Source organism: Petromyzon marinus, chromosome 14 (genome assembly GCF_048934315.1).
Source record: "Petromyzon marinus isolate PM22_M1 ecotype Great Lakes invasive population chromosome 14, UKy_Petmar_22M1.pri1.0, whole genome shotgun sequence".
Lineage (NCBI taxonomy): Eukaryota > Metazoa > Chordata > Hyperoartia > Petromyzontiformes > Petromyzontidae > Petromyzon > Petromyzon marinus.
Genome location: NC_133680.1, coordinates 4,713,863 through 4,944,624, shown reverse-complemented (window position 1 = coordinate 4,944,624; position 230,762 = coordinate 4,713,863). Strand labels below are relative to the sequence as shown.

The 230,762-nt window shown below is 48.1% G+C and overlaps 1 protein-coding gene and 1 long non-coding RNA gene across 2 annotated transcripts; both read right to left on the bottom strand.

Moving 5' to 3' along the window:
- Positions 1 to 30,001: 30,001 nt before the first annotated feature.
- On the bottom strand, positions 30,002 to 218,161 carry LOC116942402 (forkhead box protein P2). The gene is made up of 17 exons (XM_032954289.2): positions 217,937 to 218,161; positions 188,134 to 188,309; positions 144,142 to 144,234; positions 102,967 to 103,107; positions 96,242 to 96,391; positions 90,353 to 90,485; positions 84,120 to 84,414; positions 79,734 to 79,841; positions 72,378 to 72,465; positions 70,035 to 70,118; positions 67,937 to 68,360; positions 64,827 to 64,903; positions 64,570 to 64,671; positions 54,528 to 54,706; positions 53,476 to 53,545; positions 48,279 to 48,436; positions 30,002 to 35,675 (listed from the first exon to the last, which is right to left on the bottom strand). Exons 2-17 carry the CDS (start codon positions 188,296 to 188,298, stop codon positions 35,405 to 35,407), a joined length of 2,538 nt encoding a protein of 845 aa, XP_032810180.1. The 5' UTR covers positions 188,299 to 188,309; positions 217,937 to 218,161; the 3' UTR covers positions 30,002 to 35,404.
- LOC142924570 (uncharacterized) lies at positions 115,525 to 129,473 on the bottom strand. Its single transcript, XR_012941683.1, has 3 exons — positions 129,007 to 129,473; positions 125,761 to 125,831; positions 115,525 to 117,824 (listed from the first exon to the last, which is right to left on the bottom strand). It is a non-coding gene; the product is annotated as an uncharacterized LOC142924570 (long non-coding RNA).
- Positions 218,162 to 230,762: the final 12,601 nt, after the last annotated feature.

Below are 230,762 nucleotides of genomic sequence, written 5' to 3'. Positions count from 1 at the left end.
CGTCTTCAAACGAGATCCAATTGCGTCCCGGGCGAGCCAGGGGTAATAATGTGTCACTGTACGTCACGTATCCAGCAGTGTATAATGCAAGCGCCGCAAATATTTAATCGATGGACGCCGCTAACGCGCTCTTGATCGGTAACCATTAAGCGCAAAGAATGCGCACTGGCGCGCACATGCGATTTATACACAAGGCCTTTGTGGTGGCGGTGGTGGTTGTGTTGTGGTGGTATCGTGGTGGTTGTGGTGATATCGTGGTAGTGGTGGTGGGGGGGGGGGCGGTAGTGTAGCGGTTAACGCGCGGCGCTACGAAACCCGGCAACCCGAGTTCGATTCCCACTCACAGCCACCAACACCAGTGACGGTTATCTGAACCTGTCCAAGGCCTCGTCTAGGTCGACTCAGCCTGAAATGAGTATCTGGTGCGGTGTGTAAGGATCGCCACTGGGGAGACAAAGGCGGCCAGGTGTGGTGCTGTCCACGCCGCCCCCTAGTATACCGTTCCAGCCTTCATAAGTGCTCGCGAACGGCACATTCTCCAGGAGTCTGTTGAGGCTATAAGGGGGAGCTTTGTCTCGTCTTGGTGGTAGTCGTATCGCGGTGAAGCTCCGAAGTTTGAACAACTCGAGGGAGCTCTACGGACCCCGTAGACGCAGAGCCCAGCTCAAGTCGAGTAAGCGTGGTGGTATCGCCGCCACGGTGGAGTGGAGTTACCTCGCGTGCTGCTGCGAGCGCTCTGATGACATCGCTCCGTGTCACAAGTTGGGCAGCCTCCAATTGTTGCACCGTGGGTTTGCAAACCCAGCCAAGGAGTATTCGTTCTATGTTTTTAAATTTTTTATTTTCATAGCGCGTTGTAAATCCACCGCTGGATGAAGACCTCCCATCATAAAAGTTATTTTCACCCGACGTCACCAGGTTGCTCAGTGCGGGCTGGAAGACGCGAGGGCCCCAGATCTGGGTTGGATATCACTCGCCAACGATGTTTGCCGCGACTGCGAATCGAACTTAGGATCGCAGTTGTTCGTGGCGCAGTGAACGACGCACCGCGGCTTCTCCCCAGCCCGATTACATATCCATAAAAACACAGCTAAGAACGTGCCAAACTATAACAAACTAAAGCAACCGAGTTGGCAGTTATGCAAAGACACACATAAAATAATCACCACAACTCATCATTGACGCCTCATCCTCATCATTACCAGCCCATAGGATTGATGATGTTGTATTATGATGTTGCCTTGCGCTGTGATTTAAAGGGCCTGAGTTCGATTCCCAGCCGTCGCTAGCATAGGTAACGAGTGAAATCTGAAACAGAGCTGCCACCTTTTCCACCTTCACCTTGTCATGACCAACATGGGAAAGTATGGTCAAAGAACTCCCACGATCGATGGGAATTGACAAAACTCTGTAAATTATTATGATTGTTATAACAAAATATACAGTTTTGAATCAAATATTCAAATCAATTATTATAATTTAGCCTTCTGGTTTTATTCTGAGATCGTATGATTATTATTTTACTGCTTTATTAGTGTTGCTTCTGTTAATGTATTATTCCGAGTGTTGTCACAACATGCGTGTTTGTAAATGTTAGTTTTACCTTAACTTGTGAAGTTCATCGCGAACCGTGTGGTATGAAAGGCGCTGTGTAAATAAGGATGATTCTCGTCATTGCGTGCGATAGGCTGACGTTTCGAGTGATGGTGATTCTGCATAGCAGAACGACTTGCGTTTAAAGATCGCAATTTTGCACCGTGGCTCCACAAGGAAACTGGAACATTTCAATGATAAAGCCGACAAATTCACCTTTGATATCGACGTTAAACAACCAATCTTCTTTTTAAAGACAATCCCACAACATTATTGACTTTTATCGACGCATCACTTTTTTTGGGGGGGCTACTTTTAATTTAAACCAGTCGATACATCATTGACTCTAAGGGATTTTTTTTCTCAGAGCTCACTGACGTCCTCTTCTTCCCCGGCCCCCCATGTGTGCAGATGCTGCAGATGACAAAACTCTTACTAAGTGGTTGTGTCGGGTGGTGGAGGGTTGCGACACATTTATATTTACGCGATCTAACCCAAAAAAACTTTATTATCAATAATATTGGTTGCGAAAGCCTACGTGTTAAACTGTGCAGATACTATTGACTCTATTGTATGTAGGGTGTGTAGGTATATATGTGAATACTACTGACTGTATTTTATATAGGGTGTGTAGGTATATATGCAGATACTACTGACTATTGTATGTCGGGCGTGTAGGTATATATGTAGATACTACTGACTATTGTAAGAAGGGTATGTAGTAGATACTACTGACTCTATTATAGTTAGGGTGTGTAGTTATATATGCAGATACTACTGACTGTTGTATGTAGGGTGTGTAGGTATATATGTAGATATTACTGACTCTATTGTAAGAAGGGTATGTAGTAGATACTACTGACTCTATTATAGTTAGGGTGTGTAGTTATATATGCAGATACTACTGACTGTTGTATGTAGGGTGTGTAGGTATATATGCAGATACTACTGACTGTTGTATGTAGGGTGTGTAGGTATATATGCAGATACTACTGACTGTTGTATGTAGGGTGTGTAGGTATATATGCAGATACTACTGACTGTTGTATGTAGGGTGTGTAGGTATATATGAAGATACTACTGACTGTTGTATGTAGGGTGTGTAGGTATATATGCAGATACTACTGACTGTTGTATGTAGGGTGTGTAGGTATATATGTAGATACTACTGACTGTTGTATGTAGGGTGTGTAGGTATATATGCCTACGAAAGAAATGTCTTTTTTGGGGAGGGGTGTCGACAATTGTTGTAAACCTGTTGGATAAACGTTTTACATTTTAATTCAGGCCTTCTGAAAGGCTCTTATAATGTAATTGACAAACAAACGGACAAACGGGACGCCGGTCTTTTACAACAGATTAAGTGACAATCCTCTCTAAAAAAAAAAAAATCATGATTTTTGCGAACACCCAAACTCTACTTAACATCACCATAATGATTATCAGTCACTGCATGCTGCGTAAATGTAATCACAAATAAAAAAAAATCATCTTGAATTAATCGACACACATTTATTAAATTGATGTTGGGGAAGCTGATGCAATTTCTGTTTCGGCAGATGTGCGTGGGGGCGCATGTCTGTGATTCAGCACTTTGGAGGTGACTGTTGGTGGATCATCCTGGAGATTTATAAACTCCCAAACCCACTGAACTACAAGGTGGCCACGAGATGGCAGTGTGGGAGGTGGGTTGAATCCATCTTTGCAGAGCTTTGAGGCGCTACCAACTCGTACGCGCAGTGGCGTTTTGTTTCTGGATGCCCAAGATTCCTCCCACGTCAAGCCAAGGTTTCTCGTCGATGGAAATGGCCAAACATGCTCATTGCCGGGCCTTTCTGGACAGGAGCCCTGAATACAAAGAGCATTGTTACACACTTGATTACGGTAGTTGTATCGCTTGCGGTTTACATGACGCATCGGGCGAACGACAACTTAAATACCAATGTGCCATCTGGGTTAGCATAAGCTGCCCCTTCTGTCTATCCACTGCTGAATGAGGGCCTACCCGTGCCATGCGAGTCTTGGGAGCTATGTGACCATTCTTCACCGAGCCGGTCTGTACGGGTTCTACACGATGGTCACCCATCCGAGCATTATTCAAGCTCAACTCCACCGCTTAGCTGCCCAGTTTTCATGATTATTGGGCGAATTCCATGTGATTTGGCCGTAGGCTTATACCCCTCTCTACACAACGCGAGCCAAAACGCGTCTGCACAATCGCTCCTCTCCCTCCGTCCCTCAAAAATGTTCTGCCCGAAAAATCCGGGCTATAAATTCTAAGAAGTGTCAAGAACCGCCTTCGCGTTGTCTTATTCTTGCGATGCGGGCACGGTTATTATTATTATTAGGATATATTTGCTCAAATTCTGCTACTACTCTACCGCCTGGCTCTATGAAAACACATAATTCGCTGGAAGAAGTTTCCCCCCACCCCCTCCACTGTTTGCAGGTACATGTCAAGGGCCAACTATTTAGCAGCACTGCACAAATACAGCGGTGCATTTTTTTGTCCGTCATCCTGAGGGTGCCGTTAGCGTTAGCGTGGCGGCGGTAGCGGCGGCTGCTGTGGGCTCATTCTGCCCGTACAGTTTCCACCGGCACTGCCTGTCGAATGTGGCCAAATAAACGATAATAATACAAAAAAAATGGTCTGGCAGGCATCGGGGTTGGTCATGGAATTTGAGTCCACGGCCAGAAAGTGAGCGGACCAATGGCAATGGGCTTCAACCGCGGGTTTGTGTTTTGTTTTAAAGAGCCGTGCATACATCTCCAAATCCCTCGGCCACCCAGCACGAGCCGTCGTGTTGCCTAGTATGCAATTTACTCAATCCACTGATGAGGGCCCACCATCCCGCCCAGCCCCCTCCCCCGTGGGTGGGAGATGTTCGATCATACTTCTTAGTGAAGACGAGGTGAGCGAGGGAGGCATAATTGTGTGGTTAGATTGTAGACGTAGTGCCCGTTGAATGGGTTGCCCACAACGTAGCCCCCACAACAGCCTATTGCAGCACCCTGTTGCATATGGGGGATCGCCCTTACAAGAACTACAAGCTTAAGCCTGCTTAGCTTTTAAAATATACATTTAGCTATTTGTTTTATTTTACTAGGTAAGGCACATTGACATGTATGGCTCTTTTTCAGAAGCGATCTGGCCACAAATGATAGTTTAACGAAGTGGCTTATCGCGTGGATATTTATAGCAGCCAAATAACTTTAAAGGCAAGTTTTTTTTAAATGTGGAAGGAAAAACCAGAGGACCCGGAGAAAAACCCACGCGACCACAGAAAGAACATGCAAACTCCAAATATACAGCAGGCGTCAGGGTCGGGATCGAACCAATGCTCTCCATTAGACCAGGGGAGGTAATTAACATCTCGCCACATGTGGTGCCCCGAGGACCCGAAGAGATTGGACGTATTCCCGGTGATTTGCCCAATTAAACAAATAAAGTCCTGTATGCACAGTATATCTAATAGTAGTAACAATGGCGTGCATTTATTTACCTGTCACGGAGAGACCAACTGAACTTCAAGATATTTTTTTCACGAGGGTCCTGAATTGCAATGTTAGTCCAACTCGATATGAGGGAGTTGTTCTGAATGTGTAGAGGAAACTGGAGGTAGCCCAACACAAGCCCTGTAGTGATGTGACCGCTATCAGGTGAGGAATGGAGGTTGTTGTTGGTTGGCTGTTGTTGCGTGTATGACAGGCATGTATCCTGTGCGTGTGTACAGATGTGTCCTCTGTGTATGTTCATTTGTGGATGTGGAAATAGTGGGGGCAGCGGTGGTGCAGTGATCAGCGCACTGTGCTATGAACCTGGTGAACTGAGTTCAATTCCCAGCCACAGCTACACGTGATGATTGATGTATTAATTGGTTCCGGTACTCTCCCAGGTGGACTCAGCCTCAAATAAATCCGTGATTTTGTAACCATCAGCACTGGGAGGATAGAGGCAGCCGGATGCAGTGCTGGCTTCACCACCCTCTCGTGTTCTATGTCAGCCCTTAATAGTTGCTTGCTAACAAAACTTAACTCATGTATGTGGTTGTTGGGGATGTCTAGATGGGTTTGTTTTGCCTGTGCTCAAATCGCCCAGAATGTGCTTCATCGCATTAAATCTGAGAAGCGAAGTGGCTTTGAACATGGGAAAAAAAAGTGCTTGGATGGGTGAACAACACCTGTAACAGGTGTTATAGGCTGTTGCAGGGCTATGTTATGGGCAACGGAGAGATCAGTGCGGCAAACTCAACTGTTGTACCCTACGTCTATGCAGCCGCGTCTTAGCATCCCGCCTTCGCCAACCCGCACTCATCAGGCTCGGCTTGTGTCGTCCCTCTGGGGACCGAGGATATCGATGATTTATATTATCGATGTTTCGCTCAGCACGCTGATGTCATTCGTCGTGATATTGCCTCATTTAACAACAGGGTGGGGCCTCCTTAAGGCCGCTGCCACCTTCCACTTGCAATTGCAGTTGTTGCTCTGCGTCTGCGTCCAGCCGTACGAAAGGAGAACGATCGATGAAGGCGTCGGAGCAACGCGGCCGCGTGCTGATAGGACGCCTCGTCAAGCAGCGGCATTGTGACGAGAACGTGACGCGTCGACTATATTAACCCCCCCCCTACTCTGGCCTCCGCACCTGATTGGCTCACAGGCGACGACGTCACACTTATCCTCCGTCTATTTAAGACCGAAACACGAGGAGGATTTCTCCACAACTCTGGCTGTCCACCTGATGATGATGATTATGGTTGTTGCAATTACCGGCGAAACCTCACGGTACTCGATTTGTAAATGTAGTGGGTTTACTCTCCAACACACCGGTGTTGCTGTACGAGTAACGTCAAAAGCCCTTACTAATTGGCTGTGTGTCGGGGTGGTGGCGGGTTCAACAACACATTTATATTCACGTGATCTAACCCCCCCCCCACAGCCCCCACTACGGACGCAGATTTATCATCGTCCGAATCGTAGTGCGCGGCGACTCGAACAACGCCCCAACCGGCCGGGGCCCCTCTGTAAATCCGCGGCGACAAAGCGAAACCATTCACACAGTTCTTCGTATGACTCACGCGGCAATGGATCCATTCCCAACCAACTCTCTCTCACACACACACGGACGGAGACGCACGCGCGCGCGCAGTCAATGCCGCGCAGCTGCAAGCGATCACCGGCGCAACTGACAGAGCGCCCGCAATGTTGTTGATGTTGGCTCGGGAAGAACCCCTACCACCACCCATCCTCCACACCCCCCCCACTCCCCATTTTTACTGCAGTCGACTGGCTTACTGTATCGCCCGAGACAGAATAGGTATGCGCATCGTTCGATTTAATAGCCACAACGCCTTGCCTGGCACACTCGAACAAGTTTGATGGCCTTTTTATTAGCCAAGCGGCGATGCTAAGCACGCGATGGTATCGCTGGTACAATGAACGCGAGACGACACGCGCATGTGTGTGTGTGTGGCTTTGTCCCTAATGCCTCTGTATTCTTGTTATTTCGAAATGCGTGCAGTTAGCATCGTGGTGTGGGGAGGGGTAAGAAAACAAACACATTTTTTTCCTTATACGTTTAATGTCATTCCAGGCGTCGTGTGTTTGTGGGAGAGAGTTCACGCAGCTGACGGGCCGAATGGGATTTCGCGATGTGCCCAAGACAGTAGTGGTAATTATCCATATTTGACATCGACCATCTGGAAAGGAATCGCATCATAGTTAGGTAATACGGATCATCGTAATCCAAGCTGATGCTCGCAACCGATGCATTTACTGGCGCATTCACGCAAAAACAGTATGCATTGTACAAGTTACGTAAAATAAATATATATTTTTAAAATGTGCCTATTATTTACCCAAGAGAGCCTTATGGAGTTTGAAGATTTTTTTTCTGCAGAGCCTTGCATCTGGGTGTTTGGCCGATCCCATAAATATAATCATAATGAACATGGCAATTATTTATGCGGCAGAGCCTCACCAATTCTCAGCGCTCATTTTCAGGAGCGTTGTGCAAATGGTAATTTGTCCAAGTGCATTGCCCGTTGGGAGAAAACTGCAGCGCCTTGAGAAATCACCCCCTTCCCCCTGGTTGATTCACAGCCTCAAACCTACAACACCTGGCAAACTAACACCCCCCGCCGCCGCCGTTTTCCCATCTAAAATACGAAGCAGGCCCCGTCCCGCTGAACTTCCGAGATCGGATGCGATCGGGTGCGCCCCCGCGGAGCGATTGATCACGCGTTGTGTGCGGAATGTCGCAGCGAAACGGATAGCCACACAAAGTCGACCGCGTGCAATCGGGCTGCGTTTCAGCAAGGCCACCTTTGAACCAACTCCAGCCGAACGGAGGAGTGGCGGCGGCGTGCCAGCATTGCCATGCAGGAGCTCGCACGTGCAAGAAGTACTCCAATTTGTGTACTGTGCATCGTGCGTGTGTTGACTGTACACACGGTAACGAGTTGCGAGCTTCCCTTCAAACACAAGTTCGTGGCAGTTTGTTCAAGTTGCAAAACAATTTGTTTGTTCAACCACGTGAGAGGAGCTCGGGCGATGAGGATAGTCGGATTTGCAAGAGTGACCTGGGGCCATGAGCACGACAGATGGGGAGGAGGGAGACAATGATGGCCCTCCGTTTAATCGAAATTGAGTAATTTGGCTAGAGCAGGGGGTCGCCGACCGAATTAATAACAATAAGAGTCATTTTTTGTTTGTTTTCAAATTCGGTACAAAACTCAATATTTAAAGAGCCGCAATGCACGTGACCACGCACGCACACTGCATACGTCACGTGACGAAGCAGTCCGTAAAGAGCCGTATTTGACTCCGGAGCCGCAGGTTTGCCGACCCCTGGGTTCGAGGTTGGGTGTCAGTAGGCGGCGAGACAGTGTGGACGCGGTAGAAGAGGACTTTGTGGACGTTTCGGCTGATAATATGCACCATGCAAGTGGTTGCGAAGACCCCATTCTGTCAACATTCTCGCCCCTCCCCCCATCGCACACCGCTCTCTCACAGCCAAGTACGCGTGCTGCCCAAAGCCAACTATCGCTTTTTTTTACCCCTCATTGTCAAATTCGACGTCTCTGATTTGCGACGCGTGGCCCTTTGATCCACGAATGTGAAGGAAACTCGCCTCGCAAAGTAGAACGAGGAGTAAATGGTGAGCGCAAAGGTGCTCCACGCGAAACAATCATGTCTAGCGCTTCATCAAGGCCAGCTGACTCACTTAATGAGGCTCACTCCCTCGGAACGATCTGTTTTAGCACATTGTCATCCGTCTGTAAACACCCCCAATTATTTCAAGTGCCTTCCACTGCAGTCGCCTCCCTTCAAACATGTGCCCGTGTCTGTCTGTGTTCGCGCCCACGTGTGTGTGCGTGAGCGGGTATGCTCTCACGTTGTGCCACCCAAGTTTTGCCGCCAGAGATTATCACACAAATAAAGCATGAAATAGAGCGTGATTGGTTTGTTATACTGATTAGTGCATGATCACATTAGTGCGTGAAGGGCAATTAGCTGTTTGTCAGGGAGACTACAAAAAAACACACGGAATCTAAACATTGGCCATCTGGGACAATGCGTGTCAGAACGTCCTATTGAATGTCTATCATGTATGTGGGCCTGATTAATGTGGGCCAGCCTGTGCAGCGGTGAAGGCGCTAACCACTGGACCGTGTCACAGCCAAGCGTTAATCAGATCAGTGTTCTTCACTAATTTCAAAGGAGGGGGGGGGGGGCACTTTCGCCGATGGGACATCAGTGTGAGGACCGCCACACATTTAAAACCATTGTGGGGGGGGGGGGGTGGTTGACAACAGCACGATGTGGTGGTGGAGGGGGGTGTTTTCACACGTTTTCTATTGTCCGGGGCCGCACCAAAGGCCATCAAGGGCAACCAGTGGCCCGCGCTCCTTGCAATGAAAACTTCAACCCCCATAGCCACGGTAGGAATTCGAACTTTGGTCATCTGGTTCATAGCGCGGTGCACTAACCGTTCCCGACGCCGTCCCGCCCCCTACACTTAGTTACTTGCGCATTAGAACGTAGAGCGTGTGCAATTGTTCTATCGTTAATGCGTATTTTAAAACAGGGATACTGCTTCACTTGCACTTAATGGACCGCGGCAGCTTTCCCAAGCAGTCTCTTATGGCTCGCGGGTTCTGCTAATCCAGCTCGGGCAAAGAGACGCGCGGTGGCACAGAGGAGGCGGGTGGGGTGGCGGGCAGGAGGATGATCCGGTGACATCTGCATGTTAATAGGTGGCGGGATGGACCGCGTCTCTCCAGAGATGCGCCGGTCTCGGCCTTCAAGCGGCGAGATGATGAGCTCCTCGGCCTCGTGGGACTTGCGCGTCCCCCCCCCCTCTCTCTCTCTCTTACAAAAACTACACCTGCAGCGGACGTCAAAAGATTTTTTGGTAACGAGAAATATTCTCGCCAGTGTGTGTGAGGTCGTGCGTGTGTGTGTTAGGGAGCTTGCACTACCCAACCTAGTGACCCGAATTCGAATCCTCCTCCAACGGCCTACACCAGTGACGATTATTTGAACCGGTCTAGGGCCTCCCGTAGGTTGACTCAGCCTAAAATGAGTACCTCGTGCAGTGTGTAAACATCAGCGCTGGGGAGACAAAGGTGGCCAGGCGTGGTGCTGGCCACCCACCCCATCGTGTACAGGTACGGGCATCATAGCTGCTCGCTAACAGCACTTGCCCCAACTGTCTGTTAAAGACGATACGGAGATCTTTGTTCTGTTTGTGCGTGTCTTTGCTCGTGTATCTTCAGTATGGCTGTTCTGTGTGTATCTTAATTATGTTTGTGTATGTGTCCCTAGAACAGGTGTACCTTGTCTCCAACATCGATGCGTTCTGTGTCTCCCAGAATGAGTGACATTTGACATTGCGTGATACGTGCAGTGTAGTTGTATGTCCACTCTCTGGGTCTGCGAGTACTGTGTAGCCCAGTTGGGTGACCATGTTTGAAGAAGGCATGAACAATACTTATGGGGGAGCACCGTCAATGTTAAACCATTTTAAATTAAATGGTAAACTATGATCAGCATTAGATATATATATGTGTATATACAGTACAGGAAATCTTACGTCAATCGCTTAATTTGCACTTGTTTTAAAATATTGTAGCAACATTTTTTTTTATTTGGCATAGGACAGAGACCACGTGGTGATCTCACAGTACAAAGAGCGCGCTGTGATGTCACAGTACAGGGAGCGCGCGCTGTGATGTCACAGTACAGAGAGCACGTGGTGATGTCGCAGTGCAGACAGCGCGATGTTACTACACTGAGAGACATCACACTCAAGCATGCATTGTTGCTCCATGCTTATTTGCGCAAATTTCATCTTTCATTTTATTTCTTAGTGTCCATGTTTCTGATCCACACGTCACAATTATCAATGCCCTCCAGGAGGGTATTACACGCGTTTTTATTCTTTAACAATGTTCCCTAAATGTTACCCGAGCTTAGAACAGTAGTAACTGAAATCAAGACGCTCAAATTAATTTTAAAAAATACAAACCTCCCTCTACCCTCTGGTTCAATTGCATCTGCACTGCTCATGGATTGTGCAAGAACGTCAGATGAACAAATTGATGTCACTTGAAACGGCCAGGCTCCGGCCTATTTTTCGCTTGAGAGTCAGACCACCACTGAGGACGATTCCTCTGCAAAGTGGTGCATCTATTTTGTGCCGAGTGTCTACAAACATTGCTTACTGATGTTCGCCTTAGGGTGCAATTGGAGGCAATCACTGTGATGTGCAACGTTGGAAACATAAGACGCTCAATTTGCTTCAATTAGGCTCCGGTTGCAAAGTTGTTGGGGAGGGAAAAAGAAACGTTAAAAAAACACACAAAATAAGAATAACTCTGACATGCGATGAATATTATGTTTCTTCAGCTTACATTAGTTACTGCCTTTAGGTTAGCCATTTTTTTGCCAAGGAAAATAATGGTTGATTTGTGCGCCTCTTTGCAGTGCGAACGAGCCTATCTAGGCGAGATCGAGTGAAACGCGAGAAGTGTATTTAGAAAACTGGCGCTCTTTAATTCCAATAACAAAAATGACTGTAGCAAAGAGCGGAGACGTAGCAATAAAATACATTTAACTAAATCCAGTTCTGCTCACCAACTGTATCCTTGTTTTTGTGTTATGTCTTAGTGAATATAACATACCATACTGGTATTTACATCATGCGTGTTATATGTACGTTCGACTTCTTTCGCACCGTACGTAGCCAACCGCGCTAATATGCTCTACGGTTAAAAGGTGCAGCCCTTGAAATTTCTTTCTCACGCCACTGTTGACAGAACGGCTTTGGAGGCCTACTCTGCCACACTGCCCAGACGCCTTAGAAGAGATGAGAGTACCCACACTTCACCACACCACGCCCAAACTTACAATTCACGATCTGGATGACACCCATTTCACACTATTTGATGGGCAGAGACGGGGGTATTTAAGAAACTCCTCCATCTGTTCAACTGCCGCGCCAGGAGATTGAACCGGTGACCTGTGAAGTGGGAACCCCGTGTGCGAGCGATTATGAAGACGTATGAGGCTTCGGCTAAGATGTGCGATTTGCAATGCATTGGTCTGGGGAGCAACTGGAGCTGAAGTAAAACCGTGGTGACATCTGGGCGATTGTTGCACCGCTCGGCGTGTACGCGTCGCAACTAGGTGAAAAATAACTCCGAGAAACGGATGGAATTTCCCTGATTGTATGCACAAGCACAAAAATAAAGATGTTGTATTCCACATTCAGTGTTTTGAGATGTGGTTATTCACTCAGATGTTCATCATCTGCAGCAGCAGCAGGCATGATCTACCTGCTTCTGGATGAAGGCCTCTCCAAGCTGTTACCATCTCTTTGGTTCTATTCGGTAAAGTCACGTAGGTAAAAATAAAATAACAAAAATCACGACGTTTCGGCCACAACACAAGTGGCCTTCATCAGGTGAAGGGACCGAACTGTCCAGAGGACAGCATTGTCCTCTGGATAGTCCGGTCCCTTCACCTGATGAAGGCCACTTGTGTTGTGGCTGAAACGTCGTGATTTTTGTTATTTTATTTTTACCTACGTGACTTTACCGAATAGAACCATAGAGTATGGATCCTTGCAGTCACGAAAGCTTCAAATCTAGAACTGTCACCATCTCTCACAATCTTCCAGACATTGTTCAAATAAAATAAAATGCAATTAAAACATGCTGAAATGTTTACATTTCACTAAATTTTATAAACGTTACACTATAATTCCAAGAAGAAAACAAGAAAATACCTACATTATTGTTCTCACGCATTTCGAGAATTCATCAAAATCAGCCACGTTTTATCCACTGCTGGATGAAGGTCTCACGGTCACGTGATGTAACAATTCAACTCGCTCCCCCGCATGAGCTGAGAGACTCGTGGGTTCAGCTCCGCGATAGTTGTCCGCTCAGGCGCATATTCCCATCATTGACTCTTATTCCACCAACCAGTTATGTCCATCAGCCATCATCTATTTTAGGGATGCGTCCTTTACGGTCAATGAGGCCTGATTTGCATTGGCTGCCTGATCCACGTGTTACCCTCTGTGTTGTTCCTAGCATCGATATCTCCACGCTTCTTTTTGCACACTTTCAGCATTTATTCCACTATCTTTGGCAGTGCCCCATTTTTATGGGCCGTATATGTCATCGTTCTCCTCCAGACACGTTGGCATATTTCATTTATCAAATTCAGTTTTCAAAAAAGGTACCCAATACTGCTCGAGTTCACAGTTTTATTTCATCTTTTAAATCTGATCTGCCTTCAATAATTGCTGTACGTGTAAAAATTCCACTGCATTTTGGAGTTATGTTCCTCCAAAACAATTATTTTCTCTTCATTTATCAAACTTGTTGTCTGTGACTTTGGTTTTTGCTCATGTTTATCTTGAGCCCAGCTTTGCGGCTTTCTGTGTTGAGATTCGTCAACCAATTTACATCGTATAAAGTTTTAGCGTATGCGGGTCGTCAAGCATTTCGTATGTTGCACGTGACACTTGACACCCAGGACACACGTGCAAATGAGATGTGCCACCTCACGGGATTCCTGAGGTTAAATATTTTGAATAATAATAACAACCCATTGAAGACTGGAGAAACTTAGAATTGAAAACTTGGCCGTTCAAACAGAAAGAAAAAAACGAAATAACTAACCCTTCCTTCATGAACCCTTGGCTGAGTAAATTCTCAGCACAGTGGCTTCACCCCGTTTCTGTCCTTTTGTGCAAAAATTCCCCACAGGCTGGGCCACCCATGACCCCCCCCCCGCCCCGAAAACCATCCGGCGAGCACCAGCGCCTGTGCGAATTTCACAAGAAAACACATCTGCTTCTCGCCTTTCGTTGTTAATAAAAAAAAACACGAAAAAAAGGAAAGGCAAATAATCACCACGTTTGGGCGTGCTTTTCTCGGAGGCGTTCGCCGCCTCCATCCGAAGGCATTCCGCGAAGAGGCGACGCTCGGGCGAAGGCCTTTACCCCTTGCACCAAGCCTCAACCTCCTCCCTCCTCGTCCTTGCTGCTACGATCGAGGCTTAGTGCACGGCCACCGTTATATCTCGATGTGGCCTGAGAGACACCCCACGACACGTCTTACACATGGCTAAGAGACACCCACAACATTTCTGGATATGGCGAACAGATGCATGCCGACAACATCTTGGATTTAAAAAAAAAAACATTAAATCGTGGTATTTTTGAGTCAGCGGTTTTCTATCTCGTCAAAAAAGGCGCCATAAATGCCCATTGCGCCGATATCGAAAACATGTAAATACACATTAGCGCACAGTTAGGCTCAATGCTGAGTCAGTAGCTAGCTGTTGTGTAGATTCCATATAATTACAGCTCAATTGAAATCTCTGCCGATCCTTACTGCAATCGAGCTAATAACCACCGGGAAAGTCTTCACTGGTGGGATACCCCCAGTTGTTATGTTGTTGTAACTTGCTGACCCGCGCCTACTGGACATCCGTTGAAAAAGAGCTTCATAGCTCATCGGATTCCTCCAGTCGAAATAACGATTCTGATTCTGACCCCTCGTCAACTCCCAAACTATGTGGTTGCATCCTTGGACTGGTGTTGGTGGTCACGGTGAGCCGTTGACTGGCTGACGCACCAGCACCTTGCAAAGGACGTGCCACGTTCTTAGAACATATGCCAGATGAATTAAATGACGCTCCGCTTACGGGAAATATAACGAGTGCGTAAGCAGCTATCGCTCATGGCTGAGGCTACTGTCCCTGCAGATGTGGGGAAAGAAAAGCGGTCTTAGACAATAGGCACTACTCTCTCTGAGTCATAACCCTAAACCTTAACCCAGAACCCTAACGCATATCTCTCGTTGCTAAACCATGAACCCAAAACCGAAACCGCTAACCCTAGACCTTAATCCCTAACTCTAGGCCGTAACCCTAATCCCAACCTGATACCATAATCCCTAAACCAGAACCAATAACTCTGATTCATAACCCTAACCCCAATCCACAACCTTAAACCCTAACCTTTAATCTTGACCCCTAACCCCAACACAACTGTAATCCCTTACTCTAACCCTTAACCACAACCTTAAAATCTCACGCCTCATCCTAGCCCCTAGCCCCAATCATACACCAACACGAAACATCCCTTCATATTTCATCGACTTAAAGATAAAAAAGGAGTTAGATGGGACTGGTAACGGGCAAGCATAACCCAAGGGAAGACTATGATTGGATAGAAATTTACAAGGGCAGTAGGACAGCAGTGGCTGCCATCATGCTTTTTTGTGTTTAGTTTGTGGTCCTTCTCCGGCACCTCCCAACAGCTACACACGGTGCGAAAGAAGTTCAACATACATTCGTACAAATATAGGTTCTCGGGGCATTTCCCTGTCGTCTGACTCATCGTGCGCGAGGGCAACCCGGGACCCAGCAGCAACTATCCTGAAAAAGATGTCCTCTCTTCGTGCTTTGCAGCCAATTTTCCGCGGTCTGCAACGTGGAGGTTTCCGAGTTCGCTCTCGCACAATCCTTTAACACATCCGCAAAGTAGTCTGGCGTAAGTGAGGCGTGCAGCACAAACAGGTTAAGTGGAAATAATACAAAACAAGACTTGTTTTTTGTTTTTACTCACAATGAAATGACAAACAACACCCGATGTCTCCAGGCAGCTTTCCCCACGTCTATTGATTCAAGTGGCAGCCAATTCAGCTGAAATATCAGGTGTTTGTATTTTTGCTCAAGAAACGAGAGCCCTGTTCTTTTTGTATTTTCACTCACCGCTGTACGATCACTGAGTGTGCGGGCAAATAAGACATCAACCTGCTCGCTGCTACGCTGTGGATGTCTCTCCACGTGGGAACCCTTGCTTCCTTAGCCTGCAAACACGTTTAGATCAAATGCGTAAATACTCCCGCACTCCGTATGGTACTGTCGTTGGCATTGTTATTAAAAGTAACATATCACATTATTTGTAAACGAAAATAAAACTTCTGCTTCAATTCTTTATCAGAAGGCAAAACATTCGTCAATAACACAATGGTCTTAAAATAATGTTTTTATACGTATAACATGCAATGTTTGACAGTGGCCCTTCTTTATAGCACAAATATAGTGGCCAGCGAGATAGGATTGCTAATAAGATTTGGAGACTGCACTTTACACTATTGGGGGCCTGATGATAATTACATTTTAAAACTGTTTTCTGATGACCAGTTTTTTTTAAATTGGCAAATTGAATAGTTACCTAATAGTTGCTATTTATCAGGACATGGTTCAACTGAATAACAATGAGTTTCTATTAAGAGTTTGGAGAAATAATCCAACTAATTTGAATACAAATTGGCCAAATGCATTTGTGTAAGTTAGATATTGTTTCCGCTCTTTTAAAAATAAATTTTCTTCCTTAACATCTACATTGTGTAGGGCTCCTGCGATGTATGCATTGTCCTAGAGTAGCATCCTGATTATATCTATATTCTTGGTTCTTTCGGTAAAGTCAGGTAGAAGGGAAACAATAAAATAATAAAAATATAAAACAATACAATTCTCAGGACGTTTCGACAGCAACACAAGCAATCATCATCAGATGTGAAAACCAAAGCAAGAAAATTTGATTATATCTGTTTGTGATGAGATTAAATGTGTTGACATGTCGTTTATGTATCCTTATTTAACATTCACTGTGTCGATATATAAAAGACATATAAAGTTTAATAATGATGCGGGTAGGATAGGTTCTATGGAAGGACATACTTTTTTATTTCCAAAAAAAATCCCCATATCTGTCCACACGGCAGTATAAATGGGCACATGACAGTTGGTTGATTCTAGATGTGAAGCTTTCGTGACTGCAAGGATTCATACTCTTTGGTTTTTTCGGTAAAGTCACGTAAGTAAAATAAAATAAATGATAACAACTAAATTACATCACGACGTTTCGGAGGCAACACAAGCTTCCGTCTTCAGGTGGAACAGTCACAGCAAAATAGCTGTATCAAGTGAAGAGCTCTGAGACACCCGAGATTATATACAGGTTAAGGGGGGGGGAGGAGCCAGGCAGGGACGTGGGTGGGGGGGGGGGAGGGCTAAGTTAAACTGCCTTTTGTTATGCTGCAGGGGGTTCGGGGAAAGCGATGGCGCGCTGAACGAAAGCGAGTAAAATGGCTGTACAATTATAAGGCAGCTGAAGTTTGACTTGATTGATGACATCTTTCCAATGGTTGCTCAATTTAAAACCATCCTCTCGGTTGAAGTTGTGTCTATGTTTGTATATCTGGATGGCTTCATGGACAAATCTTTGGTAATAACCGGGAAGGTTTGCATAGTACTTTGGTATCGGAGAAAACAATGTCATGAGAACCCGCTGTGTTGAAACAATGATCAGCCACGGTCGAAGAATTCGTTCTGCCGTGTTTCAAATCTGATTTGTGCTCGCGAATTTGGTCAGAAATGTCGTTTCGTCTAACCGATATAGCAGTCACCACAGGTACAACTCAATTTGTAAACGCCGGGGTACTGTAAGTCAGGAATGACATCCTTTGCGGATGGGATCAGATCACGGATTTTGTGTACTGTATTGCACCGGATCTGGATCTTGTGTTTGTTTAGAATTTTGGAAATATTTTTGGTAACGCCTGCTATGTATGGCAGTGTGATGATTTTGACCGGAGTATCAGGTGGTTGTTTCTGTATGGTGGGAGAAACAGCTTGGCGGATGGTACGGTCAGAGTATCCGTTCATCTTGAGGGCCAGATATTGGTTGATTGGTTGATTGTCAGGTTGTGTGTGGTGGGGTAATGTGTAGGTACACTCACATCTCGCGAGACGTCTGGCCATGGGGGAAGAGGAGGCAAAGTACCCTCTCAAGGGGGCTCTCTCGAGCTCCCTCGAGCAGAGGCCCTTTCGCCGGCAGTTGCGTGAACAAGGAATTGCAGAGCTGCGCCTTTGCCTTTGTAATGGAATAAGCAGTACTTATTCGAACAGCAAATAATGTGAAATTAGAAACATGGCGCAGTGATACAGGCATAAAATGTTCATACTTTACAAGGATGACCTCTAGAGGGGGATTTTGTGGCATGTCAGGCTGAAGACAATAAATGAGATTTCTCTAAATTCAAGGCCGCTCACTGACATCAACAACAACAGCAGCAGCAAGCCAGCGCTCAAGCAAGCGGATGCTTCAGAACTAACGCCGAAATGAAGGCATGAATCTGGATTGACACAGTCAAACCAGATGAGACTTTATAATCGAGCGACGCGCACGATTGCACGGCTAATTTCACAGTAAAGTGCGCAAAAAAAACGCAGAACAAAACCTAAAGAGAGCAATGAATAAAAACGCAGTAACAACAAGAAGCGAGCAAACATCTCGTCAAAAAATCTAATTACCGAATACACGAGCAAGCCGTACCAAAAAAAAAACCTGGTGTAATTATACAAGCGTAACGTACAAATAGCAAGAATCAACAGTAAGTAATATAAACACAAATAATTTAAGAGCGCATTTATTTTTTTTTGCACGCGAGAGGGGGAGAAAAAAACGTTTCGTAAAAAAACAAGATACGATTGCTGGAGGACTTGGCCGTGGCAACACACAATCTGATTTCCATCTCACTGCCTCTCGTAATTTCTGCGTTAATTTCCGTAACCATGGCAATGACCCGTGGGGAAATTTTTTAGCTTCTATTAATAAGGCAAATGCATTTGCGAGTCACCAAGTGGATAATTGTGATTCAGCTGCCCTCTTAAGCAGGCTCGTTTGGGGGGGGGGGGGAACTCTAAACAATCATTTGCACTTCAGTCCTCACTAATGTGTCATTTTATATATCTCGTCAAACACTTTTTATTTTTATTTTACACATTTCGCATTTAAAGTCAATGTGGCATGTCTTGATGAAAGTGTTATATATAAATATATATAGTTATATATATTTATATATAAATATATATATTTTTTGGGGTCTCCACGGCTCTGTAGGAGTAGCAGCCTTTTATGTGTAACCCAAATTTCATCATCATAATAATATAAAAACTAGAAAATAACAGTAATGTTAATTGTGATAGTCATAATAATAATACGTTAAAATATTTATGCCCCTTCCCCACCAAAAAAAAATACACTATCCCAAATTCCTTTACAAAGCAATTTCGTTTAGGCTCTCACCATAAAAATTGATGAAGGGTTTTATCTAGTTTACTGATAAAGGCTTCCTAAACAGAGCAGATGCCATGCTTATTGTGGCACATGCTAACGGATTCATTGTCTTACACCCGGGGATGAGCGCACATCACTTAGACCCATTAATATGACACACCTTCATTACGCTGTAGAAAAAAAAAGACACTTCTGGTAATTTAATTAAGAACGCTCTAATTTAAGTGTCGGACTCATTAATTAACAGATAATTGTCATAATTGCAGAGGCAGTCCTAACGGATTTGAAAGCACTTCACATTTTTTTTTAATTCAGCGCTTTTACACATATGAGGGAGGGAGAGAGAAAAATATAACAGCTCGGGGCAGTATATCACATCTGTCACAAGTCTTTCATTTGCATTCAAGATATGTTTCCATTTTTTTTTACAATTTTAATGTAATTGCTTTCACTGTCTGTAGCAATTTGCAATTCAATAGGCCGTCTTCGTATGCGAGTCCTGCTGTGATATTAAAACTGCTCAACTCCCAAGTTTGCAGAGCGACTTGTGCAAAGCTTTATTTCAATAAAACTAAAAAAAAATTCCCCTTTTTCGTCTGTAATTTTTTTTTAAAGAAACACAAAATATCCGTTGCCATTTTACACCGTGCTTAGGAGAAAAAGTTTGAATGTCCAAGTGAACTCCGTTCGCCTCAAACGAAATCTCTCAGAAAACATCGTTAGCAGCGGGTAAAACTTGCAGATGGAAAATAATAAAATTCACCTCCGCGGGAGCATCGTCTTTGTGGAGTATGGCACGTATCGGCAGCCCCAGAACTTTTGGGGCTGTAGAGAGCTGAGGTCCCCCTTTTTCCCGAGTGAAAACTCAGCTCCCCCTGTTCTAAATTATTACGGTAAAGTCAAACGTGTTAGCACAAGATTTAACACCCGTGGCAATTAAGCCACGGGTGTCGCAGCCTTTAGTTCGCGTGCACAGGAGAGGAGAGAGCTCGATCATGAATCCATGATAGATACACGCGAAGCCGCACCGTATTGGGTAGTCATTTCGCTGAGAATTTGTTTGAAGTTTGTTTAACATGGCCTGTGTCGTGCGTCCCCCCTGAGTTGTTGTACCCCCCCCCCCGCCCCCCAAACCATGTTTAAACAAGGCATTGCAAAAGGGCTTGCACATTCGTTTCTAATTTATTTGCAAGCAAGTAGCGCAAATTCGTATGGTGATGATGCTGCTGCTGCTCCGCAACAGCCCTGACCAACAGACACTCGCACTTGCGGTTGCTAAGCGACAGGGCGAACAGCTCAAACTTTGCACTTTGACCCCACGTGGTGAGTAAGCCTCATCTGTGTTCACTCTATGAGCAAAGTATTTCTGACACATTCAAATTGGCTCGTGAAATCGGGGGTAAGTGTGTGTGTGTTTGTGTTTTTGGTATCTATTCGGTTGTCTGTAAATTGTGGGAAGGATCTACCTTTGATTGGTAAATAGGCTCGACATTAGCAAACCTTCAAAAGCTCATCAATACACCATGCATGTTAAAATGCTGTATATATTTTTATTTAGATGGGACATCACTTTTTACGGTATTCAATTCATATTGCATTCGAGTATATTACAGTCATGGTTATACACTATATCAATCTAATCGTATTGTCTATAGAAAAATAAATCTGAATCAATGTTAAGAGCGCAATAACATCCAACATCTAATTCTTACTTCGTCTGCCATTATGTTTTAATTAAATATAAATGCAATTATTTATCCAGTAAAGCCAGACTGAGTCATAGGACCTTTTTTTATGAGAGTCTGGCCATGGGTTTTTAAGCCAATTAATGAGTGCTTATACAAGTGGGAGGAAACCGGCACACCCACAGGGGGCAACATGCCATCCTCATACAGATGGAAGCAGATGACAATGAATCATCTCGCTGTACTGCCCTCTCCTGCCGAGACAGAGTATGGCACCTCGACTCCCTGATGTGTGTTTGAACCAGGTCCTGTGTTTTAATTACGGCAGGGGCAGTCACATGCTGTCCCGCCATCTGGTCCAGGATCATCCCGGGCGACGCGCCAATTCACGACGCTCTTATCCACCTGCCAGATCTGGTGGGGAGAACCGGCCAGGGCAACGATTTACCAGCCGGCACAATTCATTGCCTGGTGCGGCTTATCGCACATCTAAAAAATGTTGTCTGAAACCATAAAAGTCATAATCAATGGCCCTCCATATTTCATTTTCTGCTCTGAGGAATGGTAATTTCCAACAGCGTTAGGCTTATCGTGTATTTAGAATTTATAAAGCAGGGTTTGTTAATGACAATGCTAGTAAAGTACAGGATGGTCTGACGTAGCCAATCAGTATAACATGTTTCGCTTGTTCCAGAGATTTGCAGTTGGAGCCCAGCGATCACCCTAGTAAATCCTGCGGGTGTATGAGCCATAAAAAAGCATCGTCTGCTTTATAGTAGACATTAAAGAACCAGTGACTTTTTGTTAGTTCGAGAACATGTTCCGGTAGCAGGGTTCCAATTTTCTGAATAAAAAAATGACTCACAAATTATTACCTTACTGTGTAAAGCCACATACCAACATCGCCTCCACTACTGAGGACTATAATCATATGTGAAACCCAGAGCCTACATGATAGCCTCGCACCATAAGAATATCGGGAATACCATATGTATTAATTATTTGTTTTTATTGAGCCTGTGTTCATACCTCCAATTATGCCCATAGCTCCACTTCCACTGTGAATATGCGAAGCAATGTTGTCCACTCAGGGAAGTCTGCTGGGGCAGTAGTCTGGCCTCTGTCCACCTCCATTGCAATGGTCATAATATAAAATGATGATGACACAACAAAGCATCTCCAAAAGTTATGGGTTTCTCAAAAAAGATGAGAAATGGCTGCGTGATGCAAATATTGTATTGTCCAAGAGGCTTAGTAGGAGATGTATGTTGAACTTCTTTTGCACTGTACGTATCTAACCATGCTAAGCGGAGATGCGGGTAGATTGGATGTACTGTAGATCTAATACTGCATGGAAACACATGTATGACTATAAAATATCCCTAAATGCACCGGGTCTCATCAACTTTCGGAAGGCTGGTTATTATTTTAATGGGTGACCATCAAAGGAGCTTGCCAGGTGTTGTAGACATGGAGCTGTGGGGTGGCCAGGAGATGTTGGTGCTGGGTGTCACCCAATTATATGCTTGGCGGGTTTTCTCCAGGTTCTCCAGCTTTCTCCCACGTGAAGCCAAACGCTCACGAATGGAATTCATGGTCAAACATGTTTCAAAAATATATATATATAGTATTACAAACTCAGTGAGGCTTTCCTGGGTAAACAGATGGCATAATACACATGCATAATGTACGTTGACTCAGTAATCTCCCCCCCCCCCCACGCACTTTGCGCAAGAGCCACATCTACGCCTCTATATAAGGAACGAAACAGTTAGACTTCTCCACAAATCTGGCTGTCTCCTGATGAAGCTAATTGTAATTACTGGCGAAACGTCGTACACAGATTATTATGAACAGATTGTAGATGTTGTGGCTTGGCTCTTCAACACACCGGTGTGCTGTACTAGTGACGAATTGGCCACGTTCTGTTTACGTGACAACCCTTACTAGTTGGCTATGCCGGGTGGTGGCGGGTTTTACCGACACTTTTATATATTTATGTGATCTAAGCCAAAAAAACCCCTCTATTATAGATGGCATTTTACTCAGAGAGATCAAAACGGGAATAAATTAAGGTCTCTGAGCGCAAATAAACCCCATGCAAGTGGCGGTGATAGAATGAATCGCTTAGGCGTGGCTGCCTCGACTCAGTCAAGAAGCGTGCGTCATGTGAAGGCTTCATTGGAATGAACCTGAGATCGTTCCTGTTTGTGTTCATCCAGCTACAAGGTGAACCATCGCCATGCGATGCATTCACGCATCACACGTTCACTTCGAGATGTTTATCAGGAGAGGCGCAGCTTGTATTCATTTAAAGACATTTTTTGGTCTTCGCGAATTATGTTTTGTATTTTCAATGGCGTGTTTTGTTTGTTGACAAGGCATTGCAAGAATTAGTTAGACTGTACGTGTAAAGCATTGTTGTCAATCCACTGCTGGACGAGGGCCTCCTCACGTGGCGATGGGTTGTGGGGTATTATTTGGCCATACTTCACCGATAACAATAATGTTTACCGTAGATAAGTTATGAATAGCTTACATTTTAAATGTTTAAAAAGTATACAGCGAGACTAACAGCCTGCAAAAGCATAAACATATTTGAATGTCAATTCAAGACAAAAAAGATGTATGTTGAACTTCTATCCCACCGTACGTAGCCAACAGTGCAAAAGAACAGAGCATCTTCCTAATTGTCTATAGCTACGGTTCTCCAATTGCTATGACTTTAATCATCATCACTTGCGGGATATTAAATTGTCCTGCAACAAGTGTTTATCATTACCTCTCACATCTTTTTTTAGTAGCGGGGGTTTGGGGGAAAGAAAAATTATAGAAACTGTCTCTTTTTATGATTTAAACCAACAGCCGTTGTGTTTTCAGCCACGGATTAATCTGTTTTACCCTGAGTGCTTTGGATATTATACGCTTAAAAAATGGAGACAGAAGCTATAAAACAAAGAAAAGGGCGAAAAAGGAGTTGTAAAAAAATGCGAGATTTTTTTCCTTCCAAAAGCACCGTGTAAGGGCAGTGATCTGTTGAATATTTGCAGATCGCACTTCGTATCGTGCCGCGTTATCTATCCATCAGCTGTTTGTTACTGCAGGATTTCAGTCGTGTATGTGACAATCCAGTGCATGATTTACACAAGTCTTTTATTTTAGACGTCTACATATTTCTGGGGGTGTGCTAGGGTCATGTGCACAACAATTTAATAATTGCAGAAATTCCAGATCAATGGAAAACGCATTTGCATTTGATTGGACGGTTGTGGTGCTGTATGAATTTGAGTGTACGTATGCAGTCACGTTAGGATGGTCGAGCGTTGGTGCATTTTTTTATTTAAAGCAAGAACATTTTTATTGCTGTGGTTTTCACACCTTGCTGTGGTTTTCACACCTGATGATGATTGCTTGTGTTGCAGTCGAAACGTCGTGAGAATTTTATTGTTTAATATTTTTATTATTTTATTGTTTCCCTTCTACGTGGTGACTTTACCGAAAGAACCAAGAATATGAATCCCTGCAGTCACGTTAGGGTGGTCAAGCGTTGGTGCATTGGTTAGCACACCACGCTTCGGATCTAGAAACTCGGGTTTGAATTCTGCTCATGGCTAACATCAATGGCGAGAGATACCTAAACCGCTCCCCCCCCCCCCCCCCCCGTGCCTTCACAACAACATGCACTGCCCAGCGTGGTGAAGTATGGCCAAACAACCCCGATGACTGACCACAGCACAGGGGAGAAGCCAATATCCAGCTGTGTGCATTGACAAAGGTGCTATGATTTATTGTTGTTATTGTTATTCGGTCACCTACATCGAAAACAAATGTTTACAAACGCAAAAAACAGGTTGCAATGTCGGTGTGGGCCTGTTGTCGTGATATTGTCTGATAGAATTAACCGCTAAAAATATATAATAGAGTGAGACCTAAATGTATTTTGATGGCCAGATGAGGCAATATCACTCGCACTACAAGCTGCTATTAATCATTAATAAATGCACATATTAAATTGTGTTCGTATGACATTGCATATAGGTTACCTCTGCAAAAAAATGTAGATATAAAAAAATATATGAAACAGTTTTGGAAAAGTTAAAGAGCTTGGCAAGGAAAAGTGGCCATAACCATGCAAAGCGCTTCCCTGTCTATTATCACCAAGTCGTTACTGTAATTTAAATGAGCTCAGCTACGTCATTTGAAATGTACACTGAGGTCTCAGCCAATATCCTTAATATGCTGAGAGCATTTCCCCTGCGTGCACTCACACATACCCTCTCTGTCCATGCAATTAAAGTACTGATTGTGTGGCCGCCTTTAATATGCATATCTGGTCATTTGAAGTCCCTCTTAGGAAACGAGAATGCTTGCAACAAAAAAAAAGGCGACGCGATTTCATCTGCGCAGAAACTGGAATACAAATTGCAGGGTGAATATGATTTTGATGCCTTCGATTGCGGCTGGAGCAGCACAGCCGTAGCTCAAGGTGACATCTGGTCTCGGTTTTTAATGGCCTTTTTTCATTTAAATGAGAGGAAAATGGGAATACCTTCTCATCAAGGGAACAATGTGATGTTATACAGCATTAGGGTAAGGTACACTTGCAATAATGGTTGTTGGAGGCGGGTGCAGGTTATTCCCCATCTTCCCCCCCAAGAAATGTGGAGAAAAATTGAAATTTGATGCCAAAGGCGACAAAAACAGGCGTGTAATTTTGAAGTTTAGTTTTGAGTCTGTAGGCACGGCAATGGTTTATTATTTATATATATGACCGCCTAATCAATGCGATGTCATATCATTAACTATACACCCAGTTCGGTGCACGTAAAATAATGAAAAGCCAGCTCTTGAGCACCTAAACCATTTAAGTAATGTTGACTTTGCATATCCTGCGAAATTCAATAAAGGATGTTTCCACACACACTGCACAAACATAAATGTACCGGATTTAGAGAACTGCTCACAACGAACAACCGAATATCCAGAGTCATCATATTAACAGCCAATTAGGCAGCATTACACCAGATCTAACGGGTGTTCTGCTGTACCGGCTTCTTCTTACACACATTAGCCGTAGGGAGTAAACAAGTTATTTTTCTCTCTCAGAGAAAATAACAACAATGTTTTTTAGACCGTGTTCACACATTAAATTGTTTTTTTTGTTGCTTTCACTCACCGTTCCGTTTTATAACCTGACAATTACTGAAATGGCAAATTAGAGAACATATTCAATAAGAGGAGATAAACAAGTCATTACTTAATTACAGTGAGGTCTGCGAAAGGTTGGCTGCTAATTAGTTGATGCCCAATTAACGGCTGGGCTTAATTAGAGCTGGTGTAAATGAGATCACTGGGGGGAGTCCTTAATTACGCTCGTTTTGTCAATACACTCCCCCCCCGCACACATGCACAAAGCTATATTTAATTTTGCCAAGAACAATTGCTCAAAATTAGCTTTGCTTTCGCTACGCGTCCCGCAATGTAAACGCTGCACACATCACATGAGAAATGCAATAATTCCCCGATGATTCCAAGATGTAGAACTTTGTATAAATTATTAGACTATTATAATGTGCAGTTTTCTGAGCAGCCCTTTCAATGTGACCACTATACAGAGTATTCTTTTTTATTTTGTAACTGGAGGGCAAATTGGTGGAATGTTGTTCCCAAATGTTAATTTATTTTAAAATCATGGTTGTTCTTAACATTTGACCTTGCAACTGATCTTGACATTTGATCTTTCAGCCTGAAAACCATACAGTACTGTACAAGACATGGCACTCTCAGATGAAAATTCCAAAAATTTGCAAGGATTTGTCAGGGATTTTTTCTTTAAATGTGCTGGGAGAAGCAGACATATAGGACTATTGTGTTTTTTGCGAGCCCTCTGACCAGGATCTTTGACCCCATGACCTTAAAGTTGACCCTAAACGGACTGCATTCACGAATCATTTCTGACATTAATTGCAGGTGGAGAGATTTTGTAATGAAACACAAACGAAAAAAAATAAATCTGTCTTATAAAAAGATCGCAAGCAGTTGTCCTTTTTTATACTTTGAAGAGACATAACAGCACTTTTAAAACTCCCGATCATCACGAGCCATCACAGCTCAGATTCCATTTGACCAGCCTTGTTCATTCATATGCAAATTGAGTTGTTACACATTTACACGCACACGTGAAGATTGGACGAAAAAAAATTGGCAGCTGGTATTGTCCTATGAAGAGTCGCTGGTGTAGAGCCATAAAAGATGACGGCAGACACAAAGCCCAGAGCAAACAAGGTGTTTGCTTGTAATTATCAAAAATATTGACAACGCTCACAAGCCTACCGAACGCCAGTGTCACCAACGCACGTTTTAAAATTGCCAGTGCATGTTTGTGAGAGTGGCCTTGTGCACCACGAGAAATCTGTGGAATGGCTGCCCATCATATGCCCCATCAGTATTCTGGCAAAACATTGCCCAATGATGCTGGATGTAATTACCAGCGAAACGCCGTACTCCAAATGATACATGTTGTGGATTTACTCTCCAACACACCGGTGGGATGAAGTAGTAAACTAATTGGCACGTTTTGTTGACGTGACAGGGTGGTGGAGGGTTACGACATAACATTTATACTTACGCGATCTAACCCAAAAACCTTTATGAATAATATTGGTCGCGAAAGCCTACGTGTTAAACCATATATTCCCCAAGTTCATAAAACCTTGTTCAATTCAAGAAAGATACCGGTTATATTTTTAATCTTCAATAGTGCTGTTTGTTCCCGGTCGTTTGGCACTTTTAGCCTCTGGATCGGTGTTCAGCAACTGTGATTCATAAATAATAATGATGATGATGATACGTACATGTAACATGTCGAATAAAAAAGGGCCATTCATCTATGTGTTCTGCAAAGGGGCTATTTCTCGAAACGTTGCCTGTTGTAAAAAATATATTTTTGGGCCACAGTGTTATTGATGAATTTATAAAGTTTATTGTGATATAGCAACACAGCATTTGGTTGATACTCATTTTTTTCTACTTGTGGTAAACAAATCATAGCTGTTCACTATTGTCAAATATTTTCTCAGGGCTCCACAGTCTAAAGCACTCGTCTGTCTGTGCTCCGAAGAAGGGGTATTGCCCAAAACAGTTCCCGGATTTACATTTTTCTCTATTTGTTTCTGTTCTACAACAGTGCTACTAAGTGTTAATGTTGTGAGGGTCATTGTTTAACAAAGTACAACGGTAAGTCGAGCACATTCCTTGCATCCTCACAAGCATGCGGAATCACCTGGGGGGGGGGGGGGGTGGGGGGCTGTGTTAAATAAGAGCTAGTGACATATTTATTATTTCAGAGGACAATTTTAAACATAATAAAAACACACCAGCGGAGCACCCCAGCACTGCATCCTAGGCTATTAGGCCGAGAATTATGTATTTCACTTTGGTGCAATTTTTCGAAAGGAATGCTTTAATAAATCGGGCATTATTAGCATTCGAATCGCTCTTGGGAGGAGTACACTCACTTCTGCTTTAAATTACGTCGCGGTAATTAACTGTAATAACGAAAAAGAGCCGTCTGATTAATTCCAAGTCACACAACAGCTCAGGGTATTGAGGTACAAGGAAATTAATCCCCGGCATTTCTCTAAATATCAGCAGAAAGCTGCTTATTTTTTCCCCAACCTTATTGTTATTGCAACGACAATGTAGCTTTCCTTTGCGCTCTCGCGCTTCATGTATATACTGTCAATGTATAAACTGCCTATGCATACACTGTTGATGCATACTGCAGCAATTGAAGAGATGCGATGGCATCTAAATGTTATGCATGAAGCATGTCATACTTAAAACAATTATTAAAACTATAAAGATGTGACGTTTTATATGGATTGTTTCGAAATTAAACTTAGCAAGCTCGGAGAGCAGCATCCTACAGAGGGCAGCATTCAATAGAAGAGCACCACTCAATTCATATTTTTCCTGCCAAAATCATTAATAAAAAGACGAAGCCCCATTGCCAGAAAAATTAGCATAAATAAAAATACACATGATCCACTATTCATAGTCATAAAAATACATTTATATTACAACCAAAAAATGGCCATGGCACAGAATCTCACAAATTTTTTTGTTCCATGCAATTTTGGGTGAATGTTTGTAAAATATATAAATATATAATTAACGTGCCCATTAGGTGTTTGGATGGCTCGGAGAGCGCTGAGCTGGCACTGCCGAGATCCCGGGTTTGAACCCAGATTTCAGTCGCCTGTTATTAAACCGGGCTCTCAAGTGCAGTGAGTTGATGGTCACCGCCCAGTCGCCAATGACCTCAGAGAGAAAAAATAAACTCATCACATTAAATTTGGTTCTGCACTTAATTTGGCAAAATTTCTGCTTTTAGAATTACACATATCGCTTTGACTGCCGTGGTGACAATAACGCCTCTCCGTAGCAGGGTGGGTGGGAAATTGCTGCCCTACAATGTGAGGATCAAAGGTCGCTTGAAGGGTGCCCCAGAAGTAATTCTGTAGTGTCTACTTCCACGGGCCATTCTCTAACATGGGAGAGTTGCTCTTCGAGGGATTGCATAGATTCTTCGTATCATTACATGACTCCGATAGCACAACCAGGATAAAATTTGGTAAAACATACAAGAAAGGGCAGATTATTAATCACCCTTCTTCCAGGACTATATTCACGACTCGCTCTGATAACCTCAATCGAGTCAACACAACCTCGGATGACTGGGGATGCTGGAGTCTATTGGGTATCACAGCAGTACAACACAACAAAGCACACAGCGTTGGTGTACGGTGCTTTGTCAGGAATATCTAGCTGTTTTTTCATGGATTTTCTGTTTGCACAGTCACATAGTCACTTTAAGATGTTTTCTTGTTCGTGTTTTTGTTTGTTGTGGTTGCACCCGATTCAAGAGCCGAATGTCTCACAGGGTTATACCAAATAAATAAACTGAAAAACTGAAACTGAAACACTTGAGAAAACATTGCAACTAATTTAGTTTGAATTGAACGGACATAGTGGGAAAACACGCGCGGGATTTATAAACCTCCTTTTTATTATTGCATTCATTACAGCATTGTCAGTAATTAGTACTGAGATTACACACAGCTACAATTGGTCAACTACAGAATTGGTCTGTTTTAGCGCGCGCGTGTGAACCGATATCGCTGACACAGGCTACGCCGGCCTTCACTTCTCTATTTACACAAACATGTCCGTGTTGGTGGCAGTGAGGGATGCACCCTTATACATTAGTTTATTTTTCACGATGCGCAATTTGAAGAAATATGTACTCGTGCGACAGAATGTAAAGCCGAGTTTTTCACGTACAACTCACACCAAACGCGGTGTGCGATGCCCTCATTGCAAGGGGAGAATCCACATGGCATGAACTGAAATGTCCTTTTGTTAATCTGGTATATATATTTTTTTAATGTTCGTTTTTTTTAATATAATGCTACATTTTGATCAGAGGTAATTCAATACATCTTTTGACAAGTACTTTAATTTTTTCTGGATTAATACGGAAAACAATTAATTGACTGTTTATAGTTTTCTTAGCTATGTCCATAGGCATATTGTTTTTATTTTATTGACGATATTAATATTTACATTACAGTTTGCCTCTCTTAAAATCAATATGGAAGCCACATGGTTTGTAAACAGTGACAATAGAAAGCCAAACACAGCCTGAAAGAGCCTTGCTTTCCAGAAAATTTATATTACAAAGTAGAACAAATCAAGCAATATTTATCCCCTCTACGTATGCACAGCATTGACATAGCTAAGAGCACAACAAACCCAAAATTATTTCATTATTATCTTTTTAGAGTTTACAGCAATTTTTGTCATGAACGAACAAAAAACACTCTCCGTTTCTTCAACACTGGTGTCTTTTGCAATCATAATCCAGAGGTTAAAAGCATCTGCTAATCTTCGCATTGCTCTTTGGGGGGGGGGGGGTGGTGGGGGCAAATGACAGTGTGAATGAGTCACGCAGAGCTTAGTGCTGCCGTCATCGTTGCGCACTGGTGGCAAGCCAGCCCAGCGGTTCATAGGGCCACAGAGAAGGTCGTCTTAAAATCACGGGCCGCAAGTTGTTCGTACAAGTTGCAGTTTGGTCCTATTAGTTTTCATGTACTGATGAAATAAAACAAAATAATGAAATAAAAACACTGAAAACACACCGGCTCGTCTAAACAGTGCTCGGAAGTCTCGAGGGCAAGGTGAGAAATTGAATCTGAACTGCAGTGAGCCAATTCAAAACGTGTAATATTTTATCAACGTGCCAAACGTCGTTATAAAGTTATCAAACCCCCCCCCCCCAACTCAACCCCGCCCCCCCCATTTCGGAGCTAAAATGTACAAAGAGGAAGAGCTCGCGGTGTGATATTTTTTTCATTTTGTGTTTTTTTTAACAATGACCTGATGATCTTTTATCATACTAAAGCTAGTAATTTATTAATTCGATTTCGTCGTCATTTCTTAAAAACGAGGGCCTCGGCGATTTCACGTCTAAATGCTTCAACCATCGCAGCGGAACAACAACTGCTTACACACAGACCACTTAAATGCGTGCGCAAACAACAAACATGCACGGTACGTTCAAAGCGAAGACCTCCCGGTCCAAAGCGGCGATTCTAGCGTAAATGCTCGAGAAGCAAGCGAAGAACTTTACAGCAAGAGATGCGAACGGCAAAGCACATTAAAGTACAAAAAAACCACGCAGAGATATGTTCTTCAGATTAACCATCAACAGACCTAAATGTTATCCTAAAACACAGTTCTGGTTTCATTTTGAGGTTTATTTTTTTAAAGATTGTAATTTTTTGTTATTTATAGATATTTATATATGTATATATGTACAACTGCAACATCTTATATTATCTGCTAACCAGAACAAAACTTCATATCATACTGACTGGATTATTAGTTTTTTGATCTTGGGGCAGGCCTGTGGCTTTTTTCGTACATGGTTGTTATGTACACATCTCTATGTCCTGCATCCCATCAAACACCGATAGCAACTATACAGAGATAATGTTTACGCCTCCAACAGGTGAAAAGGGAGGGCAATTTGAGCCGACATCTGTGACTCCCATTTTATTGTTTGTGGCCAGAAACAAGCCCGGCTTAACTTGGCAGGCGCGCTCATCGCCAGCACTGGATCTTGTTAATTCTGAGGTCCGAAGAGTACCTTGCAAACTGCAAGTATGGTACTGTAAAGTCAAGAGCAACATCTGTGCCAATGGCAAGATTAAATGGGTTGTGAATGACCGCGAGGACGAGACGGCTTTGCTCCTGTAATGCGCTCAACCAAAACAAGTCCTGTGCAGCAGTTTCATTGAGCCACGTGAATGTGGGAAATGAAGGTGCCGCGGCCTGTTCGAATGATCACAGAGCTGCGCGTTCTCGCGAGACTCGCAGAATTAATACATCAGTCTCAACCGCTTTGCGGGGAAATCCTCAAAGTTTCTACGAATAAAAAACATCTCCAAGCAACCTTTAGTGGTTTATTTTCGACTGAAAAAAAATATATAACTTAAATAACCATTAGCTGCCCCCCCCCCGTCCCCTTTGCGAAATGGAAAACTTCAACTTCTTTCGCACCGTACGTAGCCACCTCGTGCTCTTCGGAGGCGCGTCTTGCATCGCCATGAAATTCCCAAGCACGGCCAGCGAGCCTGTCATGTGACCGTGAGATTGGTGGACTTTACTCCCCTAATACGGAGGCAAAGTTTCGCATAGTTATCGTCACTACGTTCCTTAGGAAAAAAAAGAAAAAATCCCCACAGGTTTCTAATCGTAGCCAGTGTCCAAATTAGAATGGGCCTAATTTAGCACCGATAGTAGGACAGCATTGGGGCGGAGTACTCTTAACATAGCAGCGCGCGTGTGTTTTTGTGTGTGTGCGTCTGCTTACGTTCGCCCACACCATTGTCGAGTATCTGAACAGGTCCTGGGCCTCCCCTAGGTCGACTCAGCCTCAAATGAGTACCCGGTGCGATGTGTAAACATCGCCACTGTGGGGAGACAAAGGCGGCCAGGCGTGATTGCTACCCACCCAAACCCCCCCACGTGTGCCGTGCCGACCTTCGGAGGTGCTACTCGCTAACAGCACTTGCCCCAACAGTCTGTAAAGGCTACACGGGGTGGAGGTGGGGTCTTTGTCTTTGTGTGCCATCAGAAAGATTGTGGCCTGTCTTTCCCGGCGCATGTTTTACAACATCATCAACAACAACAAAACCCCCACTGTGTCGTCCAAGGAGTGGCGGGAGATACAAGGTCTCTCGTGTGGCGCGCGTGAGGCTTGACAGTCCAGTGAACAAGGCGGCCAACGCAGCAAAGCGGGGGGGGGGGGGGGGGGGGGGACTCTTCAATGCTCAGAGCCCCCCTCCCACACCCCCTTTGGCCAGAGGTACAGATGTGCGTTTCGAATGGTGGCACATTCACCACCAACAACACCGCCACCGCCACCACCCACCGCTTGTGTGCAGGCGTGGCGATCGTTACGAAACGCTCAGACCGCTCCCCTATGTCTTGTAAGTTTGTTTTTAACTTCGCGGGCGCGCTCTAAACTCAAGATGCGATAACGAACGACCTGCCCCAAAATCTCACCTCCCTCCCTCCTGCTTGTAGTGATGGCACGGCCGTTTTTTTAAAATATATATCAGTGAAATACATTTTTTATGATAGTGAACTGTGTTAATGCTGTTTGGTTAACTGTGAGCTATTTTCAGGTAGTTAAATGGTTCCATGGGAGACCTTTGGTTCAGATTTGCAAACGGACCCACAGACCTATGACATCAGTGCACAGTCGATGCACAGAACCAGTACACACAACTGCGTTATCCGCTCAGTATATACGATGCACACATCATGTAACGTCAACTGATTTTCGTTCGTAATTTGTGGGATTAATCTGACACTTTACGTACCGGTACAGAGATGCCAATACAAGTGTAATTTTTTTTTATGTTATCGGAAATGTATAAATGTTGTAAATTTGGGACTATGAGCATCAATGCTGTATCCTTATTCTAGTGGTCAAAATATGCGACGAATCTATTCACGCAGGTTCGAATTTTTGCCTCGCGCAAAGATCGGGAAGGTAACGTTGATGTCATGTGTGCAGGTCCGCTGAGGTTATGCCGTCTGTTTGGGATCTCTAGAAGCTTTAATTTGGTAGCTTCAGCAGCGACTGTTAGGTTATTTGGTTTCGGAAGGGAAATCGAGATCATCACGATCACTCAGCCACTAAAAACCATCCCTATAAATAATCTTTGGTAAATCACAAATAATCGTAGCTCAAAATGAGGATTTTATGATAAAGTAAAAACCGAGTTTTTTCTTTCCTAATTAAAACTAGGTGGCAATCATTTGCCTCTTGTTAAAAAGTTAGGTACTGAGTTATATCAAGTGTAGGCTGTCATCAAATAACTGGTCATGAAATATAACGTATTATGTTCTTCATGAAGTTTCAATTGGCGAACGTCTTTGTAGACAATGTTGCATTCTCCCACACAAGGACATTATGAGACGTTACCATTTTGAAAGGAAAGTACGGACAACGGAACAATAAAGCCAACAAAGTAGGACATTGATCAACAACAACAAGTGTGTGTTTGCTGACAGAAACAAAACTAGACAGCCATGAAGCACAATTTCTCAAGTGACTAACTCCTAACACACATGGAAAACACATTGTCATTTCTCAAGAGGGATACACGTTGCATGATGCAGCCCACGTAGAAGCTTTCATAGTTAACGAGGTCGAGGGCGTCAGTTTTTTTTGTTAGTTTTTTTTTTTGGTAAACTGTGTGTTGTGTGTGCAGTTGGCACCTCTCCATTATTCCTCGTGAGTGTTTTGTAACGGGAGTATTTAAAAAAGAAAACGTATTTTGCTAAGCATTCGATAACGGGCAGGCCCGAGCGCAGCTGTGGCGTTCCAGTCGATGCCCGGCTTAGTTTTTCGGGGAGGTGATGTGCAGCAATTCTTCTCACAACGGTCGTTTATATTTTTTTCGAGACACGCCGTGCGTGGAGGTTATTGCGTCGGCCAAGAAAATCCCGCTCCGACGTTTTTCTACCCATCTACTGCCCCATGTACGCGCTGCGATAATGCCGAAATACCCATTTTGGGTTTAGACCCACTTTGTCTTTTTTTCAGGTTCCCTTGTAGAGGAATCGTTTTGGTCTCCAGTTTAAATTTCCCAGACGCAACAGCAATTATTATTTTCTCCCCCCCGTCCCCCTTATCCCGAAAATCAACATTTCCGTGACACATTGTGAAGCTGGGAAGCTTCTACATTTAAATGTTCTTTGTTTCAAAAGACAAATGTAAAAACAGTCTTCTCCAGCTACCAAAGTTTCATTATAACATCCATTGTAATTTTTTGTCATGTTTTTTTGTTGTTTTACAGAGGGTCACGGAAAACGTTTATCCCTCCATTTCGTCGGCATCGTCGCGCTCAAAGCCTCCTCGCTCCTCGTCGGTGTCAGAGCTGTGGCTGGTGGAGCGGTGGAATGGGCCCTCCTCCAAGCCCTGATAGGCCGATGACATCAGGGGGCCGGACTCTTCCTCCAGGCCCTGCTCGTGATTGGTCGACTGGAAGGATCCTTCCAGGTCTTCCTCCAGCTCCTCCTCAATATCTTGGTTCGGGGCTCCCATCTCCGTGTCCAGAGGCTCCTGTTTCACCAGCATTGGGTGGCTGGAATGAAGAAGAGACAAACGTATAGAATGCACAAGAGTTCTGTAAAATAACGACGATGCCCATTGTACGTCCAAGCGAGAGCCTCACTGGGTGGGTCTGCACTGGGATGTTTGGCCAATTCCATGAACGAAAGCTCTGGCTTCACGTGGGACAAAATCAGAGTGGCCTGGAGAGCATCCGCTAATGCGATAATGAGGTCAAATTCAAAGCTGTACACAGTTGGCTTCAAGAATCCCATTGTGCTTCCATTACCTGGCTACCCCTTAACCCCAAGGATAGGTAGGCAGTCTCCAATCAAAGCTTTCGTGGTGCTGTGGTCATATCCATGCTAGCATACACATGTCGATACGAGTGTACGCAACATTCAGACAACCGTATTTTAAAGCGATTATATTTTACCATGTGATAATGTCAATGCATTTAACTGAAGTAATACTCGAATGATTTTATTCACCACCATGTGTGTTGCCCTCATGTTACTGTATATAATAAAACTGACGTGTTTTCCAAAGAAACATTCTCTTGTCCATTGCACCAACGTGATCTCAGTAATGTAAGTAATTATTCACGTCAATAAAAATAACTTATCACATGTGCTATGAATAAGGGCCCATAGCCCAAAACATCACCTATTGTGTATTTTTTTAAATTTTTATTGTAAGGCCACAGTGTTATGAACAAAACATGTCGAGTCATTTTCCGGAAGGAAAGGGTAAATGCATTTTTCAAAAAAGATTAAGTGCATTTATCTTACTGTAACGCTAAACAATAACAGCAGCTTTAAATATTAAGCCTTGTATAAATAATACAAATGCAACTTGCATTAATTTCTCATGAGCACAAACTAAAAGCGTGCATAATGAAATCACGAAATTAAAGAATGGAAAATAGTTAATCCGTTGTCAGCACCCTCCTGATTGGCAGTTTTACAGGGCACCAGTAATGGCCTTTAAATTAAGTTAAGTTTAGGAACAATTGCAGGCACTGGAACAATCACACGGACACTACCCATTAATCTGAATCAATGTGCCAGGGTTGATTTGATTTCATAGCTATATAAAAAAAGGCAAACTGTTAATAGATGCGAGTAATTTAAATTAATGTTAAACAAATAAATAAAAACCCGAGTTATTGCGCGAAGATATTTAAACACATCTCATCATCATGTTCTTTTTTTGTGACAATGTCTTTTTCCTTCCAATTTAAATATTTATATACACACACAAACAACTATAGGCGACACACTTCATGAAATTGCACCGCTCCGTGTAGGTCTGTTATATAACCGGTGGTTGTGCACATGCTAAATAAAAATGCAACTTTATTAACTAAAACTAACCAAATGGACCATGGGGGGTGGCAGTGAACTATGGGCAGCTCAGATTAGCCCGGCTGGCTACGTACGGTGCGAAAGAAGTTCAACGGAGACACACACACACACATACGCACAACCCGCGGCAGCAGTCATCAGTGGTGTGAGTTCAGTTGCCCTAAAGGCGGAAGTGACTTTTGCCAAAGCGGCGCGAGCACAAATTGACTGAGCGGCCAAAGTGAACAGGCAGTGGCGTTACCTTCCATTGCTCCCCGTTTGTGGAAGTACGTCATTGTCGTGACCGTACGACAGATCTGGTAGAACGTATCCTTGGGTGCAATCTACACTGACCTAGATACGGCTGCCATGCAATGCATGCATGGCTTACGATATATATGAGCTGTGCGAGATAAAATCGGCTCGTATGTAGGCGCAGGGTGGATTTAAATTTTGATTTAAAGCTTTCGTGACTGCAGGGATTCATATTGTTGGTTCTTTCGGTAAAGTCACGTAGAAGGGAAACAATGAAATAATAAAAATATAAAACAATACAATTCTCACGACGTTTCGACTGCAACACAAGCAATCATCATCAGGTGTGAAAACCACAGCATGAAAATTTGAAAAAAGTGGCGGGTTTTTTTTACGTAAAAAAAACGCCACTTTTTTCAAATTTTCTTGCTAGGTGGATTGTTAAGAGATGCAGATGGCTTGGGGAGGCGCACAATCAGCGGTGTATTAATCAAGGTTGACGATGATGACTGTGCGTACGCTATGAGCATGAAAGGGTGCAAGAACGCACCTTCGATTAGCGAGGTTAGCTACCTACGCTGCGAACGAAGTTCAACGTACATACGTACAAGTCATCATATTTACATTGATTCTTACTGCTCACGATGGAAGCGTAGAATTGCATGTAAAAAAAAATAAACTGTTTCGATATGCAAGCGATATGCTCATGTTATACTTCGGCGAATGGGGTGAACAAAACTGTGAAAACGAGGCAGATAAAAGGAGAAACGATACAAACGGGACAACACAAAATGTGCACCACTGCTCCACCCCCGAAACATCGTTGTTGTTGTTGTTGAAGTTGTGTTACAAAGGGCCCCGTATATCGGTGTCATCCACCTGTTCATACACACACCGTCTAGCCCTGGACTGCACGAGGCTGCTACGCAAGGACAATATGCATCAATTGGTTGTTTCCAGTGGGAACATGATAGCGGTGAAACTTCACGAAAAGGCCGCGGATTGTCTGATACTCAATGTCTAATCGTGACCAAAAAAAAGCTGTTACTGTAAGCTTACAACTGTTCATTGTCAATCTTGTTAAACGTCCCCAGAATTTGCAGGGCCCCCACAGTGCAAAACGCAATCTACAACTTTAAGTCGGTCAACCCCTCCTGCCTTCTCTCTACGCCGAAGAAGGCCCAGTCAACCGGATCAGCCTGTTTACCCGTGAACGTATTCTAGCATCAAATAAAATACCACACGTTTTTAAATTACGACGATTAAACGAAGGATAACAAACTAACCCCAAGCTTCCAAGACAGCCATCGTCGTTTTGAAGTTCAATGATACAAATGTGTTCATTTATTTTTACTGTGCTTTTAACTGTGCACCACTGGCAACATAGCGTATAAATATTTGTTTCAATAAATATGTAATGTTTGCCCATTCTCTAATCCACTGCTGGATGAAGGCTTCTCACACCTTTGGGGTAGGGATTATTTGAACATGGTTCTCGCCGTGCTCTTCGGCGCGGCTTGGTGCAGTGGGTGCCAAGACCGGTTCAGATATCACTCGCAACCGATGTTGGTCGTGCCCAGGAATCGAACTGTTATTCCCGTGTTCTACTCTGCTACCGCTCTCACGTTATAAAAATGCTCATTAATACTCTGAAATCAAGGTTGCTTGAAGAAAGAAAAGGAAGTGAAAGTTCCCCATGAATTGTCCTATTATCAATTGTGTCACATATAGTGGGGCATCATTATAAGGTGTGACTATTACAAATCACTCGGCGCAGAATGGTAAACACTGCTCAAATATCTCCTTCCAGAAGACAATGCCCGGCTTTCCCTGTGGATTTTCAATCACGGCTGTTACCACAATCCTTTTTATCCCCTTCCCTATTAAAGCCAACTCTGTCAATACCAACACACCGCGCATTAATTCACAGTGGGATGATACGAGTTATTTATTTTAATTCTGTAAGAGTCTAAACGCGGCAAAACATTAAGCAGCTGTAATTTACAGAAGCCTATTTTTTTTGCCCAATTGCAGTTTAAAGGATTATGTGTAACCCGGGGCAGATTTTGCGAGGATATAAAAACAAAATGTTAATGTCATGTCAAAACGCTGCAAGTTTTTCAAAAGCCGCTTTTGGTTGATGGCAAGATAAGTGAAATAGATTGTAACAGTAAAAAGACAAACTGTTAAAGAGAAAGTCGCATCGGTGATATCACAAAGAACAACTGCTCTCTGTGCGTGTGAACACACACACACATACACAGCAGCTAGGTACGTGTTTGTTCCCGCTGAAATGTATTCATATTCATGGATAATATTGCATTGCTTTAACTTTGAACATCCGTATAAATATTCCGACAAATTCCATTACAAACAGCCCAATCAGTAACAAACAGCATTTGTGAATTATTTGATAACTCGGTAATTTCAAACGGTTATCACATAATTCATTGTTCTTGGCCACATGAAGAAAACTATGAGCACTAAAGTCACGGCCACCTCACGTGGTGGCGACAAGTGAAATGATCTGCTCTGGGCTTGTGGACTCCAAGTGCGAGCGCGGTCGCCAATCTCCAACCTATGGGCCACGCAGTAACGCCCACTGCCCACTTTGATCGTTCACCGGCAGCAATCACGGACATCCACCACGAGGCTACTCCTGAAAGCCGTCAACCTCGACACGAATGCAGAAAGTTGGTCGATCAAGTCTATGCCGTACGAAAGAGGAAGCGGGCAATTATGATATTTTTTTAAAGAGAGTTTTTACATTGCATTTGTAGGATCTGCCATGGTGGTGGAACAGATAAACAGCTGTCTGCTCCAGTGTGCCCACCCACAGACTGAAATCGTGCGCGGCGCTCTTGACACGTGACATCACACAGCAGGTGTGTAGCGCCATATCCAAGTCACCGCGCACCACTCCGCGGTTAGAAAAAAAACGGAGATACGAATACAATTTTCAGCGCTCTGTCAATCCGCTGCTGGATGAAGGCATCTCCATGCCGTACCGGTCACTTTGGTTGTTTTGCTCTCGGATAAAGCCGCTCAATATTTTATGGGATCTGCTGACCTCGAAAGAAAATGAACGAAGCCTAAGAAGCTCATCCTCCTGCTTCCTCTTTAAAACGCCCAGGTTTGATTCTCCCTTTGGGAAAAAAAAAATCCTTCTATGCGAGGCTGCTCCCTCATTGCGGAATCGCTATCGCGTTAGATTTTGGAATTCAATCATTGCCATCCACAAGAAACCTCCGTTCACTCGTGATACTTTGTGGATTTAGCTGTCATAAATCATCGGTAGAGAGGTGTGAGCCTGAGTCTGATGTGGAACACACTTAAAGTTCCCAGTTACTGATTGCGTCTGCTTTGTTAAATGTTCATGAATATAATAATTCACCCACGCTGGTAAACGTGGATTGCTGTATTGTGCACAGAGGCAGGTTCATGTTCGGGTTGTGGAGGGGTGAAGAGAAGGGCAGGACTGGTCGAGATATCACTGGCTACTGATGTAAGAGCTGGTAATCGAATCCAGGTCACTGGGTTACACGGTGCAGTGCGCTAATCGCTGAGCCAGCACTCCCAGTGGTTGTCAGATTGCACAATGATTATTATCAGCTGGACATTGTGCTGTAGTTTACTTAAAGACAAAGCATTCAAAGAGTGTTCGAGAGACTGGAATGGTCCTCGGTTGTAATGATGAGTACCAAAAGCAGCAGTAGCTCAAACTTTTAATACGGCTTCTAAAAAGCCAGAGTTTGGTGGATCAATTGAGGATAGAAATTCAAACCTACCAGAGCTATAACATTCAGGCATTGAGACTCACCAACACACTGCACCAATGCAAATGTACCAGAAACCGACTTAAAACTCAGTAACTGCATGTATATATGTAGAACTTCTATAGCACCATATATAACTAACCGTGCCCATCGGAGGTGCGGGGGAAAGACAACAAACTAAACACAAAAGGCAGTTAGAAGGAAATGAGTTTTACATCTAGATTTATAAGTGCAGAGCTCCTTGTACCTTCCTTATATCGGAAGAAAGAGCATTCCAGACCGCCACAGAAACGCATCTGAAAGTGTGCGATACAGTGAGCATTTGTTTACTGGCATGACTCGTAGGAACGGTCAATGTTTTATTTTTTTAACTGGGAATAAATAAACCGATAGTTCAATACCATTTACACAGCAAGCAGTGAGTTGACGATGTGTCCGCCTGTCGCTTTTTTGTTTTACACCGCACTTGCTTATTCCCCGTATACCGCAGCACGCGTGTTCATTTTTGTTTCCGGCCATTGCCAACGATCGGAGGAGGGAAAAAATCAAACTCACGAAGCTAGAAACATAAGTTGTCGGAGAAAGAAAAGAAAAAAAAGCTCTATCCCGCAACCGCTAGTCGCGATTCCCAGCAAGCAAGGAAAGAGATAAATAAAACACAACGGGCGGCTGAATTCTGTAGGTGTGGGAATGAAAAAAAAACACTCGCTCCCTCGCTCTCTCCCCCTCGCTCTCTCTCCTTCGCGCGGCAGCGACGGCGGCGACGACGACGAGATTAAATGCGCACCGCGAAGCCCGCTTGGGGATGAGGCGTGCTTTTTAGTGGCCCCATTCTTAGGAGCGATAACGGCCCCCCGTGCACGAGATAAGACGAATGCTGCTGTCGCCTGTAAACAAGCGTGTCTGCACGAGTTGAGTCCCGCGGGTAAAATCGGTCTCGGGAAACAAATCTGTTGTGATTATTTAACAGCACTGTCAGCCCAGCTCCCCTGCATTATAAAGTAACTCAATTTTTTACCGTCGCTATTGTTTTTTCACGTTTATTTCTCCTCTCTCTCTCTCTGTATATAAGAAGAAGGCAAGGTCCTTGTTTGTGTGTGTGTGTCGTGTAGCGTCGCGGTTAGCGCTACGCTGCACTACGAACCCGGCGAGCCGAGTTCGATTCCCGCTCACGGCCAACGTCGGTGACGATTATCCGAACCGGTCCTGGGCTTGCCCTGGGTGGGCTCAGCCTCAAACGAGTACCCGGTGCGGTGTGTAAACATCGCCACTGGAGAGACAAAGGCGGCCAGGCGTGGTGTTGGCCACCCACCCCCTCGTGTGCCGTTCCGGCCTTCATAGGTGCTTGCTAACAGCACTTGCCCCTACAGTCTGTTAAGGCTATGCGGGGGATCTTTGTCTTTGTGTCTCATTTCCTGCTTTCCTCAGATTTATTTTCTTGAATACATCTCCCTCACTGGTTCGAGACAATGACGTACAGGAGCAATACTAATCTTAACGTGCCGCATGCGTTTAAATTACCACAGCCTTTATGAAAAGCGCAAAGCATTTCTTCTTTCACCATTATTTAATTCCTATCGCCCCCACCCCCCCGTACCCCCGTCCCGCACCCGCTAACTTCCACGGCCACCATTTTCACCGTCAAAGCGGGCGGAACCCAACCGCCGCACATTAATTGCGCGACGTTCACGGAGAAAGAAGCAAAACGCGAACGGCACTGGTCGCCCCGAGAGATGTCGTCGGGCCTGCGGTGGCGGCGTGGATGAGACGGGGACTCGGCTGGCGGATGCCAACCGCCCACTCCGGGGGGGGGCCTCGCTTTCTCTCTCCATCATCGGGCGCAACGGCGAGCGGGACGCATCGCAGCCGTAGCCGTCAAGTGGTTACGCGCCCATCCACCCCCGCGGTTGCCAACTTCAAAGTGTCGCCGCGTTTTGCCGCCGGGGGCCCACCACCCCCCCCCCCCCCTTATACCACCCGGAGTTGAGAAGAGCTCCACACCCTTCTTATTAATTAACCGGCGCACACTGAATTAATTGTGCCTTCCTCGCCATCCTAATTGTATCCTTTTACCCTCCTGTGGGTTTCAATTGCAAATTAAGACCCAGCCGAGGTCTAATGGCGTAATTAGTCTGCGCTTTTGTACACCAATTAGGTCACGCTTTTGTCGCCTTGCCCAAGCTCTCTCCCAGTTGGCCGGCTGCCTTCATTAGCAAAAAATTAGCAGCTGCACACTTTGATAAGCAAGGAGGGGGGCGACAAGGAGAGGAGGGAGTGGGGGAAAGGCGTCGAGGTCTCTATTGTGCTTTAGTAATTAGCCAAGCAATTAGCGCTCCTAATTGTGTCGCTAATTTTTTTGTGTTTGCCTGCTGGCTTTCCTTTTTTATTTTTTGGAGGCGCCGAGTAATTTCTTCCCCGCTAGGTATCATGAAGTTGTTTGGGTTTCGTGGTCCAGGCGGTTTGATCAATGGGCGCGGGGCGATGCGGGCGATGTTTATTTTGTTGCGCGCAGACACACCGCACCGTGCGCTCGCTCGTGTGCCACTTGCGATTGTACTAAACCCCTCCCTCCACTCTTCCCCACCCCAACCCTACTTAATAACGAACACAGTTCACCCGGTACCGATGGCCCAAGCTGCAAATGGAAGAAATCACAATTTAACGCTGGCTCGCTGGCGGTGCTTACCCAGGCAATTAATTACTTGTGTTTCAACCGAGCCTCGCTTGGCACTTGGCATTTAACAGCGAAAACAAAGGTGAATCCCTCGGTGATTTGGCCTCCCACACAGCGGGGTGATTTGTTACTTAGACCGAGCTTGTAACGAGTCATAAACTAAACTGCATGTGCTTCAAATTACGCCTAAAAACACACTCCGGGTTTATAATAAACTCATATCTTTTGAATTGTTTCTTTTATTCGCCCCCCCTTTCTTGTTTTGTGCATATTTTTTTTAAATATATATTGCATTTCTTAGCACCTGCTTTTGGGCCACGGATGAAAAAAAATCGTAACTTCCGAGTTATTTTTTTATTTCTTCTCACGTAAATCATCGGCACGGTGACTCGTCACTCTAAATTCTGCGCCCGAACCCCCTTTGCAGAATACGCCGCGCGTTGACCTCGTATTATGCGCGAATCACCGAGCCGCATTTCTTCCGGCGTTCGCGTGAGATCAATGCCCCCCACACGGCAGCGCTGCCTTCCCCGCCAGCGCTGCCTTCCCCGCCAGCGCGGCGCATGCGGGAGATTGCCCCGGCGCCACAAATGATGCTCGTTTTGAGCACCGAGGGAATATCTCAAGCGTCATGGGCCTGGGTTGAAAAATACGAGCAGCTCGGACAGAACGGACACTTCTCTCGAAGGGATGATGACCCGGTGCCGGAGACTAACGATGGAGTGGCAGCCGGTGAAGAGAACGCACCCGGGAGCACGTCCACACCGCGGAGACGGAGCTATGAAATGAGCCCAATGTGCAGGAGCTATGTGGATTGTTACATCGTGGGACTGTGAGAGATGGCGATGACTTAGGGGGGGCCTTTACCTAGCAGTGGATAGATCATGAGGTGGCTGGATTGGCCAGACAAATATGGATTATTGAATCAATCTGTGCGCAGCTATGGATGTTTATCTCCTCAATTGTGTGGAGTTTTTTATTTATTTTCCGAGATCTCCCATATCCTCCCAAATGGAGCCAAATTATGACCACAAATGGCTAAGTAACCCAATGTGGTGGCAGGTAGCTCAAAAAAGGTAACGGTGCAGCCCTGCAATGTATTGTTCATGCCACTGCTGGAGGAAGAGTCTCTCATGAGAGGGAGCTTTAAGAGAGCCCCGCTAGAGAGTATTTGGCCTACTCTTCCATTCTGGGCAGAAATTCTGGAGAAGGTGAGAGCACCCACACTTTACCCTACCGCACGCAGACCTGCCGATCGACTTAACTGTGCCCCATTTATACTGCTCGGTGAACAGAGGCGTGGCGGAATGTAATGAACCTGCCCGTTGTTTTTGAAGGCCACGCCGGGAGATGTAAATGGAACCAGTGATCTCCGGATGGCAAGTTCGGCGTGCTAACCTTTATCCCGCCGCAGTTTCCGGTAATGATCATTTAAATTCATGAAGTGCCTATGAGCAATCGTTGTCAGGGCACACAGCATGGAGAGGCAGAACATAGTTAACAACAACCAAGTAAAGTAGAAGTGAGAAATATGTTTGAAAATAACTAAAGAGAGAAAACGATTGATTTGAAGCCGTCGTGACTGCAGGAATCCGTACTTTTTGGTTCACAAAATAAATCACGACGTTTCGATAGCAACACAAGCCATCGTCTTCAGGTGAAAATCGCGACAGCCGCGATGTCTGCTGCAAGCAGCACGATGTCTGCTGCCTTTTGAAGAGAAGCTGTTACAGTGAGGGAAAAAAAGTATTTGATTCCCTGCTGATTTTGTACGTTTGCCCACTGACAAAGACATGATCAGTCTATAATTTTAATGGTAGGTTTATTTGAACAGTGAGAGACAGAATAACAACCAAAAAAATCCAGAAGAAACGCATGTCAAAAATGTTATAAATTGATTTGCATTTTAATGAGGGAAATAAATATTTGACCCCCTCTCAATCAGAAAGATTTCTGGCTCCCAGGTGTCTTTTATACAGGTAACGAGCTGAGATTAGGAGCACACTCTTAAAGGGAGTTAGGAGCACACTCTTAAAGGGAGTGCTCCTAATCTCAGCTTGTTACCTGTATAAAAGACACCTGTCCACAGAAGCAATCAATCAATCAGATTCCAAACTCTCCACCATGGCCAAGACCAAAGAGCTCTCCAAGGATGTCAGGGACAAGATTGTAGACCTACACAAGGCTGGAATGGGCTACAAGACCATTGCCAAGCAGCTTGGTGAGAAGGTGACAAGAGTTGGTGCGATTATTCGCAAATGGAAGAAACACAAAATAACTGTCAATCTCCCTCGGCCTGGGACTCCATGCAAGATCTCACCTCGTGGAGTTGCAATGATCATGAGAACGGTGAGGAATCAGCCCAGAACTACACGGGAGGATCTTGTCAATGATCTCAAGGCAGCTGGGACCATAGTCACCAAGAAAACAATTGGTAACACACTACGCCGTGAAGGACTGAAATTCTGCAGCGCCCGCAAGGTCCCTCTGCTCAAGAAAGCACATATACATGCCCGTCTGAAGTTTGCCAATGAACATCTGAATGATTCAGAGGACAACTGGGTGAAAGTGTTGTGGTCAGATGAGACCAAAATGGAACTCTTTGCCTATGACCCCAAGAACACCATCCCCACCGTCAAACATGGAGGTGGAAACATTATGCTTTGGGGGTGTTTTTCTGTTAAGGGGACAGGACAACTTCACCGCATCAAAGGGACGATGGACGGGGTCATGTACCGTCAAATCTTGGGTGAGAACCTCCTTCCCTCAGCCAGGGCATTGAAAATGGGTCGTGGATGAGTATTCCAGCATGACAATGACCCAAAACACACGGCCAAGGCAACAAAGAAGTGGCTCAAGAAGAAGCACATTAAGGTCCTGGAGTGGCCTAGCCAGTCTCCAGACCTTAATCCCATAGAAAATCTGTGGAGGGAGCTGAAGGTTCGAGTTGCCAAACGTCAGCCTCGAAACCTGAATTACTTGGAGAAGATCTGCAAAGAGGAGTGGGACAAAATCCCTCCTGAGATGTGTGCAAACCTGATGGCCAACTGCAAGAAACGTCTGACCTCTGTGATTGCCAACAAGGGTTTTGCCACTAAGTACTAAGTCATGTTTTGCAGAGGGGTCAAATACTTATTTCCCTCATTAAAATGCAAAACAATTTATAACATTTTTGACATGCGTTTTTCTGGATTTTTTTTGTTGTCATTCTGTCTCTCACTGTTCAAATAAGCCTACCATTAAAATTATAGACTGATCATTTCTTTGTCAGTGGGCAAACGTATAAAATCAGCAGGGGATCAAATACTTTTTTTTCCCTCACTGTACCAGCAAGAGTTTATATAAGTTATTTTGTTTAATTTCTACCTACGTGACTTTAGCGAAAGAACCAAAGAGTACAGAGGAAACGATTTTAAACAGATATGTTTTCAGTCGAGATCTGAAGATTTGTAAAGTGTCTCGGAAGTCGTGACCTCGAAGGGGCAAGGAGTTCCAGATTTTAGGTGCCGCAACTGCAAAGGCACCGTCACCCCCACCCCCCACCAAGTGTGAAGCCGAGAGACCGTGGGACGGTCAGCGATGCACAACCTGAAGATCTTAATCATATTCTTGGTTCTTTCGGTAAAGTCACATAGAAGGGAAACAATAAAATAATATTGTTTTATATTTTTTATTATTTTATTGTTTCCCTTCTACGTAACTTTACCGAAAGAACCAAGAATATGAATCCCTGAAGTCACGAAAGCTTTAAATCAAGATCTTAATGATCTTGATGGAACATATGGCTAAAGGAGGTCTTGAATGTAGGGAGCAGCAAGTCCATTTCATGGGAATCCTCCTGAAAACAAACATGCTCGGCACTCGGCGAGGCTCTCCGTGGCGAGACGACAAGCAAGAGTCCCGTAGCGGAGGAGGGTGAGGAGGCACTCACTGCATCCACAATAAAGGTTTTCGTTGGGTTAGATCGCGTAAAAATAAAATGTGTCGTGCAACCCGCCACCACCCGACGCAGGCAATTAGTAAGGTTTTGTCATGAAAGAAGAAACGTGCCACTCCTTCAGCACACAGCGTTTACAATTCGAGTACAACATTTACAATTGTGGGTTTACTCTCCAACACACCGGTGTGCTGAACTAGTAACTCACTGGCACGTTTTGCTCACGTGAGAAACGTTACTAATTGGCTGTGTTGGGTGGTGGCGGGTTTCACGACACATTTATATTTATGCGTATAATATTGGTTGTAAAAGCCTACTATGTGGGGCGCCAAGGTGGCGAGATATTAACGTCCTCGCCTGGTATATAGGAGCTTATTGGTTCGATCCCGACCCTGACACCTGTATATTTGCAGTTTGCACGTTCTCCCCGTGGTCGCATGGATTTTTTTCCGGGTCCTCGTGCTTTTCCTCCCACATTTTTAAACATGCCTTTAGATTTATTTGGCCGCGAGAAATTTCCACAGGTTAAGCCACTTCTTGGAGCAATCATTCTGTGGCCAGGTCGCTTCTGAAAAAAGAGCTGCACATAGCTCAGTGGGCCTCACCTGGCTAAATAACAAATTACAGAGTTGAGCGTCAATAAACTCACCGCATGGGCGACCGGACGGGGCTGGCTCCACGGCTGCTGCCATTGAAGTGCTCCATGGAGCCGTTGAGCTCGTCCTGCACGGCGTTGAGCATGGCTACGGCGGCCGGGTTAGCGAGACCGGGCGCCAGGAACGACAGGCTGCTCTCTGCAAGCGCCGCCTGCCAAGCACAAGCGCACACACGAGCCCACGCACACGCGCAGCGATTAAAGGTTTGCCGGTCATGGCACGCGGCTGGCACTGGAACCTGGCGGGATCACAGCCCAGCGTGTCCGCCAAATACTACTCCAGTGAGCATTCTGCACTTCCGATTAGCGCGGTTGGCTACGTACGGTGCGAAAGAAGTTCAACATACCTACGTACACTCGAGTACGTATCCTATAGAGAAAGATCCCCCCTCTCCGCTACTCCTAGCGTAGCTTTTAACAGACGGTTGGGGCAAGTGTTGTTGGAAAACGCCTATTAAGGCTAACGCAGCGCATTAAGGAGGTGATTCTGCCAGCACCACGCCCGGCCACTTTTGTGTTCCAAGTGTTGATGACAACTTACACCACCAGGTAGTCATTTATGATCGAGTTGACCGAGGTAAGGCCCAGGACAAGTTCTGACGTGACTTGACACTTATGTTAGCCATGGCTGGGTTTGTATGGCAGGTGTTTAAGCTGCTATGCCATCACTTCTCCATACAAACACCATGCACGTTTGATTTACACCCTGAAGGATGTGCCCACAGGTAATCGTGGGCACAAATGTATTTGCTCGGGGCGTAACGATGCATCGATGAAACGACTGATATCACGATACACGCATTGGGCCATGTATGACAGGATTTTACTTATTCTATTGGTACGTGTTGTATGCTGCGACGAGTCTATGGGACCCCTGCAGTCACGAGCGGTCGCTAAGTTCACCGGCATCAAAAAAATCGAGAATTGAGTTATGAATCGAATCAGCACTCTGAATTGTGACATTCCATCAAATCGCGATGTGGATGGGGGCGAGTGGGGGTTGTCCTGCAACACAAACTCACTCGCTGCAGACACACGCCTGGCACACAGAAGCTCGTGTAAGAAAACACGGAAAAATATTCACACTCAGATATGAACGTGCAAACACACGTGGCACCACACGTGCACAAACACACAGAGGTTGAACCGTTAAAGCAGCATGTGCCCACCTATCCTTGATTCACAAACATGCAGTCTTAACCATTTACAGGCACGTGAGTAAGTACAAGTCCGCACTCTACCGCCCTCCCCAATTTTTTTTTAAATACCAAACTAAATATTGACAAACCTCCCCGACTCGAAATGACGGTACGAAAATCGGGGGAAATAATTCAGCTCGGCAGCCAGGCTAGCTCTTGCAGCGCGCCCCCCTCCGGAGGAAGCGTTACGGCCTCGTTCTCTTGATGTGAACTTTCCAGGCACTTCACAGGAAGAGCCTGTCCACAACACGAGTCTTGGCATGCAAGGGGGACCGGATAGTGAGCAACGTCATACAATGGGGGAAATTCTCCATGCACAGCGTGAGCCGAGCCAAGAAGCTGGAACAACGTTAGAGGCAGCCGGCGCCGAGCGAAGGCCGGTGGACGACCTGGCCGGGGATTCCAAGGGGACATTTCTTGTGTTACACCTCGTCCCAACGTTCTTTTTCCTGAAACTGACCACGGCGAAGTTGGCACTTGCACTGCTCCAGGTGAGCACGCGGGTAGAGAGGCACGGGGCGAGTGACGTGAGCTACCTGAACAGCCGCCTAACGAAAAAGCCTGTTTCCGGCCGAAGACAGTAGAAATGCGCAAAGGCGTCCAATTAAATGGTAACGTAACGTGTCACCCCGGCCTCCCCGAAATGGTAATGATGGAACAGTGAGCGGGGACTCGTGCCCTTTTCAAACCCGCCACGACGTATAAATAGAGCCCCGGCACACTGTTCATACGCACGTCCGCACGCGCAAGTACACGCACGCACACGCGCAGAGAGTGACACGTACGTATATACGTGCATGCATATTTTAACGGCAATCCGAAGCCAGACAACCCCCCAAAAATTTGCTGTAAATATATGCGGGGGCGCGCGTGGGCGCGTGCGTGCGCGTGCATACGCGCACGCACACGCCGCACGCGGCTTGATTGCCGTGCAGCGTTTGAGAAAGCCTGACGCGGCGTGACCATTAGAGCAATGAGAGCAGAAAACAGGCGAATGTTAACGAGGCCGAACGGACACGCCGGCCTGCCAGGGCTCCTCCTCCACGCGTCTCGTCGCTCTGCCGATGTAAACAAAAAATGCTTTCACAGCGCCTGTCAGCTCCGATTAGGGCCATCAAGCCGGGCCTGCCAGTCCGCCGTGGTTCTAACGCGGACACATTTTGCGGTCCGCGGTGGCGGCGGGAGATGGGCCGGATGGGCAGCGGGGGGCGGAGGAGGAGGGGTGTCGGCGTTAGCGCTCTTGCACGATGATGGGGAGAAGAGCCGCGGACGGACGCACTCACGCGCCCACCCCGCCCGCCGGGGGCGGTGGCTCGCGTGGCCACGGTTACCGGCGGCCACGCCCGTGCGGCGGCGGTGAAGACACTCGTCGTGGCAATGTCGACAATAAACACACCGGGCGCACACAATTAAGACGCTCGCAAGGACGGGCGTGTGGCGCGCGGGAGACGCGCAGGAATTAAAATATTCCCAGTCCCACTTTGTCTACGAAACTTCAACTCGGCTTAATAGCTTAAAGTGACGTGAATTACATCGATATTAAAATGCCCCTTTCCATCTATCTGCTGAAGATGCACAATGGCAAGCGAAATTGAATTAAAGTTATAAAACACTAAAGCGTTCATTCAGCTCTTACGCTGATTTAAATAAAAGCCGTTCCGTATATTTTTCAGCAAAGGTCACAAAGACGGGAAAGAGCCAATTAATCAATTAAAGCGGCGACTAAAATGCTACCTCGTGAAAATATATACGTGAAATAATTCCTGAACTACGATCACTTAAAACACTGGCGCTTCTCAGACTTTTATTCAAGTTATGCAAAAACAAATCTTGCTAATCTCTGTGGTAAAAAAAAGTGCACTTCATGAGGAAATCAACAGTGGTTATCCTAACGGAGAGACTCGTCCCTGCCATAGGAATGTGTAATTTCCACCACTGTCTGCGCTCACTTGAGCAGGAAGATCACTTTGACGACTTTTGACCCTCTTCCACCACGCCATCCTGCATGGGCGGCACCGACCGTTTTTTTGCCCCGGCTTAAAGGGAAGTTGCGACATTTTATTAAAACGGCGGCGTCATTTGGTCTGAAATGTACACTTTTATCCTGGGTGTAAAAAAAAGAAAAAAAGATTTTTTAAAAAAGGCAGGCGAGGGACGAATCAGGCAAATGCGCTCCAGCCTAAGTGCTCGCGTGACGCACATGATTTGCCTAATTCAGACAAATGGGTGGCGAATGCATTTATGCGCGGGACCTGCAGAGCTGGCGCAAAGCAAAAAAATACAACCGCGCGGGCTCTGCGGCTTTCCCGCTGAGGCAAGCAGTCGCTGTTTAGTGTGTTCAAACGCTTTAGGGGAGGGAGAAAGAAAGAAAAAAACGTCAGGACGAATTTGGCCGGGAAGATGCTTTGTGTCAGAGGAGGGAGAGCTTTCCCTCTTCTTTATTTAAAGTAAAATAAAAAAAATAACATCGCTCGACTGTCGTGTTCTGGCTACGTCACCTGTCCTTTGGCCCGACGACATCTCGACAGAGTGATTTTCATAACCTTCCACTGAGTGCCGGCTGGAGGCTTGGACACACACGCCGTGGCACCTGTCCGCAGGAGCCGCGTTCCATCCCAACAACGTTGATGCGCCGTTTTCCCCTCCTTGTGTCTTCATTGCTAGAGAAGCTCTTGTTACTAATGTCGGTGCTCTTGCACTGACTTTCAAAGGTAAATAAATATACGTGTTATTTTGTGCACGATCAAATCTACACGTGCAAAAAAAAATGGTGGACGTATTCTTTGCGTTTCTGGTGTGGCGTGTAAAATAATCAGCACCGGGGAGACAAAGGCGGCCGGGCAGTGGTACCGGTCGCAACCACCCCCTTTCGCAGTGTGCTCGCTAGCAGCATGTGGCTCCAAAAGCTCGTGCGGGCTCCACGGCAGATCTTTGCCTTCGCCTCAGTCTCTGACCATGGGCGACCTTGGCCGAGTTTGGAAAAATAACGACTCGACTGGCACGTAAACATATAAATGGATAATGGATTACAGTGAGCCTGTTTAGACTCACGTTCGCATAGGACATAAATATTCCATTTGTCTGTGTCGGTGCGACCTGCGCCCTAGCGATGGCTACCGGCGCCCTCCCTGCCTCGCGCCGCTGAGATCAGACTCTGCTCTGTCACCGTCTCTCCCTCCCGACGACACGGTGTTCCCGAATGCAAGCGAGAGAGACGGCCACGACGACTTCACTCACTAACTCGGGCGGGGGGCATGGTGTTAAAACAAAACGAAAAAAACCCCGACGAAACGAGAAAACTTGCCGACAATAATCACCCCGGACTATTACGTATATATATACGTAAAATTATAATAAGAAATGCGAATTATCATCGGCGTGGACATTTTGAATGGGCAGCTTTATTTAATATATTGATTCGGGGGGAAATTTAGTGAGTAAATTCTGCCGGCTGTTTCAAGGCATCTCCGTGTGCGGCGGGGGGGGGGGGGTTTGCGGCGACATTAAAAATGCAAACGTGAAAAAAGGGTTAAACTTTGAAGCAATTTCTGGCCTGCGGTGCTGTCACAAGGCCAAGCGCGAGACACCAAATCACTCCTGACAGTGGTAATTAATATTAATGAGGTAGAGGAGGAGCTCTCTTTTATGAACCTGGTGGAATATGCACGTGGCCAATGTGCACGCGCGTACGTGCGTACGTGCGTACGTGCGTACCCGTCGCATTCTCAATGATCGGCTTCGCGCCGTAAATCGACTGCCAAACGCGCCCGAGAAGGTGCGCGGGAAATCTGGCCACTTCGGTGACGTTGGCGTGGGGCCGCGCCACCGTAAGTCGTTGGTCTCGTCGCGCGACGCAACGACGCCTCGGCCCGCGCGCCCTCACGACGACATCGCCTCTGGTGGACTACCGCGCCGGTCGTCTTACGAAGCGTGCTGGCGCCGATTTGCAGCGGTGCTCGCGAGCGTGTGTGCGGGGCAATGGGTTAACTTACCTGTAAACTGGCATTCAATGCGGCGCCAAAGCCAAGGCCAGCCTGCATGCTCTTCATCAGCGATGGACTTCTGTGGTGTGAAATTAGGCCGGGATGCGGTGGGGATGGGGGGGGGGGGCAGGGGAAGGGGTGGGTGGGGAGGGCGATATGGCAAGCATCAGAAAGACAGTTGTCATTGGCCCCATTAATGAGACTTGACAGAATAGGGAAGAGCGTAGACAAAGCTTACCACACATTAACCCCCGACAAAATATAAATATTAAAATCTGTCCAAGCAGAGCTCCCGCGCCTCCCTCTTAAGAGTTCGCAACTGCCTCTAAAAGCGGTGTAAATTTTCGGTGGGTGAAGCAATATAAGCGAGCTTCAATTATGGGGAGGGGGGGAGAGCGGCTGAGTAATGTGCTAATACCACCGTTTTTGGACTTAAAATGAGCTGCCTTGTCGCAAAAAAGAGATATTTTTGCAGATAAAGGCACATTTCCTTGACTGATCAAGCCCGAGGGGCACCAGCAAATTACATGGGGGTACTCGTGTACGCACGTAAGCGTGCCGTTTAACAGCACGACAACAAATGATAACGTGCCGGCGAGTGACGGAGGCCTGGACACTCGCCACTGCTGGCGAGGGCCGTGGCATCGAGAGGCGAGATGGGACATCTCGAGGAAAGCAAGTGGCCAACTCACTTCCTCCCCAGGGTCAGGGCAAAGCACGAATGGCGCGCCGCTCCCTTGCGGGCATTTCCCCGCCTCGTCAGCTCACGTCTAACAACAAACTTAGAACGTGCATTTGAAAAAGACATTTTCCCATCCATATTAATAAAAACATCGGCGGCGAGGGGTGGCGTTGCAGCCGGACAGGGTGGAAATGCGCACGAGTGGGATGAAGCGAGGCCACGGTGCAGATGGAGCAGAGCATGCATGCGCACGCGCAGACAAGCGAGCGAGTCAAGCGAGCAAGCGAACTGAGCGAGGGTGCATGAGTGAGGTGGGGGGGGCCGCGCCGGTGGGCCGGCGCGGCGGCCGCCGACGCCCGCAGCCGCCTCGCCGCCTTACTGGAGCGTGAACCCTGCGAGGGACACGTCGGAGGCCAGCTGGCCGAGCTTGCGTGGTCGGCCGGGTTGGCAGTGGCGCGCCCGCTGAAACTCGGACTCGTCCACGGTCCAGAACGAGCCGTACTGGTCCTCCACGCGCACAAAGCACTTGTGCACCGACAGGTTCGTGCGCACCGCGCCCTTCGCGAGCGGCGGCGGCGGCGGCAGGGTCCGCGTCGGGGTCAGGCGGGGCAGCGGGGGGCAACAGTGGGCAGAAGCGAGCGGCCATTGGCGGAAGCAATGCGGTTGGGCGGAAAGCGGCAGAATTTGGGGGTGCCGTGTCGCGGAGTTCCGGATCGGGAAGCGGCATGGCGGCCGGCAAATGGCGGGGTTTATTGAGCGGCGCATGCAGAAAACAAAAACACACACAGCAAAAGTAAATAAAAAATTACATGAGGAAAAAAACACAAAGAACATATGATATCTCGAGCATGTAGTTTTCCAAGCTTGTCACACCTGGGGAAATGTGTACAGGAGAATACTTTGAAATTTCAAAGAGCATTATAAAAAAATAATAAAGCACTGAAGCGGTAGCAATCTAAATTCAGCCATTATCGGAGGTTACCATTGCAAATGTATTCCATTACAACAAATTGTGCGTTGTGTTTTGACAAGCATGGCACATGCGGATGGAAAAAAAAACCGCGCGTATGCGCACACAAATAAGCAGTTGGGGCAGAGCACAAAGACAGAATGGTCCCTTGTCAAACCTGCCGGGACGTCACCCGATCAACATAAATGCCCCACTGGATGGCAGAGTTCACCGCCGTTTCATGAAACATTATCATGATCCAGCATGGACTGTAGTTGTTTTGACAGGGCAATGTCTTATCTGGTTTGATAAGGTGCGGGCTCTCTCCCGAGCAGAAGCAAAAGCGCGCCTGACTTGAAAGCGGTGGTCGCGACGCACGGCTGGGGCCGAGGCGGCAGCGTCGCCGGCCAGCACAGGCACCAAGCAAAGCGCAGCGGGGTGACGGGGAGGGGAGGGGGTGTTGCGAGATCCTGCCCAGCTCCTGCGTCTCAAAAGAATCTGAGGGAACCGTTCCCAAAGCAGGAGGGGCATTCTGATCGAGCCAGCGGCGGCTCCTGGCTCCAGGGTGAGAAGGCAACTGCCGGGGTCCACCTCGGGGCTTTTCCAGTCGCAGCTTAACGGCATCGCGATGACGACGATGGTGATGGCGACGAGTGGATGGACGAGGACGATGATCGCCAAGTGGGACTTGACAAGTCTTTGGAAAATTATGTAATTTTGGTGATCGCCGGACACGTCGCCGAGTTACAATTTAAATTATTCTTTCAATGACTCTACGTATAGTTGTTTTTAAGGAACGCTCCAAATATGATGATAACAATAATACGACGATGATAATCGTGATCATGTAATGAATGATGATAGTGATCATGTAATGAACGATGATGATGATGATGATGCAGCACTGGAGCTGGGCCCCCTTCCAGAAGGCAGGTTTCTCCTGGGAAGCTGCAGAAAATCTCCCGACGTTGGTGAAGCCACAACAGTCACCGGCGTTCCAATTACTCGGCGAATCCAAGCGCGGTCATTTATCAACGGGGATCTGGAAAAACCCGGAGCGGAGTCTTTAGCCTCCTCAGCCTAAACCCACGAGGGCGCTTACCGAGGACACGGGAGCGTAACGGCGCGGGACAAGCTGTTGCGGCTGCGGCAGGCGGACATGCAAAAGCTGACTCGGCTCGCCACACCGAACACGGAAAGCAAGCAGCAGAGGTGCGCGTTGGTGGATGCTGGCACGTGCGCGCCGACGCGTCGAGGAGTTGATCCACTCCGCTCGATGCGGTTCCACGGGATTAGCGTCTCCCGTTCTTTTTCGTCGCAGGCTTTTGGAGCAGCCCAACGTACCCAGTGATTTTCTGCGGCCTTCGCTTTTGGAACTCTAGCTCGTCCACCGTCCAGACGGCTCCTTTTACGTTCTCGACACGAACGAAACACTTGTGCAGGCTGAGATTGTGCCTCACAGCGTTCTTCATTACGAGCAGCGTTCGGGAGAGGGGAGGTGAAAGGGGTGGGGGGGCATCAGTGCAGCGCAAGGGGGAGAAAAGAGAGAGTAAAAAAACTACAAACAAGAAACACGACCGCGGGTTGTGCGGTACAGCTCTCCGACGTGTTTTCGAGGGGACTGCAGCGCGCGCGTTCATTGGCACGACCGCTTAAAGATTTTCCCAAGGATTCCGATTTCTGCATGCAGTGCGGTCCAACCCGGAAACACGCCGGCAGAGCTAGGACACGAGCAACGACGCAAACTTTCGTGACGCTCAACTCAAACGCCGCCTTACGCTCCAATCTCAGGTCACACAAATGTCAATCACCACTGCGAGTAAAACAAAAACTGCCGCTGCCGCGCAGCTACGAGTGCCACAATGACTCAAAGGGCGCTGCCTCTGTAGTAAGTCTCTTTTTAATAACGCGTGCTATTTATCGGCGGGCGCCTTTCATGCAACACTTTGTAATGCATCTCCAACCACGCGCGGTCTATCCAATCTGCAAAGTCATGTGACCCCCCCCCCACCCCGCCGTGCCATCACCAAGCCCACGCCGCAAATGAAACACTGCAACTCGGCCGTGTGTATTCCAAAAAAGATATAACTTTAAATAAAAACGAAATGCTGTATATAAACGATGGAACCATTACACGTGTTCAGCGCTTGTAATTGACGCTCCTTAGATGATGTTCACGAGACTCGTCAATGGAGAGTTGTTTCCGCATAAATCAGACACAAAGAGGCGTGGAACTGCAGCAGCGTGTGCCATGTTGTCTAAAGCGTCACAATTACGGTTGTACCAATTCCACACACGCCATGTCCACCGTCGTTTTCGGATGTCTCTCGCGCAGCGCCGGGATATAATTTATTTTTCTTTTCTTCTTTACTTTCAGGCCTTTTCTACCGTAGGCCCGGTCACGGTTAGCTCATTTTGCCTTGAGTGAGGAGGAAGACAGGGCTAGGGATCTCGGTGATCCATTATCCCCCGCATGCCTGTCGGGTCCACGCCTGTCCTCCTGGCTACAGAGAAATCTCCGAACGCAAGTGGCCAATATCTGCTGTCTCTCGCAGTTCCCTTGCCATGACCTTCAACCGACAAATTTACATGAGACCTTTCTGTCTCATTCTCTCGGCACAATTTCCATATTATAATTACATTTTATGTCCGATGAGTCATCGGAAGCAAGAAGGCAAATCGCGCATCCCCCGTTCCACCCCTGCTTCACGCACTTCTTAGAGCAGAATAAGTTTTATTATTATTATTGCTATTACGCTATGTAAATGGTATGTTTGGTCTGTGTACAATGCGGTTCACGATTACAAATATGTTATCTAATTTTCCGTCAGTGGCGCGCACAGCTGTTAACGACGCTGTAATAATCACAAGGGGTGCACTTTATTGAGGGGGCAGTCCTTTGGGAAGGCGATTTGAAATCACAAGGACTTCCCTATTAACATATCGTATCTTTTGCGATCCTTTGTTTGCGGCACCTTGAGAAAAACAATTTTGGTTTATACGCATCACGTAAAAAAAAAATAGACGGTCGACTTGATTTTATACAGCCCTTTACGTTAAGCCACTCTTGGATGGGTGATGGCCTTCCCTCCCAAGCTATTTCGGTCACGTAGGTTGCTTGATCATACTTCACCGTGCTGGACATTACAGATTGATGCCAGCACCAGTTCAGATCATTGCTTGCCACTGATCGAAATCACCACGGTGACTTCATCATCAGCAGCCATGATCGATCCCTTGCTGGATGAGTGCTGCTCCAAGCTGTTGCCGTGCTCTCCGCGGCCCCCCACCCCCAACACCATCCCCCCCCCCCCCCCATTTAGAATATGAACAAAAGGCGTGCATGCAAATCTAGTTGCATTTTCACTTTTTAATGGCTTTATTGCTGTGCAGTCTTGTGTCGTATATATCCTTCCAGTTGTCATTATATGTTCTTCTTACTGCTCTGCCTCCCAAGAGCATTCCAGACGTAAATGTAATCCCTTGTTTTCCCCTTTTCCCATTGTGTTTGCTTGTTCACCCGTCAATTCACATCTCGTGCCACCGTCCCCAGCCACTCGCGAGTCTCTTGTCGACTGCAGGCATGAGCTGCCCGTGCAACGGTAAATGCCAGACATGTTTTCGTATGTTTATTGTCACTGCTTGTAAATGTCTTGAGGTGTTTGTCTCTGTCCCTGTCAGCGGCATGTCAGCCGGCGTAAGCTCTTTCCCCATCAGGTTGTCACTAAAGTTTGAATAATGCGCATACCGCACCGCACGCTGATTTAGCTTCATTGCACCGGCAGACGTACGCGCAAACCGTAAACAGCACGCGGTGTCCCTGCTATGCATTCTCAGAGTGCCTGCCATTATCATCATCAGCCCTGATCTATTCACTGCTGGATGAATGCCTCTCGAAGCTGTTGCCACGTCCCGTTATACATTCTCACAGTGCCTCCGTCATCATCATCATCATCAGCAGCAGCACCAGCCACCATCTATCTACTGCTGAATGACAGTCTCCTAAGCTCTCGCCATCCGTCACTCGATTTATCTTTGATTTAACGTCGATTTGTCCGACAGTTTGGATTTCTCATGTGGCACCGTTGTTTTTGTTCTGATTTTCACATCTTCATTGCTTAGCGTTATTTTGTTTTATTCCTTTTGTTTTGCATTTGTCATTTTCGTGACGCGTGCGACATTCGTAGCAAAACGAGACTCATTCTGGTCTCTTGAAGGTCTCAGCAGGTTCAATAATGTCAACTAGGAACTTGAACCGTCTCACAATGAAACAATCCATCTATCCCGTTGCACGTCAGTTGATCTCTTTGCTCCCACCTATTTGTGTGTCTGCGTGCTCGAGAACAAACACACAACCTTATGCATTGAAATGAAATAATTGCATGTGTGCACATGTGCGCACACACTCACAAACACAAAGATCCCCCGTATAGCTTTAACAGACTGTTTGGCAAACGCTTTTAGCGAGCGCCAATGAATGCCGGCCAGCACACGGGGGAGTGAGTGGCCGGCACCACGCCCGACCGCCTTTGTCTCCCTAGTGGCGATGTTTACATATCACACTAGGTAATCATCTGAGACTAAGACGACCTAGGGGAGACCCAGGACCGGTTGAAATAATAGTCACTGGTGTTGGCCGTGAACAGGTATCGAACTCGGGCCATAGGGTTTGTAGCACAGCACGCTAACCGCTGCACGACTGCTCCCCACAAAGACAAAGATCCCCCGTATAGCCTTAAAAGACTGTAGGGGCAAGTGCTATTAGCGAGCACCTATAAAGGCCGGCACGGCACACGAGGGGTTGGGGTGGCCAACACCACGCCCGGCCACCTCTGTCTCCCTAGTAGCGATGTTTACACATCGCACCAGGTACTATTTTAAGGCTGAGTCGACCTAGGGGAGGCCCAGGACCGGTTCAGATAATCGTCACTGGTGTTGGCCGTGAGCGGGTTCGTAGCGCAGCGCGCTGACCGCTGCACTACCGGTCCCCACACACACACGCACACACACACGTTACAAAGTCCCAAGCCACTGAAGGCAATGCATAACTTGCAACTATTTTCATACATTTGTTTGCTTTCAATGTGCGTGACTCAATTTATGTCTAGTAGGGTCTCTCTCTATATATAACAAATAAGTGAGAAATATTACATTTGTTTAATCTCATTGACAGTTGCTTTTCTGTCCCCCATGGCCCAAGAGGCATAGTTCACCGTGTGACTGACTATAAAGGAGTTTTTTTTAAAGCCGTGATATTTTTAAATAAATAAATAAACAGTATAACCCCCTTTTTTTAATAAGAAGAAAGTTTGGTTGAGTGAAGTTTAAATATTCAACAGCTTAAAATGAAAACATGTCATCATGCACAAGACAAGCTAACAGGAACTGAAAGGTAAAGAGGTTGGGCAAAGGGACGTGAGTGCACAGAATCCGAAGCAGCGCCCTGCGCCGCTGCAACGCGCTATCTGTGAAACGCTCAAAGTAGGGGACGTGACATCTTTTTGAAACTGATGTCGTTTTTTGTGATCGCCTGACACGTCATTGAGTTAGATTTTCAACTTTTCCTTCCATTGCTCTGCGTTCGGGTGGGTGAGTTTTTTTGAAATAAAAAAAATAATTCCCCGTGCCCCAAATATTCATGGCACATTCAATATTCAAGCTTCTAACAATGACAATAATATGATCACGGTGATCATGGCAATGATGAGATGCTGGCGGCGATGATGATGACGACGACGACAATTTTGACTTTCTCTATTACCATTGCCGGGTTGATGACGTTATTTGTAAAAGCTTTAATTTTTAAATGTATAACCCGCAACGCAGTGACCTGGATCCTGGAATGAATTGTGTCACAACATTGCAAGGACTGCTACACAACGGACTCACCAGAGACGGAGTCTCCTCTTACCCCCTCAATACACTTCCTCTCACTCGGTAAAGGCGCAGCCCCGTTGCGAGTGGCGATTCGTGCTCCCGCTGGCGGACGGGCCTCCACGAGAAGGAGCCAGCCCAAGGCAGCCCCCTTCTAGAGGAGGGTACTTGGGCATACTCTCTTTCAAGCTGGCCAATGTTTTTGTAAAATATCATCATCAGAATCTTTTATTTAGGCTGGAGGAGGAATCCGAGAGAGCTATGAGGCTCTTTTTCACAGGCGTCCACAAGTAATGGGCGTATGAAAAATAAGAATAGGTTTTACCCTTTCTGGCAAATACAACTTTACCCCACCACCACCACATGCCGGTACACTAACTGTGGTTTATGCTCTCGGGGTGGACAGATGGAGGAGGCGGAAGTTGGGAGAATGAATAAACCTGCACCATTGTTTCAACTGCCGCGTCGCGAGATCGAGCCGGTGACCTCTGTCTGGACTGCAAGTGCCATCCATGCGTTAACCGTTGCACTACGGCCGCCGTATTCCCCCCCCCTCCGGATTGACTCCCGAAGGCAGCAGGCCCCCCGCCCGCCGGCTCCCTCCCACTCTGAGCCCGCAGGGGAGGGGGAGAGCGGTGGGGAGACGAGGGGGCCGTTAGCCTCGTTAATATGCAATCGCCGAGGCAACCGCTAACGAACTGCCGACGATGAAAGGCCCTCGGTTCACCCTCCCTATATAATTTTTTTGCACCAGACGCCTCTTTGAGAGTTGGGATGGTTATTTCATTATTTTAGTAATACGGCCCAGTCGCATCAGAACGTCGGAGCACAAATCCCCCGCGGGCGCGATGCACTGACAGCTGCAATCCAATTGTTTTAAGCGGCTGGGTGGAGCACTGTGGGGAAGAAGTGAGGGAAACCCCCCCCCCCACACAATATAAATATATCCAGGCCGTGACATGCTGCGAGCATGGTGTAACGGTGAGCACGCTGGCCTTGCAATCGAGAGGTCGCCCGATTTCATCTCCTGGCACGGTACTTGAAAACGACGGTGAAAGTTTATTAACCATCCCCCACTCGCCCCCACAGAAATTGTTCACCCAGCGGTTGACATCTGTGAAAAAAGAGCTTCATAGCTCATCGGATTCCTCCGCTATAAATAGGATATTCTGATCTGTGGGTGCACCAGAGTTAGTGTACCGGCTGGTCGCGTGTGGCATGTTATAGTGGGGCTACTCGCAACGCTTAGGAGACGTCTGGCCGGTTTGGAAGAGTAGGCCAAAACACCCCCTAGAGACGCCCTCTTAGACCTCGCCTCCATTTAATAGAGGCCCTTATTCTGGCAGTGGTGTGAGCAAGCAATTGCAGGGCCGCACCTTCACCAGTATTATCGCTCCCACTGACTGGACGCACGCTTGCTCTAACCATGCATGCATCTGCTGCCGATTTCCACTTCCACCCCTGCTCCCTCCCTACGCCCCCCCCCCCCAATCTCTCATCTGTGGGAAAGATCTGACTAATGTTATCTTTAAGATGCATGTATAATATTTACAGCAGCGCCGGCTTCAACATCATAATTTCCACATTGGCGATGACTCAAATTTTGAGACTGCGAGGTGCCTTTCACGGGTGGTGGTGGGAAAAAAAAACTCCCATTCTAATCCCAGGTCTGCCGAAGCTGTATTTGAAATGCACACCACTTCAGTAGAGCAGAGCCTACATTACTGTCACACAGTGTGACATTACAGGCAATCAGCGTAGTGAAGGCCCATCCTCCCGCTGAAAGTATAATATCCTACCTGGCAGACAAAAAAATTAAGTGCAACTTTATACGCATATATATATACGTGTACGACTGCGCCGCTATATGGGTCAATGGGAAACGTGAAAAATAAAACAATAGCTGCTGGGCAAGGAAGCAAAACATCACAATTTGTCCCTTCCTCGTTTGTCCACGTGGAGGAAATTGTATTTTCGGATGATTGTGTTTATTTTATTGACGTTTAGAAAGAATAAAAATCACTGAATGTGCACAATAAATGTGAATCTTGCACACGACACGGACAAAGAAACCACCACCTTCATTAACAAATGCTGCCCTTGCAGGCTGAAAGAAAAAAAAAAGTGTCCAGCTCATGTGTCATGCACGGTCCTTCATTACATCCACGGGAATTATAAGCTGTATACACCGCGCATGGGTGTGTGTACGTATGGTGTACCCGTATGTACGCATGTGTGCGCGCGTGCGTTTGTCTATGTCTCCGTCCGTGTCGGTGTGCGGTTATGTTTTTATGTGTGCACATGCAGGTACGTGCAGTCACCCTCCAATAGCAACAACGACGGGAGGCAGAGGAGTAGCGCACACAACAACGAGCGGAGCGCCGGGCGGCTATATTGCAGCGAGTTGACGCAGTGGGGAGCAGAGGTGGTGCATCTGCCAGTCATCTCAGTCAGTCAAACAATGGCACCTGAGTCTGTCCCATAACTTACTGCTAGCCAGCCATCAACACTGCACGTAGCCTCAGAGTGCACCTAACCTGGCACGTGCTCGGCAGTGAGGCCACTGCCACTTCGTAGCAAACCGCAGCTGTTGTTATTGTTGTGTTTAAATGCCCGTAAAAGCGTTGCCCTTTTAACACAGGGTAAAGAGTGTGCAGGTTCCCTCCAATAAATGTGTCAACAACGCAGGGGACACCTCTGAGTAATTGGGCCGCATTGATCCCTGGTTTCTTTCCCTTTTGGAAGAAAAAAGTGCCGCAAATTAAAAATGGCATATTGTTTAAATTACAAGAAGGCATTTAGCGGAACATCAATGTGACTTTATACAAGTGCCGGGCAGTACATATGAAACGCATCCTGTTTTCACGGAACATTTAATCGCCTAATTACCGAGTCTTATGTTTTTCCCTGTCCCAAGCCGCATTTCAAGTGATCAATCACGCCCACAGGTGGTGCATCTGCCCAGTCATCTCAGTCGGTCAACTCATCACACCTGGGTCTGTCCCATGATCTCCTGCAAGCGAGCCTTTCACACTTACACGGAGCCTCAAATTGCAGCCAGTTGAGCACAAGTGACGTGGTGATGTCACCCTCCCCCCTCCCGAGTGGACAGTGGCGGCTGTTGTTGTTGACTGTTGTTGTTGACTGCTGCGTGTGTATTTCCATGCGTTTGTCTTTGTGTGTGAATGCATGTTCGGATATGTGAGTGTGCGCGTTTGAGCATGTGTCTATGTCTGCGTGCATGCGGGCATGTGCACTCGTCCGTGTGTGTGTATATGTCTATGCATATCCGCAGGTGTGTGTCTATGTATGTGTGTGCATGTCTATGGTGCCGTGCCGACCTTCATAGGTACTCGCTAACAGCACATGCCCCAACAGTCTTTCAAGGCTATAGAGGGGATCTGTGTCTTTGTCTGTGTTTGGAAACGTCCACGTTGTGTACCTTTATTTGCCTGCGCTTGCGTGTGTCTATTTGCGCGTGCTAATATGTGCAGGTGTGCTTGTGCACACGTATCGGTGCGTGCGTACGTGCGTACATTTATTTGGCGATTCAGGGGCTGCTGGGGCAAGCGCCCCACCGGGCAACTCACTCACGTACCTTCCACGTCGCAGCGTTGCGGCGGAAATACATGAACATCCGCGTGAACCAGTTGTAGATCTCGTTAAGCGTCAGCTGCCTGTCGGGAGACTCCAGAATGGCCTTCGCACAAACGGCAAATGAGGCAGACGCGTTTGGTCAGGCGCGCTTTAGACGTCGCCGGATCACCCGGGCCAAAAAAAAGAAAAAAACACAGCCCGGCGATTATTCGCGAACCGTTTCAGTGCCTTCGCCCACGGTGGGAGGAGGGCTCTCACCTGCCGTATTAAGGCGGCGTAAGTGAACGGCGGCCTCACTTCGGCGTTCATGTAGAACTCGTAATTCTGAGCGAGGTCTGCCAGAGAGTGAGAGAGGGAGGGGGGGAGGGAGGCAGACGAGGCAAAGCGTAATGCAATCACTGTAAGTGTCCGACGAGAGATTGTTCTTTAGCCGCGTCTCCATCAACGACGCACGCGGTGCCGCGTTTGGTGGCGATGTAGCGTACGTGTCAAATGCGGCACACGCACAGAGGGACACGCGCATGTCTGTCTGTGTGTGTCTTTGGAGTCACTGGGGAGACAAAGGCGGTCGGGCGTGGTGCTAGCCACCCACCCCCTCGTGTGCCGTGCCGGCCTTCGTAGGTGCTACTCGCTAACAGCACTTGCCCCAACAGTCTGTTAAGGCTACACGGGGGATCTTTGTCTTTGCAAAGGTTAGCACGCTGGACTACGAACCCAGCGACCCGAGTTAGATTCCTGCTCACTACCAACACCAATCACGATTATCTGAATCGGTCCTGTAGGAGAGCGCTCTTTCGCTGCTGCTGCTGCTGCTCCCACTGGTTAAGATTGCCACGCTCCAGCCGTCCATGCTACCGACTTCCTGCCCCTGTTCAAGTCCAAAAAGCTCAATATCTACCTCTTCTCCTCTGCCTATCACTGACTTTCTCCCATTATTTATCAAATAATTCCGATTGCATCTCACTTAAAAACCGTGCAAACACCCCACACTCCTGCAATTGTGATGCCCTTGTCCCTGCCCTTTGAGCACTGTCTTGAGATACAGTCACAATTAGATGCTAATAGCCAAGTATCATTATACTGTAAGGGTGGTAAAAATATTTCAAGAATAAGGTATTGCTAAATAGTGTCACATACAAAACATCATCCATTAAGAATCTATATCTCGGCCTCGGTATAAGATTATTTTTACATGCTGATCATAAATGTACATATGTATGTTGAACTTCTTTTCGCACTGTACGTAGTCAACCGTGGTAATCGGTTGGACTTGACACTAAACACGAGAGGAAATTCTAAAGGAATGAGTTTTATTGCATGCATCCATGCATCTATACTCTTAATCGTGTTACCATTTTGTTGTTTAAAGATATGTTTACCTGCTGCTCAGCATCACATAGGCACCTCCGATTAGCACGTATGGTGTGAAATAAGTTCAACATACATACATATACAGTAAAACCTTGGATTGTGAGCATAATTCGTTCCGGAAACGTGTTTGTAATCCAAAGCACTCGTATATCAAAGCACTCGTATATCAGTTGTGATCACGTGACGCTCGGCAGACAAAGCGTGTCCATACTACTCGTATTGCAAGACCTTCGCTCGTTTATCAAATTAATTTTATTTAAAAAAAATTGCTCATCTTGCAAAACACTCGCAGGCCAAGTTACTCGCAATCCAAGGTTTTACTGTATAACATAAATTATACTTTAGACAAGGGGAAGCAGTGGCACAGAAGTTATCACACTACACTATGGATCTGGCCTACTCGAGTATGATTCACAACCATGACTAAAATCGGTGGCGAGGGGTGCTATGAACAAGTCCCGGGCATGTCTTTCACCAATCAACACCGACCAGTGTGGTGAAGTACGGCAACAAGAAAAAAAATATGACACTATTTGGGGAGGCCTTCACCCAGAAGTAGATTGACAAAGGGATGAAACATCTTCTCGTTATTATTATTGTATTTAGAGTAATACGTTTGACACTCATAGACAGAAACACAACGTGGGTATGTATATATATCATCTAAATGTGAGACTGTGTGTTGACGGTGATGTATAAAGGGAGATGAATCCCCCTGGAGTAGAGCAGCATCTGGTCACAGAAAGCATCAAATGAGAATACGGCGATTTTCCGCGTTTTCCAACTTTGGGCGATGATTCCCACACATGAAAGCCTCCTCTTGAAAACAACATCTCCGGGCACTTCACTAATAATATAATCTGTCAAGCTCACTTAGCGCAACGGGGGTTTACTAGCTGGATGATGACGTTGCTGAATCTCATCGTGGTGTGGCCAAGGCTAGATTTGAATCCGTGTCGGTCTGCACACAAGCGGGAAGCACGTAAACCACTCCAGCCATCCGGCCCACTCGCATGTTCATGTTTTTTTTTCAGGCAAATGGCCCGGGATGTAGCTAAGCTGATAAGAGAAACAGATTCATAAACGTGGGAGATCACAATTTTAAATCCTGGCCAATTCTACAAACTAAACAATTTTATCTTACCCTTGTAAGGCCCACTGAGCTATACAGCTCTTTTTCAGAAGCGACCTGGCCACAACTGATAGCTCAACGAAGTGGCTCATCACGTGGAAATATATAGCAGCCAAATACTCTAAACGCACGTTTCTAAATGCAGAGGGGAAAGGCCAGAGGACCTGGTGAAAAATCCACGTGACCACAGGGAGAACATGCAAACTCCAAATATACAACAGGCGTCAGGGTTGGGATTGAACCCACGATCTCCTGCATACCAGGTGAGGTAGTTAATATCTCGCCACCGTGACACCCTAACTCTAACTCAGCCCCTAATCCCTCCAGGTATGGTAAATAAGGAACCACCTGGAAAGGCTGCACCAATTTCCTGGAAAGTCAAAAGTGGTCTCCCTGTGCAGAAAAAAACCAATGGGCTCCAGATGAAAGTGGAATTTTCTCTACTAGCTCACGAGCGCCCACAGAGAACACCTTAAATGATACCTTACACCTTACAGGAGCCAAAATGCACTGCATTAAGTGGCGTTTGCAGGGAAGATGTTAAACCGGTAATCTTCGACTTAACACACGACACCCGATAGCACAACCGGAAACAAAAATTGAGGAAAGAGACAAAAATACGTAACTAAAAAACTGGCAATCGAGGTGCAATCATTGGTTTCCTCTGCACAGCAATTTGAAAACTTTGCAGAAGAAGTTCTCTCAACCGCATCGTTGGGGGTCACATCAAGGGTCCAACGCTCACACGAGCGACCTCTACAACTCACGACAGGGACGGACGACCCAACACGGGCAGCAGCAGCAGCAGCACAGCTGTGGCGGCGGCGGCGACGACTACTACGACGTGACGACGGCGAAGACGTACCGGCGCTGACCGGGATGCTGTACTTGTCGGAGTGGCGCCGCCGGATGGGGCCCATGCCGGCGTGCACGCTCGAGTGGTGGTGGTGGTGGTGTTGGTGGTGGTGCGGAGGCGGCGGCAGAGGCAGCGGCCCCGGCGTGCGGCTCAGCATCGGCGGTAGCGGCGGCGGAAGGGGCGGCGGAGGGCCCGGGTTGGGGTGGGTGGCCACGCCGTGCATGACGCCCTGGGGAAGCGCGGCCAGCGGCGGCAGCGACGGCAGCGGCGGGAGCCCGCTGGGGGTGAGGGCCGTGGGCGCTGGCGTGGGCGTCGTCGGGGTCAGGGGCACGCTGTGGGAGCTCATGGAGCCCGAGCAGCCCGAGGACGCTTCGCAGGGGTTGGCGCAGCTCGCCACGCTCTTGGACAAAGTAATGGCCGACACGAGGTTCAGCTGCACGGGCGGGCACGGAGGCAAGGGAGAGTGAGTGAGTGTGTGTGTGAGTCAGTGGTTGTGTGAATTGTATTAGTGAGTGAGCGGGCAAGTGGGTGGGTTAGTCAGTCAGTCAGCGTGCGGGCGGGCGGGCGGGCAGTCAGGAGGGCGTGTGAGCGAGTCACGGGGCCAGCGAGCATGAGAGGTTGAGTGCAGGTGGCTGCACGCGTAGCTGCAGTGAGAAGTGTTATTATTAAGGGAATAGCCGGTCGGGTGGGTGGGTGGTTAGGTGGGTGGATCGGCCACTTGATCGGAGAAGGGGTGAGCAAGTGCGCGAGTGCATGAGTGAGCCGGTAGACGTGCGGAGTGAGTGGATGTGTGAGAGAACGAGCGGGCGAGTGGGGACCACATTGAGAGAGGAAAAAAAAAAACCTCCAGCGAGAAAATTCAGTGGAGAACACGAGAACACAAAGAAATAATACAACTAAAGAGGCAGTTAATTTGTAGGGGGTCATATTAAAAACATTAATACTAAACAGATACAGAACAAGTAATTTAAAAGTGAAACTGGTGGTGGAAAAACAATAAAACTGAAAAATAAAAAAGCAGCGCATTAATAAAGTGCATTGCATGTAAGCAAGACGAAACTGATAACACTTCGGATTAAAAAAAAAAGGTATTATTAATGGGAACATTTTCTAAATCATTAATTTTTGATGGCACGGCAGAATGCGGCAGTGAACTGCCAATATTTACAGCTTCGTGTCGTTAGCAAACGGGATTTTTGCTTGTTGGGGATTTGCAGGATGCACGGTTAACTGCGGCTGCGGCCTTCAATTTCCATCTGCGAGCCTCCAATCAGCCGGAAAACAACACATCGACCCCGCCACCTCGGCCGATTAGTGCTGTCGGGTTTGGAGGGGGTGGTGTGGAGGAGAGGGGGGGAGAGGCCCTCCCTCCATAAATACAGCCCCCGCTATCGGAAAACAGGCCCAAATTGGAAAATTAGCCGGAGGGAACGTGAGTTTCCAATTAGAGTAGGCGAGCGATGTGAAGACAAAAAAAACGCAAGAGAGGGAGAGAGATCGGGGGAAAGCGGGGGGGGGGGGGTTGGATGATGAGAAAAATTGCAAACGTCAAATTAATGGCAACGGGACAGGTTAAGAGAGCAGCAGAGATGTCATGTTCATGAGTGGGCGTGTTTGCAGACTGATTATTCCCAATTGGATAGCAAGGCGATAGAGAAGGGGCGGCGGTGGTGGTGGTAGGGGGGGCAGGGCAGGTTGGGGGGGGGGGGGTTGTAGGGGGCGGGGGGGGGTGTAGGGGGCCGGGGGGGGGCGCTAACAAAAGTGAAAGCTTTTTCAGAGTGGGCCATCAAAAAAAACCTTGTCACTGTAAGCCTATGTCATCCCCCTTCCCTCTAGCAATGAACTTGATCACCGGTCGCATCAAACACAGGTTGTGCGCGCTCATCCTGGGGCGGACGGAGGACACGCGGTAACTAAACACGTGCGTCGGCATCAATGCCGCCTAATGGGCGGCGGCGGCACGCCACTTGGGGCTTTATTTGCTCCGCGCCGGACTCGGTTGCGATGCTTTAAAATTCGAGGGTCGGGGGGACAAGACGGGGACCCGGCGGCCATCCATCATTATTTCCGAGAGGGCCGCGTGGGCCGGCGCGCCGGGATAACTCACGGGCTGCGGGGTCGGCTTGGGCTCCGAGGGCCTCATGTGGAGGTGCGACATCATGGCCTGCAGGCGGTCCCGCTCCTTCGACAGCTGAGCAACATCGCGGGGGGGAAAAAAGCGCTCGGCGTGGGCAAGAGGCGAAGGCTCACGCGAAAAAAAAAAAAAGGATGGCGGCGTGCGCTCAAAAGAAAGGGAAGAAGATTAAAAAAAAAGCGAGACGCCAAAAATAAAACGGAGCAAACATCTCCCGTCGCACAACACGCACGTCGTTCTGCGTAACGATTTACCGACATAATGGGGCACCCTCGGGAATTTTCCGCCTCCCCCTTTTTTTTTATTTTGGTAACAAGCTGTAAATGATATGCGGCAAAAAATAAAAAAGAACCCAGGAAAATAATAAAGAACCGCGCAAACTCCTTTCCCCCCCCCGCCCCCCCGATAGTCCACCGGTTGAACGGAATGGTAATGCGATGTGCGTGCCCGTCGGAGAGAGAGCGGGCTGCCCTAACAAGGGCGGCGGCATGGCGGCGTTAAGTAGGCCCTCGGAGCGCGGCCCGAGCGCCCCCCCACAGGAGGCTGTCACGGGGGGGCGGGGGGGGCGGGGAGCCGCTCCTCACCGCGTGTGGCGCCGGGATGAGGCAACGGGAGTTCCCTCTCCGCGCCCCGCTCCCCTTCCCGGCGAACACGGCCCTCGCGCGGGAAGCGTCATTACTCGCGCGCCGGGGTCGGCTGGCCCGGCCAAATTCGGGTGGCGCGGCGCCATTCGTCAAGCTCAGCGTTGTTATTTATTTCTTTGCTCCCTTCCTTACCGCTGCCACCACCGCCCCCACCGCCACCAGCCGCGATCGCTTTCCACACGATTTTGCCTTTTATTTAGGCGTAACGACGCAAAACTTGTCAGGGGCGACCCGCGGCGGTGTGGACGGCGGACTGCCGTGGAGGCGGCCTGCTAAGGCTCGAGCCGCGCTCTCTCTCTCCCTGCATCTCGTGGGACGATGCCACCGCGACTCCCGTCCTTGCACGCATCGTCGAACTGGGGTATTGTTGGCATAGGATGCACTTTTGTGTGACGAAAAGCCGCCGTGGCTCCCACAACCCTCCAGGGACCCCCCCCCCCACTCGGTTTTCTTCAAACGCCAAACCAAAAGGGATTTTGTTGAGGACCAACAACGACCACCCAGTTGAGTTTGTTGATTTACCTATTGCTCTAAATTTTTTGGGAAAACTGATTTTGTGTTTTTTGTTTTAAAGAGAAACCAGTGAAAGGCCTGTTACAGTAGGATAGATAAGCAACAGTTAATGCCTTTGTATCGACGTCCCTGTAGACACCAATTATTTAATTGTTCTCATTATTGCTCCTCCCATCACCAATCAGTTGTAGAAAGTGTAGAGTTCAATGTAATCTGACTACCTACTTGGTGGGGAAATGATCATGTGTAGCGAAACGTCCTTCCCATAGGAATGTGGAATTGTCACCACTGATTCCAGGCCACAAATAAAATCAATAGCAGTGCGTGTGGTTAATGCAGACATGATTCCTTGCAAAAGGTTTATGTTTTGTGTTTGAAGGGTAAAACCTATTCTTATACTTTGATACTGGCAAGAAAGGTCCCATGTTTTAAAATCAGTACCACTCCATGCACATTTGACTTTTGACTCTGTGGGCAAAGTTTACCATGTGCCATCAGCGGCGTTAATTAGTGATGATACATATTTAAAATATATATGAGTCAATGATGAGTGGACAAAAGTAATCAATTGTGAAAAGAGGACCATGACCACTACCCACCACAGACTAAATTAACTAATTCTGACTCAAGACGCGGACTGAGATAACATAGTAACATCATCGTGGGACAAACAATGGTCTTCGGTCCCTACGTGGATGTAAAAAGGATTGACCGACTTCACCGATTGACTGTCTCGATAATATTGGTGGGGGGAGGGCGAGCACGAGGGGGATATTACAAGCCCCCTCAAAACCAAAATTGAATAGCTAAGAGTCGGCTGAGTGTTCGACTGCTTTCATCGACTCAATATCAAGTCATCGAGGGCAACGATGTTGATGGCATCACACCTCGCCAATGCTTTCTATCCTCCGGCACCCGCCATGTCTGGTGCCCGCTGCACGGCAGACACACAGCGGGGACTTCCGAGATCCATCCCTAAAAGTTGACTATGCCGAGAAAATTACAGAAATTATCATCCGCAGGCCCGATGACTTGAACAAACATTCACGGGTCGTCGTCGTCGACACGCCTCGGAGACGGCGACACCAAGAGAACGGAGGGCGAGGAAAATCGACGCCGACGGCCCAGAAGGCTGCACGTCCGTTTTTGTAGCACCAACCTGCAGCTCAAGCTGTTGCACCACCTGCATCTGCACCCGGCACTGTGCGGTGCTGCGATCATCCAGCCCGTGCTCCGCGTTCATGTGTCTGTGAACAGGCAGCGGAAGAAACAAATTACCGTTACCGATGCTGTAGGGGTTCGCTAATGGAAGCGCGGGGGATATACACAAAAAAAAGACAACAAATTCTCATCCAACTTGTGTTAATTTTACATCTGGAAAGAGCGAGGCTAAGGGAGCGGGCGAGAGGGAGAGAGAGGGTCTAAGAGAGCGAGCGCACAAGAGAGAGAATACTAATGTTTTAATTTTCAAGCTGTGTTCAGTGGATCAGTGTTTTGAAAGGAGTTTTGACCATTTTAATTAAAGCTGTGAAAATCTTTGATGAGATGTTACATGTGCTTTGTGTACTCTTAACTCTTTCTCTGATGCCTTTTTTGTATTATTTTTGCACTTGCTCAAATTTTAATCACTACTGCTAACCCATGGCTGCATTATTATTATCGTTATTATTATTAAAACGCGTATATTCTGAATTCAACTCATTACTGTTATCTGCACCGAGGTGGAACGCAACAATGTGCCAAGCTCACAACCTCAAATAGGGGGTTCGTTTTCAAACGCGCAGAAAACCAGAACGTCTGATAACATGTATATCCTTGTTCGACGTGGCGAATATGTTGTTTGCTCGAAAGGAGCTCATCCGAGACTGCTGGAAGATATACGCGGCGCAAAAAATTGCCTCTCGCACCGCTCGAATCAGCCACCACCAACCACGCTGGATTCAACAAGTTCGAAAACGCGTTGAATTGAGGCTCATTTGCACATTTACCCACAACTCCCCCCCCCCCACCGACCCTCTTCCCCCATAGACGCCACTATAAAAGGATTACAAGGTGCAAGTGCTACCTCTCCACTGCTAAGGCTTTCAAATAGCCTTTTGCCACAGAGTCCGCCGTTAGCTGAAACCAAATTAGAATGATCTCCCACCAGAAGCGAGGAAAAAAAAGAATAGAGGCAGCGCGGTAAAGGACCGTGCGAGATCGCCCGAGAGAGAGAGAGGGGTTTTTTTTTCTCCAGCCCTTGCAGGTGCGTATTTGTACGATAATGAAATCATTCGGAAGGTGGGCTTTGCTTAATGTCAGCTCTACGCCAAGATCCATGCCTCCCGCCTCACAAACAGCTTCGCGCAAACAGCGCTTTCCGATCGATAGCAACACCTTGTTCCTTGCCACAATTTTCCACTTGTCGATGCCTTTTTTAATTCATTAAAACCTGCTCCAAATAAACACACTGCGAAACGATGCTGTTAGGGACCAAAAAAAAATGAAATCCATAAAAACATTTTGCCACAAAATGCTCCGTAACGCATTCCGCGTTTATGGTGTATACGCCAACACCAGGAAATCTGTGGGGTTTTTTTTAAGTGACCTTGCATCAAATATTCTGGAGAAAAAAATATGTTCTCATTTCTTTCTTTCATCTCAGCCTAATTTTTGTGACAAAATGGCTGAAGCCACTACAAAGGGAAATTCTCACCCGGCCCCCCCTCCCCCCCCCCCATGTTTTCAACCATTTGCTACCTGCAGCAAGTTCAGACAGCTGCTCGCCATCCGTGAATTATGATCGCAATTACACGCGATTATTTCATACTGGGACGGCGATAACTCTTCCCCGTTTTATATTTCAACGGGCCTCGCGCGCGCGCCTCAGCGCGCGAGCGGTGGCTTGTGGGGCGGGAGCAGTGTGTATATCTTCTGATTTATGCTTGCGCGAGGGGTGATAAAATGGCGCAAAAGCCTACCCTTTTGCCGAACACTGGCTGATTTTTATCTCCCTTCACCCGAATTACTTCTCGATAATGCAAATGCGACCGCGCTCCTCATTAATCATTTAATCAGACTCGCGGTGGAACGAGGTTTCAAATATCCCTTTCATTTCAGGCACGGCTTCATTACGAGCCCGCTAATGCATTTAATATATTAAAAAGTCGTAAATTACGAGCGAGGGGGGGGGGGGGTTCCGGGCTGACCAGGAAGGGCTTTGTCAAGACGCCGCGCGGAAATACTATTACCCGCATTGTTTCCCTCGGAAGGTCGGGCGGCGAGCAAAAACATTCGCGGGTGTATTCACTGACTCGCCCCCCCCCCCCCCCCCCCGCTATCGGTGCCCGAACACTTTTCCCGCCGTCACACCTCGACAATAACGCGCCTATTTACCGCGGCGGATTATTGTGGTCGGGCTTGCTGCCGGGGCCCCCTCTGAGGCAGCAGCAGCAGCAAAAACGGTCGAGAAAATTTAAAAGCAGCAAGTTTAATTTTTGGGCCAAAATAACGGTGAAAAATTGAAATGCTGCTTATTCATTTTGATTCAGCCTCCACACACACACACATTTGGCGTGCCCCGCACCCCCCACACCATGACTACCACCCTATTAAAAGTGATGGCTTTAAACGTGTTGACAAACAAATTGATGTCCTGCCACAGGCATGATAATAGGAGTTTAATCAAAATCTAATTACGCTCACTGTCGTTTCACCTTCATGAGCTTATGCTCGTGATTTCATTACGCGGTACAATCTACCTGTGCAAAACAAAGCCCCCCCCCCCCCCCCCAATGAATGAGCAAGTTAATTGATAGTGTGTTCCGCACGCGCCGCACGCGCAGCGCGGGGGCCCGAGGAGGGTAGAGGCGGCTGAGCGATCTCGCGAGCGCGTGCGCGCGATGGTGGCGACGCTGGTGTTCTTCACTCACTCACTCGCGCACGCAGGCAGGCCTCGCGCACGCACATGCAACGCAGGACCTTCCCGCGGAATCCACGCTTCTTGGCTCTACATAAATCATGCAAAATGCCAGCAGCGGACAAACATCGGGCCCGCAAGACATCACACTTTATAAGCCGGCCTGTTTTACGAGCGCCGGTTTATTGCGACGGCGCAACACATCACAACCGTCAGGCGTTTTGTTAGCCGCCTTCCGCGGACGGCTAAGTGACAATCGCACCGGGCGAGGGCGGTTTTTCCTCCTCGCGACTCAATTCTTTATGTTCGGTTTATCAGTAAGCAGTGTCACGGATATTGATCCTAAGCCACTTTGTCATGCCCTAAACATGGTCTTTGTCTCACAGCTTGCATCTATCCTGCAGAAATCAATCTGCTACGGGCAAGTCGGTTTGCCGTCGCTCCTTTAAGAGATCAGAGGACGCAAAACGCTCTGGACCGCAGCGCGGGTCATTACTTATTAGTGCTTGTTTCCAAATGGCTCATAAAGAGGCACGCGTTTATTGGTATCGTTCCCAACAGCTGCCACGTAATAGTAGAATATTTGAATGTTCCGTAATGTGGCCGGGCCCTTGATCGCTGATACAAAGGTTAGCATTGTCTCGGGCTTAAATATAGATAATCCACAAATCAGGTATCAACCATAACAGTTTTTTTTGGGTTATATCAAGTAAACATAAATGTGTTGTTAAACCCGCCACCACCCGACACAGCCAATTAGTAAGGTTTGTCACGTAAACAAAACGTGCCAATTCGTGACTAGCTCAGCACACCGGTGTGTTGGAGAGTAAACTTAATTGTAAATATTGTGGGTGTGCTGAACTAGTCACGAATTGGCACGTTTTGTTTACGTGACAACCCTTACTAATTGGCTGTGTGTCGGGTGGTTGGCGGGTTTAATGACACATTCATATTTACGCGATCTAACCCAAAAAAAACATCTATTATGGGGTAATATTGATCGCGAACGCCTATGTATTAAATAGGTATCAACCAGCGGGCTGACACTTGGTAACCTCACACAAAGCGGAAAAATGACAAATTTTACTTCCCCTCCACTCGCATCTTCATATTGCACTGCTCTAAACTCCCAATCCCCACCACTTTAGAGCCTCAAAAAATGTACCGCAGAGCCCTGTGTTATTTCATACATATATATGTAGAGTATATTTATGTATATTGGTCATTCTGGTTCTGTAGATCTCATTCTACTTACGTATGAAGTTAATAACATTTGTTTTACTTTTGGCCACACTTAAAAAAAGGTGTAAAATATCTAAATCCTTAATCTTTAAAGCAGTTCCTGAAGCATCCGTTAAAGGCATAAACACTTAAACCACCACTGTTAAAATGACAGTGTGCGGATCCAGCGCTGTGCCAAGTTGTCAGCAGTGTTGTGACTCCAATTATTGGGACTTTTGATTGGTGGGCACAAGAAGAACACGGAGCTGTGATCTGGGGAAGGGGAGGCTCGCGGTTGCTGCTGCAAAAAAAAACATCGCAACGCACCGCAAGTGACGCCACCACATCAGGGCACTGGCAGTGTACTCAACGAGGAAGTAATTAAAAATCCATTTTGACTGATGGAAGATAAATATATAATCCACACCAGGCCTCTCAATAGTGCCCAAAATCTTCGCCGCAAATTGAAGGGCTCTGAAAACCACGTGGGAAATACACAATGGATCGGTTAACAGGACCGGGCCCCCTACAGAAACGCAGTTTGAAACCGTAGCCCGGTGTGTCGTTCCACACACCGGTTACGAGGTCGGTCGTCTGCGTGGATCGTGAAAACATTTTACGAATATCTCCAAACGGGCTGTGGGCGTGGGGGGGGGTTAAGTGGAGTGACCGCTCGATCGCAATATCGCTATTGAATCGCTAACCACAGGACGCATCGCATCACGGGTACTCGAGTGGTCGCGAAATTAGGACCGCAAAACGATCCTCGATTTGTTTTTATTGAGATAATCGTGGGATATGTAATTGTTCAATTTGATACAAGATAAGCTAATATTGCTGTTTTGGTCATGGATGGAGGTTATCACCGAATTCGCTCGTGTTGACAATGTAAATAAATACATTGGCAGCACTTACAAGGTTTGCCACCTCTTGTTCATGTCTGTTCTTGGTGGTCACCAGTTTCTTCTCTTGTCCAAGAATTGTTAAACTTGAAATGATTTGGACCTCTACTCCTCCCAGCAATTTAATGAATTATCAAGATTTGGGAAAATACAGTGAGGGAAAAAAGTATTTGATCCCCTGCTGATTTTGTACGTTTGCCCACTGACAAAGAAATGATCAGTCTATAATTTTAATGGTAGGTTTATTTGAACAGTGAGAGACAGAATGACAACAAAAAAATCCAGAAAAACATGTAAAAAATGTTATAAATTGATTTGCCATTTAATGATGGAAATAAGTATTTGACCCCCTCTCAATCGGAAAGATTTCTGGCTCCCAGGTGTCTTTTATACAGATAACGAGCTGAGATTAGGAGCACACTCTTAAAGGGAGTGCTCCTAATCTCAGCTTGTTACCTGTATAAATGACACCTGTCCACAGAAGCAATCAATCAGATTCCAAACTCTCCACCATGGCCAAGACCAAAGAGCTCTCCAAGGATGTCAGGGACAAGATGGTAGACCTACACAAGGCTGGAATGGGCTACAAGACCATTGCCAAGCAACTTGGTGAGAAGGTGACAACATTTGGTGCGATTATTCGTAAATGGAAGAAACACAAAATAACTGTCAATCTCCCTCGGCCTGGGGCTCCATGGAAGATCTCACCTCGTGGAGTTGCAATGATCATGAGAACGTTGAGGAATCAGCCCAGAACTACACGGGAGGATCTTGTCAATGATCTCGAGGCAGCTGGGACCATAGTCACCAAGAAAACAATTGGTAACACACTACGCCGTGAAGGACTGAAATCCTGCAGCGCCCGCAAGGTCCCCCCTGCTCAAGAAAGCACATATACATGCCCGTCTGAAGTTTGCCAATGAACATCTGAATGATTCAGAGGACAACTGGGTGAAAGTGTTGTGGTCAGATGAGACCAAAATGGAGCTCTTTGGCATCAACTCAACTCGCCGTGTTTGGAGGAGGAGGAATGCTGCCTATGACCCCAAGAACACCATCCCCACCGTCAAACATGGAGGTGGAAACATTATGCTTTGGGGGTGTTTTTCTGCTAAAGGGACAGGACAACTTCACCGCATCAAAGGGGCGATGGACGGGGCCATGCACCGTCAAATCTTGGGTGAGAACCTCCTTCCCTCAGCTAGGGCATTGAAAATGGGTCGTGGATGAGTATTCCAGCATGACAATGACCCAAAACACACAGCCAAGGCAACAAAGGAGTGGCTCAAAAGGAGCACATTAAGGTCCTGGAGTGGCCTAGCCAGTCTCCAGACCTTAATCCCATAGAAAATCTGTGGAGGGAGTTAAAGGTTCGAGTTGCCAAACGTCAGCCTCGAAACCTTAATGACTTGGAGAAGATCTGCAAAGAGGAGTGGGACAAAATCCCTCCTGAGATGTGCGCAAACCTGGTGGCCAACTACAAGAAACGTCTGACCTCTGTGATTGCCAACAAGGGTTTTGCCACCAAGTACTAAGTCATGTTTTGCAGAGGGGTCAAATACTTATTTCCCTCATTAAAATGCAAATCAATTTATAATATTTTTGACATGCGTTTTTCTGGATTTTTTTGTTATTATTCTGTCTCTCACTGTTCAAATAAACCTACCATTAAAATTATAGACTGATCATTTCTTTGTCAGTGGGCAAACGTACAAAATCAGCAGGGGATCAAATACTTTTTTCCCTCACTGTAATTCATTCCCGAGAAACTATCCGTTTTTTTTTGTCTTATCTCTTTGTTACGTATAGTCTTCATTGCGTCCCGATTTTCCATTTTATTCGTACAGTTTTCTTTGCTCCACGAGCCTAAAGGTACCACGAGCAATAAGATTTCCGGACAATGTCCATGCATTGCAATCAATTCTTTGTCTCAAACAAAGATCCCCCGTGTAGCCTTAACAGACTGTTGGGGCAAGTGCTGTTAGCGAGTTGAAGGCCGGAATTGTAAACGAGGGTGGCTAGCACCACCCCCGACCGCCTTTGTCTCCCCAGTTGCGATATTTACACATCGCACAAGGTACGTACTTGAGGCTGTCGACCTAAGGGAGGCCCAGGACCGATTCAGATAATCGTCATTGGTGTTGGTAGTGAGCAGGAATCGAACTCGGGTCGCTGGATTCGTAGTCCAGCGTGCTAACCTTTACAAAGACAAAGATCCCCCGTATAGCCTGAACAGACTGTTGGGGCAAGTGCTGTTAGCGAGCACCTATTAAGGCCAACCGCTACACTACCAAACAGACACACAATTTTACGCATGTACCATGAGCGTAGCAACAATTTTTTATGAATCGGCGCGTGGGCGTGCCCGCTACAAACCTAACATGAACTACCGCCGTGCACTCAAAACCGATTGGCACGGTTGACTTCGTACGGTGCGCGAAATAAGTTCAACATACATACGCACGCACGCACGTACATACGAAGCGGGACTCACTTGAGGAACTGGCCGTAGTCTTCACAGAGAGCCTCGCAGCCCGGCCACTTGCACACGCCGTGACCGAATAGCGGGTGGGTGCCATTGACCACCTCTTCCTGCGAGCAGCTGGAGGACACAAAACACCGAGGGGTGAGGTCAGGGCGGTGGAGGGTGGCCGGCGTGTGATGAGAGCTTTACACGTGTGGGTCAGAAACCACGCATCCACGCGACGCGGATGAAAACGTATCGCTGGCGACATGGTGACAACCCGCCCCCACCCCCGCCCCCGCCCCCCTAGGTCTCACCGCCGTGGAGGAGCGACCCGATCCACACCTCGGACTACGTTGTTTAACGTTTCAAATTATTCCAGTCGCCGACTTCGAAATGACCTCGGTGGCACCACGAGTTACGCCGCGTAGAGTCATTACGATCGCCCGCAAGGCATTGCTTCACACGAACTTTCAGGGTTTTACAGTCGCACGCACGTTCGCCTGCGCATTCTCTAGCACGTGTATTTAACGCATCGCCATCGACATCATCAACCGTGATCTATCGACCGCTCGATGAAAGCCGCCCCCACGTTATTTTGCTGTTTCTCGGTTTCTAGTTTAATGAGTTATTGTTATGTTGAGTGTCTACTTTGTTTTGTAACAGCACTTTCAGATCCTCGATGGAATGTACTTTATAAATAAAACATTAATATTAATACTCTTTGGTTCTTTCGGTAAAGTCACGTAGGTAGAAAAATAATACATCACGACATTTCGACCGCAACACAAGCAATCGTCATCAGGTGGAACAACCACAGCATGAAATAACTGCTGAAGTAGGCGAGAGATTAATTAATTACTTAATATCGTCCCTCACGGTTTTGCAACGTCACATCGGATCAGCTCCTGCACATGCGCTGATGTCTCCAGGGCATATTCTCCCCTTCGGCTGCCATTCAATCGCCAGTCTCAATCATCGGCCACCGTCCCGTCTAGCGACATGCGCGAGCCAGGCCCACTCGTACTTTCCCGAGCAATCAATATGCGTGTGCTTGGAATTTTGCTGATTAATAATAGAGAGCATTTAAGGCTGGAATATACGAGGTGGTAGAGTGGAGGAGGGAATTCAAGCCAGATTGTAAGACCCTTTTTGAACAGATGAGTTTTTAATTGAGATTTTAAGGTGGAGATCGACTCAGAGGATCTGATCTCAGTGGGCAGTGTGCTCCATTGATAGAAAGAGGAACACAGATCAGAGAATAAACACAATTTAGAGACATCATGTTGACCGGTAATACAATTGCTTATTACACGTAAACATGCATGTTTTTCTCTTCCATACTACCAGTGCAATCGTAATGCAGATACAGATTCCCATTCCGTGTTGTGGAATGTTGGGTCAAGCTGTGTGCGAGTACCGCGTATAAGGCAAACGGGAGAGCCAGAATGAGGCCCACATATCCACGTCATGCTAACACATCACACTAGGTTTCCCTTATCTTAGGCTGAGTCAAACCCACTCGAGGTTCGTGTCAGAGTTCAGATACCGATAGCCGCCATTATGCATTGCCAGAAATTGAACTCTGGTCACCAGATATATAGTGCAGTGCACTAACAACTACGCCACCAGTCTTCCTCCCCTACCCCCCCTCCACTTCCACCCCCAAAGACAAAATTCCCCCGTATAGCCTACACAGGTTGTTGGGACAAGTGTTGTTAGAGAGCACCTATTAAGAACGGCACGGGCCACCAAGTGTGGTGCGGCCAGAAACCAGGTCGGGCCGCCTTCAATCTCCTCATTTCTGATGTTTTGAGCACCAAGTACCAGGTACTCATTTAAGGCCGAGTCAAACTAAGGGGAGGCCCAGCATCAGGTCAGACATTCACCGCTGATGTTAGCCACGGCATGGAATCGAACTCAGGTCGACGGGTCCATTGCGCAGAGCAGTAACCAATTCGCCACGGCTCCACCCGCCGTCGAGATGCACATGTGCACGCTCGACACACTACTCAACGGAATTCTTCCTATTATCCACATGTAATCTATCAGCAATAATTTCCACATATTTATAAACATGCGTTGCTTGTCTTAATAGGGTGCATTATTTTTCCTATTCGTGTCATGTGAACATTGTCGCAATCTATATGCAAATACACATTGTTTAATACCCATCCTAATGAGATGCTATAGTATCGCGTGTTTTCCTATTTTTGCTGGCTTTTATTTACGCCATAATCAGCAATTAATACAAGTTAGTGATGCATTTATTGTACTACATAAACCAATTATTATTTTCATAATCACGTACTCGCAAAACAATCTATTGCGGCTGAATTCATGCGGTGATCGTAATCGAATTCCGCTGTGTTATTTAGGAACGAGCCGAATGAAACAACGGTTTGGAATTTGCACGAAGAGTTTAGAATTCTGCAGAAGCACGGCCTTGCCAAGTGATGACATGCGGACTGATTATGAATTGCAAAAAAAAACACATTTAACTGGAATGTGCTCTCAACAGGCATATCCTGCGTGGAATTTGAGATAATCGTATAAAGTTATGTGATTAGCACACGACAATGAGGCTTCTAAATAAGCCGAACATCAGGTGTGTCCCTGATTTAAAAGAAGTCTGTGTCATTATCAAAATTAATAGACCGCCTTCTCGTGTAATCTATCGTGCGTTCACGTCACTGCTGGATGAAGCCCTCCTTCGTGCCGAAATCATTACCTCCGGTCGCCGCGCCGCTGTGATCCATCCCTGCGCCTAACGTATTTGTAGACTGTGTATATATATTTTTACAAGCGGAATCTCCAAGAGAAATTGGCGAAATTAACAGCTGGTGCCACGTTCCAAATTAGCATTTTCCTTGATAAGCCTTCAAGCCCACGGCACCGGAAACGGACCCGGAGAAACGCGTGGCCGCTGTCTTCAAGCCCGCGTTTACTGGAAAGAGTGAGAACCCTCCATTTAATTTCCCCGTGAACCGAGTGGCTGAATATGAAAGGGTCGTTTACACAAAAGAGCAATATCGCCGCCCGGCCCTCTGTAAAGGGGCCCAGCGTTTTTAATGCGTGCCATTTCCCTTGCCCGTCACCCCTCAATGGAAGCCACTGTCACCCGACGTTCAAATGCGATGGGAGCATTTTTTGAGTTTAGCTTCAAACAGCCAAAGAAAGGATGCTGTCCCGGGCTTATAAAGGCGCATGCCACAAATACGGGCGGAGGGGAGCGGGGGGATAAAAAGGCGGAGAGTACCGGTGGACGTGGAGGAATCTTTATTCCGCCTGTTATCTCCAAGCCGATGGTGCACAGGCAAACAAATGCGCTAAATGTTCCTCCTGGCGACTCAAGTCATTTCCTGTCATTTGCTGTCAAAACTGAAAAACATTATCTTTTCTCTGGGAGCTCATCTTTATTTGAAATTAGACAGGCTGCCACATTTCCCCGGTGGTGTCCCGCTTCTGCGCAGATGCACAATATCATTTTTTTGATGCATTATTATCATCGTTTAAATTCTTGCAATTTTTTATGCTTTATTAAAATTTAAAGAAATACACTCGCAACTCGCACCATCATGGTAATTTATACCTGTGCCATTATTTAATCATCATGACATGTAAGTGTTATTATATTAAAGATTAGTAATGCTGCTTTTTTTTTTTACTAAAATAGTTCCATGTTGATAGCTTAGCAGTTAGCAGCCCCACTATTCAGTCAATTTGCTGGCAATGACTAGTTTGAGTCCCATCGCTGCCCAGCATTTTCTGATAGGTATTTAAACAAATATGGCTTATGCAGCACTGCCAATGGTGGGGGGAGTTACGTGACCCTACTTCCATAATTGTTATGGTGGTGGTATTTATATGCTAAATGTATTGTTTTAGCAGTTGTATGATTGTGTTGTTTTTATCCTGCAGTGTGTATTGAAATATGCGAGTAGCATGAATTTGGCAGTTGCATTTATATGCCCTTCGCACTGTCACGGTAATAATATATTTTGCAGTAGTGACATCAACATCTTCGCGTAACATCGAGGGCATCTCGACATAGCAGTGTCCCCGCACGCCCGAGCGTCATTGTGGCAAGATGTTAACTACCTCGTCTGCTATACAGCAAGTCCTGGGTTCGATCCCGACCCTGACGCCTGTATATTTGGAGTGTGCATGTTCTCTCTCTCTCTTTCTCTCTTCCCGTGGCTGCGGGGATTTTTCTCCGGGTCCTCCGTTTTTTCCCCCTCCACATTTAGAATCAACATCACGCGCTTTAGAGTATTTGTCTGCAATAAATGTCCACGCGATGATGAGCCACTCCGTTGAGCAATCATTTGCGATAGCCAGGTCGCTTCCCGAAAAACAGCTAGGCGGGGCCTCACCTGATACAAGAAAAACAGTATGCGAGCATGGTTTAGTCACCTATCCCGGCGCGGCGTGTGGCGCTGCCCGTTGGCGAGCGGCGGCGGCTGCCCCAGCGGTGGCGACGGCTTGGCCGACGAGGAGGACGACGACGGCGACGACAGGTCGAGCCCGCCGCCGTTCTTCGTGGACGTCACCACGGCCAGAGAGTCGTCCGAGCACCCGGCCCGGCCGCCAGGAGCGCAGGCGCCCCCGGCGGTGCTGGCGCTGACCCCGCCGGGCCCGGCCGCCGCTCCGGTGCCGCCGGAGCAGCTCACGTCCTTCCACAGCTGCTGGCGCTCCGTCGAGCTCAAGCCTGTTCGTGCCACGTCAAGGGGACAGCATTGTTGATCCATTTGTTTATTTATTTATTCGTGCACGAGTTGGGGGGGGGGGGGGTAACCTCCATTGTGATGCGTGGCGCAGACGGGGTCTCCAGGAAACGGCAGTGTGCCCGTCTGCAGAAGTTCTTCATCATCATCAGCCATTGCCTATCCACTGCTGAATGAATGCCTCCCCGTGCCATCGCCATTCCTCTCAGAGTGCTGCCGACATCCGTCTTTACTCCTTGCAAAACGAACAGATCTCACCGCTCCATCTCCACAGAGGTCGTGCTCTTGAACGAGCTCACCCCTTTGTCTGCATTCCATCACCAGTCTTGCCCATCGGCCATCGACCCATTCCAGCGAAGTGACCGCGCAAGTCCGTAAAAAGGCGGGTTGTTATCCGTAGGTGGATGTGACGGCGAGTTGAGCGTTTTCAGCGAAGAAGTGGAGCGCACTTTCACTTCGCTGTTCCCAACCACCCTGCAACGGGGGACCTTGGTGGCACCTCAAACGTTGACTAAAACTCACAGCTAGGTCACGGATATCCATTGTAATGTCGATGCATACATAAACCCCCCCTCGTCCCGCAGGCCTCTGGCATTCGCACCTGATTGGCTCACAATTGACGACATCACATTTATCCCTCCATTTAAGACCAAAACAGGGGGATTTCTCCACATATATGGCTGTCACCTGATGATGCTAATTACTGGTGAAACGTCATACTCGAATTGTAAATGTTATGGGTTTACTCTCCAACACCCCGGTGTGCTGTACTGGTAGCGAATTGGCACGTTTTTTTTACGTGACAAACCTTACTAATTGGCTGCGCCGGGTGGTGGCGGGTTTAACGACGCGTTTATATTTATGCAATCGAACCCAAAAACCTCTATTATGGATCACAGCTAGTGGTTCGCACCCCAGAGGTCATGCTGCTACCAAAGGTTTAAAGGCAATGCCAGTTAACGTAGTTCTAAAATCTAACTCACGCGCTTTCTCAAGTGCGGGCAGTCCAGAAACAAACGTTAACATTTAAACAAAGAATGCCAGCATGATATGCATTTTTAGATGACATCTCCATTTGTGGCTCTTTTCAGTTGGTGGTCGTCGCGAAGCTATGTATGTACAGAACGTGCCCAAGAATGGTGATATCCTCTTGCCATTGGGGATTAACGGTATGTTTTAACTGTTGAAGGAATAATTTTTGTGTGTTTTAACATCACGGTTGAAAAGTGATTAACGACACTAGATGCATTCCATTCTGACTGAGTGGTGGAACGTTGGGTATATTTACAAATTACACGAGATGGGCACTTGGGAATGAGTGGAGGACTTGCACAAATAAAGCAGTGCATCTCCAGAAGCTCACCGTAATTAAAGAAGCAAACTTTGATATATATATCATTAAAAAATACCCAAAAGCAATCTGTTGCAATTTATACTCAAAACAATATCACACCACAATTATAATGGGAGACTACAACTAAACGCGTGATCACTAAACATGCCCTCAGATTAAATTCAGCACATGCAATTTACGATGGAGAGAGAGAAATAAAAATAAAACAAATAAAATACTCATTCGGCTTGTATGTTCAACGCGGAATAGCAGCATTACCCTGTTTGTTAAATGCCACGCACTGAACTGTTTACGGACAAAGCAGGATGATATTTATTCTGGCCTTTATTAAACTGCCCAAGAGCATAGCACCTCCACATCCCCCGGATAGGGACGCCCATTAGCGATGGGGTTTGGCGAGGGCGGTGGTGGGAGTTTTGGCTGCGCGGGGGGGGGGGGTAGAGCGGGGGGGGGGGCCAGGGGGAAGGATGCCGCAGCTGTTACAGCCCCTAATGAAGTGTGGAGCTCGTGTGCAGGAGTTGCGTGGCCCCGCGCTGGCCCTCTTGGCCATTAGCAAAACGCCTCCCGACGTCTGAAGGTGAAATGTCTCCAAACAAATTGGCCGGGCGCTTGACAGCACCACGGCCAGCCGCTAATTACAGCACAGCGCCACGAGTTTACAGCGGAGCCCCAGCCGCTAATGGCTTAGGAAAGGTGCTGCACCAGCCGGGCCGCGTTTGATTAATATTTGATCAAGGGAGGGACGGGAGCTGAGAGAGTGTGTGTGAGAGAGAGGAGGAAAAAAAAAGGGGGAAAGAGGAAATAATAAAGATAAAACACAACGACGCTGCCAACAACACCGATGGCCAGAGGTGCCCGCTCTGCCACCGCCGCGGGCAAACAGAGCCCAGGGGGTCTCCGCCGCCACCCCCACAAATAACGGCGCTGTGACAAACAACGGCGCCGGACAGCGGCGCGTGCCCCGCCGACCGGCGAAGGTGCGCGCGCTCGTATGCGTAAACACGCTCGCACGTGGAGGGTGGGGGGGGGGGGGGGGCACGGGGGAGGGGGGAAGGGGGGCACGTGCTCGCACTTCCCAGCGCTTCCCCCCCCTGCTTCCTCTTTTGCTTCACCCGCGCTGCACCCTCGCGCGTGTCACCGCATGCGGCCGCTTGGACCTGAAGGCAACCGCTTATGTGTGTGCGTGTGTGCGTGCGGTGGTGTAGCGGTTATCGCGCTGCGCTATGAAGCTGGTGACCCGAGTTCGATTGCCACCCACGGCCAACACCGGTGACGATTATCTGAACAGGTCTGGGCCTCCCTGAGGTCGACTCAACCTCAAATTCCTACCTAGTCCGGTGTGCAAATATCGCCACTGGGGAGACAAAGGTGCTGGCCGCCCAACCCCTGGTGTGACGTGCGCCGTGCCAGCCTTCATAGGTGCTCGCAAACAGTACTTGCCGCAACAGTATGTTAAGGCTATACAGGGGGATCTTTGTCTCTGTGCGTGGGTGCCCGTGCGGTATACTATCAGCAGGTTCCACAGCGAAAGATCATTAGACAAACTCACGTGTAACGTAAATAAATACCAAATAATTAACGATAATAAACTAATAAAGAACGACTGGGAGAGAGCCACAGGCACTGTAAACTTCGTGTCTTGCACACTTGGGCATTTTCATCATTGCTTACAAAGTGAACCATTTACAGCCCTTTGCCGATATACCGCTGCATGAAGGCATACCCATGTTTGTGTTTGCATGCGGAGGCAGTGATTGCCAAATTTCACCACGCTCATCAATTTGAATTGGTCAAGGGGTGGGTGCTCAGAACCGGCTGAGATATCGCTTGCCGCTGGTGTCAGCCGAGGCCGAGAATTTGACAAGCCGCTGGTTTCACACAGCAACCGTGCTAATAATTGCGGAAAATTTTGTTAGAACAAAAAAAAATTTGGAACGTTATGAGTTTGGAAGTTATGTTTGGGAGTTTGTTGGTACGGAGCATTTGTATGTCTTTGTTTGTGTATGGCGGAACGGTTGCATAGCGGTTAGCCCACTGTGCTACGAAACCAGCAGCCCAAAATGCAATTGCCCACTCGTGGCCAACATCAGTGACAAATGTCTGAACCGGTGTTCGCGCTTCCCCTGGGTGGAATGAACCCTAAGCGAGTGCCTGGTGCAGTGCGTAAACGCCAGCACTGGTAAGACCGCTAAAGCAGCCAGGCAATGGTCGTGGCCACACGGCTGCCTTGCACGCTGAACATGCCGTACTTTCCCCGACGGCCTAAAGAGGACTCGATGGGGGATATTTGTCTCTGCAGAGCAATGTTGTACACAGTGTGCCACCCAACGGTGGAATGAACGGAAAGTATTGCCCGATTTGGAGGCTTAACATTTCTACAATTACAGACCAATCCTCATGACTTTATACCAACAACAAAAAATCCGCAGTCTTTTTTTGTTAATAACGGGCCTCCAGATTTCTAAAACAGTCAATTAAAAACGAATAAGGAGCCCCCAATCAGCCAACAATCCTGGCAAATGAGGCATCATTATAACCATTGTTTCCAGCTAAGTAAAAAAGCCCTCCAAAGAAAAGCCTCTTGGATGAAAGTTTACAGATTAAAAAAAAACTTCACGTAAACCTCTGAACCCTACATTTTTCTGAGAGCACAAACAGACAAAACGGATAGATGTCAAACAGGACCCTCCCGAAATAGGGTCACGAGACTCAGCAAGGCTCTTTCCTGGATTAAAAATGAACTGGCAGAAGTTGAGAGGTAAAATTCAATTTCAGGCTTGACATGAGCAGTGAGGGCTTTGCTGTTCGTGGCATCTGTTTATGGTCAGAACTACAAGCACACGGCGCTGAGATGCATTGTCACCGTGCCTGTGATGCACGTGGCAGGACATGCTTGTGCTTGCGTACACAGAACGATTGCGTCTGCGAGCAAAAAAACCAAGTTCATCACCATCATTAACAAACATGGCCTAATGCGCTAACTGAAAGAGACGTACGTACGCTCAATGTTGGAGCTTAAGGAGGTCTTGAGAGTGTAGGAAGACAGGGTAAGCATAAGACCATGACAGTGCGTGAAAAACATTTTAACGTTGCGACGGTTTAAAAAAAAAGACTGGAATTTCTAACATAAACAAAAGCGTCGATACAAGGTATTTTTTAAAAAAGACATTTTCCCATTCATTACGCAAGGCAACCTTAGAAAACGCCCGACGCAATACCGAAACAACTAACCGACAACATCAAGTGTTGAGACGTTTAACATCAACATAAAAATCACTCGCACAAAATGAACACGGCACGTCGAAAACATTTTTATTATTTTCACGTCTACGTTTCATCCATCCGCCGGGCGAGATTTACTCAACAAGGAGAGGAATTTTTTTTTTACTTTTTTTTTACCACCGGGGCTGTTAACGCAGCTGCGCAATGACACATTGCGTACGTTGGCCGCGGAAAGAGTTTCCACAAGCAAAGGCGGAGAGGCAGGATCGAGCATCGCTGGGAGCAGGAGGAACAAAATGTTTTGAAAACCTCGGTGCCACGAAAAAAAGAGTATTTACGATGGGATGTATGCTTGACCTGAAAGAGATGTTAATGTTACAGTAGTGAGGTTTTTTTTTTTTAAACACACAATTTCCTTTCGCTTATCCTCCTTGGTTTTATTTTTCTTTCGCTCGCTAACCTGTTCTTTGTTAAGGAATAATAATATTAATTCGAGACAAAAAGCGAATGCATACCAGAAGTTATGAAGTCACTGCTTCGGTGAACTTATACAATGAATCCAAAAAAAAGTGGGTGAATTAAAAATAATAACGGGGTGGGGTTATTCTTTTTTTCTTTAGGAACCGAGAGGAAATGAAGATCTTGACATTGCCAGATTCAGAAAACCACGCTGCGGTGATCTTTCTCTCATCTCAGTAATAGTATAGATCAAACCTTGTTATTACTTTTAATGAAGTTGTTAATACGCACTTCACGCTAATTCTTGCACTGGTAAAGATAACAATGTCATAGGTACGGGTAGTGGCGCAGTCCGGCAAGTGCTTGCTCACGCCACTGCTGGTGGCAGGGCCTGCACTACGGAGGAGCTCTGGAGAGCCCCTATAAGTGGATATGCGGCCTACTCACCCGCGCCGGCCAGACGTTTTCGGAAGAAGTGAAAGCATACCCACGCTTTACACCCACCGCACGCAACCTGCAGACTGACTCGCTTTGCCGTGCTACTTGGAGACTTGTTGGCTGCACCGAGGCGAGGACCAATTGGGGAGCTTTGCAACATTGCCTCAACTGCCGCACCGGGAGATCGCACCGGCAACCTCTGAATTGAAAGTGCAGCGTGCCAACCACTACACCATGGCAGGCAAACAATGTTATAGGACGGCGGGAGGGGGGGGGGTCTTTCTTTCTCCTTAAAATTGACATTTACTAACTTTGGGAAAAACTACCACAAATATCATCAAATATCTCAGGAGGATCCACACACACACACACCTCCACATGAACACACACACACCTCCACATGAACACACACACACATATATAGCTGGCGTAGATAAAAAGAGACTCACCCTGGGCTAATGTAGACAAGCCTTGCCCTGGCAATGACAGCCCCAGTCCTTGGCGCTGTAGGTTAATCAGGTGGTGCTGCTGTTGAGCTTGCAAGAGCTGCTGCTGGAACGCCAGCTGGTGTGCGCCCAGATGCTGCAGAGTCAGAAATCCCGCGGGGGAATTAGATTTCCGCTTCGGTATTTACAGCTGCCACATCAGCACCTCCTTAATAAACACGTTGGAATAAGGATTGCATTGACAGAAATGTGAAGAGCAGAGTGCTGTTTTTTTTTACGGGCCAATTATAGTACAAAATGGCTACCCTGTGTTTTAAAAATACAGGAATGCATACTGTGAGGTGGAGTGGTGGGTGCAGTGGGTAGCGCATCCATGCTATGAACCCGATGACCCGAATTCGATTCTCCTGATGCAGCCAACATCGGTGGCGAGTTTTATCCACCGCCGGTCTTGGGCACCTCCCCACCGCCCTCCCTTCATCAAACCGAAGTGACCAGCGTGGTGAAGTAAGGCCAATCTCATATGTAGGCTTTCAAGACCACAGTTATAATATCATAGACGTGACAATGTTACACGGTGTATGAAAATCGTCAAAATTTTGCTTGCTTTTCAACGTAACCAGTTTGCTGAAAAACATCATAAACTGGAATATATTGCCCATGTGGCAACTTTCTTTTTTGGCTTTGTCGGGTGGTGGAGGGCACGTAGCTCGAATGACCACACCGATTATAAAATCAAGTATGGCCAAACGACCCTCATGACAAACACGGCATGGGAGGCCTTCAACGAGCAGTGGAGGGGTAAAGTGGAGCAAATTATAATTATTATGTGAATAAATAACTCAGGTTATCAGATCTTCAACGTGGTGCACTGACAACTGGTACCACCGCTCCGAACCACAGAATGTATGTGTTTCTAAACTACAGGACATGCATTAACCTAATTCATAAATCGGATGACAGCCCTCGAAGACAATGGTCTCGCTTGCGAGGGAGGCTCTCCAATGATCACGGCATAAAAGGTTAAACGAGTTCAGGGCTATCAATATAATAATTACAATGTATTTATCTCACAGGTGGTGGTGGTGGTGGCGGATATAGGATGCAATATTTTTTTTTTCTCCAAAGTATTTACGTAAAATATTTCTCAATCAGCTCTTCCAAGTAACATATCCACTATGAACGCCAGATATTACCGCTTACCCGTGCGCTCTATTCATCAACGCCGCGCCGCACGGCGACGCAATTACGCAGCTGTAGCGGCGCAGCATTTGGAGAATACATTTCCCATTCTCGTGAACTGCACGAGACAGCACTTGGGAACAACAACCCGAACAACAATAAAAGGGAGGGGGGGGGGGGTATTCTGTTCAAGTGATTCACTGGACCGGACGCGATGCTTCCTGCTGTTGTTCCTAAGTGCTCCCACGATGTTCATTCGTTCCCCCATGGTGTGCATTAGCTCTCCGGCCCGACGCGGCGTGGCGGTCAGCACGCCCCCCGGGCGCTGGCATCTCAAAGATTTCAGGTTCTAATCCCGACACCTCCGGGAAAAAAGAAAACGTGGTGGCTTTGCGTGAGACAGCGGCAAATGGGAAGTGCACCTCGTATCAAGGTCGGTCGGCACTTCAACGCAAAGCTTGTGAGTCCTGGTTTGAGACCAGAAGCGAATGGGTAAGTAAATCATTAGACCTCCTTTGCCAGTACCAAAATGTAATAATAGGGTTTTTCCCCTTTTTTCTGGCAACAAAACTGAAACTTTTTTTACAAGGATTCATGTCTGCATTAACCACAATACCTGCAGTCAAAATGCAAACAAAAAACATACTATGATAATATATGCATTGTCCTTAAAACTGATTGCTCCACACCAAGGTACGGCTTTATTTTGAGCCTCGACCCAATTGGTGCTCAACCAGATGACGCCAAAAGCACCAATTGGGTCGAGGCTCAAAAGAAAGCCGTCCCTTGGTGTGGACCAATCAGTTTCAAGGACAATGCATATATTATCATAGTATGTTATTTTTTGCATTTTGACTGCAGGTATTGTGGTTAATGCAGATATGAATCCTTGTAAAAAGGTTTCAGTTTTGTTGCCAGAAAAAAGGGGAAAAACCCTATTCTTATATTCGGGTAAGTAAATGTTAAGCCACCACTGCCAGAAAGGGCTTTCACAATAAGGAGATCCGGAGGAGGGTGTTTTGGTTCATTTCAGACGTAGACTTTCACGACAAATATTATGGTTTGTAATTAAGTTTCTTTTGGGTTAGTATGTGTAGGTATAATGTCAGTTTTTAGCTATAATCCTTCACCACCAACAGCACAGCCAATCAAATCAAGTTGTCACGTGGGCAAATATGCCAATTGATTTGGTTTTTCATTAAACCATAGGAGGAATGTTGAAAAGCAAGCACATTGTCCTTGTATATAATTTGTATAAAATTGTGAAAACCTTGCTTGCTTTTCAACATTTCAATTTGCTAAGAAACCAAATCAATTGGCATATTTGCTCACGTGACAACTTGATTTGATTGGCTCTGTCGGGTTTTTGGAGAATTATCGCTCACATTAACATTGTATGTACACCCAAAGGAAACTAATTATGGATCAGGGTATTTTGGCCTTCTCTTCCATGCTGGCCAGACATCTTGGACGGGGTGAGGGGTAACCGCTACACTTTTCATCGACGCGAGTAACCTGCCGATAGACTCAGCTGTTAAGACTAACTGTTCAGGTTAGGGGGCCAAGTGTAAAATGTAAACTGGGCCACGAAGGTAGGGAAAGATTTTCGCCATTATCTACAGGAGGTATTTCAAGAAAAATGGGGGGAAGGAAAGGTAAGTTTTAGAATCCATTACCAACACGATTGTGAATATTGCCGAGTTTCTGAACCCCACGGCATGTTTCCTCTGCCCTTCAAGGATTATGAATGTAGGCCGGATTTGTTTATTATTCTATGGGTTTTAACGTAAGAAAAAAAAAACACTATACATACTAAAAGTGGGAGCCCGTTGCTCTTTCAAACGTATAAATATTTTTTCATATTTTTTCCATGTGCACGCCGGACGATGGGCACAACCACTCTCTTTAAACCACACCATCATCTTTGTTTTGGAAATAAACACCGTGTGGAGAAATGTCAAGTTTTCCAAACGGGAGCTGCAGCGGACCCCTGGCGTGCCAGGAGATGTTTACGGTGACTGTGCAGTGTGTTTTTTAAAATAAAATTAAAACTTATTTTCGAAGGAGAAAAAAAAATACAAGACGGTGTTGACGGTTTTCCGTCGGCCATTTGTATATTTTCTGCTGGCTGTTGCTCCAAAGCAGCACTAAGCAGAAGCAAGCCCAAGTGGCACGGACGGTCATCATTGAAATCCCAAACCACCACCGAACCAAAAAGACGTCTTCCATCTTTCCCCTTCAATGCATCTCTCTCTCTCTCTGTCTCTCTCTCTCTACCGCTATTCGCGGCTGTTCGCTCACGTACATGGGGTGGGGGGGGGGGACGTTTGGTAAATTCGATTTTTTTTTGCACGCAGCGAATGGATTATTACTCGGCGGAAAATGCCTAATTAGGCACCTGGGAGCGACGGCTAAACGTCTGAGCGAGATTCTTGGCAGGAGAATTCCCAGCGAACTTCAACATTTTGTTAAAAGTGTTTGAGCCTCTTTCTTCCCCCCACTTTGGCATGCATCTTTTTTATCATATGATTTGAATGTTTTTAAATCAGTCTTCATTTCCAAACCCCACCCCCCTCCCCACATCACCCAACCCATACAAAAAAAAAATCCTTCAGTGGAATTTAAAAATCCCATCAGCTATTCGCTTTTATATATAACAAAAAAAACTTTTTTACAATTTAATATTGAACACTGCTTGCACAGGCAAAAGTTTTTTTTTTACTTCACACATACACGTGTCTAAACGCACACGTCCATATATATACACACGCACGCGCACACACACACACATAAAACACACTTTTTAAAAAGCAGAAATTTCTCGGGAAAGCGCCACATCGTGGTGTCAGCTACTGTGACGCGTACACATTGAAGAGCACACGCTCGTGTAAGTGTACATAGGATATAAATAACATGCAGGTGTGCTGGAGGGTTTCAAGGCATAGCGGGGTGTCTTGCTGGATTGGGGGCAGGGGGGACGAAGAGGGGGGTTGGGTGGGTTTGCTCGAGTCTCTGTCAGGTTGATTTATGACCGTGTCGCTGTGTTAGTCCAGGTAGGGGCTCTGATTTTTTTTCCGCCCCCAAAATCCCCCCCTTCCCCCACCCCTCCTCCCCCCCTCTGAAACTAGCACTTCATTAATCAGGCCCGGCCAGCCACTTTGAAGCCAGCAGCTCAGGCCTGCACGCCTCTGCGCTTTTCCATGTGAAACAGCAGGAACCTGTGTGTATGTGCGCGCGCACGTGATTACCCGCGTGTGCGTGCATCCTCGGCACGGGGAGCGGCAGTAGGGACGACCGACGGGGCGGCTGTGCAGGGGCCGTGCTCATTCAGGTGCGTGCGTGCGTGCGTGCGTCCGTGCGTGCATGGCGAGCGCACGTGCCGTCTGTGCCAGCGAGGTGGGCCGTGCAATCGTGCTGGGGGGCTAAATTTACACGTGCGGAGGGAACTAGGGCCATAATCCTCGCAAGCCTTGACGGCTGGATAATCAGTGCTTTGTCCATCACAAGCCGTGAACTATGTTCGTGGCCATTCGTTATAACGCAGAAACAACCGCCGCCGTAGGAAGACGCGGTGGCGGGGTGGGGAGGGAAAAAGTGGTGGTCGGGGGATGGAGCAGGAAGAGAGGAGAGGAAGAGAGCGAAATGAAGGAGGAAAATTGTGAAAATAAGATGTTCGATATTAAAATCTCATGAGTGCCCAAGCTTGAGTGCCTGTAAGCGAAACCTTGGTCATTACGGTCCACGATGAACGATTTAGAAAATGAAATAATTATTGCCGGTTGAATGTCACGAGAATCAACCAGGCATGAATGATGTTTCTAGAGTGGCTCATACATAGATATGCACTTGCTTGTATATGCACACGCACAATCACACACAGTCATAGACAAATACACATACACACAAATGCGAAGACTGCTCGTATAACCATATAGACTGCTGGGGCAAGTGCTGTTCGCGAGCACTTATTAAAGGCCAACGTGGACAGCTTGTCACCTCAGTGCCAATGTTACACAATGAACCAGGTATTCATTAAAGGAGATAGACAATAATGGACACTGATGTTAGCCTTGGTTGGGAATCAAACTGAGGTAGCCAGGTTTAAAGTACACCACGCACACCACTAGAAGACTCGTCAAGGTTTACATCATCACGACAATTAAATAGCAGTGTAAAAAATGTGACCACATCTCACACACGATGTGTGTGTGTGTATTGAGATCGGCCACATTCTATAGTATTCAATCGGTGCATCTTTACTTTTTGGGGTATTTTTCTACCCCTCTATAGCTTGTACATGGGCGTTATAATTTTTGCCATTTCAAACTCCTCAAATTCCGTCATTCTTTTATTGTTCTGCATGGTTCCCCTTTTTCTATTCTTGTCAAATCTTTCTTGGTGTGCGCTACAGAGTGCTTTGAGATACTTCTGCATCTAAGTGATTAATACATTTAAATCCTGATCCGTATATATACCTTCTACATGCAGACACTCGTGGTAAAAAAAACAACAACTACCATTCTAGCAGCCGCTAGTGAACTAAAATGAGATGGTGTGCACTGAAAAAAAGTAGGTACTTCCGTCGGGTACATAGTCCTGGCGGATACTCGCACAGGGTTGTTTTTGTGTCACCAGGGCTTTGCTACGGGCCTCCGATCTTCTGTACAACAAAAAACCCAATGAAAAATATTATTTAAAAAAAGGACATACTTCCTTCGAAGGCTTGTTGCTGCTCTGCTGATGCTGTTGGTGATGCTGATGATGCTGCTGCTGCTGTTGTTGCTGTTGCTGCTGCTGCTGTTGCAGGAGCTGAAGGTGGAGTTGCTCTTGTTGTTTCTTATAAAACTCCTGAAGCTGTTGCTGGGCAGAGGGAAACACAATAAACACGAAGAGAAAATTAAACAAAATTTCGAAGAAAAGCGCCAGTGTCAAAAGGTGGCCGCGTTGGCTCAGAAACATTCCAGCGATGAGAATTTTAAACATTATATTTTTGGTTCGACTACTGCGTGCAATAATCTACAAGCAGAGCACATGGGAGGGTGGGTAAGGCAATGACATGAAGGGATCTCCAAAGTAGTTCTGTGATATCAGCTTCCACGAATCCTCATCTAACACAGGATGATGCACTGCTCTTCGAGAGTTACGAATTGACAATTCATCAAAACGGCACGCCGACAGCAGAATTGGAGTAAAAAAAAAGTGGACGCAAATTACAGTAGCAAAAAAATGTTCCAGCGTCATACAAAATATGTATCTAATATGCTATTGTCCACTATGTGCGTAAAAGGATGGTACAACAGCCGAAAGAAAAAGTACAATTTTATTTTTGTGACGTCTCATTTGCATTGGTGAATTTCAACCAAACAGTGATCTTCGAGAGGAGTAAGCGTGATATGATTGTGTGTCTGGACCCGTCTCACGGACGATACGCGTACGCCGAAGTTGTCGTCGTCCTGCGGACGGTACGCGTACGCCGACCTACAGCACACCGTCCTCTGTGCCGGGCCTCAGATCAGCCTCCCGCTCCACACTTTTGACGGGTGCCGTAGTCAGCCGCCGAGCGATTTCTACCCAGCGTCGCCTTTCCTTCGCAAATGTTTTTCAGATTGTAGCCTGAACCCTTCATTAAAGTGCAGCTCCTTATGCGAGAACATAGTCTCTCTCCCCCCAGGCAAAATTGGAAAATGTTTGGACTCTGCGGCATTTAAATTATATAAACATAAATTATAAATGTCCTTTAAACTGTTGATGTCCCGACACATATTTTCCCTGGTGGCTTTAACCCTCTTGAATCTTTCAGTGCAATACCATTAATGAAATGGTGCCGATGTCTAAATGACTTAAGGATAAGTGTTTTTTTTTAATACTAACCATAGCTGTACACATGTAAATGAACAGTCGTTCTACCGCTGTGTTCATTTATTTCTAAACACGGAGTTGTGTTTTAAAAAAAATGGGGTATCTTTTTTTTTTCCACAGGTGAAATTCTGCATCACCTGAAAGTATTTTTTTCGGCCAGCAGTTTGAATTCGTTACAGCCATACAATTTGTTGGCTTATATATATGTTTGTATTCCAGATTTCGGCTTCGGTGAGAGAAGGCTACCCGTGTGAGATTGGCCCAACGTGACCCCTGCCATTGTGGCCCAACTCCCGGGTACGCGCGGAAAGAGTTACTCCTAACGGCGGCGCTGTCACTACAACAAAACAGCCGGAAATTTGCCAGGACGAGATTAAATGAATTCCACTCGTAAATGACTTAATGTCAATCCAAATAGTGAGAGAAAAATAACACAGACGCGGCCCTTTTTGATGTGGCTAATCCTTTTCACGTGTTTCAAGATTTTGAGCGTGTGTCTTCCTCAATGGCCTAATGCATGACAGCTTGCATTAATGTTTTTTTGCTCTCTCTCTCTCTCTCTCCCTCTCCAAGAAAATGTCCGTCACAGCTATCAAAACTCACATTTCAACGTAACAGCTCTGAAAGGTTTTGTTTTTGGTATATTTAAGGCACAAACAACTCCGATCGGAGTTTTGACGTTTTCTCGCCCTTTCCACCGCCACGACGTTCTAACGTCACGAAGCTCGCGCAAGGTCGGGCATCGACACTCGTGGAGTTTTGTTGAGGGAACTCCTTCAAAAACAGGGTTTGGGGGGAGAAGGAGGAGGAGGGGGAGAAGGAGGGGAAGAGGAAGAAGAAGAGGAAAAACAAATGCCTGACGTTGATGTATACATTTTCAGAATTTGACAACAGAAAATCCTCTCGAAGAAAAGCAACTAGTTTGATGCTGTTTGTTCCGCGAGACTAGGCTCCCACAATGGCATTGTGTTCCGGTACACAAAACACGTGAATGCACCTCTGAAGTCACGCATGGGTGTGCTGTCAGTGCTTTCCACAAAGCGGCATTCGAACGCGTAAGCCGCGCTGTAATTGCCGGTAGCCTACAAAACAAAAGAAGAGAGTGGCGTGATGCAATTGTTGTTCGTTTTTAGAAACTTAAAATGCGTTTGAAATTTGAGGTTACTTTTATAACAGGCACAGCCTTGTGCGGTGGTACGCAGGCAGTCGCGGGCTTGATCCCGACCTTGACGCCTGTTGTATATTTGGAGTTTCGCGTGTTCTCCCCGTGGTTCGCGTGAATTTTCCTCCGGGTCCTCCGGTTTTCCCCTCCGCATTTAGAAACATTTGGCTGCCGCTATAAATATCCACGCGCTAAGCCACTTCGCTGTGCTATTATTTGTGGGCCTTACCTGGTAAAATAAAAAATGTAAATTACCCGCGGCAATGCCTCTAGAGTGCTCGCCTTTCCCGTAGCTTCAGAGTTTAGTCAGTAATGCCGCTGGGCTAAGGACCGTTAGCGAGCGCCTATTATCTAAGGTCAGTATGCTCCTGAAGCTGAGCCTACCAGGACAATTTCCGATTGCAATCTCCATGCAATAATGTTGGCCAAGCCGAACAAAAATCAAACCTAGGTCACCACAGACCGCAGTGCTGAGTAATAACCATGATGACAAAGCCAAAGATCCTCTGTATAGCCGCACAGACTATTAAGGCCCCCGGATAGCCGTACATATGGACTGTTGGGGTGAGTGCTGTTTAGTAAGCACATATTAAAGCCACATAATACTAAACAAAGAAAAAGACTAAAGATCCGCCCATTTTAGACTGAGCAGACTGTTGGGGCACACACATATACAGACAAATTCGTGTTATGCTATCATACCAGAGGTGGGGAACACATATACACATACACATCACTGTAATATATAAAGTAGATTAGCTAACCTGTGTCAAAATTGTATCTCCTAATGTAGGAGGACACATGCCAGCTCCCTCAAGCGAGATGGAGCATTGTTTTGTAGATTAAACGCTGTCAGTAATCAGATAAAACGCTTTGAGAACACTCAACTGATGCTGCATCAGTGGCCCGCTGAAGCACGGAGAGGTGCCCTGCCATTCTCGCAAGCGGCGTTTGTCCTGGCCACAATGCGAGTGAAAATGCACAACGGCCGAATTGAATCTGAACTCAGCAGTGCACGTGGCTGCGTGTGCGACTTCCTTACTGGGCAGTTGGGGAACGAGTCGCCCTGCCGAATGGAGGATGGAGGAACGACGCTCACAACAACGAGCAGAACGCCGGGGAAACACAGCGCAGCATGTTTGCATAGTGGGCAGCACAGGTGGTGCATCCCCCAGTCACCACAGTCAAGCCATGGCACCTGGGTCCGTGTTGTGACCTCCTGCAGCGAGTCTGCGGCAGGCTTCACGTGGCCCCAAAGTGAACCTAGCCTGGCACAGGCGCTATGTGGCGAATTTTGTTGTGTGTGGAGGGCAGTGGTGCAGTAGTTAGGCACACTGTACGACCAACCTGGCTACCCCATCTAACATCAGTGGCAACTGGTATCAGAATTTGTCCTGGGCCTCTCTTAAGTAGACTCGCAATGCTACCTCTTTGTATGCTATACTGATCTTTATAGGTGCGCACTAACAGCACTTAAAAATCTGGATGGCTGTACAGGAGATGATGATGATGTATTTATATATGTGCATGCATGTATATATGTGAGAGCGGACGTGCGTATGCGAGTACGTGTGTTCTTAAGTGTGCATGTGTGCGTCCGTGCATGCAAGTGTGCGTGCGTGTGAGCATGCGAGTCTGTATTTGGATTTGTCTGTGTGTGGGCGAGCATTATTTAAATGCTCAGCATGTTGTCTTATATTTCCAGGAAGCCACGTTGGATTCCTGGACGCATAAAGCGCTGCTGGTGAACGCTGACTTGGGTCACGTGTAGGCCTGGTGTTTTTCGTTGCGACTGCATCAGCACTGGAGAGGCAAAGCCACCTGGACCTATGCGCCACTGACCTCATCACCTAACCGTGTACTGAGCAAGCGTCTGTGGGTGCTCACCAACAGCGCCTGTCTTTTGCGACATTTCTACCACCGCTGGGAGGGAAAACCAGAGGCTGCGTCTGCCCAGCAATGGCCCCATTTTACTTTCCACGATCAAAAACTTGGCTCCAAGCCACGTCTCCTCACTTCAACGAGCCATGATGCTCCATTCACTTGGGCCCTCTCCGAAGAGGTTCCTTTTCACGTGACGTTTAATTCGGCGCTTGGGTTGGGCTAAGGGCACGCGAAACCGAAAACCCATCGGTTCCGTGGTCTCCTTCATTTATTTTACGCAAAAGGCAGCCACGGAAGTTGCTCCGAGTGCCGTGTTCTTCAGCGACCGCGCGTCAACGTTTCGCACACCGACGCCGTGACGTCTCGCCGCGGCTGGTTCAGAGGTTGGCCCAGGGGCAAAAAGGCGCGCTTCCCTTGTGAGAGTGAAACTCTGGGAACTCGCTTCATGGGCCACCTGGGTGTCAGGTCAGCAGGACAGCTCTGACATGGACTTGTGAGAGGCTCTATTTACGAACCTATTTACAATTTTTTGGTTATTGTAACGGGTAAGGTCCACTGAGCTGTATAGCTCTTTATCAGAAGATGACCCAGCCACAACTGATAGCTCAACGAAGTGGCTTATCAAATGGAAATTTATAGCAGTCAAATACTTTACACGCGTGTTTCTAAATGTAGTGGGAAAAACCAGCAAACCGGGAGAAAAATTCACACCACCATGGGGAGAGAGACATGCAAACTCCAAATATGCAGGCGTCGGGGTAGGGATTAAACAAACAATCTCATGTATACCAGGCGAGGGAGTTAACATCTCACCAGCACGGGCACCCTTCCCAGTGGGTTTGAAAACGGAGCATCTATGTGAAAAATGTAGCCCGTGGTGTGTTATATGCTTCCTTTTGAAGATGTTTACGTGTTGAATGTTTGTGCTGGAATTTTTTTTCACAATTTTCCGTGAGCAGTTTAAAATTGTAGCCATTACTTAACCACTTCTTCAGTCGCCATCCGATGTGTTTTTGGGATGTACTGCACGCTGCTTGGCATAATGTCCGACGTTTCGCTCCATGTGCTGGGAGCTTCTGCAGCAACTCAAGTCCCAGAAAATCTAATCAAGTTATATTTATGGTTTGCCTTCACTCAAGGCCCTTGACATAGCTTACACAAAGGTGACAGAATGGAATGATTTAGATTGCAGCGATGCACAAGGATTGAGGAATTAGTGACAGCGATAGAGGGGTACTTAGGGATCACGAAAGGGGTAGTGGAGGGACAGGAAGGAGTGGAGGGGCGAGGGGAGGGAAGTTAACGGGCAGGAGAAACAAGGTGAGGCTTTAAGAGAGGGAATGGTAGGAGGTTAAGGAGGGGGACTACTTCATGTACAGGGGAAGTTTATTCCTGTGGAGGAGTGTGAGGATGGAGAAGGAGGGACAGAGAGAGACGGAGATAAGATTGGGAACGGAGAGGACGAGAGGGGACACGGAAGGATATGAAAAAGGCAAGATAAGGTGGGGTCAAGGCCATGAAGAGATTTAATGACCAGCGTCAGGTATTTGAAAAGAAAGCGGTGTAGCAAACGGGAAGCCAGCGGAGTTTAAGGAGGAGAGGCGAAAGCGTAAGAATTAAAGGAGAGACGGATAGCAACACGTGGAGAGAAATGTCAGGCATCGTGCCGGACAATACCCGGCACGACCCAGCAACAACACAGCGGAGAGCTGGACAGGAACGACCGCGAGCACCTCCGCAGCACCCCCCCCCCACCCCAAAAAAAAACCTTTTACACGGTCTCAGCTCGAGTCCTCATAAAAAAATCCTACCGAAGCTTAAATTTGTCTTAAGCTCTGCACCCAGTGAAGCGTTACTCATCACCCCTCCTGCAGTGCTGATCGCAGGCCCCTCCCGTTGTCCGCAATCTGGACAAACAACCACTTTGGTCCCCAGGCGCTGCTGGCAACTGCGGCTCCCTGCACACTCAATACCTTGCCTTTCATCATCTCAAGTCTGACCAATGAATGCGAAAATATTTCCAATGGCGTGTACTTTTTCCTAATTCTGTCACGTTAATATGTAGCGCATCACACACCACTGCCTTTATCTCCCCCTTACCTCCCACATGCTGAGCAGATTCTAGGTAAGACCCAGCATTGGGTGTTGGTTATCAATTGTTGCCCGTGGTTGGGAATCGAACTCAGGCCGCCGTCCGCTATACACAACACCCCCAATCCACAAGAATGCAGCACGGTAACACGCAGAGAGTACACTAGGAATGTAATGATTCACCTCAAACGAACATTGCATCGCAAGAACGTGAGAGTTAGGGGAAGGCTTGGGGAGGCCTTCATCCAGCGGTGGATAGATCATGGCTGATGATGATGACGATGATTCCATGCGGCCTACAGTGCGATGACCAGGGTCCTGGCAAGTGCGCCGATGCACCTCCTTGAATCCCACGATACATCTCCTTGGCAGCGCGAGATGGCGAGCGTATTGCTGCGCGACATTGTGATGGGCTAGTCCAGTGGCGCCGACTCCTCACCTGCTGCAGGAGCACCGCCTGCTGCTGCTGCTGCAGCAGAGCCTGGAGCTGCTGCGGGGACAGCACCTGCTGCTGCAGGAGCTGCTGCATCTGCTGCGGTGTCACCACTTGAGGGGACATCATGGCCATGGACACCGGAACCTGCACGACACACAGCGGGGGGGGGAGAGCGTGCGATGGCGTTAGTCTCCCTTGCGACGTTCAACTGTGAACCATCAAGCATTGCTTGTCAGCGGGCACAGGCCTGCACCTACTCAGAGCAGGTGCATTCAGTTATGTGTGTATGTTGAACTTCTTTTGTGTTGTCACCCGTGCTAATCGGAGTTGTGGGGGAAGGACAAAAAACTAAGCACAAAAAGCAGTTGTAAAGAAATTCGTTTTCAATCTAAACGATTTAAAAGTGCATAGCTCCGGTGGCTCCCTAATGTCGGAAGAAAGAGCGTTCCAGACGGCCGCAGAAGCACACCCGAAAGCGCGCGATGCGGTGACCGCCGTCCTTGTCCGATGGTTTATGCTCCTCGACGAGACCATCAAGGTGTTGCGGTTCATTTGTGGCAAACGCGCTGTGTGTAACGAGCGCGACCTTGCTCGCATCGCCACCCCCTCCGCCCCAAGTCGGGGTTGGTATCGAGCGTTTGGACACTTAGTTTGGGCACGCACGTTTGCATTTTTATCTGCGCGGCTCTCCGACGCGTCGTCGGGTCGTGCTGCGCGTTAATCGGCCCGACGACCCGACGTTCCGCTCCACGTGCTGACGAGCTTCGACAGAAAGTGAATATTTCAGCACGGGGCCAGAACCTGAATGTTAAATTCCTGAAGAAGCTCCCAGCACGACGAGTAAAATGTTGTTCGCCGTGCCGAACAACGCGCGCTCTTAACCCCCGAATGCACAGACAGCGGAGAGCCGGACAGCTTCTGACTGTGGAAGCACGGCTCTCTTGCACATTTAAATTCTCTTGCACATTTAAATTTTCGGTGCAACAGCCAGCCGAGACGACGTTCCGCTTCCCGAACCGTACACAGGTGGGAATGAACAATGTGAAACGAATAAAAAAACATTCACAAGCACGTTGCATTCGCTCTTGCAGATCGCCAACATTCTCCAACGGTTGAGGGATGGTTCACGATTAAAAGTTATACATCCCCCACCGGGCATTTGTGGGTTCTTTTTTTATCCCGTTCGATATGACTTTTCAAGGGGGTAAAAGATTAACGATTTGAAAACAATTTTGAGCGATGATCTTCCAGGAAGTAGGTTTTTTTGTTGTTGTTTATACCACTGCCTGTAAATTGGAGCTAAATCCTGCATTTTAGTGTTGAAGCAAACACGGCGGTTATTCGCTGACGATGAAATTCATAATTGAGCGAGATTTGACAATTGTATAAATTCTCACTACTCCGCACCTTGCCATAAAAGCGGCAGACAAATCCCACATCAGAATTAACAAAAAAACATTCAATCTTCACAATAAGACAATGCTGAGATTATTTTTTTAAAGAGATTATATCGTAATCAAGATACATTTTAACGCCTTCCTTTGTTCTCGCTTTCCTCGAAACGTCTCTGCATAGGTGGCCCCAAGAGACTCATTCAGTTGTGACCTTTATTTCACGAAGCCGACCAAAAAATGAAGATAGAACAGACGTGGTGGATACTGCAACGAGAACGCCAAGTGCATTTACGTTTGTAAGGTGGAATTTCAAAGACCAAATGAAATCTCAACGCCTCCGTGGGATGTTGTTACCATATTGACAAGCTAAGTACAAATACAACAGAGGGAAACAAATTATATGCAGTCAGTAAAGGAGGGCCAGGCAAGCAATGTATTCATTAATTTGCCAAAGCATATATTTTTTATCGTTTGTCTATTTTGATATAACAATATCATAACACTCCTACAAACATTAAAAACCCCAGTAGAACTCAAACACATGACAAGCAACCTTTTTTTTTGCTATTCATAACACTTTAGTCAGTACGATCATAGTCAATAATATTAATAGTACAATTACAGTACTATTAATGGTGGAGTTAGGCTACTTGTGTACAGAGAGCTCAGGAACCTACCGTCAATTTATCCACAATGCTAAAAATGTCTAGCGAAGGATATAATAGCAATAATGACACCACAGACGTGCATTGTTAAACATTTTTCTACGAAGCTCAGCCTGGAAGAGAATTCACCTTCCACTCACGGTGCTCTCTGTGGCGAGTGCCTACTCCGAAGACGGTTCATGAAACACATACACATCAATTCCGTGAAAGTGTCACAATTTCAGAGTCACCATTCGATTCAAGAATCATTGTTTGACTCTTTTTTACCATCTACCAATTGCATTGTTTCTAAAGTATTTATCTCCTGTTTGCACAGTTTCATTCCTGCCCATTAGCCATACAGAACATTCTAGATTTGGAGTTTTTGTGACTGCAAGAATCCATACTCTTTGGTTTTATTCGGTAAAGTCACGTAGTAAAAAAATAAAATAAAATGAAAACTTAATTAAAACTAAAAAAAAATGAACTTAAGTTGTTTTCATTTTTATTTTATTTTTTTACCTACGTGACTTTACCGAATAAAACCAAAGAGTATGCATACATAACATGTTCAATTTGCGTACAGTTAGCATGGGTTGGCTACGTTCGGTGCGAAAGAAGGTATACATACATACATGTTATTCATGTAAGTTTTAAAACAATAAGATCCCCACGCATACAATATCACGCGTGTGCCATTGCACACATCGCGAGCATCGATTTTTATTTCATCAACACCCTAGCGAGCATGGCCAACCTTCAATTCTCAGCTCAGCCCATCTGACCTCAATGCCTTCGTATCTCGCCGAAAGTGAAAACGCAGGGTGCCAGCGCTGAGGAGAGAGTCCTAATGGCACAAACCCCAGCATTGCGCTGGTTTCGAGGCCCACAAAAACCCTCCATCAAGAGCCACGTGGAAAATAAGACTACAGTGCCCTCCACTCCCTGGCATTAAAGATCCCAGGACACTGTTATCAAACGTGAACCATTGTCTGGTCTTATCAAGCCAAAGTTAACTATCCGCTATAAAGTTCCTTTTTGCTCCTCAATGTCACAGCCTTACGCATGTAAAGATAAGTACCGCACAATATAAGTAGGTTCATTGGGCCGTAAAACACATTGCATACACGGGCCCTTATAATAATATTGATGGCAATAATTGTAATCTACAGCCTTGTTGTCAATCCACTGCTGGATGAAGGTTTCCACCCATGCTGTGTCGTTCATGGAAGTTTTTTTATCATACTTCACCACACTGGTCAGTGCCGGTTGGTGAAATCGGGGTTGTGGGGGTGGGAAAGTCTATTGGTTCAGATATTACTCTCAGTCATCGCCGGGAATCGAACTGAGATTGGCTGGGTTCATTGCACAGTGTGTGAACCGCTGCACCTCCCGCTCATAATGAGTGCAACCCCCCCCCCCCCCCATAATGATACAAAGGGGCACCTGAGACTCAGAAAGCCCAGCCAAGAACATAATCTCATGTTATCTCTAACACGGGAGCTGGAAACACTAACCTCACAGGCGGTAAACAGCCATTGACTACAGTCCCATTAAAATGTCAGACAAACGTTTATGCAGAGCCAATAAAAGTCACGGAAGAGACAGAAACAAAACCAAGATGTCAGAATAAAGGTGATTTTCAAAAACAAAAATTGCTGAACAGGCTATGCTGGCTCGAGCGATGCCAAAACGGCGCACGTGACAATGTTCATCGTGACTTTACCGAAAGAGCTAAGAATATAATGTTCATCGTACGACAGTGGACGTGCCACATTTCTTAACGTTTATTATTTAGCATCCTCTTCCATTCCCGACGGGCACCTTTACTTTCCGCACAAATCAAGAGCAGCGCAGCAAGCGATTAATTATTGTTATAGGTAAAGAACAATCAACCAATCAATGAACCTTCGCTTCGAGTCCTGTAGGTGAGAGTCCACTGAAACAAAAACGTCAGTGGACTCAGGGACTTTACAATTGGTAGAGTGAGAGCACCACCTGGGAATTCACACCTCGTCCCTTCACACCGGATGAACCGTTCCCGTGAATATTTCTGAGTGTCAAAAAAAAAAGGAATTACTGGTGCAATTTGAAATCAAATGATGCACAGGTTTATTTATGTATTCATTCCAAAATGTATTTATGCTCTTTTACGCGATTCAATATTCGTGGTCGGTGCGAATGGCAATCTTTGTATTTTTTTTATTCAATCGGCACGTAGCCACCGATGATGATGCAGCCACATCCATACGAGTGAAACGCTCAAGGCCCAGCATCCCGTTGATTCTTAGCTATCCGGAAACTGGCCACACGTTCGAATTTTCCACAGTGCGTGGCTAGATATTGTTTTCAGATAGAGAGAGCACGCCAACTGCTTTAAAAAAATATAAAGAAATCACCACGCGGATGTCAAACGATTTTAAATACTTCTTAAGGGCCAATCATTTCACTTGACACCATTTACAAGCAACAAAAAAATGCAATCAGATTATAACATTTTAAGACGTGTAAAAAAATCATTACTTGCAAAGGAAAAGCGGAGAAAGAGTTGGGGGGGGGGAATAAAAAAAACTGTGCAGAAGCCTTTTTCAATCTGAAATAACATGCCCGGCCAGTCTGATTATTGCTTCCATTAGGGCACTCAGGAGGCGTGAATTCTCTTGTGGGGAAAATGTGCTCAATTGAAGGCACTCGGCAAAAGCCACTTGACCTAGCGCGTGGCCAGCTGTGCGCCAGTGACCCACGCAAACGACCCCGGCTTGCCCTGTGATCCCTACCCGCGGCAGGAAAAAATGGGAGCCGATTGTCGGCCGGCATTCTCTTGAACAACCGTTGTGCTCAATTGAGCTCCGGCAACTTTGTCCACTTCCATGCTCACCGCTTTGTACACCTATTTACGCGGCCACCCGGCTTTTACGGACACTGTGGGTGACTTGCGCTCATGTACGATTCACATTTATTTGTTCGTATATCGTCATGAATAATACTCGTGAAATTAAATTAAACAAATCTCTCTCTGCTATGAAGACGGGTCATTGCCTGAAACGTCCCATGTATTTTTTTAGGGTCACAGTGTTATTCACGAATGAGTTCAGTTTTTCATGAAGTTACGTGAGGGATTCGTAGTTTAAGAAGCTTGGCGATGAGGCTACCATCATTCTGATATGTGATACTTACGTTTAATAATAGGGTTTTTCCCCCTTTTTCTGGCAACAAAACTGAAACCTTTTTACAAGGATTCATGTCTGCATTAACCACAATACCTGCAGTCAAAATGCAAACAAAAAACATACTATGATAATATATGCATTGTCCTTGAAACTGATTGGTCCACACCAAGGGACGGCTTTCTTTTGAGCCTCGACCCAATTGGTGCTCGACCAGATGATGCCAAAAGGCGTACAGCTCAAAGTACAATGCACTATCAAAGTACTTTCATAGTGCATTGTACTTTGAGCTGTAGGCCTTTTGGCGTCATCTGGTCGAGCACCAATTGGGTCGAGGCTCAAAAGAAAGCCGTCCTTTGGTGTGGACCAATCAGTTTCAAGGACAATGCATATATTATCATAGTATGTTTTTTGTTTGCATTTTGACTGCAGGTATTGTGGTTAATGCAGACATGAATCCTTGTAAAAAGGTTTCAGTTTTGTTGCCAGAAAAAAGGTGGAAAACCCTATTATTACATTTTGGTACTGGCAAAGGAGGTCTAATGATACTTATGTTTCTTTGCAGACTCGAAAAAATCGTTAATCCCGCACACAAACAAAAAACGAATTCAAAATGTAGTCACCAGAAATGCACGCAAACATCATATCGGCATTCACTGACATTTAATTATGAGATGGGAAGGCCACCTTCAGCAGCTGCAGGTTGTGCAAGGAGTTTCCAACTAACGTTTAAAATAGAAAGGAAATGTAAGTGAGCCAAGGTTGTGGTTTCCACCGGTATGTTGTGCAAATGCATTATCTCCCCTACGCTGAAGGATCTTTGTTTTACCATCGGCAAGGGAGCTGACGACGTTGCCTCAAACTCTTGTTCCGTATCGGTCGCGATCAGCAGAAAATGTATCTCTCTCACTCTCTCTCCCCTCACTCCTCTCGGCTCAATCTCCCCCCCCCCCCCACACACACACGTTCCCTGCGTGCGTGCCGATTGCGGCTTTCTAATTTCACGCTTGTTATGCGCCCAACGCTGTGATCGCCGGGCACGGCTACCGGAGGAGCTCCGAAATCACGGCTGAAGGTCACACGCGCTGACAGCGGCGGACACGAGCTCCAGCGGCTGGCGAGCCCAGCGCCGCACTGCCCGCCCGCACGTGCGCAAACACGCGCGCACACGTGCACGCACGCGCACGCACGCGCACCCTTCACATGGCACGTACTGCTAATGAGGGGAGAGGAGCCCACCTCACACAACCCCTCCGCTTCGCAGCCCACTCCCCCCGCCACCACGACCACCACTACTACTACTACCGCCACCCCCCCACATGAACTCCCAACCATCATGGCCTGCCCTCTCCCCCATCCCCTGCCACACTGCCCATGCAAGTGCTGTTACCTGCACGTTGGAGCTAAACGGCACGGCCTTTCGCGAGTGCACCTCATTGCTGCCTCTTTAGGGCACCTAATTAGAGCTGTGTGGGATTTAAAATAATCAATGGAGCGGCCGCGTGTCACAGGAGCCGGGCCCTCTCCTGCGAGCACAATACCTTGATTGCGTGAGTGGCTTCACCGGGCCCAAACGAGCGTTCAGAAAAAAAAAATGCGTAACAAAATCCACGGGCCAAAAGTGAGGAATAAAACGCGTCTAAAAAAATGTCGGGCGCTGAAAAAAACCTCGGTGCTCAAACGCACAAACGCTGGCAAACGCCAGATCCTGTTAACAAACACCAACGTGTAGCGAAGCGGTCAGACGGCATCAGTGGGCCACAGTGTCTTCCTTCCCTGTCACGTCAAAACAAACACGCAAACAGCCGCTAGCTGCGTCGGGGTGCATCCGTGGATGCGCCAGTGCCGTTCGCAAACCTCAGACAGACGTGTTGCAGCTTCGAGCGACGGAAAGTTGTCCCACCTCTCGTTTAGGGTAATTGCTTAAATTAAAACGTTCACTTATGTGCGTGGGATTTCTATTAGACTCTGCTAATTCAATTGTATTTTTACATCGTCAGCTCCACGACTTGGTTCGCGAACCTTTAGCCGTGTTGACCGTGTCTGTAACACATGAGTATATTTGAATGCACAGTCCAGTGCTCAGCCACCGACATTAAGGCTGAGTCGTGAAAGATATCACGCTTGCTAAATATAGACACTGTGTGTTTCTGCTTGCGATATCCGTCAAACCTAAATGGCTAAGGACATAATTCTACTGTTAGGGCTTTCAATGTTACCATGACTTGATATTTAGCTATGTATGTCAACAATAAAAAGTTTAAAACATTTGCAGCCTTTTTTTATCAATCACTGAAAACATCAGATCATTGAAATGGAGTTCTCTAGGACATCAAGAATAAGGCATGTAATGGGCTTCATGCTTGCCACCTTAATATTCTTATTCATTAATAAAACATACCACCTAGGACTTCTGTGTGTGTGTAGTTGTGGGTATTGGTGGTGCAGTGGTTAGCATAGTGCACAAGAAACCCAGTAACCTGGGTTTCATTTTCCGGCCACGGCTAACATCAGTGGGGGGTGATTAAAAAAAACTGGTTCTGGGTCTCCCTTAAGCCTCCTCGCCATAAATTGGTATTTGTTGTATTGTGTAATCATCAGGCTGCTTGGTGTGTCTTTGTGCGTATAAAATGGTTTGTTTAGTCACGAAGAAGAAAAATAAATACAATCATCTTCCACAAACAAATATTTTGTTAACTTTTTCGTTCCGTAACATATTCTATAGTGGGTTTGGGACGTGAAGAGGGTTTGGGACATGACGAGGGATTGGGGAGGCCTTCATCCAGCAGTAGACGACAATGACAAATAACATTCTGACAGCAATATATTGAGGAAATGTGAAACAACCTTAATAGGAGTTCACTAGCAATTCTTGCCCTGACATTATATAAGGCCAAACGATGGACCCTCATGTAACAAAAAAAAACACAGCCCGTGTGGTATAAGGGCAAGTCTCACATCAAAGCGTCGTACTTGCAAATGCGAACATTACAAACGGTTCTGCACAGACCTTACCAGAGCGGTACAAAGTGAAACACACGAAAACAAAACCACAAACAAACCTGCCTGCTCGCCAAAACCATTGCGCACGTGGCTCTTCCACCGCGGTGACGACGACGACAATAACAGGACATGCAACGGACCTCGCAATATGTCCAAACCCATCGCATTATCCCAATTACGGTATCAATGGCTGCCACGCGGCAATACCCATCATCCTCAGGCATGCGAAGGCACATTATTAATCGCTCCTGGGGCTATTCCCCTCACGTCGACACGCGGCGCGTTTAATTTTTAATGCCAACTTTTCATTTTCGCCCGACGCTTACGACGCGATAATTACCGCAATAACGCAGCGCGGCGCTTCCAGATGGCAACGTCGCTGAAGGGAGCGCAACACCTCCGAGGACAGCAGGCGCTCACCGTGTGAAATTGTTCACTTGGACAAACTCGCTGGGAATATCCGATTTTTATATATATACGCGATGTGTATATATATAAAAAAAAACCAGGGTGAAAAAAAAATCAATAAACTCTCCTACGGAAAAAAACAAACAACACTTCTTCGGAGCCCTCCTCCACGGAGACGCCCGCCGTGAGGAGTGGCGGACCGCTCGCTCCGCACGCCGTCTTATGATCACGGCGCAATCAGCGACGCCGCACCGAGAAAACCGGCCGGTTAGGGGTTCAGGACTTTTTTTCCCCATCGTGAAATCGTTCTGCCGCGAAGCCATGGCGGCGGCGGCGGCATCATAGCCCGGGACCGGTGAGGGGACAAGCTCGCGCGGCCGAATGACGTCCGACAACCCTAGCAAAGCAAAGATTTGCAGGGGAGGGAGGCAGGGGGGGGTCCATGAATTAATAAAAAAACGTGTTTACTTCTGTCCAGGCAATACTGCCGCCCGCGGCGTCACGGGTTTGCGACGCTGAACTTGCGGCGCGGAGTGTCGCCTGATTTATTCGGTCAGCCGGGCGCAGCAGATGAAACGAAGAACAAGTTTAATTAAATCCCCCACCCTCCCCACCAACCAGCTGTCTCTCTGTCCACCTGGCGGTAGACATGGGGTCAAGTCAGAGTGGTATTCTCACCTCTTCCCAAGTTGGGGAGCGGTGGCGCTCTGCGCTATGAAACCGGGAACCCGAGTTCGATTCCCGCTCACGGTCAACACCAATGACTACTATCTCAACAGGTCCTGGGCCTCCCCCTAGGTCGACTGAGCCTCAAATGAGTACCCGGTGCAGTGTGTAAACATCGCTACTACGGAGACAAAGGCGGCCGGGCGTGGTGCTGGCCACCCACCCCCTCGTGTGCCGTGCCAGCCTTCATAGGTGCTCGCTAACGGCACTTGCCCCAACAGTCTGTTGAATCCATACGGGGAATCTTTGTCTTTGTCTTCCAAGTTGTGTGAGCAACATTGAGGGGGGGTGGGGGGCAGGGGGGGTGGGCTGGGGGCAGGGGGGGGGGGCTTCCTAGAGCCCCCTTCTGATGGGGTGGCTCTTCCTCCAGCAGCGGCGCGAGCCATCAATTGCAGGGCTGCGCCTTCACCCCACGTGCAAAGCGCTCGGTGCTGCTTTACTTCTTGACTGTGCGGGCACGACGCTGCTGCTGGGGGAGCAGGCCGAGTTCCCCGAGCATGCACTGTTCGGGAGAAGCCACGCATTTTGTTCAGCGAGCACGCAAGGACAACGGTACACTCTCTCTCTCTCTGAAGCCACACTCGCATCAGAGCGTGCAGCCCTGCTTGAAAAAAAAACACACAACGCCGGTACGAATAAAAGGAAAGAGGAATCGGGGGGGGGGGGGGGGCAGTGTAAAAACGCCACTTCCCCGAGGCTGACCGACAGAGGCAAGCAGCCTCCGCAGCCAACGGAAGAAAGGCATTCTGGGCCCAAAGACGGGCGGCGAGCACAAACGTGGCGTTTTGTCCTTGCCAAAGTGCATCAGCGCGCATCGTTGTCCCCGGGGGGGGGGGGCGCGCGATAGCGTTTAGTTAAGGTGAGATATGCGCGCGTAAACAGCGAGGGCAAGATGAAGGGAGGGAAGAAGACATAAACGAGCGCGAGAGCAGGCGCAGAGAAAGAAGAGAAAAGGAAAGGGAGCACCGCCGCGGCGGCGGCTTACGAGGAGACGAGCGTCGTGTGCACGGGGGTGGCGAAACGCAGCCCCGGAGAGAGACGAGAGCGCGCGGGCATCTCCCGCGAGCTCCGCTGTAAACACCGTGACACGACCGCGCCGAGCAAATGGGGCCGCTTCGCGTCGGGGGGGGGGGGGGGGCGCTTCTTCTCTTCCTTGCCCCCCTCCCAAACCCCACCCCGCACACCTCCCCCCCCCCCCACCTCTCTCTGTTGTTTAGAGAGACAAAAACAGCAAAACAGGCACAACTAACAAGCTAATGACTTAATTGCAAGAACGCGCAGAGCGGTGTCACAAGGGCCGTGGGGGTTGGTGGCAGCGGAGGGAGATGGACCGAGCGGGTAGTGCCTGAGATGGGAGGTAGGGGGTGGGAGTGGAGGGGAGAATGCATTTTCAAAGGGCACTTATTTGGAGAGCTGGTGCAATTAGCGAGCAATTGTGTATGAAGAAGCTGTGCTTGTGGCCTACTCTGGGTCGGTGTGGGCTTATAAAGAGGATGGGGTGGCAGGGGCAGGAAACGTGCTTTTCATCTGCACCAGTGCATTTCACACAGCCGCGGTGTTTTTTTTTCCCCCCCGGCACCAAATTATCGGTCTGCGCTTTGTCTCACCGCCCAACATTTGCATATTGCATACCTCCTGTGGGTGTAAATGATTTGTCTGTATACGAACAATCGTTGAGTCTAATGACTTTTTGCAAAGTTAAACGCGAAAAGAGCAGAATTCTGCTGCGTGACAATGTCATGGCACTCTTCTCTCCCCCAACCACCTCCCACCCCCCAGTAAGGTTAAGGAAACGATTCGCATCATTAAAAAAACCGTATCATTTGTGGGGGTTTTTCGGTTTGTTTTGTTTGCCACGACGACGGAGGAGTTAAACGCAGAGCACGCGAGTCCGATGTCCCCACTGAACAGGCAAGGACCACCGCTCGACTGTGGTCTGCTTTGGTTAACCCTTCAGACAAGACGTCTGGTGTCTGTGTATTTTGTAAATTAATATTACGATAGATAAATGTGAGAAATCCATTTCAGAGCCACTTATTTTTTCCCCCCTCCAAGCTAATTAACAAGCCAGATTATGGAGAAGGATAATTAAGCCCGCGTTAATTTCAAATACATCAAGAAGGGAATGGTGGGACATATTGAATGGATGGATCATTAAATTCTCAGGCAGGTCAGCTGTATGAAATACCACAGACACCTTTCAGGATTCTAACAAATAATCAGGAATAATTTTTGTTTCTCCACGATTCACCACTGTTAAAATGTATCAGATGGGAATTTTAAAGAGTACACAAGTGAATTTTAAAATGATAAAAAAAATCTCGTATCTATTGACTGGCGTGTCATAAAAAAATGTCATTTTTTTTGCAAACCTTACAACAAAAATAATACCTATCGCCACATTCCCAAAAGACTCCTGTAAATAACACCCAGTCAACAAAGCTCACATTACACATTACAGTAAGCACAATATAATAAAATAAAATGAAATAAAATGGAACCAAGACAAAAAAACTGAAAACGAGAGAGAAAAAAATGAGCATCTCTCTGGGAGTGAATGTTTAATGGACGTCCTGGAGTTTTCTTTGATCTTAGCTTTCCCTCTCTCCTCCACATCAGCATTCTCCCGCCCGCTAAACAGCCTCTCAGATATATATTTTTTCTCTTTATTGTATATTTTTTTTCTTCCTCCCCACGTATCGCGGAGTAGAGTGACGCGGCCTGCCTGCCTGCCGTGCAAATGTACCACTCTGCCCGCAGAAATAATAGCACGGGGGGGGGAGGGGAGAGAAACGAACGGCGAGCCCCCCTCCACATCACCATTTGTTAGAGCACTGCATGCGTTGGTACCTGCATTGTTTGCGGTCACGAGTGCACAACCACTGCTTTTGTGCCATCGAGCCAGACGGTAAGAAAGCCCCGTGTTTTATGGGGGCTGTGCGTGTGCCGTTGCATAAGGACGCAGAATCGGTGTCTGTGCGCCGCCGCCGCCAGAATGACATTTCTGTTAGAATTGGTGTGTCAGCACCGCTGCCACCACTCGCCGCACATGCGTGCCCGTCTTTGACATCTCAACCGTCGGGTGCTGTTTATTTATCACGTTTTGATTATGCTCTGTGTCCATTTGCATACAGACACGCTCCTTCAAATATTTCAGTGGCCGCCTCCCCTACCCCCGCATAATCCTCCCCCCACCCCCCCCAATGATGATGACCTCTCAACAAGTAATGCGGCATCAAACTGGCCACTACAGAAGTAAAAAAACACATTTGTCACAACGGAGCAGTTAAAGTCTCAGTCGACAAAATGATTTTCACACTATTCCATTTGCTTATCTTCACGTCAACAAAGTAAATTCGGTATAAATAAGTGTGTTTCATGCGGAGCGAACAAGACACACACACACACACAAAATACAAGTAATAAAAACTGAAAAAAATCCAGTAGGTGTATGGCCACGCATACCTGCAGCGAAATAACAAAGTATCCAGCTCGAAATCCTATTGTGGTTTTTACGCCCCTGCAATAAAAAATAATGAAATCCCCCATCACATTCGTTCCCACTGCTTCCTCGCTCTCCCCTGGTGAACCGGTGCGGGCAGATGCAGGCATATAAATCGGGCGATTTCCGTGCCGCGCAATGGCATTTGTGGCAGACAGTCGGAGCTCAGAGTGCCATGGGACGGCATTGGCTTACGCAGCGCACGTCCGGAATTCGATCTGAGCTTAACGCGGCAGTGAGCAAAGCGCGCGGCGAAAAAAGCAACAGAGCACTCGTATTGCCACTTTCGGAAGAAGATCCCGGCATTGTTTTTAATTTTTTTAAAGAGCTGCCAATTTCCCTGCCGATGGCACCGCCAACGACGCCATTCCTTCACGGGGTTACGCGCGGCTCTCGCGGACCCACGTACGCGTGGGATGGCAGCGCGTGCACGCACAAATATGTACAATGGAGAAGATCCCCTCTGTGGCCTTAAGAGATTACTGGGGGGGCAAGTGCTGTTAGCGAGTAGCACCTATGAAGGCCGGCACGGTATACGAGGGGGGGTGGTTGGCCAGCACCACGTCTGTGCCGCTCTTTGTCTCCATAGTAGAGATGTTTACACGCTACGCAAGGTACTCATTTGAGGCTGAGTCGACCTAGGGGAGGCCCAGGAACTATTAAAATAATCGTCGCTGGTGTTGAACTCGGGTCGCCAGATTCGTAGCGCAGCACGCTAACTGCTACGCCACCGCTCCCTACAAAAAATATATATATACAGACACACTTTCACAGGTATACGTGCAGGAGAGCTCATACACAAGTAGACATGTGGAGTTACTGACAATGATACACAAAAGGTAAAGCTCTTGCGAGTAGGCTCTATGTACTGTGGGGGCCAAGTGCCGTGACCAAATATCTATTCGGGCCCATAGAGCACCCCAATGGGGTGATCAGTACCACACACAGCCACCTTTGTCTCCCCAGTGCTGTTTGCATGCTGAACCAGGGACTCCTTTGCAAATACTAATAAACACATACACAGGCATATGCATACTCCCATATACAGTAAATAGAGACAGGCGGCAATATTCTCATGTACATGAATACAATAACTGCCACTAGTGGCTGCATGGGTCATGTAAATTCATTAACTTGATATGTATCGATGCCTCAATGCATCGTTCCACCCCTAATGAACACAAACACACACTCCAACAGAGACGCACACACAAAAGCAAGCACACTTACGCTGCAAACACAATCCCGAGCAGACGCACACACACACACAGGCACTAACCAAAAAAAAATCTCAACATTAACTCGTTTGAAACAAGCATTCCGCAACCTGTGTTTTGTCAAGCACTAAAGACGCTTCATTATCCAACCATGCCCCCAAAACACCTACTGATGTTCTGCTAGCTTCTAAGAAAAACTTTGTTCTTGAGCGACAAGGGGGGGGGGGGGGGGGGCGGTAGGCAGGGGGGCTAAAACACAAAAAAAAATAAGTCAAGAGATCTTTTATTTGTTATTATTCTTGCTGTACCTTGGCTCGACGCACTCACACACATCATTACGGACACCTGCACGCAAAAAGAAACAACGGAGCGAAGCGGCGGGTAATTTATTCCGGGTCACGGGGAGGCGAGCCGGCGCTCGCGCTAAACGAACGCGTAATGAGCATCGGGGATGCAGTTCCGGCAAAACGGAACGTTGGCCGAAACGCCCCACTCTCTGATCATGGAGTGTCGGAAAGTTACGGAGGACGAGGAGGAGGAGGCGGCGGCGGGATCGTTCTCGCCATCCACATGAAAGGCAGCGGAATCGCTTGCGCATTCTGCGCCACGGCACCAAGTTCTTCTCTCGCGAGTTTTTTGTTGTCGTCCCCCCCCCCCCCCGCCGGCCGAGAGACGACGGCGACGACGGTCGCCCGTTGTTCGCGTGGGTGGCGGGCGGGCGGGCGGGCGGGCGGGCGGCGGGGCGGGCGGCCACGACGTCCCTCCTCTGAGCGGGGGACATTTCTAGACGCTGCATCACTCTGGTGACAGCAAGGTGAAGAAACAGCTCTGGCAATGACAACAGCTCATTTGTTTTCCTTGTCAGCATGATTTTTAATTCCATTATGTTTACAGCATCGTGTGCTCCTTTTTCGCACGAGATAATTAAGTGGGGGGGGGGGGGGGGCGGGTGTGAGTGGCGATTTTACGAAGCAAATGAGCCCCCCCCCCCACCACACAGCTGTGCCCTCTTCTCCAGGACCAAGTCTACCCACAATGCCCCGTGAAGGCCAGCATACTGGGACGAATCTCTCAAAGCCGTTCATACGTCCAACTCTCTTTAAAAAAAAACCCACATTACACCCAAGCTAAAAAAAAAGTGTATACTTTTCCATTTACCTGCTCTCTATATTTATTTAATTGTACTTGTACAGCGCTTTGTCAATCCACTGCTGGATGATGATAGCCCCACGATGTGCAGCCAAGGGAGGGGGTTATTTGACCATACCTCGGCCAAGATGATTTATTGCAAATACACGCGCTTGATATTTTCCCAGTGTGTACAGCATCACGCCTGCTTCTTGCCACGTCCTTAAACAATGTATTATAGTCCACGCTTATCGCGAAAGACACCTTTGTGCAATGATGCCATGTAAAGCCATGCCAAACTGCAATGTACTTGACGCTCCTTTTCTTTGTAAGGCAAAAGCATTACCCACTAGGGCTCACGAAATGATTATAGCCGCCACAATGCAGCACTAATCGGTTGCAAAAGTTGACATGGCCACTGCGAGGTGCCGTGGTTTTGTCACGAGAGCCTCAGTGCTGTGGACATCAATAAAAGAGCCAGGGGTCTGTTTGCTTACGTTCCCTCCGCTGGCTCTCAACCCAATCCCTGATTCAATTCAAGATCGCCCTCCACCCTCTTCAAGATCCACCACGGACTCGCCACTGCCTGCCTCTCCCCTCCCATCCAAATCCTTGTCCCCTCTCTGCTACAGCAACCAATGAATTCTGTCAAAGCATCCAGTGTCACTTAATTGGAGGTTGCCCATTCTCCTCTGCTGCACCCACAGTCTGGAAATTCCTCCCCCCCCCCCATCTATCTGTGCTGCTGCAAACTAGAACTGCTCAGTTCAGCCTGCAAACTTTATTTTTTAACTTTGCCTATGACTGCCTCTTTCTCTCTTGACTCAACAACATAAATTAAAAAAAAAAATCCTCACAGTTCAACGAGATGTGGTTGCATTTAGATGATGCCCAAATTTAATATCGTACAGTGATCGTATTGTACAAGGGGCTTGTCTTTCCATGGGAAAAAAAAACAAAATACACTTTGTATGTATGTAATGTATGTTGAACTTCAGTTCAACACGTAGGCTTTCGTGACCAATATTAGCCATAATAGAGGTTTTTGGGTTAGATCGCACAAATATATAAATGTGTCGTTAAACTCAACACCACCCGACACAGCCAATTAGTAAGGTTTGTCACGTAAACAGAACGTGGCCAATTCGTTACTAGTACAGCACACCGGTGTGTTGCAGAGTAAATCCACAACATTTACGCAAACCTCTATTATAGATGTTGAACTTTTTTCGCACCGTATGTAGCCAACCGTGCTATTCGGAGGTGCGGGGAAGTACAACAAAACGAAAAACAAAAAGCAGTTCAAAAGAAATGAGTTTTCAATCTCGAAGAAATTAGTTTTCACTCTAGCCTTACCCACAATCCTGCCTCTTGATTTCCCATCTCACTGCAGCACCTTCACAGTTGGCTCATACGCAGTGAAGGGGTTGTGAATCCTAGCACGGGACGCACGCTTTCCCGGCGCTGCGAGTGATCAGTGAGAGCATAGAAGCTGATGTATGGGCAGAGGCTCCATCCGAATCGAAGTCACTCATTTGCAAGGACACTCGGCAGCTTTCATGAGATACGCTTTGGGTCATAGCAACAACCGCCGTTCGATTGGCACGGTTAGCTACGTTTGGATGTTCAAACATACATACATTCTGGAAAATTCATCAGATTTGCTGTGGTTTAAGTCACCGTATTCACAAGCACATTAACACGTATGTAAAAAAGAAATAAACATGCAAATCTCAATCAATACATTGTAGTAATTAATTACTCTTAAAATATCGAGCTGAAATAATCAGCTTCACAACTCATAAATGTATTATTTGCATTAAAACGAATTATGTGTTGGCCATGAAGCATTGTGGTTAAATAAATCTACCTCCATTGGCCTTTTCGCGTTTACATTATTTAATTCCGCTGGATAATATTGGCCTGAAATGCCCATAGGCTGATGGGACCAAAAACACGTTCCTCTCATGTTGAGGGATGATCGGAGGTCCATATTTAAAATTCAACAAAAACACATCTGATAATTCATTATCAGAAGGTCTTCCCAAGCAGCGTTTGTCACTGGGGTCGTTTAACCATACTTCACCATGCTGGTTAAATGCGATTTGTTTAATATGGGGGGGGGGGGAATCCAAGAAGTGTTCAGATATCACTCGCCATTGATGTTTGTCATGGCCCAGGAATTGAAATCAGGTTCGCTGGATTCATAGGGTAGTGAGCCAACCACTGTGGCCGCCCGCCGCTCCGCGCCAAATTAATAATGAGACCTTCAAGAATGAGGACGTTATATATGTTGTGTTGCCTTGTCTCTTCCTTGTGAAAGGAAGTGAACGTCTTCATGGGGATTTGAACCTCATGAATAATGTGAACTTTCCTATGCCGTACACCCAAAAATCGGTCACCAATGGGCAGTTCCACAATTTGGGGTGTGTATTTCAGACACTTTAAATACGCGTGCATACATTAGTATTGCCTTGATGTGGCTTTTTTACTGGGTCATAAGTATGTCAACCAATTTTCCCAGTAATTCATAGATAAATAATTTTTCCACCTCTCTTGATGAGAGAGAAATGCTCATAAAATAGCATCCTACCATAGGTCCTCAGACAGTCTGGCTTTTTCATCCATGCTGGATGGCAACAGTTGCTTCATTTCCATGCACGTGTCAAACCATTGACTTATTCCATAAATAAGCCATGTTTTCTAAAACTACAGATAAATGCTTTCAAAATGACACCGCATATGTATTATTAAGATGAATGTGAAATCTTGTGCACAAGGTTGCCTAATTTGCGGAACTGTCCTAACGGCATGTTTGCGATTATTCCGACTTAACCTAACGTCACAGTGCACCGACAGTAAACTAATTAGATATTTATACATTTGTCAGCCCTCAACCACCAACAATGCCATGGCCCGGGTCAAGTGACCACGCATTTCATCCAGGGTTTAATTTCTCACTGAATATTTTCTGCGTCACTCGCTGGCAGACTGGTGATGGTACGAGCATTCACAGCCACAGCAAGACGTACGGAGGATGTGGTCTGCCGGGTGCAGAGACATTTTCCTCGTCGCTGCCCTGGACAGATTCGGTTTGAATAAAACCTGGTGCCATCGCTATGGGTCGGAGACTGCGTGAGCACTCACGCCTGCTCAGCTACGCCAGCTTTGAACAGTCAAAACCCAACTCTGGTCCTCGCTGCTGCTGGTATTAATTTAATGACAGCGTTTGAATGAGCCGCAGAGTATTTTACATCCGAAGCTAATCGTTATAGACATCAAAATGAAATACTCTTCCATAGGTTTTGTTGAAACACGAGATGGAACGGATTGTGGCTGTACTCCTTTAGACAAATACAAATTTAAAACGTTGCACGCGCTGCACACGTCCGATGATTGCTAAACACGTCCCCAAATGACGTACAGAGCCACAATGTTAAATTAAGATGGAGATCTCGTGTGCGTGCTTGCGTACATGTGCGCGCGTATGTGTGTCGCACGTGAGGTAGAGAATGCTGATTCAAATTAGTCAATGTCACAAGGGACTTGTTTTGCAATCATCTGGTGAGCGCAGTGTGTGTCACGACCTAATTCGTACTGGAGGTAGGAGAAATGGATTTTGGGAGGCCCTGAATTAACGGGTTGCGTTGCTCTGCGGCTTCTAGACCACGACGCCAGCGCCTTCCCAGAATGCACAGATTTGTAGTCTTAAATTCATAGTAATGGTTTAATTATAAATAATTTAAAGATCCACTGATGGATGACGGCCACCCCGACACGCTGCGTCGGTCAAGAATGACCATACTTCACCACACTGGTAAGTGGGGGTTATTGAATTAGGTGGGGATTGGGGCGCGGGAATAGGCTGGTGCAGATTATTACTCACCAACTCAGATGGCCAGGTTTCTAACACAGTGCGTTCACCTGAATGCCACCACTCCACCCCCTAAATTCAATACGTATTTTCTATTTTACATCAGACTCACAATATTTATATATTTCACTGACTCTTTGTTGTTATTCGGTACCCATTAATAGAAGAAACTGTTCATACGTCAATTCATTTGTTCACTTCAATACGTTCAAGACACCACAGTGTACAGTGTGTAAAGTGCGATTTGCAACACTATGCAAGCGGGGTTTTTTTGCCTTCCATCTCCCTCCTCTGAATTAAGGCCATTGCACCTAACATCAGACGATTTAAGACATTTGTCCAGGCAGTGTTCATTATGTAAACCGTGGAATTTTTTTTGTTTTTTGTTTTAAACAGTCTGCAGATCGAGAAATGACGGAGAAAGGATCTCTCTCTCTCCGAGCATAGCTCCTGATTTCGCCCTTAACTGACCTAAGAACGGATATGAAAAACCGGTCTTTCTCTTTGTCACTCTTGAACGCTATCTTCCTCGCAAGCAGGGAACATTTCAAAACAGCACCTCGCCCTGTGTCTTTCTGGTGGGAACTTCACTGCGAAGGGACACAACGATTTTCTTTACCACATCTCTTGCTTGGCATAGCAAACGACACACACACACACCCACACATCCAATCGCTTTGCAAGGATGCGATTCCAACAGTCGCCATAATTTTTCATCATGGGATAATAAGCATTCGCTCAAAACTCACACTGCTCAATTTATTTTTGCATGTGGTCACTCCGTACGCCACCGCAGCAAATGTTACGTGTTCAATAAAAATAAACACGGGACTGAAAAATAAGGGCAGCGTTACGTTAAGTCGATGGTATATTTTCAGTACATGTACTCAATGTTTTTTGAATTGTAATAAAAACAATGAAAAAAAGTACTCGGTGTTTTGAGCAAACCTCGTATTGGTCGAAGATGAATAATTAAAGTCACGTTTCTTTTTGTTTACTCTTTACACACCCCCCCCCCCCCCTGTACATATCGATCAGAATCAAGGACAATGACAAGTAATGTGGAACAAAAGCCGAAAAGTGAGCAAAGATTCACGGACAGATTATACGTTTGGCAGTGAGAGATGGGAAGCGGACCACGTGGAATACGGAACGTGCGCAAATGTGAGACACAATAATGACCATCAAGAAGAGCAAGTGGGCTTAGGTAGGACATGGAGCTGGAAGGTTTGATGATGGCCGGTGGATAAGACCAACCAACAATGGAGTGGCAGCCAAAGGAGGGCATTCGCCCGAGAGGGTGCATCCCCCGAGGAGATGAAGCAATGGAATCGGCTTGTGTAAATTCGCATCGCTACACTTTGTTTGCTATTACATTGTTTTGGTATGTTTTCGGGGGTTTACCCCGCTTTCCATTTGCCTCATTGTTGTACTTGCTTTTGGGGGCGTGTTTGCCGTGTCATTCTGGCGACCCAGGTCACCCTTTGAAAACAAAAGGCTATCCTGGTCCATTATTCAGTTCTCACCTGGATGGTTTAACAAAATAAACGTGAACTTGAGAATTGGCGACAGCTTTGGGGCGGGGGGGGGCTTTCATCCAGAAATGGATACATCGCGGCTGATAACGACGAAAGACTGCCTGTGGCTTGTTTATAAGCACAGACCCCAACAGCGTCACGAATGTGTAAAAGAATAGACTGCTGTGTGCTCAGGTTGCATCTCAATTGTCTACCAACAGAATAAGTAATATTTCTCAATTACTCCAAACGAAGGCCCGCTAAGCCATTGTTAGTCCAAGTGCTGATAAATTTCTCACGCCGAGTACAATATATACAATAAATGCATAGAGGCAGCACAAACACAAATAACCATCGGCATGCACTGAATCGCCGCAAGATTATTCAAATAAGCCTTTTTAACATAACACGCAAATGTTATTCACGCTGCGACAGAATAAGCGAGATGCAAAAGGTGTTCACGGAATCCGCTCCGCTTCATTAAGAGTAACATCGGATATAACTCGTCAACTGTGTCTCCACATGTAAATACAAATATTTAGACGTCCATCGGTTTATTGGTTTTCCAGACCAATACAGTATTATCCATCAGCATTTATTTAAGCAAAGCACATTTCCGGGTCATCATTTAGGGCCTTCTTCTGAGTCAGCCCCCATGTGAAGAACAAATGTTGCTGGGTTTCCAGATGTTATTGACAAGAGCACTCGATCGAAATTACGAGGGCTCTGTTCAATGCATACAGCTGCATATTCTATGTACTTTGAAAGACAGAAAAGAGTTCTGCTTAAATGTGCTTATACCCACAATATTCCACAGTAAAGCATAATGCGTGTGCATGCTTAAGAGTTCCGTTGCATCGATACATAAATGTGTATATGTATGTAGAACTTCATTCGCACCGTACGTAGCCAACCGTGCTAATCGGAGGTGCGGGGGGATGACAACAAACTAATCACAAAAATAAGTTCTAAAGAAATGTGTTTCAATCTAGATTTTAAAGTGCATAGCTCCAGTGGCTTCCTAATATCGGAAGGAAGAGCGTTCCAGATGGCCGCAGAAGCGCACCTGAAAGCGCGCGATGCGGTGACCGTCTTTGTTCGATGGCCGGCCAAAAGCCGCTGCGAGGATGACCGCGGAGTTTGCGTTATGGTTCATGCTCTTTGACGAGATCGGCAAAGTGTTGTGTGGTTCATTTGTGGCAAGCGCTTTGATAAGCTATAAGCACAGCGCTTGCAGGTGTAAACGGAGCTAGAAGACACTGTCAAAGCCCTCTTCTCCAGGACGGCACACGCGAAATGTTAATTAACTTACAACACAGACGTTCGGCCAATGCATTCTGATTAACGTGTGTAGCGCATGTTTAAATTAATAGCGGCTCACTCAGGCGGGCCCCCTGCAATCAGAAACGAGCCACGCTCCTTTATACGATTATAATTGTAATGATGCTAGATGTTCATGAAAAGGGACATTTGCAAAAAAAGCGGGCATTGTGCCCAAGCAGAAATTTTGTAAAGACGCGTCCGTTAAAATCAAATAAAAACGTATATGTATGCATCGAAATATACAACGCAAATTTTGAGCTAAACCCAAATCTTTTAACTAACAAAAACACGAACACATTTGCTGATAAGCCGGAGGCGCTATCTTTGTGTCAATAACATAAACAAATTTAACAATTGCTGGCATTTGCCAGCAAGTGCCTTCAAACCAAACCTGACAATTGCTGTAAATCTTTCACGGGCTAATCACACTGCGAGATCAGAAACAGCGCCGAGGCTACGGCAAACACCTGAACAATGGCAGCAGGAGCCTGAGGGTTACACGTTAACAAGACATAACCGCGGTGGCGGCTCATTGTTTTGGAAAAGGGCCAGCCCAGGAGCCGGTCTTGGCCGCTTTATCTCCGCGTTCCACCCCACTCACTTAACCACCAACCCTCCCCGCCAAGCCGCCCCCTTTCCACGCCACACTCTCACCGCAAGCGGCCAGGCAAAGGACGACAAACGCCGGGACCCCGTTGAGCCGAGCTCCCGTTGAGCCGAGTTTGCTCGGGGAGATAAGTCCCCCCCCCCCCACTCCTTCCCCGTGAGCCGGTGTCTCCGCCATGGCTATCTTATCGGCCTGGCTGGCGCGTGTTCTGGCCACAACCGATGCACGTGGCATCAGAGTGCAGGTGGCATAAGCTGCTGCTCCTGCTGCTGTGATTCGAGCCTCACCATTCATTGCGCCACTTGACTATACCCACCGACCCTGAGCACCTCTGTGAATCTCCACTGCGCTGCATCGTCTGGAAAAAAATAAATCAGGGTTTACCGTGCACATCAAAATGACTTTTTTTTGTAGCCCCCTAAATTATTAAATGGTGTTATGTAGCCGCTTTTTTGTTCGGATGAAATTAAATACGCTGCGTCTGTTTTGAAGCTTGTTTTTATGTACATGCATTTAATTGATTGTACGTGTTTCCATTACTATTTAATAGCGATCCTCTCTGCGTGTACGCACAGTGCGCACGGACATTCCTTTTGGCACAGGGTCAAATTCTATACAAGCATAAAAACAAGCACATTCGTTGAAACTCGTGTATACCGAAGCGAGTAAAGGCTTGGGATACATAACTGTTCAAAATTATTTACTTGTGAAAATACAATATGTACTTACTTGCCGGCAAGTGTCACCCACATATTGGGCAACCCAACGCCTCCACAATAGGTATCGTTCTTAAAAATCGGCTATCTATATACTGTGTCCTTGTTGCATAATATAAGCAGGTAATGCTATAGGTGCAACTAGACCACTCGGATCTGTTCATGCCAACGAGGAGCAAATGCAGTCATCGCGACTTCACTCTAAACGCGGCGGCGACGGCGGTGGCACCCCCGGCCGAGATATTTACTCGCCGACTGAAAAAAAAAACAGCGCACACCTCACACCGACAAAAGGGCCGAAAAACACTCGCTTAAGACGCACGGCGATCAGTAGCTCCAAGGAACGGTCCCGCGGTCATGGCACCGCCAACACGCGGCACCGTTGCAGTTAAGCGCGACTCTCACAGCAGCGGACTCACGTACGCGTGGGTTGGCAGCGCGCGCACGCACAAATGCGTACAATGGAGAAGATCCCCTCTGTGGCCTTCGGAGACTACTGGGAGGGGGCAAGTGCTGTTAGCGAGTAGCACCGATGAAGGCCGGCGCGGTATACGAGGGGGGGATGGTTGGCCAGCACCATAGTGGCGATGTTTACACTCTACGTCAGGTACTCATTGGAGGTTGAGTCAACCTCGGGGAGGGCCCAGGAACTGTTTAGATAATCGTCATCCATCCTTGTTGAACTTTTTTCGCACCGTACGTAGCCAACCGTGCTAATTGGAGGTGCGGACTAATCCTGGGACTAATTATGAATAAACCGAAGGATAATTAAGCATAAGTAAAATTACTTAATGTGTGGAGAGGTGGCATAGTGGTTTACACACCGCTCTGTGATATTTTGAATGGTCCTGGCTGACCCCCGGGATGGTGAAATATGGTCAAACAACCCCCACAACCGACGCGGCATATGCCTTCAAGCAATGAACTGACAAATGTATGGAAATGATTAATTTCAGTTTTAAAATATAATTCTATAAATGTAACGAGTAGCTCGAACTCATATACAACCGGAAATATTAATACACAGGCCTAATTGCTGTATTTGTTAAAAAGACAAGTCACGCATTTATAATATTTTCTACGGGAATCATGCGGCCACCTCTCTCTCAAACGAACATCTAAGAGCTGCGGATCCTCTCCGGCTTTCAGCCCTCAGAAACCTGAGAATCAGGCACCTCTGATGAGGTCACAGGTTCCACTCTCGACGAAATGACTCCATTTGATATCGGCGACTTTAAGAGACATTCACCGCGGCACTTAAGCATAAGAAGCGCACCGTCAATTCCCTCTCAACACTGCGAGGCCCTTTGATGTGGCCTGTTTAGCCGAACAATGCTTGAGCCCAGCCAGCACTCGCGTTGATTTATGCCAATGTAACGTCGCCACCAACACGACCTTACGAGAACTCCAGCCACAAGGACAGATAACCTTTGCGTAAAACGTGAACAAATGATACGCCGTAATATACTGTCTTATAAAACATTATCTCGGAGGACAATAATTTCAGCAGGGTGGGGGGGGGGGACGGGTGGGGGGGGGGGGTGTGCGGAAAAAACTGCATTATTTCCAAACTTAACGCTCCGTGAAAGAAGGAGGTAATACGGCAATCGCGCACGTGCCAAAGGGCCGATCCGAAACGGCTTCCGAGAAAGGTAGCAAAAAAATAAATTCACGTTGTTTAAAAAAAAAATAACTTCCTCTCAAATTCCATTACACCGTTTTTCATTAAACTCAGCAGCCATCATTAGTTTTAAAAGATAATAACGCGGCGCGCAGCGATAAGCGGACGGACGCGGCCGCGGTGAGCCCCACTGTGAGCACATTTCTTTGATTTTAATGCGTCTTGGGGAGAGGGGCTTCCCTTGGAGCAACTCTCCCCTGCTGGCGTTTGGGGGGGGGGGGGGGGGTAACCTCCTCACGCCCACGACTCATTACGGTTGCCGCCTAAGCACCGTCGTTCAAACGCGCAGATTTGCGGGGTCCAGCCACGTCGCAGGCAAACGTTTTGCTTCGTTTAAAAACGCGGTCCCGATGAAAAACTTTGAATGTTCTTAAATGAAATGAAAAGGACGGAGGGGGCTTTTTTCTTTTTTTTATATATGAAAAATAAGGAGAAAAGTTCAATGGAATGCGTCACCTTGACTTTGCGGGACATGCGAATGGGACGTCTGTTCTCCAACGAGCCAGAGCAACAGCAAAACAAACAAAAAACTTTGTTCCTCCTTTGAACATTTTTTAATCCTAAGAAGACGAAAAAAATAACACGTGTAATTACGGACCGCCGATATCTGCAAAAAAAAAGTTTTTTTTATAATTTTTCTTCACATTTTGCTTAAGTCCGTATCAAAATAGAAACATTTTTTTTTTAAATGCCAAGTTTGACCCGACGTTCCACTTGGCGTCGTGCACACCTGTTCTCACTTCTCTCGAGAAATGAAACGCGATTGTAAAAAAAAACACACACACTCGGAGCGCGACCTGCACAACCGTTCGTGTGATTCACTTACAAGGCAATTTTTGTCATTTTGTTTAACGGCGAGAACATCACTCGAAAACGTGACCGAGGCCTGCGGACGACGCCAACACAGAGCTGAATGCAAAAACCGAAATGAGAGAAACACAGACAACCTCCTCACACTCCCTCTCTCCCTCAGCCCCCCTCCCCCCGTCCCTGCTTCCAACCTTCTCCCCAAACTCGTTATCGCACCAACCCTGGTCCCACGCCGCGGCGAAACATCGACTAATTAAAATGTCAGCGTTTTAGGCTTGCAAGGAGATATCCAAAAGGTAGCGAGGAAATCAATCACCGGGACAGACCTGACACGGCGGGTTCTCTTGATGGAGTAAAAACAGGGAAAGCGACGCTCCTTTGAGCTTCCTCTCTCCCTCCTCCTCTCCTTCAGGAAAAAAATCTCACTCCCCCCCCCTCCTTCTCCTCCTTCTCCTCCTCCTCGTCGTCTTCTGGTGTCGCCCGCCCCCCCTCCTCCTCCGCCCGCGCCGCCCCTCCACCCCAGTTCAGCTCAGCGAGCACAAGGCGAGAGAGGAGCCACTTGAAACACAACAAGGACGACGGCAGCAGCGGTGGCGAAGGCTGCCGCTCCGTAGCGGAGTCGGCGGTGGGATGAGAGGAGCGCAGAGCGACCGGCCCGCTCACGCTGCTTGCCCGGGGGGGGGGGGGTGGTGGTGTGTGGGGGGGGACGCTGAGACGAGCAAACGGACCCGGAGCCACGGCTGCGGCGCAATTGGTCGGGTCCGCTCTCTAATCACGACTCGCATAAATAAACAAACGGAGCTGCGAGGGCTTGACGGAGCGGGGTGGGAGGGGAGGGGGCCGCACGCGGGTGTTGTTGGGGTTGCGGTGGTGGGTGGGTGGGTGGGTCGTGGAGGGCGCTTGTGAGCGAAACAAAGCATTCCTTAACACGACAATGGGATTCCTGCACTGGCCTTATCACTCTGGCTTTGGTCAACAGAGAGCCCTGTCGTTGGGTAAACAGGGGGGTGGAGGGGGGTGGAGGGGGGTGGAGGGGGGTGGAGGAGGGGGGTGGAGGGGGGTGGAGGGGGGTGGAGGGGGGTGGAGGGGGGTGGAGGGGGGTGGAGGGGGGGGATCACAAAGCTGCCCCCCCCCGCCCCCCCTTTATCCGGGATGCACCACCAACCCGGATGACACCACATTGTTGTTGTTGCTGCTGCTGGAAATGAAAAGCTCTCGCCACTCCGAGGGGACACTTTAAAAACAACAACAACAACACAAATCCAGAGCAGTTTTCTCATCATTGTCATCTCCATCCTCGTCGTCGTCATCGCTTTGTTGTTGTTGTTGTTGTTATTGTTGTTGTGTTGTTTTGTCTTCGATTCTCACGAGAGCGACTGCAGCAGGAGCGCGCGCGCTCATTCTCGGTCATTTACAAAACGATCAACCTTAAATGTTCGCCGTTCCGTAACAATACGCAAATGTTAACGAGTCAATTTGGGGGCGGCCGGGCGAGAATCTTAATCGGAATCACTGGCAGAGGTGTTTTGTAACATGCAGTCCATTGTGCACTGTGGGAGACTGCTATGTATAATGTACACATCATATACATACACGTCGCGCACACACACGCGCGCGCGCACTGCATTCTCGAGTAATAAAAAAATATTCGTAAAGTTTAACGAAATGGGGAGGGGGCAAATTAGACATTCTCGAACCACTGTCCTAAAATAGGAAACAAACCGAAACGCCGTAAAAACATTGAAGTCACCACGCACGTGGACTATTTATACCACAGGGTTGGGCACAGCGAGGAGCCCAAGAATGGAAATGTTCTCGCTGCAGGATAGGCAGCAGAACAGAGAGGCACGCCGCACACAGGGCTCGGTAGAACACCCGATCCTGGCACCATCCTGACCCCCGGTTGTGTTGATGTCACGTGACGCGCGCGACAGGGTGGCAACCATCGAGTGGCTCGTGGCACCCCCACCCACCCTCCTGCCCAAAAAAAAACAAGTTGTCTGAGTGCAGGTGGGTTTTTTAATTTCGCTTTATGGAGAGAGAGAAAAACCGACGCGTTGACATTCGACCGCGAGCGTCAAGAGTGCTGTCGTGCTCAATTTGAACATTCAAGGTGGTACTCATCCTGATCGGTTTGCAGCCATGGCCGAGCAAGTGGCGGAAATTCCACATTCTCTCCACAGTGTAGCCATTGGGGTCTTCCCCGAAACAAAAAAAAATAATGCTTCTTTTATGAACCCCCGGAGTGATGGTGAGCCGAGTGAACTCACAACCAGGATTTGTACTCGAGCACAGTGAGAGGAAGCATGGAGACTGACAAACAAATGGTGCAAGCGAGGCTTAAAAGCGCACCAAGAATCATGGGGAGATAGACACTCGCAAATGACACTGAGCTCTAGATAGAGGAACAGGTGGGAGCAGAGCGCATGCCAAAGTTAGAGACCTCTAATTGACTGCTTGGGCCAGCGAGTGGCCTTGGGTAGGACACCTCTGATTGGCACGGTTGACGACGTAAATTGCGAAATAAGTTCAACATACATACGACATGTCACTAGAAAGGGTGAAGGCCGGCGGTCGCAACTAAAGTAGCAGGAAGAGGGGCAGCCAAATGAGGGGACAAAGACAAAGATCCCCCATATAGCCTTAACAGACTTTTGGGGCAAGTGCTGTTAGCGAGCACCTATGAAGGCTGGCATGGCACACGAGGGGATGCGTGGCCAGTACCACTCCCGCCCGCCTTTGTCTCCCTAGTCGCGATGTTTACACACTGCACCGGGTACTCATTTTGAGGCTGAGTCGACCTAGGGCAAGCCCAGGACCGGAAGTAACACACCCAAAGAGGACGACCACCACGGAGTTGGAGCAATAGAATGAGCTACGCGTCCAGGCGCTGGGTGGATTGTCACGTCGCAGGACTGTAGCGAGAGACGGCGATGGCTCGGGGAATACCTCAATCCAGCAGTGGATTAATCGTGGCTTATCTTATTCATCGTGCGGCCGATGTTGATGTAGAACAACAGCTACGATATTTTACATTGAGGTTGTTGAGCCAGATAACTGCATTCCGGAGTAGCGGGGTGGTGCATCGCTGTGACGATGCTTCCTTCGTATTCGTGAATCTGGCACCGAGTCATTTTGTGATCCATGGTTTGGCTCTGGGCGACCGCAGTCGCTCGCCGGAGAATGTTTTATTATCCATTTCTTCATCAATTATCCGCATCTGCCATGACTTGAACGGATGCGGTCTTGTGTTGCCCTCAATCATCATCATAATCATCATCGCCATTGCTGATGATAATGATTACTAGCCATAACAATTAGGAGATTTTTTGCTATGGTGAGTTATTATGGAGTCAATATTGTGAACAACATGCAGAACTGGTTCTAAAATAAGGGGTAGATTGTTTCAAATTACCATGCCAAGGAGACACGCGTGGCTGTATAATTAATAAGGAAGGATCAATCATTAATTAATTCATTCTTGCTAAATCGGCATTTTATTGCACTACCATTCAATACTTCATCAAACAGTGGAACCATTATACACACGTTGTGCAGTCCATCCCTTCCGTCAATCAATCTACTGTTAGATGAGACTCTCTTTACACTGTGTGCGGGTTGTAGGGGAGTTATTTGATATTTGATCAGTGTCCGCTGTGGTGAGCGTTGGGAGCGTAGACTTGGGCGTATAGTACAGAACAACATTCAATTTTTCTGCACTGCCATCTGCTGACCACCGCGCAATCACTATGCAGGCTCCTCTTTGCTTAGCGTCTGAGATCTGATGAGATCTGATGAGATCGGGCACATTGCGGGTGATTTTGGTGACATTTTAGCTGGAACAGAGTATATTGTGCAATGGCAACACGAAGCCACCTCATGCGCATGCCGGCGTTTGTTGCCTTGCAGCGAATGTATCACGCAATTGTACTCGGCGCAATCAGACCCTAACTGCAATTAAGTAATCACTTAAATTGTTTATAATAAAAAAAAGACAGAGAAGCTTAACTGTATCCACCATTTGACGCAATATTTCCACTCCGCATGTTCCCTTTCTTGCGTTTTGTCCAAAAGTGTACGCAGTCCCTCGTTTTGTCCTGCGTGGGGTGAATTTCCGAAGAAACTCCCGGCTGAAATCAGTCGCGAGAACTTCCCAAGGGGGCCTTTCGCGACCACAAAAGCGATGCGAGACGCAGCGTGGCTGCGGCGCGGACAAACCGAGGGGAGAGAGACGAGACGCGCAGGCTGCTGGGGAAACGAGACGGAGACGGGGGGGGGGGGGGGCCGAGGAACGGAACTGTCAGCGATCGATGCAAAACCACGCGTGCGGAGGCGGTTGGGGGTGCGACGGAGGGTGTAGCCAAAAAAAAAACCGAAAAAGAGTGTTACAAACACAACAGTCACCGTCCGAGACAAAGAGCCACTGGTCCAAAGCGTGAAGACGAGTCGACTTTCAGCCGCAGAGAAATACATCATGCCACAACCGGGAGGCTCTCTCTCTCTCGTCGTCTCCCTGGAGCTGAATTTTTATGAGGAAAGATGGGCTTGTTGGTTTAGACGGCTGGAGCAGTGTAAACATGCACCCGTGGGGCGCGCGGGAGTAAGGCGGCTGCTGACACGACACGCGGACGGCGCACAAAGGCACCCCTGACGGTTGGCGCGGACGAGAGCTAAGAGCGGCTTTCTATCAGAGGGGTGGCAGAAACGTCACTCGTTTTTTTTTTACCTACGCGGGATTTCATGTAAAGGCGCACGGTTAACGCGGAGTCAACAAAGTCACAAGCGACACAGAAGAAGCCCTCCCTCTTGTTGTGGCGGTGGTGGTGGTGGTGGTGATTTATTTATTCGCCCCGTAACTCTCGTTTCTAAAACTTTCTCAGCCGACGACGACCGCCGTCGTCCGCCAAAAAGCCGCCGCGCTTTGTAAACACGGGGGAAGAGAGAGAGAGAGAGAAACACGCGTTTGGCAAACGCGCGTGACGACGAGGACGACTCTGCCGGACCAAGCGTGATCCCCACACAATGAAGTCCCAGCGGCACCGCGTGAAGCGAAGGCGGCCGTTGTTTATCAATCCTCCAACGTCAAACAATCTTAGCGGCACACGCCCCAGGGCGCAACTGTCTAATGTCCTTCTCGACCACGTAATTGCCAATGTCAATATCTGCAATTTCAAATCGGTATTGCTTAATTACCATGCACGGCACTCCTTACGTCCTGATCTGAATAGGTGTTTTTTTTCTTTGGGTACGGAGCTGGCAAGTTATAAATGACCCCCGTGCGTTTCAATGACTATATCTGTATGGGCACAAGTACAGCACTGACCTTCCACAGTGAAGCCGGGTTGTCGTTCATTCAATACCCAGGGCCCTCTTAAGCCAAGGTAGCCTTCCTTTATACCATTTGCCAGGTCAATCCATAATAATAACCCTGCCTGCTAAATGATCTCCTATGAATGGTAGATATGTTATTGTTTGTTTATATAAGTAAATAAACAAATGAGCAAAACAATAGATAATGAATGCAGGCAAGGAGAACATGTTTACTCATTAAGCATTAATGAACAAATGTAGAAAAAAGAGGCAGTCTCCTGCGGAATCAGCGAAGCAAGAAAGGAAGGAAAGAATGAACGGCACCTGACATTAAATAAACAATCAAGCAAACGTGCGTTTTGCTCACCAAGACAAGGGCGACGTTCAGCTGATACCGGCGAGAGCCACCGGGTGGTGATCATAAAGCAAGAGTCCCTATTTTGCTGTAAATTCACGGGGAAAATAGAGTAGCAATAATTAAAGCTGCTACTTATTAATGTCCTTAATCGCAAGCGTGACTTATTTGAGGTGCACTCACTTTACGGCTGAAATCTGAGCGAGCTTAACGAGACACGAAGATCGTACAATTATACAAAAGGCACACTTTGTACTCCTCGTCAATACCCGGGGCCCGGCTTAAATCGGCGCCGCGTTAATTGTAAACAGATTGACTCTTGTACGGCTAATGTGTCCCCATCATGCGCTGGGCTGATTACGCTCCGCACCGGGAAGTCCGGTAATAAACCGTGGCGCGGCGACGTTTCCAGGCTTTCAATGGATATTTTTTTTTGCGGGAGGAATTCTCTCTCTCTCTCGAGCCCATGCGGACATTCAAACAGAAATCGATCCGATGCCTCCGCGACGTTATCGACTACTTGTAAAAACTCACGACGATGATGACCACGATGATGATGATACTGGAATAATTATTATTATTGTTGGCTTGCCCTCTCCATTTACCGTATGGTAAATTCCAAATAAAATGTATCTACCGTCTCTGCAACAACATTACATTATACTTGGAAATAATCATAAGGATGATGATGATGATAATGACGATCATCATGATGATATCATAGTAATGCCTTTGATGGCTTTTTTGTTCTCTGACAAGACAAGGGAGTGGCTGCTCTCTCTGTCACTTTCCGCCACGGATATATAAAAAAAATCATTCCGCCGTCTCTGCAACATTATACGGCATAACATTTGTGAATAATCGATGATGACGACGATGATAATGATGACGATGATATCAGAGTCGCGGATTGTGTCAATTTTTTTTTGCCCACGACATGGGGGGGGGGGGGGGGTGGGCGACGATCGGTTCTCGCTCCCTCTCCGAAAAGCGGACGCGGACGCACGGAGCGTAACGCGCGGGGAGTGGGAAGACATCAAGGTTAACCGTGTGCGTAAACGCTGTATCGACTGCGGGAGCGGGCCCATGCATCACGCCCCGCGCCGGTGACAGGCGAGGGATGCGCAGAAATGAGGCCACTATTAAAGCCGCCACCACCGCGCTCTCGGCACCCAGCTGGTGCAAGACAGCCTCCTCCTCGTCCTCCTCCTCCTCGTCCTCCTCAAGTTGCATCCGCAAGCGGAGGCCGCCACCACCGCCGCTGCCCCCCCCGTCTGTGAACTTGTGCAGGGCGTCATTACAGTATCGATGAAAAAAAAACCCCACTACGCGTAATTACAGTGTGACCTCGTGTGTTTGTGTGTGTGCTTACACAAAATGAAATCATGGTTGTGAAATGTTTTTATTTATTTTTTAAAAGGCAAGCTCTGTGTGGGTGTGAGATGTTTGGATGTTTAGGGCTTAGCAACTGTGCGCTTCACTCAGGGAAGATGCCTGAGAGAGTGGATGTTTGGCCAAACGTGATTGTGTGTCCAGTGTATGCGGGTATTCTCCAGTATACATGCCCCTGCCGATGTTTAGAGAACGAAAAAGAGAGAGAGGGATGGCTGGGAGAGGCCTCTGGTGAAAAGCATCCCAGAGTCTTTCGTTTTGTTTAACATTCCAGCCCACGGTTGTTTTATTTGATGAAAGCTGGGGGTGTTATCATTCCACATATTTTATCGCTTAAGCTAAAAAGCACATCCTGAACCTTCGAGACCCCTTAAAACTATTTTTCACATTTCCATTATCAAAAGCGGGTGCCACTGGCTCTTTTGTATTTTTTCGTATTGTTTTTGTTTTAATGCTTACTGTTATGAGCGCCAAAAAAACCTGCGATTAAACGAGTCAATAATGGCCACGGCCGCTCAGTCCAGCCTTAATCTAAGGAAGCTATTGTTTATCCACAGTGAGCCTCACTCCACACAATGGACGCCCCCCCCACTCCCCCAACACGTGAAAATCTATATGCAATGGCAAGAAGATAGCCGTTGCTGATTAGTTCACATTATTCATAAAGCTTAGACACAGCCGACCTGTCCCTCTGAAACAACACAGCTTCTTTGCTATCTTCAGATAAGGGCCAGTGCCACCACAGCTGCCCTCGAGTACTTTCTGACCTTTACAACGCTGCTAAGTAGTTTGATGACGTACAGCATATCTGCTCAAAAAGGCCGAGAGACTTGCGCTGTAAACAGCAACAGCAGCCATCGTGGGGCCCTCCCTTGCCAGCATCAAAATAAAATAATAGGTTTGACCCTTTCTGGCAATAAACCACAAGTGGTGTTAAGATGTTAAAACACCAAACGGAAACATTTTGCAAGCAATCATGTCTGCATTAACCACATGTACTTGCGGTGAACATGCAAACAAGAAAACATGCTCTGGTAGTATATGATGCATTGTCTTTGAAACCGATTGGTCCACACCAGAGACAGCTTTCTATATTAGAGCCTAGTCTCAAACAGTGTTCGACCAGAGGACGCCAAAAGGCGAACAGCACAAAGACAATGCCACTATCAAGACATTGGGAGTTCGGTTGTGAGCAGCTACATCATGGGACCTCCTTTGCCAGTATCAAAATATAAGAATAGGTTTTACCCTTTCTGGATATAAAACAGTTTGTATTTGGATGTTAAAACACCAAACAGAGATATTTTGCAAGGAATCATGTCTGCATTAACCGCAGCAGCCGCAAAAGAAAGACCTCTTTGGCCATTTAATACACAACACAAACAATAGCAAATGTTTTACAGGAAACGTCCTTGCCAAAAATTGCGCGGTTCACCAGCAATGGTGCAAGCAAGCCTAACTGCTAATGAGACACTGAATGTCGACACAGGGTCAGAGTTTGTTTGGATTTAACCAATACTGCTCATGTGATGCACTCCCAGAAGGCCGTGCGGGTTGTATAAAAATAAAAGGGTTAATTTTTTTACGTGCATAGATAAATGTGGGGAGGAGGTGATACGGTACTTATTTTCTTCTTTTTTGTATTCCTTAACTCTGACCCTAAATAATGCTCTAAATCCGCTTCGCGAGGTGTACGAAAATATTTTAATAACAGGCCCTTTTAAAATTAAAAGCAGTCATGCAGAAATGCTACATTTCTATTTTTTTCAAGCATCGTGCAGGCATTGTCCTAAATGCCGGCATTAATAAGATCATAAAGGATATGTCCGGACTGCACCTTGCCCGGAGTTAAGGCTTCCTTTGGTGGATAAATAGCAGGGATTATGGCTTATCACAGAGGGCCTAAGAAAATGGGGAAGTGAACAGTTACTCTACCTAATGTGAGTTAGTCATGGATGGGAGATGATAGCAATATTTGTCTATGACTTAGACAATTGATTCTGTCGGTTTCTGACAGCATGAACGGCAGTCCAATAGAACTTAAAAGAATGTGTCCCATTATTTCGAGCAATACTTGAAGTAATGACAGCCAAAGGTAAGCGACAGCAGCGACAGCAAAAAAAACCGGTTCTGGCCTTGTGGAAACAAGATCTGAACATTGCACGCTGGAAAAAAAAAGACCACAGCAGTTTGATATGCAAGCGTACACACAATGACTGACAAAGAAATTGGGGGTGGAAAAAAAAACACTCACGAGATGTATCATGTCCGGAGTGTAAGGGGTTATGAATTTTCACGTTTGTTTTGGGCATCTGTTTCTCCTGTGGAATTGCTTTCGGGCATTTGCCTGTCGGAGCGGCCGCGGACAAACACGCCTCGATGCAATCACGCACGGCAGGCGCCCGCGAGCTTGTGACCGCGCATGCACCACCGTGCTCCACACGGCACGCCGAGCATCCGACGCAAGCCCCCCCCCCAGCCACCACCACCACCACCGCTCAATGTGCGCACGCACGCACGAAAGTGAAAGCATGGCCACGGCTGTTGGAGGTGAGGGGCGGTGGACGAGTGTTGCTGGGGTGGAGAGAGGAGGAGGAGGCGTAGGAGGAGCGTAAAGAGCGGCCCGTGGGGGCTGGGTGAGGCTGTGGGGGGTGGGGGTGGTGGAAGTGGGGAGGGCACAGGCAAGCGGGGGCAGACGCTGGAGATGAGTGGCCCCCACGGGAGAGAACCAACGACACAATGACACCCCGCCCAGTAGCCCCCCCCCCCCGCAAGGCCCCAACCAGACGCGGATTTGTCTTACTGTCTCCTCTGCTTGGCGCTGTGTTTTGTCTGGGCTCTCTTGTCACTTTCACCCCGCGACCCGCGGACAGAATCCGGGTCCCCAGAGAGGCTAACGTACCGCCCCACCACCGCCTCCGCCGCCACCGCCGCCACCGCTAACCGACACGATGCGCTTCACCTCGATAGCTCGTCCCGCTCTCAATTTCCCGGCTGCACACTTAACCTCACGTGCGAAAGCGCGCGCGAGCGTGAGCGTGGCACGCGCACACTTGCGCGCGCATTATCTGCATTAAATATCTGTCTGGCTGAGTTTTTTTTGTTTAATTTGAGACAACGCTCTAAGGCAGACACCGCTTTTGGACGAAAACATTTTTTTGTTACGATATCAGCGGTGGAGGTGATGGAATGAGAGCGGTTTTTGTAATAGAGATTCAGGAGCAGGTTTTCTTGCGCTTGTTGTATGTAATTACACCTACATTACCTGCCACTGACAGCAACTTTGCTTGCCTGAAAGAAAATTAATTTGCATGTTTTCAATAAATTAGATCTAGCCACAGCTCAACCACTACCGAGCACCAGATGAGATGGAGATTGGAATAACATAACCCCCCTCTTCCTTTATTTCCCATTAGCTTGATATGGACCACGTACAATTAAAACACAGGGGAACGCTAAATGCCACTGCAGTTTATAATAGTGCAAAAATATACACCTACAACCTTTTTAACTCACTTCTATTTGAAAATCTCCGTGTTAATTGTGGGGGTTGTTTGACTATACTTTACCACCCCAGTCAGTGCGGGGTGGTAAAGAGGGGGGTGATCACACAGGACCGTTTGAGATACCACTCAGCACTGGTGTTAGCCACGCACGGAAATAGAACTCGGGTCACCAGGTTAACAGCGCAGTACACTAACCACTGCGCCATAAATCCACGCACAGCAATAATAATAATAACTTGTTTGTTTTTTTTAACGCAGAAAAGCCTCGCGGAGTCTCACAACTCTTTTGGAGGAGGGCCCTACATTTGGATGTATGGCCAATTCGATTGCTGATTGTTTGTAAGCGGATACCAATAGAACCTGGAGAAAGCCACAGATAGATTCAATCCATTCTTATCCTGCCATCTCTTGCCAGGGTACCCCCTGGGGTTGTTGACTTTCTAACCAGGCCCCAATTTCAGCCTAATAATCATGAAATGCAAAAAAACCCACCAATGCCTCAAAATCACACGGGCAGGATCAGCATCTTAGTCTGTATGAAATCAACAAGAGGTTGAGCCGTGTCATGCAGACGAGTTCACAAACCTACTTGCTGTACTTCCATCTCCTGGTGAAATCGCAGCCCGGTGTGTATGGAAATTTCACAAATCTCCACGGCGAACAGATTAAATGGCGGTGGCACAGCCCAGCGTACCCCACTTGTCGCAGAGGTTTGCGGTTCAAATTCAGTGCCCCCCCCCCCGATTAATACTGCAGGTGTTAGAACCATAACACTACTACGGACCGCACGCTCCACAGTAGCCTTTAAAGATCCCCTGATGTCATTTGCAAGGGTAGGCCAATGTGTGCCGACATGACAACCCATAATTTTCCATAATTAAACAATTTGCCTGCAAATGTCTCAATTAGGATTATACACAAAGCAATCATCACCCCCTACTGGCGGACTAATTCCCCAGGTCACGGGCGCAAACGAGACTCATCCTGGTCTCTAGAGTTCTCACCTGGAGTGGAAGATGGAAGCCTTCGCGCGGCCCATTCCGCAAAGTGATCAATCACGACTGATACCATCAAACCCGGCGACCAATCATCGATTGACCGTCTTCCCGATCTCCAGAACGGCAACTCAAACTGGCGAAACAAAGTAAGCTTGAGGTGTCAGCCGGCCACTGCGTGCGGAGTCTGACGACGGCGCCGTATGCGCAACGCATTCGCGAAGGAGATGAAGAAGGACCGCTTTTAACCGTTGGTGCCCGAGCGCTCGCGTTCGCCCGGCACATCAATGCCCGGCGAAAAACCGCCTTTGCCTCTCAACAAGCGGCCCAGACCCCCGCCTTCAATAAGTCGTACACACGCCTGGCACATTGCTTCAGCGGCTCTGTTTCGCGTTGATAATCGGCGTTCGAGGAGTGCGGGTGGCATTAGCCTGCCGTTAGCAAGCGTCTGTGGGCAAGATGTCGTTAGCACACAAGCAGATATCATTAACAGCGTGCCATCAATATTCCTCATAAAAGCTGACCTTTTAAATCTTAATCAACTAAATGCTGTCAGATGGTAATAATGTCATTAATTCCATTCTGTGGCATCCCTCCCTATCAATTAACATTAATTAGTTGCAGCGGGTTTTCGCTTTTCTCTTTCTCTCGCTGTGTAAGTGGCTAAATGAGAACTAATGTGGGTTAAACAGACTCCACTAAACATGTTATTTGTACTTCATTTGCAAACAATATAATTTTTTTCAGTATTTTCTAACCGCGATGTACTTTACGATTTATATTTTCCGTGCGTATATCACCCTGCGTGCCTGCAGAGGATGTGATTTTGCTTGCTGCAGCTCAAAGCCGCCGTGCTACCTTTGCACAGGAATGGTTCCCATGCTGAAATGCTGCGTGATCTCTTCCAGCATCTAAATCAATGATCTTCCTATCCCGTATTCCATGGTGCGCCAATAGGAATGGTCAAGCATTGCTTCGTGATGATGGCATTTTGCACAACGTGTTTGCATTTCGCTTTATTTTGATAAAAATCAGGGGGATAGGTCGCTAAGCTGGCACCACTGAGATTCTGGGTTCACAATCCAGATTTCAAATGCCTCTCATCAAACTGGGTTCTCAAGCTGAGTGAGTTGATGGCCTTAGTCTAGTCTCCAATGACTACACACACACAACCCCCCCCCGCCACCGCTTTTAATTTAGTTCTCCACTTAATTAGGCTAAATTCTAGCTCTGAAAATTAGAACCCATCAATTTAACTGCCATGCGACTAAGAACATTACTCTCCATGGCAGAGTGGTGGGCGGGGGTAGGTGCTGCCACCCACGTTGAACCTCTCGGGTAGCTCCACGGCGCACCGCTTCCATGGACCCGTTCTCTCGGAAACAAAAAGGGCTCCCAGCTGCTCGGTGAGAGATCCGAAACGGACACTTCATCTGTTAACGCCAACATCACAGTTGAGATGAGATTAAAATTGGTGGCCGGAGACCAAAAAAGAAACGATATATACGTAACAAAAATAAAATACTCAGCCGATGGGCTCAAAAGCGTTCGCACCACCATTGCAACTCAAAAGCTTTGCATCTCTGAGTGTGCCCGTCCCAAGGCCTGAACCCAAAATCCCAGAAGTGTTGGCTCAGTGCCCCGACAAGAGCATTAGCTTCCTGAGACAGCCAGCCACCCCGACGAGACCGCAGTAATGCAGGCAATTAAACGCTTTACGTGGAGCCTGCATTAAGCTAAAAACTGTAGCGCGTTTAGTGTGGGCGTTGCACCTGGACACAGCAACTCGTTAAAAACTTTGCTCTCTTAGGGACTCCAATGCAATAAAGTGAAACCACCGTAAATATATATGCCACACTCTCGTTTAGGGAATAAGGTATAGGTGAATTAGTGAACAAACACAAAAAAAGGGCCCATAGTCTTTGACAAACAAGAAAAGTGAATGGGCTCCCACAGGATCACGTCGCTGGACACGATGATGACCGATGGGTGAGCCAAGTAAAATAAAAAAATTTGAATTAATCTGCGGCCACTTTCTGGCCTAGATCCGCCATGCAAGGCACCCTTACTTCGAACACAATGGAATACCGATAAAACAAAATGGAGGGAGTATACATTCGAAAGCACGATCGCAATTCTTAAAGTAATTTCCCGCCAGCACCATCGCCACTTTTCCCGGCGACAGGATGGATGCGACGCGTGATGGAAGGAGAGAATGCGCCCAAAAGATGACGACCCACTGTAAAGACGGAGCTTTTGGATGGGTTCATGGGTCTTAGCGGCAATGGAACATACGGAATGGCAATGGTGCGCGGGGGGGGGGGGGGAGGTGGGGGGACATTTATCTAGCAGTGGATAGACAATGGCAGATGATGATGATGATAGGGTACAGAGGTCTGGACAATAGATTGCACAATAACGATCGGACAGAGTTGGAGATCATCCCATTCGTAAGAGACCACCCTTCCGTGCAGGCAGCCGTGCACTGGTAATCTATGCAGAGCGGCGCATGAGTTCATTGTGCAATGAGTAAGTCATTTATTTTCGATGGTGAGTCACGTATGTGTATGCACGTATGTACGTGTGCGTTACAGAACGCACACGTTCAGTGGCGAGTGACAGGGGAACCGGTCTTGGACCTGCCCCTATGTCGACTCAGCCTTAAACGAGTACCTGGTGCTGTGCGTGAACATCAGCACTGGGGAGACGACCAGGCGTGACGCCGGCAATGCCCACAACTGTGTTCACCGTGCCAACCTTAACAGGTGCTCACTAACAGCACTTGGGCTCCGCGGTGGTGAGATATTAACTGTATATTTGGAATTTGCGTTTCTCTCTCCCTATGCTCGCGTGGATCTTTTTCTCCGCGTCCTCCGTGTTTTTTGCCCTCCGCATGTGGAATCAACAGTATTTGGCTGCCACTATACATCTCCACGTGATGAGCCACTTCGTTGGGCGATCATTTGTGGCCAGGTCGCTTCCAAAAAAGAGCTACGTAGCTCAGTGGGGCCTTACCTGGTAAAATAAAAATAGTCTAATAGTTTTCCACTTGCCCCAGCAGCCTGTGAAACGCCCTTCGGGAGGCCTCTGTCTCCATTCCAGCAGCGCCCAGCACGAGCTCCCTCGGCAAGCAAGAGCAAACGCATCTCGACTCTTCACCCACCGCCGCCTTTGAGCTGACTGCAAAATCCACGACACTTTTTTCCAATTATCACAAACACTAAGGATTACTTGGGGCGCGCAATGCGCTTTCGTCGCCGCAGTCCACCGGTCGCAGCCCTCTTACTGGCGGCGGCGGCGTGGTATTTTTTTGTTTTTTGCACGCGCGGCGTTTCACGAAAAGCGACTCGTCAAACCGAGCCCTTGCGCGCCCGAGCGCAACGAGCAGCTCTAGACACAAAAACACAGGCCGTTTCTCCTTGGCACGCGATCGCCCTGCGGACCCAATCGCGCACTCACGCGCGCGCGTGCATGCATGCCCATGTGACTCTAAGGCGCACGTGTGTGTGTGTGTGTGTGCGGTAGTGTAGCGGTTAGCGCGCTGCGCTATGAACCCGACGACCCGGGTTCGATTTCCGCCCAAGGCCAACACCAGTGACAGATTATCTGATCCGGTCATGGTCTTCCCCTAGGTCGACTCGGCCTCAAATGAGTACCTGGTGAGGTGTGTAAACATCGCCACTGGGGAGACAAAGGTGGCCGAGCGCTGTGTTGGCCACCCACCCCCTCGTGTGCCGTGCCGGCCTTCGTAGGTGCTCGCTCACACAAACTGAACAGTCTGTTCAGGCTATAAGGGGGGGGATCTTTGTTTTTGTGTCACAAAAAAGCCAGCCGCCTATTGGCTTTGGCTGCCCAGTGACCCCGAGGGTTGGGGTTTTCTATTGGGCGGGTGGGGGGGCTCACCTGCAGGGAGGGCTGCTTGTCGTTGACCTTCTGTGGCTTGAGTGACGCGGCCTGGTGCTGCAGGAGATACTGCCGAGCCACCGCCTGCAGCGCCTGCATTGGCGCAGCCACACACACGCACACACGCACACACGTGCGCACAGAGACAAAGATTCCAACTTTAGGATCATAGGCTGTTGCAGACAAGTGTTGTTGATAATAATGAGCATCTATTAAGGCTGCCAAGATGCACGATGGAGCGGTGTGGTTATTAACATGCTAGCCACCCCAATGCAAATGTTTGCAACACTGAATTAGGTGCTAATTTGAGGTTGAGTTGACCCAGGAGAGGCCCAGGACAGGTTTGAATACCAAATGCCATAGATATTTTGCGTGGCCAGGAATCTATCCCAGATCGTTGGGATTGTATTATAGTGCTCTAACATTGACAATGTTCACCCCACACACACAGACAAAGGCAAAGACTCTACCCCAGTATAGCCTTCAATAGACTGTTGGTTCAAGTGTTATGAAGGAGTGCCTATTAAGGCCGGATTTGCACACAAGGGGTTGTTGTGGCTAGCATCACAACCAGCCGTATCTATCCCCCAGTGCTGATGTTTACCCATCGCACCAGATACTCATTTAAGGGGAGTCCTGGGACCAAGTCAGATAATCACCACTGATGTTAGATGTGGCTCAGAATCGAACTCAGGTCACCAGGTCCATAGCTCAGTGCATCAACCACTATACACTACTGCTCCCCACAGGCACACACACATCGTCACACACACAGACAAGTACAGACGCGCGGGGAATTAAATGTGTCAAATGGCGATCTCTGGCCAATGCCATCGGGCATCACAAGGAACCCACGGGGGAGGTAGATGGTGGGGGGGGGGGGACGTGGGGGGGGGGGGCTGGGGGGGCAGAACGTCCCATGTTTGCCAGATTTCCCCGGTCAGGTGTGCCCAGCGGAGCTAATTGGTGGGGAAATAGGTTTATGTTTTATTCATATTGACAGCGGCGGGACACACCTGGGATGGGGGCAATTGTGAAGTGGAACACGTGAATAAATAAATAACTCCCGCGCTCCGTGGGGCTCGCAGCCACTGCGAGGGGCCCACCGGGCACTTTTCATCCATCATCGCGAAAAATCTGCGATAATAATCACGGCGGCAACAAACACTTGTTGACTGAGGGCAAAAGCAGCCAAGAGGGCAGCGGGCCACTGTGTGAAGCGTTCCCACCACTGTTGCCGTTGTGACGGACGTGCATTTTGCAAACCAGGTGGAAACAAGGTGGGGGGGGGTGGGGGGGGCGCATTCAGAGGCTCTCACAGATTTCTCCACGCCACCTCTTAATTACCAGCACAACGTGAAATCTGTGTAATAGCAGTGATAACTTTCAAACTGTCAAACCTACATTCATCTGTAAAACCCTGATCATTGTTTTATCCCTCTTCTCGCTTCAGAGAGACAATTTAAAATGTACACGTATGTATTTTTCTGGCACCAAAGTTGCATCTTAATCCTCGGGTTTTTTTTTTATAAAAAAAAAAGATGAATGGTAAAGAACTTGCCAGAGGTGGTGTGACCAAAAAAAAAAGAAACCACACACTCACGCACAGTCGACACACCTCTGAGCAAAGTTAGCTTCATGACATCCTGGTATTGGGGTCCTGCCCAGGTAATTACAGGCTCAGGTGAGATATTGGCAACGTAGGCATTAACACGGGCCGGCTGCGTACGTTGTTGCTGTGTCTTAATTCAAGTGTTTTTTTTTTGGTTCCACACAGGACTTTTCGAAGGAAAGGAAAAATCGCAAAGAATCACTCGCAACTATGATTTCTCGCTTTCCACAACAAACCAAGGGAGGTGTTGCAAGGCTCTCCATTTAATGGCTCCGTAATATCATCATCATCATCTTCACACAACATCCGCCTAACCAAGCACCGAGGCCGTCCTGTGCCTGCAGTCGTTGGCCCCGCCGCTTGGCAGTCGCAATCAATCTCACTTCTGCAATTGCTGAAATTGCCTCGACTTTCCTCTCCCTAAATCACTCGTGGTCACTGCCTCGATAGCGTTTCCGTTTAGCCGAACGTCTCTTGGCCATCGGCGTTGAGCTTAGTTTCATCTGTTTTGTCACCATTTATAACGAAGTGGCTCGCTGTCTGTGCCCAAGTCCAGGGCTGGCGTTGGGCAAATAAGAAATTCCGCAGTAGGTTTGTAATATTTCCTGTTTACCCCGAGGAATTAAAACTTGTCCTGAGGAATCATCACGGATGTGGTCCTCCGTACACTTAAAAAAACGCACTTCGAGTTGCCACCACTGAGGGTAATTGTGTCCAAATAAAATAAGACATACCGTGGGAAGAAGAATACCTCACAATACCAGGAAGCGGAGATCAACGCGTAAATGCATTGTCTCGAATGCTGCATTTTTACGCAACTGACAAAATACTCGTGACTCTTAATGTCCCGGGAAGTCTCAGATTACTGGACAGCTACATAAAAAAAAGAGGGTGATCCTGGAAAAGCCAGGACAGGTGGCAACCGCAGAGCGAGAGGTGGGATCCCAAAAAGCGGCGAGCATCTGGCTGAAGAGTCGAACAAAAGCCAACCAAAAAGCCCGCCAATGATGACCGCATTGGGACAATCCTGCCTGGCACCAACGAAGCGTGGGTGACAGCGGTTGCTTACCGAATGTCTCGACCCGCGGACGTGTGTCACGTGTGCGCACCGTTCACATGGCACGGCGACGGTGAAACTGCGCAGGTGGAAAACCCTGCAACGGGCTTCGCCTGCGGCTACGCCAAATGGCACCGGCGGGTGAGGAACGGGTTACGGCGCCGGGGCCGTTTGCTTGTTGGTTGCTCAAGAGTCACGGGGAGGCAGTTTGTCAGCTGCGCCCCGGCGACGCGGCGGCGAGCAATTTCTCAATTTCCCCTCAAACAAGGAGCCGCGCGTGGGGTAAGTGACAGCTGATCGGATAAACACACACGGGTGGCGAGCGGCGCGCAACGCTGGGTCAGGCGACGCCTCCGCGTCAATCTCGCGCGCCTCGTAAAAGCGCGGTGTGGGTTGGGTGAGGGGGGGGTCCCACACCCGCCGGGCCCCCCCCCCCCCTCAACACCGCCAAAGCGAGGGCTGCTCACGGTCGCCGTTGTGAAATTTTGAACGGCAAATTTTTAAACGGCGATGGGGGGGGGGGGGGCCCTCATTCACCCCAGGCTGCGGCAGCTGCTCCTGCCGCAGTTCCCGTGCCCTCTTTTTGCCGGCCGGCCGGCCGCCGCCAGCCCGGCTTGTTTAGGAATTTGCGTTCCTGCAGCTAAGCCCTGGGTCCTGAGCAAACACGGAACAATGCAGTCCGCTGTGTCTCGTAACAGCGCCTTTGTTTGTTCATCTGCCTGTTGGTCTCTGGCAAACTCTCTTGACTCACCACAACAAATGCCACGGGGGTATTTATTTCAGCAGATTTATTTTTAGTGAGCTCACCCTAATATTTTCTCCCTCTCCCTGTGTCCCTGTCTTTCTTCCGCGCTTAGGTTTTGCAACGGATGAATGAGCCACGTTCTAAATTTGAAAATGAGAGCATGTGTCATAAAACACGCATCAAGCATGGTTACAGTTTCAATTATGTTACTCTTAGCGTGCCTTGCTTTTTTATATTAGCGCAGGCTGTGGAAGGTTGAATTGACACGACGAGGAATAAATAAGTGCTCAGGTAGGTATGGCTTTGCACATTAGTTGACAAGAACGTTACGATTATTTCCGTCTTGCAAATAATTTGCCTTTAGGTGTCACTATCAAGTGCAAAAGGACTGTCAATGCACTCTATCTCAAAAAAAGATAAAGATCTCCCGCATAGACAACACACACTGCTGGGGCAAGTGTTGTTATGAAGGAAGCACGGCACACGAGGGGGTGGCTGGCCAGCACCACGCCCGGCTGCCTTTGTCTCCCGAGTGGCGATGTTTTTACACTGCATCAAATATATATTTGAGGCTGAGTGGACCTAGGGGAGGCCCAGAACCTGTTCAGATAATTGTCACTGGTGTTGACCGTGAGCGGGATTCTAACTCGGGTCGCCGGGTTCACAGCGCAGCTCGCTAACCGCTACACTACTGCATGTGTGTACTCGATCAAACGCACGCGCGCACACACAGAATGATTTTCATTTAAAAACAACACACCCACTGACATGGCCAAAGGGAACGCATCAAGATTAAGAGAAACGTGTGAAAATGTAAACTGTGTGAAAAAAAACACCGTTTTGTTATTAAGTTGTTTGCTGGGATTTGAGAATTGGGGAAACCATTCCCAGTGGCTTGTGTTGCACTGTTTCACAAACGTATCATCATCCTACTTACGTTGTGCACTCGTTTTGTTTTAAAGGCGGCTTATTGCTTAATTTGTTTTTTATATTCCCTTGATGCGTGCAAAGCCACTCATTGCTTGTGAATGGCCAAACATTGCAATGTGGCAAGACCCTCCTCTAAAAATGTGTGGAGACTCAAGGAGGATTTGCCAGTGTAGATAAAGGACATCATCAACAATAATTGTTCGTCGTCCACTCCGTCATCATGCAGTCCCACGTGTTTATTTAAAATGTTTAAAAAGTACTGAGCGCAGTATCTTTTTTTTACAAGCTGCACCCACTCGTTTCACCAAACAAAGTCTGCAAGCATGGGAAGACTCCGTTCGGTCACAAACAGATGTATTTATTTTTACAATCGGTTCCTGTTTGTTTCAAATAAAATCTTTATGAAAGGACACTCTTAAATATCACACAGATCTCTTTACAAGGCGATGTGGTACACTATTTATTGGCATACTATATATTTAGTATACTGTTTATTGGGATACTGTTTACAATTGGACAGTTAATTTGGACCGTGAAAATAGAACAAAAACAAGGGTCCAACACTTTTCCCAGGGAACAAGTCCGGGCACATTTTGGTTCCGTGACCAAATGGGTGAGACCTGCTCTTTGTGACGGTTTGCCCACAGAATGTGGTAAGAGTTGCCACTACTGATTTGCAACAACACCAGGACGTACCATAAGAATAAAAATAAGATTTCACAATACCAGAAAAACAGAGAACTGGAAATAAATGCATTGTCTTGAGTGATATATTATTATTGTGTAATTGACAACCCCCCCCCACCCCCCCCCCCCCCAGAATTTTTTAATGTCCCGGGAAGATTTATTTTTTAAAAATCCAGGACAGCAGCAGCTACCTCAATGAGAGGGCGATCCTCGCAAAACCTGGACAGGTGGCAACCCCAGAGTGAGGTGGGGATCCCAAAAGCGGCAAGCATCTGGCTCAAGTGTCCAACAAATGTCAACCACAAGGGCGTCCAGTGATGACCGCATGGAACAATCCTGCCTGGCACCAATGAAGTCAGGTTTTAAGCGGTTGTTTACCAAATATCTTGACTTGTGGACGTGTCTTACGTCTGTGTTTCCATGGTACCGCAACGGTAAACTCAAACGTGTCATCAATGCCAGCTTTAGGTGATATGGGGCCCCCAGGTCCCAACTGTTGACAAGAAACCCAAGCACCTCAACGTGAAGACGTAGCCATAATCTGCAGCTGGGTATGAAATCACTGAAAACACAGTGTGATCACTCAATGCCAACTACTAATACATCTGTCTAACTCACATGTCAAATCAAAACTTCCGATTTTTCATCAGGACCGGCAGTGCAAAGTAGAGGAGAGAAGGTCCACCTCATGATTCAGAGTCGCAATTTGATTGGGGGGGGGGGTCAGGAAGGAAGTGAATGGTAGTGCCCTCTAGTGGCTGTCGCGATGACTTGGCCCGAATACGTAGGACATCAACAAACTGGACAACTTTTGATTTAAAGCTTTCGTGACTGCAGGGATTCATATTCTTGGTTCTTTCGGTAAAGTCACGTAAAAGGGAAGCAATACATTTAAAAAGTTATATATTTTTTTATTTTAAATTTTAAAAAATGATATTTTTTATTTATTTTATTGTTTCCCTTCTACGTGACTTTACCGAAAGAACCAAGAATATGAAAATGGACAACATCAACTCCTACGCACGCAAGTCTACAAATGTATCCTGAGCTCAATCGCCAATATCAACCGATGAGTCAGTGAGACTCCTTGCACACTCTGTCTCTCTCTGCCCCAAAGAAGGAGCATTACTGAAATCGTCAGTATACTAGAAATGTTCTGCGAGAATGCCGCATTAATGACGAATGATTAATGTCCATGAGAACATATTTTTATCGTGTATCATACATAGCGATTGGTATTATGGAGCGTAAAATGGTGTCACGCGGTTTATATTTGGCAAGTGAGTCCGTCATTGTAAGAGTGTGACATGCGAACTTTAACACAACACATACTTACAAACTAGGCAGGTTATTTGGTGATGCTGCGGCAAACAGTGGTACACTTTACAAAAAAAACTTCATTTGTCAACAATGCCCGAAACATCACCTATCATATATATATCCTTTTCAGGTTGCAGTGTTATTGCAAATTGTTGAGTTTTTCATATTTACTGAACATATCACCGTACATATTTTTCAAATCACCCAAGGATGTGCCTGATCCCATCTGATCTATATAACTAACTATTTTTTTTATTTACCAGGTTAGGCCCACTGAGCGATGTAGCTCTTTTTCAGAAGTGACCTGGCCACAAATGATAGCTCACCGAAGTGACTTATCACGTGGAAATTTATATCAGCCAAAAACTCTGAATGCATGTTTCTAAATGCAGAGGGGAAAGGCCAGAGGACCTGTTGAAAAATCCACGTGACCACAGGGAGAACATGCAACCTCCAAATACACAGGCATCAGGGTCGGGATCGAGCCCACGACCTCCTGCATACCAGGCGAGGGCGTTAACATATCGCCACCACTGCACCCCCAATCTAAACAAGATCGGGCCTTGTGTGGATGACCACCATACACAACCTGGTTATTAAAGGGTTATGCGGCAGCCAGCAGATTATAGTGCAGCAAAGCCCATTGTTGTGCTGTACTCCTAAGCTCACCGCCTTCACCAACACATGCCATCCCGCAAGGCCAAGGGGAAGCCCCTCACTCAGTTGTGGACTTGCAGAGGCCTGTTCATGGACGGAACATAACCTATATTCTTAGTTTTTTCGGTAAAGTCACGTTGAAGAGAAACAACAAAATAATAAAATATATATAAAACAATAAAAAATTCTCACGACGTTTCGACCATAACTCAAACGGTCGTCTTCAGGTGTGTTGGTTCGCATAAATTTATTTTTAAACGGCGCATTTTTTTATTTATAAAAAACGTTAGCGCCACGCGCAACGATTTGGCAGTTTACCCAGGACTAGTCCATCTATATTCTGAAAAGAGGAGGGGGGAGACAAAATTTTTTATAATGTATGCTGTCTGAAAGCCACTGTAAGCGTGAACAATCAATTAAGACCTGAAATGGTTTATCAAATCTTTCCAATGATTGCTAAGATAGAATCCATCTTCTCGGTTGAAATTGTCTCTGTGCTTGTATATGTGGATAGCCTCATGAACGAATCTCTCATGGAAGCCAGATGGCTTACAAAGAACCTCTGTCTTGGAAAAGTCAATGGCATGTGAGCCTACTGAATTAGAACAATGATCTGCCACGGCCGAGGTGTTGGTCCTACCGTGTTTAAGGTCTGCTTTATGTTCACGAATGCGGTCCGAGACATGGCGTTTGGTTTCTCCAATGTAACTACTACCACAGAGGCAACTTAGTTTGTAGACACCAGGGTATTGTACGTCCGGAATCACATCTTTCACAGACGGAACCAGATCACGGATTTTATGTAATGTGTTGAAACGCACCTGGATCTTGTGTTTATTCAAGATTTTGGAGATCTTTTTTTTTATAACCTGTATACAATAGTTACCTCTAGTTTGTCGTTGCTCTGGGATTCGCTCCCACGAGCAATGCCAAATGGAGAGCACATGTAGTCAGGCCTTGTGATCACCCACGGAGCTTTTGGCAAAATGATCATTTGAGTCTCTATGACCATTTGGTGTAGAGGGATGCACTTTGCTATAACGTCAAACAAACCAGCAGCGGTTGCATAGCAAGCCTGATCACGAAAGTCAAAACTGATCCAGAGTCTGCTTGCTTAAAATTCTGATGTAAAACTTTGGACCGGAAGGGCAAAATAGATCGTTGGACTAAAACATGTTTTTATTTCACACGAAGAGATGGACATCCTATGCATCTATTTTATGATTAATTTGTGAAAAGATCGCACTTTATTTCAGAAGTGTCAACAACACGATCGTTCAACAAAACCCCGCGCCGTGACCCTTCACCTGAGTAGCATCGCAAGGGCCAATATCGCCTCTCGGCCGGGCGTCCAAATTGATGCCATTCGGTAAACAAATCGGTCACGTTTATGAGGCCGATGGCGTAGCGCGTCTTGAAAAAATACGCGAATTAAAACTCGTTGCTCCCTTCCCATCGCGATAGCGACGGACGCTTCGGGAAAGAAAAAAAAAACATCTCGGAGAGAGAATCTCTACGCGACCGACGGCAGACAGTCAAGACAGACGCTGCTGCGAACGCTGCGAACGCCAGCGGCGTGGCACAGCAAGCGAGGCCACGCCCTCCACTCCTGCGCGACCTTGCTCCATTGACCTGGCATCTGTTTCCATCTCATCCACAATGCACTTCCCCGCTGACCTCTCAACAAGAAGGCAACAACAAAAAAAACCCACCGCACTTCCCCCACCACCGAGCGCAGCGACCCCTCCCTCCTCCCACGCGTCGCTTCTCTTCCCCTGCGACGACTCCATCCACCCGCTTCAACTGCCGCCCCCGCAGAGCCCACCGCCCCCCCCACCCCGCTCCACTTCTGTTCGGTTTGTGCTCGGGCGACGCATAACGCACACAGCCGAGGGGCTGTTCGCACGCCCACCGCCGCCGCCGCCGCCGCCGCATTATGTGCACACCGCAATCCGTCGGTCCATGGCGAGTAATCTGGGCGATGGCACTCGCTGACGCACGGCACCTGTTTTTGTTGTTTTTTTCTCCCTCCGCTTCATTTATTTTGTGGCCGCGCGCTCTGACGGCACGTCCCAGCAGGGGTTGCGGGTTCAATCCAAACCCAAGGCCGCCTCTCTCCAGACAACTACTGGCCGGCAACCAAGTTCTTATCAACCTGCCAGCGGCCGCTAGGACCCAGAAGCGGAGCCCAGTTTCGTTAAGAAGGATGGCGCTGCTGAGATCCTGTCCAGTCGAACACCGGATAATTTTTCATTCTTTTCTTTGCCAACGTTTCAAAGCGAAAGGGATGATGGGGCGGTACACTTTTTGAGTTGGGTTGTAAAGCTTGTGATGCCGGTCTGCTGTGCTAAACTTCCTGGCACTAACAAGCATTGGGACAGATTTTTCCTTATCTTAAGCGAGCGGCCCTTAATAGATGCTGCATACATGTAACGAGCATTAATCCAAATTACATGTCCTGTGCATCAAACCCAAAATAAATAAAAATAACATCAAATATTTGTTGAACATTCTTTATGCATTAGAATGCCAGATTCATTATTAAAAACAAAATCTTAAGTCTGAAGGAAAATAATTAAATAAGACGAAATCAATTCTGCTCATAAAATATGTGGGAATTATTTTCACCGAGGAATATATAATTCAGTGAGTGGCTGATGCACTCTTGCGACGTTTCAGCAAAATCGTGGCAGGGACGAACGCTAACGGTGGAACTACACGAGCACAATTGCTCAATACGGTGCATCAAGTGGGGAGCCAGGCTAACAGTGGAATGGATGGCGCCAATTCCTTATATGCTGGCCCCCCTTTTCCCGCGCGCGCACGCGCCACCCGATACGGAACCGCGTTCTCCCGAGGTGACCGGCCACCCTGGGTGCCCGCAAACCGCAGCGCTAATTTGCCACGCTCGGCCGAGCGAGCCGCAGTTTTCACGCTCGGGGCGGCGGGGGGAAAGACGGGGGACTCGGCACCCCCTTCCCCACCTTGCGACCTGCGACCTGCCGCCTCACGCATTCCTCTTCCCACGCCAACCACCAGCGGCATCAGACGCCGCAACCGCCGCGCAACCGCCCGTTCCCCGCCTCCCCGCCCTTCCCTACCTCCTTCCACCCAACCGCCCCCCCCGCCAAATTGGCACCACGTTGCCACACGGTAAGAACGGCAGATGGCACGGCAAGAGGGCACGGCGAGAGGGCCCGGCGAGAGGGCCCGGCGCGGCGCCGCGATTCCACCCCTGGGATGGGCCATGGGACAAGCCCGGACAGAGCCCATGGGAATAATGGTTTCGAAGAATGAAAGAAACAAAAATAAAATCACTTTACTGAGAGGAGGATGTGTGTAATGCAGTGTAGTGGTAACTTAATAAGCGTTGCTAATTTCACATGCTATGAATCGCAGTGATGTACAATTATAGGCTTTTTTACGTGATCATTTTGTCCGTGGCCACATATAGCATCCCATGAACTTGGAAATGCTGCGGTTTATTTTTTACTTGAAACATTTTGAAATAATGTAATTACGGTCACAAAACTATCATTACACCACAACGTATTGTATTTAGCATTATTGATCATTGGGTAATTCGATTCATCTTTTAAAGGAACGCATAACTTAATTACGCATTCCCTTTTCCGCAGCTTAGGCACCGAAATCCTTTCATTGCCACACCGCTATCATTATTTCCATGGCTTATTATGAATGAACGCATTGCCAGGATTCGCAGCATTCTTTGTGGCTTTTCGAAAGACAGTGGGAGCAAGTGCAGCCTATATTGCTTTCAATAACAGCACGCAAACCGAGGTTGCATGGGCGCCGCATTTGGTGCGCACGGCGATTGATGAAAAACGATGGATGGCTCGAAAAAATATATATAAATAAATGCAAAAATTTTATCCTCGCTACGGCAAGCAACGTGACGGCCTAACAAAAACCCCAGATTTCTTTCTCCCCTCTTAAAACTCTCACCCACGGAAAGGTTCCACTTTGCCAACCGCTGTCGGCCGTAGTAAAAAAAAAAACAACCGTTCTGCCACGGAAAGATAACGAAGGATCTATTTCCTCGCAAGAGGTTTTTTTTTTTCACGTCGCCCCGGAAAATTTTAATTCATCACGTTGTCGCTTCGGGCGTCGGCGACACAAACTGCGACAGGAAAAACAAGCGCGCGGTCACCGTGCCACAGCCGCGTTTTCCCCAGTGCTTTCTGGGAAGTCGAAGGTAAAATGGTTAATGTATGACGGCACACAGGGCTGTGGATTCTTTTTTTGCTATCTTCCTCGAGCCTTCACGAGCCGCTCGCAAAATATACGGTGCGCCCGCTATCAGCCCTGCCCCATGCCACACCATGCAAACAGAGAGCTTGTGCTCTTTCTCTTTTCTTTCCGCGCCCCCCCCCCAGCCCCCCATTTCTTATATATTTTTTTTAAAAGAGCTTTTGTGACATTGAAACTGTGACCGCGCCGACAATAAAAAGAAGCATCAACCGTGAGGACAAACCTAACCGGGATAAATTACCGAGTTACGGTCTCGGAGCTCCAAAATTGCAAAAGGGGCGGGGGGGGGGGGTGGTGGCGGGGAGGGTGGTGGGTTAGGAAAAAGATCATTTTGAACACAACAGAAAAAAAAAGTTACCGCTCCTTGTTTAAAATCGTTTACCCTGTTATTTGAGACGGCGGAATCTCCTCCCTGGCAGCTAGAGTTCAGAGACGTCGCGTTTCCTGAAGGCCAACGGCCTTTGGTGAGCGCGCACTGCGTGGAGCGATTTCAAAGCGCGTCAGCGGAGAACGCAAAAGCAGCGTCAGTTACCACATCTGTAAACACCGCGACGCCGGCAGCTCGTCACGAGCAACAACTTGTCACGTACAAGCAGCACTGTTTACCCATTCGTAGCCATACATAAGAGGCGGCATGCATTCGCATGGATTATATTTCATCCGGTGACAATGTATTATCATCATTACTGCATAAACCACACACGGTCGGGGGATGAGATGCAATGGATCACGCACTGCACTATAAACCCACTGCCCTGAGTTTCATTCCCGGCTACGGCTAACATCAACGGTGAGTGATGTCTGAACCAATCCTGCACCGCCATCCCCCTCACCCCCACCACCTCACCAACCCACATTGACCAGCACGGTGAAGTATGGCTATTATAGTAATTCATCATTCATACAAAGACTCTCGTGCAGTGTAAAACCAAAATAACTCCCCACAATTAAAACAACATGGAGAGGGCGTCATCTAGCAGTGGATTGATAAGGGGTTGCCAATTATTATGTTACTATAAAAGACCGAACACTCCAGCCAAACAAAAACAGTTGACGGAACGGGTTACAGGAGGAAGTAGATGATCAGTGCTGAATACAGTCACATTTGCCAATGTGAATTGAACGCCCGTTTAACGATAGTCCAATGTTAATGTGCCATTTAACTGAGGGACTTCTGTGTGGCGTTATCATGGTGCGGTCTGGGACTGTTTTTGTTGTTTTTGCTGCCTTTCCCAAGCTTCATAAATCGGACTTTAAAAAATGAATGGAATCAGTCACTATTTATACTTAGTGACTTGCTTACCATTTTCTCTATTCTGCACTCCTGACGTGCTTCTGCATTGCTTTCCGTTGTAACTGCTGACCCCCCTCTCCCATACCGGACACCTGTGAAGAAAGAGCTTCACAGCTCATCGGATTCCTCCTCCTCCTCGTGCAGTCTAAATCAAGATTCCGATTCCGATCGATAAAACAGCGGACAAAAAGAGCCACCTTGGGGATCTGCGTCCTGCGGGCGGGCTGCAGTGTGACAACGTGCTGCAGCAATACCCATCGCTCGCAAGAGACCATCACGCCGGGTGGTACGGGCCACGAGGAGGTGCGCCAGGGCCCCCCCCCCCCCGCCCCCGCCCCCCCGCCCCCGCCCGCACGAGGGACATCTCACCACCGGTGTAATCTCCTCGCCAGCCACCCGACAGAGCCCCCGATCGATAGCCCCGGACCCCGTCGGCAAATTTTCTCAGTTGCCCCGCGACGACCGCCCGCCGGCCCGCCGCCCCCCTCGACGTCGTACACGGGAGACTCGCAGGACGCGCACGAGCGTCGTGTAGCCAGCGAGATGGGGCACGCACGCTTGCTGCGAAACATTCACTCATAATCCGCTCGTACGAGCCCTTTGGGCTATCCACTGCTGGATGAAGACCTCCCCACGCCTTGCTGAACACGGGTGGGGCGTGGCGGGGGTCAGTTTTGTGTTATTTGACCATACTTCACCATGCCAGGCTCGCGACCGGTTCGCATGTTTACTCGCCACTGATGTCGGCACCTCCGATTAGCACGGTTGGCTACGTACAGTGCGAAAGAAGTTTAACATACATAAACGTATGTTAAACTTCAGGTGCAGTTGCATTGATAGCGAGGTACTCGAGCGTAGGGGCACCACTGTGTTTTAATTTAGAATTTGAAACGCGATGGTTTATGTGCTAAAAACGTGTGTGTTTATGTACACGAACATCCCTCTTGTTAATCCACTGCTGGATGAGGGCCACCCCATGGCCGTGTGGGTCACGGGTGCTTCACATCACGCCGGTCAGTACCGGTTGGTGAAGGTGGGAAGCACGGAGGTGGGAGCATAGAAGTACAAGAGTACAACGATTCATTTGATTGCACTGACTTCTGTTGCTGCCCACAACATTAAAACATTAAGTGGAAAACTGAAAATGTACAGCAAAGGGCGACAGTTTATGAGACCGTACTTTGTCGATGAGACCGAGTGACCAGTAGGAGTCCAAGGTCACTTTGTTAAATAATTACTACTGGGAAATGCGAGTCTTGGAAAAACCCGTACAGCTGTGGGCTATAAATCAACGTTATTTTTGCAGGTTATTTGTTTATTAATTAGCTATTTAATGCATATTATCTCAACAAGAAGCCGCGGTTAACTCGCTGCCCAATGAACCCGGCAACCCGCAGTTCAATTCTCGGCCACGGCTAAAATGAGTGGTCAGCGATATTCGAACCGAACTCGGTTTCGCCCATTAGCCTGCCCTCCTCCCTCTCCCGTCCACCGATCCTCCCCCTCCGCCCCCCAGCAGTGAGACATTTAGACAGATAGTATTGTAAATTTAACAGGGAGGACAGGATACCAATCGTATAGCGAGGCCCAATAGCGCCGAGAGTGAAGCAGTTTCATCATCGGGGTCACACAAAAAAACTCGGTAATGAGCAGAACGACAAACAGAGCGAGAGAGAGAGAACTCATCACTGGGGGTGGAGAGGTGGCAGTGGTTCACGCACTCCACGCTGAACCCGGAATGCTAAGTTAAATTTCTGGCCATGGCTAACATCAGTGGCGAGTGATACCAGAACCAGTCCTTGGCCCCTTTGCCCATCACTAACTCTGACCAGTGTGGTGAAGAATGATTAAAAAAAAACATGCCCAACCCAAGAATGGCGAGGCCATTGATTCGCAAAGTGGATTGAGAGGCCTGTAAATTATGACTTTTAATAATCGAGCACGAATAACAAAAAAACACACGCAAGTATACATACTAACAAAAATATATAGATTTAGACAATAAATGCATAAGGGTAGAAAATATACGTTATATTTATACTGTTAATATGGTGTGACTCATAACACGATGTAACACAATTGTTGTTCCTGGGTACAAAGTGTTATTTTTTAATTGCTTATGCCTAAAAAGTATAGCAAATGGCTATTATTAGTCCCCACAAACTTTGCTTTTGTGACCAGGACTTTATGTGAACGAAAGACACAAATGCACACGTTTCTCATTGAAAATAGGTACATTTCAAAATATCACTGTCCTCGTCACAAAAGCAAAGTTTGTGGGAAATAAGACATTTACTGTACCTTTGAGGCATAAACAATGAGGAAATAACACTTACTACACAGGAACATTTTTTTTGTTACAGTGTAATCATTTCCAACCCCCATTTCAATCCACTGCTGGTTAATGACCTCGAAGCGCCATGTCAGTAATGGGGATTTATTGAGCATACTTCACGACACTGCCAGTAAACGTGCAACGTTGGACCATTGTTTGCCCATGTGGTTGGAACCGTTGGCCTGATGTTGGCCGGGCGGTTGGCCCAACGTAGGCCCGATGTTGGCCCGACGACGTTCCACATTCACTGGGCTGGCCAGCGCTGGTGCGTGCAGGCGGCGCTCAGGCCCAGTTCAGAAATCCACTCACTCACTCACTGGCCGTGGCAGGGAGACGAACTCGGGTCTCTGGGTTCGTGGCGTTGTGCGGTGACCACCGCTGCAGCACCACTCCGGCCGCATGTGGAATACGCGGTATATTCAGAGAGGAAACTCATCTTCCGTTAATGCTGTGTTTTATTGCTGTTTTGACCTAGACCCCAAGGAAAACCCTTTCAGCTTAAAACAAGGGTGGCTTTACTCCATCAAAGCATTCAGGAATGTTCTAAAAAATTTAGAAATATACACAAACACTCCCACACACACACATATATATGTAACCCTATGAATATGCATACCAGGCATTTATTTTACATATTGACCTAATAATAATTTTACGTGTATCTGCTCAAAAGAGCGGAGGTGTTGGCAACAACAAAGGGCCCAATTTGTACGTTCTTTGATGCCTGCTAATGTTCACATGTGACCTAGCTGCCGGTAAATTATTGAACGCGCTCTATTGAATAAAACCGAAACATTCAATGACTTTCGCCTCCTAGCCATCGGAAGATGTTTTATTTATGCACAAAACATTTAACAGCAACGGCTTTCTTTTGTCTAGCAGCAACAACAACAAAAAAACACGCAACATACCGTCACCCACTTCCCAAAAAAAGATATATAAACCACGAAAATAAAACACCCCAAAGGGAGGATGTTAACGCGAGGTCTTGAAGATGTATCAACATCAGAACCATGCTCACTCCATTTTAGTGTCTAATGTGATTCAAGTGTAAATTGCACTGTCTTGAATTTATCATACGGCAAGCCAGGCAATTTATAAATGCCAATTTTAAAATGTGTTCCATCATGTGGATGAAGTTGTTTTAAGCATGTGATGTCTTTACAATGATAATATTATTTTTGTTATGGGATATATTTATGTCCCACCCGTAAGTGTTATGCACTATTATCGGAGCCACACCCCAAAAAAATAGTGGCCACAGGATGGAATTTTATTTTTATCCTAATTAAATACGTTGAAATTAGTCTGATTGGGTCCATCACTGACAGTGAAACTGCATCTTTTATTAAGCATTTCACAAGCGCTGCCAGCGCAGCATTTCGACACAATTTGTATGCAGGCAGGTTGATTGATGATCCGGCACTCACCAATTCACTCCAGCCACTCACACGCTCACCGGCAGTCAGTCACCTCCCTACCACTCTTCTACTGCTATGTCCAAGGTGACCGTTCCCACGGACGTCAATCTGTAATCCTTGATTCCCTCCGCCCGTGTAAAGACTCTCTCTGCCAGGACTGACCGTTTCATCTCATCCGTGCTGTGTTCAATCACCACACGGAAGGTACAAAAAAAACTGTTCTCTTTCTGCTCCTTGTCACTCACACGTGTACTTGACTGGACTTCTCTCCCACCATCCCGAGCTCTTTATAAGCTTGCTCAATTCAAGTACACTGAGTCATGTATTAACGCTGATTCCACAGGATGGTCCAGATGTCTTGTGACCGCCCCCCCCCTCCCCCAATTAATTGACCCCTCACATTTTTTTTCCCTTTGCATATTAATTTCTGTTTTAAATAAACCTTACTTATATTACCTTTTTTGAGAATTATAAATGGTGGGTCACAAAACATCTGGACCACCATGTATTATCCCCTCAATGTATTATCCCCTCAATGTATTATCCCCTCAATTGTGCTGTTTGTTTGCCGACTGCTGTGCTGTCCAGGGCCTTTGAACCTGTGCTCAACAAACGGTGATGAACAAAAAATAGTTTACGAACTTGAAAAAAAAACGTGCTTAAATTCATCAGGCAAAATTGCTGAACAAATGTTTTAGCAATGTTGGGGGGGGGGTGGAAAGAGTTCTCCTTATTGACAATGAGGAGATGAAGCTGTTGCAAGATCTGCATTCGCAATGGGACCGAAGGTGCACAGCGACAAGCGCCACATCCCATCGCTGTGGCAAAAGCAGTCTCAGCTCCGCGGTGAAGATGTAGAAACGCACGCGATGGCAATAACGGAAGTCGGTTATTACGCACAGTGGTTATGACGAAGACGCTGCCCTTAAATGACCTCGAAATCCCAGCTAAATAATTAATGAAACCCCAAAACAAGTACAATGCGAGGGTTGGTGAATGCTGATAGAAAGCCGAATAGAACTCCTGCGATGCGGATTAATTAAAGTGGAAAATATTTTCAAGGACTATAATAAACAAATGAGTCGACCGGAGTCATCGCAACACGATAAGGATCAACTCGTGGAAAATAAGACGTGCCTTTGTTTTTCCTAGCGCCAAACCCAGCGTTGGCTTTCGAAAGACATGTGCAAAGCATCTCGCTCAATTGTCGTTAAGTTATCCAACGCGGGGGAAAGTGTTCATCGTCAAAATTCGTGAACAGAAAAATAATTGTCATCGCGGGCGTTAACACGGCTTGTAGCGAGGCTGCTCGAGTGACCCGATTTTGACCGAGCGGCCAAAAAGCACCTGAGCGAGACCCACCAATGCACGCACACCAGTGGCACATTGCGCACGTGGGTGGGCATGTAGGCCCCCCCCCCCCCCCGAGTGCATTGAAATTGAGCCTCACCCACCCTCACCCCCCACCCCTCCCTCCCTCCCATCCTATTTCCCGCCGCTCTTACTTCGTAGCCTCCTGGCTTGGGGGCCCCTCTGGCCCATGGGGGCCCATGAGCCAGAGGGGCCCATGGGGGCCCCGGGTGCAGCTACAATGGCTGCAACAGGCCGCAGTTTACGCCACTGACGCCGCACACAATCGTTGCACTCAATTTAAATATATTTTTTTATTTTAAAAATCCCACCGAAAGAAGCGCCGAGACACGCGACCGACGTTATTTTCTAAACTCGAATCGCACAAACGAAAAATAACTACAAAGAGAACCGATGCGGGGGGGGAGAGAGAAAAAAACCACAAACAAACCCACACTCAGGTGCACGAGGCGGCGAGAATCAAGCTCGGATTGTCTTGGGTCACTTAAACCGCCTGCACACGCCTGCGGCGGAACACCACCTCCTTGCAACACATGCTGCACTTAATGCCTCAGCGATTCGTTAAAAATGAAATTACCGGCGCGATGTTCCAGCACATTAAGCAGCGCCCGTCGCTAATAGAGACAGCCGCTTGCCCGTGCGAGGGCAGAATAAAAAACGAGGCAGGGATGACAGCGGGAGGGAAGAGATGGGGAGGAGAAGGCTGCGGTGGGGGGGGGGGTAGTCGGGGTGTGTGGAGGGGGGCTTAGAGGGGAAGGGAGGGTTGCAAGGGCTGAGGGTTGGTGGGGAAGAGAGAACAGGCGGTGGGGGCCAAAGCGTGGGCAGCAGCAGCAGCATCAGCGGCGCTCTGCTGGGCTATATTTAGGAGCAACTCCGGACGGTGTCTGTGTCACTGTCGCCCGGAGAACGTGTGTCACAACAAATTAATTCCATGCTCCGTTACAGATGACCTTGCATCCCTGCAAGACAAAGTAAACAGGCCCAGGCGCTTTGTTCAAGCCGGGCAAGGAGACGTATCCATTATTGCGCACCATTGTCCCGTTGGAATAACAAGCGCAATCCGCTGTTGCCCGCTCCACATCGGTGACTGCTTTAGCGCGGCCGATCGTCAGCCCCGCGGGGGGTGTAAACATTGCGGAGACAACAGAAAATAAACATTCCGTTGTTATTTCATTGCACGGGATGCATGAGATTGCGATCATGATCTCCGCTGTAATCTGCACCGATGTATTTGAAGGCACTGGCGGCTCAAGTGTCACAGAATGCGTCGCGCAGTGCGCGCGCGCGAGAGACAGAGAGAGAGAACGCTCCACATTTCGTGGGACTCCGGACGGGCTCTGCTGCGCTCAGGCGAATCTCTTTATGCGGGAAAAAAAAAACAATGCGGGCGGATGCTATTAATATAAGTGATAATCACAGTCATTATAGGTGCAAGGTACGAGTGAACACGCTCCTCTTCGATGCGGCGGTACTTTTTAAGAGGTTTTTTCACGACCCTTGCAACGAGCGCGGAGCGGAGCAGCAGACGCGAGCGAAAAACGCGCGCACGCACGCACGCAAGCGGTTTCACAAACAGGACTCATCGCCGTCGAGTCGAGCGCCTACGCACGTGTGCACGGGCTGCGTTTTCTTCTATCAAAACGTTCAGTGCCCGGCCGCTTATGGGGAGAAATGCGTCCGAGAACCGGAAACCGATCGTGACCAGCAGTGAACCTATCCACCACGACCTGTCGCCATTTCTCCGTCCGACGATGCGACATTCCATTTCCCTCGCTCTCCCGTTCTTTGCGAGCACGAGCCCGCTCTCGTCGTTCCCTCCAAGCGGCGGACGGCCTCTCCGGCGTGTTCGTCCTTTGCCTGCCACTCCGTCATTAGTCTCGATCACCGGCCGTCGCCCCTCCCAGCGGCGCGTCCTGCTCAAGCCCGCTCACGTTTCGGAACGCTCCCGACGGTGTCTCCTCTAATGTTGTGCGCGTGTTCGCCGATCCACGTTGCGCCTTGCTTCTTGGCGCTTCGTGTCAATCTCTCCGTGGCCCTTTGCACACGTTTCAGATTTGGTGCCATTCTCTGTGTCTTAACACGTGCACGAGCCATTTGCTATTAAGTCCAGAAGGACGAGTTTGGTGTTTTTTTTAACGATTGCAGTTTTATCATGATTGTAGTTTTTTTCATCATTGTAGTTTTTTCATGATTGTAGTTTTTTCATGATTGTAGTTTTTTTTCCAGGTACGGTTCACCGGAACCCATTACAAGACAGTTTTGTGATGAAGTCTGCCAAGAAAATCAAAGTTGCTTAACCGAGCATGGGGAGACGGGGATCTCCTGTTCCTATCGCTCTGAGCCAGCAGTGGAAATTCCACATTCCTAAGACGGGTTCAGTCTGTCCACAGGACAACCTCCGTTTGACGTCACCACAAATCTGTACTCGTTTTATCCACTGCGGAGGAGATGAATAGCGAGGTCGACCCCTGGATGAGACTTGATCTCACAACCTCCTGACTGCCAAACCATGCACTCTCCCACTCTGCTACCTGGCTAGTTTGAGATATAATATGGGCAGTTCTTAATTCACTCTCCCTTCACAGTCCGCTTGCCTTCACCTGGCACAGATGATGAACGACAGAAACCGGACAGCGCGTTTCTCTCCGAATCGAGACACTCACCTCCTCATCACCAACTCAAATGTGATCTTTACCGTTAAGTGCATCAATGTGGATTGTATGTATGTTGAACTTTTTTCGCACCGTACATAGCCAAGCATGCTAATCGGAGGTTCGGGGAAAGGACGACAAACTAACACACAAAAACAGTTCTAAAGAAATAAGTTGTCAATGTAGATGATTTCAAAGTGCATAGCTCCAGTGGCTTCCTAATATCGGAAGGAAGAGCATTCCAGATGGCCGCAGAAGCGCAATCTGAAAGCACGCGATCCAGTGATCATCTTTGTTCGATGGCTAGCCAAAAGCCGCTGTGAGGATGACCAGAGTTCACGTGATGGTTCATGTTCCTTGACGAGATCAGCAAGGTATTGTGGTTTATTTGTGGCAAGCACCTTGTATGTAATGTGTGCGACCTTATAATGTATTCGTTCGGCAAAAGGAAGCCAATGCAGCTCAGCGAGCACTGAACGGACATAGTTGGATCTTGCAGTACCTGTCGCGACACGTGCAAGTGAATTTTGTACACGCTGCAGCTTGGTAATGTGTAGCACGTATATCTATACAAGTCTTATGTCCCTGGCACATGAATGTGGAATTTCCGCCAGTGACTCAGACCCACCGATAGAGCAGAACACCACACTAATGCTCGTTTGTTTAGATTGTCATTTTGCGTGTGTACATTAGCAGTTAACGCGCTGCGCTATAAACCCAGCGACCCGAGTGCAATTCCTGCTCACGGTCAACACCAGTGACGATTATCTGAACCAGTCATGGGCCTCCCCTGGCTCGATTCAGCCTCAAATGAGTATCTGGTGTGATGTGTAAACATCACCACTCGGGAGACAAAGGCAGTCGGGCGTGGTGCTCGCCACCATGTACCGTTCCAGCCTTCATTGGTGCTCAAGGACAGCACTTGCCCCTAGTCTGTTTAAAGCTATACGGGGGATATTTTTTGTCTTTGTTTGTATGCTTGCTTGCACATCGCCTTGAGATACTCCTGAAATGAACCCTTTGTAAACTCAAATTATTCTTATTTTTAAGGAAACCTTCTGACTTGGACTTGGAGCACAGTGCACCGAACCACGTCACAGATGTTGTTACATTAAACAGTGCAGCATCGCAGAGGTTTGCTTTAAACCAATGGTTCTGGCCTCCTTTGCCAGCGACGGTTCATTTGCGACGCTGGCAAACTTTAACTTCACTGTCTGATCAGACCACACGGCGCTGCAGCTGCTACAGCGCAGGCTTTGGCAAAGATGCACGGAAATCTTCCAACACAGTGCCCAGGCTTGTTAAAGTAGATCTCCCCCTAGTTTAACAAAAAAAAACAACCATGGATGATCTGAACTCATTCAGACCTAATCCGATAATGGACAGTTAGGGCATGGCCCAGCCTCTATCTGGCTGATAGAATCGTTTTGAGAAATGGCAAGAAAATTACAGCGTTTTTCTGTTGAGGAAGAACTATGTCTGGTTTAACTCCCTCACCTAAAGTGAACGGCGTGTAAAGGCATTATTTAAACCTTCTTTTACAGCAAAGGTCTCCCTAATCTCACTCTTTTCAAAGTGCCATCCATGTTGCTCGTTTAACAAAGTGCTTAAAGTACAACGTTGCACTACGCCTTTTGTGCATTTATTTTCACGGCGATTATGAGACCTGCCACCCTGTATGATTTCTAAACACTGCCGTTCCCCCTCATCTGATCTTCCTCGGGACACCGCTTAACTTCCACATTTAAATCCATATGGGCGGGGGAGGTCATTTAATAACTGCGCCAAATCAAAGTGCTCGAAGCTACCTGTATTTTACTTTGTCCCGACACTGAATGTTTAACATTCTCAATTTATGGTCCTACATTTATCTTTTTCCCTCTTAACTCGTCACGGAGGTATAGTGGCGGAGAGGCGCAAAGGAGATGTGAATAATCCATCTGTACCACCGCTCCGGCGACGACACGCGCTCTCTCCGAATTCCCGTGAGTGACGGTGGCCCCACCGTTTGGCGAAAGCCCCCCCCCCCCCCCATTGTCTGCTCTGCCCTTCACCTCGCCGGTGCCTTTGGCCGAGACGGCCGGCGCCGCGAGCAGATGGCACGAGGGGGAGACCTGCTCTCGGAGCTCGTCAAAAAATCCTGCCAGGGTCGGCTCGCAAAAGTTCTGCACGACCAATCTTCCTGCCACGACGCCGGTGAGCCATCACGGGGCTGTCCCGATTCAGGCCGGTGGACAAAACCCCCGACAAAGGACAGATGGCTAAAGTCAATTCGCTCCACCCTCCTGCATATTTCATGCCTCCTTTTCTCTCTCGCTCGCTCGCTCTCAACTTGACCAATTTAACATTGGCTGTCTTCGCTCAAACTTCAACACCGCCACAACTTAAAATCTACTCACAGATCCCTGCAGACCCCCCCCCCCCCCCGTGAGAATGGAGGACGATGAACGGACGGTAGTTCGTGGTTGAAGTGGGAGGGGGGGCTCGTTTATTTTGGTAAATCTGCACGGGCGGTGCACGCTGCAAGCTGAGGTGTTTGGACAAGCAAGGTGGGTGGAGGAGCAGATGGCTCATCGCCACGACTGCTGAAATACGGCTTTGATGACCGGTGCAGGGTGACCACTTGAGAAATAAATCAGCTCCGTGTTCACCCAAATCTGGTGTCGTTTATTTACGCCCTTTATTACAACGCGGTCCCTATCATCCTTGCGAGATGTTTTACATATTTAATTTGTAATCCAATGTTTATTGTAGGCTCCATTGGTTTTAATCAGCAGCATGGTCCCTAATATCAAGATAGACATTCACGGCTAAATTGAATCTCAAAAGTATAAAAAATTAAATGGCATCATTTAAAAGGGGCTCTAATAAGCACACACAGCTGGGATATATATACACGCATCCCTGCTTCCCCTGCAATTCACCTTTCATTTTGTGAGCCTGCGAAAAGCTTCCCCAAGTCAAGGGGCACATCCTTTTTTACCTTTCGCTCCTGTTCGCAACAAAGTCTGTAGTTCTCCATTTCTGCAGGAAGTGTTTATTTCGTGCTGAGACACAATCCGGGGAGAGGCATCCTCCTCCCTGAGGCATGGAGTCTGACTGAATCGCACAAGCTCTGGCCTTTGCGGAGGCCGGAGTCAAACAGGGGCCACTGAGGTTTTGACGTGCAGCGATTGAACCACTTTGCCAACCTTTAATTTAAAAATAAAGAAATAAAAATCCCCAAGCTTGCGTCTCCGCTACTGCGATGGGGACGTGGTAAACGTTCGTCAAAAAAAGGTGGCAAAAAAATTGCACGCGCAGCCCACACAACCTGCAGTCAATTACGCGGAGGGAAAAACGAAGGGGGGGGGGGTGGTGGGGGCAGGGGGGGTGGGGTGGTTCGCAGAGCGCGAATAAGCAATCAGAGTTGCAAAAAAGAAATACGGAATTACATTTTCAGCGAAGAAATTGCAAGCAAAAATATAAAAAAAACGGAAAAGGAAACAAAATAATCCTGCAGGGAAAAGAAAAGAAAACAGCGAGGTAGGAAAAAGAGAAAAGGTAAAAAAAAATTAGGAAACAAAAAAGATATTCTGCATCAAGGACGGGCGGCTCTGCGCAGTGTAACTTTACACTGCTCGACACGGCTGATCCATAGCGCACGATTTGTTTTCCGTTCGTTAATTCCAAAGCAATTATTTTTCCACCGGCAAAAAATTCCATGACAAATGCCAGGCCATTCTACTGAAGAAACCGGACTGTCAAAATATCGGACTGACGATCTGTGCCAACATCAACAGCCAGTGCTTTTTGCCTTCGCCTTTTTTTTTGGGGGGGTAGGGGCCCTACCTTTTTTTTCCCCCTTCCAAGCACGTAACATTTCTCCAAGCACTCTCACAGCCGCATTGCAACTGATACCTGTGTCAGTTTTTTTTTTTCATTATTAGCAATTGCACTTAGCTCATAACCGTCAGAGTCGACATTTACTTTCCGGCTTCCAATTAAGGAAATAGCTGGGTTGGTTAAGCCATCTTCAAAGGTGTCGGCCATTACAGAGCTGCAGAGATGGCCTCCTTTCCTGCCAATGAGGATGCTATTTATCACATCTCCATTGCGAGACAGGCCACTGTAAAGTCACACCTTGTAACATTTTTCTGGTGCGGGGCTTGGGCTGAGCGACGCCAAATTTGCAGTGAAGATTTAGGAAGGCCTCCCCCCCCCAGACCCCCCTCCCCCGCCCCCCCCCCCCATCCTCAACCGCCAATTTTAACATTACAATTGATGCAGTGGGGCAGCCGCTTTATGGCGTATTTATTTGGAAGAGTATCTATATTATTTTTTATCTTTTGAACCTTTTTTGCCAGTATCCAAAATGATGAAAGATTCGAAAAGGTTTTTTACCTTTTTGCTGACAGAAAAAGATGCTAAGATGGTCAAACACCAAAAGGTATCTATTTGTTGTTTGACCATCTTAACACCTGCTTTATTCCCATCAAGGGTAAAACCTCTTCTTATTTGTCATTGTCTATATCTTGCCTTTAGAAAAATGCATATGCTACACAATTAGCCTGGTTATTAAACTATTATCTGGTTGGCTAAATTATTGACATCAAAGTTGGATAATAGAAACATTACGCTTTGCTGCGAAGTGTTATGGGCAAGAGCATACATAAGGAGAATTGTGTTATGTGTCTCCACATATACATACATTCCAATTAGCAGTCCACAAAATATTTGACTGCCATCATATTTCATGGAGCATTTTTGAAAAAAATGTAATTCATAAATGTTTTCTTAATGAGTTAAGAGGAAATTATTTCTCACTTGGTAATCTTGGTAGGAAAACTACTTACTCCCTACAACATTTATATTTGGGTGTGCCACTGCAACCAACATAAACACGTCTATAATGCGTAAAAATCTCATTCGTTTCTACTCGGGCACAAAGCAAAGAATGCAAGAAATTAACATGACAAAAGTAGCACACACAAAAACAACATATAGCATTTGGCAGATGACTTATTATAAGCCACACATTTGGATTTTGAGCCTTAAAGGCTGTTATTATTATTCTAGCATTGGCAAGCCTTTGTTGTTGACGAGAAAACTCGTCGTCAAATTCAAGATCTCACGATTTTAAGAAGAAAGCCTGAAGAGTGTCTCAATGTCTTATGCAACACTGTTCCGTCGAAAGTCCACAAGGACCGGACGGACGTGCATTTTAAAGAAACATTGCCCAGGACCACATAGTAATTGATAAGAGAAGCTTTTTCCTTCGTAACCATCGCTCTAACGGCTCCTGAGACCAAAAGCCTCTTGGTTCAAGGGAGACATGGCTTGCGTTGCTGTAAGGAACCGACAGAGCCAAACAATTTCTGTGTAAATAAAGACCACAGTGAAAATAGCTACAAATAAACTAGAAATTAAAATACAATTTAGAATGTCCTTGCAAGACGTGGAAAAAAACATCATTAAAATTTTCTGCTCGTTCAATCATCATCGCGATCACCTGCGTCACGTTCGCCGAGAAAGTGGACTCGGGCAGGACTCACTGGTAGCAAAGTGATCGAGATTAATGATGGAGTGGCAGCCAAAGGCGGGGAACACCCCCGAGATGGTGTCCACCGCGGGAGCATGGAGCGACGAGTGAGGCGGTTTGTGACTGCTCTTATTTTCCTTTAAAAATATCTTCGGTTTACATTGAAAGTTTTAAATATGAATAATAACCGTCACATTAAGTGCCTCTTGCGTGGAACTGCTGCCAAAGTAAATTATTGCATTAATGAACGACCTTCATTAGTAATCGCGGAAAGAATTACATTATTTAACGTTACTAATTTAACAAACAAAACTTTAGGAAACTTTGCCACCTCCCCGCGCTCCCGCCCCCCACCCCCGCCCCATCACTTTTCCAGCGCTGGGGTTTTTCGTATTGCTGCGCGGTCTCACGTGAACCTGGACTGAGAGTCTGCCCGCCACGCCAACGGGTTAGGGACACACCTGTGTGACCAAGGGGCACACAGGGGAAGCCTAACGGAGCGCTGGAGATAAGTTTGCGGTTCCCGTTTGAGACGGCCGCACACGCCAAACAAACAAAGTTCCCCAACGTTTCCAAGAAAGCCTCGTACACAACAAGATGCTAACATTCTCAGTGTGTTTTTTTTTCTCACCCCACACGATTTGGAAACCCTAGGTGCGTGCCAGGTGTTTCGCGAGCGACGGTGCCATAAAACTCTGAACAGCGGCCCATTCTACTGGCAGGTTTAAACGACGTTTTTTTTTTAGCTGAGAATTAATTACAATTGATGTGTCGAAAATTATACGGCAGTCGGATTTTTTAAAGAGTTGTAAAATTCCTCGGCGCAGTTTTATTTTTTTTTAATAACACAGGCAGATGAATAAGTGGCCCGCCACTTTCCAGTGTTAGTGTAATTTCACAAAACCGCTGTCCCATTTTGCTAAATCTCTGCTTTGTTGAAACAACAATTATACATAAAAGGGGCTGGCGCAGTTGTTATCCCCTTCCACTACGAACCCCCTGGCAGTCTGAGCTCAATTCATAGTCACGGCCAACGTGAGTGGCGAGCGACATCTGAACCGGTCCTTGGTGACCGACGAGCTTAAGTGAAGCTCGGTCACAACCACCGACACAGTGTGGGGGGAGATCTTCATCCAGCAGTGGAGCGAAAAAGGGATCCACATCTGAACCGTGTTCAAACACACCATGCCGCGGTTTAAAAAACGTCCCTCCTCTCTCAGCGTCTTTCATCGCGCCGTTCGAGCGTGGAATTCGTTTCCCAGCATGGAATTTCCTCCTTTTTCCCCCAAGCCCTTTGAACATTTGCTCGATTCAAGAAATGTATTTACGCCTCTATATGTCCGACACTTTCAACGGCGCTGTTTGTCGCAGGCCGCTTGGCGTCACGGTCCTCTGGGCCTGGGCTCAGAAACCGTGACGAAGAGAACAAACAAAAAAAAACACCGTCGAGCACGGCTCGTGGCATTTTTTGTTGTTGTTTCAATCAACTTCACTCGGCCCGATAAGTTGTCAGCGACGCAGAAAACGGGAAACTTTTGCGGAGCGCGCCGCCATTCCCGGTGGGGCAGTTTGGGCGGCCGCTGCTGCTGCGCGCGAGCGCGCGTGGCTGCTCCGGCGAGGAGGAGTGCAGCGGCCGTCAGGCGTGGTCGCTCAGTGCGGAGCCCTCCGTGATCTCCCGCGATGAGACGGGAGGATGCGCGCCCGGCAGCTCACGCCGAGGTTATGCGTGGGAGCGCTCCCCGCCGACACCGCTCACTACCTGCTCCATGTGCCACGTCGTCCGAGCAAAAATATTTTTTTTTAACTCAGCAACCTGCGCGGCTCTCCATCTGCCGATCGCAAATCGCCCGCCCCCCCTCCCCCCAACCGCCCGCTATCACCCACCCCCCACTCTCTCGTCCTCTCCTCTCCCCTCCCTTTCCCCCAAGAAAGCGTCCCGACGTCCCAGCGTGGTGCACGCAGACACCGTCTCTATCCCCGCGGAGCGAGCTGGCCATCAATCACCGAGTGACAGCTCAATTTTATTCAAATGAAGGCCGGCACCTTTTCCTTTCCGCAAGTGAACTGGGCCGCGCGGAGCCCACTCGTGCGAGGTGTGATCACCGGACTGAGATAACGGTGGCTTTGCCTCCCACCGCGAACACGCAGCAGCACACCCCCCTCCCTCACCAGCAAGCGGAGAAGAGTGGCGCTTACGGAGAGGGGAAGCCTCGGTTATGGGTGGCAAGCAGTGTGGCGGTCTGGAGGGGGTGCAAAAAGCTTGGAGGATGGTTGATGAATTAACCAAAAGAGAAATTAAACGTAAAATGATGACGCCGGACCTTTTAAACTTTCTCTACTTGTCGGTGCAGGGAGTTGTGGGAAGCGATTACGATGCGCAGGTGCTGTCGTGTTCCGGTAATTGTGCAGGAATGCATTTTGAATATCCTGGCGTAGCCGAAACGGTGACATTTTCGCATCAACTCAAGCATTGATTTCCCCCAACCCCCCACCATAATCACTCGCAAGGGATGTAACCGCTGGTGGCTGAATGTTTTAAAGCAATAGGCGCGACAGAGTTTAAGCAAAACATCTTTATACAAAGTGCAAAACTATACCTAGGACGAACTATTTGAGCTTCAATAATTAATACCCTGTATGGATTTTTTTTTTACAAATCGTATTGTTAAGTGATGAGGAAAATTCAATGTAAGGGCATCTGTCTAACGCCTTCACCAGCAGGCGCATAAGGCTCAACACACCTCCAGCCTCTCGTGGCAAACACTGGTTGATCGAGAAGGTAGGATAAAATAAGGATAAATATCCAGCAATTGTTAGCTGATGATAGTGTTGATCAATAAATGTATGCTAACAAAAAAACCCGCAAAGTGCGATTGAGACAAATGATTTAACGATGCTGCTGCTGCTGCATTGGCAGCTGTGGTGGACGGGCGAAATTAATAACAACAAAAACCTCGACACATTAATTAATACCACTGCGGCCTTAAAAGGGGAAAAAAATAGAAATAAAATAGACGACGTTTTGGGCAATGGTACCTTCTTCAGAGCACGTAAATTTAGGGAACCAGTAGGGAAAGTGGATGATGATACGAGTTGGAAAATGCGCTTCTTTATACCACGGGGACTTGTAAAGAATTACATTTATTAAAAAAACATTCTTGATCGCCGGTTTTAAAAATGGCATATTGACAGTGACGCTGATCGTAGCTATGAGTCTGTGGCTGCTATAAATGTCCACATGTTAAGCCACTTCGTTGAGCTGTCATTTGATCCTCATGGTGGTACCCCGGGGTACCAAATAATACAAACTGGCCGAGGCAATTAAATATTTTATTTCTGGGACACTATTTTTTCCAGGGTTGTTACTTAACTCCGCTACTGGGGTACCAATCAATCCGAAATCAGTGCCACACTCCGTGATGCCGAAACGCAGCGAGGACGATTACGCCGAAACCCTGAATGCTCGCGTAGGCACCGTAGCGGTGCATCGTGAGTACAGCTCGTCGAGATGAGTCCATTGCCGCATCGCCGACCATCAACAGACTAAACATGACTGCATCACGGACATAATGCGCGAGCCCGGGGTATTATGGTACCCCGGGGTACCGCCATGAAGTTCATTTGCCAGTCCTTCGCCTTTTCATCCTTCACCAACCCACACTGAACAGGCGTGGTGGAGTATGGTCAAACGAACTCCCATAACTAGCATGGAATAGGGAGGCTTTCATCCAGAACCGTATCAACAAAGGGCTGTATATTATTAGTATTATTATCCATGTGCAAGTGTGTGAAAATGTACACGGTCAGGTCACTTCTGAAAAAGAGCAATGCAGCTCAGTGGGCTTCACCTGGCAAAATAAAACGTAGGTCAGTTCAGTTTACAGTTTAGCGATGGGGCATTGCACCATGATAGGAGGCGTTTGCGAGCCCAGCGAAAAACCTTCATCTCGAAGGTAAGCTGGGTTGAAACGCTTCTCTTTCGTGACGACACACGACCGGCTCGCTTTTCACAGCGGTGAACTTGACACACGCCCCGCGCGCCCCGCGCTTAAACGTATTCCGCGAGAGCTCACACCACACTTCCTCTTGCTAATTGAGAAAAGGTTTTCCCCACCCCGCCCCCCCCCTCCCCCAAAATGTATTGCTCGGTGTGGCGGCAATAAAAAAAACTATTTTGAGGTTCCACGTGTGACCGATGGATAGCGCATATCGTATTTAAACGCGCGGATGTATATATATGTACGTGTACCGTGCGTATAAATTTATCTGCGCGATAGGGAGGGATACGGATTAGTGAGCTATGGAATTTAAGAGGCTGAAGTGTGCACGTGTATCCCGTTTCAAGACAAAACGCCATGAGATCAACTAGAAACACATGTCCAGCAAGAGTAAGGACATCAACTGGAGTTTTATTCTTCTTGGGGGGGTGGGTGGGTTGGGGGTTGGGGTGCTTCTCATGTCAATTCTGGCACCGGCTCGCCCGGCCGTGATTTCGTCCGAGCGTGGAATCTGCACGTGGCCCCCGTGGTGACCCTAGCACGAGTGCACGGAGGTACAAAAGGGGGTCAACGTCGATTTCTTTCCTTGCTTTCTTTTAAAAAAATGTTGTACCAAATCGGGGAAGGTTTCCCAGAACAGGCTTAACTCGAAAAAAAACGACAGAATTTTTTTTTTTACACCAGGCGGTTTGCTAAATTTTGGGGTTTTTTTCGTGCGCGGATATTTCCATGTCATCATGTGAGGTTTTTTTGGTTTTGTCGAGATGACGCAATTGTGTTGTTTCAGTCTTTGTGAATAGTTCGTGTTGATTTTAGGAAGTCTCATGCAGCTCAGCGGCTCAATTCTATCTCCTCTGCATTTATGAAATATCGAGCAACGGCATTTTTTTAAAAAATATTGGTCGGGGTGTATGTGTGTGTGTGTGCTCGTGGGCGGGTGGGGAATTCCCCATTGACCTCAGCACCTCGTTTGTGTGACTGAAATCAGAAGTACATCATTATAAACGAACCGCCATCCCTCGTTTCGTACGCATCGCACAAACAGCGTAGATAACGAGATAAGCCTGCGCGAGGCTACATGCCGGCAGAATCACAGTGAAACAGAAAAACAATGTCCCAGCTTGAGATATTAAGAAAAAACAATTACATAGCCGTGATACACACTGTGATTATTGAGGTGTCAATTGATAAGCCAAAACAAGACGTTTTAATGCAACCGAAACTCAGTGCTCACACCCCCCACCCCCACCATCTCTCTCCCCAAACAAACACAGCTGCATTAACGCCGCTCCCAGGCACAATTTGCCAAAGTACAGAATACAAATTTTAAATGGTTCCAGAGCGGACCCCCAGAGCAGCCTCCATGGCAAAACTGCAACATCTACTTGGCTCGGCACCAGTTCGCTTGCAGGGAAGAAGAAGAAAAAAACCGGGCAGAGAAATAAAGAGAGAGAGAGAGAAAGGGAAAAATCATTACCGTCATCGCAAATTGTGCTCGCGGGGCAATTTCTAATTTACAAGATATCGTTTTCTCTCCGCTCGACGCGGTTTAGACAACAGCGAGCAACGCAACTTTTAATTTCCCCGAGTTCCCCCTAGACCCCACTCCATTATTTACTGTGCGAGCGCCGATCGCGCCGCAGCCGCGCTTCGCCATCGTCGCAGCGAGCGCGAGAGTCAGCTCCACCACGCGCGTTGCTCTCTCTTTCTCCCCGTGCATGTGCGTGTGGGTGTGTACGCGTGCGTGCATGCGCACGTGTGTTGGGGAGCGGTAGCGTAGCGGTTAGCGCGCTGCGCTATGAACCCGACGACCCGAGTTCGATTCCCGCTCACAGCCAACACCGGTGACGATTATCTGAACCGGTATTGGGCCCCTTCCTAGGTCGACTCAGCCTCAAAACGAGTACCTGGTGCGGTGTGTAAACATCGCCACTGGGGAGACAACGGTGGCCGGGCGTGGTGTTGGCCACCCACCCCCTCGTGTGCCGTTCCGGCCTTCATAGGTGCTCGCTAACAGCGCTTGCCCCAACAGCCTGGTCAGGCTATATGGGGGATCTTTGTCTTTGTGTATAGTTCTGGGGGATTTGGTGGCGTTAGTGGTTTAGCGCATTGCATTACGAACATTACAATTCCCGGATATGGCTAAGAGATCAGTGGCAAGAGATATCGGAACCTGTACTGGCCTCTCTCCCTTCACCGATCCACGTTGACCAGCGCGGTGAAGTATGATGAAACAACAGCCACGAACCGACATGGCAATGGGGGAGGCCTCCATTGAGCAGTGGATGGATAAAGGACTTGGAATTATTTTGTCATTTGTACAAGCAGAATTTGAGTTATAAGCTACGTGGCAATGTATTCAGAGGCCCAATGCCAAGGTATGCCACATTTGTGGAGAGTCCATCAGATTATAATTGAAAGCAAATGTGTTTTTTATGTAATTAGAGGGTTCCTTAGGCATGATGTAATATGCATGTGGACAGTTTCACGATTTTGGACGTACAATTTCAGACACGAAAGTAATGTGGGAAATCATTAGTATAATGAGGTGGCTTTTTTTTATATTGGTGTAGCACGTCGACCAATAACGACCATAATTCAGTTGGATATAATCTCTCCACCTTTCTTGATGAGGAACAAATCCTCGTGAAGCAACGCGCTGTGGGATGTGCTCAATCGAACCCTTTCATCCGCGCTGGGATCGTGGCGATGCATTCAGTTTCGCGTGTGTGTCCGTGTGTTTGTATGTGCGTGTGTGTCAAACCGTTGAGATTCATTCCATAAATAAACCACGTGTTGTAAAAATAGACGTAATTATGTTAAAAAAGTACACCCTGTACGTATTATTGGGATGACATAGAAGGTTTAGACTGTGAAGCTGCCTAGTTTACGGAACTGCCTATGAATTTGTTTTCAATTAACATTTTAAAGTAATCCAAGCTGGCTGTTAATTGTAGTGGGGGGCGCACTAGCATACGGTTTTTATTTGGTGTGTATTGAAACTTTATTTATTCATTATCAATTGCTACGCGATCAGTTTATATCTGATGCGTTGCTTCCCCTGTTGAATGTTATAAAAGAAAAATAAGACCGCCTAAATACAGAGATTTGTTTTTTTTAGCAAATCAGTGAAAGGGGGCACCCCCCTATCAGCAAGCGCTGCCCGCAACTCGCCGTCAAAGTTGTGACGAGTCGTTGATCGCGCACGAGTGGGGGGGTGTGGACGCCCGGGGCGATTGGAAAGATCGTTGCTCCGCAAACGCGCCGAGTGTCACGCGGTTTGTTTTCTCTAAGTGCCACCACCCCCCACAATCCCTCCCGCGAGCCCAAGTAGCGGGCGTCGTGAATTCAACTTAAATAGGATCCAATAATCCGCTGAAAAACTGCCGAAGCCATCCGTCGGCCGAGGTATAAGCCATCCACTGTTGGATGAATTCCTCGCCACACCGATGCCATCTCTCTCGTGCTCACGAATCGATCTCGGGGCCCCCGTCTCTCCATCGGTCGTCATCTCAGACGCGTTCACCTCCCTTCGGTCACCATTCCCTCCTCGACTCTTTCATCGTCCATCATCTATTCTGGTGATGCGTCTTGCAGTGGATATTTATTTATTCGACTGTGTTTTGCTTCACTGTTACGGTATATGCTTATGCATGCTTCCAATGCCGTTGTGAATAACCTTGGTGAAAGAGTATCTCTTTGCCTAACTCCTCTTTGGATTTGAATTTTGTTGCTTTCGTTACGCAAATCTGAAAGGGCGGTTCAATATTTCTAAAAGGGTTTGATCATTTTTATTTTTTTTCATCAACGCCTTGGTTTGTGAGAGCATAGATTCGAGTGTATCAGTTTGTTTTTTTACGATATCAAACGCTGTGGAGTCCACAGCCAGTAACACCATGTGTTGGTGTCCGTTTGTCTTTTATCGGGTCTCATTTCATAGTAGTTATAAAGTCAAGTGTAAGCAAGTCATTTTATAATCTAGCATGGATGGTTCGTCTCTGAAAACTGTCATGAATTGGTTCCCTACGATCTTTGCGAACAATTTGCGCATGAGGCTAATGGGCCGGTGATTCTTCAAAAAAATGTTGTCGCATCATTGAAATTAAAGCAACGCGAGAAAATATTTTCCATAAAATGGATTGGACATTAATGAAGACGGCACTGGTCACCTCAAGTTATTGCAAATGTAATCAATACCGAACGACCGTAAATTATTTAAGAACTTCACAATGAGGGGCTGCAAATGCTGCGCTTAAAATAAACGAGGAAAACAAGCCCGGTGAGCAACATGTTTACTCAACAAAACAAAACATAACTACCAGAGGAACAACTGGAAATCACAGGGGGAATAAGTACAATAAGTATATCTAGGGCAATTATTGAATACGGATAAGGGATCAAGATGATCAAATAACCAGGCGAGCGTGAGCGGGACAGAGCCCCCTGGGAAAAAAAAACTGAATTTGAAGATAAAAAGTAACAAACAGCTCCTTATTAATATATTTAAATGCACTCTAACTGCCCGTCACACGGACTCAAGTTATCAACCGGTGCACAATTATCCCACGTTTGACACGCCGACGGGAGGTATGGACACTCGCAAATAAAATACAACCGAAGCCGAAAAATGTTGAGTGAGGCGTGGAGACATCCGTTCGTGGAAATTGCACTTAAGACGGAAAGCGGGGGGGGGGGGGGGGGGACACACGTGATGCATCAGATAAGAAAAAAACATCAGAGACGTCATCATGACTCTTAAGAAAATCAAGGTGGGGGGGGGGCGGGCTTGGGTAAGGGACATGTCGCTCGAAGGGATGACGACCACAATGGATGAGACTTTTGATGGACTGGCAGCCAATGGAGAGAAAGTGCCGGAGGAGAAGATGACCGCCGTGGAGATGAAGCGATGAGATCAGTTCACGCGCGGGGGTGGGATTGCACGTCCGTGGCACTGAGGGATGGCGATAGCATGGAGAGGGTCTTTATCGAGCAGTGATTAGGCAATGGTGGATGAAGATTATGACACTCTACGTTGCTTATGTTCCGATCAATGAACCATTACGCAGGAAATGAACAAAGAGAGCAAGCCCACAATACAAAACACCGTCAGCTCCGTCGGTAACGGGGTTGTGCGACCACTTCACCCTTTGTCGCGGTGCGAGCACACTGCGAGTCTCCGGCGGTTCAATCGTGTCGCTTCGGTTGTGTCGAGAAAGCTGCCTTGGTAGTAGGGGTGTGAGAATTTGTACCCCTCCCCCCCGCCGCCGCTGCTGCCTCGACCTCTCTGCCCAGGGATTCTTGGAATCGTCGCGATTCATTGTCACGATGAGCCAATTCAAGAATCGACCGCTTGATGCTGTGGAAAAGGCAGCGTTCCCTATTGACTGCCAGGGAGCGGGGTGGAGGTGGATCAGGACGGTCATGTAAACCCATCACCGCACACACAACAAAAGTAAGGATGTAAAAAAAAGCACCCGATTCTTTCCACAGGTGACTCGACGCACGTATCGCGAGCTCAGCGAATCAACATCGAACGGACGAATCGGCGCACCGCTGCACCACCCCCCCCCCCCCCCCCGGTCACGCGCCAGCGAATTCGACGAGGGGACCACGGCTGCAGGATGAGCCTCCACACACCGCGAGCATCGCTCGACGCGTACACGCGGCGTGCGGGCCTTCGTGGGGAAAGGGAAGGCCCTGCTTCGACACTGAACTGCGAGCGAGACTGCTGCTTCTGCTGCTGCTGCTTCATTTGTTGGGTTCCATCCAGGTCAATTGTATGTATGCATGTGTATGCACGTTAAACTTCTTTCGCACCGTACATAGCCAACCGTGCTAATTGGAGGCACGGGGGAAGGACAACGAACTAAACACAATGAAAGCACGGCGTCACGTTGCTCGCAAGTGCCCCCCATCACTTTCTCTGATCGTTACACACCGTTACACTCGTAGTTTTTACCTCCCCCTGCCCCCCCCACCACGCCTCCCCCCTCCCCAAATGGTTTCTCCAAAAGCATTCGCAAAGTGTCGAGGAATGCAGGAGCTGCTGCTGTTGTTATTATTCTGGGACCATTCGCGGCAGCAGATACGTCCCATCCCGCGGCTTCACCGTCTTGGGAAGTTTTAGCGACTCCGACGTACAATGGGGGTGGTACTTTGCTAATAAGTAAAAAGTATTCTGTGCTTCCAGAATTTTTTTAAAGTCATTTATCGTACAATGATGCAGTGGGGTTTTTTCTTCTTCCTTTTCTTCTATTTACATATTTCTGCTTCAGCCTAATGTGCCTCTGCATGTTCCGGTTCAAACAAAGGAATATTCTCAGCGCAATACAAAGGGGTCCCCGTGTGCACAACAGCGAGAGAGAATTTTTTTATTATTGAGCTTCGCTATTTGCTCAAGCACTGCATTTCTAAGTTTCGAGCACTTCACATTAAACGACACTGTGCCATGTCGTGTCCTTCGAGCAGAATTCATCGGTCTCTGTTAAGGGTTAGAATGCATGACGGGCAAACAATTTTTAAAATGTTAATTGGGGGAATCCGGACGAGTGGCTCAGCAGAGCGAGCGAGTGGATCACTCACTCTCAAAGAGTTTGTGAACTCAAATCCTTGTGGGAGGGGTTCACCCAGCCCAGGATCGCCTCCGGGGGTCGATAAAATTCGGTACCACTTTGTGGGGAAATCAACAGTACGTTGTCCTGTGGATACCCACCTCTGTCATAGGAATGTGGAATGCCCACCAGGTCAGTAAACGCGGTATGAGCACTGCTGCCTCAATGCTCAATAAGCAAGAAATAACTTTGACTCTGTTTTCAATAATAACCAAATATAAACTTCAGTGATATAAAACCCATACCTCTTACCAATGAATGCCACTTATGATTTTTTTAAGTGTGTGCGTCCGCTACTCTTGACATCAATAGAGCGGATAGAGTTCTCCATTTATTACATGTGCTTCGCGAATCAATGCCGGAGCGTAAGTCAGAGACTATATAAAAAAAAACTTTTAACTAGATGACATTTAAAGCACCCAGCGGCAGCATAATAGATAGATTGGGTGTCCCTTCCTGTTATGTCTACATATAATCTTTGCTTTTTTTCCGTTCGGCAAAACTCCAGATTGTTGATAGACTTCCTGCTTATACATTTCTCAAAAAAGAGGCCACCCAACGATTCCTGATTGCAACATCATCATCATTATCGCGTTAACGAAGAAGGGTTTTTTTTTTGTAATTGGCCCGTCAGCTGTGCTCGGCATCTTAATTATGCGCGAATCGCTAATTGATTCGCAGAATTAAACACTTTGAAAGCGTGTTTTTTATTTTTGGGGGGGGGGGTTGTGGGGGGGGGGGTTATTGTGTAAGTTAAACAACAGCCGCACCTCTCAATATTTTACAGGAACGTTAAACCGAGCGCGACTAATCTTCGCGCCGTGCTGAGACACAGCGAAAGAGAGAAGACGGGGAGGGAAAAGTCCTCATCGAGGCTGCCCTAAATCAAAAATGGTGGAGAATCACCGGTTAGTTGTTTTAACACAAAAAAAAAATTTAAAGGCCACAGATGGAAAGATAAGAAAACCAGATGGCCGTTAGCTATTATCTTTGGCCGCGACGACGGGCCCAAGCCGTGTGAAGACCGTGCAAGCCTCTCCCGTTACACACGCATTAAACTTGCATTACGCCGATCATTACCGACACAGCCATCTCGTGTGCGTGCCGCCTCTGCAGGAGCAGACGCGTACAGCTGTCAAGCCGGCAGACGTAATTGCAGTGTGGAAACTTACTAACATCCCCCCCCCCACCACTGCCGCCGCCGCCACCCCAACCTTTTCAGTTCGATACTATGTTCAAGCTACTGAGTTTAATGGGCCACGTTCCAAAACATACAACTCTCCCAGCGGTCGACATTGAGTATTTTATGCCATGAAGCCATCCCTGGACCGCCCCCACCCCCTCCCCAGCTTTCATTGTGCTGAGAATTAGACCCGCAAGACCATTACTCATCGCCCAAGGTTGTCACAGCAATGCAGGTTGAATATGGTCAAAGTAAGTGCGCTGAATAGCCGCACGCCAAGGGTGATGAGTTTTTAAGTTATTTTGTTTGTGTCCTTTATTTTAAATCCTAGTTTTACTCCAACTGCGCTATCAGTATCACGTGAAAGAAAGAATTGAGTGTGCATTCGGAGCTCTTGTGATGCTCGAGAATGGTCTGGCGGAAGTAATCTCGTAGAACTACTTCTGAGAACTCTCAAAGTGAATTAATATTTATGAAGGCGGCGGACTTTTCCCACACACACGCACCCTGTTACGTACAATTATTCACAGCATTTTTTGTCACATTCCATTTTGAATATTTCATGCAGCTCATGTATAAATGACAGCCCACAATAGCCCGCATTTAATGTAATGGCTGAGGCTAACAATCATAATACCCAATTTTAATCATTGTGCCACTGCCTAAATTCATACCCAGGATATCTCCGTGGCAATAGCCTCAGTTGCTGCTTAACCTGTGCCACCTGGCTACATTTGTAAAAGCTCATTCACGACGAAGTGTAACTGTCTTTATCAAAAGCGATTGCAGTGAATTTGATCTTATCGTCTCTAACCTATCGAAAGGCTAACATTTAGATGGATAGTATTGCAAATTTAATATTATAGGACAGGATACCAATATTATAGCAAAGCCCAATATCGCAGAGAGTGGGGAGCAGTTTCACCATCGAGGTCACTAAAAGTCGGTAATGAGTAGAACGGCAAACAGAGAGAGAGAGAAGTCGTAGGCTTTCGCTACCAATATTAACCATAATAAAGGTTTTTTTTGGGGCGATTTGCCAGAATTGTACAATTCTAGCAAATTTCCTGATGAAACCAGTTGTTACCACCTGCGAAACAATCGTAGTCAAATTGTAAATGTTGTGGGTTTTACTCTCCAACACATCGTTGTGTTGAAAGTCACTAATTGGCACGTTTTGTTTACGTGACAAACCTTACTAATTGGCTGTATCGGGTGGTGGTGTGTTAACGACAAATTTATATTGACGCGATCTAACCAAAAAAACCCTTCATTAAAGAGAGAACTCATTATTGGGAGCAGTGATATAGTGGTGCACGCACTGCACACTGAATATGGTTGTGTTCAATACCTGGCCATGGTTAACATGAGTGGTGAGTGATACCAGAACCAGTCCTTTGCCTTTTCATACTTCACCAACTGACACCGACTCCCATAACTAGCATGGGATAGGGAGACTTTCATCCAGCAGCGTATTGCCAAGGGGCTGTATATTATAATTATTATTATCCATGTGGAAGCGTGTGAAAATGTCCACACGGTGATAAGCCACTTCGTTGAGCTATCATTTGTGGCCAGGTGGCTTCTGAAAAAGAGCTGTATAGCTCAGTGGGCCTTACCTGGTAAAATAACAAATAGTTTAGTTTCATTATTTCCAAACACAGTAATGATCTGTTTATCGATATGACAAACACATGTATTTTAAAACACTGACATTCATTGCAAATTACTGGCACTAATTTACGCAGAATAACGTTACATTGACCAGATCACCCGCCAGACCCATCAGAGATAAGAAGTTAACCAGAGTTGAGCCTGGATAGTGTTTGGTTAGATGGCGACTGCCATGCAGAGACTAAGTTGCTATAGACTGCTGGAGGGCTACGGTGTGTGCGACAGAGGTAAGTGCAGCAAAATCTGTCGTTGTACTGCACCTCTATGCTCCCGCATGCCCTCCGAATTCTACAACCGGTGAAGTTGATCGCACAACCTCGACTACACACAGGGCACGGGGGAAGTCATCATCTGGCAGTGAATTGACGAAATGCCAGCCCCTGTACACATGTTACAAGTTTGATTTTATACAGATGTTAAGACGTTTCTTTTTTTCTTTGTATACATTAAAAAAAAATCCACATGTGTTGCTTGCGTTGGTGCAGAGCATTTGGTGAGTTCTGCTCACTATAAAATATCAATCCTTTGTTGGCGCGCGCGTGTGTACGGGCGTGGGGAGCAGTGGCGTAGCGGTGAGCGCTACGCTGCGCAACGAACCTGGCAACCCGAGTTCGATTCCCGCTCACGGCCAACACCGGTGACGATTATCTGAATCGGTTCTGGGCCTCCCGGAGGTCGACTCAGCCTCAAATGAGTACCCGGTGCGATGAGTGAACATCGCTACAAGGGGGACAAAGGCTATACGGAAGGGGACCTTTGTTTTGTGCGTGCGTGCGCGCGCGTGCGTGCGTCGTGGTGAATGTGCCGTGGGCTTGCGGCCCGCATCGCTCGTTAAAATATTAACGAAGCGCTCGGGTTCAGGGGCTTCCTGGGGTGGCGCGGAAGCAGCGCACCGTTCCTGACGCGGAGTTTGCGAGCGAGGAACGGGAACAGCTGTCGCACACAAAATCGGCAACAACGTCTCGACCGCACAAACACGAGAAAACCGGATGATCTTCGCAACGACGACGACAACCGTGATGATTATGATGACAAACGTGTCCCATCAGGTACATCTGTTCATGAAAACACCTTGCCCTCGTCAAATATAAAGGGAGCTCTCTTTTTATAAATGTATTGGACGTGTCGAGTACTTTTACTCAATTCTAGATTTGAAGCTTTCGTGACTGCAAGGATCCATACTCTTTGGTTCTATTCGGTAAACTCACTTTCATTGCCATCATCAGCCATGGGCGATCCACTGCTGGATGAACGCCTTCGCCAAGCCATCGCAACTTCCACGGTCCTGCGGTGTAATAATTAACCCAGCACCTGCATGCGAGCCGATTTCATCGCTACATCTCCACGCTGGACTCACAGGCGCGTTCCTTCCTGGAGGCGCCATTCCATTGTCAGTCTCGACCACCGGCCACCATCGCGTCTCGACACTCGCTTTTCTTAACAGCCAAGACGACGTCTCTACCTACAGGCATCACCATTTCAAATTGGGCTTCATTCCTACTCTGCCAGCATCACAGGCAACGTGCCCATCCTCACCATCACACTCAGAAGAATATTCTACCCCCCCCCACCCACACCGACACACTCTGTCCTTCCTGCTCAACCGCAGTGAAAAACGAAGTGTTTATATTTCGTGTTTGTTCCCTGCCTTAGTCGCGAGCGCCTTTGCGTCTTTTGTCGGCCACGCGGGGGGGGGGGGGGGGGGGGGGGACGGGCCTCGACGGTGAATATACGATCCGACGAGCCGCTTCCAGAGACGATGGGAGCCTGACCGTGAGAGCCCTGATCCGTGAGGCTCTCCCGTGCGTAGCGATGTCAATTTATTTATTTGTTTACCCACGAGAAAGAAGTCCACCTGGAACATCCCTCAGTATGGAACCACCGTGTTTGCCAGGGTGCCGCCCACGGTGTCGGATTGACGCACGCATAGCGATCACGCATGCAAACATTATTTTTAAAAAGGTACACCTTACATAGGATGCACTTATACAACACAGCATGAAAACGCCCGGCGAAACGAACAAAAAAAATAAACAGGTAACACTAAATAAGTGCTTAAATAATTTGTATGGCGAGCCAGCGCCCGCTTCGTACGGAACGCACTCCGGTGGTGACGATGGCGGTGACCGAGTCTGGAGAGAGCGTCGGGCAACGCGGCCTGGTGATGCCGGAACTCTGACCGTGACCGACGGCAACCGCATCGCGCGCTTTCAGGTGCGCTTCCGCGGCCGTCTGGAACGCTCTCTTCCTTCCGATGTTAGGAGGCCACTGGGGCTTTGCAACTTTGGCGTCATCCGGAGATGAAAACGAATTTCTTTCGAACCGATGTTTGTGCGTATTTCGTTGTCCTTCACCCGCGTCTCCGACGAGCACGGTTCGGCTACGCACGGCACGAAAGAAGTTCGACGTTGCGTACGTGCGCACGTCGTCGCGGTACCAATCGTGGCCGCGTGCTTTTGCGACGTCATCGTTCACAGCAGCACGTGCCGGCGGCACCCACGTGAATATCGCCACTGCGTGGTCGAGGCTCTGCGAGGAGCACCGACGCTCTTTTGAGGGATTGGGATAGCAATCCTTTGTGCACGTTGTTAACCGTGTTCAATTATGAAATGTGAAATTATTTTCGATGCGGGAGACATGTGGATTTTTATATACGTTAAGCAATCGATTCGACGACCGCTCGCGATGCAACGACTCTTTGTGAGTCGGGGGGAGTCCACGATTTGATTACAGAATCAATTCCTTTTTTTTACGCATACACAAATACATATATTGCAATGGGCATGACTGCAGGGTTATAACGAAACAAAATCAATGGATTCTTACCCCGCGTGATTCCAAGCGCGTATCAAGACTCTCGCCCCTTTGTTGTGCAACAGGGCGTGCGAGGCTATCGAGAGCGGACGTCGGTTTCTGAAGGAGCGCTCGGGAAAACCGCCGTTCATGTTGCGTGCAAGAAACTGATCTTAAGTCGGCGAATCGACGCGCTCTTGCCGTCGCGAGCGGAACGAAAGTGAGAAACGCAGAGCGCGCGCTCGCAGCCCGGCCGGCCGAGGCCTTCCAGAAGCCGAGCCAGAGATGGCTGCTGCGTTTGGACCCGATTTTTGCCAAATTTCCAGAAACAAACAAGTGATTTTGGAAGCTTTGGCCGCGTGCTGAACGCCGGCCCAAACAAGCCGAAGGTAGGTGTCGACTTAAACGAGTGAACGGCAAAAACGTCGCCGAAGCTGTTGGCTCAGCGAGGGTCCGGGCTTAAATTCGCGTCGCTCCCACGCACGCCGCGCGGACGCTGAGCAATGGGCCCAAATCAAATCACGCGGCGGCGTGATGTTCTCGCAAAAAAAAAACGTAAATAAATAAAAATAATAAGCACAAAACCCCTGTTTGTTTTCACGTGCGTGAAAACAAACTGGATCATTGCAAACACATTGACTCAAACGTTCGACAAAAATAAACGGCCATTTATCCTCCTTTTGGTAGGTTATAGTTTACCGTATTCTCAGAAATAAATCGTTTTAAATTAAGTTTTACATTAGTGGTCGAGTCAAATTGCTGGCAGTAATTCCGTTTATTATTCTTTCGGCCAAAAAAGAGCTATTGTTAAACATCTCAGTTTAAGGCTTAAACGGTTCGTTCAGTAGCCGTCTCTAAAAGCTGAAGCACACAGGGGTTGTGTTTACTACAGTCTTCCCACAATCCACCTTGGGAACCTTGAACAATTCTCACAAAAAAATACTCACTTTGAGTTATGTGCATTGTTATTACGCAGTGCTCAATGTGTAAAGCCAACGCATATCTGGGAGGCTCAACTTAGACACGTGCCTCCTTCAAGCCCTGCCCAGTTTTACATAGCCACACCCACTCAACCACTAGCTCTGCCAGAGGGCATCTGTTGACCTACTCGTCTGCTAACCACGCTCGCTAGTCAGGTAGCCCCAACCCTTTGCCCCGGATCACGATTCAAGACAAAAAAAGGTGGAACAAAATTCAAATAAACAGCAGCTACGAAAGATAAACAGACGTAAGAAGAGATACACGAGTGTGTGTGTGTGCATGGGAGCGGTAGTGTAGCGGTTAACGCACTGCGCTACGAACATAGACACCCGAGTTCGATTCCCGCTCACGGCCAACATCAGTGACGATTATCTGAACCGGTACTGGGCCTTCCCTAGGTCGACTCAGCCTCAAATGAGTACCTGGTGCGGTGCGTAAAAACATCGCCACTAGGGAGACAAAGGCGGCTGGGCGTGGTGCTGGCAACCCACCCCTCATGTGCCGTTCTGGCCTTCATAGGTGCTCGCTAACAGCACTTGCCCCAAGTCTGTTAAGGCTATACGGGGGATCTTTGTCTTTGTATAGACAGTTAGATGGACATATAACAACAACCACCATACGCCACTAAGTGGCGGTGATGTCACCACGACGCTTGTGCCAGGCTATGTGCAACCTTGAGGCCACGTGAAGTGTCGAACGCCCGCTGGCAGGAGGTCACGGGGCAGACCCAGATGCCACAGGTCGATGGACATATAGACAGATTGACAGATAAACTGGGCAGATGAATATGCGGGTAAATAGAGTGAGAGAAGCAGATAAGGAGATTTACAGAGGGTTAGACATATAGACACACACAGGCAGATAAAAAATTAAATGCACCTGTTGCTGCTGCAGATGGACCAGGTCTGCAGTGGTCACCTCCGGGACGGCTGTGAGGTCACAGCTCATCCTGCCCTCCAATTGGCCACCACTGCCATTGCTCGCTCCGTTCTGATTGGCCAGGCTACTCCCGGCCAGCTCCTTCAGGGCCTCCTGCATCATCATGGCTTTGATGTCTGCACACAACAACAAAAAACACAAGACAAAAAAAATCGTACATAACGCACACAGACAAAAACAAAGACACACGCAAACATGCACAAACGCGTGCAGACATACGCAGACACACACCTACAAAGACAAAGATCCCACGTATAGCTTTAACAGACTGTTGAGGCAAGCGCTGTTATGAAGGCTGGTACGGCACACAAGGAGGTTAGTGGCCAACGCCACGCCCGGTCACCTTTGTCTCCCTTTGTCTCCCTTGTGGTGATGTTTACACAACACAACAGGTACTCATTTAAGTGAGAGTCGACCCAAGGGAGGCCCTGGACCGGTTCAGATCATCGTCACTGTTGGTTGTGAACGGGAATCGAACTCGAGTCGTCAGGTCCGTAACGCGCTAAGCACTGCACTACCGCTCCGACATACGCACACACTGAAACACGCACAAGCACACACGTAGACACACATACATGGTCACGACACATACGCACGCATGCGCACGCATGCACGAAGACAGAGGCTCCCCCATATAGCCGTTAACAATCTGGTGTGGTAGGTAAAGTATAATTAGCCATCCAAGCAGACGTGCACACGCGTACACACAATTGTTACACGCAGCGTCGAGATAATATTAACAAAAACGAAAAAACGTTGCCGTTGTTTTAAACAAGCGTTATAAAGATGTGCATAAACACGTGGAAAATTGGCCTCTTTTCATGTGTTCGTTTTTGCTGCATCAAATTACGTATAATTTAAACAAAATGCAATGCACTAAGAAATAACATAATGATTGGGTGTTCCATTATAGAGGGGAACTGTGAACTGAATGCAATAAGCTGCTGGTAAAACTATGCTAAATTAGTTTCACCATATTCCTCTACTTATTATCACTTTTCCACCCCCCAAACCGTTGTTTGGGAGCTTTGGATTCAGGCTAGTTATTTGCTAGATTAATGTTGCGAGGGCCGAAAACAAATCTTATTCAAAAAATTAATGCTGGTAGCGACATGCGCTTGACAATTTCATCACCGTAATTAATAAGTGCCTGGGTCTCTGTTCGCTATGCAAATAACGGAGCGCCAGTGAATGGCACAAATAGAGGGGGGGGGGGGGTCTGTTATCTTCAGAAATAACATGCGGCTGATTAAATGACAGCAAGTACGGGGGCAAGAGATGTGGTAATTGCTGCTTGAAATGTTAGGCACGTCCACCGCATTCTTGTGTCGCGAAAAAAATAACGCCGAAAATTGAAAGAACTGCGTTTCAGACTACACGTCGTTTTTGCCGGATTTGCATGACATGCGGCGAAGGCATTTTAATTAACCTAGCCACGTCCGAAAAAAGAAGAGGGATTCACATTCAGAATTAAGTCAACCAAAATACATCACCGGGTTTTTTTTAATTGCTTAATACAAGTACTGAAAGCTCTGTTTAAGCAAAATGTCATTTGTCATTTGAATTGTCCCAATGAGTTCATGTCTGCATTCTGATTTAATTCTATCATTGCAATTTTTTTAAATTTTATACTTTTATTAGGCATGCAGCAGATAAGAATAAAATCTGACATTTAAAATTACAGATGTAATTAGTGTACACTCCAAGAAATGCAGAGCCATTGTAATTTTGGCAAGTAAAAATAATATATTCATTTTCATACTGCGGCTTCTGAAGTGGCAAATATTCACCAAGTCCATTTCAAGAAAACCGGCACAGATTTCGTGCTGCCCGCATAAGCGATCATTACAAAGGCACGGATGTACATTTACACTTGGCATTCCCACTCCTTCAATACGCTTAAATGTTTATTTGCACCCATTTATTCAAGAGCCACAGTTGCAAACCGCATGATATTGCTCAAATTTGAAAGTGGCTTGGAAAGCTCACGATCAGAATTAATGACAGGCTCACGGGGTAAACGGCTCCACTGCCTCACACCGAGAAGCGCGGAGTGCATGTAGCCGTGAAACCGAGCGAACGCAGCTCTTTGGGGCGGCGGGGGGGGGGAGGTGGTGGCGAACGTGCGATGCATTTCCGCAGCCAGGCCCTACGCCGGCTCTTCGGTAACGGGCCACACACCAGCACCGTGGGCCCCTACTAAACCGATTCGAGTTTACGAGCCGACGACGTCGAGAGCGAATTGGTGGGGAGAAAAACCGCGCGTGCGGCGCGTCGAAGCGTCGCGCGCGTCACCCGAGCGCGAGCCGCCGCCGCCGCGGGGTTATTTTTGTTTCCCGTTGCAGGCGACGGCAGACGGACGTCGCCGCACCGCCGCTACCGTCCCAAATCAAGCACGGGACAGATGAAGCTCTGTGCCCTTTAAAATGGCAATCGCCAGGGTGGGATGGCGGTTTGGTGCACGCGGGTCTCTTCCCGACCCCTACCACCCCCCGAAGCCTTGCCCCCCCCCTCCCCAAGACTATAATGAGCGCTGGAGTTCATTGTCAAGACATCACGCATGGTTTTTTTCTTGTTCACGCGGTAATAGCGGCCGACGATCCAGGCCTGTGGGTGGACTCGAGCCCATGCCGCTTCAATGTTCGGCCCCCCTTCCCCTACCCCAGATCGAGGCGAAAGTCTTCACGCCAACGACGATCCGACGATCGACCACGACGGGCAATGAGCAGGGACCGAGCGCTTCAACGAGCAGGGAATGCGCCACGCATCGTCCTTAAAGGGGGCAATGAATAGAGGACCCCCTTTGTCCTCGGCGTGCACAAAAAAAAAACTGGGCAAAGTGAGTCAAGGGAGTTTTGTTTTGAAGACAAATACAGCTGGACAGTAAGACATTGCAAATGCAGCCATTGGCAAGCCCCAAACAAACACACTACCCATCAGCTCCTGTTAATGTATAAACTAGGACAAACAAACAACCATCTGTGTGCATGCTTCCCTCTCACAGGTACACAAAACTCTAAAACCGTAAAAGCAAAAACAATGAGCAGGGGTTGTAGGGGTGGCGGCTACGGGCTCCGGGAGAGGGGGCCGGTTGCTCAGCACGTGTGTTTGATGTGCTTTGTTTGCCGAAGGCACCCAAGACCAGGCCTCATCTTCTTGGCAAACAACCATTGTTTACAAGTTAATGGATGTGCCTCTTCAAAAGCGGGCGGCCGTTGCAAATAGAAGCAAGAAACAGTAAAGAATGCATTTCGACGTCAACGCAGAAAGCTAATTTCGCCCGTGGCCCTTTCAGTAGGAGACGTTAACACGGAACGCGTAATTACTGCAGACGTGTGAACTTTTATTCATTCTTTTGAGCTACAGACACTCACTTGGTACGAGCATAACGGAGCGGTCGCCGCGTAGAGGGCCAAATCAGGAAGGGAGTGGCAGCCCAAAGGAGGCCTTCATCCAGCAGTGGATCGAACACGACTACTGACGACTACGGCTGCGAACTATATAGGATTTCTGATTATAACAGTGGTCATAATAAAACATCTTTCATGTGAAGATTGCCCCCTACAATGCTGTTGCCAGTATTTATCATTGCGTTACCGATACATCCCTTACAATTTATACAAAATGCCATATCCAATTTGTATTTTCCAAAGAGTGGATATTTCTTTCTATTGCATTTGTTATAAAGTAGAATCATTAATACATTTAATAATTAAAATGTATAAATTTACGTATAATTATTTTTCAATTGCATTACTTACGGCATTTATTAAAGTACAGGACATTATTTTAACCGTTAATTGTTTTAAATGACATTCTGTATTATGATAGCATTCAAACACCGCTAACTATGATTATCAATAAATTTACACTCATTATGAATGTTTAATATTCAGTCTTCTATCCTCTGCCGGGAGCATAAACCGCCACGCAAACTCCGATCATCCCTCGCAGCGGCTGTTGGCTGCGAGGCATAGAAACAAAGACGGTCACCGCATCGCGCGCATTCAGATGCGCTTCTGCGGCCGTCTGGAACGCTCTTCCTTCCGATATTAGGAAGCCACTGGAGCTATTACTTCAGCACATCGGTGTGATGAAATGTTTTGGGTTTACTCGCCATCACACCGATATGCCCAAGTAATAGTTAACAACTGGCACGTGTTGTTGACGTGACAAGCCTTACTAATTGGCTGCGTCGGTGGTGGTGGGCTTCACGACACACTCATTCACACGGATGTAACCCAGAAAAAACGTCATTATGAACCCTTAAGACTCTCTTTTCAAGAGGGTCTCGCCAAAGACGCCGCCAGTCCAATGCCCCTGCACCGTTTCCCCATTCCTCTGCAATGTGCAATGGTGGGGGCGAGATTGGCAAACTGAAGATTCGTTGATTCATTTTGCTCTCCGCAATACGAATGGGTCAGCGCAAACATCTATGGGGAGAGTGGTGGTGGGGGGGTCTGTGGGGGGCTGACAGAATACTTTTGCATCCCCCATCCAAAAAAATCCCTGTGGACTGGAATGTAGGAGCCAATTGACTTAATTTAAGCCAATTGCTATAATTGAAATGTATTTGGCTCCAACGTTATTGATTATCATCATGTTCCACGATTTATCCACTGCTGGACGAAAGCCCCCCCCCCCCTCGCCAGCCCTCGTGGTCTCATGATGAAGCAAATCGATCTCTAGCTCATGCGCACGAGCTAATCTCGTCGTTCAACTCCATGATTGTTAGACTGCCCCAAAAGTTCAGCACAGCAGCGCTCGGTGGAGAAGCAGTGCGGCCACGTAATTCGCAGTGGGGATTCGAACACGTACCAGTCACGCGTGTGACCAATATGCCACAAGTGTCTTATCCCGTTGGCTACAGCTCCTGCGCAGAGTCAAAACGCTGCTGTATACCCTCTGCATTTTAGATGCACGTTGCCGGGTGCTCTGCCTCTCACCCGAGAACCAGATATAGATCAGCACGCCTTGGCAGAGGTGAAGAAGCCAGAATGCTGGGTGACAATGTTATGGACGAGGGTCGGGGGTCAAAACGCAAGCGGAGAGGTCGCACGCGTGTGTATTAGAAGTTAAGCCGGCCTCAGTGGATTGATGCGGGAACGGATGAGCTGTGCTGGTTGTGTGCCGGGTTAGAGGGATGCCACCTCTAAGTTACGAGAAAATAAAATGAATACCGGAAGAGGGGAGAACTAGGTTGGGAACACGTTGACTGGAGTGGTGGATTATTGTGCAACTGACAAGGGCTGGGTTGCAGTGAGGTTTAATGTGCCCCAGGGAGGCTTCCAGGTTTCCCAGGACAGCGGGCAACGCGAGCGACGGGCACAAGGTGGACCCCCACGGCGACGGTTCGCGAGAAGGGGGGCGCGGCGGCGGGGGGGGGGGGAGCGTGCGGAAAGCGACGAGGAGTTGGCCCGGCGCTCGGCACGAGCGGTGGGAGATGCCGACGGGTTAGGGCCTAAGGGTTACTTCGGCAGTGGCTCGTGGGTGGAGTGAGAGAAAAAAATGTGAAAAGGATGCAAAATAACTGGCAAAAAGTCCACCTCTCTACGTGCAAAAAAAAGGAAGTTCTAAATATCACGCATACGCATGGATTTCGTAACGCTTCGGCCTTCCTGAAGGATTTTATTGGCAGCGCGGAAGCCAACGGCGGGAAGCTGTCAGGGCAAAATGTATTTGCGTGTAATTTGTAAATACAGTAGTCCATCTTGGCTGTGGGTTGTGTCTTCAAGTTTCGGGCAATCCTTTGATCAATTTAGGTAGTTATCTCTCTTGGTTAGTCCGTCACAGCAACAATACTTTGTCACGTGTTCGCTCACATTGGATCATGTTTATGAGGGTTATCGTGACCCTACGTCAGAGATGGAGGGACGGAGGGACGGACAGACGGGTGGATGGAGCATTCACACTTGTGACCTTCATTGAAATAATAACATACATTCTAGTCCATCAGCCTTCGGGTCTTCCAGACCAAACTTTTCTCTTCAACCCGTGCATTACTAAGTTCTTATCCTGTACTGTCAAACACACAGCTGTGCTGAATGGCATTGTGGGACAGGTGAATTCCGGTCATCCTCGCAGCAGCGGCCTTTGGCTGGCCATCGAACAAAGACGGTCACCGCATCGCGCGCGTTCAGATGCGCTTTTGCGGCCGTCTGGAACGCGCTTTCTTCTGACATTATGGAGCCACCGGAGCCATGCACTTTTAAATAATCGATATTGAAAACGCATTGCTTTAGAACTGATATTGTGTGCTAAGTTTGTTGTCCTTTCCCCCACACCGCCAATTATCACGGTTGGCTATGTCAGGTGCGAAAGAAGTTCAACGTACGTACAAGACAGTGCTGTGGCTTTGCCCACTGTATCTTTTGTAGCGTCTTGAGATTACGGTCTTTGCTTTGGGGAATTAATGTTGCCGCTTTGGCAGTCTCGCCCGCTGCTTGAACGAAGACGCAAACCCGAAGAGAAACAAATAGCTCCTCTCCCATAACCCGATGGGATTCAAGTTCCATGAAACAATCATTCATCGTCGTAACGTTCCGCACAGTAATTCCACTCGCACTCGAATAGATGGTACGGCTCGGAGGGGAAAGGAACCATAGGCGAGAAAGGCAGCCGGGGGGGGGGGGGGGGTGAGCGGAGACCAAATTCCCCTCGCATAGCTCTGCAGTCCTCTATACAGAGGCGCTTCAAAAAATGTTAACACTTAAATAGAACTATCGTTTTTAATGGATAAAAGATTGGATAATACACTGTAACATGATAACAAATGTAATGTTAATAGCTTCAAAACGTCAAAGAGCCTCCACTTGTTCGCCATCGTTGTCAACACGTGGCCTGGAATCTTCTCAAGGTGGTCTCCAGAGTCCCTGAGGCAGCAGCACATGTCACGTGGTATTGTTCCAATATCTCAGAAGCGTTAACAACATTTTGAAGCACCCTGTATTATTAAGGATGTATCGATCAATTAATGCGTTTACGTGTGGAAGAAAACTGTGGCACCTGTAGAAAACGCACGCATGCAAGGGGGCAACCCTCTATCCCATACAACAGGTGGAGTCCACATTTTCCCCTACCCGCTTCTCCTGGCAAACCAGCGTATGGCACCTCAACACCCACGGGAAGGGAGTTTCAGAACATTTTTGTGATCCGCCAACCTTCGCCACCGCGGCGCCAGATTCCAGGCGTGTGCGTAAAGCTGCCACCGTCCGACTTATGAGGAAGGAGCAACTCTTAGCAGGTGCCGATATGTGCGAGAATCAGCATACGAGTGACACAGCACCGAAAGTCATCGATTAGGGAAGCTTCGAGATGGTGTTGGGCAGCCTGGAACACAGCCCAGGTACAAATCCACAAGATCCATTTGTTTTGTTGGATTACGCCTCCCTTTAGGTAAAAAAGGAATTATGACAATAATAAAAAGGACACTCATGTGTTGTCGGGCTGTTACCGCACGTTGTGCGGAACAGGCCGATGACACATCAGTGAGCCTTACAGAACAGCTGAAGAAAACACACACAGGATAATAATAATGGGGTATTGCATAAATAAATGCAAAATCTTTTTTTTAACGTCACTTAATTTGATAAGTATGACCTCCAAATAGCAGGCGAAGCTAGCATCTGCTCCGTCATGCCAAATAAATAACATTCAATGTTCGTAATGAGTTTCTTTTGAATTAGAGCGTGTAGGTTACGTCAATATTATATCGTGTAGGCATGATGTCAATTATTTTGACATAACACCAACACGGTGTAACCCAAAAGAAACTAATTATGAATCATATCGGGCGTGATAGCCTCCGTATGAAATTTGCATTCATCGTTAAAAGCGACAATAAGCTACAGCAAATTTTCAATGGGGTTGTTTGACCATGCTTCACCACACTGGTGAGCGCGAGTTGGTAAACACATGGGTGGAAGCACAGGACCTGCTCGGATATCACTCGCCACTGATGTTAGCCGTGACCGGGAATCACGCTCAGGTCACTGGGTCTAGAATGCAGTCCGCTAACCACCCCGCAATCAATGCTTTTGCCACTCTCGATTTACGGTGAAGATCGCGAACTGGTTACGAACGTGACGGTTGTAACGCTCGACTGATTCGTCGATTAATATCGACGATTGTTAAGCTCGTGATGCATGCATCGAACCGTGCGTGCGTAAACAATCGGTGTTTTGCTATTGTACAGAGGCCGAAGGAATTCAGTCCTGAATTGAATTGTGCGCCCGAATCGCAAGCGGACTGACGAATCATTCCACCCCTACTAAATATTCCATTGTGAGAAACGAGGGGGGGGGGGGGAGGGGGACTGCACTTTGGAGACATCAACAAACACCGGTCCTGAGAACTTCCCAATCAACAACTTATTTGGATCGTTCATACGCGAAGCTGAGCTCCGGCAAAAAGAACGAATTGTCAGTGCACGTGGCGGTTAAAAGTCAGAGGTGGCTTGCGGCCTCTGCGGTGGCAAGTTCGATGGTTCTGCTCACCGCGCCACACCTCTTCCCTCCCTCCCAGCCTGCCGGGCAACGGTACAATTTCATCCCCCTCTACTTTCACCCCCCCCAACCCCTGCAGCCCGAGCCCCCCCCCCCTTACCCCCACCAATGGTCCCACCAGGTCGCCCGCCCACACGCCTCCTCCGCAAAGCAAGGCCAGAACAAACCTGGGCCAAACGAGGACCCCTCCCTTGCAAAAGCAGGGTGGGCGGAAGAAGTGCATTTTCATTCGAGGAGGAGGGAACCAAAAAAACTGAGAGAAAGAGAGAGAGAGAGATGGGGTGGGGGCCGAGAGAGTTTTGTTTTATGTACAGGAAAAGCAGTCTGGGATGCTTCACTCATGCTCCGGCACCGAAAGCTCCAAAGGGAAAACACTTGCTCAGGAATGCAGTCCTCTGGAGTTACAGTAATAACAACAAGGGCTCCCACATGGTTATTGCATCCCCGGCGCATTTTGCCCACGATCTCGTTCGACAGCGCCCGTGTCAAGCATTTCGCGTTTCATCCTCTCGGCACGACAACGATCTCGCAATTGCGGGTGCCTTAACCAAAATAAACAATGCGGGCAAGGTATTACAAAGCGTGAAGCTTATCACCATCGCTCGACTTTTCTTTAGATCTCTTGCCCGTGGACGTTAAACGAATAACCTTCCCACACAAGCATCGCCACCCCGGCCCGTCCATCCTTCTTTCTCGCCGCAAAGCGCCGACACCAACTTGCCTTTCGTTCGCTCCGACAAACAAACAAACAAAAATCTCGTTCGGGCAAAACAAGCGGAGCATAGTTGCGCTTGAAAAATAGTTTGGTCAAGCAAAAGAATGTAATCCTCAAGGAGAGAGTAAAAAGAAGACAAGAGCGAGGAATTTTCAAGAGTTTGCGAACAAATCAGAGGACACGCAAAAACCGCACACACACACACATCAAATAAGTTAAACCGCGCTCGCGATGTTGATATTGTGAAATGTTTTCCTGCCCCACGGGACAGGCCCTGTCCACGACAACTGGTGACCATGGTAAAACAATCAGGCACATTTTTTTCCACCGCGATATCCATTTTATTGCTGCACCTGTGGTTTTATGAAATGAAATACACTCCCGACGACCGTCCTTTGTAGCCAACATTTCCAGTGATATATTATACACATAAGGGGTTTCTGATTTATGCACGGCTGAAAAACGATCGCAATTGGTGCATGAAATCTCAATTATGCCCAGCAGTGAGTACATTGTATTGTGCACAATGTTGTGTAAGCTCTGTGCAAAGGCCCACTATGCAGTCACCATGAAATCCAGCCAATACGGCACCAAGAGCATACTTCAAATGGCTCGACTTAAGAATTAAACTTGACTGTGCACAATATGCTTCTTAGCTGTGCCAGACCTTTGTTAAGCGCAAAGTACTGCCAATTCTGCAATGTGTGTATGTGCGTGCGTGCATATCACGGTGGTAGTGGGGAGCGGTAGCGCAAAAGTTAGCGGGCTGCGTTACGAATCCGGCGACCCGAGGGGACGATTATCTGAACCGGTCCTGCGCTTCCTCCCCTAGGTCGACTCAGCCTCAGATGAGTACCTGGTGAGGTGTGTAAACATCGCCACTCAGGAAACAAAGGCATGGTGCTTGCCACCCACCCCATCGTGTGCCGTTCCAGCCTTCATAGGTGCTCGCTAACAGCACTTGCCCCAAAAGTCTGTTAAGTCTATACTGGGATCTTTGTCATTGTTAGTATCACAGTGGTCAAGTAGTTTGTGCACTGTTGCTACGAAACCCTGGCGATCAGTTCGATCCCGAGCCACAGCCAACATCGCTGGCTCTGCACGACATGCCTCTCAGATGGGGCACACTGCTTGTGAAGCCCAAAGTCCTGCCAATTCTGCCCATGGGTGAGCATCACGATGGTGAAGTATAGGGCCCTGCTACTAAGAACCCAGACATCTGAGTTTGATTGCTGACCAACGGCTAACATCAAGGGCGGGTGATATCAGAACTTGTGAAGAGGACTCTCATAAGTTGCCTATTCAGGGTTCCTCTGTGCACAAGGAAGCGGTGTGGTTAGCACCATGTGTGGCCGCCTTTGTCTCTCCAGTGCCCACGAATATACACCATACCGTCACATGGTCTTTGAAGGCTGAATCGACGTAGGGGAGGCCCAGGACAGGTTCAAGTGTCACACGTCACCTACGTTAGTTTTACCGTGGCTGAAATTCAGAGGTACGGGTTAGGGGATAAGGGTGCAGAATGAGAATCAGAAAATTTATTTATCCTGAAGAAATCCGATGAGCCACGAAGCTCTTTTTCACGGACGCATCACCACTACCACCTCCCCAAAACGGGTGGCGGCGGGTTGGCATCGCGTGGACAGGAATGATTCCGCATGCACGCTTTCTCTTTGAACACGCGTCCACAGACGTGACCAAAAAAAACAAACGGAGCACCGCTTTTTTTAATGCGCAACGCTACACGTACAGCTGGTACTCACGCGGTGCGGCGCTGGCAGGCACGGGGTACAAGCGGCTTTGAAATGAAAAAACAAATCAATAACCAGAATCGCCGGTGCCAATGCAACTACCCGCCCAGCACGTCAGGTATCACCCAGAGGACGTTCGCCGAAGGGTTTATTTGTTTCAAACATTTTTGTAGTTCCACACAAAACACCTGGTGTGGCTCCGGTCCGTGCCAAAGCCACTAGCGGCTCTGCAAGCGCCGTGCGAGCGTGCCGACGGAGGACAGCTCCCCTCTCGCACTCAGGTGGAGGGTTCGTTCGTTCAAACAATTTTATTCTGTCGTTCCACACCAACACGTTGTGTGCCGGAGTCAGCACCAGCCCGTCCGTTCACTTCAACCGTTGAGCGAGACGACGAAGATGACGTAGACAGCGACGAAGACAAAGACAACGACGAAGACAACGATGAAGACAACGACGAAGACAACGATAAAGACAACGACGAAGACGACAACGAACACGACGACGAAGACGACGACGAAGACAACGACGAAGACAACGACGAAGACAACGATGAAGACAACGACGAAGACAACGATGAAGACAACGACGAAGACGACAACGAACACGACGACGACGAAGACGACGAAGACGAGGGCGACGAAGACAACGGCGTCGTCGTGTTTGGCGCACCGTCGTGCCCGCGTCGAGGCAGCGTGGGGCCCAGATCGTTTTTTTTTTACGATCGCGCAAAAAAAATCTCTGAAAGCACGGGCCCCGCCACTGCGAGCTGCCGTGACGGACACACGCACCCAACAACTCACGACACGCATTCTTCAGATTTGCTACAGATGGTCACTCAATACGTTGGTGGATGGCCACTGTGAAAAACAGGTTAAGGCTTTGACAACCCAGCAGATGAATGAATGATGCCCAAACCCCCCCCACCCCTCCCGGAAAAAAACGTTTATTATGGATTACGTCTTAAAACTGATGCCCAGATCGTTTAAAAACACCCGTCGACATGCGTATATGCAACACGTGCACGGGCGGTGCAGTGGCACCGTGGTTAGTGCATTGCGTTGTCAAACAGACAATCCTAAGTTTGATTCCTGATCATGGGTAAGATCAGTGGCGAGTTATATCTGAACCGGTGGCGGATTGACACTCCCTCTTCACGAATCTACACTGGGCAGCGTGGTAAGGTATGGAGAAACAACCCCCTTGACCGATATGGTGTGGGAGAGGGCGTCGTCCGCCAGTGGATTACCGCGGTGCTGTTCATTATTATTAACGAATCCACACAAGCAGATGTAGCGGTTTTATTTGCTTGTTTTTCTTTCTCCAATAAGGATCATACAGAACTTCTTCCTTGCGAGATAGGGCAATGAACCGACGGGCTCACTCTCCGCCAATGTTATGCAAAAAAAAATAAACGAAAAAGCATTAAATGCAGTAGTGTACACGCCGATGTAAATGTACATTCATGGCCTGATCTTTGCTTTTTTAAAAAAAACACCAAGCACTTCATACCTCAGACACCGAATCTCACAAAACACCTCGGCATAATCCCCCTCGCTTGCCAGGGTGCGGCTGCTACCGCCGCCCAGCAAAAACGCAGCCCGCCTCCTGCACCAAAAGGATTTTTTTTTTCCCGAATTATTACGATTCAGTGGAAATGCCTTAGGCTCAGTGAGCCAAACTAAAGCACCCTAACGAGACAAAACGTTGGGGGGAAGCCAACGAGGAAAAGCAATTGGCACTAACGGTTTCACGGACGTGGCGGCGTCAGCGGACCGCGGACTTTTTTTTGCCGGCGGCTTGTCTGTTGTCGAGAAGTTGGAACGGGACCCGTTTATAGAGAGCAGCGCACTTCCCGACTCGAACATCAAAATCATAAAATGACGCCCCCGCCGAGGCACCGCAGAGCAGATCGAGATGTACTGGCACGTCACAAATATTTCACCGTTCTTTTGCTCCATTCATATTAATTTATTTACTTTAAAACACGCACCCTGCTCTCCCCCCCCCGCCCCCCCCCCGCCCCCCACCGTGCGTCGCGTCGCTCTTCTGCGACTCCAACCGCGCTTTCACGGTGAAGCAAAAATAAAATCCCCTGCAATTAGCCGCGGGCGCAGGGCCGCGGTCGCCGGCGTCGCTTCGCCCTCCGCCGCCACGCGCAAAGCGGCGCAAAATTGTGGCGGCGCGCTCGTGGGTCCATTTCGGCACGGGAGGCATGCGAGCGAGCAACCGAGCTCCGTTTAACGAGAATCATCCGGCTCCCTCCCCGCCCCGCCGGTGACGCGACGCAGAGCTCGTCCTTCGGTGCGACGAGCGCGGGGCAGGAATTTGGTCTCGGCGATCGTTTTCGCCGCCGGGTACTGGGTAGCTCCACTCTCCTCGACCGCCGGCACCGTCCACCACGCCTCGCTCGAGTTCGCTGCCTGCGACGAGCTTCACGAGCGAAGTGGCCGGTCGCGCGCGTACGACAGCCGCCATGAAGCTTCGAAACCCAAATTTGCGCGCAGCGCACAGCGTCGCGCCTCCGATGTGGCACGCTTGGCTACGTGCGGCGCAAAAGAAGTTCGACTGAAACACATGCGTGCGTCGCGTGACCAACCCGCTCAGGGCTGCGGCACACGATGGGCTGATTTGTGCAAGGTGGGTTGGATGATGGTCACGCCGCGCGCGAGTACTCGGAGTGGCCGGTGAATGGGTCGAGGTGGACATGTGACGGGTGGGATACGTTTCTTGGATGCTCGTGAATAGCAAATTTCGCGGATAACGATATTGGCCTACGTAAACGGTTTTAATGAATTGCCTTCAATAAATACCGTAAATAAGCTAAAAGTACATGGAAATGATCATAACACAAACAAAGAAAAAAATTGGTAAATTAAAAAAACGTGTATTATAAATAATTATGAACGTATCTCGCAACTGTATCTCTCATAATTTGCTTGCATCACATTCTCTCTCTCTCGATGCAGTAGTCGTGTGGAGTTCCAGATACGATTCGCGGATATCAAGCTCGCGAACGACGAGGGAATACGGTACAGTGTGATTGTCTCTTTGCTTCCCTGATATGTAGCCATTACAACCACCAACGTGACGTGAAACTATCCCCGGGGCAGTACGTCGTTACAGCAAAACCTTACGCGCACTTTACCACAATGCAGAGAAACACAGCGAGAGAGCTGCAAAGACAAATTACACCCCCCCCCCCCCTTCACGTAGACGCTCAACAGACTTTTTGGTGCAAGTGCTGCTTCGTGACAGCGCTGCGCAAACGTACGCGCGCACACGCAGGCGTACGAGCGAATGGTTAAAACTCACGAAGCGGGCACCGCCGCAGCATGCACAGCGACGTTAACGAGTCGAGCGTCGGCGTAAGTGACCAGGGTCCGCTTTGCAAAACACACGGGCGGATTACATTTTTTTTTTTTACAAACGATAAACTAAAACGCAACACGATTCCGCCGGTCGCAATGGGACATGTAATACCAATCACAGCACAACAAATCCATACAATAAAAAAAATAAACAGATACATAAGCGGCAATGCCCTTGCAACCCCAGACAACTTCCTCCGTCCCCATCTCTCGCTGCAAAACCAACACACGCTCGCCGATCGCTCCGACTGTGAGCAACGAGGGAGCTGCTCAGACTCTGAGCAGAGGAGAGCCTCCGAGCATATTTCGTACCCATGTCAGTCCCGGGTGGATTGACATCGCCACGCCAGCACCCGCACCACCGTCGGATAGACGCTTGAGCTTGACAATTCAACTTCCCCCTCCACCCCGAGGTGCTCGATGAATCGTCACGATCCCCGAGTGACGATTCAAGGAGCTATCGGACGCCGCAGCGTTGGGCGTAGAATCTCGATTGCGGATGGCGGGGAATTGCTGTAGAATATCCCTTCGGGAGGCTGTAGGGTTTCCGTGAACTGATTACACACACATACACGCGTGCGTGCGATAAAATAAAACTATCGATTCTCGCACGTGAGAATTGACTGTTTGTATTCTGAGCGTAAGAAACGGTTTTAATAAACGAGTTGTTAAATACCCACTCGGAGTGTTAAACCATTCACCTGTTCTGCCGCCCCACAGCCCCCCTTCCCCCCACCCAACCGATCAAATTAATGATCACTATTTACTTCAACAAATTGTACACAATACAATGATATTTGGATGCACTTAACCTTTAAATGTGACTGCACCTGTACAGAAGCGGTGTAGAGACACAGCGGGTATATTCATGTTACAGACAAGAGGCGAGCCAGTCATGGGTAGTGAGGGTTAAAGGGAGACCTTGAAACGTCGTCTTGAACAAGGGCATGGATCTACAGCACGGACGTCTGGGAGGTCGTGGGGGGGAGTCCAGTCTATAGAGACAGCAGAGGAGAACGAACAACCTCCCATTGAGCAAAGGATGATTGGGGGCTCGAAAGAAAGTATTGGTTGGCGATAAGTTAACTACCTCGCTTGGTATGCAGGAGGTCGTGGGTTCAATCCCGACCCTGACGACTGCTGTATATTTGGAGTGTGCGTGTCTCTCTCCCCGTGATCCCATGGATATTTCTCTGGGTTCTTGGGGTTTTCTCTCCACCTTTAGAATCAACACGCGTTTAGAGTATTTGGCTGCTATAAATTTCCACGTGAAAAGCCACTTCGTTGAGCTATCATTTGTGACCGGGTTTCTTTTGAAACAGCTATAGAGCTCAGGGGGGCCTTACGTGGTAAAATAAAAAAAATAGTTTAGTTTTGGTTTGTGGAGGGAAGTGGAGCGTATTGAGATGGGAGAGGTAGGCAGGGGCGAGTCCGTGAGTATCTTGAAGGGCGTGCGAGCAATCTTGAAATGCCCTTTGACACTGCACTGAATGTGGCGCCCTCCACCAGCTACAGGGGTCACGAAAACCCAATAACGTAGAAGGTACAGATCGGTTATCGATCACCCATACACGCGCGATTCGATAGCCGAACAACGTTGCGCTGCTCTGCCAATGCCCGCACGGAGAGTACGGCCATGTTGTAATGCGCTTCAATTAGAGTGGAATCAGTTACTGCGACACGCACCTTCCACGTGCAGTGCAGACCGCAACAGGCTGTAATAGGCAGTTGGGATAAGCTGGTGGTGGTGATGGTGGCAAGACTGCCACAGGGCCGCGGTTTGCACCGGGTTGACGGCTCAATCGCTGCAGCAATAGCACTGTTCTAAACCATATGGTGCATTAGCTACGCCCCCCTGCCATACTGAGAACCATAATCGCATCACCAGAATAATTTTCCCCTGTCATATTCGTCACAAATCCACTGCTGGATGAATGCTTCCTCATGCCACGTCGGTCCCGGAGGTCGCTTGACCATACTTCACCACACTGGTCAGTGCGGATCGGTGAAGTAGGTGGGGAGGGGTTTGGGGAGGGGCAAGGGCCAGTGTAGATCTCACTCACCACTGATGATAACTTAGCCCAGGGATCTTACTCTGGTGGCCGGGTTCATAGCGCAGCGTGCTCACCACTGCCCCACCACGCCCCCATTGAAACGTCGCTCGCAACGATCGTAGAAAAGGGAATTCTTAACAGCGGCAATCTCATTATACACCTCTTTATTGCGATGTTAACTCCCTCGCCTGGTATGGAAGAGGTCGTGGGTTCGATCCAAAACCCGACGCCTGGATGTTTGGATTATTTATGTCTCTCTCCCCCGTGGTCGCGAAGATTTTTCCCCAGGTCCTCCGGTTTTTCCCACCACATTTAGAGTCAAGATGCGTTTAGAGTATTTGACTGCCATAAAATGTCACGTGATAAGCAACTTCGTTGAGCTATCATTTGTGATAGCCAGGTCGCTTCTGAAAAATAGCTATACAGCTCAGTGGGCCTTACCTGATAAAAAACAAATAAAAAGTTTAATTGAATATTCCAGTTTTGCCTCATCCGGAGAGCATTGCGTTGTGCAGTTCTTCACGCAGAGACCAATGATGGGTTTACAGGAGGAGCAACGTGACCACACAATTGATGTTTGCACTTAATTTGTCTCAACCCTTGAGAGTCCAAGCAACGCGAGCGGAGGATGCAAAAAAAATTCTCCCGCAGCGGAGAGACAGGGCTGGATAGCCTGAACAAAATAAAAACCTCTGTCAGTACGAGGAGGAGGTGAAGGCTCGCGAAAGTTTCCATTGGTGTTTTACCTGCCCGAGATACACACGCATCTTGGTGGAGGCACAAGCGAGCGAGCGAACGAGCCGACCGTTATTTAACAGTCCGTCGTCCGGTATTCTTTGGCGCGCGGTGAAAAGGAATCAACAAGATTATATTCTTTAAGCCTGTGTTTGATCAGCCAAGATTTGTATAACTGTACCCGACTGTGTTTATATTGAATAGAAGTCACTTAGGCGTTACAGTCAGAAGACGGCGCAACCCCGCGTGCCCCCCTTCCCCATTTCCCAGGCTTTCAATTTGACACAACCAACAACAACAACATCAAAAAGCTGCAGCCACCGCCGTAACCATGAAAACCGACGGCGCGCGGCTCGAACGCGCGACAAACTTTCTGACCTCTTAGCTCTGGCCTCATCAGCCAGGCGGGAGCGCGGGCGCGGCCCGTGAACAGTGGTGGCAGATGACGTCCTCCCGTTGTCGTGATCGCAGCGCTTAAAGCCGCAGCGGGCCAAACCCGGAGGCCCCCGGCGAAGGATCGCCGCTGCCGCCACCGCCACCGCCACGTCGCGCTAACCAACGACGGCGAGAGGGGACCGATACCCTCACGCTCCGGTTCCTTCAGAGACGCGTCGCTTAAGCGTCAGCGCCTATCGCGTTACACGTGCATTCAATCTGCGTGCGCGATGCGCGGTAGTGTAGCTGTTAGCGGCGCTGCGCTACGAATCCGGTGGCCACAGGTTCGATTCCCACTCACAGCCTACACCGATGACGATTATCTGAACCGGTCCTGGGCCTCCCCTAGGTCGATACAGCCTCAAATGAGTACCCGGTGCGGTGTGTAAACATCGCCACTCGGGAGACAAAGGCGGCCGGGCGTGGTGCTGGCCACCCACCCCCTCGTGTGCCGTTCCGGCCTTCATAGGTGCTCGCTAACAGCACTTGCTCCTCCAGTCACTCAAGGCTATACGGGGGGATCTGTGTCTTTGTTATGTTTTTTTGAACGTCTACGGTGTTTGTGACGCGGTACGATTCGGCTTTGCGTCGCATCAAAACAGAAGGGAATCTTCAGACGTTCAGGACGCGGCAGGACTTTAAACTGCACCGTCGGACCGCAGTAAGCAAAGGAAATGAGCGGGCGTTCAAATAACAACACGCAATTACCGCGGGCGCTTTACACGCACGGGTGCATATTCCACGCAGCCGACGGTAGCCGCATAATGGCACGTAATAGCATGATTGTGCGCACGGTAGCTGGCTGGAGTGTCTTTGCTAACACTTGATTATGGAATTATACAATACTCATGCCAAGCACCTATGAACTAGCACTCTCGGTAGCGGCCTAAGAGTAGACACTTAACTTTCATCAAACTTACAGCTTCCTCGCCTCGAGAATTAAGGCGCAGGAGGCGCCTTCAATAGCGTACCATTACCCCGAGCCATTACCCCGACCCTGTTGTTTCTGCCACCCTGAAATTTGGCCAAATGCGGCAACGGATAGGTGGATTCTGAGCAGAGACCAGCCCCCTGGGTGCTAGGAACACCCGGCTGGGGCGTTGGCATTAGGAGCTGAATTCACTGTGGGATGCAGTAGTATCAGCGGGTGAGTCCCAAGGTCGACGTGGGGGGTTCAGGGGGGGGACTAGAGTTGAAAAAAAAAATTTCACGAAACAAACTATCTTTTCCCCCCACCCACATGTAGCACACAGACACGCGGGATGTGTTTAAATTGCTCTTGTACTTGCAGCTCCGGCAGAAGCGGTTGAACGGGTGTGGATGCGACGCCGGGAAAAGGCGAGTCTTTCGTGCTTTTACTCCATTCGGTTGGGTTGGTGGTGTGAAAGTCTTGAGAAATGAAGCGGAGGCAAAGGCGCAGCTCAGTAAATGCCAGCTCACCCCACTGCCAGCGAAATAACTTTCGCCCGAGGGAGCTCTTGGAGCGCCCCCCTCCCCCGACGCCTACTCTTCCACGCTCGCCACATGTCTCTGAAGAGGTGGGAGTACCAACACACCCACACGCGGACCTGCCGATCGACCGGCTGCAGGGTACCACCCCATTCGCGGCCAGAGGAGAATTTAAACAGAGCCTGCCCCATCGTCTCAACTGCCGCCCCAGGAGATCGAATCGAACGGGCCACCTCTGGATTGCAAGTCCAGTGAGCAGACCACTGCCGTGGTTAAGTATAGAAATGTGGACCTTCGGCTCAGCTTCACGCTCAAGCCCACTTCCCTGGAACATTATGACCATCCCCCGAAAGGGAAGAGGAAGCATCTTCTACGTAACACGGGACCCATTTCATGCAACACTTCCCACTTGACGATGTCACAATGCCGGTAGGATGCCTTCACAGTCCCATTCTCACAATCGCCAAACTCCTGTTCTACCTCCAATTTCTACTGCGATCATGAACGAGGAATGTGTTGTTTCGTGTGTGTATATATACGTGTATATATAAATAACACGTTGCACAATACCAAGTGCTTTAAAAAGAGAGCCAATCATTCATCCAAATGGTAATTAGTGAATTGGCCATGATCGACTCGAATCAAGGATCGATTCTTTTGTTAAGATTTGTGGTGAATGGTAGCGCCTCTTGTGAGCTGCAAGGATGACGTGAACCCATTTCACACAACGTGTACGGAATAGAAAATTGTTGATTCTTACACGCGCGATTTGTCGCATGGGCCACGAGCTTTAGAATCGATATTTAAATCGACAAATCCACACATCGAAGCACTTCTAATTTGGAGGGTCATGTGTTGCATGTGCCCAGCATATTACCAGAAAATTAGTTTATAAAATCTACAGTCATTTAAAGCTTAACAAATACCCTAAGTCCGAGGCTTGCTCTGTGCTCTGATCTGTTTATCTATCTCAGTGTTAGTAAACCAGAAGGAACGAGAAGAGGAAAAAAAACACTTGGGGCTTTACGGATGACCCGAACATAAACCCCACATTCACATCGCGACAACTAAAACAGAGAGGAACTCGCTGGGTGCAGCACCCAAGGCTGTTGCCCTTCACACAATCCGCTGCTGGATGAAGGCCTCCCTCCCCCCACCGCCCCACGCCCAAAACTGTCGACGTCACTCACAACCCCCGCGACGCAACGTTCCGCACGGGCACCTGCGCACCGGCCCATCTCATAGCTCCTCCACCGCTTGATACACATCAGACGCGTCGCAATTCGCCGCCATCCGACGACTCGATGGATCGTCACGATAAAAGGTGCCGCGATTCAACTCAAGCGTCAGTTCCCTCTGGTCTCGGTTTTACCAACTCGTTCGTGGTGTTTCTGAAACAACGCATACCTGCCAGCCCCTTATCAGTGCCCTACCTTGTTACACACCAATTCAGACCTTGTTGGTCACCCCGTGCCCTTATAAATCTCAACGTTCGTCCTACAAAGTCCCCTCACAAGGGAGAAACACCAACAAATAGACAAAACATTTTGCCCGTATTGAAACGGCTGTACGCCGTATGGACCTGGAAACTCAATTTCCCTGTACAAGAATACGGGATAAAGCGTATGAGTTGACAGGTATGACAATGTCGCCCTGCGTCACAGTTTCATTTGCCACTACATTAGCCTAAATGCAACACGAGCAATGCCACTGGCATATGAGTTGCATACTCCGTGCAAAATCAATTACACGCAGATGATGTGATGCCGTGTTTGGCGAAAGAATTGATTTTAATCGACAAATCGACGCATCAATATCAACCCCAATGAAAAAGCAATGTATAAATTCATGATGATGATGACGATGCATGCGTAGGAGTATATAATCTAGATGATGGTTACATTAACATTGATGATTATTGATTGCAATTATTAGAATAAGTATATGATGATGATGGAATGCATATATAGGTGTGTATTAAACAGACGATGATGAAGATGATGACAATGATATTGATGACGACGACAATGATGATGATGATGATACAGGTGTAGGATTGGAAAAGATGACACGTGTGGAGACGCGAATACGGTGACGATGATCACAAAGGAGGAAACCGAGCTCAACGATTCCTATCAACGCTGCGGGGAGCGTGTGCCCTCCGTCGAAATCTAACTGCAGGCACGCACGCTCATCCCCACCGCTCTGCCCGCTAAGTACCACGAACACACGCCGCGTGCAGACAAAGCCGCGACAATCCGCTACAGGGATGGGAGACGACCGTCGGCTTGCGGAATTGTTAAACGGGGGGGGGGGGGGGGGGGGGAAGTGAACGGCAACATAAATAAATCATTAAACGCCCGTAACCCCGCAATCGATTAATGAGTCAAGTTGTGTTAAGGTGACGTATCGTTACCGTGACCTCGTGCTTTCCCTCCCTCCCAAATCACAAAACCTCCACACGCACCTGTGTAGGTGAATACTGACATGTTAACTACCTCGCCTGGTATACAGGAGGAGGTTGTGGGTTCGATCCCAACCCTGACGCCTGTATAGGTGGAGGAAGCACTCTCTCCCCGTGGTCGGGTGGATTTTTCCTCCACATTTAGAATCGACGTGTGCGTCTAGAATATTTAGCTGCGCTACATTTCCATGTGACGAGCCACTTCGATGAGCTTTCATTTGTGGCCACGTCGCTTCTTAAAACGAGCTACATAGCTCAGTGGGCCTTAGCTGGTCAAATAAAAATAGTTCAGTTTAGCGAGTTAAATGTGTATAAATATACTTGTGCATATAATGGGTGGGAGAGTGCTGTTAGCAAGCAGCTATTCAGGGCAGCAGAGAGCAGGGGTGTGGAAGGAGCCAATATCATGCACACGCTCAGCACAGTGCAGCGGGCGCTCAGTTTAGGCTGAGTCGACCTACAGGAGGAGACCCCACACTAACTGCAGTTGGTTGCTAATGGCCACCAATCTAAGACATGTCATGGAAATTTGCACATAAGCCGTTCGTGCAAGTGAGTAATTCAATATCCAAAATCTCGCGAATGTTTGACCACCCTGCGCACGAGCAATACATAATTTCCCTGCCTCCCGGTCCATTTTTCACCTGTCCTTTTCCGTTGTCTAATTTAATTCCAAATGCCAAGATCACTGAGTCACAAACACAGACTCAGCGTCAAAATCGCATCCAAATTCTATTAAGACTTCGGTCATTTCCAATCCACAACTTCAGCACGCCATTAAGAGATTCCGATCGCTCATTGTAACTCGGCCCTCCCCTCAATTCCATTTGTCTCTTGTGCGACAATAACGCGGCGATGTGCGCCCATGCCTCCCTGCCCGGCAGAAAGGCCCTGGCCGGCACAATGCATAATTTATCGCTCTGGACGTACGTGCGTATTAGTGTCGGGACGAGCGTTGAAAAGGCTTCCCGAGCTATCTGTTATTTTTGTTTAAACATGCGGCCGGGCCCGTCATCCCGGGTAAGCATTAAGGCACTGGTGGTGGCGGTGGTGGTGGTGGCGGTGGTGGTGGTGGTGGTGGCAGCGGTGGCGGGACTACCACCAGCGGTGGGGGGGAAGAGACGTAATTAGCGGCAAGCGAAGGCAGAGCGGGCCTGTCTCCGATAAGAGACGCATCACGTGCTATCGTTAGCGTAGGACTTCCAATTAAAGTAACAACACAACTGCAGTCGTGGCATTAAACACAGTTTTTTTTTCTGTACACATAGGTGGAGATGGTGTGGTGGTGGGTGGGGGGGGGAGAGAGATATAATAAATATATAAATAAACCTGCTACTCCAGAATAGGGCCGAGGAGGAGTGGGAGAAGGTGATAAAGAGCAAGACGCTTTACCTCCGGTCATAAATTAGCAGCTTTTGGTCTGAAGTCTGTCACCACATGTGGCTGGCCAAGGCCCCCACGTAGCCCGTTTTTATTCGTCGGGTTAACACAGGCAGCCACCTCCCTATGCCTAAGCAAGGCTACATTAATGCCCCGTGCAGGCCTCATCTTGGGCTTCAGATGATCAGAACGAGAAGCAAGCTTCATTATCCGGGCTTAATTTCTCACCGAGATTTTTTCCGGGTCGCTGGCAGCCCGGAGAAGGTGGAACGCGTGACCAGCAGTCGTCAACAGCCTTAGCGAGGGGTAAACTGTATGTGGTGTGCACCGGATGTGGAAACATCATCGGGGCTACTGACCCAGACCCTGCTGAAATGAACCCTTGCTAATTATTGCCATTCGAAAAAAATGAAGTAGACTCGCGTACGCGCGTAGATGCCCTCTTGAAGCACTCCACCCCGATGCCAGACATGTGCTCTCTCTGCAGCTTAAGTCTGAAGGAAGTGGGAAAATTCCCCCTGCTGATACTCAACCGGCACCTCGGACAAGCACAGCTGGCTACGTACGGTGCCAAAGAAGTTGAACATGCACACAACTCAGCTGTATCACCATATCGCCGGTCGTGATTTGCTGGCCTCCGGACACAACCGCGAGCATTTAATGGGCAATTGGAATATATACCCATCTCTAAATTAGCAAGGGGTGCATAATCAAATATAAACACAGACTTACGGTTTTACTTTTCAAGTCGCATCTGCCATGAGCGCACTGAAATATCCCACATTTCGCACATAAAGGTCAGCGTAAAAAAAAAATGAGCATTCGGCCGATGTGACACTTCCGCCGTCAAAAAATGTGACCGGCGCTCCCATATACACTCGGCGTGCGCGCACATGCCGTTTCTTTGCAAAGTATGTAATTTTCAAACGGATAACAAGCACGAGGATGAAGAATGCGTATATTTAATTCCGCCGGGTCGAGTCGACGCCGCAAAGTTAAATCGCCAAAGCGCGGTCGCCGCCGTCCCCGGTCGGGTGAGAACGCTCGCCGCCGGAAACCTGATCGAGACGCGTCGGCAGCGCAGCTTCCTCGCCTTACGAGGACCATGTGGGGGGGCCGGGGGGGGGGGTAGCCCGGGGGGGAGGGCGGGGGAGGGGGGCTCCGCTTTTAAATAAAGTGTTCCTTCGTTACGGCATCGCACAAGCGCCAACGCACCCGCCCGCAAACGCGTGCGCAAAAAATAAAACTCGGATTTCGTGTGCGGCTTATTTACGCATGGCATCATAGAGAGCACTTCGGTGGCTTAAATCAAAACAACAGAATGCCTTCAAGTGAGGTATTTTAATGGAAGGTTTTTCAGAGGCGAAAGACAAAGAAAGAGATTCTAAAAATAAATAAATAAATAAATATCTAATCTTGGTTGATGTTTTGTGGACGAAAAGGGCAGCTGCAACATCAGCCCTAGGGAATGCGGTAAGGCGCGCGTACAGCGTTTTTTTTACATTTCCCCCTCCCCTTCCACTCTTCGTTCTTTTGACTTGACACATGCCACAGTGTTTTGCCGTCGAGAACAAATGACAACAAGGCATTCGCTAAACACGACGCGCGGAGGGGGCATCCCTTCCCCATCGCATCCCGGGCCTGTTGCTCTTTCCGCTGCTGCCCCCGCCTGCCCCCGCCTGAACCCCCACCCCCCCCCCCCTTGCTGCCATCATCTCCTCAAGTGCATCTCTCTGCAACACCGAGCCATCCACCGGTGCTCATCCTCTGCTCTCCCTCCCTGCCGGTTATTACGAGACGTTCGGTTTTTTTTTCCCTTTCCCCGGCCGTTGATTTATGTCACCGTTCCCCCTCACTAGTCGCGCATCAGTGGCGCTTAATGAATTGGTAAATAAGGCCGAATATTAGTCCCCAACCCGCCTCCCGTCGGGGACCCGCGCGAGACGCACGGAGCTTCTCCGACAAGATGAATGGACCCAATTAGGCCACTACGGAGGCAAATCGGTCAAGAAGAAAAATAGTGCATTTCCCCTGAAAAAAAAATTACTTACTCCTACCTTTTTGAGAGGCTCGGCAGTACATACAGGAGGCGCCGTGATATTACCTCGGCTTTTATTTTCTTTACGGCCGGCGAAGTCCGCGTCTATATTTCAGGCTTACTTCGTGATCAAATTGACCCGCGTGCAAATTAAGTTATTTTAACTCGCGTAATGTGGGCGGTGGGGGGGGGAGACTATCAATCGAGGGAGGTTTCGGGCGTTCGGATCGTCTTGCCACTTCGACGTTGCCGGGATCGGGGGGGGGTGGGGAGCCACTTACGTGGCGAATGTCTCGCGAATTATCTTTCCTCCAATCCAGTTGAGACAACGGCAACGCAGCCACCACAGCCGCCGCCGTGCAATTCCGGAAAGAGAGAAAGGGGGGGAAAAAAAAGCGTTTCAATTAAGCGACGTTATTTATTGCGCAGAGCGCCTCACGTGAGCAATAATACTGATGCTAAAAATACGGAAAAAAACGTGAATTTATTTAATTGTGTCTCATTTAAAACAACTTAAGAAATAATAAGCGTTGCATAAATTTTGTATAAGCCTTTTACAAGTTTTATTTACTGCGTGCACATCTTTATAAATCAGGCTCGATGCTAATCGCGGCTCGTGACAAATGTAAAACTCGTCGTAATTTTATTCCAACAACATAAACCATTATTTTCATTATTAAACGAGTCTCTTTGATAACACTGCACAGCTGTTTAAATTTTTACAAAAAAACTGTTTATAAGCTCTTTTATTATTATTATTGTGATTCCACTGAACTCCCACACATAAGTACGGCTTGTTTGGGAGGAAAAAAAATAAAAGAAAAAAAATCTGAAAACATTTGGCGACAAACACACTACAACGCTGATTAGTCAACAGCCCGTAATTTGCCCAATGATGCAAAAAGCCTTTAAGCTGTCTGAAAGTGTAATTAATTTGCTATCTAATTAGCATTCAGCCCTAAGCAGAATTAACTGCTATTTTGCGCGAGCGCGCGGGGTAGAGACGGCGACGAGCGGCGCGGCGGGACCCAGAGCGAGCGTCACGCCGTGACCCGCTATTGTTAGGGGGGGGCAGGGTGGGGGGCAGGGTGGGGGGCAGGGTGGGGGGCAGGGTGGGGGGCAGGGTGGGGGGCAGGGTGGGGGGCAGGGTGGGGGGCAGGGTGGGGGGCAGGGGGGGGAACTTCTCGGGGAACCGCTACGCGCGTGGGAAGTCCACTTTGATATTGTGCAATTTCCAGCAGGCAAAAAAGGTAAAGATCAGCCTTATTAAAGCACGCCGTTTAGGCCCTGGCGAGTGTCCTTCATTAGCGGAAGCGCGCACTTCAAATGGCTGATATCGCTCGCATGCAAGTGCCGAAAATGGGATTTCAGTTGAAAAGGGGGGGGGGAGAGAGCTCGTTTTAACAACCTGCATTAAATTGTCGACTGGGAAAAAAATTGGCCGGACAGTTTTACATTTAAGCGCTTAATTAATGAACTGTGATGTAATTGGTAATGCTGCTTTGATTATTAGCTAGAAGTAAAATGGACTCTTTAAAGAGTGATTGGCCAAAGCTCGCCTCCGATTGCCTTTTACAACGCGCTATAAAAAAAACCCAAAAATTATATTTGTCGCTGCATTTTCTTTTTACAAACAACTATTTTGTCCGCACAATTGTCAAAAGAAAATTTAATTTATGATTTAAAAAATAAGAGAGCAACGTTACACTCACACCTACCCCACACACACTCATACACACCTCGTTTTTATCAGGTAACTAAAAATTTGCGTTGGTGCAAAATTTTAATTATAATTTTTTCCCCAAAATTCCGACGCGCATTTCGGTATTTTCAGAACGCATTTTTGTTTAAATGTTTTTTTGTCATATATATAAATCGCATTTCTTTTTTTACTCAAGTGTAAAGCTCTCAAGGTCAATTCGCTGCTGTTTGTTGCCAAATAAATCACGTGCGGCGTTCGCGATGCAATGTGAGGACTACTTGAACGTGTAAGCGAACCAAATAATGCACGCGCTCGTACATTTGCCCGTACACACATATAAACCACGCACCCAAATGCTGCAGCTGCAAATATATGAATCACAAACCGTAAAATAATAGCACAATAAAATTCAGAAAACAAACGCCCGTCCTTTACGTGTCTCAATTTTGTACGCGGCATTTTTTTTTGTGCCACGATGATAGCTCAAATTGTCGCCGTAATGGCTACACTGGGCCCCTTCCTTGCAATGCCAATCTAACACCTCCCGACACGGCGTTAATTTGGAGCAATGCCTCGGAATGATATTCCTCGTGCCAGCAGTCGGAGCATCGCACGCCCCGCGCGCCATCCTCGTTCCCCTTTGTCTGCGCGCCCCCCCCGCCCCAACCTGGCCATCAAAATCAAGCGCCGCACCACTTACTTATGCAGAATTAATGAATTTAATGGCAAAGGCAGTTCATTTACAATCATGGGTAAATAAATAAATACATTAACCATACAGAATCGTCGGTTCGGGCTGATGATGGTGGTGGGTGGGTGGGGGGGGGGCCGAGGGAGAGGGTGGGCAAAAAAAAATCTGGATTCAAAAATTCTGTTTGTTTCCGTGAGTATTCGTCAGCTTCCTTCACACACACACACACAAGGCGTCGTGCGGCGCCTTTGCTACCAATTAAGGCTACTCCAGCAAACATGAAATAATTTCCGTTTAAACGAGCGGCGAGAGGAGAAGAGGCAGAGATGATTATGGGGTTTAATTTACCGCCGCCCGAGCCCGCGCCGTATGCAAATGGGAGCGCGCCGCCGGTGCTGGGCCATCACTCACGGCGCAGCGTAATGGCTTCGTCAGCTGGGCTCTCATTCGAATTACGCCGCAATTAGCATATCTAAGTGGCGGCACCTCTTGTATGAAACAAATAATTTTCTTAATTAACAAAGCTAATTGTGCCGGCTTTGTAATTAAAGACGCCGGGCAAAAAAAAAATTGAAATTAATAATAGTAATAAAGGAAATGCGTGATTTTGTAAAAAAAAAAGAGGGTGGGCGGCGGTCCATCGTCACCCCCCCCCCCCGGGCCCCCCACCGATAACCACTAAACAAAAAGGACACCAACCAAAGAGAAAACACAAAGCCACGGATGCGCTTCCAGGGAGACTCAGAATTAAAACAATGCATTACGGCCAAGATCTTTAACAGTGTGAGATTTGAAATACGAAAGTGTTTAATTTTTATCGCGCTGTAGTTCCATTACGGGAGAGAGAGAGAGAGGAGAGCGTGGGGCACTGTGTAAATTACTTGAAGCACAGCGGAGTGAAAGGGACGGAGAGGGAGAGAGGGAAGAAGAGATGAAGAAGGAGGGGTAAAAAAAATGCCCCCACGTCCAAGCAAATCCTGCCACTCCACTAATGACGGGAGCTCATTACTCTGCAGGCGTATTAATTATGAAATAACGGCCTGCTGTCGTGGCGAGGGAAACTGATGATGAAATGGCCGGTAATATTCATGCACAGCCGAAAGGAGGGAGGTTGCTTCTGGTCTCCTCTCGATTGTATTATTATCGACCCCCACCACCACACCTCTCCCTCACCCAACTCCACACCCCCTCCCCACCACGCCACTCTCCATTCGCCAGCCTTCCCACCACTCACCCAATCATGCCTCTGTTCCCTTGAAACTGACGGAGCAGCCTATTAATTATCTTTCAGTCATTTAGGAAAAGGGAGAGAGACGGAGAAGCGTGCTGGTGGGGGGGGGGTAGGGGAGGGGGGAAATCAACAGTGAAAAGAAAATAAGACAAATGTATGTGCCGGTCGGGATGCGTCCATTCAAAATTCCACAATAGTTGCTCTTCTTCCCCACCCTGTGTTTTTCAAAATAACATTCTAAACCATCAAGTTGTGTACGCGAACTGTCATAATGTGAATAGTTTAAACTTCACATTTTAATGTATTAATGAACTGACTGCACGCGACACTCGCGTGGAACTTTCACTTCATTGATTCCGCAATGAATGTATAGCTATCATTATTTCTTTTGCCACGAAATTTAGGAGCAAAATACTTCGTGGCATTCTATTTTCTCCGAATGAAAGTTCGCGTGCCGTGATAAGCTTCGCAGTTTAATAACTTATTTTTTTTTAAGACAATCTCCCTGCACGGGAAACCGACGTTCCGACAGAAGATTTTCGATACGGCGGGAAAAGCAGCAGCGCTGCTCCGGAACACTTTTGCCTTCAACGGTGGCCTCGAAACACCGAAGCCCACAAAAACAGCCGCCTCACTCATTTACAAAACACTTCCTGCATTTATACTCTTTGGTTCTATTCGGTAAAGTCACGTAGGTGATCTAGAACTTTCTGCATTTGCCTCGGCTGGGGGAAAGCCGCCCTTGGGTTGTGCTCCTAAGAAGAGACGGAAAAGTGTCGCAGGCTTCGGTTGCGGCACGGAAGTTGATTGTCAAAATCACATTAACCGTTTGCTAGAGCCCGGTGCTCTTGTTAATAAGGGGTTCAACGAGGTTAAGCACTTTCGCATTCCTCTTTCCAATAACCCCACAGCAAACTGATGTTTTTAAATCGGAGAAGTATCCGCTCAGCTCAGCAGCACACACACGCGCGCACGCCGGTAATTCACACGCACACGTGGAACGATCAAAATCTTCTATACATGCATCTACAAAGGCAGAGACACCCCGTATAGCCCTAACAGACTGCAGGAGCAAGTGCTGTCAGCGAGCACCATGCAGGTTCTCGCGAACAGCACTTGCTCCTACAGCCACGTATCTACACGCGCGCGCACACGCGCAGAGAAAGGGATGGCTTTCACATTCGCATGGATAGGGATGAAAGTAATTATAACAGAAAAAAATTTACCCGATTTAGCACAGAGGCATGCTGGGAAGAGAGACGAGTACTTTTTTTTTTTTCCCCCACCACGCCCCGGAGGCCGAGAACGCTGTCGCGACGGAGCCCGCTGGACGCACGCCGAAGCCCCCTCGCTCGAGACGCTGGAGAGCCCCTCGCTCGGGACGCTGGAGAGCGCTCGCCAAGGAGACGCCACGACGATCAACACCTGCCCGCCTTCCCCTTCCGCACGCCCCGTGCACCGCTCACGCCCGCCCGAGCCCGCCCGAGCCCGCCCGCCCGCCCGCCTGCCCGCACGACCGCCCACCCCTCCGAGCCACTACCACACCACGTCCCTCTAAACACTCGCTCACCTTGAATGCCAAGTTCGTCTCCCTACTGACAATTATTTTATCATTCTCTCCCTGCCCCCCCCCCGCCGCCCCCCCCCAATGCCGTGGACCCCCCCCCCCGCCGCAGCCCAGACCCTGACGTCAAGCAATTTGCCGTGGCGATGCTTGCCCGGGTCAGCAGCAGACTCCCGGCTGCTATTTATGATTTCTCCTCGCGGTGATTTTTTCTCCCCTTTTACATTATTTTATTCCCCCCCCCCCCCCGCTCCTCTTATAAAGGCGCGGCGATTTATGTCGCCGGCCAACAGTCTCCCTTTGGCTGCATCAGTCATCGTTTAATGGACACATCAATTTGACGGGGAAACAACGTAATTATTCCGGCGAGCCCTGCCATGAGATCGGCCTAATTTTTCACCGCGTGTGTGGCGTGTGGTTATCACGGGGGGGGGGGGGGGTTCACCACCACCACGCGTGCGCACCATCGCAAAATGACCTTCACGTGATTTTTATCGTCCAAGTTAATCGGCGGATATTTTCAAAAGGTAAAAAATGGCCCTTTGTTGGGGGGGGGGTGGTGTCTTGGCGTTCAAACGGAACTTGTGGACCGGGGAAACTTTGAGAGCGATAAATGATGCGTTCATTTTAGCCTCTGAAACTGCAGCAGAATTTCCTGATGTTCAACCGGTTCTGGCGCTGAAATAATCGCGATTTGGCAAAGCAAACTACAAACAAATGTACGTAAACTTAAATGTATGCGTACGCATCACTTACAATTTGTATTTTGCCAGGATATCATTGGGGTGTCTGCATTTTATTGCTAAAATAAATTTGTATGGATGTACGTATTTAATTTCTGAAATGTCAGAATACGGAAATAATTTACTGTCTAATTTATAAGCCTCCGAGCGTGCGATGAACTCTGGTCTCCATCCAAAATGATCTATGAATAAAAACTTTGGCCTTTTATCATCATTACTATTTTTTAAAAACCTATTATTTTCGTATCTGTTTAACTTAAAAAAAAAACAGGCAAATGCGTTGGTAAACACACAAACGGTGGCTTTCATCAACGGCGCTCCACAAATAGTTTCCGCAAGGTGACGATGTTCGATTCAATATCGCATGCCCGCGCGAGTTCCCGTCCGCCGGGACCCTTATTTTGTAGGGATCTGTCCTAATCGTTTTGACACGGTAGTGGTCGATCACTAATGAAATTGTTGCTACCCATAATTTTGCAGTACAAGTGCTTTTAAGCGAGCGGCTTAAAGCCAGATCGTTCAACGGCACGCGCGTCGACGGAGAAAACACGCGCACGCACACAACACGCGAACCGACGTACATTAAAATATCATTCATTAAATCTGTCCGCGGGATCCCAGGGGGGGAGTGAGGGAGAGGCGGGCGGGGGGGGGGGGGACTGCGGTCTAAGAGACGCGCGGCAAATCAGACCGATGCCGCCGCGCAATCAGAAGCCGGCGGCGGGAACCGCGGAGCGTGCGCCGACCGCGTGCGAACTCGGGCGGTCTCCGCCAAGGGGGGCCCTCGTCGCATGTGGCAGCCGCGATTGGGGCAAAGGGGGAAGGAGCAAAACAAAATGCACGGGGAAGAGGCGACACGTGCAGCCGGGATGAGACCGCGGGTTAAAGAGCGGACGGGGGACGGGGGGGGGGGGATGAAGCAGTTGATGGAGAACGGGCGCCACGGCGGGAAGAGCGGGGGGGGAGGGGGGGGCTGCGGGGGAGGGCCGCACGCTCCCCGTGAACGACGTGAACGTGTCACATCGGTAATGGGAATTACCGCCGGTATTAGAAACACGCAGCGGGCAGATTGAGAGTACCTTTTTTTTTACTGATGTGATGGGAGATGAGATAAGCAGGGTGCCCGTGCGTGTCTGCGCGTGTGTGCGTGCGTACGTTCGTACGCAGAGAGACGCCCGCCCGCCTGCGGGTGTGTGCGTTGTCTCTGTGCCACCAAGGGTAATCGCTTTTATTGAGATAAGTGTGGCAGTCTGAGGACACAAATGATGACTGAGAAAAAAAAGAGCAACTTGCAAAATTTAGAGCACTTAACATGACAAACACCCGAAGATCAGGAAGGTTAATAGAGGAGCGCGGGGGAAAAGAACGCCAGATCGAGGGAACGATATACTGACTCGTAGTTAAACAAGCAGACAGCAGGGTAGATGATCGGGGGGGGGGGGGGGGGGAATGAGAATAGGCGCATTTTTATGACCTTTTCAAATCAAACATTTTCTGCTGCAACAAAAAAAACAAATGAATGTAAACACAGCATTGACTGCACGCACCAAACCGAAAGCGGTAATAGCGTTAAGAAAATATGACGAAAGAGTTCATGGGGCTGCAAAGGCTGACACCTCTACCCTCGAAGCCTCGAAGCTTTCGTCGAGGTCTCGAGCGGCGGCGGCTCTAGCGCCGCTTCAGATCACGGCAATTTGGGGCCCAGGTAGACGGGAATGACGACGTTCAGCAAACGTGTCAGGGAATTTGAAGGGAGAAAGAGGAGAGGGGCGGTGGGTTGGGGGGGGGTTAAACCCGAGACAAAAAAAAGGCTGCGGTAAATTTTGGGGGCATGCAAGCAGACGGGTCGGTCAGCCAAGAAAACAAATAAAGTACATTCAAGTGAATAATGCTGAAAGAATGTCTGGCTAAAACAAAATGGACAAATCAAAGCAAACTGCACGTTTAAAAGGGGGGAGAGAGAAAAAATATATCATTCTAAATGCATTCAACGAAATTTAAAATAAACATTTATGTTTATAAAAGCAGACAAAACTATGCCAATGCTGCGGGGTGGAGAAATATCAGCGGTGAGCCGCTCGACAAAACGCACGCGCGTGCACGCACACAAAAAAAAAACCTGGCAAAAAAGGCGGCTCACGACTTTCTTTTTTGGCACCCGCGACGAACCTTCAAACGATTTGCAGCGCGACCCACCTTCCTCGTACACTTGGACCGCTTTGAGCGAACTTGCCTCGGTCGGTCGGTCGATCGGCTGCTACGCCATGTTCCGCTGAGCGGAGGAGATGGACAGAGAGAGAGAGAGAGGAGCGTGTGCGCCGGCGGCTCCTGGCGACACCGTGACACGCGGGGGCTGCCACTCTCTCTATCTCTCTTTCGCGCGTTCGCGTTTCTCAGCTACGGCCGCAAAACCTCGGGCTCGGCCGTCGCCACGGCCGCGGCGAGCCTCCGCTCTGCGCTCGCCGCACGAGGAGCGCAGAGCACCTTTCTTTACCTCCGTCGGCGTTGGCGGCCGCAGAGCGAAGCTTTGCTCGCCTGCCTTTTTTTCCCTTTCTTCCTCCCCCCCCCCACCACCACCACCTACAATTTCTCTCCTCTTCCCCCCCGCAACGCACCACCTCCTTTCCCCCTTCGCCTTGCGTGTGAGTGGCTATGAGCACTGAATTAAGAGGCCTAACTGTCCTGTTAGGTCCCCGAGGCGTCTGACCTTCGTGCGGACAAACAGACTCATAAAGCCGATGATCGCACGCGCGCGCCTTGAGAAGGCCGAGCCGCAAAATAGGGAAACGAGCTGACGGGCTGGGGCTTCTGTGCGCGCACCGCTCAGATAGCGATCTGACAATCCTTTTCTTATTTTATAATCGCATGCTATTTCGTGAAGCCTTTCTTTGGATCCCGAGGATGGGGCATAATTGGAAACAGATGTTTCAACAGAAGACGCTGCTACCCAAAGCGTTAAATTAATCTGGGCATAAACGAACACGAGTCAGAGCCATAGGAAACATTTTTAAGAAATTAATATTAAATTCCACGCTGAAATATGGACGCATTTTTGTGAAAGAATTGGCAATTTTGACAGCTGTAATATATATAAAGGCGAGAGACCAGTTTGTGAGTGCTGTGTCAGTGTATCTGAACAGTTCACAAAAATCCAAGAGAATTAACACTTTTTGTCCGGAGTAAAGAAGGAATCCCAGCTAGGGCATGGAATTATCCCCCTCCCCCCCCCCCCATTTCTCTCCCCCCCAACCCCTTCCCACCACCACAGTAAGCGCAGTCGTCCCCCCCTCCCTGCCATGTACAGACTTATATTTTGTGCCGACACTTTTTCTGTTACGAGAAAGTGCATTGTACACCACAGATGGCGAGAGCAAGCCAGAGCTCTTGACGCTACAGATCAGCGAGCGTCTCTCTCCTCGCGGCGCTAGCCCCTGGACGTGTCCACAAGGTGGCCAATAACACAGTGGCGTTGTCCTCCACATTTCAGCGACTGGAATTAAGATTTATTTTTTTGTATCTTCGTGATATATTTTTGCTCAACCAAAACCGGGGGTGGGCCCGACGGCACGACGGTTTCGCGAGCTGTCCTATGAACGCAGCCGCCCGAGTTCGATTCCCGGACACGGCTGACATCGGTGGTACTGCATTGGATTTGACCCGATCCTTGACCCACTCCCACTGCACCAAACTACCCACACCCCCGCCCCACCCCCTCGTGACCAACACGACGTAGGGAGGAGGCTTTCTCATCCACCGGTGGATTGGGCTTTAATTCATTATTATATAAACCTAAACTATATGATGCTTATATCCCAAGTCCGGAAATCGCCCACCCCCAAGGACAATGTTACTCTTATTATTTTTTTGTTCAGCAGGACAGTCTGTTAAGTCACAAACCAAACTGTCTCCGTACAAACTCTCTTTAAGTGCTCACCACCACCACCACCCCCAACCCCAGCAGCCCTACCTCGTCTGTTGCCGTCCTCATTCTGCAATAACAAACAGCAGCATTCTCAAAGAGCGCACTTCATGGTTTAAGGAAATAATTAAAAAAACAACGGAGGGAGGAAAGAGGACGAACACAAAAAAAACTGTCACGGGTTTCAAAACAAGAACGACTTTGCTGGAAAAACTGAAGGAGCGGGATTTTTACCTAAGACAGCCCCAGAAGAAGACTCTCTGGTGGAGCGAGCCCGCTTCATATTTCAGCACTGTCCACGGCCCCTGCTAGCTTGCTAAAGTAAACAATACATAGCTGTGATGAAATGGAATTTTTTTTTTCTGTTTGGCCTAATGGAATTTGTCAATCCGTTGTGACGAGTTTGTTTTCCTTTTCCCTCCTGGAGCCACTCTATCCCCTGTGCCCTCGCCCCCAGCTCCCCTCCCGCTGCCCCCCCCCCCACCGTGCCCCCCTCCTTCCATCGACCCGGCGCTCCCCCCCCACAATGGCCCAACGTGGCCTGCCGCCCCCCCCCTCTCCCTGCCCCTTCCACCACCACAGCCACTGCCGCCCCCTAACAACTCACGACAGGAAACCTCACGCTTCTGCTGGCTTGAAGGGGAAGTGACCTTGTTTACGCGACAGCCCATCATTGTTTTTTATTTTCGACTCATGCCGAAAGGAAAGAAAACGAGAACGTGCTAAAACAAAAAAATAAAAAAATGGATATCGCAAAAAAAAGAAAATCTGGCAAGAATTACGGAAATCGAGCGATTCGCAGGCAGTGGCTGGCGTGAGCCACTGCGCACCTCTGGGGTAAGAAGCAGACGGGCGAGCGAGCGAGCGAGCAGACGGGCGATGCAGAGGCAGGCACGCGACGTGGACGATCGGGGAGCGGAGCGCTTCCTCCGTCGCCACTCGCAATTGTTTGACTTCGCCGGAGCAGCACGGGCGGAGGCGAACGAAAGGATTTTGTTCGACAGCCGCCGTGCGGGCAAATAGAGACGCACCACACCTTCTTTGACGCGGAGCGGAGAGGCATTCGCTGTGCGTGGTTATTTATTTACCGTGGCTTCCAGCGCCGCCGGCCAGGAACTTGAAACGGCTCCCTCTTTAATAAAAAGCCGCCCCCCACCCCCCCCCCCGACGTATTTCAGCGAGTGGCCACTTAGGAGCGATAATGGCCCCGCGATGAGCGGCGCGAGAAGAGCGTCCTCGGCGGGCGAACGTCCCTCTCTTCCCATCAGGTTGCAGGGGCTGCTCGAAAGAAACCTCTCAACGGCCTTGGCAAGGGTGACCGCGCTCGTTCCCGGCGTACCGCCACCGCCGCCGCCTCTGACAGCGATGCTACCGCCCGCTGCCGCTCCGCAAAAGTTCTGCCGCGACGGCCAAAAAAGACACCGCCCTCGAAACGCATTCCACAGCGACCGCTGATCGAGAAAGAGGAGGGACAAAATATCCCCTAATTAGCCTCGTGGAGTACAGAGCTAAGTTCTGTTAGTGAGCACCTATTGAGGGGCAGCATGGGACAGGAGGTTGTGGTGGTGGCAGTGTGACCAGTACCACACCCGGACCGCCTTTGCCTCGTCGGCGTGCGCTTCCCGTACGCTGTAGCAGGTATTCGTTGAGGGCTGAGCGTACTAAGGGCACGATACCCAGGACAGGTTCGAAAAGCACTTGCCATCAGTGTTGCACACGGACAGGAATCCAAAGCCACGTCGTGGCATTTACAAGGCTGGGGGCCGTGGCAACCGCCACGCGCCGTCGCCCGCCCGCCCACACGAGCGTCAGCTTCTAGTGTCAAATTCAGTTTCGGCTCCTGACATTGGCGGAATTGCAGATGAATGGGTTAATGTCAACAAAAGCGTTCGTGACTTATGAAAACCGGTCCCGCACGGAGGCACCGCTGATTATTAAGCCACGGTTGAGTATATCAATCCCGCGCTGCCACATTACAGGAGGCACCGTGCGCTTTCCGACTAATGGAGCTGAAATTCGGCGCAGAAGATGCCGCTCAGGGCGAGCGGAATCAAGAACGGGGTCTTTGCTGCTGCTGGGGGGGGCGGCAGGGAAGAGGATGGAGGATGGGGGGTGGTTGAAATTACACCACGCGTTCCGCACACACTTCCCTCCCAACCAGGCAAACGCGCGTTCTGCTGTCGTGCGCCCCTGACTGACGGACATCCTCCGAGCTCCATGCCTCCCCGCCGGCGCCCCCGAGGTTTAGGCACGAGCCGCAAAAGTTCCTCGTGCTGACCCGGTCCACCCCCTGCTGCGGCCACAGCCACAGCCACCTTCCTCGGGGTGCTGCTTCCTCCGACGAAATGAAAGCTTTTCCACCTCGCTACCTTCCTCCTCAGCCGTGCATCCGTGACCCCCCCCCTTCCTCTTCACCCTCCCACAAAATACCCCCCCTCCCACCATGGCCCCTAATCATGAAGTTGTGCTAACGCACCCCCCCCCCCCGATGTTACCGTAACCAAGTAAGGGCCACATGAGTGATAATTAAAAGACGAAAAAAGGTGGGCACAGAGCGGCCACTTCTCGCGGCCGCGCGGCACTTTGTACAGACAGCAAAGTGCGTCGTGTTGTAGGTGTGGCGATGGGATTATTGTCACCTTTAACGCTCGCGATTTATTGCGTCAACCCCCCCCCCCAACCAAATCTCTGATGCGGTGTACAGAGAGTGGACGCGATGGCGAGGCGCAACCGTCTGTCGGCCACGGTATCTCCGCCATGCGCGGAACAGCTCTGGAGGATTTTCTGCTGATCCTAATTCAGTCTCCGCATTGTTTAGTTGCCACTATTACTACTCTGGAAACTTTTTGCTTGTGGTTGCTATGAATTGATGACCAATTCACTCGGAAAGTGCCCGAACTCATCAGATCTCAGGGACCTGTGTTGTAGTGCACCGAGGGGTGACCACAAAGCCGAGGACAGGTGCTTACAGGCCGCCGTGGTGCTTACAGGTCACCGTGGTGCTTACAGGTCCCGTGGTGCTTACAGGTCACCGTGGTGCTTACAGGTCACCGTGGTGCTTACAGGTCACTGTGGTGCTTACAGGTCCCGTGGTGCTTACAGGTCACCGTGGTGCTTACAGGTCACCGTGGTGCTTACAGGTCACCGTGGTGCTTACAGGTCACCGTGGTGCCTACAGGTCACCGTGGTGCTTACAGGTCACCGTGGTGCTTACAGGTCACCGTGGTGCTTACAGGTCACCGTGGTGCTTACAGGTCACCGTGGTGCTTACAGGTCACCGTGGTGCTTACAGGTCACCGTGGTGCTTACAGGCCACCGTGGTGCTTACAGGTCACCGTGGTGCTTACAGGTCACCGTGGTGCCTACAGGTCACCGTGGTGCTTACAGGTCACCGTGGTGCTTACAGGTCACCGTGGTGCCTACAGGTCACCGTGGTGCTTACAGGTCACCGTGGTGCTTACAGGTCACCGTGGTGCTTACAGGTCCCGTGGTGCTTACAGGTCACCGTGGTGCTTACAGGTCACCGTGGCGCTTACAGGTCACCGTGGCGCTTACAGGTCACCGTGGTGCTTACAGGTCCCGTGGTGCTTACAGGTCACTGTGGTGCTTACAGGTCACCGTGGTGCTTACAGGTCACCGTGGTGCTTACAGGTCCCTTGGTGCTTACAGGTCACCGTGGTGCTTACAGGTCACCGTGGTGCTTACAGGTCACCGTGGTGCTTACAGGCCGCCGTGGTGCTTACAGGTCACTGTGGTGCTTACAGGTCACCGTGGTGCTTACAGGTCACCGTGGTGCTTACAGGTCACCGTGGTGCTTACAGGTCACTGTGGTGCTTACAGGTCACCGTGGCGGCTCTGCTGTCAGCAAAAGGCAGTGCAGAAAAATCCGCGAGCTGAAATTGTCTCCATTCCCCCCCACCTTCACTGAGTGGCAGTGACCAGCGTGGTGAAGTATGCTCGTGGGCGTAACTCCCACAGCATGGGGAAGCCCTCATCCAACAGTGGATCGACACAAATGGCCGTGCCTGTCAAGGTACGATTACTTTTATATATGTTTATATATTGTCACCGGTGTTTTGTACGGCGCTGTATTTCTTTGTTCTGTTTTAACTTCCTGCCCCATATCTCCCTTGAAAGAGAGCCTGTTAAATAGTCTCAAATTGGCTCTCATCATCATCTGCCATAGCAAATCCACTGCTGGACGCAGGGGCTTCCTCAACCGCTGCCACTCCCTCACGATCCTGCGATGTAACGATCCACTCGGCACCTGCACACGTGCGCATCGCTCTGTCTCCTCACGGATGCGCTGCCTTGCAGGAGGCGGGGGAGGCTTGAGTGTTTATTTTAGACTCGAGTCGCTTGCTTTTTTTATATTTTACCAGCTAAGGCCCACTGAGCTCTATAGTTGTTTTTTTGCAGAAACGATTTGGTCACAAATGATACAACAACAAAAGTGGCTTATCACGTGGAACTGTATGGCAGCTAAATACTCTGAATGCGCGTTGATTATAAATGTGGAGGGGAAAACCGGAGGACACGTAAAGAAATCGACGCGACCTCGGGGGAGAACTTGCAAACCCCAAACATGGATGCGCGTCAGGGTCAGGATTGAACCCACGACCTCCAGGCGTGGCAGCTCACATCTCGCCACTACGGCACCCAAGCAGCTGGACAGAGGGCACCCGTACCAAGTCAGGTGATTGGTGAGAGGCAAGACAAAATGTTACCCCCACCCCCTCCACCAAACAACGTGGTGAAGCAAACGAGCTCTCACCCGGCTCCAGACGGGCACTGGACGGGAGGAGCAGAGGCTCGCGCTAGACAATCGAAATGGCCCAGCGACAACGACCGATTGAGTGCGGAGCTGGAGGCCTCCCTCTCCGTGGCGAGCCCCGCCGCGGTCCAACACCTCCCCGGAATTCTGTTGAGCCAAGCGAGAAAAGTGAAGGGGGCTTGCGGGGGGGGGGCTTGCCTACCTCCCCCCCCCACTCCCCTAACCCCTCCCCCACAAACACTCCCTCACCCACCTCCCGCCACGTCCGTCCGTACACCCACCACTGCCCAACATAACACACGAGTCACATGACACGCCTCCCGTAGGCTGTCCCAATTGTGCTGCATGGGACTCGGGACTTAATCTCAGCTGGTGAGAGGCCCCATTGTGCTCAGCTGCTCTGTTAGAAGGACGACTGCAGACCGAGAGCGTCGACAGTAGAGGCAGTTGCCCCGGAGTATAATGAAGGTCTCAGAAGCTAAGCTGAGTTCAGCATGGTTTAGTAGTTGAATGAGAGGCTGCCTGTGAAGCGAAAGGTGTTGTAGGTATGTTGAACTTCTTTCGCACCGTACGTAGCCAACCGTGCGATATCGGAGGTGCGGGGACAGGAGAACAAACTGACTGGGGTGCCCAGGAGATGGCAGTCAAGCGTTGGATTCTTGAATCTATCTGTGCGGAGATATTTAGTGTTGCCCCTTTGTGTGTGTTGGTTTGGTCCAGGTTACTCTGGTTGCCTCACACGTGAAGTCAAGCACTCATGAATGGAATTGGCCAAGCGTCCCTCTCTTGAAAGATTATCGTAAGGGACTCGTGGAAGTTTTCCTGAACAAACATAGGTCATGTATATCGATGGGACCTTTTTGCCAGTATCAAAACATGTTGAAAAAACAAGACAAGGTTTTACTCTTTCTGGCAATGAAGCTGAAGGTGTCAAGATGTTCAAACACCGGATACCTTTAAGTCTCCGTGAACAAGACATACGTGTAAACAAACATGCTGTGAATTTCTATGGCACCGTATGTAGCCAACCATGCTAATCATTACCAGGAATGGAACGACACATTCCTTTGATTAATATCGATTAGTAAGCTCGTGAAAAACACGCATCAAATCGCCTGCGTAATTCACACGCGTGGTATGTAATGGGTTCTTATGTGACCTCTGCAGCCAATTAGTGGCCGCTACATTTACCGCAATGTACATAAAAACAAAACTCAGCGATCCTTGAATCGAATCGGCGTGCGACAATTCATCCGATCGTCAAGGCAGGCAAATCATTCCACCCCGAGTAGAGTCCACGGAACAAACACAGCGAACCTATCACAAAACGCGACCGCATTTTATCCCCCCCCCCCCCCACCAAGAGGAATGATGATGATGATGATGGATTTTAGCAAACCACTATGCAGTACTGTATTTGAACTCTCAAACCCTGGGACGGCGAGTCACGCGTCCCGACCGCCGCGATATTCCGCCATCGTTAACGCAAGCCGCGTGATGTCTGCACGGGGCACGGGGCACGGTGCCGTCTCGCACGGTTCAATAAGCCGGCAAACACACAACAAAAAACCAAACCGCCTCCCACAAAAATAAAAAAAACCCCACGGCGTTGTGACTTTTGTCACTTGGCCTCGGGACGGCGAAACAAAGGCGATGCTCGCGACGCTCGCTCCGTCGCAACGCGTCGTCAGGACACCCCCTGTGCGTGCGCTCGGATTGGCGGCTTTGTAATGGCTGAGCGACACCGGCTTATTTTTGTTTGTTTGTCCGGCGGGTCCACATTGTTTCGGAATAACAACGTCGCATTCCATGTAGTGAGGAGGGGACACTGCGCTCGCCTCACGCTACTCCCCCATACACGCACTCTCCTGCCTCTCCCCTCTCATCTCACTCCACTCCCATCCACTCACTCTCCTGCCTCTCATCTCACTCTACTCCCCTCCACTCTCTCCTGCCTCTCCCCTCTCATCTCACTCTACTCCCCCATACACGCACTCTCCTGCCTCTCCCCTCTCATCTCAGTCGACTCCCCTCCACGCTCTCTCCTACCCCTCCCTCTCATCTCACTCTACTCCCCTCCACTCACTCTCCTACCTCTCCCCTCTCATCTCACTCCACTCCCCTCCACACACTCTCCTACCTCTCCCCTCTCATCTCACTCCACTCCCCTCCACACACTCCCCTGCCTCTCCCCTCCCATCTCACTCCACTCCCCTCCACACACTCTCCTAACTCTCCCCTCTCATCTCACTCCACTCCACTCACTCTCCTACCTCTCCCCTCCCATCTCACTCCACTCCCCTCCACGCACTCTCCTAACTCTCCCCTCTCATGTCACTTCCACTCCCCTCCACGCACTCTCCTAACTCTCCCCTGCACCCATCTCATTCGACTCCCCCTCACATGCTCTAGATTTTAGCAACTGTGGCTATCTGTGGAAGCCCACCTAAACGATAGCTCAACGGGAGGCGGTGTCTCCTTCTCCTTTGCTGCCCCGGTACTGTGGACCGATCTATCCACAGCTCTCTGTGCCCTTGACCCCGTGACCCCGTTTCGAGTCCAGGCTCAACATCCTCCTCCTGTTGTCCTCTGCGAACGGCCTCTCGGGGTGCCGACAGCCAGACATTGGTGGAAGAGGTGGAAGCACCCACACTTTACCCCACCACACGCGACCTGCCGACCAATCGACATAACCTCGGTTGTATCCCACTCGCAGTGCCGCTGGGTGGATAGAGGCTGGGGGGAATAAATAAATAAAAAGATGTGGTTAAAAAATATAAATATATACACACACACAAAAACTCGCGCCGTTGTTTCAACCACCGTGCCGGGAGCTCGAACCGAACCGGCGAACTCGGGATCGCAAGAAGCCCGGCGCGATTGCCGACCGTCGCACCGCTGCGTGGCGGCCTCCAGTCGCAACGAGCTCAACGCTCCCGAAATCCACATCGCACCGAATAATCGTGCCAGGAAAAGTGGCTCGGCGGAGTCGGCTACAAAAGCGTTTGGGATCCCTCTCGAGGCCTTTAATTATCTCCCCTCTCTGCCTCCC

Excerpts from the sequence above, each read along its gene's own strand:
- LOC116942402 (XM_032954289.2), bottom strand. The coding sequence starts at position 188,298 with ATGATGATGCAGGAGGCCCTGAAGGAGCTGGCCGGGAGTAGCCTGGCC. Across the intron at positions 103,108-144,141 it reads ACAAGCAGCCCTCCCTGCAG|GTTCCGGTGTCCATGGCCAT; the intron begins GTGAGCCCCCCC and ends TGTGTCGTGCAG. Across the intron at positions 54,707-64,569 it reads GCAACGCTGCGACGTGGAAG|GGCGCGGTGCGCACGAACCT; the intron begins GTACGTGAGTGA and ends CCGCTCGCGAAG.